Below are 243,793 nucleotides of genomic sequence, written 5' to 3' on the forward strand. Positions count from 1 at the left end.
GGTCAACTCTTTAGTCCATTATCTTGTCTGTGACAATGGCGAGCACCAAATGCTTCAGAAATGTCAAGAAACCCCATACTGGAGTATTACAGAATAATTTTAATAAAAAGTAGATCAATATGTCTTTACAGTGTAATTCACTACTTGAATATACCTGAATACACACTTTTGCTTGAGCTCTAAAAAGAAAATTCTCACCGCTAGAGCAATTGTGTAAACATCACAGCATTGTAGAAAAAAAGCTAAACAATTTTTCCACAAAACCAAAAGACAATTTTTACTGGTGTAAAACAGATTATCATCAAAATATATTCTAATCTCCAAAATGGCAAGTTTCTCCCAAAGTCAAAAATCATAATTTTACCTGAAAGCTCGGTACTTTTCTCCCCTAATTTCACATATTTGCCCTGGGCAAAATACTCAAGAATAAAAGTTTTTTTCTACAAACACTTCCACAGAAAAAATTACTATTCTGTTCTGCACCCATATATTTAAACTTTCTTCTAGCACTCTCGCCTGATCAAATTTCTTCTTTTGACATTCAACTTGGGTTTAAATCTTTTAATTAGTCTTATTATGACGTGAGACTTATGCATTACACTTAGAAGGCAAAGCTCCAAAATCTGAAGTCTTAATACATGAGAGTTTCTGATTTTAAAGGTAAATTGAAACAGTTTCAAAACTAGACTGATCAAAAAGAAAAGGAGGACTTGTGGCACCTTAGAGACTAACCAATTTATTTGAGCATAAGCTTTCGTGAGCTACAGCTCACTTCATCGTATGCATCCGATGAAGTGAGCTGTAGCTCACGAAAGCTTATGCTCAGATAAATTGGTTAGTCTCTAAGGTGCCACAAGTACTCCTTTTCTTTTTGCGAATACAGACTAACACGGCTGTTACTCTGAAACCTTAGAGACTAACAAATATATTTGAGCATAAGCTTTCATGAGCTACAGCTCACTTCATTGGATGCATTCAGTGGAAAATACAGTGGGGAGATACATATTCACAGAGAACATGAAACAATAGGTGTTACCATACACACAGTAACGAGAGTGATCAGGTAAGGTGAGCTATTACCAGCAGGAGAGTGGGGGGGTTGAGGGGGAGCCTTTTGTAGTGATAATCAAGGTGGGCCATTTCCAGCAGTTGACAAGAACGTCTGAGGAACAGCGGGGGGGTGGGGGTGGGGAATAAACATGGGGAAATAGTTTTACTTTGTGTAATGACCCATCCACTCCCAGTCTTTATTCAAGCCGAAGTTAATTGTATCCAGTTTGCAAATTAATTCCAATTCAGCAGTCTCTCCTTGGAGTCTGTTTTTGAAGTTTTTTTGTTGAAGAATTGCCACTTTTAGGTCTGTAATCGAGTGACCAAAGAGATTGAAGTGTTCTCCAACTGGTTTTTGAATGTTATAATTCTTGACGTCTGATTTGTGTCCATTTATTCTTTTACGTAGAGACTGTCCAGTTTGGCCAATGTACATGGCAGAGGGGCATTGCTGGCACACGATGGCATATATCACATTGGTAGATGTGCAGGTGAATGAGCCTCTGACAGTGTGGCTGATGTGATTAGGCCCTATGATGGTGTCCCCTGAATAGATATGTGGACACAGTTGGCAGTGGGCTTTGTTGCAAGGATAGGTTCCTGGGTTAGTGGTTCTGTTGTGTGGTGTGTAGTTGCTGGTGAGTATTTGCTTCAGGTTGGGGGGCTGTCTGCCTGTTCACTCTCGTTACAGTGTGTATGGTAACACCCACTGTTTCATGTTCTCTGTATATATAAATCTCCCCACTGTATTTTTCACTGAATGCATTCGATGAAGTGAGCTGTAGCTCACGAAAGCTTATGCTCAAATAAATTTGTTAGTCTCTAAGGTGCCACAAGTCCTCCTTTTCTTTTTGCAGATACAGACTAACACGGCTGCTACTCTGAAATCTGTCATTATGCAAGGCACTGAATTTAGCCGTATGGAGTGGAAATCTATCAACTTCATGAAAAAACTCATACAAAAACACAGACATTATCTTCCTTTCCAAATGCAAACAGATGGACAACATACCAAAAGGACTGAAGGTAAAAAATCCATTACAATCTACATACCACATAGACTATGCTGACAGCTTGTGCCACACGCTCTCAAGGAAACTGCGGAACCACCTGATCAACATCCTCTACAGCAAACAGGGAAAGATTAAGAATGAGCTCTCAAAACTGGATACTCTCATAAAAAACCAACCTTCCACACAAACTTCCTCATGGCTGGACTTTACAAAAACTAGACAAGCCATTTACAACACACACTTTGCTTCTCTACAAAAGAAAAAGGACACTAAACTATCTAAACTACTACATGCCACAAGGAGTCACAAGAGTGGTTCCCTTAACCCACCCACCAATATTGTTAATCTATCCAACTATACTCTTAGCCCAGCAGAAGAATCTGTCCTATCTCGGGGCCTCTCCTTCTGCTGCTCCACCACGAACATGATACAATTCTGTGGTGACCTAGAATCCTATTTTCGACGTCTCCGACTCAAGGAATATTTCCAACACACCTCTGAACAACATACTAATCCACAGAGACCTTCCTACCAACACTACAAAAAGAAGGATTCTGAGTGGAATTCTCCTGAAGGTTGAAACAACGGACTGGACTTCTACACAGAGTGCTTCCGCTGACGTGCACGGGCTGAAATTGTGGAAAAGCAGCATCACTTGCCCCATAACCTCAGCCGTGCGGAACACAATGCCATCCACAGCCTCAGAAACAACTCTGACATCATAATCAAAAAGGCTGACAAAGGAGGTGCTGTCGTCATCATGAATAGGTCGGAATATGAACAAGAGGCTGCTAGGCAGCTCTCCAACACCACTTCCCTCAAGCCATTACCTTCTGATCCCACTGAGGGTTACCAAAAGAAACTACAGCATTTGTTCAAGAAACTCCCTGAAAAAGCACAAGAACAAATCTGCACAGACCCACCCCTGGAACCCCAACCAGGGGTATTTTATCTGCTACTCAAGATCCATAAACCTGGAAATCCTGGATGCCCCATCATCTCAGGCATTGGCACCCTGACAGCAGGATTGTCTGGCTATGTAGACTCCCTCCTCAGGCCCTACGCTACCAGCACTCCCAGCTATCTTCAAGACACCACTGACTTCCTGAGGAAACTACAATCCATCGGTGATCTTCCTGAAAACACCATCCTAGCCGCCATGGATGTAGAAGCCCTCTACACCAACATTCCACACAAAGATGGACTATAAGTCATCAGGAAAAGTATCCCCGATAATGTCACGGCAAACCTGGTGGTTGAACTTTGTGCCTTTGTCCTCACCCATAACTATTTCACATTTGGGGACAATGTATACCTTCAAATCAGCAGCACTGCTATGGGTACCCGCATGGCCGCACAGTATGCCAACATTTTTATGGCTGACTTAGAACAACGCTTCCTCAGCTCTCGTCCCCTAATGCCCCTACTCTACTTGCACTACATTGATGACATCTTCATCATCTGGACCCATGGAAAAGAAGCCCTTGAGGAATTCCACCATAATTTCAACAATTTCCATCCCACCATCAACCTCAGCCTGGACCAGTCCACACAAGAGATCCACTTCCAGGACACTACGGTGCGAATAAGCGATGGTCACATAAACACCACCCTATACTGGAAGTGGATACTGACCGCTATGCCTACCTACATGTCTCCAGCTTTCATTCAGACCACACCACACGATCCATTGTCTACAGCCAAGCTCTATAATACAACTGCATTTGCTCCAACCCCTCAGACAGACAGAGACAAACCCCTACAAGATCTCTATCAAGTGTTCTTACAACTACAATACCCACCTGCTGAAGTGAAGAAACAGATTGACAGAGCCAGAAGAGTACCCAGAAGTCACCTACTACAGGACAGGCCCAATGAAGAAAATAACAGAACGCTACTAGCCATCACCTTCAGGCCCCAACTAAAACCTCTCCAACGCATCATCAAGGATCTACAACCTATTCTGAAGGACGACCATCACTCTCACAGATCTTGGGAGACAAGCTAGTCCTTGCTTACAGACAGTGGCAATTCTTCAACAAAAAAACTTCAAAAACAGACTCCAAGGAGAGACTGCTGAATTGGAATTAATTTGCAAACTGGATACAATTAACTTGAATAAAGACTGGGAGTGGATGGGTCATTACACAAAGTAAAACTATTTCCCCATGTTTATTCCCCACCCCCCCATCCCCCCCGCTGTTCCTCAGATGTTCTTGTCAACTGCAGGAAATGGCCCACCTCAATTATCACTACAAAAGGCTCTCCCTCCCCACCCGCCGCTCTCCTGCTGATAATAGCTCACCTTACCTGATCACTCTCGTTACATTGTGTTTGGTAACACCCATTGTTTCATGTTCTCTGTGTATATAAATCTCCCCACTGTATTTTCCACTGAATGCATCCGATGAAGTGAGCTGTAGCTCACGAAAGCTTATGCTCAAATAAATTTGTTGGTCTCTAAGGTGCCACAAGTCCTCCTTTTCTTTTTACTGCAATCAGACATTCCTCCCAACATCTGTTTTTCTCTCTCTGCATCATTATCTTCCCATAGGCTTGTGCTGTTTCATATGCTGAGAAGGTGAGATCATGGAGCAGTAGCCAACAGAATACTACAAAGACCAGAAGTAATAATTCATGGAAGAAAAATTTATTTGCTAGATTTTAGCAATTTTACAATTCTTCCTTTGTAGAAGGGCACAAATTGTGTGCTGGAACCCAGAATGCTTCTTTAAGGTAATATCTGCAGAACCTTCCTTTGTACTGCCTACTCCTGAAATGTACAGTTGGGATATGGTATTTTTATCCCTTCATTGGTAAGTTTGGGCTCTTGTAAATACAGAAAAAGAGAATGTGCATAATTTTTTTATGCAGGTCCATTTCAACATGATAATTCCTTGGCTTTTTCAAGCACAAAATATGTGTGAGGCTTTCAAAATGTAAGTCTGTCACTAATTTCAAAATGTAAGTCTGTGTATATAAATCTCCCCACTGTATTTTCCACTGAATGCATCCGATGAAGTGAGCTGTAGCTCACAAAAGCTTATGCTCAAATAAATTTGTTCCGTCTCTAAGGTGCCACAAGTCCTCCTTTTCTTTTTGCGAATACAGACTAACACGGCTGCTACTCTGAAACTAATTTCCAGTGACTCTGACAACCTTCTCACCATAAGGAATATCACCATTTATATGGCTTTTGTTTTGTCAACAGTTTTAAATCATTCATTTAGTATTTCATTGCAAACTTTTTACAGAACATGCAATGCTACAAGGAAGATTGAAGCAGCATGTTTTTCTACATTTTTCTTTTGGTCAGTCGCTAAAACTAAAAACAGATAGACAGAGATAAACCGGTATGGGAAAGGGATTAATTCCAAAAATGAGTTCAAGAAATGCACTTAGAGCATTTGTTGTCCCTTGCAGCAAGAAGGGAGCATTGGAAACTCCACTGTTAATATGGACAGTCTCTCTACTATGGAAAGTGCTTCTAGAAAATGAAATAGATGGAACATCAACCTAAGTCACACAATAAAGTGACGGGAATATTTGTTTTGGCAGAATTTATAGGAAAACTATTATTGTTTTGAAGGAAATTTATATATATTAAAAAAAGATTTGGCTCATAAATATAGTAAACTTTTAACAGTAAGCAACCCAGGAAGCTAAGCTTCCTTTATTAGCCCTTTTTTGTTGTTGGTTTTCCACTGAGTGGTACTGATCTTTTAAAACTGATAAGCAATAGCTCAGCAAAACAGAAAAGCTCCTGATAAACAGAAGCTACCGGAGGGCAGGAAATTTTAGCAGAAATTGATTCTAATGTTATAAATCTTCAAATGCAAATGTTACTAAGTCTGAATATATGTCTACAATAGTGCCCCCAAAATGACATACGGGGTTTAATACTGTGACATAAATGAACACAAATATTACTGATGCTATTTTTTTTGTTTGTTAATATTACAGCAGCATTTAAAAAGAAGTTAGATTTTTGGTGTCTACGGCTTCCACTCCTGATGGTTTGCATCGGCAATTCATCCTCTACAAAATCTCCAACCTGCACATACGAACATCAACACCCAATCTTACTTAAGCACTTGATAAGGAAAGAGTGGGTGGTGAGGGAAAGATGCTAAAGAACAATTTCCATTTGTGTTTTTGATAAACAGTCCAAAGCTACTATGTAAAAAGAACTCTGTTTAGTATATTGCATAAGGCAGATTTATTAGACAATGTACAGGGGCCTAATCCTGCCAATGCTATCAGTGCAGGTTTAATAGTTTGGCAATACTGGAGTTTGTTTGTTTTTATCATTGACAAAGCAAGGGTGCTTAACCAACAGAGTGGATGAAAAACAGGGGAGAAAACATCAGCAAATATTTATTTGAATGTTTTCATGAATTTGCTACAATCCAGCGTGTGCGCCCTTTTTTGTTCACTTTCAACAAATAGTCTAGTAAATGAGTTTACACTGTTACGAATTGTTTGCCAAAAGGGAAAATTTTAATCAAATATTGCAAAAAGAAAAATTTTCCTTGTGACTATTTGTGATAGAAACCTGATCTGAAGAGTTCTGTTCATTCAATCAGGCAACAGAAATTTACCGGCCTTGATTCTCAGTTCCTCCATTTCTACACATGGAGCAGGGACTCAGTGGAGACTCAGAGGCCTGCCCAACTCCAGAGGAAATATCAGGGCTGCTCTGATTTATGTTTTGCTTCCCATGGCTACTAGGAAGCCATAATGCAATGCACTTCAGCCACTCCTCCCTGCACTGGCCTGCCACCTCTGACATGACTTCATATCTTGGGTCCTGGAAACTAGATTAGTCTAGAGCTCTACATGCAGGGGGCCCACATGTGGTCAATGAGAGCAATTTATTCTGCGAAAGTGGTATGAAGAGATTTCTGTGTGAGAATCAGAGTCACCTTGTATCCCTGCGGAGAAGTGCAAGATAATGTAACAGGGATTAATCCAAAAAAGTTCTACTGAAGATGAAGAAAGATTTATAGAAATTACACTAAACCTCTAAAATTTAACAGAAAATTATATTCTTTTTATAGTTAACCCATAGAATTCTATAAGTAGGGATATCGTTCTCTACTAAATTCTATAGGGCTTTCTGTGAATCATTGCAAATAACAAATGAAGTCAAAAAATGATGGTCTGCTTACAATCAGTTCAGAAACACAAAAAAGTTCTTGATTAACATATTTTTTTATGAATTATTCATCCTCCTCTGCTTAGCAAGCAGTAAATGGAATCCTAACAGCAACAACATTATTACTTAGCAGTTACATTGCACTTCAAGGGCCTGATTCATCAGTGAATAACTCCAGCTTTATGTACGTGTAATCTCATTGGTTTCAGTGGCATCACAATGGCATAAAACATCAGCCACACAGAGGTTAATCAGTCCCTGCATTTTTAGAGTGCTGTACAAATATTCTAATAAGGATCAATCCTGCAAGGTGCTGGGAGCATGTTGCCCTTGAATCAACAAAGCACTTAGAGACATAGAATTACAGAAACGTAGGACTGGAAGGTACCTCGATAGGTCATCTAATCCAATCCTCTGAATTGAGGCAGGACTACGTATTATCTAGACCATCCCTGACAGGTATTTGTCTAACCTTAAAAACCTCGATGGAGATTCCACAAGCTCCTTAGATAATTTGTTCCAGTGCTTAACTACCCTTACTGTTAAGAAACTTTTACCTAATGTCAAACCTAAATCTCCCTTGCTGCAATTTAAACCCATTACTTCTTGTCCTGTCCTCCATCATTAAGATCAATTTACCAACCCCTTAGGTTCTTGAAAACTTATGTCTCCTTTCTGTCTTCTCTTCTCCAGACTAGACAACCCAATTTTTTCAATCTTCCCTTGTAGGTCATGTTTTCTAGAACTTTTATCATTTTTGTTTCTCTTCTCTGGACTTCCTCCAATTTGTTCATATCTTTCCTGAAATGTGGTGCACAGAAGTGGACACAATACACAAAACTGGACTGAGGCCTTATCAGCACGGAGTATAGTGGAAGAATTACTTCTCATATCTTGCTTACAATACTCCCGCTAATCCCAGAGTGATATTCCCTTTTTTTGCAACAGTATTACATTGTTGACTCATATTTAGTTTGTGATACACTGTAACCCCTAGATCCTTTTCTATGCTACTCCATCCTAGGCAGTCATTTCCTATTTTTGTATTTGTGCAATTGATTAGTCATTCCTAAATATAGTACTTGGTATTTTTCCTTATTGAATTTCATCCTATTTATTTCAGACCATTTTGCTAGTCTGTCAAAACCATTTTGAATTCTAATCCAGCGGGTCCCCGGTGTATGTCGGGGTTATGTGCTTGAAAAAGGCAACAGATACTGAAACGACATATACCAGGGACCCACTGGTACAGCAGTGGCGTAGACAGGAGGGGACACTCGGGTGGGCCCCGGGTGGGTGGGCAATGATGGGGGGGCAAAGGGATAGGAGCAATCAGGCTGCCTCTTCCCTGCTCTAGCTGGCCTTGCGAAGGGGGCGGGGGGGAGTGCTAGATGGTCTGGCCAGTGGCTCCCATAAAAATGTGTGTCCCTGGACCCACACCTACTCTGTCCCCCCGCTCCCCCTCCTGCCTGGTGCTTGGGACTTGTCCCATTCTGCCTGTCTGGGGCAAGGGAGCAGGATCAGGGCACGGGGGCTTGACCCACTCCGCCCAGCAGGGAAGCGGGGGTTGGGGGCTTGGAATCCCTCCTCGCCCCAACCCCGCTGCCCAGCAGGAGGGCCGGGCGAGTGATGTGGGGTAAGTGCTGGGGCAGAAGCAGAGCCAGGACTGGGGGATGGGGTGAGCCTGGATGTTAAGTAGGTGGGCCGCGGCCCACCCATGGCTATGCATATCTGTCGCATATCCGTCGCTCATCAATAGGAGAATGTGTTCCGATTTACATCAGTCCCAATCCACATATCCATCGTTTTCAACTTACAGTACAATACTGCAAACAATGGCTATGCACATCGGGACAGTAATGCAAATGACGGATATGCATTTGGTACCGACGTGAATCGGAACACGTTCTCCTATTGATGAGCGACGGATATGCGAAACAATGGATAATGGGGAGATGTATACCAGGGACCCGCTGTCCTGTCCTCCAAAGTGCTTGCAACCCCTCCCTGCTTGGTATCATCCACAAACTTTACAGTTGCACTCCCTATGCTATTATCCAAATCATTCATGAAGATATTAAACAGAACTGGATATAGGACCATCCTTGTTGCTCCACTTGGTATGTCCTTCCAGATTGGTTGTAAACCACTGATAACTACTCTCTGAATACAGTTTTCCAACCAGTTGTGCAAACACCTTACAATAGATTTGTCTAGGCTATATTTCTCTAGTTTATTTATGAGAAGATCACGTTAGAATGGGGATGGGCAAACTTTTTGGCCTGAGGGCCACATCGGGGAAGAGAAATTGCATGGCGGGCCATGAATGCTCACAAAATTGGGGTTCGAGTGCAGGAGGGGCTGAGGGCTCTGGTTGGTGGTGCGGGCTCTGACGTGGGGCTGGTGATGAGGAGTTTGGGGTGTAGGAGGGTGCTCTGGTCTCGGACAGCAGGGTTGGGGCATGGGTAGAGGCTCAGAGGTGCAGACTCTGAGCAGCACTTAACTCAAGGGGTTCCTGAAAGCAGCCCCTTCTCTGGCTCCTATGCATGGAGCGGCCCTCGACCCTCAGAATGAGGCCATGTAGCTGCTTCCAGGAGCCGCGTGGTGCAGCCCCCGCCCCAACTGGAGCACCGGAGTGGGGCCAAGCCTCATGGTGTGGCTCCCAACCCAGGGCCCCAGCTGGAGCTCGCAAGCAGGCTTAAAATGGCTCGTGGGCTGTAATTTGCCCACCCTTGTGTTAGACAATATCAAAAGTCTTACAAAAGTACAGATATATCACATCATCTGCTCACTCCCCCTCACAATCCACAAGCTTGTTGTCCTGTCAAAGAAGAATATTAGGTTGGGTTTGCATGATTTGTTCTTGACAAATCCATGTTGACTGTTAATTATCACCTTACTATCTTCTAGGTGCTTACAAATTGATTGCTCCATTATCTTTCCAGGTACCAAAGTTAAGCTGACTGCTCTACAATTCCCTGCATAGTCCTTATTACCCTTTTTAGAGAGGGACAAATATAGTACCTTTTGCCAGTCCTTGGGTATATCCCCAATCCTCCACAAGTTCTCAAAGGTAATCACTAATGGCTCAGAGATCTCTTCAGCCAGTTCCCTAAGTATTTTAGGATGTATTTCATCAGACCCTGCAAAATTGAAGACATCTAACTTGCCCAACTAATTTTTAACTGGTTCTTTCCCTATTTTAGCTTCAAATCCTATTCTATTACATTGATGTTCACTATGTTAGTCATCCAATCACTGCTAACCTTTCTGGTGAAAATTGAGACACTTTTCAGTTGTCGTCTCTCTCTTAATAGACCTACCCTGTCCTTGGTCCTTCTGTTGCTTCTAATGTAATTTGTAAAATGTTTTCTTATTACGCGTTATGTCCCTAGCTAGTTTAATCTCATTTTGTGCCTTGGTCTTTCTAATTTTTTCCTACATTCTTGTGTTGTTTTTTATCTTTGGATTTTGACCTAGTTGAGTTTCAGGTGTTGAAGACCTCCTGGTTAAGCTAGGGTGGTCTTTTACCATACTTCCTAACTTTGTTATGTATTGTAATAGTTTGCTCTTGTGCCCTTAATATCTCTTTAAATAACAGCTAATTCTCATGCACTTTTTTCGCCTTCGACCTGTTCCCATGGGATCTTACCTGCCAATTCTCTGAGTTTGCTAAAGTCTGCCTTCTTGAAGTCCATTGTCTTTATTCTGCTGTTTTCCCTCCTACTATTCCTTAGAATCATGAACTCTACCATTCCAACTCTATCACCCAAACTTTCTTCCTCTTTCAACTTCTCAACCAGTTTGTCCCCATTTGTCAGAATCAAATCTAGAACAGCCTCTCCCCTAGTCACTTTTTCCACCTTCTGTAATAATAAAGTGTCCCCTACATATTCCGATACCTTGTTAGATAATCTGTGCCCTACTGTATTATTTTCCCATCAGATATCTGGGAAGCTAAATTCCCTATCACCAAGTCCTGTGCTTTGGATGATTTTGTGTTAGTTGTTTAAAAAAGCTCCATTCACCCTTCTTCCAGGTTAGGTAGTCTACCATAACATCACCCTTGTTTTTTGTTTTGTTTTGGTGGTGGTGTTTTTTTACCAGTTATCCTTACCCAGAAACTTTCAACTGGTCTGCCTCCTGCTTCTATTTCAATTTCATTGCAAGTGTATACATCTTTGATACAAAAGCCGACAGCATCTTCCTTTTTCCCTCTGCCTATTCAGGAAGGACAAGCTGTACCCATCTATAGTAACATTCCAATCATGTGTATTACCCCACCAATTCTCTGATGATGATAATTATGTCATAATTGTGATTATTCACTAGTATTTCTAGTTGTTCCTGTTTATTCCCCACACTTCTTGCATTAGTATACAGGCATCTAAGATGTTCAGTCGATTTTCCCTCATATCTCCTACTACAATTGCCCATGTTCCCCTAAGATTCTGACCCTTCACCCACATCTCCATGTTTTGGACTTACCTGGGGGCTTTAGTCCCCTGCAACCACTGAACCTAGTTTAAAGTCCACCTTACTAGGTTAGCCAGTCTGTATCTCAACATACTCTTCCCCGTCCTTGATAGTATACACCATCTCTGTTCAGCAGTCCTTCTCAAAACAGCATCCCATGGTCAAGGAAACTGAGTCCTCCTGCTGACAGTACCCATACAGCCATGCAGTCACTTCCAGGATGTGAATGTCTCTGCCTAGGCCACTAACCTTGACCAGAAGGATCGAGGCTTTACAGTAAGAACATGGGCAGTACTATTGGTTTCAGGTGCTTAGCATCTTACAGGATTGAGCCCATATTTCTTCCATGGACTCATGCTGGGATCTGCATTTCATAACATGTGAATCCAAGTATGGGGAGCTGTGGGTGCAATTTCATGAAGGAGATTTTAAAATATACATATTTGCAAAAAAAATTAGGACTTTTTTACCCGCTGCAAGAGGAAGGAAAATTTACAACAGTCATTTTTTAAAGCTGAATATTTGAAGAATTAGCTGCTCCAAGTAATTTCTCAAGACCTGAGATTAGTAGTTCTCTCTTATAAAAGGCTAAAAAAAAATAAATTCTTTTTTATTTATTTAATTATTTTAAAATATTTTAAACACACTTATACTGGGGGGGTGCATATATTATTCTGGTCCATTATAAAACAGGTCAGACTGACTGGCTATAGCTTCTTGTTCTCAAACAGCTAAATGCAGGTGAGTGAAACAGCACGCTTCTGTGTGGGCATTAACAGAATTGCTGACTGTCTTTCTGTTGAGCTTTTCACTCAGTAAAAGAAAATCTCAGGTAGAGGCTACAAACAGAGTTCTGATCAATTTTTCAATTCTACTCATAGTGGTTCACACTAAAAAAAATCAGATCTATTTATGGATCAGATGGTTAGTCAGGTGGAAGCTGTGTTGACACCATTTAAACCAAACTGTAAGACACATTTTAAAAGAGCTACCAAGACAAAAAGTATGTTTGCTTGATAGCATCATCAGAACTCCCAGAATGACAAGTCAATGTTCAACTCTGGGAAAAAAACATACAGAAAGGGGGTAAAATTGATGCAAAAGCAGGCACGGGATATCTTCTTTCCCAGCAAGTTTTAAACCCTATTCTTCAAAGCCTCAAAGAAAAGAAGGCGCCCATGACAGGCATCAAATCTCAAAAGAATGAGAGCTTGCAACCTTTGAATTCATTCTGGTTAACACTGCAGTATTACAGCAACGGGCGCTTCACATGGTTTGGGCAAAAGCATACAGCCATTAAGGCTTTTCCTTTTAGAACAGCATTAACAATGTACAGCTGTCTCATTTCTATAACAAGTTCCAGGGAGGCAAAGTTGCATTATTTACCTAATGTTTCCTGCTGTCATCACAGTGGAAATACTTCAAGTGCCACCTTCTGGACATTTGAATCTATTGCAGTACACTGGCTCTATTTCAAGTCTTACTTCCAAAATCTTGTAAATATGTATTATGTAAATAAATTATGTTTTGCCTGAACAGTATTTTTATTCTATAGCTAGAATATTTCATTTAAGTTTTAAAAAGGATCCAGCGAGATGGCCTAGCTCTTCATTACAAACATGAGAGTTACAGCTTAGTAGTTTGATTCCTCGTACCCCAAGCCTGGAGCCAGAAAGGATTGGAAGCAATACATAAGCAGTATGCTTAGGCTGGGTGAGGAGGGGGCCAGAACCCTGAATCCACCAGTAGTGATCCATCTAGCTGATTAAAGGATAATGTGAACTACAAAGGTAGTTCTATCTAGTGTCAGATAAAACCAATGTGGCTCCTCTTGGGGTAAAAGTTAAAAAAAAAAAGAAATCCATGCAGATCATCAGCAGCACTTCATCAGGGATATGGTGAATAAAATTTATTTAAAAAAATATAAGGTGCTCAGAATTAATCTATATTATTTGTATGATTATTATGTGTACCTCTGTCTATAGCTTAGTGGTTTGAGCATTGGCCCGCTAAACCCAGGTTTGTGAGTTCAATCCTTGAGGGGGCCATTTAGGGATCTGGGGCAAAAATTGGGGATTGGCCCTGCAGGGGGTTGGACTAGATGATCTCCTGAGGTCCCTTCCAACCCTGATATTCTATGATTCTAATTTGATTACTACCATGCTGTCTGCTACAGTCCTGGGTAGTTTTTGCACAAAGTGAGGAACAAAATGTAATGGCTGGAGGTAGGCCAATCACCAGTCCTTACCTGACAATACAGATGTAAAGACCTTTGAAATTTTATCTCTGTATAAGAGGGGTACAATAACTCCTAGCTTGGGAGAGGAGAAGGGCCCTTCAGGTAGGAAACCTTAAACAAAGAACTTGGAAACTGTCAAGAGTGCATCCTTAATGCACAGAGGTAGAGAAGTGGGGTCTGTAGAAAAGCAGATGGAGCCTCGGTCCCCAAATGTGGGCGGGTACTAGGATAAGGTGGGCCTACCTAAATCTAGGGAGGAAATGCTAAGCTTCAGGTAAGACAATACGAGTATAAGCCTTTTGTTGTTTTGATCCTTTTCTCTCTAATTACTATGTTCCTGTGGATAAATAAATACATTGTTTTGAACAAGTTGTTCTGACATACCACTGATCACAGTGCCCTAAGGAAAAGTGATAGCTGGAGACAAATGCTGAGAAACCAGGGGTTCTGTAACCTGTAAAGCCAGTCTAAAAGTGGGGAGAAGTTCTCTTACTGAGCCTGTCATTTGAAAGCGGTAGCATTGAGTGAGGGATCACAGGTACAGCTAACCCTGCAATCATGACAAATGATGTGGCATAATTTCCCTTTCACACACACAGTTGCTGCTCCATTCTGAGATCCAATTTCTTTATTCAGAATTAGTGTTATTGCTAAGGTGACCAGATGTCCCAATTTTATTTGGACAGTCCCAATATTCGGGGGTTTTGTCTTATATAGGCACCAATTACTCCCCACCCTCTGTCCCGATTTTTCACACTTGCTATCTGGGCACCCTAGTTATTGCTGACAAGGAGCCTCCAAGGCTCCTTGTCTCTCAGTAAGAGTAATCCAAACTTTTGGATACAGTGGCATTGAGGAGTGAGTGCAGGCTCCCAGGAAATCTGAATTCTTTAGGCTGCCAGGATGCGCTATTCAAAACTCCACGTTCATGGACCATAAGGCCAGATAAGCAGAGCAGCTGATTTAGTTTTAGGGCTGACACAGAAGCAGTAATGTTTGATTGCATTATAACATATTGCATTTACTTGCACTCAAGCAAGACAACAATTTCTAACGTTAAAAAGTGCTAATGTAACACAGTAGACTATGATAAAAATTGCTCATCCACTAGAAAGTTGTTTTCAGACCTTTTGACATACCCTTTCTGTATATTATCAATAACCCCATCTTTCTTTCCAAGCGTGGAGACGATTGAGTCAGCCAGGGCCAAGGCTAGTAGCTGAACAATCTTAGTGTAGAAAGGAGAATGAGCCTTAGCCATGGGAGCATAAAGTGATGAGGATCCTCTACAAAAGCCAATTTACCCTCCCTCCCCCCAGGTGTTATCAAAAACATTTGATGAACTAGATGGGCAAGAGATGGGGTGGGAGGCGGTCAATAAAAGTTATAATAATCAGAAAGGTAAGATTAGAAAGATAGTTTATTGTTACAGATTCAACAAGAATTTGCATCTAGCTGCTATTATAGGATGAGTATTTTCCCTTCTATTCAGGTTGCCTAACATTTTCATTATAGAAGATTCTTGCAACTTCTTTTTAAGAGGTCCAACACCTCCACTACTAAATTTCAAAGGCCTGCTGCAAACAGAGAGATAGCTCTAGGGTCGGGAGGTGCCTTTTGCTGATCCCATGTAAATTCTTCAGATCTGGCAAAGTTTAAACATACCGTACCTTTAAGCAGTGGGGAATTTGTCTCTCTGGCTGAATGAAGGGAACAGTGCTTTATGGCTAGAGAGAGGTCAAAATGCTGCAAAAGGGGACAAGGGGCAACACTGATTCATCCCTGGAATCCAGATAGGCGGGAGGGCTTAAAAGGGGCAGCCTGTGCAATGAAGCCCCTTTTACATGGAGCAGGCTGAGGCAGCAGCAGGGAATGAAGGACTTTGGCATGTCTCAGCATGGCTCCATGTGGGAAAAGGACTGTGAGAATGGGGGTGGCGGAATGGGGAATGGTTGTTTCCCCTCTTAGAATTATAGAATATCAGGGTTGGAAAGGACCTCAGGAGGTCATCTAGTCCAAACCCCAACCTTCCCCTGGTCTGGGTAGGGCAAGGCAGGCAGAGGAAAGTAGTTCCAGAAGGGGAGGGGGAATTGACAGAGGCAGCCCCAAGGGTAGAGAGGCATCCCCAAGTTGGATTTTGTTCCCGGGTATAGAGCCAAGGATGGGAAGGAGAGGGAATGTGGCCCCTCTTGTAGCAGCTGTGCTGTGGGTATGGATGTAGGGAATCAGGTTTCAAGTTTTCCTGCTCTGAGCAGGAGATAGCAGGGGGGAATTTCACTTCTCCCTCCAGGTTGGTCTCGCTGGGACAGGGAGGGGGGCAATCAAACCCTGCCCAGGGCAGACAGAGCAGAGTTGTGGGGCCCATGGGAAGCCAGGGGCAGGATCCTCACAACAAGAGTGAGGGACCAGTGGAGCCCGCGGTAATGTGTTTAATTACCAAGGGCAGCCCCCCAGGCTTATGGAAGCAGGGGCGGGGCTCCAAATGAAGCCAACACCCACACAAATGAGCTCGCTGCATTTGCTGAGGATTTGATGCAAGTTGTCAGGGTGATTGCATCTGAGGTTGTTTTCTCAGCATTACAGGGTGAACAGAGTGTAAGGGGTCAGCCAGAACCAAGATGTTTGACTCAGGTGATTGCAGGAGATGGCACTGAGGGCAAAGGTGAGTTGAATCAACAACAGATAGAGGTTCCTGATTGCGGGGTGCTTGGATCTGCATCGGGCAGAGGCTGCAAGGACAGGTGGTACAGGTGGGCCCCTACCACACGATGTGGCCATAGTTGTGGATTGCAGGGCCCTCAGTGCGGCACAGAGTCCATACACTATTGGTTCCTCTGAGGCTTTACATGGGGGGGAAATGGGGATGGACCAGACGGGGTATTGAATGGACCACTGGGGCAAGGATTGGGAGTCTTAGAAGCTGTATCAGCTCATCTGGTGAGCACACCCCTGTAAAGAGGCTCATGGTATCGCACAGCTGCAACAGGCTAACTTGCAATTGTTGCAATGCCTTGGGACACTCACAGGAGAGGTATCTTGCCAGGGTGGTGACAGAGGCATAGGGAGGGCACGAGTTGTGGAAACAAATAGGCAGGTGGGGAAGACCCCCTGCACTGGTGTGGGGGTCCTCAGCAGGGGTGGGGGAGAGCACTGGGAAGTTTTCTGCTCTTCGACTGTCAAGGACTGTAACTTCATGGGATAGCGTTGCTGTTCTGCGGATAGCCAAGGGGTAACAGGGCAATGAGGGTGCCACAACGGTCAGTCCTGAATAGGGTTATGCCGGGGTCACTTAGTTCATCCTCTCAATACTACTAGGGATAAAATCCTGAGAGGTGAAGAGGAGGTTACTCACCCTGTGCAGTAACTGATGTTCTTTGAGATGAGTGTCCCTGTGGGTGCTCCACTCCAGGTGTTGGTGCGTCCCTGTGCCTTCGCTCGGAGATTTTTACAGCAGTACTCGTACCGGCCACACACGCGCAGAGCCTGCCCCCCTGCTCTGAGGGTACCTTAATAGTACGTGTGCACAACTGGTCTCCTCAGTTCCTTCTCTACAACAGAGGCTACCCCAACTCTGAAGTAGAGGGGAGGAGAGTGGGTAGTGGAGCACCCACAGGGACACTCATCTAGAAGAACGTCAGTTACTGCACAGGGTGAGTAACCTCCTCCTCAAGAGAGAGATGTCCATGTGGGTGCTCCACTCCAGGTGACTTAAAAGCAGTGTATCTCAAGGAGGTACGGACTTTGAATTTGGCAGGAATGCAGTAGATAATACAGCTCTGCCTAATCGTGTATTAGAGAGAGGGCCTTGAGTAAGGGCATAATGCTTAACAAATGTGTGTTCAGAAGTCCAAGTGGCCACTTTACAGATGTCAGCCAGAGGAACTTTGCATAGAAAAGCCACGGAGGTAGCCACAGATCTTGTGGTGAGTTCTGATGCCGCCTGGAGGCGTAACTTTCTTTATTTGATAGCACAGTCGGATACAGTCAGAAATCCAGTTTGAAAATCTCTGGGTAGAAATAGGTGTCCCTTTGGAGCACTCCACAATGGAGACAAAGAGTCTGGAAGAGTTTCTAAAGGGCTTTGTTCTATCTAAATAGAAGGACAAAGCCCTGTGTACATATAACATATGCACTGTGGATTCAAAAGAGTTTGCACGTGGTTCAGGTAAGAAGGTTGGTCGGTGTATCGGCTCATTGATGCGGAATGACAAATGCACCTTTGGAAGAAATTGGAGTGTAGTTGGAGGATAACCTTGTCCTTAACAAACAGTGTGTACGTTAGGTCCACCATGAGAGCTGCTATTTCTCCTGCACGTCTGGCAGAGGTGATTGCCACTAAGAATGCTGTTTTCATAGAGAGGTGTAAGAGGGAGCTAGGGGCTCGAATGGTTGTTGAGTTAATCAGGATAATACTAAGTGAAGGTCCCACGGAGAGGTAGGAGGTTTAATGTCCGGGTATTGGGACTGGAGCCCTTTGAGAAAACACTTGGTGATTGGATGAGCAAAAACAGAGGTATCGTCAATCTTGTCATGAAAAGTTGTAATAGCAGCTAAGTGGACCTTGATGGAGCTGAAAGAAATGCCAGATTGCTTAAGGTCTAATAGATAGTCAAGTATGGGTGGAAAAGGTGCAGAAGTAGGAGGAAGTTGTTTAGTTGAGCACTATTGTGTGAATTGCTTCCACTTTCGGAGATAGGTGATGTGAGTAGATTGTGTTCTGCTATGTAGGAGCACTCTTTGAACCTGTTCAGAGCATGCTAGTTCGTTTTGGGAAAACCATGTAGGAACCAAGCTTTGAGGTGAAGCATGGACAGGTTAGGGTGAAGAAATCGGCCATGTTGCTGCGATAAGAGCCGGAGAGAGGGGCAACGAAATCAATGGGTGAATTGACATTCTGGTGAGGAACGGAAGCCATGGTTGTCTGGGCCACGATGGGGCAATCAGAATTACCGTGGCACCATCTGTCCATATCTTTGTCAGAACTCTGTGGAGAACCGGTATTGGAAGAAAAGCATACATTAAGTGTTGAGCCCATGATATCAGGAATGCATCTCCTAGGGAATGTTTGCCCAATCCCTCTCTGGAGCAAAATTCGGGACATTTCTTGTTCTTTGCAGTTGCGAAGAAGTCCAGGGTTGGATAGCTGCAAACGTGGAATATATTGCATATAATCATGTCATTTATCTCCCATTCGTAATCCCAGGGAAAACGTCTGCTTAGTTCGTCCGCGGTGGTATTCAGGGCCCCAGGAAGATAGGTGGCTGCTATCCAGATGTCATTTGTGAGGCACCAGTTCCAGAGCTTCATGGCTTCTGTGCAAAGCGAGTGAGATCGAGCCCCTCCCTGCCTGTTGACATAGAACATGCCTGCTATGTTGTTTGTCATTATCTGAACATATTGGTTTTGATAAATGGGAGGAAGTGACGGCAGGTATTGCGTACGGCTCGCAGTTCTAGGACGTTTATGTGTAGGGAGGCTTCAGTGGAAGACCATAGCTTCTGGGCTGTGTGGTGGGACATGTGCGCTCCCCATCCCGTGAGGGATGCATCGGTAGTCATTATGAGTGATGGGGAATCCTGGAGAAAAGGGACTCCTGAACAGAGGCTGGAGGGAACTGTCCACCATCGGAGGGAGTCTTTGACTCTGATTGCTATGGATAGAGTCTTGGTTAGAGTGCGTATGTTCCATCTGTAAAATGTGGCCAACCAAGCTTGGAAGCACCTCTTCTATAGGCGTGCATTTTTGACCACAAAAGTACACGAGGCCATGTGGCCTAATACTTGCAGGCAGTCTCGTGCAGTGATCTGGGGACTGTTGTAACCAGGAGTTTTATGGTGTTGAAACGATCGAGCAGGAGAGATGCTATTCCTGTTTGGGAATCAAGGTGCGCGCCCATGAACTCCAGTTGTTGGGTAGAGATAAGGTGGATTTGTTTTTGTTTATTTGCAGGCCAAGGCAAAGAAAGCATGCGATGGTAAGCTACGTGGATCGAAGAGCTTCATCAAGTGTTGAGGCTTTGAGGAGACAATTGTCGAGGTAGGGAAATATTATAACCCCCTGTTTCCTGAGGTGGGCAGTAACCACGGCTAGGAGTTTGGAGAAAACTTGGGGGGCGGTAGATAGGCCAAAGGGCAACACTCTGCACTGAAAATGTGTCGAACCGAATGTAAAACGAAGACAACATCTGTGGGCTGGGTGAATAGTAACATGAAAATAAGCACCCTGTAGGTTGAGGGCTGAACAACAATCACCCTGCTCCAGCGCTGGGATTATGGTGGTGAGGGTAACCATTTTGAACTTTTGCTTTTTGATAAATTTGTTTGTTGCCATCCCCTGGTTTTCTTTTCTGTTAAGAAGTAATGGGAGTAGAAACATTTCCATCTGTGTTGTTCAAGCATGATTTCCACTGCCCCCAATTGAGGGAGATGTTGTATAGCCTGGAGGAGCAGTTGCTTGTGAGAGGGGTCCCTGAAGAGGGACGAGGAGGGTGGGTGGGTGGGAGGCTGGGAGAGGAAAGGGATAGAATAGTCAACTGTGATGACCTCTAAAGCCCACTTGTCAGTGGTAATATTGCACCATTGATGGGAGAATGGGCATAGGCAGTGACCAAAAATAGGGGCAGGGGTGTAAGCGCTGAAGTGGGAATATTGTTTTCTATACCCTCGACCAAGGCTTCAAATTTGCTTATTGGTCAGAGGGGGTTGAGACACTGCTGAGGAGTTGGGACAGCGGCGTTGCTATTGTTGCTGTTGCTCGTGAGATCTATGGAATTGCTGGGTGTATGTGGGGTAGTGTGGTTGCTGGTAAGGCTGATAGCGATATTGTCGTCTTCTGGTCATAGGGATTTGAATTCCTAGAGACTGGAGAGTTGCTCTGGAGTCCTTCATGGAGTGGAGTACATCATTTGTGGTGGAGGCGAATAGTTTGTCACCGTCGAAGGGGAGATCCTCAGTGGTACTCTGAACCTCCCAGGGAAAGGAAGAGGACGAGAGCCATGACCCTCGGCGCATCACGACTGCTGTGGCAGTGGACCGTGCCACAGTATTTGCCACATCAAGGGCAGCTTGAAGAGCAGTGTGGGAGATTATTTGTCCCTCAGAAACTATGGCTGTAAATTGTTGTTTCTTTTCTTCTGGAATGTGATCAATAAAGTCCATGAATTTATTGTAATTTTTGTGGTTGCACTTTGCTAGAATGGCTGAATAATTAGCAATGCGAAACTGCAATGTGGAAGCAGCGTATAACTTACGTCCGAGCAGATCTAATCGCTTACTATCCTTGTCGGAAGGGGTGGATCGGGGAAATTGCTGTTTGTTCTTTTGGTTAACTGCATCTACTACCAGCGAGTTTGGCGCTGGGTGAGTAAAAAGGAATTCTGAGCCCTTGGAAGGAATGAAGTGCTTTCGATCCGCTCTCTTACAGGAAGGCAGGCTTGCAGCCAGGGTTTGCCAAACGGCCTTGGCAGATTCTAAAAGGGCTGCGTTGATAGGTAATGCAATTCTAGAAGAAGAGGGCTGCAGAATGTCAGTTAGCTCATGCTGCTGTTCAGGAACTTCCTCCAGGTTAATTCATAGCTCATTGGCAGCTCTTTTAAACAAGTCTTGAAATTTTGAGAAGTCGTGCAAAGACGTCGGAGGAGGAGGAAGCAATGCTTCATCAGGCGGAACAACTGGTTCTACCGGGTTAGAGGCAGGCCGTGCTTGCTCTTGCGGTAGTGACAGGGCTGCCTGGTGTCTGGAGTCAGTGGCAGGGTCGTCAGCTGGTGGTACTGAGCAGGTCTCACACCTGGCTGCATTGGTATAATGAGTGTGGTCCTGAGTATAAGGAGCCCATGGAGCCCAATATTGCCACTGTGGTGGGAAGGGTATGGGTGATGCCATCCAGGGGTTCACGCATCATGGGGCAGGACCCTGAAAGTAGGATGAGGCACTTTTCTATGACCACTCTTGACTGGGGTCTGTGGACGGGAAATCTGGTAAGGTGAAAATTTTCCCTGCAGCCCAGATTCCCCATCACTGGAGGAAAGCTGTGCAGACCTTGCTGGAGAGAAGCAGGTGTGATTGCAAGATAGGTGACACCAGGAGGTCCCTTGAGTGCGTGAATTGCGGTGCCGCAGTGCCTCTGTGAGGGGAGGGCTGAGCGAGAGGAATTTGTTGTGAGGAGGGATTCCTCTGCACCTGTGTCCCAAGTGTTCTGTCACTTCCGGCTAGTTCAAAGGCTGACGGTGCCGGGAGAGTGAGAGGAGCCTGTGGGGGGTCAGGCAGGCTGGTATGCATCAGCACCACTTTCACTGCGGTGCCGAATGGTGCCGTGTGAGAGGCAGGCAACTGAAAGCCTGAAGCCTCAGCACCGGAGGTTAGTGTGACCGCAACGGTCACAGGCGGGTTTCGCGTGGCGTCGGAGGAGCCCGGTGCATCAAAGGTACTTAGCCAGGGGAGCGCAGGGAGAGAAGCAATACCTGGAGAAGGCTTGTCCCTGAGAATACCGTTTGTGGGTGAGAGAGACTGATTTTTTTTTAAGTTTTCTTTTGTCTCTTTGAAGCAGGGGGGCTGCGGCGTACAGCAGAGTCCGAGAGATTTTTGCAGCAGGAGCAGTTTTAGCTGTAGCTCCCTGTCTTTGCATGCCCTAGATTTTGACTTGCTGCAGTGGGCACATTTTGGGGGGATGTGGGACTCCCCCAAACATTTAATACATTTAGAATACATCTGAAAGAGGGATGGCATCATTACAGTTAGAGCAGCACTTAGAACCTGGAGAGCCAGGCATGTCGGAAGCAGCTGTGCTGACAGGAACAAAAATGTTTTATTTTTGTTTGTTTGTTTTTTAAAAGAGAAGAGAAGGGAAAAGGGTACCTAACTATTGCTGGTAAGCTAAACTAAGAGGGAAAACAAGTTGAACAAGGGAGAGAAGAAATTATCTAACGAGTCTGTTGAGCTCCTTCTCAGGCCAGGACGGTAGAGAAGGAACTGAGGAGACTGGTCACACACACATACTATTAAGGTACACCCAGAGCTGGGGGGCAGGCTCTGCGCATGCATGACCAGTATGAGTACTGCTGTAAAAATCTCTGAGCGAAGGCACAGGGACGCACCAACACGTGGAGTGGAGCACCCACAAGGACATCTCTCGAAGAATACATGGCAATATTATCACTGTTGCACAGGGAGATGATGGTGGTCAGTAATTAGTGACTGAGTAAACAGAACAGAGAAATGCCCAAGCAGCCAAGGGTCCATAGAATGAGGGAAAAATTGTGAGTCTGCCTTCCTTATCAATGCAGGTGTTATAGCTGAAGCTTAATGCTGACTGTTCCTGATCACTTTCCTCTCATGTAAGTGCTTCTGGATTGATTCTTTGAGGACCTGCTCCATGATTTTTCCGGGAACTGAGGTGAGGCTGACTGGCCTGTAGTTCCCAGGATCCTCCTTCTTCCCTTTTTTAAAGATTGGCACTACATTAGCCTTTTTCCAGTCATCTGGGACTTCCTCCGTTCGCCACGAGTTTTCAAAGATAATGGCCAATGGCTCTGCAATCACAGCCGCCAATTCCTTTAGCACTCTCAGATGCAACTCGTCCGGCCCCATGGACTTGTGCACGTCCAGCTTTTCTAAATAGTCCCGAACCACTTCTTTCTTCACAGAGGGCTGGCCACCTCCTCCCCATGCTATGATGCCCAGGGCAGCAGTCTGGGAGCTGACCTTGTTAGTGAAGACAGAGGCAAAAAAAGCATTGAGTACATTAGCTTTTTCCACATCCTCTCTCTAGGTTTCCTCCCTCATTCGCCCACACTTTCCTTGGCTTTCTTCTTGTTGCCAACATACCTGAAGAAACCCTTCTTGTTATTCTTGACATCTCTTGCTGGCTGCAGCTCCAGGTGCGATTTGGCCCTCCTGATTTCATTCCTACATGCCCGAACAATATTTTTATACTCTTCCCTGGTCATATGTCCAACCTTCCACTTCTTGTAAGCTTATTTTTTATGTTTAAGATCCGCTAGGATTTCACCATTAAGCCAAGCTGGTCGCCTGCCATATTTACTATTCTTTTGACTCATCGGGATGGTTTGTCCCTGTAACCTTAACAGGGATTCCTTGAAATACAGCCAGCTCTCCTGGACTCCTTTCCCCTTCATGTTAGTCCCCCAGGGGATCCTACCCATCCGTTCCCTGAGGGAGTCGAAGTCTGCTTTCCTGAAGTCCAGGGTTCGTATCCTGCTGCTTACCTTTCTTCCCTCTGTCAGGATCCTGAGCTCAACCAACTCATGGTCACTGCCTCCCAGATTCCCATCCACTTTTGCTTCCCCCACTAATTCTTCCCGGTTTGTGAGCAGCAGGTCAAGAAAAGCTCCCCCCAGTTGGCTCCTCTAGCACTTGCACCAGGAAATTGTCCCCTACGCTTTCCAAAAACTTCCTGGATTGTCTATGCATTGCTGTATTGCTCTCCCAGCAGATATCAGGAAGATTAAAGTCACCCATGAGAACCAGGGCGTGCGATCTAGTAGCTTCTGTGAGTTGCTGGAAGAAAGCCTCATCCACCTCATCCCCTTGGTCCGGTGGTCCATAGCAGACTCCCACCACTACATCACTCTTGTTGCTCACACTTCTAAACTTAATCCAGAGACACTCAGGTTTTTCTGCAATTTCGTACCGGAGCTCTGAGCAGTCATTCTGCTCCCTTACATACAGTGCTACTCCCCCACCTTTTCTGCCCTGCCTGTCCTTCCTGAACAGCTTATATCCATCCATGACAGTACTCCAGACATGTGAGTTATCCCACCAAGTCTCTGTTATTCCAATCACGTCATCATTCCTTGACATCACCAGGACCTCCAGTTCTCCCTGCTTGTTTCCAAGGCTCTGTGCATTCGTATATAAGCACTTGAGATAACCTGCTGATCGCCCCTCATTCTCAGTATGAGGCAAGAGCCCTCCCCTCACAGACGTTCCTGCCTGTGCTTCCTCCCGGTATCCCGCTTTCCCACTTACCTCAGGTCTCCTTCCCCCGGTGAACCTAGTTTAAAGCCCTCCTCACTAGGTTAGCCAGCCTGCTCGCAAAGATGCTCTTCCCTCTCTTCATAAGATGGAGCCCGTCTCTGCCCAGCACTCCTCCTTCATGGAACACCATCCCATGGTCAAAGAATCCAAAGCCTTCTCTCCGACACCACCTGCGTAGCCATTCGTTGACTTCCATGATTCGACAGTCCCTACCCAGGCCTTTTCCTTCCACGGGGAGGATGGACGAGAACACCACTTGCGCCTCAAACTCCTTTATCCTTCTTCCCAGAGCCACGTAGTCCGCAGTGATCCGCTCAAGGTCATTCTTGGCAGTATCATTGGTGCCCACGTGGAGAAGCAGGAAGGGGTAGCGATCTGAGGGCTTGATGAGTCTTGGCAGTCTCTCCGTCACATCGCGAATCTTAGCCCCTGGCAAGCAGCAGACTTCTCGGTTTTCCCGGTCAGGGCGGCAGATAGAGGACTCAGTCCCCCGGAGGAGAGAGTCCCCGACCACCACCACCCGCCTCCTCCTCTTGGGAGTGGTGGTTGTGGAACCCCCAATCTCAGGACAGTGCATCTCATGCCTTCCAGCCAGCGGAGTCTCCTTCTGCTTTCTCCCCCCAGACATATCATCTGGTCCACTCTCCGCAATGGTACCTGTGGAGAGAACATGAAAGCGGTTAGTTACCTGTGTCTGAGTTGCTGGAACCCGGACATTCCCCCTTCTTCTTCTGGAGGTCACATGTTGCCAAGCTTCTTCACTGGCCTCTTGGCTCCGCTGTGCAACCTGCTCTAAATCTTTAGAGCTTTGTGCCTGTCGAAGCATATCCTGACTTTTGTCCAGAAAAACCTCAAATTCTCGTATGCAACGCAGGGTCGTTATCTGTTGCTCCAGACCTTCAATCTTCTCTTCCAATATGGAGACCAGCTTGCACTTTGTACAGACAAAGTCACTTCTGTCCTGTGGAAGAAAGACAAACATGGCACATCCAGTGCAGGTCACAACAGCTGAACTTCCCCCTTCGATATCACCTTCCTACTATGAGCTTCCTCAGAGAAGTTGGCAAGATGTAAGCCTCATTGGGCTCACTCCAGTTGTTGGATCATATTACAGAAGTTCTGTATTAAAATCACAAATGAGTTTGATTCCCCATGGTTTAAATTACTAATTAAGAGGTCTCTTGGTTTTTGGTACTGTTTCTCTCCCTCTATGTGTGAAACTTGCAAGCTGCTAATTGCGTTAGTACATTCTAAGGCAAGTCTGTTCTCAAAGCAATTCACACAGAGAGAGACTCAAAGCAATACTCTGTAACAACAGAAACAGCATCCAGAGACTCCCCGCCCTTTTGTTGTATTAACAATTGTGATTAAAATAGAGATAGAGGATGTATGTGGATGGATGCTTGGTGTGGATAATAACTGAATGATCAGGGAGGTGCCTGCCTAAGAATCCAGTGTCCATCGGCTGAAGAAGGCGTCAAGAGGAAATAACCAGAGGACCCCCGGAGAGCAGACTGGAATCCACCCAACAGCCTCAAGAATGGGAGAACCAAAGAACAAGATAACAGCTAGCAGCATGGAGCCGTCAGGAATGTGCTATCTGCTGATTGATTCAGCAACAGCATGATGAAGCAATTCCCATAGACTGGCATAGGAAGAAATTCCTATAAAAATGGACTCTAGAAAGTGAGAACTTTTGGGTCTGATTCTGCAAACCAACTTCCAGGAGCATCAGATGAGTATCTGACAAGGCTTTGCTCCCTCCTCATGTCCAGGCCACCTGGCCAGTGGCTTGGCATAAGCAACTCTAAGGCTGGTAACTATGATAACAACCTTGCAGAACCTCTCTCTTTCTCTCTCTCTCTCTGTGTAAATATGAGATTGAATGGAATGTTATAGCTATAACTAACTGCTTACTATGATTATTTCTGTATTCACAATAAATGTGGTATTTTGCCTTTTTCCCTTTAATAAGATCCTGCTGGTTTTTATTTTATTGGTATAACATTGTAAGTCACATTAATTTGTTGTAACCTCATTCCAGATATTGAATGACCAGCTGTGCAGTCATTGGTGTGGATCTGCAGGCACAGTGTTGTTTTTTGAATGCATAGGAGTGCGTCCAAGTTGTCTGAGGGTTCACAACTGGGGTTCGGCAGTGAAGCAATACTGAGTTGGCATGGAAAGAGGAGCATGTTATGGGATCAGCTGATACCACTGCTGAATGCTATGGGGACCTGTCATAAATATAAAGGGAAGGGTAAACCCCTTTGAAATCCCTCCTGGCCAGGGGAAAGCTCCTCTCACCTGTAAAGGGTTAAGAAGCTAAAGGTAACCTCGCTGGCACCTGACCAAAATGACCAATGAGGAGACAAGATACTTTCAAAAGCTGGGAGGAGGGAGAGAAACAAAGGGTCTGTGTCTGTCTGTAGTCGTCTTGGCCAGGGACAGAACAGGAATGGAGTCTTAGAACTTTTAGTAAGTAATCTAGCTAGGTATGTGTTAGATTATGATTTCTTTAAATGGCTGAGAAAAGAATTGTGCTGAATAGAATAACTATTTCTGTCTGTGTATCTTTTTTGTAACTTAAGGTTTTGCCTAGAGGGGTTCTCTATGTTTTTGAATCTAATTACCCTGTAAGATATCTACCATCCTGATTTTACAGGGGGGATTTCTTTATTTCTATTTACTTCTATTTTTTATTAAAAGTCTTCTTGTAAGAAAACTGAATGCTTTTTCATTGTTCTCAGATCCAAGGGTTTGGGTCTGTGGTTACCTATGCAAATTGGTGAGGCTTTTTATCCAACATTTCCCAGGAAAAGGGGGGTGCAAGTGTTGGGAGGATTGTTCATTGTTCTTAAGATCCAAGGGTCTGGATCTGTAGTCACCTAAGCAAATTGGTGAGGCTTTTTACCAAACCTTGTCCAGGAAGTGGGGTGCAAGGTTTTGGGAAGTATTTTGGGGGGAAGGACGCGTCCAAACAGCTCTTCCCCAGTAACCAGTATTAGTTTGGTGGTGGTAGCGGCCAGTCCAAGGATAACGGGTGTAATATTTTGTACCTTGGGGAAGTTTTGACCTAAGCTGGTAAAGATAAGCTTAGGAGGTTTTTCATGCAGGTCCCCACATCTGTACCCTAGAGTTCAGAGTGGGGGAGGAACCTTGACAGGACCCATCAGCATCCACCAGATATAACTGCAGTACACCTTGGGGAAAAATGATTTAGGAACGTGTAAAGGGGTGGAAATAATTTCAGAACAAGGAGGGACTTGAGGCTGACCCTTGAACTTTTTCCACGAGTTAAAATTGTACTGTCAGAGATATTTCACTGCAGGGTCTGATGGGGAGCCATGAGGCCCCCCAGGGTGGACAAGGCAAGGAGATATGTGAACATGGAGGTGGCCAAATTTCTTGGGACCATAGGAAGGGCAGTAATTTCACATCTTGGCATAGTATATGGGGCACCAGAGTTATTTCAGGAGGATAGGGTTCATGTCTCAGACTTGTTTTTGGCTGATATAAGAGAGGGCATTGGAAGATGTCCGGGAACCCAGCTGGGTTTGGGGAGGAGGCAGCCAAGCTAATGGCTGGTGCCTCCTTGTGGCAGATGTCCAGTACAGGTACTCCAGAGGAAAGGTATACAGTGACCGGATAAATGGCTTGGAAAAGGACTTAAAAAGAAGGAGTTAGTTAAAGGAGATGATTGGGGCTCCTATGATTGGTACAGTAGGGCATCAACCCCCCTTTCTTATAGCCCACCTTAACCCTCCTAAAAAGGGGAGGGAGGATGGTAAGCTCCCAGCTGGGGATCTGGGTGGAAAAAATGGGAGGGACTGGTGGGAGCCCCCAGGGAAGTTACTGAATGAACATGGGGTTTACCTGCACTGCATACTTTTATCTTCTGAGTAGTCCCTGACAACTAATAATAAAGTTGCAACCTGATTACAGACAAACTGTTGGAAATTACCGTTGCCTATCTGTGTTTTGTGTATCTGGCAGGACACAAAAATCCCTCCACTTTCTACAAGCACTGTGCATGCAGCTTACCCCTGCATTTACCAAGCAGAAACACTTCATCCTCCTTGGCTAATGGGACTAGGTTCTTGGAAAATTCTAGCCTGTTTCCTTATACCTATAATTCTCTGAACTGGTGACCCTTGAATTTACCATGGCTCTCTTTTCCAAGTTCTTTGCTTTGGCACAATGTAGATTCTCACTGCACTGATCACTTTGGGCATCAACAGAGCATAAACATTCACAAATGCAGTATATGTACAGGGGTCAAATAATTTTAACAACTAATCCTCCTAGGAGGACCAAGGTTTGCTATTTGGTCTTCTATACAGTCTGCCATTCTGTCAAGTTCTTTCTTTCACACCAGATTGCCTTCCCCAAGACTCTTTCCTCCCCACCCTTGAACCCAATCTCTCTGCAAGGCCCTCACTGTCCACAAGCTTTACTCTCTGTCTCCCCTTGGCTGCTGCTAAACAGCTCCGTCCAGTGTGGCTGGCTGGCTTCCATAAGAGAGTTGTCCTTAGTAGTCGACCCTGTTTCTACTCCCCTTCCTCTCCTACCAGCTGTTATAAATATGTGCCACTCCAACTGCAGATGTTGATTAGATCAGACAGCGTCACCTGTTTTATTCAGACAACTGGTCTGTTCTTACTTAGGAAACTATTCAGCATGCAGACTAGTTATCTGAAGCAAGGCAATGTATACACAGATGCACAATTTTATAGAGAAAATTACACACATGCACTCCTAGCATGGACTAGCAATTGTGGGTGCTTCCACTTTTGGTTCCAGCTTTCCATGGGACCTGATTTTCAGAAAGTGATAAGCACCCACCCTCTGAAAACCACTCTTAAAATATTTCAAGTTGGGGACTACATATCATTAGGCATTTTTGAAATCATAGGCCTACATACATAATACATACATACATACATACATACACACACACACACAGTACAGCAATTTGCAAACTGGTTTGGAATCATTCCTGATTAAATGTTTCATATAAATACATTAGTAATGTACAACACTTCCCAGTGTTACACCTCCCTAAATCTCTTACATATTCGTGAAGTTTAGGGTGGTATGATAATTTTCTTGTAAGCTGTAAATCAATTTTCATTTAAAACTCCCCCCAGTTTAAGTCACCAGCCTTGGATTGAATCTTGAGGGTTTGGCAAATTTTAATTAACCCTCCTCCCCCCCACCCCACCCCGCATACTGCAGCCATTCACATAGCACTGAGATGAGGCATTGTTGGATGGAAGAAAGCTGTTAAGGCTTTCCTTTTGATTGAACATAAAGAATCTATTGAAACTGAGAATCCTTTTTCATTTTTAGGGCTGACCTTGCTTTCATTTTCTACTGCTCTTTGCCTGCACTCCACTGAGGTATGTCACTGAAGCAGGGGAAAAGCCTTTCAGCAGTTTTATGAAAATGAAATCCAAGAAACATGCATGTTATTTATATGCAGATCAGTGGCAGATTTAGAGTTAGTGGGGCCCTGTGCTCAGCTTCATCCCCGCTCCCCCGCATGGGGGGAGCATTCTCTCTTATCTTCCCCCCATTCCCCGTTTTTCCATTTTTTTTCTGCATTCACCTCCTGGGGCTCAGGGCTGGGGGTGCAGGGTCTGGGAGGAAGTTAGAGTGCGGGAGTGGGCTGGGGGTGGAGGGTCTGAATGGGAGTTATGGTGTGGGAGGGGGTTCAGGGTGGGGCGCAGGGTCGGGAGTGGGTGGGGGGTGGAGGGGCTGGCCAGGAGTTAGGGTGCGGGAGGGGGCTCAGGGTTGGGGCAGCGGGTTGGGGTGCAGAGCACTTACCTAGGGCAGCCCCCGTTTGGTGTGCAGGGAGTTCAGGTGGCTCTATGAGTCCCTGTGCTTGCCCCGCAGACACCGCCCCCCCGCAGCTCCCATTGGCTGCCATTCTCGGAGCCTCCTCCCCTCCCGCCAGGCAGGGCCGGAATGCAAGGGCTTTAGGGGCTGCAGCCCAGGGCTCAGGGCTAAGTGGACTCTGGAGACCTGGGCTTCAGCCCCTAAAGCCCCACCCCCTTTTTGAATCTGGCCTGCGAGCACAGGCTGGAGGACTCAGGAGGAGCAGGGGCAGCCACACAGCCAGAGAGAAGCAGCGCTTCTCTCCGGCCAGCTGGGCGGCTGACCTGTGATCCTCCTGAGTCCTCCAGCCTGTGTTCACAGCGCTCCCGTCACCTGCACCTCTCGCCTGCTCCCCTGAGGCTGCAGGTGAGCCACCCTCCCTGCTCCCCACAGCTTCTACCTCTGCAGCCCTCCTCCCATGGAGCAGCTCCCCCCTCCACAGGGGGTGTGCCGGTGTTGAGCTGCCCGAGTGCCCAGCCCTGGGGCCCCTGGTTGTTGGGAGGCACTGTGCCAGGGCACTGTGTGTTTCATGGTAAATCCGCCCCTGATGCAGATCATTGCTAGCATGCAAAATTCACAAGATTTTTTCCCCCTTCCAACTACACACGGTGCACAAAAATAAGAGAATAAAGCCTGGTATGGCTGATCTCACACCAGTCTACTTACTCCACAGCAAACTGCTGAAGGCTCAGTTTCTCTAAACTCTCTTATAATGTACAAATTCTACCTGGGAGTGCAATATTTTATCGCAACCTTCCAAGAAGATGTATTGTCATCATTCTGACGTCAGCCGGAGCTAAAGATTCCCTGGCCTGGTTAACCTTAAAATCAGTTTCTCATTCCATTAGCTTCTTGTGTTTCATCTACACTACCCTACTAGGCAGTAGTGGTGCTTTGTCATATAACAATGGAAATATTAGCATTAGACCCTGACATTACCCATAAATAGTATTGTTCTCCTCCAGAAATCACTGTAAGGGATATATAGGTGGCATGAATTAAGGAAAATACAGTGTAACAGAGTTGCAGGATTCAATATATACACAGCTTATTTTACTGGCTCATCATCCAGATCTTTAGGTAAGACCGTTCAGAATTTATGTCCTATGACCTTGAAGACTTCATAGCTATACAACATCAGTCAAAGCAAGATCAAAGTTCTAAGACTGGAGGCAATAACTTTCTTGTCTCAGCTTGACTGGCTTCAGAAATGAAGTTGCTTTGCAAGAGCCGAAGTACTGCACTTGAAAATTCACCATGCTGTTTCTTCTAGTTAGTCATCAGGATGCACAGAATTCATTTTAGTAATTTCCAGCATTCAGTATGAGTTAAAGCCATTGGTATCTCAAGATCTTTGTTACACAGTGAGGCTGAAGGGAAGTGGTGGTGGGTAATTGTCAATAGAAAAGGATTTCATTGGCTTCTAATTGTCAAAGTAAACTCCGCTGGTTGTTCATTAATTCCACACACCATCTTTTTATACATTAAAGACTGGAAGAATAAACAAAGAAAAGTAGAGTTCTCTATGCTAAGTGCTTAAAAATCAGATCAGTAACAATTTTCTCCCTGCATTTTTGTATTTTTTCCTCTTATTAGACTATGCAAAGTACACACAAATATTTCTATCCTCCTTAATGACCTAGAATAGGGGGTAAATGGTGTGTTAATTACATTCACTGATACTATACCTGTAGGTGTTGTAAACGCTAGGGAGGACAGAGAAATGATAGAAGGGGATTGAAAGTGGTTAGAAATATTGGCAGGAAAAGCAAAAATTAGATTCATACTTGAGAACAGCAGGCTAGACTGGATTGGAAATAATCTGAAATACAATATTCAATGACAAGTATTAAAACTTGATGGTGAAAACTGGCCCACAAATTTATGGGTGCCAGGTTTGTATAATTTTGGTGGTGCCCAGAACGGGTCCAGGCAGAGCCGTCCCGTCCATAGGACGTACTAGAGCAACCACCCTGGGCCCCATGCTTTGGGGGGCCCTGTGCTTCAAGGGGACGCGGGGTCCAGGGTGGCCTGGAAGTTTAGCAGGCGGCCTGGCATCGGCAGCAGCAAGCGACCCATCCCCAGACCGTCCCTCTTCTGTCCCCTCCCCCATTCCACCCTTTCCCCCAGTGATACCTCTTTCCGGCTTCGGCTCCCTCCCCGAGGGACACCAGGAGCCGACGGGTTGGGGCAGGCTGGGGCCAGGTCACTCGCTAACCTCCTGGACACCACATCCCCCTGAAGTGCGGGGCCCCCCAAACTGCAGTAAGCCCAAACATTGGTGGAGCCAGGCCCACGTTCCTAAGTATTGGTGGAGCATGGGCACCATGGGCCCATATAACTTGTCGCCTATGAACAAACTAGGATATGGTATGGCAGCAAAGCGAGAAAGTGTGTTTTGGAGCCTGCATGAGAAGAAGGATCACATGATGGAGCAGAGAGGCCATAGTCATTCACTATTTGGTATTAAAGTGACAGTACCTACACTCCTGGGTACTTGTCTGGGCATCTTTGAGAAAATTTCAGACAAATTGGAGAGAGATGAGAGAAAGGCAACAGCAGCAATAAAGGGCTAGAGGAACTGATTTATGAAGAACACTTGGAAGAACTATATATGTATAAAAAACTTAGCCAAATGTAAATTCAGGGCAAGTAAGATAACTGGGTACAAATACTGGAAGGACAGAAACACCAAGGAAAGAGAAGAATTGTTTGTTGTAGTCCATGAGGTCACTCTAGGAGTCATGTTATGAAATTAAGCCCAGGAAATTTAAACTGAATATTAGGACAAGTATTCAGTGGTCAAATCTATTAGACTCTGGGAAGATTCTCAAGTGAAGCTGTGAAAACTTCAATCACTTCAGTCATTTCAAAGTGGACAAAGTAGTAACTTCACTGTTAGAAACAATCCTCCAGTGACAGAGATTAATCAACACCAGTAGATTCTTCTATCAGTAATTTCTATGATCCTATGAACTTTTTGACAGAGTACGTATATCTAATTTCACTTCCAAAACAACAGCTAGCTCTGGCCACAACTGAGTTCTCAAAATGCAGGATGCTTGGTTTGCTCATGTTCATGTTGACGCCTGGAATACTCTTCCACCTTATGGTAGCAGCATCAAAGCACTGGGAAACAACAAATTGTGTACAGAGTGTTCTTTTATATGCTGTCAAGGTTCCTCCCCCACTCTGAACTCTAGGGTACAGATGTGGGGACCTGCATGAAAAACCTCCTAAGCTTATCTTTACCAGCTTAGGTCAAAACTTCCCCAAGGTACAAAATATTCCACCCTTTGTCCTTGGATTGGCCGCTACCACCACCAAACTAATACTGGTTACTGGGGAAGAGCTGTTTGGACACGTCTTTCCCCCCAAAATACTTCCCCAAACCTTGCACCCCACTTCCTGGACAAGGTTTGGTAAAAAGCCTCACCAATTTGCCTAGGTGACTACAGACCCAAACCCTTGGATCTGAGAACAATGAAAAAGCATTCAGTTTTCTTACAAGAAGACTTTTAATAAAAATAAAAGTAAATAGAAATAAAGAAATCCCCCCTGTAAAATCAGGATGGTAGATACCTTACAGGGTAATTAGATTCAAAACATAGAGAATCCCTCTAGGCAAAACCTTAAGTTACAAAAAAGATACACAGACAGAAATAGTTATTCTATTCAGCACAGTTCTTTTCTCAGCCATTTAAAGAAATCATAATCTAACACGTACCTAGCTAGATTACTTACTAAAAGTTCTAAGACTCCATTCCTGGTCTATCCCCGGCCAAGACAGAATATAGACAGACACACAGACCCTTTGTTTCTCTCCCTCCTCCCAGCTTTTGAAAGTATCTTGTCTCCTCATTGGTCATTTTGGTCAGGTGCCAGCTAGGTTACCTTTAGCTTCTTCACCCTTACAGGTGAGAGGAGCTTTCCCCTGGCCAGGAGGGATTTCAAAGGGGTTTACCCTTCCCTTTATATTTATGACATATGCTTTACAAGCAAAAATGTGGAAGGTTTTCTCCCAGTGTGAGCCTCCATACTGAGTGTAGGTTGCACTCATCAGAAAAATAAGATAAATCCTTTACTACACTGTATAAGTTCACAGAAAGCAAAACCAAAAAGTAAATCTGCTCTGAAGCTCTGACTAGCTTTGTGTGTGACACGAAAGACCAAACTGAATATCTGGCAAAGAAGACACACCAGCTAGCCTCTCTGTTTCTCTGTGACACAGGCTTTTGAGATAAGAATATGATCCAGACCATACGAACCAAAATAATTTTCAATGGCATTTTACTATGCTTAAAATAGAGACTGTGACAAAGACTGCAGCTTATCAGACAGATTTGTGGAATATAGCAGCCAGAGCTTGCCGCCTGACTCTGCACAGGATTAAAATGAGCAAGCCACAGAGGACATATCAAGTCCCCTCTGACCTTAATGCTGTTGATGTTTACGCATGAGCCTCCCCATTCAGCTAAAGATAAGGAATGACAGACAGTACAACAAATTAGTGAAGGTCAATAGAGCGGGAGGCAGCAGTTAATCAATTAACAAAGCAAACCCTCTGTTACAGTATCCAGTCCTGTGTTTTGTCAGTATAATCAACTGCCTGACTCATGTAGTCTAACAAACTTGACCTGTTTTTGCTTTGTCTAATTGACTGTTGCCTTGAATTTCATAAACTTCTGGTGTTCTAGAATTTAAGACTTAATATCATGCTACCAAAAGGCAGACATCTAATTAGCCCGTCTCCAGATAACTCAGTAAAGTGGAATTCCATCCAACCATGACAAAACCCCTGCTTTGAAGAAGGTGTTTACAAGCTATTTATTAACTCTATTGGGTGCTAGTAAAGTCACTGTGGTGAGAGGATTCTCCATGCGTGAACAGCAAGCACTAAATTACAAAGAACTGCAGAACACTTAAGACATTCTTGATTTGCTCTTTTTTTGCCAGAGAGATGAAGGAAACCATGACATTATTTTTGTCAAGTAGCAAAAATATTTTCCTTCCTTGATTCCGGCCCCACTGAGATTCTAAATAACCTGCCTCACACCTTCTGCCCTTAAAGACTTTACACATCTAGTGTGGTAACTGTGAGGGGGGCACTCACTTCTTGAGTACCTCCTATCAGATGGGGGTTGTACTGCAGTTCTTTTCTCACCCAAGTATCCCTTGCAGGTTGTTAGCTAAACCCGGTGGGTCTTCTGTGGCTTAGCCCTCCTGCAAAGTCATTACCCTGCTGGGGTAGTAAAGATTCCAATAAATTAACAATCCCATTGCCCTCAATAGGGTCTTCAAACCTTGGTTCATGCTCTCAAATAAATTCTGTCTCCTTCTTGGGATTTATGCCACTGTGGCTGGTAGGGGAACTACTCTGGGTTCCAACCCAGGGATCCTATAAACAGCAGCTACACCATTGCTTGATTTCAGTTCATTGCTGCTTCTTCCCTGGGCCTCTGCCCACCTGGCCCCTTTTAGCTTCAGTCTTACCTAGGGCCAAGGTTCTTAGATTCTTTCTCTCCCTTCACACCCATCTTAAGTAAATGTAGCCAGAAACAAGCTCTGGCATAGGTGCTGGAACTCAGGGTGCTGGCGGGGCTGCCACAACCCCTGGCTTGAAGTGGTTTCCATTATACACAGGGTTTAAATTTTGGTTTAATGGCTCTCAGCACCCCCACTATCAAAACTGTTTCAGCACCCCTGAGCTCTGGTTATCCCTCGTGCTCCTTTGGCCAGAGAGGAGCACCCTTCCTTATCCCTTGGGTAAGCTCTGAATGGCTGCTTACCTGAGGTCTCTCTAGGCAGGCCTGGAGAATCCACCTTCACTGCTCCTTTCTTGTCACTTCACTTGACGCAGGACGTAGTAGGACCGGGAGTCTCCTATAGGGAGCTGCAAAGGCCAGGTACACCCTGTAACAGTAAACAACTTATCACAGGATGGGGGAAGGGAGAGAGAGAAAAAAAAATCTAGTTTAGCTTAGGCCCCTTTAAAAGGTCAAGCATTTATTCATTTTTGAGACAGAAAAAAAGTATGATGGAGCTAACAATATTGGCTCAAACTTTCAGGAATAGCCTGTTGTAATCATTAAGATCCAGCAAGCCTACTCCAACTGTGAGCTCAGTTGTTGGAAGGCAGGTGAACGTTAATACAATGTTAAAGTAACCTGTACCAATAAATTCTGGTAGAGAAAGGTACAAAAAGACGACCAACTGAATTAATCCAAACAAAAAGATCTACTGATATTGCCCAAGGACTCTCTTGAGATCATGAATGGTAAACAAGGAGAATAGAACCGGCAATTAATGAACCAAAATTGGTGCATCAGAAATTAAGTCTAATTTGTGGACAAAATAATGAGAGGATGGGCTACTCCACTCATAACACACTTCTGGGGTCCCTAAAAAGAGACTGGGGGCAGGCAGGAGAATCAAAAGGATGCAGACAGATGAACCAAGAGGAGTGAGTTTCACCATCATAGCTGCCACCACCACCTTCTGGGACCCCAGGATGCACCATGGGACGCTATTGGACTTTCATCATCCTGATCCTGAAAGACTTCCTGACCAGATAGGCCAGGGAGTGAGGACTCAGATGATGTCATCAACTCCAGCTAAACCCCAAACACCACCTGGATATGAGATGAGTTGCTGCTGTCACCCTCTCCCTCGTGTTTTTTTCCTTCCTCACCTTATTTCTTCTCTCTCTCTCTCTCTCTTTTTTTTTGTCCTCTGCTTAATAAGAGTCTAGCTTAACTTGCCAAGGCTGTCTCTTTTGCAACACTGCTGTAAGCTTGTGACCAGAAAAGCAGCTAAAGCTATGTCTTCAACAGCCCTATGCTGATACAAGTTTTCCAGGACTCAGAATGGCTGATAAGACCATGTGGTGGGCCTGTGTTTCTCTAGCAGTGAGATTGCAAGTGAAAGTCAGCACCAAAGACAGAAGCAGTATTTCCTATCTTTGCTGGTTTTTTCACTTCCCTTTTACGTATGTTTGTCTCGTTTTGTCTTCTAGGAAATGGGATCTGACTTTAACAACAACAACAACATTTCCAGACCATCTCAACTAAACTTCTTCTCTTTTCCCTGGAAGGACAGTTATTACCATCTAAAAGATTGTCTGATGGGGTTGGAGTGTTCCTTATAAAAACTCTCTATAGTTCAAGGGAAAGGGAATAAGAAATATTGTAAAATGAAAGCTTTTACTCAATATTTTACATTTCAAATGCTTTAACTGTTTTTTCCTCCCCCCTCCCGTATCTTCAATAAAATGTTTAAAAGTTTATGAAGGGTGTGTTTGCCCTGGGAATAAGCAGGTTGAAGGCTCTCTGCTCAAAACCCTGGACCATGTTTAACTGTTTAGTGTTGTACAGTGACAGGGTCATGTGAACATATTCAACTCTCTGCACCCATTTATTCCAGCCCAACAGCCCCTAGTTTGGGTGCCTCCATTTTTTGGTACCCAAACTCTGATATCTAAGACCCGCTTTCAGAGCATCCACAACTTCATCTGTAGTCAATGAGAGCTACAGGCACTCAGCACCTTTGAAAGCCCTGACACTTACCTAGGTGTCTGGAGTATAAATGCATGTGCCTAACGTTGGCTATCTGTGTTCAGAAATGTTAGTCAATAGTCTCAGTTATTATAGTAAACCTGAGATTTTCAAAGGACCCTAAGAGAATTAGGCACACAAATCCAACTGAAAGTCAACATAAGATCCCTTGAATTTAGACCTCTTGAAAACCCCAGCACAAACCAATAGGCACTTATTATGCCATTGTTGTCCATATCTCTGGGAGTGAAACATTGCTAGATGCAAAATATCTACTGAATTGACTTGGATGCACTATTGCTATGTCTAACTCACAGTTCTGAAACGCACTCTGAGAAGTTGTGTCCATTCTGTAAATTATGTGCATTAACATTAGAAATGGAACAGTAACTGCAGAATTCAACTCATCCAAGTCTTCTTTCAGTATTCCAGGTCAACAATCATCCCAGAATAGAAAGTGATACAATAATATAAAAAGAAAATACTGAAGATGACTTTAGGAATACATTTGCTAGAATTTCTTCACATTTCACTCTTCTGCATAATGCCACATATATTCCTTACAATTAAACTGTGCAGTTTTTTGTTTGAACAAGGCAATTGATATTGATATTAAACACTAACTACTTCTCATTAAAAGTTAATATTAATTATATTACAATATATTCTATTACAAATAGGGTACCTCCAGCTGAAGACCATGTGATTACAATTCCATGAGAGAGAGTTAATCAGTAACTATAACAGCGAAGCATGAGTTATGTATTCTTGTCACCAGAAACTCCAGATGGAATTATAGCTTTAATTTATGCATACTTTGGTGGAAAGGGTATGCTAGTTACTTCATTATAATATACAGTTTAAAATAGCTCCTTTGCTAATCTGTCTAATCTCCCATTTTCCGCTGAGCATCTCTCTGCTGCAAGAGCCCCCTAACTATGTTTCTCTATAGCTCTTCTCTTCTGGGCGGGGGGAATAGCCAGCTTCTTTCCTATCTTCAGCTGCACTCCCATTGAGGATTTACCAATGAACTTGTGACTCCTCTAACTCCTACTGTTCTTCACTTTCCTGTGACTTTGTTCCAAACCCTATCTCAATCACTCCCTCCTCCCTTTGCACCTCCATGCCATAATGCCATTCCTTGATTGTAAGGTACCTATTAACGTCATGCAAGATTCATCATCCCTCTGAGGGGAAACTTCAAACTCATTTGTAATCACCTCCAACTCCCTTTTACCACTAGGCTGATTAGAAAAAAAAATTGGTTCAATTCTTAAGAACTAGTGCACTTTGTAAAAATGCGCATTGTGGCAGAGGAGGTTACTTACTTTAACTGGAGGTTCTTTGAGATGTGTGGTTCCGATTTGGATTCCAGACGTGGGTACACATGTGTGCCATGTGCCGGAGCTGGAACTGTTCATAGTAGTGTCAGTTGACCCCCATATGCATCATGCATCAGCCACGTGGTGTGCCTGAGGTTTTAAGAGGTTGGGTGGGTCAATGCCACTTCAGGTCCTTCTTACCAGCAAGCAGTGGAATCAACAAAAGAGGGGATGGAGGGGGAGTATTGGAATCCAAATAGGATGAGTGGGGAGAGATCGGACTGTAAAAGGTGGAGAAGGTAGTCCAGGCAGATGGGAATGGAGATGGAATCCAGAGAGTAGCAACAGCAGCACCCCCAGGCAGTGAAGCAGCACTAGCTTGGTAGCAGGGTCTAGTAGATGGTTTTCTGCTGTAAGCGAGGATAATGCGCATGGGGGCAGAGCACACCCTGTCTACATGCAAGCTCCACCCAAATACCAGGTCGTGAGGTGGAGCAGCCCCAGGCTGGGACACTGCAGGTGGCCGTGTGCCTGTGCGAGAAGATTCAGGAAGGTGGGAATGTGGATCGAGGGGCAAGCAGAGGTGGAGGAGATCGGTGAACGAATATTGGCAAGATCAAGAGGGGGCTATGAGAATAACTGTTGCACGAGCCCGCCGCACCTTCCACAGGACTTGCAGGAGCAGGGAATGGGCGGGAAGGCATAGCAGAGTTCGGTGGTCCAGGGAAGGAGACGGCCGTTGCCTTGTGAGCCTGTCCCTTGGGCTTTTCTGGAGCAGAAGAGGGAAAGTTTGTGGTTCAAGGCCCCAGCTTGACGTGCTCCACTGGTGAAAGACTGAGAGGAGAGTGGGGTCATGGAACTCTCATTCATGATTTCCGTAGAAGGCCCTGCTGAGCATGTCTGCCAGATAGTTGCTAGTTCCCAGGAGGTGCACACCATGGAGGGTGACTCTGTGCCTGTGACACCAGTTCCAGAGGAGGATGGCCTTCATGCAGAGGGAGGGGGACCGGGCACCCCTGCTTGTTGATATATACAACCACCGTCCTGTTATCAGACAGCAGTTGAATGTGGCGGGATATGATGAGCGGCAGGAATGCCTAACAGGCAAGGCGGGAAGCCTGCAAATCCAATATACCGATGTGCATCTCTGTCCAGACGCCATGGGTAGCAGAGGAGAAGCTAATTGAGATATGCAACAAAAGGAAGCTCGGCACCGAGGACTGGACCAAGATACAGCTAGTAGATTTGATATGTTCTAATGATCAGAAGAGGAATAATGGTCCAAGTTTGCAGGGAACTTCCAGTCCATTGGCAGAGGCCAGCAGGCGAGAAAAATCTTAGAACCAACTTCCTGAAGAGTAACAGGGAAGAGGCTGACAGAGGTAGCAACCATGTTCAGTCTAGACTGAATGCACCACTGCAACAGGAGTTGTGGTCAGATCTGCAGCTAGAGCAAGAAAGTTGCAGCTGGAGAGAGTCAGTGCATGTAGAAATCCACAGCAGCTTGCAGTCCTGGAGCAAGAGAGAGCAGACCAGAAGCATCAGTATGAGAGAGACACATCTCCATCCAAGAGAGATGATGGCTGGGAGCTGGAAGCCTGAGAATGGGTGACTTTTGATAGACCATAGAGGGGAAGCATAGGTGCAGTTGCTCTGAACTGTGACACTCCCCTACATGAGAGAGATATGTCTTGAGCATCCTTCAAGATTCGCAGTATAGTAAGTGCTGGTGGAAGTTAGGTTCTGTTAACATACCAATTACACACTATAGAGGTCCTAAATGGACTTGAGCTTTGATCAACACCTCTCTTGTGGTAGCTCCTTAAGTGAGGAGGAGATACAAAATCTGAAGGGGATGGACAGTGTTCCTGAATGGCCTACATAGCAACACTTGACTCTTCTGAATTCAGGAGGAGAGTATCCACATTCAAATGTGTGCTAATGGCAAGAGCAGGGGACCAGGAGCCAGGAGATCAGGGCTCTAACCAGATCACTGACTCACTCTTTGACCTTGGATGATTTGGTTGATCTCTCCATGCAATCTGTGAAATGGGAATGTTACTTTTTAAAATACTTGTAGATCTTTGGACGAAAAGCTCTGTGTAGTGCAAAGTATTATTCTATTTTAACTACTAAGCAGAACTGACTCTAGGCACCAGCAAAGCGAGCACATGCTTGGGGCAGCACAATTCCAGGGGGGGCCGCATCATTCCGGCCACCTTTCTTTCTTTCTTTTTTTTTTTTTGCTTGGGCAGTTACGCTCTCAGAGCTCGGGGCAGCAAAAAGTCTAGAGCCAGCCCTGCCACTAAGGCATATGTAGGGCTGGATTGTAGGTGTCTTATACGGACAGCAGGGGAGATATAGAAGGAGTTGGTTGGGGCAATAAATATAGGGATATTTATATAAAAACCAGGTTAGAAAAAATAAAAGCCAACACTGGTTTCTTAACTTCTGAAATACTGCTTTGTTCTATTTTTGCATTTCCTGACTTTTGTTTCTTTAAGTCAGATCCTGCATGTTACCCTAACATTGATTTTGTAATTAATTTCATGTAAAAATAAAAAATAAAAAGAGAACCCCTATCACTAACATTGTATATAAGATACTATCACCAAAACTGTAATTTAATTGCAGTGGGATTATTACATCTATTTTTCTGAGATCATGCCATACTATATGTTACAATCTCAAGGATCCTTGATCTACAGATCACTGACAAAGCACTGTCTCACTGCTGTATCATTTTTACAATCAGAGACTCTTGATCCAAGAAATATTGACAAAGACACATCACCTCTTTGACTGTATCAATGTGCTCTAAGTGTCCTTAACTGGGAAATTATTGACATCACAGAGCATCATTAAAATCATTTGTGTCAAATTGAGTTTGTGTAATTAAGAAATGTTATATTCTGTAACACATATGTTGTAGCAGGAAAGCAGACTACTGTAATTCCTATTGACTCAAATTGCTAAGCAAACTAAGATGCCTCAATCTTGACTGCTTCAATTTAAAAATAATAATTAAGAACACCCAAATGCTAGACTATAATATGGATGTCGAGTAAAATTATTAAATTAGATCAATTACATTTTGGATGTATAGGAATTTCTTTTTAAAAAAGCTGAAATTCTAAACTAATTTCAACCAAGTTATTTCAATTAATGTTTTACTAAAAAAAACCCCACACACTCCTGAACCCAGGATTTTTTCTACTTAAAGAACAAACTAATTGTGTGCATGCATGACCTGTTGATGAGAGTGTTTCTCTGCTTTAGTTACAATCCTAGGCTGTGCTGCATTTGCTTTAAGCTGCACTGCTGGCATAAACCCACCCTAAAGTTGGCATATAGCAGATCCTCTGATCACCCCTACAAGAACTCCTCTCTCTGCAGCCAAATTAGAAGGCTTGGCAAGTGAAAAAGAGGGAGTAGCTAATGCTTGCCTGCACCCCAGCTACCTCTGGAAGCTGTATCAATCTTTTGAGGCCATAGCAAATTAGAATATTCTGGCTCCATACCCCCCACTCCACTGCTCCCCCTGACTGGTGAATGGCTGCAAAGGGGTGCCCAGCCAACCTTTGCATGCTGCTATCACCTTTGCTACCCCTGTGTCAAGGCTGATTCCCCACTCTGGCACTTCGAGGGCTGAAGGTGGGGGCCCGCAAGCATTCTAAAAGTTAATACTGGCCACTCCAGGCTTGTCTTAAACTTCCAAGGTTACAGCTTCTCTCTGACTTGGATGGGTAGATACTGCCACCACGCAAATGCAAAACCCCTTGGAACCCAGGAAGGCGCACTCGGGAATTCTTTCCTGAGGGGTACCCTCAAGCCCTTTCATGGCCCCCCTCCCCCCCTCCCAGGGGAAGCTGAGAAAGGAAAACAAAGAAATCAGCTGTTGCCAACAGCTAACTAAAAACCATGTGCACAAACCTCTTAAGACACAAAAATCCAAATCCTGTTCTTAAAAAAGGTACATTAAAAAAAAGAAATCTGAAAACTCAGGCTATTGCTAGATTTTTTTAATTCCAAAAATTAAGCACCCAAAATAGTTTTCTGGGGGTTCAGCTTAAAGCTTACAAGCAACAAAAGCATCTGGGGTTAGCACAGAGGAATCCACAAGCCATAATAAAAACAAAATAAACCTAATCCTGCCTTTCTACACATTTTGTGATCTATTTACATATCTGAGTTTCCAAATAAGCAATTTCTAGGTATGATTCTGATTATTTTTATACCTGGCCTTTAGCTTCTCACAGCATAACTGCTGCCGTTCCCCTCTTCCCCAGAGAGCAACAACAGAAAAACAAAGAGGGAGTCTTGTTTCAATTTTTAAAAGTTCTAGCTGTCCCATTGACTCTTTTGGGTCAGGTGCCCACTCCCTTTCTTTTACCTATGCAGGGAGACTTTATTAACCCTTTACAGGTAAAACAAGCAGAGAACAGCCATCAAGAGGGACTTTATAGCTAACTGGCTGGCTGGGTGTCCATAAAAGGGAGCTAACCCCTCCTTCATTTATCACACCCTGCCAGTGCAAAGGCCATAGTGAGGAGGTGCTGTGGATCTGAATCTACGTGATCCTGGTACCCCACACTATCAATGCACAGGGGCTGTGTCCACTATCCACTTGTAGGGACAACTCTGTCAACCTTACTGAATGGGACTACTGGCATAACAAGATATCATTCAAGGAGAGGGTGGCAGAATTGGACCCTTGACCTATCTGTGCCTCCTGTTTACTCGTCTTTAAAATAGCTATATAAATGCACTTATGACTCTCAGGTGTGCTAGGAGGCATAAGTAATTTTTGTAAACTGCTTAGAAATCCTGGGATGAAAGGCACTATTATTATTAATCATTTATATTATTATAGCACCCAAAGGTCACAGACAGAACAGGCCTTATTTGGGCTGGCTAAGTGCAATGGAGTCTCTGTTTTCTGGGGCTAGAGCAAGTGCCTTTTTGACTATATTTAACATGTTTTATAAATCAGGAAAATAACACATTTTCCCTCTTACTGCGTTACTTTTGCATAAGCTTCCACAATCCATTTCAGCTTTTAAAAGATATTTGAGGTCTATGAATCTCTCACATTCCTAGTTGTTCACACTTAACAGTAGCGGCACCACAAAGCCCAGAAGAACATGTGGACAGAGTTGGAAATGGAGCGTTGATTTTTTTATTTTCATGCCATTCCAATCAGTAGAACAGTTTCACTTTACGAGGCAATTCTGTTTTCATGTCAAGAAGCATTTTGTGCCACTTCAGGCTAAGCAGTGCATCTCCTTTTGGTTCTATTCTAAAACAGACTATATATGACAGCTCCAATAATGGCTCACAAAATTACTGTTCAAGAACCTAAGCCTACTGTACCTCCGACTATCCTACAGGACCAAACTTATTAAAATTTAAACATGAGCATTAAGACTGTCATGCATTTTACATAGGATGTTTTGGTTCCAACATGATTTCCTCATTGGAGCCATTGGCCAGTCAGGCACTTGCTTCTGTCTCGCCTGAATTATTCATTAGACATTTTCATTTAGAAATCATCAACTTAACTGGAACAACCACTCTGCAGAAAAATATGTCAACATATTTTATTTCCTTCCCTGAATTAAATTCTGATGTTAATCAAGTGCACTAAGTAAAGAAAAAGAAAATTAATTTCTTCGTAAGAAACTATGGCTGAGGCATTTATTCATGGATGTCTGTTATCTGCCGCACATGAGGAGTAGCATCCTGAATTAAAGAGGGGAAAAAATTAGATTTTTCCATGGAGTGGCTGCTGTGTAAGTGACAAGGTTCCTAAAGAAAAGAATGAATAAACGGACGTAGAAAGATTTGGACTGCCATTTTAATATACTGCAGATAGAATACAACTACCTGCAGAAACCTTAATTCCAGTGACTGGTGATTATCACAAAAGCAAATACTGTACTTGTGACTCCAAATGAAATTTAAGAAATGAATACCAGGTGGTATGGCTGAATATACACAAAGCAGTCTACATTATTTTAGCAGTTTGAACTTTCATTGTGAAAGCCTGCGATATATGAACAGGTATAGTACAGGAACCGGTTTGTCTTTCTCCTATGGATGCTGCTGGCTAAAAATGTGACACAACATACTTAAAGTGTTACAGACAGCATGAAATCCTGGCTCTGTTGAAGTTACTCACATCAAATTCAGTAGGTCAAGATTTCACCCACAGTTTCAGAGGACAAAATCCACACTTATGCTAAGTGCCAGCACAAGGGCCTGTTTTAAGTTTCAGCAGGACTAAAATGATGACTGATTTTGTGCTGGTCCTCTGCATGGGGGTGAATTTCATTCAGAACACTCATTTTCTTTTTAACTTTATATACCAAAGACAATAGGATGTAAAGGTATGAGAAACACATTCACATCACAGCTTTAACAATGAAAATGCCAAGAACCCAAGCAGATGAAGAGCAACAGGCACAAATTATCTTGGCCTAGCCTCTCTGAGTTTCTGTAACTTGACTCAGTTCTCTTCTCAGGTCTTAGACCCAATGTGACATTTCCCAGGGCGCAATCTGAATGGCTGGGTCCTCTCAGCTCTCCAGCCTAAAATGCCTTTTACACTGTTTTGCAATGGACAGCACGCCCCCTGCCAGGCTCTGCTCACTCACAACCACCAGCATGCAAAGTCACTCCCAGCTAAAAAATTAATGCTATGCCCAGCCATCCACTAATTACATTGCCTGTCTGGGACTGTCAGTGTGCCTTTGTCTCTGAAAAATGGGTTTGTGGGCATTACCCAGAACTACAACATTTCAGTAATAATCATATAGCAAAATTTCGTAATTTTACATGCAGTGTTGCGACACACATTTCAACAGGATAATAATATTCAGCAGATTATGAGTTTTCAAATGATACCTGACCAGGCATATTTTATACAAAATATATCTTACAAAAGTGTGAATACAGGGTATCATATGTGGTACAGCGTATCACAACATCTATTCCCTATAGGTGTTTAAACTCATTCAGCGCCTACATTTTCAGGGTAAAAGTTCCCTAGACACCTATGTGTCTCCCTCTGAGCATGTGCACTGCTGACTCCTCTCAGGACCCAGGTGCCTATCTGCTACCTAAGCTCCACAGTGATACCCTCCTCAAGATAACCCATTCCTCAGTGGTTATACAACTCTCCTGCAAGGTGGGAGACCCAAATCGAAATCCTTTCTCTGGGCGGGTGTGGTGGGGAATTGAACTTGGGTCTCCCACATACTACGCAAGTGTGCTAAGCACCACCTCCTCCCACCCCAACAGCACAGGCACCTTAACTCAAAAGGCAGTTCCCAGCTGAGACTTGCAGACAGAGATAGGTGCCTCCCTGCAGCCTGGACTTCAGTGCCTATTTCCTGACAGGGCTTAGCATATACCCCGGTCATCAGCATCTCTAGAGTTCTGCATGGATACAAAATTTATATCTGCAGATATAAAATAGTATCCGTGGAGCTGCAAGGCTCTACTGGGAACTGCAGTGGCAGAAGCAGCAGCATGTTGGGCTGCCAATCCCAGAAGCCAGCGCCCAGCCCGGGCAGTTCCTCCGGCATGACTGTACCACTCCCAGCCCCGCCCACTGGGGTGGGCACCAGGCTCACCGGGAGCTGTCCCTGATCACGCTAGTGTTTGCAAGCGGCTCACATGCTCCCGCACAGGAGATGCGGATCGCTGCGTGGATGGGATCCCGTCTGGGAGTGTGTGAGTACGCACTAGCGTGACCAGGGACAGCTCCCAGTGAGCTGGCGCCCACCCCACTGGATGGGGCTGAGGGCGGTACATCCATGCTGGAGGAGCTGCTGGCATGGGGTGCTGGCTCCTGGGAGCAGTGGCCCAACATGGTACTGCTTTCACCTCTGCAGTTTCCAGTAGAGCTCTGCAACTTCCGCGGATACCGATTTATATCTGCATCTGTGGATATACATTTTGTATCTGCGCAGGGCTCTAAGCATCTTCCACTGGCTACCTTAGGCAGCTACCTGCCTAGCCTGTTAACTTTTGTGATTCACAGTGCAAGTTACCAGTCTCTCCCCTTTCACTGAATAGGAGTGTAGGTGTCTAAACTCAAGCTTTGTGAGTTTTACAGATACCAAAAAGTTAGTCATTGTGACATGCCTATATCCTTTCGAGCATTCAGCCCCAGTCCTCAGAGTACTTTCCTTCCTGGTCCTTTATGTGGTCCCAAATTAGAGTCTACTACTGATCATGTTGTTTTCTTCCCTGTAAATTAGTAGCCAAACTTTGCAATACAGGAGCATTCTTTAACTATTTAATCCATTCTTGAATTACATATCCTAATTCCAGTAAAATGCAGATATATGTGGACTAGAGCTGTGTCTATCAACTGGGCCACAGGAGAGATTTTGCCCTTTTAAAAAAAAAAACCAGTATATTTAAAAAACATTAACAATATAAAGCAAAGAAGGAAAAGAATCCAAGAAGCTTTCTGCATTATATAATGACAATTTTAATGCTAACTACCAGTTGTTGTCCCTTTAAAAATAGGTAAAGAAAATTACATTTGGAAACTGAATCCTTTGCACAGGAAAAGATCAGTATTACAAATTACAAATGTTCAGTTTTTAGCTCATCACTGACTATCACTGCCTTCCATTAGCAAATCCATTAATAATGTGTTCTAATTAAAAATTATGACAACGTTTCTGTACTGTGTAATTATACTCAAGTGAAAAACCAAAAGTCATAACCTGCTTTACCTACTGTGACAAAGCTCTGTCCTTGCCTCCGTGGGTCCTGCATTTCCTGGCGGATTTCGCTAGCCTCAGAGGCTCACTGTGACCCTCCACGTAACCCTTCTCTCTCTAGAGACAAGGGTCACAGTCTACTGAGCCATTTTCATCATAAGCCAGCAAGGGAGGTGAGGAGAAGCTATCCTTCCTTGCACAGTCTCTGTTGTCTCCCAGTCTCAGTGATTAATCAGGGGGCAAAGGGAGAGGGGGAGCCCAGGCCCACCCTCTACGCCGGGCTCCAGGCCAGGGACCCTAATAGTATCAGCTATGGTAGCTGACCTTTTAGAAACATGACATGTACAATTCCCTGGGCTACTTCCCCCATAGCAGCCCTCACTTCCTCAAGCTCCACTTCACCCTTACCTCAGGGCCTCCTTTCTTGTGCCTGATATGGTGTGTACTACTCAGCCTCTCCAACAGCACAACTTCCTCCCACAGCTCCTGATATGCACACCCACCTAACTAACTGGGAGACTTTTAACTAGTTTCAGCCAGCCCCTGATTGGCTTCAGGTGTCCCAATCAACCTAGTATTCTCCCTGCCTTCTGGAAAGTTCTTAATTGGCCCCAGGTGTCTTAATTGACCTGGAGCAGCTGCCATGTCACTTATCCTGGTCTTACTGGGATAGATTTGTTTAGCCTGGAGCTAATATATCTCCCACTACTTTTCTATAGCCATCTGGCCTTGCCCCGTCACACTACTCCCAGTCCAAACATACAAACTTCTGTGAGAAAAAAAAATATATATTTAATTGGATTTTCTCATCTAAACTTAGAATTCCCCACAATACTGCTTTATCGAAGAATTGTTGATTACTGCTTCCAGCTTTCTATTTGTCCACTGTCCAGGTTAAAATATGTAAATTTAGATGAAAAATGACATGCTGTTAATTAGTTATGTAGCACACATTTAAATCCTATCCCTATCCCCTGCTCTGAACAGAACAGGGAAGTGGTTATCATGTAAAATTTAAATCCCTTAGAGGATTATTGTTTTCCAGAATAATGAGGTATCATAACTTGATAAATTTACACACCATGGCATCACTTCTTTTCTCATTAAAGAGTATTAACAACAACTGTGGAGCAGGAGCAGGTTTAAATTTAGCTATCTAAAAATTACATAGAAACTTACCTTTTCTTTAATCCAGAACTGTATTTTGAAATATCCTTACAACATTTGTGGGAAAAGAGAGACATGAAACTAAAAGAAGAAAAATCTATTTTTAGAAACACAAAAAGTAATGTTAGAACATGATATTTAAACACTGGCAATGTAATGTAATGACTGTGGCTCATATTCGAGTATGACTATGACTGGAAATCAGTTTCCACATGTAGGGTTCAGGAAACTTGCATGGGCATGCTGGTGTCTACATTTCCTTCTGCTGTCGACTGAGGTGGCACAACAATATTCTGTTGCACGTTCTGCTTCCTTAGTCGCAGAATGCCAAGTTCACCTGTCACGGGTCATATCCTCCCAGGTCATTACATTACATGTTCTTTTTCAAAAGACCTGTATGTATTTTTATAGCGTTTCTTCCTTCATTAAAAAAAAAAATCCACATCAAAGACCTAAACCTTCAAACACTTGTTCATGTGAGTAATTTCACTCAGGTATATAGCCCCTCATTGCTTGTTTGCAGGATAGAGCCCTGAGTTTGGTTATTATGGTCACAATTGTCACCTGCTCCACACAGTTGCATTGTACCACAGAAGAGCACATGGTTCATTGGGACAGGTAGTAAGGACTCTGAATTGCTGCTTACATGCTCAGAGGGACTTGTGCAATCCTGCATTTGGCCTGCATACACTGTCCAGGCACTATGAACCAGGGCTGGGTGACAGGCTGCCACTTCCTCCTCTCCCCCAACCCGTGGTAACCGGACTTTTAGTGTCTGTTTTTTAGTGTCTCTTTCAACCACACTTTCCGGTCAAAAACCAGACACCCGGCAACCTTAGGCTGTAATAGTTTATCAGCTCTTCAATGAAGAACACAGCTGCCCACATAGGGGACACTGGTCAGCTGACCCTTAGCATCCACCTAGAAACAGAGAAGTTGGTCCAAAGAAAGCATTAATGGATCCAAAGCCACACCAGTGAGACAAAGCAGTTACGCAGGCCTGCTCTGTTCAAATAAAACAAAGATGCCAGGGCAAGCCTAATGCTGAAGAAACCATTCAGGAAGGGCCATAGCGGTACAGGTCAGGCTTTCCACCAGCTACAGCCCAGTCGTGGAAGCAGCACCCCACAACTCGCCGCTCACTTATATACATGTAGCCTTGGTGACGAACCCTCCTCTACTCCAAGGGGTTCCAGAGTCCCAACACTGTCCTACTGAACAGTACTGGGCAGTTGCTGACATGACTCCAATGTTTTGAGGTTCCTGTCACCATACTATGACCCACTCACTCACCCCCACAAAAATCTTACCATAACTTGATTGCAGGCTGCACAACCAGAAGGCATAGAAATTATTTTGCTCCATCTCTGACATACAGGGATTTGGGATCCATGTAGCCTTCAATGGGTCACAATACCAAACCTACCCCTTTCCTTTCCTAAGGGGGTGCAGGAGTTGACACACATCCTTCTTACACACAAGGCATACTGCAAGGGCATGATTTAGGATTTGTCTTACACTGCACTGTGGGTGCAGCCTATGTGATGTGTGTTGGCTGTATAGGACTAATGATACAGTCATGATAATCTTGTTTTATCATGTGTAAATGGAAAGTATAAAGTATTTTATGTGAATGTATGGATATAGATGTTAAAGAATTCCACATGCTACTCAAGAAGAAAATTACTGAACCCAGATACCTTTTTAAAGAGTTCAGTTTTTTAATTCTATTTCTTTTTCGTTTAGAAATGTAAAACAATACAGTATGAACATCTTTTTAATCCATTTTAGCAATACAGAAGAAAATCCTTTAGTCTAAAAATAAAATTTTGTCTTTTATCAAATCATATGAACATTTTTTTAAAATAGAAAACTAATGAAACACTAACTGCTTTCTAATATTTTGACAACACCTGGAATGTGTAAGATGTTAGAATGCAATGGGTATTAAGTCCTGCAGGTAACAAAGCATGTCCTGCTCTTCCTGGACCAACTTTATCTTGAAATCTGAAAACTTTCTAGAAATATTCTTCTACAAAGAGAAAATAAAAATAAGAGGGTTCAGAAATACCTATTTTTTTTTAAATGAATATATTGTTTACGCAATCACATACAACTTTTGTATCCAACATCTTGTACTGGAAACTTTGTCACTTTATAGTATTTTATGGCATTACAATCTTTTTCACCAAAGTTTGATATCAATGTTGTCAGCATATGTACGGCAATGTCACCAATTCCCCATGGTACGATTCAGTGGAACGTAGAGGGCAGACTGTATTTATACCGCAACATTTAAAAGTGCAAAGCTGACAAGGGGAGAACAACAAACATTAAAAGAAAATACACTGTATGAAATATGTTTTTAGAAGTTCACTTCTATGCTAGACTGCTGTTTTAAACTCCCAAGAATCTTTTGCTAATTTACAAATGAAAAGTGGATGACCATTAAAGCAAATAATAAAAATGCAAAATAAACTTATCCTAATTAAAATTTCTTACAGAAAGCAGGTAACAACTCTTCAAGCTCTCTCACAATCAAAAGAGTTAAGATTTGGGTAGTACCTTTTCTTGAGATAACTGTCATACATTAAAATATCACTTTCAAGTTTGATCCCCATTGGCTTGAAGACAAGATTGTTAAATTCTGAAAATGTTTGTTAATACACATAATTTTGTTTAAAAAGCTATACAGTATCATCAAAAATATAAAAATCTGAAAATAAACTTACAACTGATCAACCTGCATGACACGGTCATGTAACATAAAATATTGAAATTAAACAGTAACAATTTAGTATATAGAACCAATCAAAATTCTGTTGACAAGAATAATAGATTAAGGGCCAGGTTTTCAAGAGTGGCCTCCATCTTTACATGCACAATGTTATATCTGCAAATAATTCTGCTTGTATTTTGGGGTCCGCAATAAATTGGAGGAAGAAGTGATAGTTATACACCTTTTTGCACATACAAATCAGATATTTAGACGTCTATTATTCGTACCTGTAATTAATTTAAAACCCAATTATTTGTGGGTGCAAAAAGTAGGCCTACCAAAAAAAAAAAAAAAGATACTTGATTGAGGCCTACCTGAAAATTTGGCCCTAAATGTCTTTGTGCAAACACTTTTCATCGTGCCCAGAAAAAAAATAATGGAAAAGGTGCTCAGAAGGAATAGAAGGCATGAAGAAATATTATTTGAGAATATATTCTGCTTGGTTTTCAAGAAAGGACTGCAGCAACAGAATTGGATTTTAACATAGAGGAAGAAGATAAAACAGCTTTAATCAAATTAAGTGTTAGTTCTTAGTAAAATGCCAATGAACAAAAAAATGTGATCAGCTTTGATGTAACTTCATGTGACAACTTTGTAGCAACTAAATGTCTATCCCAGATAATGTAATTAGTGTTACAGTTAAATTGAACACTACAAAATCCTCAAAGAAAGTAAAATCGTAGGGTTCCAGTAACTGAAGCACAACGAATAACTTCATCTTTTTTCATTTTTAAAATAACTGTTGGATAGTGATCTACTAGTATGGTACAGACAGTACTGCAGACTTGACTGCAATAGACATCCATTTGTCCAACATTAGGGCTTGATCCTACAAACATCACTCACTTAACTAATACTTACTCATGGGAGTAGCCCCACATCAATGAGATTATTCACATCAATAAAAATCTCTCATATAAACATTCGAAAATTTGACCCTTATGCAGAATTGAAAAAAACCTTCAATTCACATACTGAACTGAAGTACTTCATGTAGGATTATAACTCAATTAAGTAGACTATTTCTTTGATCCACTAAGACTTCAATTGTTTGTGAATTTAGAGTATTAACACAGATTTTCCTCTGTTCTCCAGAATGTGAACTTACATTTTGTGAAAAGAAATATTTAACCCTTCTGTTAGGGAAAATAACCTTCACAGTGTAAACTGAAGGATGCACTGCTGTCCCACTGAATCTGAAACAAGGCAAACTGAAACAACAGCAACAAGATAAGTGGGAACACCCTCCATTTCTTAAACAGGAATTCTTGCCTGTTTCACTAGAAAATGTGCTTCTACAGTAAGGGTGTCTACATTAGTCTTTCTGTTCCTAATTTCTCATTGTCACTCTCACCAGTTCAGCTGTACCAGTGCTAGCCACAGTCATGGGATTTATCTAAATTGCATCGAGACTACAGAAAAGGTTATGGTTAGCAAACATCTTAGCTAGTCCTGACATAAACTTGATCTCTTTTCCTAATATAGACAAATCCAGAGTTGTTAAAACACTGGTGACCACTTAAAAGTCCAGTGGTAGCAGCAGTCAAAAATTATGGGAAAAATACCCTAGTGTAGAGAAGGCCTAAGAATAATTACTATCCAGTATAGATGCACTGCTGCTACCTATAGCGCAACCACTAGTCAGGACAGGGATTAGGCACTTTTACCACCACAGTTTCATAAAGCAGGTTTTCACTGTGGTAAAGCCCTAAAATCACTAGTTTTCATCATGAAAACCTGCTTCGTGACGCAAATACAAATATCTGATCCTTGTCTTCACTTGTGCTTCCACTGCTGGCAGCAACACTGCAGCGCCACGACTGCTGAAAAAAAGAGAATCATTTCACCACAAGATTTGACGCATCTGCAAACATATTTTTACAGTTTGGCTAGACTACTCAATTCTGAAACCATTTCAACAGAAACTTCTGCAGGAATACATGTAAATTCCAAAATCAAAGGGATTAAACAAGATGTGGTATACTGCATATACTCTTTGGGCCAAATTCTACGGGTTTTACACAGACAAGGGAAGTTTTGCCCAAGTATGGAGTGCAGAACCTGGTCTACAATTCAGATAAAAGCTTAGCTCCATTTCCATATTTTCTTTTTTATTAAAATCTGAACAAAATATATTGGCATATCTCAGCCAAGCAAAATCCTTGAAAACTGCAGAGAGGCTCAAAGCAAGTACGACTGCACAATAATATGGATATAAATCTCAGACTAGTAAAATAAGAAATAAATGCCACACTAAACTAAAACAAAAATACTCAGATCACATTTCCTTATGTTCAGATTAACTAACTAATATAGGAATTTATAGTTATACCCTATTGTAATTACTAATTAAAATGCCGAGAAGTAATTCAATATTCTTCCAAATATTGGATCCTTACCCTTACCACTACCTACTTAAACAGAATGCCTGTTCTTCAGTACTGAGAAAAAGCTTCCCCAAAGTAAATCTATCCAGTCTTAATGGGGATCATACACTGACTCTAGAGACAACATAGCTCTAAATTATTCACTGCAGTTTTCCTCCCTTCTACAGTTGAACAAAGACACCTGGCCTAGTATAACAACAAAACTGAACATGCTGCCTATTACCGTAGTTGGCATTATTGACAGGAAGCCTCTTGAATACAGGAGTTTAAAAGGTCTATTACCATATGGATGGCTATTTGGAACAATCCAATATCAAACTGTGTTTGTACAAAAAAAAAATCCATACTACTGTGTGTACAGTCTTTCTAGATCTTAACATTATTCACTAAGAGTTCCATTCTCTTGAGCTTGCGTTTATTCTTTGGCATGGGCTTGTCATATAAACCATTTTTAAGAAGATGCTCCTTGCTGTGATGGATCTGGGCACCATGCTGAAGTTGGAAAGAGCACAAAGCTTGAAGAGGGCGGAGTATAGTCTGTGAAAAACAAAACAAAAAAGCTTTGAAATATGTCTAGGAGATATCATTTCATCCAAGCTTTATGTGTAGGGATCACCATTAAAATATAAAATTTTACCAAGTTTTATCATGCAGTGGAATGTGAGATACTAAAGGACCTGATTTGTATACAGAAGTGGCCCTCCACACGCGACTCTCCCTACATACAGAAGGTGGAAGATATATGTCTCTGGACATTGTGAGCCCTATCCTTGGGTCCCATGATATATCTCGGATAAGGGACAAGCCAAGGAAGGTATGGGCAGGCCATGAAGGATGCACTTGTCCCCCTTCTCTGGAGATTCCTCTGGATATGTAATAGAGCTACATCTAGCCCAGATATAAGGGAGTATGACTAGTAATCTACGGTACTATGCCAATCCTACCAGCAGCTTTTGTATCCCTAAGTTTTGTGTCCTAAGTGTCCCTAATTTGTTGCAGAGGGACCAGAATAGCTCTGCATAGAGTGAGGACCAGGATGCAAAGAGTGCAAAGATGGGCTTTAAAGCCACCTTTACAAAAAACTCCTGAACTACGCTCTGTGCAGATGAGCTACATCCCAGGATTTGGTCCAGTACTGCTCGCTGCCTCTTAGATCTCTCTTGAAATGCTGATTACCATTAATATTTTACAGTGCCAGCAACAAAAGACTGAGAACATAGAGGACATTTTAGTGCCTTGACAGAGTCTTCCATCATAGACCAGTGGGATCAAAACTTGCGATGCAAGGGCTAATGTCTGATTGGTATTCTTTGACCTAATAGAATAAACAAACTCAAGAACTGTCACGACCCAAATTTCTCCAAGGGCACTTGACAGTTTTACGCTGATTAGTAGAAAGACGCAACCCGGGGGGTCACGTTTTCTGGCTAAAGGACTATTCCAGGTCAGTGGGGCAGGCTTAGAAAAGCATTTTATCTTCCAGCTAGCTGTGAGGGCAGCTCAGGTCATCGCTGCATTTCTGCAAAAGCTCAACTGATTTCCATGAAGGACTCTTAATTGTTTGTCTGGAATTGGATCAGCACTGTCTTCTGAGAGTTAATGTTCACCAGTGCTGTGCTTTGACTGTAGGAAAACATTTTAAACCTATTTAAAAACATTTATCTGTTTAAAAATAAAACAAAGATAATTGCTTAGCTTGATCCAATACCCTTTCTGTAGCTACTAAATGTTACTACATATAAGGACATGGGGAAAGAGTTGCATCTGACCAGTTAGAAAACTTTTAGTGTCTACTTCACTCCAACAGTTTTAACAGGACACATTGGCATGAGGATGACTTAATTCAGGCCCCAGTTAAGCAATATACATAAGCATGTATCCCATACTTAAAGCAAGTTACATGTTTAAATATCTTGGCTGAATCAGGACCTATGACACACAGGTGCCCCTATTTCCTTCCATCTAAATACATGTCATGGGAATATTTCTCTCTCCTCGTTGGTAGATTATAACACACTTTTTTAAACAAATTCTATTTGCTATACTATATTTTTCTTCTTGAATTAGTAATTTTTAAAGGGTAGAAACAGTCTATTGATTCAGTCCTGATCTCAGATACAGAAAACTAGCATTAACACACCTTTTTAAAAATGAATTATGGTGCTTCCACAGTGGATGGTTTTACAAGATATACAGCAATGCATGTCTGATTATCTGAGACTATGCTTGAGTTTCAGAGTAGCAGCCGTGTTAGTCTGTATTCGCAAAAAAAAAAGGAGTACTAGTGGCACCTTAGAGACTAACCAATTTATTTGAGCATAAGCTTTCATGAGCTACAGCTCACTTCTGTTTCACAGGGTGTACCCCCCCATCAACAATAAATTGCTAAGTTTTCTGACTCAAAGTTGTTTCAAGACCATGAAATCACACCAGCTTTGGGGGGTGGTAAAAAAAAACAAACCTTTCAACATTCAACTGAAGGTAAATTGAAGTTGTGCTCCTCCTCATTATGTAGGGAACTATGCAATACATGTGCAGGTCAATTCAGTAAAATACCCAATTTAAATATTTCTGTCAAAGATTTGTTCTTAAATAAAGGGATACATCTTTATTTTCTGAAATATATTTCAAGCATAAGGTTTACAAGATCAAAAGATCCTGTCAACTTCAACTGTTTTCAGCTATCATTAAAAAAGGAAACAGAGTGCAAAGCACAAAGCTTTGAAGATTTAGCTTAAAACTTTGGTTGCATACGCTGATTGCCATGTCATTCACTGCTCATGAATCACTAATTATCTTAATAATCATAAAAATTTTTGTATCTATGAAAATTAGATAAAAGGGTGAAATCTCTGCAAATTTTACTAGCATTTTCATTTGCTACAAAATATCAAATCTTAATCTTCTAGACTGAAAACAGCATGGGTGAGACAGAATAAATATGTAAATTCTACACATGAAAAACATTAGCGCAATGGATTGTTACCTTCCTGGCAGCTTAACTCAGTACTTAGTACCTAGTAGTTTTTGATAAATTACAGAATTAAGAAGTATCTGAAGAAAAGTATTTACAAAGATTCAATACAACATGTTATATTAGTGTCATTTAGCATACTACAGATGCTATTTAGGGGAGTATAGCTAGGTAGTCACCTTGCTCCTGCCTGAAGGGCTGAAAAGCCAGCCCTTGAAGAGGGCTGGGGCTGTGGGCTACAAGCTGGGCTAATTGGGGAAGTAGCCACAGCTGGGCCACGCCCCAATCAGGCTGCAGCTGGCCTGTATAAGAAGCCCAGGGAAGCCAGGAGTAGTAACATTCTCTTTGCCTTTAGAGGGAGAAGGGCCTGACTGCTGGGGAGTTTGAGTGAGTACTTGAGGTGGAGTGGGGCTGGGGAGCTCTGGCCTGGAAACTCCCCAGGCTGCAGGCCAGGAGTAAGGCCAGATAAGTACTGAGGTTGAGGGGCAGCAGGTCCAAACCCCTTTGCCTGTGATGAGTGGCTAATACACTGCAGTCTGCCCAGGGAGTGGGGCTAAATGAGGACTGGCAGTAGCCAAGACTGAGGTGAAGTGGGGATAGTGGGTAGGGGGTTCCCCTGGGTGGGGAGACCCTGAGACTGAGGGGTTACTGCCAGAGGGGTAGCACCCCAGACAAAAGGGCACTGGGTCCATAAGGGACATGGGGAGGAGCAGTGACAGGTGAATTGCCAGACTGCACAGGGTGTTCTGGAGGGTAGTGAGCTATTCCCAAGGATGACCAGCAGGAGGCGATGCTGGGTGAGTCCATGCCTGGTTACAGGGGGATATTGAAGTATTGCAATTGGGAATGCCAAGTGAGTTAGAAATGAATGCACTTCTCCATCACATGTTCTGTTTGCCACACTATTTAAAAATGCAATACATTTTCTATTTCTTAATTTTGAGCCAAATTCTGAACTCTTATCTATTGGTATTTGTTTTATACTCAAAACTGAAGTGTATGAGTACCTTACAGACAGATATAAGATCAAGTGATGGAGAGACAGATGTAGATTTAGTCTTCTCATCTTCTCTCAAAAGAGGGAGGAAAAAAGGAGTGAGAAACAGAAGTATGGGATGAGAAAGTGAATGTAAGGGAAATGAGGAGGAGAGGGATAAGGAGCTGATGAGAATAAGAGGACAGACTGAGTGAGGAGTACACAAGAGGACAGCAAGATGAATGAGAAGAGGGCAAGGAAAAAAAATAAAATAGAAAGGACTGATAGAGAAGAGAGTGAGGCCAGTTAGTTTGAATTTAGGGGAGATAGCATGATGATGGGTTTGGTACAAAAACAAGAAGACCGTAGAAAAGTGGAAGTCAAAAAGAGTAGATGTGAGGGAGGGTGTGTTCATAAGGGCTGCGCTCATAATAATTAAGCTTGTTAGGTCAATCTGTTACCCCACACAGAGAGAGAGAAGAATGATTCAGAAAGATACCTAGTTGATGTTAAGACAGTAGCTGGTACTTTGAAACATTTCCCTCTGCCCACCACTTCCTTCCAAAAGTCTTGCCCAGGTTTATCTTCAGCCAACTCCACATTGTGAAGGAGCTAATCTAATTAGTTATGGTGGTAACTGGAAAATAGTGTAGTTTGCGTTCAGTGCAAAGAATGTAAGTATCATGGACAAACTGTTTGACAGGGATGCCCTGTAAGAGGAGGGAGAGAATGAAGCCTTGTGGAAGTCCACAATAGACAGCTGCAGTAATGGGTATGCAAGTGTTTGTTAATAAAACCTGCATATGATCTGCAAGGAAGGAACAGAACAATAGCAGCAGACAGCTGCTTGCTTACCTCTGCTTAGTCTCGGAGGTGAACCAACCAGCAGCATCCCATGATCTTATTCAGGTCTTTGGGTAACGAATGTGTAAGGTGCTCAAGATAAATATGGTACTATTATCTAACTAAGTGGGCTTCACACTACAGTTCCATTTAAAATTAATCACATACCTCCTGAATACCATCATTTTTTTCCATGATGGCAAGGGCAATAGCTGCACATTCAAGTGTAGAAAGGCAGGTGTTTGTTGGCTGGGTACGAATTACATATTGACTTGAAATGCTCATTTTCAATTGCACCTGAAAAAACAAACACACACCCAACTTAAAGAAATCAATTACTATGATACAGCAAATTATTTTCCTTTCCTATTTTTTTAATAATCACCTGCCTTCATACCTCTCTACTGTCTTGTTCCCTGGTAGCCAATTGTCATAGACTATACATATCTTCGCACATGAATGAACCTGCTGAAGAATAACCATAGACATTAACCGTGTAGGGGTCAGATCCTAAACTCCTCACAAAACTAGCCCCAGTGACTTCAATGGGTTTATAAATGGAGGAGGATTTGGACTGAGTTGGAATAAACATGTGAGCACTATATACAGTTGATTCTAGAAGAATTCTTTCCTGGGTACCTGGTTGGTGAATCTTGCCCACATGCTCGGGGCTCAGCTGATCGCCATATTTAGGGTTGGGAAGGAACTTTCCTCCAGGGCAGACTGGAAGAGGCCCTGGGGGTTTTTCACCTTCCTCTGCAGCATGGGGCACGGGTCACTTGCTGGAAGATTCTCTGCACCTTGAAGTCTTTAAACCATGATTTGAGGACTTCAATAGCTCAGACAAAGGTAAGGTTTATTGCAGGAGTGCGTAGGTGAGATTTGGTGGCCTGCATTGTGCAGGAGGTCAGACTAGATGACCATAATGGTCCCTTCTGACCTTAATATCTATGAATTTATAAGCCCTTTTTTCTTTTCTTTCATTGATGTGACATTTGAATTTGCAGTGACCTGGCTTTTTATGCCAACAAAATGTTATTGATGAAAATGTGATTGATATGAATCACTGAAGGGAGTACAATCAGAAAAGTAATACATGTTAATGCCAACACACATTCTTGAGTTTTGCTGTAGAACTTGATATATTTGCATATTTTGGAACTTACACTAAATTGCATATGTTAGTTTGCCAGAAATCATTCACAAAACCTAAGACATACATATTCTATTTATCTGATTTCTTAGACTATTACAGTAGGTTCCCATCCAGTACTTTGGGTATCTATTCCATGAATTAAAAATCACAACATGAATATTAACAAAGTATCACACATAAATGTAGCTATCTCAACCCATGCCTTCCTCAAGAAGTAAGAAAAAAGATGGACTCTACGGCACGCCCAGAAGGTTAACAAATCTGGGCTCTGGCGGACCAAAGGGGAGAAGCAAATTCCAAAACTCAGGACCCCTCACAAAAAGCTTCAGCTAGAATGCCTCTGCCAAGTCAACTGTGGCAGCATGTAATGGTGAGATAGGTGATCTTGACTTGGTAAAACATGTTACCTTACTGGCCTACTGAAGGCTTAGTGATGGGCAAACCTCTCTGAACCTTTTGATTGTTGACCTCTGACCTAATCTTATGACCTATGACTCTGTCTCATGGATGATTTTATGCTTGAGAGCTAAAATGACATTAGTAGAACAGTGTAGTCCTAAGGAGAGAACTCCAGGTCATATATTTTGCACTCTCAATTTGGGAGACAAGTGAGTTACCTTGAACAAGTAGCGTACACCACAAGATTCCACAAGAAGGGAGTTTTGTGGGGCTTTAGCTATTAGGTTACTATGCAGTATCTAAGCAGTTAGACCACATGTACATATAGGAATTATTAAGAAATAAGTTATGTAAATCATACATATTAGTGCTTGATACATAATCATGGACACCCCAAAGGCCACATGGATAGGGGCAGCTATTGACCCTATTATAATCAGTGTAAAGGATCACATTTGGTATATATTCGTACTATTACCATAAGGAAGGGCATAAAGTACCACAATCAGTTCCCATTTCTTCATGCTCACTGGGTCCCTGAGACATGTAAACTTAATCAGGACCTCTCTTGCGATGGCCTCCACTTACTTTCCCTTCCATCTGTTTGCAATGGTCTCCATAAATTGTAAGTATGCATGATGTAAGATTGTAAGAAGGAACACAGGAAACGACTTTAATGTCATCTTTTTCTAACAGTTTTGTATATTGATTCTTGCCTATGATTTCAGTTACAGTTGTCTGTATTAAACAAAGCTTCTGTGTGTTTCACCAAATTCCATCTTTTCAATTAACTCTTAAGTAGCCACTTAAGAAAGAACCTGTTATCTGTGACAAGTGCATGTTGCACCCCAATACGTAACCTTACAAGTATAAGAACTGTTCAGGCTACATGATTCTTTTTCCTTTCCATTCCCACTAGAGTCCTCCAAGAGCCAGATACTGCAATTGGATCCATGGGTTTGTCTCTACATTGCAGCTGGGAGGTGGGAGCAAGTGAACAGTCTTGTATTCGCTGTGTTCAAACTAGCACACTAAAATTAGCAGAATGGAAATTGTGGCACAGATGTTGGCTTGGACTAGCCACTCAAGTCCAAACTCATCTGATCCCCAGGGTCCAAGGTGCTGTAACATCCACGCTGCTATTCTTAACGCTCTAGCTTGAATAGAGTTAGCACAAGTCTGTTTACTATTCTGAGAATCTCATCTTCATAGCATAAAGTCAAGGTAAAACATTAAGGATTTAAAACAGTACTATGAAGAAAATTGTTTGAAATTACTTATGTGAGAAATTCTATCTTGTAATTTCTTTGTATATTGCTAAAACCATGGGTGGAACTTTACAAACTGGTAAGAAGGTAGGGTCCTTGCCTTGAAAAGTTAAAAATCTAAATAGGCAATATACAAAACTAGGAAAGAGGACAGAATGTAAGGAAAAGCAACGGGATTGAGTGTGATATTTAGCATGGATCAGGTTAATAGTCAACTCAACATTTTAAGAGATTTTCAATTAATCTGGCCTAGAGTTTTCAACAGTGACTGATAATTCTGCAGCCCAACTTCACACACTTTAACGGTCCTTAATTCCAGAAGTGCTGAGTATCAGTTCTCTGAATATCAGGTGAAAATTTCAGCTTTTAAGTATTTCAAACTGTACACTAAAAAGGAGAGGCACCCAAAATCACTGGTCCTTTTTGAAAATGCAGACATTTAGGTCCCATTTTTTATGTGTTAAAACAATCTAATGTTGTAACGGTCAAATACCTGAATTCCTTTGGGTTCTTACTACAAAAAAAGCAGCTTTAATATTAGTGAAGTAATCTATCTACTTTAGAATGTAGGGCCTGACCCTGAGAGATGCTGAGTATTTTGCCATGGCCATTACAATGGCCATTCAGACTTACTGCAACTGATAAATGAAGATTGTAAAACAGCATTTCTCAGCATTCCATCTTGTTTTCTTTTGGAAAAAAAAATAATGTGCAATTTCCATTGCCACAATTTTCTTTCCAAAAAAGAACAGAGTACTGAGAAACTAACTGCTATTTTACATTCTACATATAATCACATTCTTTTAAAATTAAATGCATAGACTATTCCATATATGGACATATTGTACTCCATCATTAAGACTGTATTTACCCCATTTAAGTATTTGTCATCTTTTAGAAAGACAAATTAGAAATCAAATTAATTCATATAATTTATTCATATCATTTATTAGGCTACTTTGGGTAAACTGATTTACTGACTTATTGGTTCTGCCTAAAGTGATAACCACTTTATACTATTACACAAGTAAAACATTTTCTAAGAAAGATGAATCTAATTCAACCATTAGACTGTCTGTTTTGTCAGCTCCAAAAGCTTTTATTGCTTTTATAAACAGCTGTTGAGAAATGACAGATTTTGTAGCATCAGTCTGTGAGAATTCAGACATTATTCATTACTCTTATAATTTCCATATATTTTCTCTTATGAGTTAACTTGTTTCATAACCTCAGTTGTAGGGTTTAACATAAATAATCTGTTCCTTTCCCAAATCCTTGAGGAAACACTGTGTTCATTTTCTTAGGACAATAAACCCTACAAAATGACTAGGCATAGGAGGCCAATTCCTATTCCTAAGGTCTGGTTAAGGAACCAGTTTCTTAGCTTACTTCAGAATATCACTAGATTGAAATTCCTCTTCAATACATTGGTTGCCAATGGCTTCTTACCCACTTTGCCTGGTCCCTTCCTCTTCATCATCATCTCCATTCCCTTCCCTTGCCTTCCTAACCTGGGGTCACTATCCTCTTCCCCTTCCTTACACTGTTCTTTATCCTAGTCCCTTCTCCAAAGTACTTCCAGATTCCTTACTTATGAGGGATCTGTAAGAAAGGAAGCTCCAAACAGTTCTGGAGTTTTGGTGACTGAGGCCATCAGCTTTCAATGTGCTAATAAGCGCTATCACGGCAGGAGCTAAACTGGGGCAAGAAGAATTCATGGATATGCTGGCAGGAAGAGAGAATCATTACATTCTTCAATATAATTGGAAGACCTACAAAATACTGATTTGATTTAGATTGGAGGGGAAGGTAGGGGTTTAAGGAATAAAGATTTTTTTTTTTAGAAGAATCCAGCTGGTTTCCCTAAGGAACATGGATTTTGGTATTATCTGGTACATTTCAAAGGCAAAACCATATATTCAGAAATGTCTTTAAGCCGCTGGCAATGGTGGTCTAGCAGTATCTAGAGAGAAATCCATCCCAAAAAGGCAAGGAATTCCCAACACTCATTTCAATTCAGACAAAGGTATTGTGTATTATGTAAACAGTATATTTCTATCTTTATATCATAGTAACAATGGACATCAGTTTTCTATTAAATCCTTTTTAAAATGAAACTTCTTAAACCTGTCTCTATTGTGCTCCTTCCTGGCTTACATATATTAGTGAACTTTTATTTTGTCCTTTTTAATGTCTGTGTGTGTCTCTCTTTCCACTATGGATCTTTTCCCCTTCCTCCTCACCCCCTGCTATGTTAGCCATTCACTTTCCCTCTAGAACCTGCACATTCACCAAAATCTCTCTTCTTCCCTCTTCCTCATCCTTCATTCCTGGAGGTCTTAATCCATGACTAAGGCTCCTATGAGCTATGGTAACACAAATAATATAAGAACTCCCTCCACATACTTTATCCACTTACCCCCCAAATTCAACGAGACAGCCCTACAAGTCCATTCAGCACCCCAAACTTTTCACTCAGTCACTCAAAATACAAACCTCTACTCATATTCACTACACAAGATATAGATAACTACACTCATACAACAAGCAGTCAATTCCCATAATGTACTCAATCCCCATCCAACACACCTTCTTTCAACAAATGCTGGGATTGAGGAAAGGACTCAGTAGGCTGACACACCACCAGGACACTTCTCATCAACTTGGGGAATGACAGAGGCTTCAGCTGTCAGATTTTTCTTCCTCTGAAAGCTGCTCCCCTTTGCAGACTTACCTCCCTCCCTCTCCTCAGAAGCTATCTATATATTCCTTACCCATTGTCCACAGTGGCTTCTTGGGCCAGAGAATGAAGGGTATGTATTTCTGGTTTTGGAGAAAGTCAGGATTAGGCACTAAAATCCTCTCTTATCCTCCCCCAGGCAAGAATTATTGACCAGTGTGCTTCCCCCATCTAGGCTTGTGGGGAAAAGGTCAAAGGAATCTGACGTGGCAGTGGCTCACGTACTACAAGGTATTTCTGCACAGCACTGGCTTCTAAAGAGCCACCTACTGCTTTCCCAGCCAGTAGCATAAACCCATTCACAAGAGTGTTCTTTGTAAAGCACATCTCTGCATATGGGTGGGGGAGCTTCATCATAGTAACAAATGCTTGTTATTTCTAAGGTTGATTACTGCAGCATTTTAGTGGGATATTTTGTATATTTAAACAGGTTCCGTTAACAATTGTTGATTCCAGATATTAGGACATACAGTATAATATAAATCTAAAGGGACACAAAAATGGACCTCTTGAATATGTACTTTACATGCTTATTCATCTGCAGAGGGGGAATGTGGGGAGGAGAAGGCTTATAGTTATTTTCTGCAAATTCAATGTCCTCTTTACTTGAAACATCTTTTTCTGCTACTATAAATCACATTTTTGCAAATGGATCAGCCCAATATTGATTCTTTAATAAAATGTATATTACAATTTCATAGTTAGCCAGAAAGTGATATTTTACATTTAGTGGCTGATTATCCCCAAAAGCTGATTTTCATGTCTGCAAAATCAGGACCTAAGTGCCAGTCTCTGTCTTCGTGTGTCGTATGTCTTCACAAAAGGAGCTCCTGGCTCATTAACAGATTGTTTTCTACTACACTATACCAGTAGCTCATCATACATTAAACAAAAATTCTATATAGTATGATAGCCAGATTTACACTGGGGTGAAGGACATAAAAATGAACTGCATATTCTAGACCAAATGCAGACCCTCCACTCCCACAGCAGTAGATCCTGGTGAGATTTTAGAAGAACACTTCACCTGCCTGGCTTAGAGATGAATTGCTACTGTTTATTCCTCTAGCCCATGATAAGTGCATGCAAGGCTACTTAACCATGGGGATGAAACAGCCTCTGCAGAACTGCTCCATTAGCTTGAAGGAATGGTGCTTCCACACCTTTCCCTTTGCACATCTCATAAGACTAGCCAAGTGCTGAGCTGAGAGTTAGCAGTCTTTGTGCATTGTCTGTCCCAAATCAGAACATTTTGTTGTCATAGCTCGTGTATTACACCTGGAATTCTAGAAAGGAACACACAAAAACACCCACCAATCTGACACTTCACAACAGAAGCCATGGCATTTTGCATCTAATTTCCCATAAAATAGTGATGATATATTGATACAGTAATTATATCATACTTTTGACCCTGAAGCATCTCAAAACAATTTACAAACCAGACGCATATATTGGAATAATTTCAGTCACCACTGAAATACAAAAATCACTGAATTGAAAACAAAGGGGAACTATGCAAAAATGAGGAGATTAAACAGAAATTAAAAGGTACAGTGACGAGAGTGAAATCCCTGCAAGCTGCATGAACACTTGTCAAAGACCCCATAATAGAGGCTCAACTTAAATGTATACCCCAACTTAAAAAACACAGTAAAAGGAACTAAAGAGCGACCATGGCGAAACAACTACGTAAAAGACGCAGTGAGAGATAAAAAGGCATCTTTTAAAAAGTGGAAGTCAAATCCTAGTGAGGTAAATAGAAAGGAGCACAACCATTGCCAAATTAAGTGTAAAAATGTAATAAGAAAAGCCAAAAAGGAGTTAAGAACAGCTAGTCAAAAACTCAAAAGGTAACAACAAAACAGTTTTTAACTACATCAGAAGCAGGAAGCCTGCTAAACAACCAGTGGGACACGTGGACAATCGAGATACAAAAGGAGCACTTAAAGATGATAGTCATTGCGGAGAAACTAAACGAATTCTTTGCTTCAGTCTTCACGGCTGAGGATGTTAGGGAGATTCCCAAACCTGAGCCATCTTTTGTAGGTGACAAATCTGGGGAATTGTCACAGATTGAAGTGTCACTAGAGGTGGTTTTGGAATTAATTGTTAAACTTAACAGTAACAAGTCACCGGGACCAGATGGCATTCACCCAAGAGTTCTGAAAGAGTTCCATGTGAAATTGCGGAACTATTACCTATGGTTTGTAACCTGTCCTTTAAATCGGCTTCTGTATCCAATGACTGGAAGATAGCTAATGTAACACCAGTATTTAAAAATGGCTCTAGAGGTGATCCAGGCAATTACAGACCGGTAAGTCTAACATCAGTACTAGGCAAATTAGTTGAGACTAATAGTAAAGAATAAAATTTTCAGACACACAGAAGAACATAAATTGTTGGGCAAAAGTCAACATGGTTTCTGTAAAGGGAAATCATGCCTTACTTATCTCTTAGAGTTCTTTGAGGGGGTCAACAAACATGTGGAGAAGGGGGATCCAGTGGACATAGTGTACTTAGATTTCCAGAAAGCGTTTGACAAGGTCCCTCAACAAAGGCTCTTATGTAAATTAAGTTGTCATGAGATAAGAGGGAAGATCCTTGCATGGATTGAGAACTGGTTAAAAGACAGGGAACAAAGGGTAGGAATAAATGGTAAATGTTCAGAATGGAGAGGGTAACTAGTGGTGTTCCCTCAGGGTCAGTCCTAGGACCAATCCTATTCAACTTACTCATAAATGATCTGGAGAAAGGGGTAAACAGTGAGGTGGCAAAGTTTGCAGATGATACTAAACTGCTCAAGATAGTTAAGACCAAAGCAGACTGTGAAGAACTTCAAAAAGATCTCACCAAACTAAGTGATTGGGCAACAAAATGGCAAATGAAATTTAATGTGGATAAATGTAAAGTAATGTACATTGGAAAAAATAACCCCAACTACACATACACTATGATGGGGGCTAATTTAGCTACAACTAATCAGGAAAAAGCTCTTGGAGTCATTGTGGATAGTTCTCTGAAGATGTCCATGCAGTGTGCAGTGGCAGTCAAAAAAGCAAACTGGATCTTAGGAATCATTAAAAAAGGGATCGAGAGTAAGATGGAGAATATCTTATTGCCCTTATATAAATCCATGGTACACCCACATCTCGAATACTGCATACGGATGTGGTGGTCTCAACTCAAAAAAGATATACTGGCATTAGAAAAGGTGCAGAGAAGAGCAACTAAAATGATTAGGGGCTTGGAAAAGGTCCCATCTGAGGAGAGATGAAAGAGGCTAGGACTTTTCAGCTTGAAAAAGAGGAGACTAAGGGGGGGGGAATATGATAGAGGTGTGTAAAATCATGAGTGGTGGAGCAAGTGAATAAGGAAAAGTTATTTACTTGTTCCCATAATATAAGAACTAGAGACCACAAAATGAAATGAATGGGCAGCAGGCTTAAAACCAATAAAAGGAAGTTCTTCTTCACACAGCGCACAGTCAACTTGTGGAACTCCTTGCCTGAGAAGGTTGTGAAGGCTAGGACTATAACAAGGTTTAAAAGAGAACTGGATAAATTCATGGAGGTTAAGTCTATTAATGGCTATTAACCAGGGTGGGTAAGGAATGGTGTCCCCAGCCTCTGTTTGTCAGAAGGTGGAGATGGATGGCAGGAGGGAGATCACTTGATCACTACCCGTTAGGTTTGCTCTGTCTGGGGCACCTGGCATTGGCCACTGTCGGTAGACAGGATACTGGGCTGAATGGACCTTTGGTCTGACCCAGTATGGCCAATCTTATGTTCTTAAAGTAGTTCTGTAACAGCACTCAGCAAGAGTTTATGGAAGGAAAAACAAGAGTTTAAGGAAGGAAATTACGAATACCTCAACCAGTTCAAGCTGGAGGGGAAAGTTAGATAAGCCAAATGCAATTACTCATTGCAAATTGGCCAGGACACTGAAGTTAGCATTTCTTCTACATGAAGTGCCACCAATATTTTTGGGCTTGATTTCAAGACATCAGAAGTCTAGAGCTGCATGTAATTGAGTATCTAATTTCCATATACAACTGTGTAGAAGGCCTAGAGCTTCCAAGGCCTTGAAGGCCATGATAACAAGTTTTATGTTGGTTTAATGTCTCATATGTAAGCTGGCTTCTCTACCAACACAGTGCCCTCCCAGTACATGATGGAACACTGGCTCATTGCTCAACTTGCTGAGGACTTGAGTGGGAGGTATGGGTATGATTCAGCATCTCTCAGGACCAGGTCCCTTTGGTACTAACATCACCACTTACAGCAACCTAGGTTTTCCTTGGAGGTCTCCCATTCAAGCATCAACCCAGGTCATCCTGTTCAGCTTTTGAGAACGAATGGGAGTATAAGTTTGGCATAATATGACTATAGGCCAATCATACTATTACACAATGTGATTGAGATTCATCCTTGTTAAGAATAGTAGAATTTATTAGGACTAGAGAGATCATATAGAATTTTATTGAATATACTGTCCCCATCCCTCCCTTCCATCTTAATGTCCCACCTCTTCTCAACCTCTTCTGTTCTCATGAAACTCTTACCTCCCTCACTGCTCTTAAAGGCTCAGCAAAATTCCTCCGCCAAAACTATTTTTTTCACCTAAAAATGCAGGTTTGGATTGATCAAAACATTTTGTGAATGTGTTGATCCTGGTGAATTGTTTTGGTCAAAATGAAAATGAGACTACATCTAAATGAACAGTTTCAACATTAATCAAATGATTTTTCAACTAGGATTACATATCAAATCTGCCAGGCCTTGCCTGATTTACAGCAGCTGATGTCCCCACTCCTCTGCCGGCAGGACTTGCTCAGCAGCAGACTTAAGACCTGCTGCAAGGAGAGGGAGGGGAGCTGTGGTGAGTGCCTGCATGGGGGAGCCAGCCAAGGCAGGGGTGGCAGGAATGAGAGAGTTATGTGTGCAGCATTTCTGAAACATTTCTGGGGGCACTCCTGAGCCTGGTAGTTAGAGCACTTCACTTAAAAGTCGGCAAGCCTGGGTTCTATCTCCTGCTCAAGAGCAGGGATTTGAATGTGGAGCTTCCACATCCTAAGAGAATGACCTAACCACTGGTCTAAAGGTTATAAGGGGGATCCAGCACCAGTGGCCGTTCCTCTGGCTATGAATTGTGAATCTAGCACTTCTCTTCCTTTTTTTTAAAAAATTAAAATACCTGAAACAATTTCCCCAACTTTATTGATTTGCCCAAAATTCAGAAAAAAAAATTGTTCAACTTGAACTATTTTTTTTCAGAACTGAAAAAACAGTTATGCACCCAGCTCTACTCCTCTCTCATTAGTTCTAATCTCAAAACAAAAATGTATGCTCATCCAAAAATGTATTTAGAAACACAACACACCCTTCAAGATAAGAACACAGTATGACCATCTGGTTAGTAACCTTGTCCTACTGTATACTGATCTTTCAGACTGTTTGTTCCTCATACGTGTTTTGTTTTTGCTATAATTAGATTGTAAGAACAATGAAAAATCAATCGGGTTCTTAAAAAGAATTTTAATTACAGAAAAAGTAAAAGGATCACCTCTGTAAAATCAGGATGGTAAATACCTTACAGGGTAATCACATTGAAAACACAGAAAATCCCTCTAGGCAAAACCTTAAATTACAAAAAGACACAAAAACAGGAATACACATTCCATGGAGCAGTTTATTTTACAAGCCATTAAACAAAAGAAAATCTAATGCATTTTCTAGCTAGATTACTTACTAACTTTACAAGAATTGTAAGGCTTACATTCGTGATCTGTTCCCAGCAAAAAAATCTCAGACAGGTAACCCTTTGTTTTCCCCCCACCCCCTCCAGATTTGAAAGTATCTTGTCCCCTCATTGGTCATTTTGGGTCAGGTGCCAGCGAGGTTACCTTAGCTTCTTAACTCTTTACAGGTGAAAGAGTTTTGCCTCTGGCCAGGAGGGATTTTTTAGCATTGTATACAGAAAGGTGGTTACCCTTCCCTTTATTTTTATGACAAGAACCTTTAGTAGTCACTTTTTACCGGTAGCAGTGGTTGGTATCATTTACAGGTTTAATTATTGAACTAATATTAAATGCTAAATTAATATTAAAACCAGGAAAATATGAGCTAGATTATTCCTGGCCCTTGGAAGGGTGTGCAGGGGAGGGGAAATAGCAGGGAATTTAAACACACAAACCCCTTGCAGACTTATCTCATAGGCTAGGTACAATTGCAATTTATGTGCTGGGGGGAATGCAGGAAATGCTTTTTTCGTAGCACTGGTGCAAAAATCACTCCCAAAGGAGGGGAGTCAGCCAGACAAGGAATGGAAATATATGGTTCAGAATATTAAGAGTTTACACATTTTACCTTTTGCCTAAAAGGCTAACAGTGACCTACTATATTTCTTTTCATATTCTAAAATGCAAAAATCTCATAACCTTGCAGCTAAATAAAGTTCCATGAGTTACCTTCGTGACAGAGAAAGAACACTGAGCAAAGTAAACCCCAGCCCACTATTGAAATTTACATCAAGAACATAAATAAGTTAGCTCTCTCAAACATCCTGGCTTTAATTTAAAGTGACATTTTAAGAGCTCTCTTTTTTTCAAATTCTGCAGGGAATAACTGTCATGCAACTGTCATAAATGCAAAGTCAAAAAACTAAATGGATGTCACAAAAACCTTTCCCCTTTTCTTCATGTTTTGCTGATTGCACGTATGTATGTATCCATGCTACCTTTGTGCATTCTGCCATGTGTAAACTGCTGACACAAATTTATAATAAATTGCAGCCTGCACATTCCCAAGCCACCAAGGTAAGCCTCAGGGAAAACATCTCATTCAATTTCCATTTAGCTGACATCCTTTTTCTGTATTTTCCCCACACACTTTCTGATTGCTATAAGATCCCTCTCTGTTTTGTCTCCTTTCCCCTCTTGCTAACCAATCTATTGCTTTAGGCCTACAAAGTGGCATTCAGCCAGAGGCCTGATTTGGGAATGATGCAGAGCTGCACCACTCAGGAGGAGCATAGGGAGGCATTCTGTCTCAGAGCTGCACTGGAGGGTAGGGAGGGAAAGCGTCATCTGTGGAAACGTTTTAAAGGAAACGTTTTAAACGTTTTAAAGTTTGTAGCCTACTATTCTCTCCCCAACAGGATCAACCATCTCTGAGGACCAGTGTATGGTAGTGGCAAGACATGGTTCTGCCTACTCCCTGCTCTTTTTCACCCGTATGTAACTGGGGAACAATTCCATAATAACCCCCATCTTTCCCTGGGCAAAGGGTGGGCAACTCTCACTAGCTCTTGCAGAGATCATCTCAGAGCAGGGAGGCTCCTTACTTACACACACACACACTCTCTCTCTCTCTCTCTCATAGCTATGTAAATATGATGTCCAGGATATCTGTTCAGTGATCAGATTTATGGCATCACAGTTTGCTAGCAATGATTGTGATATCGTTAACAATCAGATTTATGAGAATGAATTCTCAAATGATTTTCCAGGTATTTTCAGGAGTACTTTTGTCCATTTGCTTCATAAACAACAATTAATGAGACAGATTTTACCATCCACATTAACATGGAGTATTATTTACTCCACAAGTAGTCTAATTGAAATCAACTGGCTACTCACTAGATAAGGTATTGCTCAATATGAGTAAGGGTGGCAGAATATAACCCAAAGCAACCGTGTAATCTTTCTTCCAATACCGTGCACAATGGTTTGTTTTAAAAGCTTCATCTCTACATTTAGTTCTTTCTCTACAATGACTGCACAAGAGAGAATATGAATGAAGGTAAAATGAACTACCCTATAATTTCCTGGATTCACATATGAAGGATATTACTACTTTTCTTAACCAACCGCTTGTGAAATTTTCTGAAAATGCTTTTGAATATTTTAGAAAATTGTCTTGCTTTTACATTATTTTCTGTGTGAGAATAATTAAGGATGCACTATTGTGATGTGCACATGATTTGTCTGGTCTGTGTCACCGGGGAACAACTGTATTTTAAAGCAAGCCATGCAGAAAAGCAGAACTACAGTATACAGACCCCCCTGCTTATGTAATCTCACACAGAAGCTTTTCCAAAAGTTTGTTTGATGATCCCTGAAAATACAGTGTGGATGCAAATATATATGCATATCCCAAACCGTGAGGCTTCTAAGTACTCTGACGTTGTTTCAAACTATTAGTTCTATTTCAACCTGGCTACCCTAAGCTGTTGAACACAAGTTCTTATCTGAGTGTTGGACAAGTGAATATGGGTCTACGGAAATTCATTTCCTTTAAAGAAATCATACAGGCGAAGAAATTTTTTGTCCTTAAAATGTGTTCTCTATCGCTCTACATTCCCAGGGACTACAATGTTATATGACTGTCTCTGTCCATTCGAGACAAAATTGTGCTAAAATAAAAATCCAGTTTAAACAAAATAAGCATACATAGGATTTTATTTATATTGGTAAGAAATACTTAAACAGGCAAAACTCCCATTTATTTCAACAATAGTTTTGGCTGTGTAAAGACTGCAGAATTTGGCCCATAAACAGGAATCCTGTATTTTGTGAGATAAACTACACTAGAAAACCTGCTTACAAAAAAGGAGATAAATCCAGATTTCAAATAACTATTAAAGCAAAAATCAACACACCAAAAAAGAAAACAAGTTTGCTATTTTTAGATACTAAAAGATATGAATGTTAAGATTTGAGGTTCCTGAACAGGAGCATGCTATACTATTAGGTGTACTGCTTACTTCTATGAGGAGGGCCAATGACATCAAAGAGATTCCTTGTAGTAGTAAACACTACTCTCAGTAGAAAGTATTTGCAGGATTAGGCCCTAGTAACTACCCTAGTCCAAATGTGACCCTCTTTCATACAGTACAGGACGAAGGATATATGTTAAAGAGTTCCTAGTGACTCCCTACATGCTCCTTCTGCTTGTTAAAGCAATTTACTGCTGGTTACTATTCTGTGTATCTAGGGATTTATAGAGCACTCATCACCACCACTGTCGTCATAGTTCTTATCAAGAACTAAATCTTGTGAAGTACAGTATTGAGCACCCTTAACTCCTTTTGGTTTCATCAGGAACTGAGGGTACCCAGCACCTCAGAAGAGGCTCTCAATACCTTCTAATGCATTTTATGAATATCGTGAAAGGTTACTTTTTTCCCTCCAAGATAAACAAAGGGTCTTATAAAGGCTGAGCTTGTATAATGGTCTCTGACTGAGGAAAGAGTAAAGCAACCTAATGGAAGAAAACTAACACCACCTGCGCAATGAATTCAGAATCTACAACTGACATCCTTATTTGTCATATCAGTTAGTAGCCTTCATTGACTCAACAGAGCAGAGTTATAACATTCAAAATTAATTTTATCTGGAAGGTGATTTAAGAATAGAAAAATTGAGTACCTCAAAGGTGGACTCTACCATCTTAGACAGCATCATGATAAATATTCCATGATATTCTTTAAAATTGGAACATTTGGTCATATTTTCCTAATATGTCTAAAGTCTGTAGGGAGTTTGACTTGGACTAATTATTCATGATGATAAACTACGCTGCTTTTGATAGTATTTTGTGTGTTGGTTCCCCCCATCAACATATTTTTCATACTCACGGTTGCATGTAATGGGTGAGGGTGGAAGAGAAGGAAGCTAACACTACAGCATGAGCCCTTTCCCTTAATGTTTGCCATAAAAATATTAAAAGATATTTGCATGGTGCTTTGAAAATGTAAGAACTAGTTAGGTGTTCAGACCAGTGACTTAGGAAAATTTATGCATGCTTACCTGGAAATTTCTTTTGGTCAATTAGTAAGGCCCACTGATCTGGCCCACCTTGAGTAAATGATACGAGAAGAATAAGTATGTACAAAAAGAATATAATTGTTTCTTGATATCTTAGATCTACAGCAGGCATATGTTCAACTTACTATAGAATTATTTCAAGTTTCTGGAGTTAAACTGGCTGAAAATCCAGATCTGTGGATGTAACCTAAAATGGCAGCCTCTTCAGTGGTAGAAGCCTAGGCTGCTGACAGGGGCTAATAAGTCTGCATATGCCTCCAATGCCTCAAACAGGCTGAAGATTAAGTGCTAGGATCTATGGACATTGCTTCACTGAAGAAAGGACCAGGGACATACCCACTTAGCTGTGGTCCACGCACTTAGCATTCAGGCCCACCCAAAGCTGAGCAGGGGTATGGTTCTGCCACAGTGGCCCAGAGTGTCACGTGGGCACCTGAAATCCAGGACGGAGCTATGTGCCCATCCTTCAGAAAGCTATGGTCCGGCAGCTCTGCCTTGCCATTTTCTGAGCCGCCCCATGCATGTTCCCAGCTTGGCAGGTGAAGCCCTTTGTCTCAGGGCACGAGGGCTAGGAAGAGGGCATAGTGTCTGGGGAGAAGCTGAGCTAACACAGTCGGTCATTGCCTGTCCACCCGGAAGTCGGGGCCCACCCAAATTTCCACTTCTAGCTATGCCACTAGAAAGAACCTTGCACTATGAATCAGCAGATGACTCCAATTCACTGTGTGACTTTAGATAAGTCACTTTGCTTTTGTGAGCCCCACTTCTTCATCTGTAAAATGGGGATATTTACCCCGTTTTGTGAAGTCCTTTAAGAGCTATGGAAAAAAACACTACATATACCAAGTACTGTTGTTAAAGATGAAAGGATGAAGAATCCCTTTCCTATTATTTTATGAGATGATTATGAGAAAGCTAATAAGGAAGAAAACAACAACTGTGAATGGAAAATTTAGTGCTTGCACAGTCATGTAACCAAATGTAACAAAATTTACTTTGCTTGTTTTTTATCCATTGATTTTCTCTTGCTCTTCTGTATGAAGATTATTACAAACAGGAGAAACAATAGAACATTAAGGCCTTGTCTTCACTACAACAAAAAAGGTGTATTCTTAACTCAAGTTAGCTAACTTGAAGTAAAATCTAGTGAAGACAAGGCAGGCTGCAGTATTCATGAAAGTTAGCAGGTCTAGTTTATGCCTTCAGGGAGGCCTAAGCTTGAACTTGATCTGATAACTAATGTGAAAACTGCAGTCTGCCTCATCTTCACTAGGATTTTACCTCAAGTTAGTTAACTTGTGATAAGAATGCCCCGTTTCCTTTTTTTTAAAGTAAAGACAATGCCTAAGAGTAGAACAGATTTTATTGTGCTTAGACTCAGTCACAAACCCAGACATAGGCAATCTCAAATTTAGCTGGAGTATAGTCTCAGTCTTGAAGAGGTTTTGTGGTTTTTGGCTACAATGGTGGAAGAAATTTAACAAAAGACAGCATGTTGTGGAAAAATATATTTTAAAGTTTGTTATGGAATGCATACTTAACACCTAGTAAAATAAATGAATATCCATTTTCAGTGAAATATCTTTTCATGCATCACAGTTTATGTATTAATAGAAAGAAAAGCTCTTTAAATGGCTCCTGTATTACCTCTTGCTCTGCTTACATTTAAAAAATGAATGTCAGGCAACAGATCAATATTTTATGCAGCTCTATTCTTTTAATAATTAATGCACGAGGAAAGTGCTGCAAGAAAATTCAGTCAGTGAGCAGAATAAGGATCTAGAGAACAGGGTCATGAAATGAAGAAAGAAAATTTAATTACACATATTGTCACAGCTATTTAACTTTAATTACCTGTAAATATGAGAAGCCTGGAAAACACTAGAAGGAAAATTAAATAGCTCAATGTCAAGAAGTAGTATCTGTGCACAGAGATTGTTTTTTGGAACACACTAATTACTTTTGCTTTCATTAGTTTTCATTATTTGTTAATGCAAGTAAGTACTTCCTTCAAAAATGGAAAAAGAAATGGAAGGAGCTCTGGAGAGGAACATTCAGAAAAAATACGTATAGTGTGATTTTAAAAAATACCTTCATTTAACTAGACAGTTTAAAATTCAAAGTATTTGCTTATTATGAACACAAATTCAAGTAGACCTTCAGAAATCCAAGAGCAGCATGGACATACTTCTACTAACCTTGTTATTGTCAACCAAACATTCCAGCAACAGGACAGGCACATTCAGAAATATGAAATTCAACTGAAGAGTTAAAAAATAATTATGAAAAGAATGCCAAAGCAGTAAAAGTAAGTTAACAACAAAGATTTTGCCCTGCACCCAAGGCATAAGATAACATATGTTTCCGACATCTGGCAAATTACCCGAGACCTTTCAGTTAGAGGAAAAAGTCACCAAGTAGAAGCAATAAATTCTGTTGACCAGAAATGAGATGAATCAAACAAAACAGACCGTTGTCACTCAAATTATCCTAATTTGCTGAAGGACGGTCTCTCCTGCTGACCATCCAGGTCCACAAATTACTGAAAATAAAGAAAGACTCACCTAAAGAGGATTCTCTTAGCACCCCCAAATACAGAGTAACTCCCAGTTACTTTAATGAGAGTTCTTTACATAGAGCACTTCCTGGAACAATTTGTTCTGTTCAGGACTAAAAGGTTTTGCTTAATGCTTCAGATGTAATAATACACAAGTTACAGGCTGAACACAAGCACAAACACTTTCGAATATGAGCAATATATAGGTCTCTAACTTTCTGTAATCAAAACTGCACATTTGCTGGTCTTTGAATGAATAGCATGAGGAAATTACAAGCTACTCATTCAATTAAAACTTATGGTTTGCAAAAACACCTCATAGTTTTTAATACACCAACATAAACAAAGTCACAAATTTAGACACTTATTCAAAGTTCTCAAAGACTTCTCTAGTCTAAACAATTTGTTGGGTTCTTTCTGGAGATTTCCTTTAGATCTTAGAGTTGGGAAAGATCTTCATATAGGTCCAAATTCTGAGCCCCTTCTGGGCAAGCACTGTGTGAAAGCCAGAGAAAGTGAGGTGCTTTTCTGCTGCATGTGTGTGCCTGGAACGGGATGCAGAGGCACATTCAGAGGATCTTCACACTTTGTGTTGCACTGTGCTGTTGGGTGAAATTTGAGCGTGCACAATTAGCGGTGACATGACTAAAAAAATTTCCAGCCAAATATCCATGCACATGAGAGAGAGAAAAAACACAGTGGCTATGAAGAACTGCTGTAGACCATGGTGTTCAACAGGTGGATCCATGTAGTCATGGATCCACTGTCCACAATAAGCCCTGGACCCTCTCCTCAAACTCCTCCTCCCTTTGTCTCACCTCTGACCCCAGAAGCATTCCTTTGGGCATAGCCTAGTTACTCAGGCAGTACAGAGAATTTGGTCCACTGTATATTGATACTTCTAGCAGAAATCAGAAACCTCACAGGTATATGAAAATGGAAAAAATAAAACCTGCACTATTTTGAACCTCAGCAAAGATTTGTATCAGACTGGGTTTAAGTTTTGGTTGAACTTTGGGTCAGATCTTATTTAATTCTCACTGATCCTCATGGAGGCTACCTGCCTGTTTAGCTCCCATCACATGAATGCTCGCCTCCAGTTGTGCTGGAGGAAGGAAAGACAAAACCAGCAGAACTAGGTAGGGAGGTGGAGGAGGACGCAGCCTGCAGTAGAGGCACTGCTTCCCACACAGTCTTAGCTCATTGATCTACATATGAACAGAGAAAGGCTTAAACCATATATTCTAGTTATGCATGTGTAACCCAGACACCTTCTGGGTGTGGTGTTCTGTCCCATCTAATGGCACCGAGACTACTTAGAGAACAATTAATGAGTCTGCTCTACGGCCTTAGCTAACAAGCAGTTGACTTTTAGGTCATGCGGTAGATACTCATGCACTAAGTTCCTGCCCGCTGACGACGGGGTCTGTCAGTGTAAGACATGCTGATTTGCTGCTCCTTTGCAAAGGATCAAGATCAGAAAGACTATGCTACTACATACTAATGGGGGTTCTGGATCTCATGATCTTGCTCGCTCTAGTTTTTTTGGGTTTTGGCGGGGTGGGGGTAGGGTTTGTACCAACTACTATGACTTTCTGGAGTGTCCTTCCACATGTATCCAACGAGCTAAAATTTTTATGATGGAATGATGGTTTAAATGATCAAAATATAGAACACACATTCTGAATATACATTTAAATATGTAATTACATATTGTGAATTTAGTTTAATATTAACTGCATATAATGCAACAGATCAGCTCCAAGTTATAAGCTTCAATATCTTTGTAACTGTAACCTAGTTCAGTTCCCAGCACTGAAGTGTCATTTATAATTGATGAGATTCTGTAATCACATGGGGTGAAGTTCAGCCTCAGTTAAACCAGAGCAGGAATTTGCAATGGATTGTACCTTTCTGGTGCACTGTGAAACTATCTGGCTTCACATTAAGTTTACATTAAAGAGATTAAAAATAAAAAACAAAGAAAATGTTAAAATGAGGAGCTATTTCAAAAACCAGGAATTACAATATATAAACTTCCTGGATTTGAAGGTGGAAACGAGATAAAAGGTGTACTCTGTTGGGGCTCTAATTTTGGTGCTATTTTCGGTAAATTTGTTATTAATTATTTTTTGTTACCAGCTTAATATACTGGAGGAATATGTGCAACAGGATAGGCATATTGGAACTAACCCATCACAGACAAAGAAAACCACTGAGTGTAACCTGCTGATATACCTACTTTCCATGAGTTCTGAAACTGCCTTCCCCCCACGTTTACTGCTGCTTAGTGGAGAACAAAGATCTTCTTTAAGCTAAGAAACTGATGAAAGGAGACCTGCTGTAAATAAACCTTCAAACTGACTTCAGCTTCCTGCAGCTCTGACCCTCATCTTATAACATGAATCAGCAGACAATACAGCTCCAGCCTGCTTTACTATTTCCAGCCTGAGTTTTGCCCTTCCTTCCTTAGTCACGAAAGCCCCATGGCCAGGAGAACAACTGTAGGGTTCTGCTGGGGTAACAGGGCAAGATTTGGATCACCATAATGAGAATTAGCATCCCCCTGTTAATGACAGAACTCTGCATTTGATTTCAACATGCAGGGAGTGCTTGCAAGAGGGGCTGGTGACTCCATGTAGTCATTGGCCATTTTCCCCCATACAGGACTCCACAGCGTGAGAGGAGTTACTGTAGACTCACAGGAAATGCTCGTGTGGCTCCAGTGTCCTGTAGTCTGTGAAGGAAGGATTTATTTCTTCTTGATCTTCCTTGAAATCTTAGTTGCACAGCCAAGCCAGTCTGGAAGGTATATAATATGATTTAAAGGTAACAACTTGTGATGTGCTCATATTTTATATTGGATCAAATAACTGGAAACTATTTCATATTCCACTGTAGTTTTCCGTTAAATTAAACATGACTAAATACTCCTTTACATGAAGGGCCCTTAGAATTGCAATGAGGAAACCTCTGACTGAGGAGAAACCTAAGAGCATAAGACCGATTGAGAGGAGAATTTCTTGTGTAATCTAAGCTAGAGATTCAACATAGGCAAAAAAAAAAAAAAAAAATGCCAACATGTAAAAAAACCATTCTGGATTTAGTGATTGAGGTCTCTCTATTACACTTAGGGGGTGGTGGTGGGAAGAGGAGTTAAAGTATGACTTTTGGGATAGTTTGACTGTAAAAAACAAAACCCCCCCAAAATCAAGGCTTTCATTGAAGACAATACTGAGGACAAAGAGGAAGTGAATGTGTAACAGCTATATACAACAGTCCTGCTATTAACAATAATTTATCTCTGTACCTCAAGAATAAAAGATGTTTATACAAAATGGGTATCACAGAACTTAAGTTTTCTCTGGTTGAACTACCACAGCTGAATACCACTGTACATTAGCATTTCCCCAGCACAGCCTTTCCATTAGCTCCACTTTGGATAATTCTGTATATTTTAATTAAGTTCCTAGATTCTACAGTTTCTAGTTACATACGGGTAGTGCATAATAGTGATCTGATCAGCTGTGCAACCTCCACACAGATGATGGTATATACAATAAATCTGTATCTGGCTTCTTCTGAGTATTTTGAATATTAATATGCTCTGAATGTATCCTACTATATAACGAGTGCTATACAAATCGATACAAAAAAATTAAATAAACATTTAAATTTAAAGTACAAATAGTGGGCTTTTTCAAAGTGTCTAGTATTCACAAATATAAAATGAGAAAATAATTCACGGTTCCTTCCAACCAAAAACTACATGGTCATTTTCATAAAAACTAAATATACATCAATATGACTAAGGCTTGATCCTGAAAACACGTATGAGTAACTTTACCATCGTGACCAGTTCATTGAACTCAACTGTACTGCTCATGCTTGTAAAATTAATTTCATTCAAACATTTATGGAATTGGAACCTAAAGCTCCAATCCTGCAATCTACTTTAAAAACAAAAAGACCTGGCCCTATATATCATTTTGAAGGCTTTCTTATATTAATAAAAGCCACAATACATCAGCAAAATGTGCAATTATTTTTCAGGTGCAACAAGGGCTGTGCACATGGAACACGTACACTGTGTGTTTTGATTTCTATTCCACCGTGCATCAGTAATTAGGGCACGTGAAGATCTGTTGCAATAAAAAATAAAACACATTTCAGTTGTCACATGAAAGTTGAATTTATAAGGAGTAAGGTTCAGACTTACAACTATTAATGAACATGATTTATCAAACATCAGTAACCACAAGTAGAAAATAATCTTTCCATCTAGTGACCACCAGGATGACAACAAACTTTTATTTCCTCCTAGAAGCCCATAGCCAGGTTTTGTATAGAAAACTCTATCAGTGCCAGCCTGAGGAGATAAAATTCCTTCCAGTGGTAAAAAAGAGGCAAAAAATAAATAAAACCGAGAAATGATGACATCTGCAAGTGATGGTACTGTGAATTTTACAAATATTTATGGTTTTGTTAGCAATGAGTAAGGAAGATTGAGAATAGTGGAGATAAGGGTTACAAATCTGTAGTTTGCAAATTTATACAAGCATATTCTCCATATATATGATATTGCAGTAACCACAAGGATATGAACTACAGGCAGGAAAGCAGAGAGACAAGCAATAAACATTCCTCACCCCTCCTTATTCAAAGCTACAAGAACATTAATGATTTTTGTTTCCTGTAGAAGTTCTAGGATTTTAAACCAAAGTATATTTCCTCCTTCCTAGATGGACTTATTTTTGTCTGTTTATTTGGTATCAATGCAATCCAAAACTATTTTTTGTTTTTTTTCCCCCCTTCACACATTCCAATTGTTAGCAATCCACAGAATGATTTAAATCAAAACAGGACTGACAAAATTTTTATTTCGATCAGAAGCAATTGGTAAAATTCCTAACTATGAGGGATATTATATCTGTTAAGCCTCTGTTGCTATCTCCCCCTTTTTTAAAAAATTGCAAATACTACATCAGTAACCTCCAATAAATATGCCTTTTGACTATAGATGTGTGAACTGAACCTAAGAACTAGTTCACATTGCAACCCTAATACCGATCTGAACTCAAAACTTTAAGTGTTTGCATCAGGAGCCCTTTATTCCAGGTCCCTTCCACTGACTCCTTCTACTGGCCAGCCCTGGCCTCCTCAACATATAATTCCAGACCTGCACTAAGGTGTCTCTCCACAACCACCCTGATTTCTCCTGCTGCTTCTAGTGGTTATATTCGGACAAAAAGAAAAGGAGTACTTGTGGCACCTTGGAGACTAACGAATTTATTTGAGCATAAGCTTTCGTGAGCTACAGCTCACTTCATCGGATGCATTCAGTGGAAAATGCAGTGGGGAGATTTATATACACAGAGAACATGAAACAATGGGTGTTACCATACACACTGTAACGAGAGTGATGAGCTAAGGTGAGCTATTACCAGCAGGAGAGAAAAAAACCTTTTTGTAGTGATAATCAAGATGGGCCATTTCCAGCAGTTGACAAGAACGTCTGAGGAACTGTGTGTGAGGGGGAGGAAATAAACATGGGGAAATAGTTTTATTTTGTGTAATGACCCATCCACTGCCAGTCTTTATTCAAGCCTAAGTTAATTTTATCCAGTTTGCAAATTAATTCCAATTCAGCAGTCTCTCGTGGGAGTCTGTTTTTGAAGTTTTTTTTGTTGAAGAATTGCCACTTTTAGATCTGTAATAGAGTGACCAAAGAGATTGAAGTGTTCTCCAACTGGTTTTTGAATGTTGTAATTCTTGACGTCTGATTTGTGTCCATTTATTCTTTTACGTAGAGACTGTCCAGTTTGACCAATGTACATGGTAGAAGGGCATTGCTGGCACATGATGGCATATATCACATTGGTAGATGTGCAGGTGAACGAGCCTCTGACAGTGTGGCTGATGTGATTAGGCCCTATGATGGTGTCCCCTGAATAGATATGTGGACACTGTTGGCAACGGACTTTGTTGCAAGGATAGGTTCCTGGGTTAGTGGTTCTGTTGTGTGGTTGCTGGTGAGTATTTGCTTCAGGTTGGGGGGCTGTCTGTAAGCAAGGACTGGCCTGTCTCCCAAGATCTGTGAGAGTGATGGGTCGTCCTTCAGGATAGATTGAAGATCCTTGATGATGCGTTGGAAGAGGTTTTAGTTGGGGGCTGAAGGTGATGGCTAGTGGCGTTCTGTTATTTTCTTTGTTGGGCCTGTCCTGTAGTAGGTAACTTCTGGGTACTCTTCTGGCTCTGTCAATCTGTTTCGTCACTTCAGCAGGTGAGTATTGTAGTTGTAAGAATGCTTGATAGAGATCTTGTAGGTGTTTGTCTCTGTCTGAGGGGTTGGAGCAAATGTGGTTGTATCGCAGAGCTTGGCTGTAGACAATGGATCGTGTGGTGTGGTCTGAATGAAAGCTGGAGGCAATGTAGGTAAGTATAGTGGTCAGCAGGTTTCTGGTATAGGGTGCTGTTTATGTGACCATCGCTTATTAGCACTATAATGTCCAGGAAGTGGATCTCTTGTGTTGACTGGTCCAGGCTGAGATTGATAGTGGGACGGAAATTGTTGAAATCGTGGAATTCCTCAAGGGCTTCTTTTCCATGGGTCCAGATGATGAAGATGTCATCAATGTAGTGCAAGTAGAGTAGGGTGTTAGGGGATGAGAGCTGAGGAAGCGTTGTTCTAAGTCAGCCATAAAAATGTTGGCATACTGTGCGGCCATGCGGGTACCCATAGCAGTGCCGCTGATTTGAACATTGTCCCCAGATGTGAAATAGTTATGGATGAGGACAAAGTCACAAAAAAACTATACCCTTCCCCCCCCCCACTGTTCCTCACACGTTTTTGTCAACTGCTGGAAATGGTCCACCTTGATTATCACTACAAAAGGTCCCCCCCCCACCCCCACTCTCCTGCTGGTAATAGCTCACCTTACCTGATCACTCTTGTTACAGTGTGTATGGTAACACCCATTGTTTCATGTTCTCTGTGTATATAAAATCTCCCCACTGTATTTTCCACTGCATGCATCTGATGAAGTGTGCTGTAGCTCACGAAAGCTTATGCTCAAATAAATTTGTTAGTCTCTAAGGTGCCACAAGTACTCCTTTTCTTTTTGCGGATACAGACTAACATGGCTGCTACTCTAAAACATATTCAGATAAGTGACTATTTAAATTATACTGTCCTACTCTACAGTTCAGTTCCCTGTGTATATTCAGAGTAATATCAGTTCAGTTCTTCAAAATAAGCTTCGACTCCTGTTAGTGCTAGAGAGGCAGTATAAAGGGAGGAGTGTCAGTTAGATTCTTTTGTAGCTCATGCACCATCAATAGATTTTAACTAAGTTCCACTAAAAGAATCCTGATGAAGTACTGTGTTCAAATTTAATTGCTTCACCTTAAAAAGACAGCTGAAATACCAGAGAAGGGCAATGAAGATGGTCATAATGGAGCTTCTGATGAGATGTAAAAAACTAGGATTATTAACCCTTGAAAAGAGAAGATATAAATAGAAATGAGGTTATAAAGGGTAAGGTTAAAGCTGACCAGTCTCTTCTTTTCATGCTGTCCCATGATATGAGAACGTAGGGTCACTTTCAGTTAATGTCAACAGAAATATTAATGCTAGTTGGGGCTGTTCTGGGTTGCCCTGTCAGGGTCAGTGCAGTCATCCACTGTTGCATAAAGAAGGCAGGCCATGAAGGACCTAGGGTATTTGCGTAGCCAATGTTCCTAAGCCCAGGACTTGGCCCACTAGCCATAGCTATACATACATAATCAATCTTATGCTTCAGAGCATAAGCTGTTTGCCACAGGGCTCAAAAGGAAAATTTACCCTCACCCATGTACAGCACTGCAGAACGGGCCATTGACTTACAGTTTCTCTCCCCCTCCTCTCCTGCCCTCCCCATCTTCCAAGCCACTTCCAAGGCAGGACACCAGATGTGATAACTTGATCTGACACGGCAAGCTTAATGTTCCAATATTCCTAGTGGAAACAGAAGCCCAGGAAGAGCGGGTCAAGGGTGGAAAGTGTTGATTGCAGAAAGGTTGGAGTCACAGTGGGTCACAGACTGAAGATCATCCAGCTGCTGGTTGGAGTTTGGAAAGCAAATGTTAGTAGCCGGACAGAGTGCTGTGTCACATGCACAAGAAAATAAGTCTCCCACTGGATTTGGATTTTCAGTAGGAGTCTTAAATGAGTTTAACACCTAAATCTTTTGAGGTTCACTCATCATCACTTTTAGTTCGTTATTTCCAGTAGATTCAGAATTAAGTGAAAACACCTGTCAGCTGGGAAAATCCAGGCTTCAGGTTTTAGAAAGTATTTTACATAGATAAAATTTTAGCACAGAATTTTATTTTTCTCTTCCTTCAAATCATAGCAGGCAACTGCTCCAGATTTTGCGACTAATTCCTAATTAATGCATGAAGGTCTCTATAGCCTACACAGTCTGGCATTCTTGCTCATTAATTGAAGGGATTTACAAACCAGAAAATAAATCTCTTATTTACAATGAATGAAAATTCTTGTTTACTATGAATGAATATCCTTGTTTACCCATTGACTTCAGTGAGTTTTCCCTAAACACAATATGGACTTCAGGATTTGGACCTGGATTTTACTTTTTAAACTATTTGTGTAAAACGAGAAACATTTATTTTCCTGAAATGTGATTCACCATTCCCTATACTGTAGCTCTGTTTGATTGTTTGCTCAAAAAGCCGTCCATATTGAAAAAAAAGGTGGACATGTAATAAAAGGGCCAGATTGTGAACCCATACTCACAATGGTAAGCAGTTACTTACATGAGTAGTCCCACTGAAGTCAAAGGGATTATTCCTGCAAGTAACTGCTCACTAATGTGAATAAGGGGTTTAAAACTAGAATTTAAAATTAAGGGCCAGATTTGACCAGCCTTGACTTAGACTAAGTAAAATAATGCATGTAAAAATACTTTGCAAGTAATTTAATTGAATCATTAATCAAAATGAATGAGAGGAACAGACACCAGTCATAAGTTTTTAGATGTTGAAATGCACTGACAAACTTTTGCTCTAAACAATAAAATAAACCATCAGCTACCAGTCCCCCAGAACACTGCAGAAATTTGCTTTGTGGGTGTTCTACACTGTTGAAAGGATAGTACCATAACCATTAACAGCAACAACTTTAGTAAACATTGTCAAATAAAATATATCATTTATATCAAAGTTTCCCACTGTGTGAACCTTCAGGTGGGTGGGCTGAACAAAATGGGTGCAACTTTTTCATAGGTTGAAACCCCGAAAAAAGGGAAATGCAGGTACTCTACAAGAAAAATGATACTGGGAGACTGGTGAAATCCAGCTTGTGCAAGATGGCGAAGGTGAAACAAGATAAGGAATGTGATCAACAAAAGAATCTTGGAAATAGAAGAAATGACTTCATAAGTCAAAAACTAAAGTTCATTAGTCAAAGCAACACAAAAGAGCACTGAAAAGATACAACACAGTGGAGGTTAGATGCAGGAAGATCAGAAATACCATGGAGATTAGGCAATGCAGAAGAAAAATATTTCCTGGAGACCATTTTACTGAGAATCAGCATTACCAAGAGATGTATGAAGGAAAATAAGGTAGGCGCTTTGGGTAAATAATTTAATTTACAATATATGGAAGAGGCAGTCAGTACTGTTCAGGAAAGTACTATTTCAACAGTAGACTAACACTGAATTGTGGCAGAGAAATAGCAAATATCGGGTCAAATTAAGGCTCCTACGAGGCAAGATGTACTAGGATGGCAGGAAGAGGAATAGCCCCTGAGTGCTGTTGAAGTGTTACATCTGTTGTAGCCAGGAGCATCTATATTGTTTCAAGGGACACTGGGGGAAAAGTGGTTTCAGAGTAACAGCTGTGTTAGTCTGTATTCGCAAAAAGAAAAGGAGTACTTGTGGCACCTTAGAGACTAACCAATTTATTTGAGCATAAGCTTTCGTGAGCTATAGCTAACTAACTAACTATAGCTAACTAACCAATTTATTTGAGCATAAGCTTTCGTGAGCTATGGCTCACGAAAGCTTATGCTCAAATAAATTGGTTAGTCTCTAAGGTGCCACAAGTACTCCTTTTCTTTTTGGGGGAAAAGTGTGCTCACTGGTTACCTCATGCCACTTGCCTAACAGACATAGTTTGCACTTCCCCCAGTAAGCCTTTTAGCTGATGACTGACACAGAGCTGGGGAATTCCCAATTCCTCCCAGCCATTATTTGTATTACTATAGTACTTAGAAGCCCTAGTCATGGACCAGAATGCCATTGTTCTAGGTGCTGTACAAAAGGTGCTTGTCTCTTGGACAGTATGTACTGCTGAGGTAGTGCTGACTCCCCCTTGTGCTCCTGAAGCAGAAGTAGCCAAATTATAGCTGCCTCCTGTTCAGGAGGGCAATGGCTGTAAAAAGAGTCCACCTGCATACCTTGTGCACCAATGATGGAATGGCCATAATTTGTCCCATAATTACTACAGAAATGTCACAGACCAGGAATTGTTCATGCAGATGAGGCACTTGTAAAACAACTAGATCATAGAAGCATTATATACCCATAATACAGTGAAAGGAAGATCTGTGGAATGACCAGGTAAAGGTGGATATTTTTTCGAAACGTAATATGGGTCTATTACCTTACACAGTCTGTTGAACAGCAGATAGCATATGAAGTATAGCAAGTATCTGGCAATAAGTTTTGAATTGCTGAACATTAAAAGGTAAATAATCTTACAATCACATTTCCAATGTTTGTGTAGGCAATTAATGGACTAGTGAACAATTGAACTTATAGAACAAAAAGGTTGGATTTGAAAAGGTTGAGTTCAAAAGCATGTAAAATGAGATAATGAAAAAGTGAAAACTTCTGTATAAAAGAAGTGCATTAATTATGAACAATCCCTGCTTGTTCTACTGAGGCCCCTATCACAAATGATTAATTCTCTAACATTACAATTCTTTGCATCAGGCATGTTAAAGTTTTTTGTAACATGTCTCTTGTGTAATTTACAAAGGATTCAGGGCATGTTTTGCCATCTTTACTCACAATGAGTAGTACCTTACTCTGTTCTCTTGATTTCAATGGATTACATGAGGTACAGCTCCATATGGGTTAAGGTGGCAGAATCTCAATTTTAGTATTCATCTAAGGCCTGGTCTACACTACGGGGTTAAGTCAAATTTAGCTGTGTTAGGTTGATTTTAAAATGAATGTGTCCACACAACCAACCCCGTTCCATCGACTTAAAGGGCTCTTAAAATCGACTTCTGTACTCCTCCCCGGTGAGGGGAGTAGCGCTAAAATCAACCTTGCTGCATCGAATTTGGGGTAGTGCGGACCCAAATCGACGGTATTGGCCTCCAGAAGCTATCCCAGAGTGCTCCATTGTGACTGCTCTGGACAGCACTTTGTACTCCAATGCACTAACCAGGTACACAGGAAAAGCCCTGGGAACTTTTGAATTTCATTTCCTGTTTGGTCAGCGTGGCAAACTCAGCAGCACAGATGACTATGCAGTCCCCCCAAAATCGCAAATGAGCTCCAGCATGGACCAAAAGGGAGACACTGGATCTGATTGCTTTTTGGGGAGAAGCATCTGTGCAGGCAGAACTCCGATCAAAAAGAAGAAATGCAAATACATTAGCCAAAATCTCACAGGGCATGTTGGAGAGAGGCTACAACAGGGACACACAGCAGTGCCATGTGAAAGTTAAGGAGCTCAGGCAAGCGTAGTCAAGCCTGTAGAAGCAGCTGTTTTCGTGCCTGCCCGACTTGGACTCTCTATCCTATCTATTTGCTTGATGTATTTTTTCAATTCCTGCCTCTGCCCCGAGCTTTTCAACTGGGAAATCCCCTGGCTCAAGCTCCTCACCTGGGACCATATGGTCTCACAAGGTGATTTTGAGCGTCAACCCTCCTTTTGTGAGCCTAATACGCAACACAAAAGAGCACCAGAGGCTCAACTGGCAGCCAAGTTTTTGTATGCAGTGAAGTTGTAGCTGTGTGGTTCCCAGGATATTACAGAGACAAGGTGGGTGAGGTAATATCAAGACTACCCGTCACTGGAGCTGAATTAGGTGTACTCAGTAAGGCTACCTCTACACTACACTGTGCTGCTGTAACTTTTCTGGTGAAGACGCTTAAGCAGATTGGAAGAGAGCATCTTAGGTCAGCATAATTTATGTCACTCAGGGTTGTGGATTATTCACACTCATGAGCAATGTAAATTATACCAAAGTAATCTGTAATGCAGACATACAATAAGGGATTGAATTTCTGCCCCACCACAGAACCTGATACCATACGAACATGTGGAGAACTTGCTTCAAAGAATTCTTTCACAACGACACGCCACTCATAATTACCACATCCCCACCATCAATCATAAAAAAAAAAAAAAAGAATAATCTGGACACCACAGAGTGGACGAAACCACAATCTTGATCATTATACTGATTGCTTCAGGAAAAAAATTGACTGCATAGAAGTTGGTGTAATAAAAGATTTCACCTCAACCAGCGTAGACTTGTGCTTCAATCCACACAGCCTCCTCAACAAGGGCCTGTGTGTGCTCATATATATCTATGATCCTAATGTGCCATAAGCATCTTTTGCTGCAACACTATTTTAACTGGTATGCCAAGCTTCTGATGACTATAATTGTTTGTTGATAAAAAAAATTAAGATCTATATTAACAAGAGGTTTTGAGAATGCACACATGAATAATTTTGCCTGTTTATTACTAACATCAAATCAGTGCATCAATGTACAGTAACCTGAGGTGATGGTGTTTTCTTTATACAATAGTTTGGACCACTAAAGCTTATTTTTCCTCAAGCATTATCACAAACAGATGTTCTCAAGACTTATCCAGCAAACTTCAGACTCTGAAATCTTCAAGCAGTGCCTAAAATTAATGTGGAGCATACCTGCAAAAATAATCTACGTGCAACAATCCAGCTAGGTATTTATTATGATGCACTTATCACCATGGTATCCAAGTGCATAACATAATTACAGGGTTCTACCAAAAGGGCTAAAGTTCTCAAGACTGATCCAGCAAACTTCAGACTCTGAAATCTTCAAGCAGTGCCTAAAATTAATGTGGAGGATACCTGCAAAAATAATCTATGTGCAACAATCCAGCTAGGTATTTATTATGATGCACTTATCACCATGGTAACCAAGTGCATAACTTAATTACAGGGTTCTACCACATGGGCTAAAGTTGGTCTTTGGTTCTCTTACTTTTTTCATCAGACTGGAGATAAATGTAAAATATTAATATTGGTAATAGTTTGATCAAGAGAAAGCTATGATTAAGAGAGGAGTCTCATCCTGAAGACCATGAGATTTGTTTGCCTATTCTCTTGGGAAAGAACACTGTAAAGCCTAAGCAAGCCACTGACTGCATAAGGTTTGTTTCATGCTTCCACAAGTCCCACACCCTTGTCTCTGAGGAACCTGGCTATTGTAGAAGTCATGGTTGCAAAGAAAGGGAGGCAGGATCTGAGGTAGCATAGTCTAGGCTCAGCCAATTTGAGGACTTTGAAGATGACGACTGGAATCAAACTGAGGACAGCGTCTGGACAAACAGGGTGATATGCTCACACCTAGGAGATTGCTGCATTCAGTGGGCAAAGGTAAAATGGAAATATTGTAAACTTGCTGTGGTAGATCATATTTAAGTTGAAGATCCCAACTAACATATAAAGACAATAATGTCAAACTTGGATATACAAGCATTAAGAAATGGTTGTGATAGAAGTTGCTGAAAAACTCAGTGGAGAAAAGAAAATAAGGTACTGTATGTCTGAATAAGTAGAAAAGGGGAGCTTCAGTGAAGCATTAGAGAGTGACAGTGAAGGTGAAGGTCCCCCCACTTCAAACTGTGCCTATTTATGCACAAGCAAGCATCACACTCAGAGTAAAAAAAAAAAAAGCTAGAAGCAAAAACTGATGTAACCTATGCAAATGGTGACATTACAACCGCTGGAATACTTTGACTTCAGGAAAACATATGGAGCTCCTCAAATGTTAATGGGGGGGGGGTGTAAATTGCCAAAGAATTAAAAATATGTACAGACTCTTTTAAAAAAAAAGCTTAGGAAACTATGTAAAAGAAAAAAATTGCAAAATATAAAAGGAATTATACACACAAGTGATGTCCTTGTGTGAATTTACTTTATGTTTCTTCCCCGATTATCTTAACTTTTATTTCTCTCAACAAAGTCAGCTACATGACAATGTTATAATTGTAGAACTGGTTCCTACAGCTCCAGCTGAAATCAGCTGAGGATCTAGCCCACAATCTTTAGGTCAAGATTTTAACAACATTTAAATACTTGTTTTATAATTGTTAATGTACCAGTGTTTTCTAAAGCTATCATTTATAAGAAAAGGTTCAATAACTCAATGCTGCAATTATAACTGCTGTGCTGTAATGTCTGCAATGTTTTAGTTTTATTATATACACAGATCTATGTGTTGGGTAGGGCAAATTGACATAGTGGATGCGCTACTGATTTGTCAGCATCAGTTGTGCACTGCTTTGTAAAGTTCCATGTCTTAAGTAGTCAATTTTTTTTCTAAGATATGCAACACAAATAGTATCATAGCTATCATATCGAGTCCTCTTCCAGCTAATTCACCAAACAGAACATAAAAACAGGTTACAGTTGGAGTCTTTGCAGGTACTCCCTCAGCAGATTCTTAGATTAAAAATAAAACTGGACCAACAGTACACTTAAGACTCATTTTACTTATTTACCAAAAGTAGACAGCAACTACCAACAACAGTAATATAATTTTATTCTAACAGTATTGTGATCCTCAATTTGCCATTTGTGGTCATGTTTGTCCCAACCTATTAAAAAACCCTTTATTTTATTTTATTTTTAGTTGGGTGAAGTATTAGAAAGTCAAATGTTTCTTATCCATCTGTTACCACCAGTATGCCATTCATATCACTTCATAACCAGAGGCAGTTTCACCCACAGTGCTCTGTGATTGCTTCATACAATATACCAGCTCCCTAACTGTGCCAAGCATGACTGCTGTGCAAACCAGCTTGTTCTTCTCTCTGAACTAATTGTGTCCACTGGGCCAAGTTAATGTAATGCTTCTTCGATATCACCTTTGCCAACTGTGACAGATGTTGCAAGGAAGCCTGCAGTGTATATTCTGATGCTTATGGACTCAGCCTCAGTTGTAGCTATGCAAGATATATCAGGGTACTGTGCTCTTCTAAAAGGGTGCCAGCACATGGAGCAGTAAACACAATCAATAAAATCATATGGCTCACTACAAAAGTCACTTTATAAGCCATGCCTGGCATACATATGTGTTTTTACTTTTGAGTCTCTCAACCCCCCATTTATCTATTTACTGCCAATATTGATGGAGCTAAATATAAATGATTCTGCACCAAAGCGCTATGATTCAGTATGGCTTGAAACTGCATTAACCCTCCAATTCAAAAATGTTGGTAAAAAGTTAAATTTGCTGCAGTCACAGGTAAAAAAGTACTGAATGCAAAAACTATACAGAAACTCCTTGAACTTAAAGAATAGAACTTCTCCTTTACTAAGTGTATCTTGCTGTTTTTTCAACACACTTAGGTAACTGAATGCACCAGCTTCTAATGTTTACTCTATTGGGAAAAAAAACACATCAGTTTATAAAAATCCTGCTTTAGCTTTAAACAAAGGAGAAAGTGCAGCTGTACATATTGCTCAAGGCTGTATTGGTCAAAAAATGACAAGGTGAGTGAGGTATGTATCTTTTACTAGACCAACTTCTGTTGGCCTACTTCTCACCAAGAGAAGTTGGTCCAGTAAAACATATTATCTCACCTACTTTGTCTCTCGAATATCCTGGGACCGACATATATACAACAACATTGTGAAGAAATGTCCTTTTGACAACTGAAATTGACCTTTCAATGTACGCAATAGATATTAGCTTTACCTTACAGTTAGTTATCCAATTAAAAATACTACCAATCAATTTTTTGGTAAAACACTTTTCTGCCTTTCAAAAATGCTGTGTGGTGGAAATCTCAAGCATGACAGTTTAGAGAATTCTACAATTTTCCATTTTTAATTCTTTTAATTGTTTTTAATTCAGCCCTTACAGCAATCTCACTTTCTTTTCCTATAATGCCTCTTTTTCAGCTGCTGTCACATCTGCCCCAGTCTCCCTTTTTGGCACTAAAACTGGTTTCTTATATTTCAAAAGCAAAGTTACTGTGTTAGTGTCGATGATTGAGTTAAGGATGGTCTGTCCTAGTGATTGAAGCAAGAATCTGGCCTACCAGTCAGAGGTGAACCCAGAGAGGGCAGGACCTGGGCAAAGTCAAGGGCTGTGACTGGATTCAAGAAGCCAAAACCGAAACCGAAGCATTAACTGGAGTCACAGTCAGAAGGAGGAGCCAAGGGGCCGAGCCAGGAGTCAGGTACAGGCTGGAATAGGAGCAGGTACAGGGTGGGGCAGGAGCAAGGCCAGAGACAGCATCGGTAGGGACCGAACCAAGCATAGCTGCAGGCTAGGAATGCACTGAGCAGCCACTGGCAGCTGCTGCTGCTGAGCTTAAGTATCAGCCTGCTAACTCCTTCAACCAATCAAGTGATGCAGTAAGACAACTTCTTTCAGGGCCAGCTGCGTTTATCAGGTTGCCAAGAGACTGACTCTGCTGCAGGCTAGGCCTATAACTGTTAGCTTACACTTGGAACGACGGCCACTTCCAACACATTTAAGCCTCTATTAAGTATCAAAAATTTGTAATATAACAGTTCTTCATCTCTGATCTTGTCTGACCTCAAATACTTGGAATGTAACTATTACCTGCATCTGATATGTGAATGAATTGTCTACAACTGTTCTCTTTCATGCTTCTAACGTCAAATATACTTTATTCTAAACCAGTAGTTCTCAAACTTTTTTTTCGTGGACCACTTGAAATTGCTGAGGGTCTCGGTGGACCACTTAATGATCTTTCCAAATGTTGTTTGTACCGTTAGCTAACTATTGTAAAGCACTTTGGATAAAAGTGCTATATAAAAAACCCCTTTAAAATAATTAACGTTTTTTTGTTCTACAAATAAAACCACACAACTCATTTTAATATCAATAGTCTTACCTTTCTAATGCGATAGATATGTCCTCTCTCTCCCGCTGCAGCAGCCTCTGAGTTGGGGCTCGGAAGGAGGGGGGTCTCTCCAGGCACCGCCCAGGCACGCACCTTAGAGGGAACTATCCGCGGACCACCTGAGTGGAGCTTGCGGACCACTGGTAGTCTATGGACCACAGTTTGAGAACCTCTGTTCTAGACCTTCCATAGGACTGTGGCAATGGGAAATGAGGGTCCAGAACTTGCTACTTTCCAAGTTCATCCAACGGGAAAGCTATTAAGAACCAAAACTACATAACTATTCAACTGGCGGTTAAAATATTTGGGGTTAAGATAAAGATAGTCACATTAAAAAAGGAGGAAACAACTGAACATACACAAATTTGAACAGCTGGAAGCCAGAGTGGTCACCTCCCCACCTACTGCTCTCAGTGGGATGGGAATCAATGAAAGAAGCTAGGAATCAGAAAATCCAGGACAGCAATCGGTTGCAATCCTGTCTGGCAAAGTGGGGGGCAGGGAAGGAGGAGGAACTCTTTGTCTGCATTTCTGCAGAACAAGCCACAGGATCAACCCAAACATCATTAAACTATGTATTTTAAAGTAGTTACTTTGTCTGTAAAGTCGATCAAATGGGAGAGATTGAAATCAGTCAGTTGATTCCATTTTAATAAGTAAATAGGAATTGATGGCTTTACAGTAAAGTTTACTTCTGCCTCTTGCAACCTGTATAGAACCTATTAAATCTCTGGTTGGTACTACCTGAATTAATAATCAGAACATCTTGATCTTGAAATGCACCTCTCAGTGACAGTATAATATAGATAGTGTTCCACATTTTCAGCTTTTACCGATTTTCACTGATAAATTACCAGGTTTTTTTTTAGTAAAGGAGTTAAGTTTTTACTGAGTTTTACCCATTTATCAATCCACTCAGTATTTTTTGGGGTACTTATTTTTGTTAAACACTAAAGTTTAAGAACATAAGAATGGCCGTAGTGGGTCAGACTAATGATCCATCTAGCTCAGTACTCTGTTTTCCGACAGTGGCCAATGCAGGTTCCCCAGAGGGAATGAACACAACAGGTAACCATGAAGTGATCCATTCCCTGTTGCTCATTCCCAGCTTCTGGCAAACAGAGGCTAGGGACACCATCCCTGCCCATCCTGGCTAATAGCCATTGATGGACCTATCCTCCATGAACTTATCTAGTTCTTTTTTTAACCCTGTTATAGTCTTTGCCTTCACAACCTCCTCTGGCAAAGAGTTCCACAAGTTGACTGTGCATTGTGTGAAGAAATATTTCCTTTTGTTTGTTTTAAATCCACTGTCTATTAATTTCATTTGGTGACCCCTTGTTGTTCTGTTATAAGGAGGAGTAAATAACACTTCCTTATTTACTTTCTCCACACCAGTCATGATTTTATAGACCTCTATCATATCCCCCTGTCAAGGTTCCTCCCCCACTCTGAACTCTAGGGTACAGATGTGGGGACCTGCATGAAAAACCTCCTAAGCTTATCTTTACCAGCTTAGGTCAAAACTTCCCCAAGGTACAAAATATTACACCCGTTATCCTTGGACTGGCCGCTACCACCACCAAACTAATACTGGTTACTGGGGAAGAGCTGTTTGGACGCGTCCTTCCCCCCAAAATACTTCCCAAAACCTTGCACCCCACTTCCTGGACAAGGTTTGGTAAAAAGCCTCACCAATTTGCCTAGGTGACTACAGACCCAGACCCTTGGATCTTAAGAACAATGAACAATCCTCCCAACACTTGCACCCCCCTTTTCCTGGGAAATGTTGGATAAAAAGCCTCACCAATTTGCATAGGTGACCACAGACCCAAACCCTTGGATCTGAGAACAATGAAAAAGCATTCAGTGTTTTACAAGAAGACTTTTAATAAGAAATAGAAGTAAATAGAAATAAAGAAATCCCCCCTGTAAAATCAGGATGGTAGATATCTTACAGGGTAATTAGATTCAAAAACATAGAGAACCCCTCTAGGCAAAACCTTAAGTTACAAAAAAGATACACAGACAGAAATAGTTATTCTATTCAGCACAATTCTTTTCTCAGCCATTTAAAGAAATCATAATCTAACACATACCTAGCTAGATTACTTACTAAAAGTTCTAAGACTCCATTCCTGGTCTATCCCCGGCCAAGACGACTACAGACAGACACAGACCCTTTGTTTCTCTCCCTCCTCCCAGCTTTTGAAAGTATCTTGTCTCCTCATTGGTCATTTTGGTCAGGTGCCAGCGAGGTTACCTTTAGCTTCTTAACCCTTTACAGGTGAGAGGAGCTTTCCCCTGGCCAGGAGGGATTTCAAAGGGGTTTACCCTTCCCTTTATATTTATGACACGCCCCCCAAATCTCAGCTAGGGTGAAACACTGGCTGGGATTTCTTCCTGGAGCTCTAGGAAAAACAGAGTTAATAAGACACATGCATCTCTAAATATACTACCAGTACATAAAGACTAACAATATTTTCCACATCTCAAGGACGATTTTAACCAGTTGATTCTGGGAAACTTTCACGGGAGAGTGCATCAGCCACTTTGTTAGAAGCTCCTGAGATGTGTTGGATGTCGAAATCAAAATCTTGGAGAGCTAAACTCCACCGAAGAAGTTTTTTGTTAGTTTCTTTGACGGTGTGAAGCCACTTTAGTGCAGCATGGTCGGTTTGCAGGTGGAAACGCCGTCCCCAAACATATGGGCGTAGCTTTTCCAGAGCGTAGACAATGGCATAACATTCTTTTTCAGTGACTGACCAGTTGCTTTCCCTCTCAGACAGTTTTTTTGCTGAGAAACACTACAGGGTGGAATTCTTGATCAGGTCCTTTCTGCATTAAAACTGCTCCCACACCACGCTCTGACGCATTAGTGGTTACTAGGAACTGTTTGTCAAAGTCTGGGGCCCTTAGTACAGGGTCAGACATGAGTGTCGCTTTAAGCTTGTTAAAGGCCTTCTGACACTTTCCGGTCCACTGAACAGCATTTGGCTGTTTCTTTTTGGTTAGGTCTGTCAGTGGGGCAGCGATTTGGCTGTAGTGCGGTACAAATCGTCTGTAATACCCGGCCAAGCCTAAGAAGGATTGAACCGGTTTCTTTGACTTTGGGACAGGCCACTTTTGGATAGCATCCACTTTGGCCTGTAGGGGGCTGATAGTTCCTTGACCCACCTGGTGTCCAAGGTAAGTCACTCTGTTTAGGCCTATTTGACACTTCTTAGCCTTAACAGTTAGTCCTGCCTCCCTTATGCGCTCAAGGACTTTTTGTAGATGTTCCAGGTGGTCTGCCCAGGAATCCGAAAATATGGCCACATCGTCAAGGTAGGCGACTGCATATTCTCCTAATCCCGCTAGGAGACCATCTACAAGTCTTTGGAAAGTGGCGGGTGCATTTCGCAGCCCGAAAGGGAGTACATTAAATTCATACAGCCCGAGATGTGTGATGAAGGCTGACCTTTCCTTGGCAGATTCATCTAGCGGTACCTGCCAGTACCCCTTGGTTAAGTCCAAGGTAGAGATGAACTGGGCCCGTCCCAGTTTCTCTAATAGTTCATCTGTGCGTGGCATTGGATAGTTGTCTGGGTGAGTTACAGCATTTAGCTTACGATAGTCCACGCAAAAACGTATTTCCCCATCTGGTTTGGGAACTAGAACCACTGGAGATGCCCATGCACTTTCAGAGGGGCGGATTACACCCATCTGTAACATATCCTGGATCTCCCGTTCTATAGCAGTTTTAGCTTGAGGAGACACCCGGTAAGGTTGAACCCTAATTGGGTGAGCATTACCTGTGTCAATGGAGTGGTATGCCCGTTCAGTCAGTCCTGGGGTGGCTGAGAATGTTGGCGCGTAGCTAGTGCACAGCTCCTGGATCTGCTGTCGCTGCATACGCCCAAGGGTCTTGAAGAGGTTCACCTCTTCCACACCACCACCACATTTCCCTTCGTAGTAGACACCTTTGGGCCACTCAGCGTCGTCTCCTCCCTGGGCTGTAAACTGACAAACCTTTAATTCTCTGGATCGATTAGAAGAGCTGAGAGGCGGTGGGTTGCTCCGTGCCGCCGTCCAAGCTCTCTGGAGGCTTTCATCTGCTTCCTGTTCGGTCTGGAACTGTTCCCTTGATGCTGGAGACATCAGTTCCTCATGGGATTGTGGACCTAGGCTTGGTCCCTCTGGAAGCGATATAGGGGATGGAGCTGTTTCTGTTGACTGTGAACCGCTCTCCGCTGGTGCACTATGTTGGGATTCAGGCTCCGGCTGAGCCTCTTGTGTAGGGTTATCGGCTGCTGCCAGTTCAGGTTCAGTGGGGCCCTCTGGCGTTGAGGTTGCAAGTACTGGACTCAGTGCTGGCACGGGGTCTGGTGTTGGTTGTTTGGCTGGTTCCGGTTCTGGGACTGGTTCCGTCTGGGTCTCTGGGACTGGATCCACTACTGCTGTTGCAGACATTGGCCTGGGGTCCGGGTCCATCACCTCTGACTGGGTCCTGATAGAAGTTTCTGGAACAGACCTAGGCCTCACGGCTTGTTTAGCCTGGCTGCGGGTGACCATTCCCACCCTCTTGGCCTGCTTCACATGATTGGCCAAGTCTTCCCCCAACAGCATGAGGATGGGATAATCATCATAGACTGCAAAAGTCCACATTCCTGACCAGCCCTTGTACTGGACAGGCAACTTGGCTGTAGGCAAATTGAAAGAGTTGGACTTGAAGGGTTGAATCGTCACTTGGATCTCTGGGTTGATTAAATTGGGGTCCACTAAGGAAGCATGGATAGCTGACACTTGTGCTCCGGTGTCCCTCCACGCAGTGACCTTCTTCCCGCCCACACTCACAGTTTCCCTCCGCTCCAAGGGTATCTGGGAGGTATCTGGGCCTGTGGACCTCTGGTGTGATTCCGGTGCAATGAACTGTAATCTGTTGGGGTTCTTGGGGCAGTTGGCCTTTACATGCCCCAGCTCGTTACATTTAAAACATCGTCCAGCTGACGGGTCACTGGGGCGAGGTGGGTTGCTGGAGAACGGGGTGGTGGGACGATAAGGGGTCTGGAGGGTTCTTTGGGAGGTAGGTGGGGCTTTGGGCGGCCCCCGGTAATAGGGTGTGGTCTGGGGTGGTCCCTTCTGGTCTCCGCTCCAACTGCGACCAGTTTTCTTCTTCTCTGCCACCTCCACCCATCTGGCTCCAATCTCTCCTGCCTCGATTACAGTTTTGGGTTTCCCATCTAGGATGTATCTTTCTATTTCCTCAGGAACACCCTCTAAGAATTGTTCCATTTGCATTAGGAAGGGCAAATTTACTGGAGATTCAACACTTGCTCCTGATATCCAGGCATCCCAATGTTTCACAATGTGGTAGGCATGTCGGGTAAATGACATGTCTGGTTTCCACCTTAGGGCTCGGAACCTCCGACGAGACTGCTCGGGTGTTATCCCCATTCTGACTCTCGCCTTGGATTTAAACAGTTCATACTTGTTCATGTGTTCTTTAGGCATTTCAGCTGCCACCTCAGCTAAGGGTCCACTGAGCTGCGGCCTCAGCTCTACCATGTATTGGTCAGTAGAGATGTTGTACCCAAGGCAGGCCCTTTCGAAGTTTTCTAGGAAGGCCTCAGTATCATCACCTGCCTTGTAGGTGGGGAACTTTCTGGGATGGGAAGTGGTACCTGGAGAAGGATTGCTAGGGTTTGTTGGTATATTCTGCTGGGCCTTTATCCTCTCCACCTCCTTCACATGCTTCCTCTCTTTTTCCTTCTCCTCCTTCACATGCTTCCTCTCTTTTTCCTTCTCCTCCTCCACATGCTTCCTTGCCTCCATTTCCCTCTTGTGGGCAGCCTCCTGTACCTCCTTCTCCAGCCGCATGAGTTCTATCTGTCTTTCATGTTCCCTTTGTTTTTCCTCAGCCTGAAATTTGGCTAATTCCAGCTGTAGTCGAGCTGAGGATTTGGTCATTCTAACCTCTCTGTTTTTAACTAACTTTACACCTGAGGTTTAGAAATAAACAAACAAAACGTGGCTGTAAAATTTTGCTGTGCTGGAATAGAATACCTATTCTCTGATAGTGACTGTCAGCCTACAGAAAAAGACAATTCCCTTGTCTCTGCTCTGGGCCCAAATTAAAGCAAAAAACCTCCAACTACTTGGAAACCTGCTTACCCAGCCCAAAGAAAAAGCAAATGGGTATAACACACACCCCCTATTTACTTTTAGGAAGAAAAGAAAAAAAAACCTCTGGGTTGGAAGACTGTGAATTTCCCTGCAGGAGTTAAGTACCCTGCCTCCAGGCAAAGAACACCTGCAATTCACAAGATAATCCCCTTTTGTCTCTGCTTGGCCACAAAGCAGAGAGAAACCAAGCTGCTTTCAGTTTCAAAGCTGCTTTCTGGACTTTCTTTCCAAAGAAAAAAAAATTTCCTTTTTAAAATCTGTTTTTCTAGTTCAAAAAATCTCAACTGGATCTCAAATGATTTCAGGTTAATCCCACCACTGTGCCACCATGTCAAGGTTCCTCCCCCACTCTGAACTCTAGGGTACAGATGTGGGGACCTGCATGAAAAACCTCCTAAGCTTATCTTTACCAGCTTAGGTCAAAACTTCCCCAAGGTACAAAATATTACACCCGTTATCCTTGGACTGGCCGCTACCACCACCAAACTAATACTGGTTACTGGGGAAGAGCTGTTTGGACGCGTCCTTCCCCCCAAAATACTTCCCAAAACCTTGCACCCCACTTCCTGGACAAGGTTTGGTAAAAAGCCTCACCAATTTGCCTAGGTGACTACAGACCCAGACCCTTGGATCTTAAGAACAATGAACAATCCTCCCAACACTTGCACCCCCCTTTTCCTGGGAAATGTTGGATAAAAAGCCTCACCAATTTGCATAGGTGACCACAGACCCAAACCCTTGGATCTGAGAACAATGAAAAAGCATTCAGTGTTTTACAAGAAGACTTTTAATAAGAAATAGAAGTAAATAGAAATAAAGAAATCCCCCCTGTAAAATCAGGATGGTAGATATCTTACAGGGTAATTAGATTCAAAAACATAGAGAACCCCTCTAGGCAAAACCTTAAGTTACAAAAAAGATACACAGACAGAAATAGTTATTCTATTCAGCACAATTCTTTTCTCAGCCATTTAAAGAAATCATAATCTAACACATACCTAGCTAGATTACTTACTAAAAGTTCTAAGACTCCATTCCTGGTCTATCCCCGGCCAAGACGACTACAGACAGACACAGACCCTTTGTTTCTCTCCCTCCTCCCAGCTTTTGAAAGTATCTTGTCTCCTCATTGGTCATTTTGGTCAGGTGCCAGCGAGGTTACCTTTAGCTTCTTAACCCTTTACAGGTGAGAGGAGCTTTCCCCTGGCCAGGAGGGATTTCAAAGGGGTTTACCCTTCCCTTTATATTTATGACACCCCCCCTTAGTCATTTATTTTCCAAGCTGAAAAGTCCCAGTTTTATTAATCTCTCCTCATACGGAAGCAGTTCCATGCCCCTAATAATTTTTGTTGCCCTTTCTGAACCTTTTCCAATTCCACTATAACTTTTTTGAGATGGGGCGAGCAGATCTGTATGCAGTATCCAAGATGTGGGCCTACCATGGATTTATATAGAGGCAATATGATACTTTCTGTCTTATTATCTATCCCTTTCTTAATGATTCCCAACATTCTGTTTGCTTTCTTGACTGTCGCTGCACACTGCGTGGATGTTTTCAGAGAACTATCTACAATGACTCCAAGATCTCTTTCTTGAGTGGTAACAGCTAATTTAGACCCCATCATTTAATATGTTTAGTTGGAATTATGATTTTCAAAGTGCACTACTTTGCATTTATAAACATTGAATTTCATCTGCCATTTTGTTGTCCAGTCACCCAGTTTTGAGAGATCCTTTTGTAGCACTTCATAATCTTCCTGGGACTGAACTATCTTGAGTAGTTTTGTATCATCTGCAAATTTTGCCACCTCACTTTTTTACCCCCTTTTCCAGATCATTTATTAATACGTTGAATAGGACTGGTCCCAGTACACACCCTTAAGGGACACCATTATTTACCTCTCTCCATTCTGAAAACTGACCATTTATTCCTACCCTTTGTTTCCGATCTTTTAACCAGTTACCAATCCATGAGAGGACACTCCCTCTTATCCTATGACAGCTTACATTGCTTAAGAGCCTTTGGTGAGGGACCTTGTCAAAGGCTTTCTGAAAATCTAAGTACACCATATCCACTGGATCTCCCTTCTCCAGCATGCTTGTTGACCCCCCGCTCGAAGAATTCTAGTAGATTGGTGAGGCATGATTTCCCATTACAAAAACCATATTGACTCTTCCCCAACAAATTATGTTCATCTATGTGTCCGACAATTTTGTTCTTTACTATAGTTTCAACCAGTTTCCCAGTACTGAAGTCAGGCTTACCAGCCTGTAATTGCCATGATCACCTCTGGAGCCCTTTTAAAAAATTGGTATCATATTAGCTATCCTCCAGTCATTTGGTACAGAAGCTGATTTAATGACAGTTAGTAGTTCTGCAATTTCACATTTGAGTTCCTTCAGAACTCTTGGGTGAAAACTATCTGGTCCTAGTTATTTATTACTGTTTAGTTTATCAAATTGTTCCAAAACCTCCTCTAATGACACCTCAATCCTGGACAGTTCCCCAGATTTGTCTCCTAAAAAGAATGGCTCAGGTTTGGGAATCTCCCTCACATCCTCAGCCAGGAAGACCAATGCAAATAATTCATTTGGTTTCTCCGCAACGGCCATATCATCCTTGAGTGCTCCTTTAGCATCTCGATTGTCCAGTGGCCCCCACTGGTTGTTTAGGAGGCTTCCTGCTTCTGATGTACTTAAAAAAATTTTTGCTATTATTTTTTAAGTCTGTGGCTAGCTGTTCTTCAAATTCTTTTTTGGTCTTCCTAATTATATGTTTATACTTCATTTGCCAGAGTTTATGCTCCTTTCTATTTTCCTCACTAGGATTTAACTTCCACTTTTTAAAGGATGCCTTTTTGCCTCTCACTGCCTCTTTTACTTTGTTGTTTAGCCACGGTGGCACTTTTTTTGGTTCTCTTACTATGTTTTTTAATTTGGGGTATACATTTAAGTTGAGCCTCCATTACGGTGTCTTTAAAAAGTTTCCATGTAGTTTGCAGGGATTTCACTTTTGGCGCTGTACCTTTAAATTTCTGTTTACCTAACCTCCTCATTTTTGTGTAGACCCCTTTTCTGAAATTAAATTCTACAGTGTTGGGCTGCTATGGTGTTTTCCCCACCACAGGGGAATTGTTAAAAATTATGCAATTGTGTCCTGCAGCTCTGATACTGAAGTAGTTCCACAGTGTAAAACACAGAACACACACACGGTGGAGGTCGGAAAATCAAACAACGTTAATATCGTGCCATGATTGTCTCACAAGGAGATGCTGCCTAACTACTTCTGTGTGTCCATTTAGTATGGCACTGAATTTAGAGAATCAATCCTCCACAGATAAAGATACGTATTGCGCTCTATTCATCTGGTTACTTCCTTTAGTACCAATCTCCTCACGGGTTTGTATGGGCAGGCCTAGGTTCTTCTGGATCCCCACACAGCCAGTCCTGCCCTTTCTGTGGCTGGCTCCAGACTACCCCCAAAATGGCTTTTCCCCCATCCAAGGCTCCTGGGGAGGGCATCTCACTCTCTACTGGTCAGGCTAGCTCTTCTTCCTGAGTTTTCCCTTATCAGTCACTTCACTCTGCCCCCTCCTCTGAGCAGGCATGCCTGCAATCCTTCCCCAACCAACAGGGGCACCTCTTGTTCTACATAGTCTCTCTCCTCTCCCCTCCTCCTCTGGGTTGCCTAGCAGACTCCATTCTGCCCTTGGATTACCCTTCCTACCAGGGACGGTGTGCCGCTCGCTGAACTACCAGCACAGAGAGCCCCAGGAACCCAGGTAAACTCCCTGGGGGTTATGGATAGATAAAGTAAAAAAGGTGAATCTGGGGCAAAAATGCAAATCTAAGCCCGAACATCAACAAGGAAATCAGTGCTTAGACATTTTCAAGAAAAGTAAAGACAGAAGTGAAGAGACCGCATTGAGCTGCCAGTACTGCAGCACTGAGGTCAGTGCTCATGCTGACAGAATAAAGGAGAATGTTGAAAGTAAGTGACAGAAGAAGCTTAAAGAAGAAAGTGACCTTCAGGATAAACAGTCAATATCAGTTTCCACCAGGGCTTTAATGGAAGTGAGGACACAGCTTGATTGTGTCAATGAATTTGTGCGTGCTCTTTGATTCGCTGGACAACCAGTGTTAATCACAGAGGGGCTTATTGGTGACTTTGTGCATAATACGGTCCAGCAGCAAAAATACTTCCTAATGCAGACAACCTCACTCATAAGATGCTTTAGTATCTAAACTGATGGAACGAATTAATGGAAATGTGGTATCTAGTCTGATTTTTGACAAGTCTCCTGATGCTTAGACCATCTGATTCTTGGCCTTTTTTTTTTTTTTTAATTTCAAAGTGAATAAATCCGCATTGTTTTCTGCTGATGTGACATTTATCCCCTCTGCTGACAGCCATTTTATCGATGCAGGAATAACTGACATGTGTGAGATATACCAACTAATTTGGGGAAACGTGGCCACAACTAATACAGATTCTGCTTCCTACAAGGCTAAGTTTGCATGGGAGATTAAACTCAATCAGAAACCAGAGCTGCTATGTATTACCTGTCCTGCTCGTCTGATTAACATTATACTGTCAGCAGCTACTGCTACAGAAGAAATGAAAGACAGGAAATCTTGCATCATTGGATTCTGGGCCGTTTTCAAGAATGTGAACAAACTGAAGGCTTTGTTTTACACAGTGCGAGACAAGTGCAGAGCCAGCTACCAATTAAAGTATCCTGGTTGTGCCACATCAGTGGATCAGCTTATATTGCACTGCCTGTCATATAAATACAGTGTGGACTGTGCTAATGTGTCTCCTAGATCATCCTGAGTTCGTTAGTTCTAAAGCAGAAACACTGAAGAGACTGGAAAATAACCAAAATGACCAGTGGATTAGGCACACCAAGCTAATCATAGAATCACAGAACTGGAAGGGACCTAGAGAGATCATCTAGTCCAGTTCCCTGCACTCAAGGCAGGACTAAGTATTATCTAGACCATCCCCAACAGGTGTTTGTCAAAGTCTGCTCTTAAAAAGCCCCAATGATGGAGATTCCACAACTTCCCTAGACAATTTATTCTAGTGCTTAACCACTCTGACAATTAGGAAGTTTTTCCTAATGTCTAACCTAAACCGCCCTTGCTGCAATTTAAGCCCATTGCTTCTTGTCCTAACCTCAGAGATTAAGAAGAACAATTTTTCTCCCTCCTTCTTGTAACAACCTTTTATGTACTTGAAAATTGTTATCATGTCCCCTCCCAGTCTTCTCTTCTCCAAACTAAACAAACCCTATTTTTTCCAATCTTCCCTCATAGGTCGTGTTTTCTAGACCTTTAATAATTTTAGTTGCTCTTCCCTGGACTTTCTCCAATTTGTCCACATCTTTCCTGAAATGCGGTGCCCAGAATTGGACACAATACTCCAGTTGAGGCCTAATCAGTGCGGAATAAAATGGAAGGATTACTTCTCGTGTCTTGCTTACAATACTCCTGCTAATACATCTCAGAATGATGTTTGCTTTTTTTGCAACAGCGTTGCATCATATTTAGCTTGTGATCCACTATGACCCCCAGATGCCTTTCCACAGTACTCCTTCCGAGGCAGTCATTTCCCATTTGGTATGTGTGCAACTGATTGTTCCTTCCTAAGTGGAGTACTTTGCATTTGTCCTTTTTGAATTTCATTCTATTTACTTCAGACCATTTCTCCAGTTTTTCCAGATCATTTTGAATTTTAATCCTGTCCTCCAAAGCACTTTCAACCCCTCCCAGCTTGGTATTGTCCGCAAACTTTATAAGTGTACTCTCTATGCCAGTATCTAAATCAAAGATGAAGATATTGAACAGAACCGGACGCAGACCCGATCCCTGCGGGACCCCACTCGTTACTTCCTTCCAGCGTGACTGTGAACCACTGATAACTACTCTCTGGGAACAATTTTCCAACCAGTTATGCACCCACCTTATAGTAGCTCCTTCTAGGTCAGAAGTGGGCAAACTTTTTGGCTCAAGGGCCACATCTGGGTATGGAAATTGTATGGTGGGCCATGAATGCCCATGAAATTGGGGGTTGGGATGTGTGAGGGGGTGAGGGCTCTGAAGTGGGGCCAAAAATTAGCAGTGCGAGCGGGGGCTCCAGGCTCGGGCAGAGGGTTGGGATGTGTGTGGGGTTGAGGGCTCCGGCTGGGGGTGCGGGCTCTGGGGTGGGTTTAGGTATGAGGGGTTGGGTGTGCAGGAGGGTGCTCCGGGCTGGCACTGAGGGTTTAGGAGGGTGGGAGGGGTATCAGGGCTGGGGCAGAGGGTTGGGGCGGGGCAGGGGGCCAGGGATGCGTGCTCCGGGCGGCGCTTACCTCAAGCAGCTCCTAGAAGCAGCGGCATGGCCCCCCCCCCCGCTCCTACGCAGAGGCGCACCCAGGCGATTCTGCGTGCTGCCCTGTCTGCAGGCGCCATCTCTGCAGCTCCCATTAGCCTGGGTTCCCAGCCAATGGGAGCTGTGGGGGCAGCACTTGGGGCAGGGGCAGCATGTGAAGCCCCATGGCTGCCCCGACATGTAGGAGCCAGAGGGGAGACATGCCACTGCTTCCGGGAGGCACGTGGAGCTGGAGCGGGGCAAGCCTCGGACCCCGCTCCCCGGCTGGATGTCGAGGGCCAGGTTAAAACGTCTGATGGGCCAGATGCGGCCCCGGGCCGTAGTTTGCCCACCCCTGATCTAGGTTGTATTTCCCTAGTTTGTTTATGAGAAGGTTATAAGGATCAAAAGCCTTAATAAAGTCAAGATATACCACATCTACCGCTTCCCCCCATCCACAAGGCTAGTTACCCTGTCAAAGAAAACTTCAGGTTGGTTTGACATGATTTGTTCTTGACAAGTCCATGCTGACTGTTATTTATCACCTTATTATCTTCTAGGTGTTTGCAAATTGACTGCTTAATTATTTGCTCCATTATCTTTCTGGGTACAGAAGTTAAGCTGACTGGTCAGTAATTCCCCAGGTTGCCCTTATTTCTCTTTTTATAGAAGGGCATTATATTTGCCCTTTTCCAGTCTTCTGGAATGTCTCTCGTCTTCCATGACTTTTCAAATGTTCATTATTGAAAACCTGACACAAAGAAAACAATGGCATTTTTTCCAACTACTGCCAACATGTTTGCCAATACAGATGTTTACTGGATTCTGACAACCATAATGTCAGCTGTATTAAGCACAAAAGCTGCAAGGAAAAACATACGAGAAAACCCAGGTGTTTCTGCAAATCTTTCTGACTCTCGAACACAAGAAAACCAAAAGGGCATTCAAAACCTTCAACTTTGAACCCCGAAGTGTTTGGTGTCGAAGATTCTTTTTGGACTGTCATTCAGGTGTTGCACCCTTTTCTCAAGGTGAATTTTGCAGCCAACTATGACTGTTATGCTAGAGTGTTTCAACCATTTGCCACTAAAGATGAACTTTCAAATCTGAAAGGGGCATTTATTACTTACATTAACTTTCCTAACCCTGACAATGTGAAACGGGATGTGCTGGCTTTTTGAACAGCTATCAAGACACACTTCCCAACTTCAGCAAAGTGGCATGGTGAGCTATAAGTGTACCCCTAAATCTACTGATGCAGAGCACATATTTTCAAATTTGGACTACCTCCAAGACAGCAAGAGGCTCAAAATGAGTGAGGATATTTTAAAGAAGATTATGCGAGCGTACGCAAACAAGGCTTTCTGGAAAAACTACTAGCTCCAAGAGATACAAAATATATCTTTGTACATTAAAAGAAGTTTCAAATATACTGTAGTAAAATGTGTATATTACTAAAGTTTTTTTGTTTTTCTTTTTCCCCCCCAATTTTATTTTTAACCTGATTTCATCCTGGCTTTCATGTTTATTTTCCAAACTCTGAAAAATTCCCAGATTTTTTTTTAAATAAATAAAAACAGAAAATGCAGGCCACTATATATAGTAATAACCCTGTACTAACGTTAGCACTGAAAAATAAAGTAATAGCTTAAACATGACTCCCATTGTCAGACTAACAACATTCTTGCATCTTACTAAAGTGACTACACTTTATTTGAACATTTGATTCAGTCACTGAAAGGGCTTTGCATGGGGGAAATAGCCAAGAAAGTGGTGCAACAGAATCCTCTTTTCCCCCCAAATCCTGAGGAAGGGTGAAGAGTACTTACTCAGACTGTAGTTACTATTACAGCACTCTCAGCGCCTATCATATGCAGAATTTCAGATGAGTAAATTCTCACTGTTGATTAATCTACTGGCTATGCCTCTGCCAGTCTGCTCATATTTCCACTTCTACCATCAAGCAGTACCCCAGATAGCTGCTTATAGCATTGCTCCTAATTCAAGGTTTGCACACTCGTCCCAGGCAGGAACTCCATGATTTGTCCCTACTGTGGTTTAGGCCTTGAAAGCTCAATATTGCAAGGTGCTGAGCACTCTTCAAATTCTACTTTGGTGGAGCTGAAGATACCCAACACTTTGCAGAGGTTATCAGCAACTTGGAGGACTGATCCCTGAACTCCAGTAGTGGATAAGTCGTGGCCTCTGTACAGTATAATTATATGTAATAATGAAATAAAATATTTTAAACAGGTTTCAGAGTAACAGCCGTGTTAGTGTTAGTCTGTATTCGCAAAAAGAAAAGGAGTACTTGTGGCACCTTAGAGACTAACCAATTTATTTGAGCATAAGCTTTCCTGAGCTATAGCTCACGAAAGCTTATGCTCAAATATTTTAAACAGTCATCCAAAAGGAAGATTACGTTTCTATACAACCTTCTGAATTTTCTCTACATCTATTGCCAAGGCAACAAATTCTTATACTGTTACTTATTCAAAGATAATGTACTAGGGCTGTCAATTAATCACAGTTAACTCAAAAAAATTAATCGTAATTTAAAAAATGTAATTGCAATTAATCACAATGTTAAACAATAGAATACCAATTGAAACTTAAATATTTTTGGATGTTTTGCTACATTTTCAAATATATTGATTTCAGTTACATCACAGAATATAAAGTGTACAGTGCTCACTTTATATTATTTTTGGTTATAAATATTTGCACTATAAAAATGATAAAAAGAAATAGTATTTTTCAATTCACCTCATACAAGTACTGTCATGCAATCTCTTTATCATGAAAGTGCAACTTAAAAATGTAGATTTTTTTGTTACATAACTGCACTCAAAAACAAAACAATGTAAAACTTTAGAACCTACAAGTCCACTCAATTCTACTTCTTTTTCAGCCAATCACTAAGAGAAGCAAATTTGTTTACATTTACTGGAGATAATGCTGCCCGCTTCTTATTTACAATGTCACCTGAAAGTGAGAACAGGCATTCGCATGACACTGTTGTAGCTGGTGTTGCCAGATGCACTAAAGATTTATATTCCGCTTCATGCTTCAGCCATCATTCCAGAGGACATGCTTCCATGAGGATGACGCTCGTTAAATAAATAATGCGTTAATTAAATTTGTGACTGAACTCCTTGGGGGAAAATTGTATGTCTCCTGCTCTGTTTTACCTTCATTCTGCCACATATTTCCTGGTGCCTTACGCAGCTGCGTGCTTTGCGTAAGGGTAAGGACGGCCCTGGATAGAGGGCAGCAGATGTTTGCTTACAATTAATAGTAACGCTACACAGTTGTTTAGTTGAAGGAGCAATAGTACAAAGAGTGAACAATATTGTACCCTGCTGGAATTGCAGGAGGGTGGATTTTAAGTAGGTAGAGTATGAATTTAGTTACCTAAGTCGAAATTCAACCAGCATACTGGAGATAAGTGGAGCTATTTCAAAATGTGTTTAAAGATTTCATGACACAAGTGGGCAGGACCTCAGATATATATCATTTCCTCAGTTTTACATCACCAGAAACAGTGTTATTAATTGAATATTGACTCTAAGGGAAGGTGATTCCTACTGTATAACCAATACCACCGAAAGCAGTAATTGCTTAGGCGTTCCTTCAAAGATTGCTATTTAACACTGAGCTAGTATTACCCTATTTAATTTGTAAAATCTGACAGAATTACAACACATCATGCTGGGTTTGCTACAGAGCAGTAAATCATTTAGGCGCTTGTCATAAATATAAAGGGAAGGGTAACCACCTTTCTGTATACAGAATTATAAAATCCCTCCTGGCCAGAGGCAAAACCCTTTCACCTGTAAAGGGTTAAAAATTTAAGATAACCTTGCTGGCACCTGACCAAAACGACCAATGAGGAGACAAGTTACTTTCAAAGCTGGAGCGGGGAGGAACAAAGGATCTGTCTGTCTATGTGATGCTTTTGCTGGGAACAGATCAGGAATGCTCTTCAGAACTCCTGTAAAAAGCGAACAGAATGTTGGGAATCATTAAGAAAGGGATAGACAATTAGACATAAAATATCATAATGTCACTATATAAATCCATCGTATGATCACATCTTGAATACTGCATGCAGTTCTGGTAGCCCCGTCTAAAGAAAAATATATTAGAATTGGAAAAACTACAGAGAAGGGCTGCAAAAATTACTACAGGTATGGAATAGCTTCCATACAAGGAGTTATTAAAAAGATTGGGACTGCTCAGTTTGGAAAAGAGATGACAAAGAGGGAAATGCTAGAGTTTATAAAATCATGAATGGCGTGGAGAAAGTGAATAGGCAAGTGTTATTTGCCCCTTCACCATAACCCAGAAACCAGGGCCGAATGGGCCAAATTTGTGAAAGTGGCGTTGTGACATTACAGCCCGGTACATAAGATCACAGCACTACTCAATCAAATTTGGTCCATCCAGCTCTCCATCATCATGATGGATGGGCAGCAGGGTCAAACCCGAGTGGCACAGCAATCTTGTGCAGCAGGCTGCAAAGCCCGGAGTGGGTAGCCAAGCCTAGCCAGCCTTGCGGGAACAGAGTTGCCACTGCGGAGTAAGTGCAGGGTGGGCTCTGCAACCCCCTAGGGCCTCCACCACCCAGCCCAGGGGCAGGACTGAATCCTCCTCACCCACCCACCCCAGCTTCCCACCCAACCTTTTGACACATTCTGGTGATCCAAATTTGGGTTGCGACCCAGAGGTTTAAAAACCCTGATCTAGTTCACCTTACTCTTAAGGTGCATACTTTCTTTTCTTCCCCACCCCATATGGATGTTGAAATCCAGGGGTTTTCAACCTGTGGTCCGCAGACCCCCGGAAGTCAACAGACTATGTCTAAGATTTCCAAAAAATTTTAGGGTCTGCAAATGAAAAAAAAAGGTTGAAAACCACTGTTCTGAGCTGCTTAAAATCGAGAACTATTACAGTAATTTAGAATTTCAAGTCTGATTAAAGATGATTGAAGAATGAGCACAGCAGTAAATACCAATTTAACAGCACATGGACCAGCTGCTCTTTGGATCACATTTGTGCACAGCCATTCTTTACAATGTCTGTACTAACCAGCTTGCATTCCAAAGATACTTCAGTATCTAAACATGATTATCATTATATAGTTATAACAGGTCTCCTGCCTGTCTTCTGACAAAGTGCTCCTTGGATCTGTTTGGATGATGTCAATGTTAAATGGTACTTCAAAGTGCCCAGGCATGGGAGAGAAAGCCTTTGTAATACCAGAAAGCCACAGGCAGAAGAGCTTTGAAAAATGTACTCTAACACCATGCATTGTTTTTATTCAGTACTGCTGATGTGATAAGTGGGCCTACAAATTTACCTTAATTGTGAGTTCAACTTTAACAAGTGAGTGAAGGTTCATAAAATGCACAGTAATCTATAACAACAAATATCGATGGGAAAAGGTATGAAAGGGAGGCAGAAAGACAATTAGTCCAAACAAAAAGGCCTACTGATATAACTCAAGGAGTGAGTTGATATAATTCTTGATAAAAAAGAAAAGCAAATTCTTGATAAAAAAGAATCAGAAATCAATCAACCAAAATGGGTGCATCGGAAACGATGCCTAACTGATGGACAAAATAATGGGATAGACTACTCTGCCCAGCACTCCCTTTGTCTATCCATAAAGCAAGAGACTTCAGGAGGAAAATGGGATACTGGAGCACGCTGCGCCATCATTGCTGCCACCTTCACTGTCTCTGAGAACCCTAAGCCATTGTCCATCTGATCCTGAGAGATGTTCTGACCAGACTGGGCCAGAGAGAGTGACCCAGATGACACTGCCACCTCAAACCAGCTTCAGCTGACTCCCAACCACCACCTAGGATGAAAGTGGACTGGACTTTAACAGCAGCACCAGCTCCTTGAGCCCATCTCAACTAACATCTTCTCTTTTCCCCAAAAGGGCAGTTAGTACCATCTTTGATATCAACTAAGAGACTGTCCCTCAAGGGAGTTTTCTCTTCTAAAAACCCTCTCCTGGCTAAAGGAAAAGGGAATAAGGGGCACTGCTAAAATGAGAGCTTCATTTAATACTTTACATTTCAAATATTTTCACTGTTTTCCCTCTTCTTTATCTTTAATAAAAGGTTAAAAGGATTTTTGATGGTGTGTTTGCCGCGGTACTAAGCAGGCTGAGGTCGCTATATACCAAACCCTAAGCCTTGTTTAACACTGTTTAATGTTAGATAGTAACTGGGTTATGCTAACACTTTTGGCCAATATATTCCACCTAAATTAATAGAATGCCCACCCACCACCTTCCCATTTTGGAACAACACCTACTTCAGGCCTAAAAGCCAGAGCATGAATGGAAAGAACCAGTTAGCCACAACAGGTTTTTAATTATTTTTAACTCACTTTAACAGCACCCTGTAGCAATTCATGGAGTAATTCACCACAAAAAAATTAATATCATAAAACAAGGTACTTCAGGATAATCAGCAAATCAAATAATGCAACCGAGTGAACAGTTTTAGTTGCTTTGTAGTGAACAAAAACACATGAGCATACACAGTGTCAGCCAAGGTCAGGTGACTGACTATGGACAGCAGAAGATAGAAAAGATTTGTACTTTTTGAAAGATACTTCCTTCATTCCAAGAAGTCTCGACTGCAAGAAGAAAAAAAGCAGCTGTAAATTATCTGAAGATATTGGAAGTGAATTGGACATCTAACTCTTGGGTTTACTGTTAAGGTTTGAGTCTCAGACCTGTCTCTCCCTCTCCAAAAAGGTTAAACCCCTCCCTCCCCCTCTCCCCAAATCTGTGGACTAACATGTTCTAATAGTTAAGGCCCATGTGCAAACAGAAGCTAGTAAGTCTATGTGCATAAGGTACTTCCACATGCAAATACCCATATTTATAAACATCTATCAATTCTGTCTACAACAATCTGCTTTTGTGTTTGCATTTGTTTTTTCAGATGCAACAAGCCTCAAGTTTGTGAAAATTTGACCCTATACTTGAAGCATCCTAAATATTTTCCTTTGCATCTGACCTAATACTCCCCTTTGAAAATCAAAATTTTTTTGTCCTAGTCTGGAGTTTTCTTCATACCATATTAATGAACAGAACAACAAGCCAAAAAGGGAGGAATGGGCAGGAATCAGGAATGTTAAGACTGTTAGGAACACGCCCACAGTCAGCATAAAGTACTTAAAATAAGCAAGAGAAAAATCCAGCAGAATCTGTTATCATACAATAGGCATATTTTTCAAACCTGTAATCTTATATGCAAGCAATGCTATTTGCAAAACCAGCACTTTAGAACTGCTCTTGCTCCAAAATACAAAAAATATACCCAAATAGTTTACACTAACAGAAAAAAATGAGGAATCTCACTTGCTTCCCTACCCCACATATATGCTTTATGATCTTCTGAAAACAGGATATTTACTTGCTTGAGCAAGAAAACAACAGGAGTCATGTATTTTCTTTATTGGCTATCAAATTACCCTCTGTTACTTGCTGAAATAGCCTAAATCTTGCTTTGATCTGTGCAAAGAGAAGGAAATCTACTTTCAACATCTCCAATATGAAACAAAAATGAAAGCACGTGCATGTCATCTTAGGTTCTAGTCATTTAATCAAAACTTTTTACTTCTTGCTGATAGAGTGAGGGACACCACACTCTCTACACAATGAGCCAACTAACTTCTCAGCTAGTATAAGTCCATGTAGCTTTTATGTTGATTTATACTATCTGAGAATCAGAACATGAATCCCACTAATTGTTTATAAACTAGGGAACAAGGTGTATTACTTTTCGCTTGTGTGCAGTCACCTAGCTATCTACATCCCCATGAAGTGAGTGGAGCTGATGTTTTCTGCACCCAAACTTGCTGAAGCGTCCTGTGACGAAGGCTTTACCTTTTCCCCTTCGGTACTTAATGTTCCACTACTGGTTCAGTTTCAAGACAAGCGTCCCCATTAAAACACTTCAATGATTACACATTTATAATAGTTTACTACTTTATATGAAGCTTTTTCCATGGTCCTGGGCCCTGTTTTTTCCCCCCTTTATTTAATGCATTGTTCAGGAGAAGGCTACTAGTATGTGTTACTCATCTTTGCAAGCATTTGGGAAAGAGGTATCTTATGTACTGTGGCCAGGACAGATCTGCGCAGATGACTAACCAGATATGCAAGGAGAATTTCTGAGCCTAAGGGTTTTCAAAAAGTGAGCCAATTGCAAAGTGGCCCTGTGATCTAGGAAGAGGGTGCACATTTTGGGGAAATGCAGCATGATCATCCATGGGAACAGTTTCCTCACAGAGATTTTCACATTTGGAAGATGATATCAAGTATGAAAATATTATGTCAGTGCAGGGCTGTGGCTAGGCACTGGACCATTTTATTCTTGGTTCCAGATCAGTAAAACAGAAGCTGTACTTGAGAAAATGCAAAAATTAGCAGTGGACACATTCCTACAATTGATATTACCTGGGTACAAAGTAAAAGAAGACATTGTAAATTCTACAGCATCCATCAATGAAGCAGGTTATTTAGTCACTAAATATACATGTAGACCCAGAGCACCACCAAACTAATCCAACATCAACACATCAAGGACAAAAAAAAATCTCTATAAGTCTTTCTGAATATCTTCATTACATGCACAAACATTAGTCCGAGTGTATTCAGATGACCACACAACTCTGTGCCTGTGCACATAACCACGAATGGATTTTCAGAACAGTTAGATACTTAAAATGACATCTGAAATTTCTTAACAAAAACTATTCACTGATAATCTACACACAATTGCCAATTTAGGTGCAGAGTGCTTGGGTTTTGAAATCCAGCTATATATGCATATCCATTTTCATTGATGTAGTAAAAAAAATTATTTTCTGTTTTATTTCCCTTTTGAGATATACCTGGTATAGAAGAAATTTAGACTCCTGGTTTGTATTTTGGGCACATTTAAGTCAAAGTGACTAAAGGTAAAGACAAAGACACTAACAACTTTGAAAGCAAAATATTAGTTCTTACCCACAGGATCCCGAACACATCTGATAATGTGATTATTTCCCTAAGTAAAGAGAATAGGATGTTCATAAATTCAAAGGTAGTTTAGTTCACAATGACAAGAATTTTCCAGTCTCCACTACCTAATTTAGTCACTTCGGTATACCTTGTGCACCCCCTATACATGGAATTCACCCCCTCACTCAGCAGCTGTCATTCAGAATGCCCTCAGATGTCTGAGTTAAAACCAAACCTTTATACTATATTCATTTCTTGGTGTTTATTTTTATGAGAGTTAAGGGCCTAATCCTCAGAGTGAGCAGTAGTAAGTTAAAATGGCTAAAATGTTGCTTAGCCCATATTAATAACAGAAACACTGATGGGCTGATAAATTTACTGGTGTATGCAAACATTCAAATTTCTATTTCCCCTATTTCTAGTTAGAATCAAAATTTGATTTTCTAAATCAATGATATAATCATATTAATTAACCATCTGAAGAGGCTTCAAAATATTTTTTTAAATATCCTTCTCCTATCCAGCATAAGAGGGGAGAGGATTTTGTTTCGATCCCAGGCTCAATGAGCATCTATTCCAATTATTCTTTGTACATGGTTGGTTGGAAAAGGAAGGCTTTTCTTGTGTCTTTCTGCAAAATCCTTTTTCACAAGCTTGGCAATATCTTCTATTTCTTGGTGGTAGACAGGTTTGCATTATTAATATTTGAAAATGCTCTATGGTATACACACAGAGAATACCATATGGGACTTGAGAATCTGACTGAAATGCTGAGAATGACTTCAAAGAAACAGACGCTGTAGGTTTATAATTTACTGAGATATTATGAATATCTAGTTATACCACATTAATAGCTTTTTATACCATCTGGTAGTCTTGTATGTTTGACATCATATTATAGCCTTGAGCTGGCTCCGTCTTCTGAATTTTGTTACTGTCTTAAAACACATACTACGGCTAATTAATCTGCATGTTTTGACCTCACAAGTGAACTGCTTCATAAATTCAATCTATCAATGTGGAAGGAAAAAGCAATTCCTTTTATTTTCTCAATTACTTTACAAGATCCTATGAGTAAAAAGTTCTTGCCACAGTACTATCTTTGACCGCATCTGCTATGGATAATTCTATTAATCAGTCACCATGGTTTTTATAATGTTCACAGTTAAGACACATACATCCCTTGAACAGTAACAAGTGAGAATCCATAATCACATTTTAGAATGTGGTGACTGTCACATTTCTACAAATTTTTGTCAGTTAATCACTGATGAGGAGCCTGCAAATGATCATGCTGTAAATGATGAGGCTGTTCATTATCCTTCATACAAAAGTCGCATTGAAATGATGATGATCACAGGTACATGCTCCTCAGGTGTCTGATCCAAAGTCCACTGAAATCTCTATTAAGTTCATAGTTAAGGTGACATGATGTTCAAATGCATAGAATGGGTAGACTAATAATCTCTCCTAGTTTCCTTTCTCTCTCTCTTTTTCAACCTATACACATGCTTTCCGTTTATATAAGTCTATTGTCCTTTATGTTTTCAATTAGTCACAAATATATGTTCAATACTGTTTTCAGGAGGGTCTACAAGCTGATTTTTTAAAAATGAAAGGGTTGAATTTTTCAACCTACCAGATTAAAATCTTCAAGTCAGTGGGTATAAGAGATACATGGCTGGCATTTATCTGAAATGATAATATGGAGGGAAGGTTGTGGATCGCGGAGCAGTTTGATAATATAGGATTGGATTCTACTCCAGCTAGTGAGGGGATTTTATCCATTCTTTGCCAAAGGGGTTTGCAACTTCAGGGTATTTTTGGACCTCTGCTTGTTTTGGGCATCTCAGACAGAACTAGTAGCCTAATTTGCCCCGCCCCCAAATCTTCACCTCTCTCTCAGTTCTACCGTTTGTGACACATATTGGATTGCTGTAACATGCTCTCCACAGGGTTTCCCATGAAGACCACTTGGAGACTACAGCAGAGGTAAAATGCAGCTGCCTCTCTGAAGTGAGGCTAGTCACAGGCAACACATCACATCAGCTCTCCAAGATTTGCACTGTCTCATTATTAGTTTCTGACTGAAATTCAAGGTGTTGATGGCAATCTAAAGTCCTATTCAGTCTGAGTCCTGGATATGAGAGGTGTCGCCAAATGTATTACAACAGCCTTTGAGACCAGCTGTGGTGCTTCAACTAATAATCCACAGCTTTAAATATCCAGGGGCTGGTGGAAGTGTTCCTCAGTGGAAGATTTTCAACTCTGGAATTTCTTCCATGGCTAGTCCAAGACCCAGAGTTTGCTGACCTTTAACAGAGTATGCAAGAAATCTCCCAGGCTGTTGCCTGAGGGGATAAAGTTAGTAAGTCAGCAATTAGTTTGTTTTGGGGAAATCATCTGTTTCTATTAATTATAATACAATTAAAATTACAGAAATAATGTTTTTAAAGGTTTTGTTTTTACAAACCCACCCACCCATTTCCCTTCAGTTTTGTAACATTTTATAAATTAAAGAACAAACATATAACACATATCCTCTGCCATTCATTGTCTGCTTCCCTATCACACCCATTCAGCCAAAATGGTAGCTTTACCTGTTTCTAAGACTACCTATAGTCCAGTACATCAATAAAGATTTCATTTGGAGGATATTTTTCATCGGTCATGTAGTGGCATCCCTTCGTAAACATGCTTCGTAATTTGTTGGTGTTCCATGCTAATAATATGTCCATAACAAGAAATCACCAAAACCAAAACAGTACTGATGGAGGAGGCAGTTGCTGGGTTCAGCTATGAATATCCTCATTTCTGATCTGAATTAAATAGGTATTAACAAAAAAACCACACACAAAAGATATCACAAAGAGTTCTAAACAGTATGATTCAACAATTCTTCCTCTTTTCTCAACTGTTCAGGTTCCATTGACTTAACTCCCCTGATGTCATAATCTCAAAACCTGTCCAGTCCTCTGAAAAGTCCTCCAGGAAAAAGAGTCAAGATTTTATATTTTATATGTTTAAAAAGCCAGCAGATATTTTTTTAAAATCTTAATACTTATAGTGCCATCTGAATGCTTCAAAGATAAAACAGGATCTTTTTTTTTTTTTGCACTTTGCAGTTCATCTTCATAGAGTTATATATTCCAACTAAGAAAATAGTACAATAAAATAACCTCTGTATTAATGGCATAAAATTTGGAAAATATTCCCTAAATTTATATCTGGTTTATATTTTGACAGTAAAATAAATTGTACTTTATGCAGCTATACATTTTAATTAGGGCTGTCGATTAATCGCAGTTAACTCACACGATTAACTCAAAAAAGTTAATCGCAATTTAAAAAATTAATCATTAATCTTAGTTTAATCGCACTGTTAAGCGATAGAATACCAACTGAAATTTATTAAATATTTTTGAATGTTTTTCTACATTTTCAAATATATTGCTTTCAATTACAAATCAGAATACAACATGTACAGTGCTCACTATCATTTTTAGAGTGCAAATATCTGTAATAAAAATAATATAAACAAAAAAAGTGTTTTTCAATTCACCTCATACAAGTACTGCAGTGCAATCTCTTTATCGTGAAAGTGCAACTTACAAATGTAGATTTTTTTCTGTTATATAACTGCACTCAAAAATAAAACAATGTAAAACTTTAGAGCCTACAAGTCCACTTAATCCTACTTCTTGTTCAGCCAATCATTAAGACAAACAAGTTTGTTTACATTTACAGGAAATAATGCTGCCCGCTTCTTTTTACAATGTAAACAGAAAGCGAGAACAGGCATTCTCATGGCACTTTTGTAGCCGGCATTGCAAGGTATTTACATGCTAGATATGCTAAACGTTCATATGCCCCTTCATGCTTCGGCCACCATGCCAGAAGACATGCTTCCATGCTGATGACTCTCATTAAAAAAATGTGCTAAATTTTTGACTCCTTGGGGGAGCATGGTATGTCACCTTCTCTGTTTTACCCGCGTTCTGCCATATATTCCATGTCATAGCAGTCTCAGATGATCCAGCACATGCTTTTCGTTTTAAGAACACTTTCACAAAAAGCAAAGAAGGTACCAATGTGAGATTTCTAAACACAGCTACAGCACTTGACCCAAGATTTAAGAATCTGAAGTGTCTTCCAAAATCTGAGAGGGGTGAGGTGTAGAACATGCTTTCAGAAGTCTTAAAAGAGCAACACTCTGATGCAGAAACTATAGAACCTGAACCATCAAAGAAGAAATTCAACCTTCTGCTGGTGGCATCTGCCTCAGATGATGAAAGTGAACATGCGTCGCTCCACGCTGCTTTGGATCGTTACCAACCAGAACCCGTGAGCATGGACGCATATCATCTGGAATGGCGGTTGAGGCATGAAGGGACATACGAATCTTTCGCACATCTGGCATGTAAATATCTTATGACGCCAGCTACACCAGTGCCACGCGAACACCTATTCTCAATTTCAGGTGATGTAAGCAAGAAGCAGGCAGCATTATCTCCTGCAATGTAAACAAACTTGTTTGTCTGAGCAATTGGCTGAAGTAGGACTGAGTGGACTTTTATGCGCTAAAGTTTTACATTGTTTTATTTTTGAATGCAGGTTTTTTTGGTACAGAATTCTACATTTGTAAGTTTTGTTTCCATAATAAAGAAATTGCAGTACAGTACTTGTATTAGGTGAATTAAAAAATACTATTTCTTTTGTTTTTTACAGTGCATATATTTGTAATAGAAAATAAATATAAAGTGAGCACTGTACACTTTGTAGTCTGTATTGAAACGGAAATCAGTATATTTGAAAATGTTGAAAATATCCAAAAATATTTAAATAAATGGTATTCTATTATTTTTAACAGTACGATTAATCGTAATTAATTGTTTTAATTGCTTGACAGCCCTAATTTTAATGATAGGCAACAATACTTTAGAGCAAACATCACAGGCAAACTTTCAGTAAAGGAGCACTGCTGTGTAATTTTAAAATAGATTTAATTATGTGACCTCTTTTGTTTGTCATAGCCTCCAAGAAGTAGTTTAAAATAGTTAATGCATAGTTGCAATGAAGCGTCCAGGAAGTTATTAGGACTGGCAGAGACATGGTATGAGGTATTTTAAAAGGCAGAAGTTTTACTGACCAAATGCTTACCACAGCAAGGAATTAATTTGTTACACCCTGGAAATTTCCACAGAAAGAGGAATAACTAATATTACTAGTAGGGAATGTGGACTAACTCACCAGTCCCGGTACCAAAGAACACTCTCCATCCTCCGGATTTCAAGTCCCCTTTCTTCAGGGCTTCACAGTTTTATTTCTTCAAAATAAAGCTATTTAACACTAGCTCAGCATCTCTATCATATCCTTCTCACTCCCTGCGGCTCTTAAACTCCACAGGCCCTCTCTCTGGAAGTCAGCATGAGCCTTTCTGCTGCCTTCTCTTTTCTAGTCTGCAGGATTATACTCTGCAGGCCATCCTGAGTCATATACAAACTGGATTCTTTCACTTGACCCTGCAGAAGCCTTCCTACTCCCTGCAGCACTCATTCGCTCACTGTTATATGAGAGCCTCCCTATAGCTCTCACCTGTTTCCAGCTCCCCCTGCTGAGCTGGGAGCACTCCTTTATATACTCCCCAGGAAGCAAGCAATCAGGAGACTCAGTCTCATGACCCCTTCCTTGCTGGGGCTGATAAATACAACCTGCAGCCTATCAGTCCCAAACACTGGTTCTTAAAGGGGTTCTGCCTCAGAACAAGGCCAGCCGGTTCTAGCCCCTACAGCCCTTAAAGAAACAAATCATCCTATTACACAGACATAGGGCCAAATTCTCTGCTAGTGTAAAATGAGGGTAGGACCATAGAGTTAAATTAAGTTTTGCATATTTACACAGGAGAATTTGGCTCATAATCTTGGAGCAATAAACTATGGTATGATTTTCTGATTGTGAAATAGACGATAGATGAAGTAATATATATGAATAAATCAAGAATTGTCAGAGGTACCAGATCATTGTTTGTGCGTTCATTGATTCACCTACCATGCTGAAATCCTTTACTCTTCTTGTTACTCATTTTTCAAAATGTTTCTATTTTTGGTTCCTATCCCTTAAAAAGATCACACACAAACATTAAACTTCACTCTTCGCGGAGTCCCTAATAAGCAGACATATTTTCATAGGTTTAAAGACGCGAACATGGGAGTTATGGAAGTATTTAAAAGGTATGATTATGAGAATACAAATGCACACAGATGCTTAAAAATAATATGTATATTTTAAGCAAATACACATCTATATTTTGAAGTGTACAGAATATACAGGATAGAAGCATATAATACTCATCAGTTTGATAGTACATGAACAGTCTGACGTTGGAATAATATATAAGCATCATTTTATGCATGCTTTGCAAAAGGCACATAGCCCCAGAGGCAATTTATGAGCATGTATAGGCAACATGGAGAGAATGACGGGCAGGAGATACCACTCTGGGTATAGTTGGATATACCTGGGGTATAGTTCTATTCTGGAAAGAACAGAAGAGGGAAAGCCACATGGGAGATATGTGGTCCTATATGGGGAGCAGGAGGAAAGAAGTCACATACAAAGGCAAGAGGCTGTCTGAGAAAAAAATGGGATATGTTCCTGAAAGCCTTGCAAGATTCGAGGCTTAGAATCTCTATGCAGCTTTCAAGAAGTCTCCAGGGATTTCTCTCCCGGAGTAATTCTGAAACCTTTTATACAAACTAAAAGAAATTCCCAGGCAGGCTAAACACTTCACTGATCAGGAGTTACGCGGAAAGAATCTATACATCACTTACTTCAGCCAAAATGCCCAGGAGAACATTGTATTTTTCTGAAAACAGACAGGAATTAAAATTCCTTGAAATTAGAAGTAAAGGTACACTTTCTTTTGAATGTTCTGAGCTTTTCTATTATGGTGATGCAGGTAATATTCACTCAATAACCTTCTCTCTGTCCCCACAGACGGTCATTACAATTAAGAGTAAGGTCTAGGGTTAGGGTTTGATTGTTGTAAGGGTGGCATTATGGGTGCAGACTTAAGGTTGCCTGAGTAAAAGCCTCAGCTAAAGTACCAGGATAGTGTGTGCACTTTGTCTCTTTGGAGGCAGCAAACTTAACATCTGTGAGGGTCCAATGAAAGGGACTGGAAACTGCAGGGAAAATGCACTGGGGGAGCCTCGGGACTGTAATGGCTGTTGGTGTCATTCTGCAAGGAGTAACCAAGAAGCCGGGGTGAGACCATTGTACTGTGAGCAGGATGCTGGTGTCAGGGCTATGAGAAAAAGCTTCACAACACATCAGTGCCCAGGGTTACAGAGGAGGAAGAGATACAACCCCTTTGTTGTTTGTGGTTTTACATGAAAAATCTTGAGGACATTTCAAATTTGGTTTGAGAGCTTAAGTTGTGCGACTAAAGAACTACGATTTTCAGCTATTTGACAAAACTTTCTACCTGTTGCTGAACCCTTCTAGTATAAGCATGGTCATCTGTGCTAACCAAGTACCTTCCAACAATTGCATTTTTCTCAATGGAACATGGAAAAATAACAGTAGCAATGGAATTCCAGCTGGGAAGTAGTTAAAAATATTATAGTTTCAAAATTGTTTCCTTAACCCTCAATTTCTCTTCCATTTGAAGACAAGACTTTCCTTTAAACTTTCCATTAGAGCTTCATAATTCTCTTAATTATTCTTAATAACACTAGATGGCAACAGATTATTGATGGCGCTCACCAACTGTTTGGGGAACTCTCTAATGAACATCCTTGTTAATAATAATGGCTAGGGCTATTTATTTATAAATAGGAGCATTGAGAAATTAGTGCGCAGCAGGCATATGATTAAAAATGCTAAAAATTTGATTACACATAATAAATATTTGGGTGCTTTATTGACGTTCTGATCTGAAGGCCTGTATAGTTCTTTTCTAAATGGCAATTGCTTACAACACTGTATTGTACTTTAAAATGAAGAGATATTATTAATTTCTTTTCATCCAAGTTAAGAATACAAGAAATATTTTCAGACCAAGCAGGCATTTGTGTATTAAATATAGTTTGTATCTTTAAAGCTAATGGTTAAACAAAAGTAAAATTGAATACATTATAATACAGAATAATGAAAGGGTGTTACCAGGAAATTTGATTTGTCATTTATCTCATCCTACACGGAAATAACCCTGACTATCAGCATTATAGATCCACCAAAGAGAAAATGGAAGACAAGATCTGTCAGCCAACTCCCGCAGTCCTGCTCTTCAGAGAAACTTCCAACTCAAGAAATAGGCTACAGAATAAGTAAAGAGAAGAATAAATTGGCTATTCTAAGCAACATTGCTTGAGGGGATATGGCAGAGAATTCAGGCTAGAAGAGAACCACAATAAACTGGATAATCTGTGAGTCTCTCTTGTCACATGGCCCTTTCCTCCCATGTGATCAGCTGAAAGCACTGACTATCAGAAGCGTAGCGATTAATAAACGCTCTAGTAAAGCAGCTTCAGTGTAGCTTGCATGACAGTTCTTCTGAATTCAGAGACTACTACAGGTCCAACTGAAAATAGCAAATAAATGTGTTGGGGGAGGACCAGGTATACAGATCAGGGAGGCCAGTGCCTCATCCCTCCAAGCACAAGGTTGACATGCTGCTGTATAGGAGTAACATTTGTAAGGATGCAGATGCAACCTTTGGGTAGTCTTAAACCAACTGGATGTAATCTTTTATTTCGCAGGCAATGGAAGCACTGCATGCTGTTTTCTCTTGCTGGAAGCAGATGAAAAGCAGCACATGTTCTCTTACTGGTTGTGCATGAGGGGGTAAAATTTAATCAGTCACATTATGTACAGAACAGAAAACTTTTCCCCCTGTGAGGGAGAAGGCACTAGACCTAGGGTCAATAGAACAATTGTTTAATTAATACAAAAGTCTATTGCCCTTTAGAATAAACTCTGGGGGGCAAGGAAATATTGTTTGATCCAGAAAAAATCTGAAGACAGGGAGGTGATATAAAGGAAGGAACTCAAGCTAAAGTCCCGGCAACTAAACACACTTCTTTGAAAGTGAGATTCTTGAAGGGGAAAATTTCCCTTATGTTCAAATATGGGATCCATAACCACATTGAAAACTTACAAAAGGGATCACTGTGGAATAGTTTGCTAGTGTTTTACTGAATATAATCATTGACTTGTGAAAGGATGAGATCCAATATCTCTAACCTAGATATGAAAAACTGAGAAACTGCCAAAATGTATAGATAATTCACCTTGGAGTCTTTCTTACATTCTGCCAGTATCACTCAAGGATATGTTTAAGGGAGCAGGAGAAAACGTCAATGTTCTTCTCTTGCCCCACCCTGAGAGAAGATATCCCGCATCTTGGAGAAAGTATTGGATGCAGACTTCTTCCTACTCTTCCCAACAAATGGCTGGCCTACACCAGGAACTTAAATCAGCAGAGCTACATCTCTGCAGAGCATGAAAAATCCACACCCCTGAGGGAAAGGTTATGATCTGCTGAAAGCCACTGTTTCTAGCTAAATATGTATATCATTAATGCATATGAAGTTATGAGAATTGTGTTGTATGATTGTCACTTAAATATGCTGTGGGTTTGGGAAGCACCCAGATACTAGGTCCCCAAAGACAATAATCGGGAAGATAACCAACTCCCAGGTGGGTGTCGAACAACCATCAACAGCCATTGTCTAGCAAGAGTGATACAATGCAATGACTCACTTGCACAAGGCCACACCAGGGGAATTGCTCAACCTCGCCTGGTGACTCAGCAATGCCCACCAGACATGCCTGGACTTGTGTTCTCCAAGCACATGGACTAAGGATATAAAACAGAACATAGTGCCCCCATGCTGGGCCTTTTCTCCTCCCCCCAGGATCTATGTTGCAAGCAACAAGGACGCTCAGAAGACTGATGATTTCAACAGAGGAGACTGGCCAAGGTTTAAGAGACAAACCTGTATATTAAGGACTGTAAGATCCAGTGGGATGAGAACACTGCTTGATCTAAATACTGTCTAGTGTGATAAGGTTTAAGGTTTAGACTGCATGCTTATATTTTATTTTATTTTGGTAACCACTCTGACTTTTTGCCTATCACTTAAAATCACTTAAAATCTATCTTTTGTAATTAATTAACTTATTTTACTGTTTATCTTTACCAGTGAGTTTGCCTGAAATGTTTGGTAAATCTGCTCAGGTTTACAAAGGCTGGTGTATATCCACTTTCCATTGATGAAGTGGTGAACTAATTAATAAACTTGCATTGCTCAAGAAAGGGTCTTGAGCAGTGCAAAACGGTATACTCCTGAAGTACAAGGCTGGGAGCTGGAGGGATTTGGCTGGCACCTTTCTCTGTGTGATTCATGAGTGGCTCTGTGAGCATTCATGCAATCTAAGTGGGTGTGGGGCTCTACATGTGGTTGTGCTGAGTGAAACAGCACCTGGACAGGTTTGCTGCTTGTCACTAGCAAAGTACTGTGAGACAGCCCAGGCTGGAAAGTTAAGGGGGCATAGCGGTCTCACAGTCCCAAGCTGTACCCTGGGGATCCCGCCACACCAACACAGCCTGATTGTCACACCAGACTGCAATGTTGTGGGTAGTTCCCAAGATAGGAGAAAATATAAAATAGAAAACACACATTCTTAATAGACTTCTCTATAAATGAACCAGACAACCTAAACCTGTAGAAGGTCTTATCTGAACGACCACCATTCCAAAGTATCCTCTTTTCGCATCAAGTTCATTAATGTGGCCGAACATAATGGGCTTTCAAATTGTCACAATTTTCCATGTAATGACACCAGCTCCCAGCTCATGAAAAGGAGATATAGAACTACAGAGAGTAAACCCTGGTAAACTATTATTAAAAATTTTTACCCAAATCTTTCTGCACAACATATTTTTAACAATGCTTCTAAGTGAAAAAGAGTACTTTATCAACATGACACCTTGATTGTATATATCAGCTACATATTAAATAGAGAATAACAAGTAATTTATACTAGGACAATCATGCTCTCTCACATAAAATTCGGCAGGAGAGCAAAATCCCCAAGTTTATATCTATTCAGCATGCAATGTTTTCATATCTATGGGGTGAGCAGAAAACATGGCCCTCTAAGCCCCACTGCTATCCCAGTATATGTGCAAAATCCTACAGATCTCAAGACATCTGCAGAAAGCAAGGAGATTGATACAAAGGACAAAGTATTTTGCTCCCTGGTACAATGGCTCCATCTCTAATACCGCCATATGTGTCTTATCCTGAATCTGAGAGGATTTTCCAGTAGGGACAGAGCCACAGGAATTAATGCTTACAAGATCTACATTTATCTTAATGGGTTTTTCCAAGGGGTAATGCCACACAGTGTATCAGTCCCATAGCAGTGTCCCTCAAAACCCTTCCTGACAGACATTGTAAAGGACCTTCTTACACAAAGTAAGAGGTGGATGCATGTAGATACCACCACTCCCAAAGTCACTGAAAATCTGTTGAGGATGTTCAGCTACTTTCATCCCCTTCCCTGCAAAACCAAGTAACAGAAATGCAAGTTACAATGCAATTTGTATGGTCTACTGCATCATTCATAACTATAAAAAGGGACAATAAATTATGTTAGAACTGGCCATCTTCCATGGCTAACCAGCAAAAAATCCCAGTTGGGATCCAGTGACTCTCTGCAGGCATCCCACAAAGCTAATCAGGTGCTCAAAGGCAAATGTAAAGCCCCAGATCTTCTTTAGCAATCTGCAATGAATCTGTTAATCAAGAGGAACAGGAACAGGTTTTCATTGTTCCTTATGCATGTAATGTACATATTGGGGGAAGAGAATCTCAGCTTATGTCTGTTCTCTGGCTGAGAAGGGGGGATTTAAATCCAGATTAATGAAAGTTTGGATTAATGACAGTTTGTTTTTTTTCCTGTGAAGTAAGAAAACGAAAAGATCTATTAGATCACCTATACCTGTCCTGAGTGCTTTGCCACGCCTTTACCCCCCCATGCCCAAAAGCCATAGTTCCAGTAATGAAGATTCCATTACTTCACAGGCCTTAACTAAGTTTTGCCTCTGCAAATATTAACAGTTGCAAAGTCTTTGAATTTCAAGAAGCAATAAAAAAGTCCTTTCAAGCAAGTTACAAGCAGAAGAAAGATTGGAGCTCAAAATGTCAATATTTAAAACTTGTGGTGAAGGATATGCAAGTTCCGTTTACCCACATAGACAGTTTCTGATAGTGTCTGCTAATATGGGGAACTGTTGGAGACAAATCATTTCCCCAGTATCCATCTTCCCAAGCTCTCTGGATCAAGCACTGAATCATAGATATGTGCTTGTACAGAACCTAGCACAACAGGACCAGAAAGTGTTGGTCAGAGTTCTATACCGGGCTGGTATGTATTTGGATATCACCTAACAGCCCCTAATATAAAAGTCTCCTGGATTGTGGACTAGGGAACGAAACATTGCCTCTTCATTCTTTTGGATTACTAAAGCAGTTTTGCTCACGTACCAAGAAAGGTCTGGTAGATGACATAACTGTTTTATATTTAGCATGGAAGTGCACACTAAGGAACTGTAAAAGAATTTCCCACCTTCAGATAGTGACTACATGCTACCTTGCAGCAAATACCGCTGGATTTCCTGGGACACACTTTAAAGATGAGATAGAACTTTGGTCTGGCTATCATTTATTCAACTATCACCAGAGGATCTCCAGGACTTATTTCCAAGAGAGAAAATGTGATTTTTTTTAAACTTTACCTAACAAGAAAACGCTGCACAAGTATTTTGGGCAAGGATTCACCAAGTTACTTAAAACCATGCCCAGCTTCGAGCATGTGAGGAGTTGCACTGATGTCAATGAGACTCATATTTAAAGTTCAGCATATGCTTAAATACTTGCTCATTTGAGGCCTTAATTAAGAGGGATCTGAACTATATTTCATACCATTAAAACAACTGGAATTACTTCTAAAATAATGAAAATAATGGGAAGGTTCCCGCCGCTGCCTTTTTTGCATTGATGGACTAAATTAACATCTACTATGAGCTTTCTAAACTGGTCCAGTATAAACAGAATAATGTATATTTTAATGGTTAAATATTTGTGACTTTTATCTAATTTTTCCAATTAAAAATTTAAAACACTTTACTCCTAATTCATGACAATAGATATAACAGCTTCTAAAGCTCACTAACATAAAAAGGTGTTGGCTGTACAAGTGAAACAATATCATTCCACAAATACATACAATATGTTAATTTTTAAAATATATTATCTGAATGCAAAGTTTTTAATAACTCATAATATTTAGCACTCACAAAGCACTCTGAAAATGTAAAGTTCCATACAAACATTAATTAATAAGGAAAAAAGCAATGATAATCTAAAACTGACCTTCGAAACGGATTAGCATTTTTCTGGTGTCGTGTAAATGCTCATTTGACCAGCACTTGTGGACTCAGAAATACATAGAATGTTTTCTCATCTGATTTAAATCAGAAATAATGGACTTTTTGAAAATGTATAACAAACTCTTTTGATAAAGTACGCCAATCTACCTTAACCAAATTATTTGTACTCAGAAAAAAAATAATTCAAATTTAGTTTAATCTACATAAATATATCTAAACATATTGAATGTGTGTGATGTAAAAGATGGAATCAGGTAAGAACATGTCTGTTAATGCTGCCAATAGCACTAGCAGTCCTGGAGGAGGCACAGACCAGCATCGATCAGATTCAGACCACCATCCTTTCCTGTGCTGAGATGAGTGCATAACTTTGACTATAAGGGTTAAACAGGTGTACTAGTGGGAAGTTCCAAGGATGCTCTTCTCCAGTGTTCAGGGGCACTATGTCTTACAAAGTGATTGTGCCTCCAGCTACTTATTGTAAGACATACAACCACCTGAATGCCTAGGAAGTGTCCACTGCTATACTGGTGACTGACACAGTTTAATTATGATTTCAGTGGGACTGGTTATGGGAGTATCTGCTCATAAAAATAAATACTGTATGGAGGTCATAATCTGGCCCATAATATATTAAAACATACTGAAATGCGATGACTGTAACACTATAAAACATGAATGTCTGTTTTTTTGAAAGGCCTTTGTTGTGCAAAGGAGTATTAAATTATTTGAATTTTGTAAATCAGATTTTATTCTACAGTTTTATCGACTTCAATAAACTAGCTGTACAAATGCAAACATTTTATGCTCTATTTTTAGTGTATTTCAACGAATTAAAGACCTGCCTACTCTATTCTCCTGTAAAAGGGTTGGTTTCTTATTCTTCACACTGTCTCGGAACAGAAGAGCATTTCTTCTGCCCTGAAAATAAAAATATTTCTGTTGGAATTAAAAGCTTAAGGCAGTAAATGCTTTAAGCATCAAGATTATGGGAATTGCCTGTAGTCTACATTTTTACTGAGAGCGTAGGGAAGTATAGTTTTCTAATATACTGTTAGAGTAACTACCACAAACAGTAATCTTTAAACTACGCTGATTAAGCAAAATGGCCACTAAAAATAATGGATTTAAAACAAAACAACAACAAAAATGAAATTAAGTGTTCCAGTGCTGTAAAAGACTGTCCTGTCATAGCAGACAACTCATTGAGTAGGATTCAGAAGAAAAGGAAATGGTTTAAGGTGCTCTTTGTGAAGCGAAGGGGCAGGAACTTCCCCCAGGTATAGAAACAGCCCGTGAAAGCAGCCTCCAAACCTCACAGTTCGATGTGGGGGATAAACAAGAGGTCAAATACCCTCTTCCTCTGTGCCCCAGTGTAGCTCTGTGCTACCAAGGCTTCCCTGACCATGAATGGCTTCAAGGACTACCCCACCAGTAGATTGATAGAAAAGATAATACAGCCCCTTGCATTAATTTATTATGTAGTTGGGATGCCCCCAGGTGAAAGGCCACCAGGCCCATCACAAAATCTAAAGTATTCTGTGGAATATGCTAGAGGCCAGAAGTCAGTACACCAGCTCTGGTCCATGGTAATCTAGTAATGCAGCTTTACTGGAGCCCCACTACCAAGGCTTCCAGGGACTGCAACAGCTACACCAAAAAGATAAAGCACAGCACTGCATTACCTTTCCTGCCTAAAACATCTATTCCTCCCATCCCCCACCTACCCAAGTCCTTGCCCCACTAGTCTCCATTATGAACCCCAGACCGCATGAAGGAGATTCTGTAGGGTCCAGTTCTGTGCAGAGATAGAGAGGCAAAATATGGTGTGGTGTTCTTTTCTTACTGCATATCCAGTCACATGATGCCCTAAATGGGTCTCCAAGTGGGAGCTATTTCCAGTAACCATATGAAAAAAAAAAAGGATACAAACAGTTAAATTTATTTAAACAAGGTTTTTCCTTCCTTCAGTAGCCTGTGTGGCCAGCATGTGTTTTATCAGAAGCACATACCAAACTAATACAGAAGACCGATCAGACCTGGCTTTGACAACAATACTTATCTCTTTCTCCCGGCATATGTAAGAATGAAACAGCCATCTCTTATTGCAGGTCTGATTTATTTAAAAATATCCACTTGCTGCATAATTTAATAGGAACCACAAACTACTTGTGAGAGGACTGCATTAAGGTTTCAAGTTTTATATTTCTCCCCCCAAAGATATTGCTTATGGCTATTTATAAAGTTTTAAAGTATTTATGGGAGATCACTTTTAAAAACCTCATAGGCTCTGGGTTTAGGATAAAATACAGTTGGTTGTGGATGAAGCATGACTTCTAGATCAAAACACCACTTTGTTAAATCCACAACTAAACTGATTAACTCATATAGGGTATTTTTAGGAGAAAATAAAACAGGCTGACAAGTTGTGTAAAACAAGTAACTTGTGTTAGACTGAAACTTATTATACAAAGGATGGAATAACTGCCCAAATAACAGTGGTTAATCATGTAACAACAATAAATTAAGTCTTCAATCCTGCACTGAGAATCATGTGTACACATCCTACACAGCACCACTGATTTACACAATTCTTTTTCAGGGCTGTGCTCACAGAGTTCTGAAAGCAGGACTAGAACCTACATCTGTTAATTTTATTAGCACTAACTGTTAGTGCTATATTCATACATTATAATCTAGAGTACTTGGATGGGGAAAACCTATTGTTGTTAATGGTAATATCTGGAGAAAATGTGATGTTATTAATATATTTCATTATAAGTTCCCTCCATATTCAGTAGCTGTGATTTGACAACCATTCTGGATTCTTACAAGCTTTCCCTTGGACATGAGTAGAAGAGTTGAGAATTTGCACTGAAAGGCCACAACATCCTACTTTCACACTCAGGTTCATACACTTACCTGGAAATAGGATAAGGATAAAAAAATGTAGACTTCACCACTGCAAACATTTTATTAAGAGGCCTTACTACCAACAACAACCTTTTGAAGTCCTGAGTTCAAGCTAAAGCTGGTTTGGAATTTTCTGCTGAAGCTTTTTTTGGACAGAAAATCCATTTCCACAAAATGGAAAACCTCCCTGACATTTTTCAAATTTTCCCATTGGAAAAATTTCGTTTCAGTTCAAGTCAAACTGAAAATATTTCAATTGGTCATGCCAACCCGATTTTTTTCAAGGTCAGCTTGACATTGTGTATGTTTGCTGGAGCAGCCACAATGCCTCATGGGAGCTGCAGTTCTAATATCTCATGACTGCATTCTTTCTTCTATAGGACAGTCTGCCTGGCAGGACTACTACATTTCCCAGGATGCACCACAGTCTCCCCTCTAGTTGAACCAGTATGGTGAATCATGGGATTCATGTGACCACTGTGCATCAAGAGACAAGTAATCTGGCCTGGGAACTCAGCTCACAGAAAAGGGTGGGAGCATGTGGCACCCCAACCACAGCAACCATGAGGCACTAAAGCAGCTCAAGTGGATGTGGCGTAGTACTGAACCAAACTGAAATTAAATGTTTAGAGTCCATTCAACAAAGCAAAATGAAACATTTCAATTCAGCAATGTCAACATAAATATTCCGACATTTCAAAATCCAAATTTTTTGAACTTTATGTTCTGTGAAAACTGTCAGTATTTGGACTTTTTGTTTCAATTGGGACAAACAAAATTTGAAACATACAAATTTTATACAGGATAAAGTTCTAGTTTTTGACCAGTTTAGTTCAAACACTTCCAGTGAAAAAAAGAAAACATATATTGCACTCTCAAGTCAAAGCATTACATCTTACCTGCTTAGGAAGCCGGAAAAGAGAGTTTTTGTAGAATATATCTTTAGCCTGACTCCATGTTCCATCAATGATGATGATTGTAGATGGACTTGGGAAGATCAAAGCCACTTCTTCCAAATTAGCTGCTTCAGCTCCAGGATACAGAATTAGAGTATTAGAATTTCGGCACACAGCTGCTAATTCAGGATACCTACAATTATGAACAGAGAGAGGACTTTTTTGTTTGTTTTTCTGAAAGGGAACATATATGTAATGTGTATCATGCCTCATTCCCATAGCTCTGCCAATTTACTGACTCTTCAAATTCATTTTCTCCCAATTTCAACTATCCAACCCACTATACTCCCTTTTATAGTCTTCAATTCTGCTCCTTAGTCAGGCAGAGGAATCCGCAGAGTACTAAGAGGTGCTACTTTACCATGAGCTCACAAAAGGCCTAGGGGAAAAATTTTCAGAAATGATTACTAATTTTGGGTGTCCAACTCGAGAGTTTTAGCATCTGGTTTGGAGGGAAGCTAAGCACCCACAACTCTAATTGAAGTCAATGGAACTTAAGTACTTAGCATCTCTTTAAAAAAAATCAGAGTGGTCTTGGCATCTCAAGTTGGGCACCAACAGAGACAGGAAAACTTAATGGACACTTGAAAATAATGGCCAAAAGATACTGACTCTGCAATACTCCCAGCTCCTGCCAGCCCAGTGAGCAAGACACAAGAACCAGGAACAGAGCTTTGATCTCCCATATGACAGAATGTAATTTTCATTAGATACAGAGCTAAATTCAGTTTATTTGCTTTAGGGAAAGTTCACAGTTATGCAGACATCATTGAATGTTTGAATTATTTATTGCGGATTTTAAAGTCTTATTGTGGATTTTTACAAATAATTAAAAAACATATATACAAAAGAGTTTCAGCATAAATAAAAAGCAAAGGACTACAAATGCTTTCATCAGATTGAGGGTGAATACTTAATACAGGAAACACTTTCCATTATGTAAGTAAAAGCTTTTCAAAATGTTTCCAGAAACAAAAATCCAAGTTTAATGCATATTTAATAGTACTACTCATAACGCAGGATTGAAGTTCCACAGCTAAGAACTGAAACGTTAGGAAACGTGAAAGTTACATTTGAACTCTGAACCTTGGTTTAGTTGTATTCTGAAAAGGAACTGTGAGATTCTATGTTAATTGTCTCAGTAGTTCCAGTGACTTGTTCAACATAAATGTAGAAAGATGGGAGGAGCGCAAAGAATCCCATCCAATTTGGAGGGAATATCTGGCACTGGGTGCCGCTCAACATGAAGAGGCTTTGATCCAGAGAACGGAGCAAAGCGAGAAAGAAGACAGCAGCATACTGTAGTCTTGGACTGTAACTCAGACAACACATGGATCTGTGAAATTTGTAACAAACTGTGTTGCTCCTGAATTGGGCTTGTCAGCCCTAAGTGGATTCATCAGGCGCCTGATTAGACCTCTTATGCATATACCATGATCCAGTTTGGATTGACAGCTGACAATGAAAAATGGTTACAGTGACTTCACTTGACATCTGGTCCATTTAAATGAAAAAGATTATTTTTCTAAGTCCTACTTCCATAAAGAAATCTTGGAATTTGAAAGTTAATTATTACTTATATAGTGTCGTAAGTGGGCATGTTGCTTTACAGACAAATGAAAGACATTGTCCCTGCCCTAAGGAACCTACCATCTACAGACCTGATCCTACCAGATAGTGAGCTTCTAGAGATATTCAGCACCCGTCACTTACAGAGTGGGAGGGGGCTGAACAGCTCTCTGGAGGTGTTCAGCATTTGCAGGTAATGGGCCAATCACACAACCACTACCAGACACTGTAGTGCTCACTACCATGAATGGCCTTATTGGAGTCATGCCCAGCACTAACAAGATTTGCAGAATAGACCTCGTAAACATAGCATAGGAAGAGATGAGATCAACATAAACACAACCTGGTGGTTGGATTACAGAGGGACACGGTTAACACAAAATAAGCTCATGAGGTTATATGTTTTTGTAACAAGTATATTTTAGTTCCATTTGTTTTTTACATTAATTTGGTGTAGATGTGCAGGTCAGCTGGCCTTTTTCTTCTCATGTATCATCACTATTAAAATACACTTTGAGTGAGACTTATTAGGTGTACACCTCAATTGCACCTAACTATACCTTTCTTTGATGTGGTGAAACTGAAAGAACTTGACTTACAGATTAAATTACAGTGTGTGGGGTTGACAGTTAAAATACCCTCTTACTTATAAACTGAACAAATATAATATAGAGTTGCTGACACATGAATATGCACCTCAAACAATACCATTTTTAAAGCTACTTTACAGAAAGCAACAACCATGCTTTGGATCTGCCTCCTTGTGCATAAGTATTACTATACAGTTTTTAATTATGTGATGACATACTACTTCACAAAATAATGCTATAGGACATGATTTTTCAAAAGGACTCAGCACACACAGGTAGACCCAGATGTTCATAATCTGAGTTGCTCTGTGGAACACTTTTGAAAGTCATGCCATTCATTTAGTTGCCCAAATGGAAGAAATTGGGTGAGGGACTCTTTGGAAAATTTGGTCCATATAAACATTCTACATTTCTTTCTAAAAGTTTAAACTACACATACAATACAGTAAAATTTGTATTGTAATGATTATGTCCAAATGGATAGCGTTATGGTTAGGTATTCAACCTGCACCTTTGCATTTCCTTACGTTTAAATGCTAAGCTGCGTAATCTTAACAATGCCTTAATATAGTTTTTTTGTATTTAGTTTCTTTTCTTTTTACCTTTCTCTATTAAATTCATCATCAGAACAAAGAATAATGAACAGGTGATACAAAACAAAAAGAAAAAAGTATGTTTCATATTAAAAGTTAATTAAATGAAGGTTAAGCTGGTTACAAAATAGATAACTAAAATAATAATTTCTGCCCTCGTCTGTCAATGCTTGCATTAAGACATGAAAAGGTGTTTTTACATAGATTTCAGTTTGAAACATTATTGACTTTAAGACACTGTTACACCAAGAAGCAGCAAGAAGATTAATTTCAGAGCAGACACCATACTGATGGCAGCCCTTTAGAAGCTGCCAACTCTCAAGAGGGAACTAAGCCATTTAAAAAAACAACAACAAAAAACAGAATCTTCTAACCACCACCATTTATTCCCCAGATCAGAGCCAGACTTTTAAAGGTTTTACATCTCAGTGTCGGTTAGAAAAAAAAAGCTCTATATGAAAAAAGTGATTTTCTTAAACAGCTCAATTCCCTCCTGAGTACCACCTGCTTCAAAAAGGCTGCAAAAAAAGACTAGCAGCTGCTCCAGTTCAAACTGAGTATAAAATAAAAGTTCCTATTGACTATAGGTACTGTACTTCCGGTATTTTCAAACTGGTCAGGATTTAGAATTACTTAATTTTTGTGCTCTTTTATAAACATGTGATCATGAAAAAAGCTGACACAATTAAAGAATTTTAACCACAGAATTGCTGTGTACGAATTTCACTACTGTAATGCTTATCAGCTAATTAGATCCTTCAATTTTGTTCTGTTTTATCATGTAAATTTTAATGTGCCTCTAATAAGGATTATCCAAAACTTTACTTTGAATGGCCAATGGTCTCAGTCATACTCATATTTAAAATTACCAAATAAAACTTTAATATGATGCAATTATGGTTTAGCAGTGGTTAAGCCATAGGTAAGGTTGTATCAGTGAATTGCGTTTAAGAAGGGACAAGATGGCAACATCTGCTAGCTGTTTTATTCAAAACTTACAAACTAGAGTGTAAGAAAGCTTCTAATTTTCTAGATAATTATAATTTCTAGGGCAGTAATATTTTAAAATAGTTAGAATAAAAACAAATGGTTTTATAATTTGGGTCACTAGCATTTCCTTTTTTTTCAGAACCCTTTTGAAAAGATTACTAATGGATAGTCTACACTAAACTTACAATGTAGATGACTATATATCTATAGTTTATATAAATACCAGTTTTATATTTTCCCATTTTGGAATTTGAGAAAAATGATTATGCTTCATAAATTATTTGAGCTGTGCCAATTTGAAAGGGCCCATTAACTATATGATGGTGTTGTTTGCTAGGCACAGATCTATGTCCATACATTGCATCCAGTTTCAAATTACTACTGGCCCATTTACTCTAATGTAAATGTTGACTTCAGTGTCATCAATTTAAAAGTGCCACATTTACGAATATCAACATTCTTTGCTAAGTAGCATCCTATGTCTTCATACATGACAAGGTTTGTCAAGTTGCAAAGGCTGTTTGTAGGCTAATGTCAACATTTCTCCACCCTGACCCCTCACTGCAGCTGCTGCATTCACCATATTGTTGCCATGCTTCATAAGGCAGCATATTGTTTGCTTGCAATTTTTCATCTTCAATTTCAACAGTTTAAAAACTAGGAAAATTCATTTAATATTAGTTAAGGTTGCTCTGCTCTACTTACAACGTTTCCCTCACATAATGAAAAGCAAGTAAATTGTGGGAGCCAATAACCATATTTCTGTTTCTCTATCTTCACAAATATAAAATGTATCAACTATTATTACCTTCCTTCCACAACACACTGTTAACACCGATGGCTTCATCAACTACTACGTAGCCTTAAATCTGACATACATACAAGAAGAATACATATGGTTATTAACATATTAACTTCCTTTTTTGAAGAACTGCAGCAGTTAAGCCAAGTAATCTGCCATCTGTGCAGTCTCCTTTGTACAACCAATGAACTGTTGCACAGAAATTAGCTACAGAGTAAGGCTGTAGAGTAAATTAGGATTGTGACTAGTTGAGTTACATGATATCACAATGGTCTAGGATTCTTGCTATGGCATATAAACACACCTTGTCATGGCACAGATATAATTAATCTGATTCATTAATGGCTGAGAACTTAAAAATTGGATAGTAACAGACCATGAATCCCAGTGATGATTCAACCCTGTGGTATTCTAAATAAAGAGCTTTCAATCATGCTTGTACCTGTTTCCATCACTTAACATTGACTGAGACATTCCCAGCTTCAGACTGACACACAGACAGGTGAAAATCCTGAAATGTTATTAAATAGCTTATACAGTTTACTTGAAGATTGAAGATTTCTCTACTATTTTTATACCTATTTAAATAAAACAGTAGAAAAATACCTTGCGTTAGCTGAAGTTAGTCCACATCAGTTACATCAGACAGGTATGAAGGGTATACACCAGTATCACTTGGTTGGTATTTGCCAAACACTCACCCCAAAACATAAGAAGGGAGAGAGAGAGGTGGAGGGGGGCAAAGCAGCAGACCATATTTAAAACTGCAGAACGATGGAGAAAACATTGTCTTTTGGGCAGTCCTCGTTATCTTATCCTTGTACAATACCTAAACACTATTGCAATAGGCATTTCAGAAGTGCTAACAGATATAAGGATTGACAGACAATGATGGATAAATAGGCGTATGTTCGTTTTAAATATATAATAGAATTGGAATCTGTAAAAGCAGAGCCAATGCTAGGCATAAGCAGACTAAGCAATTGCTTAGGGCCCTAAGCAGCACAATGGTGCCCTCTATTAATTATTAGTATGAGCTGTGGAGGGGGCGGGTAAAAATATTCCTGCTTAGGGCCCCTGTTATAAATATAAAAGGAAGGGTAACCACCTTTCTGTACACAGTGCTTTAAAATCCCTCCTGGCCAGAGGCAAAACCCTTTCACCTGTAAAGGGTTAAGAAGCTAAGATAACCTCGCTAGCACCTGACCCAAAATGACCAATGAGGGGACAAGATACTTTCAAATCTGGAGAGGGAGGAAACAAACGGTTCGTCTGTCTGTGTGATGCTTTTGCCGGGAACAGATCAGGAGTGCAGCCTTCCAACTCCTGTTAAGTTAGTAAGTAATCTAGCTAGAAATGCGTTAGATGTCCTTTTGTTTAATTGCTGGTAAAATAAGCTGTACTGGGTGGAATGTATATTGCTGTTTTTGTGTCTTTTTGTAACTTAAGGTTTTGCCTAGAGGGATTCTCTATGTTTTGAATCTGATTACCCTGTAAGGTATTTACCATCCAGATTTTACAGAGGTGATTCTTTTACTTTTTCTGTAATTAAAATTCTTCTTTTAAGAACCCAATTGATTTTTTATTACTCTTAAGATCCAAGAGTTTGGCTCGGTGTTCACCTGTACCAATTGGCGAGGCTTATTATCAAGCCTTCCCTAGGAAAGGGGTGTAGGGCTTGGGGGGATATTTTGGGGGAAGACGTCTCCAAGTGGTCTCTTTCCCAGTTCTTTGTTTAAAACGCTTGGTGGTGGCAGCATACTGTTCAAGGACAAGGCACAGTTTGTATCTTGGGCAAGTTTTTAACCTAAGCTGGTAAGAATAAGTTTAGGGGGTCTTTCATGCAGGGCCCCACATCTGTACCCTACAGTTCAGAGTGGGGAAGGAACCTTGACAGCCCCCCAGTGGGATAGCACTGGCACAGTGTGAAGAGAGACATGAAACTTAGAGCATTGGTGGTACATTATACTGGGAACAAGTAAACTCATTTACAGTAGTTAATATAAGAAAAAAAATTTTTTTGTTTGGGAGCAATCAGGATAAAAGCTCACAGTTCAAGCAAGTAATTAGTGAAAATATTTTCATATAAATGATAGCAGAAATAAGTTGCACTCAACTTTCTAAAGATATTGAAGTCATTAATGAGTTTCCCAAACCTTCTAATGCACTTTTGATGTACCTGATTTAACCACTGATCTGTAACAGAGCTGGTATGAAATTTATTGTACTGATTCTGAAACCTAACTTGTGATGAATTTTGGAGATCTATGCATTTATTGTCCACTTAATTCATTTTTTGAAGACAAACCAATTTAAATGTTTTTTTTCTATTCTTTATTCCTGCCCCAAATAACAGGGTTCAAGTCAAATGGGTATTTGGATGAATAGCTCTATTACAGCTTAATCATTAGAGTCCATAACATTCAGAATTTACTAGTAGATTACAGAAACCTGAAGATCTATGGATAGAAAGTAAAGAACTATTAGAACTTAAGTAGGCAGCTATTTCACTAAAAAAAGAACAGAAAGCCAAAGCAAAGTAGTTTTGGTGTGTTTTTTCCCTTTCTTTGTAGCAGTCACAGTTATAAAGTTGATATTTAAAAACATGAGTGCCAAGATTTCTCATATAACTCTAAAAGTATGAAATGAAGATCATTCAGATTGTTGACAAGTCAGATTACAACAAGCGATTTTGTCTAAAATGTGTTCTTTTTACAACACACAAGAATTTCCTATTAAGCTGAGCAAACAGTATTTATTATGATTAAAAAAAATTGCTTGCAAAATATTTATTAGCATCTTAAAAAAGAAAATAAATCCCAGAAATTATTGTATTTTATTCATACATATAGGTATTCTGTTTTTTTCTTAGCACTTCCCTCATGAATAATAAACCCTAGTGCTTGGTCAAAGAATTTACAGTGATTATGATATAAGACACTATATTTGGCAGGACATGACTATTTATTTTAGAGCATACTTTAAACTAAGCATGTCTGTAAATAGATAAAACCATAGCTCTTTGTTGTGTCTTTAAAGTGTGTTTTTCCTTCCACAAGCCATATCAGTTTCAAAGACAATACACTGAGCAACAGCCGCAATGTTTGAAGGCTGAAATGTGACAACTGGATAGAGTTCTTCATGCCCACCAAGTCTATCTTTACTAAAACATATGTCCAAAAGTATACAGTGTCTTAGGTCCCTATTCAGGAAAGCATGTGCTTGAACGCTTTCCTGAATTGGAGCCTTACTGAGTAACCATGCAATTTTTCTGATCCATGTAATTATTATCATAACTATTTTTGCAACTTTTTTCATACCTCTCTCCTTTCCCTTCTTTTTTGTTTATTAGATGATATTTTTATTGTTTTGTGTATAAATTTACATTATTAGATCTTCTGGGCAGAGCTTGTGACAGTCCTCCTTCAACACCTAGCACACTTCTGGGTGCTGAAGATAATCTAATTTTTCTTGTTTTAAAACTTTGTCTTGTTCAATTTTTACTGGCACCGCCCAATATGCTCAGCGCTGTGTGCAAATGGGTACTGTGTTCCCCATTTCTAGTTTTCTCTACACTAAAGTCACTCAGTATTGCTACCACATCCTCCAGAAGTTCAGTCATATATTTCTGGAATACTTCTGGTTGCAGAGGATTCCATATGGAATCTGCCGAAAACAAGGTCTTCCAAAAGGGGATTTTAGCACTGTGATTTTAGCACTGTCAATGTTCAGTGAAGGATTAATCAAACGTGGACATATTATCAAAAAGTGACCTCACACTATTTAATACTGAATAACTTGCCTGTATACTTTCTGAACACTAACATAAATCCTGGAAAAACTCATCATATGGACAAAAACAACGAGGAGTCTGGTGGCACCTTAAAGACTAACAGATTTATTTGGGCATAAACTTTTGTGAGTAAAAAACCTATTTCTTCAGATACATGGAGTGAAAGTTACAGATACAGGCATAAATATATATTGGTACATGAAAAGCAGGGAGTTACCTTACAAGTGGAGAACCAATGTGGAAGGCCAATTCAGTCAGGGTGGATGCGGTCCACTCCCCATAATTGATGAGGAGGTGTCAATACCAAGAGAGGGAAAATTGCTTTTGTAGTGAGCCAGCCATTCCCAGTCCCTATTCAAGCCCAAATTGATGGTGTTAAGTTTGCAAATGAATAGTAGCTCTGCAGTTTCTCTTTGAAGTCTGTTTTTGAAGGTTTTTTGTTGAAGAATGGCTACTTTTAAATCTGTTATTGAGTGTCCAGGGAGATTGAAGTATTCTCCGACTGGCTTTTGTATGTTACCATTCCTGATGTCTGATTTGTCTCCATTTATCCTTTTATGTTGAGACTGTCCGGTTTGGCCAATGTACATGGCAGAGGGGCATTGCTGGCACGTGATGTCATATATCACATTAGTAGATGTGCAGGTGAATGAGCCTCTGATGGTGTGGCTGGGTCCTATGATGGTGTCGCTAGAGTAAATATGGGGACAAAGAAGGCAACGGGGTTTGTTACAGGGATTAGGTCCTGGGTTAGTGTTTGTGGTGTGTAGTTGCTGGTGACTATTTGCTTCAGGTTGGGGGGTTGTTTGTAAGCAAGGATTGGCCTGCCTCCCAAGGCCTGTGAGAGTGGGGGATTGTTTCCAGAATAGGTTGTAGATCGTTGATGATGCCAGAGCTATCATGATAACCTTCACCTTGTCCCTCTTGATCTTTAAGAGGGCTTTGCGAACCAAAAGGATCAGTAGGAAGGTGTACAACAGGCCGTCTGTCTGTGAGAGCAGGAAGGCATCGGAAAGGGAGCCCTTGCTGAGTGCAAGCAAGAACAGAACTGATGGCATTTCGTGTTCTGTCTGGTGGCAAAACAGGTCCTCCTGGGGAGTCCCCCACTTCTGGAAGATAACAGTGGTGACCTTCGTGTGAAGAGACCACTCCTGGCAAGAGGAAAAGGACCTGCTGAGGTGATCTGCCAATGCATTCCAGCCTCCCGGGAGGTGCGAAGCCTCAAGGTGAATGGCATGCTTCATGCAGGAAGTCCCACAGTCAGAGGGCTTCCTGACACACGGCTGAAGATCAAGCTCCCCCTTGCTTGTTGACGTAAAAAATTGAGGACATGTTGTCTGTCAAGACCTGCATGACCCTGCCTAAGAGCTGGGGGAAAAACGCCTGGCAGGCCAAGCATACTGCCCTAAGTTCTGTGATGTTTATGTGCAAGGAGAGTTCTTCCTGGGACCAGAAACCCTGGGGCCAGAAACCCTAGGGCCTGAGTCTGCCAAGATGGGCTCACCACCCCATGTCTGTTGTATCCAAAACCAAGGTTACTGTTGGATACGGGGCAGCAAAAGGCACCCCCTTCATCACAGAACAGAGATCTCTCCACCAAGTCAGAGAAACTAAGACAGGTGATGGAATCATGAGAACTCAGTCCAAGTGACATCTACCCAGGGAGTAAACTGACTCCAGCCACATCTGTAGGGTTCTGAGGCATAGCTGCACGTATTACATCACACAGGTACATGCTGCCATGTGACCTAACAGTTTGAGAGACACCTGGTCAGTCATAAGTGGGTGAGCTGTGACCCAGGTGATTAGATCTGACATAGTTCAGAACTTGGCCTCCGGTAGGTAGGCCCTGGTCTGGGTGGAGTTGAGCACTGCCCCAATAAACTCTATTGTCTGCACCGGTACCAATGTTGATTTCTGTTAGTTTATTAACAGACCCAGTGCCCAAAGGGTGGCACGCACTATGCCAATGCTGTGCTGAACCTGAGAGCGGCCTTTGATCAGCCAATCATCAAAGTATGGATAGACTTGTAGGCTTCAACATCTGAGGTAGGTTGCAACCACTACCATACACTTAGTGGAAACCTGAGGGCTGCTGATAGTTCAGTGGTTCTCAAACTTTTGTAGTAGTGACTCATTCACATAGCAAACCTATGAGTGCGACCCCCCTTATAAATTTAATACTTTTAAAAAATATTTAAAATTATAAATGCTGGAGTGAAGCGGGACTTGGGGCTGGAGGCTGAGGGCTCACGACCCCCCATGTAATAACCTTGTGACTCCCTAAGGGGTTACAACCTCCAGTTTGAGAACCAGTTTGAGTGATAGACTGAAGGGAAACCTAGGGAGGTGGTGGAATCCCCTTCCTTAGAAGTTTTTAAGTCAGGCTTGACAAAGCCCTGGCTGGGATGATTTAGTTGGGATTGGTCCTGCTCTGGGCAGGGGTTTGGACTAGATGGCCTCCAGAGGTCCCTTCCAACTCTGTTATTCTATGAAGCGTGGTGAATTGATAGTGGCACTGGCCCACCACAAACTTGAGGAATCGCCTGTGTGCACGCAAGATGGAGATGTGGAAATAAACATTCTTTAAATTGAGGGCAGCGTATCACTCTCCTGGATCCAGGGAGGGAATGATAAAGGCCAGGGAGACCATGCAGAACCTCACTTTCTTGAAATATTTGTTGAGGCGATGCAGGTCCAGGGTGCGCTTGTAGGCCCCCTTTTGCCTTAAGGATTAGAAAACATTGGGAGTAAAACCCTATCCATCACAAGTCTCGAGGAACTTTCTCTATGGCCCCCACATGTAGGGGGACTTGTACCTCCTTGACGAGAAGCTGCTCGTGAGAAGGGTCCATGAAGAGGGATGGGGTTGGAGGCGTGGGAAAGATGAAAACTGCAGGGTGTAACCAACTGTTACAGTACTGAGCACCCAACAGTACGATGTTATGTAGGACCACACAGGGCAGAAGGGTGATAGGCAGTCCAAAAACAAAAGTGGAGGGATGGATTCTGAATTGAATCTGGTATGTCATCCTCAGATGTACCTTCAAAAGACCTGCCTGGTCCCATCGGGGTACCTACTTGAGCTTGACTGGGAAACTGAGGTAGAAGGTAGGGGCTGACAACATTAATAGTCCTTTCTTTTATAGGGCTCCTACCTGGGAGGCCCCAAAAACCTGGGAGGCTATTGAGGCCTGAAATGCTGGAGGCCAGGGGCATAAACAGGCCTAAGGAGTGAAGTATGGCTCTTGAGTCTTTGAGGTCATGAATCTTGGAGTCTGAGAACAGGGAGGTACCCTTTAGGAGGAGTTCCTGGATTGACTACAGAACCTCATGCGAGAGACCTGATGATTGGAGCCACAAACAGCGCCTCATGGTGACCGCTGACACCATTGTTCTGGCTGCTGAGTCAGCAGCATCCAGAGTTGCCTGGAGGGACTCCCTGGCCACTGTCTTGCCTTCCTCCAAGATGGGCACGAACTCCTGCCTCGACTCCTGTGGCAAGGAGTTCTTTAACTTGACCATTGAGTCCCACAGGTTGAAATCATACTTTCCCAGCAACGCCCTGCTGGTTAGAGATTCGAAGCTGGAGACTGCCCGTGGAATAAACCTTTCACCCAAACAGATCCAGCCTCTTAATTCTTTGAGGTGGCACTCAACTGTCCTTGTCTGTCCTGCTCGTTTGCAGCGGGCACCACTAGGGACCCTGGGGGGGGGGGGGGGAGAATGCGAGTACAGGTATTCAAACTCACTGGCCAGTACATAGTACTTCTTCTCTGCCCTTTTTGAGGTAGGCAGCGGAGACGAAGGGGTCTGCCATAGCACCCTGACTGGACTCAACACTGCCTCATTGACTGGCAGGGCCTCTCTGGAAGGAGCCACTGCAGCCATGATATCAAACAGGCTCTGCATGGACTCCTTTACTCCTCCGCTTCCAGCTGACCTGTTTCAGGGGTTCTTAATGGGCCCTGAAGTCATCTGGCAGATGAAACGGGTCACTAGGATCTGCAACTGCCTCATCTGGGGATGATGAGGAAGAAGGCTAGTACCGTAAGAAGGGCTGGTCATTTCTCCTCCACCTGGACTACTTCCACTGGGGCCACTTCAGTGACCTTGGTGCTGGGGTCAGTGCTGGAGTCGGGGTCCAGTGCAGGGTCAGTGGCTTGTTTCTCGGACACCACCGAGTATGAATGCTGGGAAGGGGGTCCCAGTACCAGGGGAAACCTTCATGACTTCCAATATTGCCACTGCATTGGCAAATGGCCCAATGGCCAAGCACCAGCTGTGGGGCTGGTACTGAAGTCCGGTGCCTAAGTCGGGTATCACTACTTTTCTGTCAAATATCAGAGGGTAGCCGTGTTAGTCTGTATCCACAAAAACAAGGAGTCCGGTGGCACCTTAAAGTCTAACAGATTTATTTGGGCATAAGCTTTCGTGGGTAAAAAACCCATTTCTTCAGATGCATGGAGTGAAAATTACAGATGCAGGCATTATTACACTGACACATGAAGAGAAGGGAGTTACTTTTCTGGCAGGGCAAAGGATTGCCCCTCTGACTCCAAAGAGGACTCTTCCCTGGAGACCATGCAGAGCTGTACTCATTTCTGCCTCCAGGCGGTGCCGGGAAACTGGTGACCAATGCCAGATTGGGGACTGCTGTAGCAGGGCTTTCCTCTGGAAGGTGCCACAATGGTCGGTGCTGCGATGGAGCTCACCACCCCTTGAATACTTCTATCCCCAGAAGCTCTGGCTGGCAAGGGCCCTTGGGGGTGGGCAATACCGGGAGGGACATCAAATCCTTTCCAGCCTGGAAAGCCTCTGGAGTTGAGGGGTCCCACAGGCGCAAGGTGCCACAACCACCCCCAGGAGTCAGAGGTGGGTCCCAGACCAGGCTCAGTGCCTTACGCAGAGTCGCCAGAGTAGACCATGGATGAGTGGCCCGGCAGAGGTCTCACTTAGCTGCTCCCCGCTTGTCCCTCTTTGGCACCAGAGAGCGCCCTCTCTTGGCATGCTGTTTCTTATGCTTCTTCCTGGATGGAGAATGGTGCCAGGAAGAGCACGGTGGCGGTGAAGCACTTTGCACAAAGGCCAAAGTGCCCAACGCTGATTCAGAGTAGCAAGGCTCCGAGGATGATCTGAGGGCTGCCTCCATGAGCATGTCTTCAGACAAACATCCTTGACTTTCTGAGTGCACCGTCTGAAGCTCCTGCAGATCTTGCACTTCTCCTTTACGTGAGCTTCCCTAAGGCACTTTAGACAGCTCAAATGGGGGTCACTCACTGGCATGGCCTCCACACGCCGCAGGAGGTACCCTGAGCCCTGGTCTACACTGGGACTTTAGGTCGAATTTAGCAACGCTAAGTTGATGTAAACCTGCACCCGTCCACACGATGAAGCCCTTTATTTCGACTTAAAGGGCTCTTAAAATCAATTTCCTTACTCCACCCCTAACAAGTGGATTAGCGCTTAAATCGGCCTTGCCGGGTCAAATTTGCGGTACTGTGGACACAATTCGATGGTATTGGTTTCCGGGAGCTATCCCAGAGTGCTCCATTGTGACCGCTCTGGACAGCACTCTTAACTCAGATGCACTGGCCAGGTAGACAGGAAAAGAACCAGGTAGACAGGAAAAGAACTCATTTCCTGTTTGGCCAGCGTGGCAAGCTGCAGGTGACCATGCAGAGCTCATCAGCAGAGGTGACCATGACGGAGCCCCAGAATCGCAAAAGAGCTCCAGCATGGTCTGAATGGGAGGTACGGGATCTGATCGCTGTATGGGGAGAGGAATCCGTGCTATCAGAACTCTGTTCCAGTTTTCAAAATGCCAAAACCTTTGTCAAAATCTCCCAGGGCATGAAGGACAGAGGCCATAACAGGGACCCGAAGCAGTGCCGTGTGAAACTTAAGGAGCTGAGGCAAGCCTACCAGAAAACCAGAGAGGCGAACGGCCGCTCCGTGTCAGAGCCCTAAACATGCCGCTTCTATGATGAGCTGCATGCCATTTTAGGGGGTTCAGCCACCACTACCCCAGCTGTGTTGTTTGACTCCTTCAATGGAGATGGAGGCAACACGGAAGCAGGTTTTGGGGACGAAGAAGATGATGAGGAGGAGGAGGTTGTAGATAGCTCACAGCAAGCAAGCAGAGAAACCGGTTTTCCCAACAGCCAGGAACTGTTTCTCACCCTGGACCTGGAGCCAGTACCCCCCGAACCCACCCAAGGCTGCCTCCTGGACCCAACAGGCGGAGAAGGGACCTCCGGTCAGTATACCTTTTAAAATACTATACGTGGTTTAAAAGCAAGCATGTGAAAGGATTAATTTGCCCTGGCATTCGCGGCTCTCCTGGATGTACTCCCAAAGCCTTTGCAAAAAGTTTCTGGGTAGGGCAGCCTTATTGCGTCCTCCATGGTAGGACACTTTACCACTCCAGGCCAGTAACACATACTCGGGAATCATTGTACAACAAAGCATTGCAGTGTATGTTTGCTGGCATTCAAACAACATCCGTTCTTTATCTCTCTGCATTATCCTCAGGAGAGTGAGATATCATTCATGGTCACCTGGTTGAAATAGGGTGCTTTTCCTCAGGGTCCACTCAGAGGTGCCCGTTCCTGCTGGGCTGTTCGCCTGTGGCTGAACAGAAATGTTCCCCGCTGTTAGCCACGGAGAACGGGCAGGGTTGAGGGGGTAGCCACGCGGTGGGGGGAGGCAAAATGCGACCTTGTAACGAAAGCACGTGCTATGTATGTAATGTTAACAGCAAGGTTTACCCTGAAAGAGTGTAGCCACTATTTTATAAAATGTGTCTTTTTAAATACTGCTGTCCCTTTTTCTTTCTCCACCAGCTGCATGTGTTTCAATGATTACAGGATCTTCTCCTTCCCAGAGGTTAGTGAAGATTAGAAAGAAAAAAAAAACGCACTCGTGATGAAATGTTCTCTGAGCTCATGCTGTCCTCCCACACTGACAGAGCACAGACGAATGCGTGGAGGCAAATAATGTCAGAGTGCAGGAAAGCACAAAATGACCGGGAGGAGAGGTGGCAGGCTGAAGAGAGTAAGTGGCGGGCTGAAGACAGGGCTGATGCTCAAATGTGGCGGCAGCGTGATGAGAGGAGGCAGGATTAAATGCTGAGGCTGCTGGAGGATCAAACCAGTATGCTCCAGTGTATGGTTGAGCTGCAGCAAAGGCAGCTGGAGCACAGACTGCCACTGCAGCCCCTCTGTAACCAACCGCCCTCCTCCCCAAGTTCCATAGCCTCCACACCCAGACGCCCAAGAACGTGGTGGGGGGGCCTCCGGCCAACCAGCCACTCCACCACAGAGGATTGCCCCAAAAAAAGAAGGCTGTCATTCAATACATTTTAAAGTTGTAAACTTTTAAAGTGCTGTGTGGAATTTTCCTTCCCTCCTCCACCTCCTGGGCTACCTTGGTAGTCATCCCCCTATTTGTGTGATGAATGAATAAAGAATGCATGAATGTGAAGCAACAATGACTTTATTGCCTCTGCAAGCGGTGATCGAAGGGAGGCGGGGAGGGTGGTTAGCTTACAGGGAAGTAGAGTGAACCAAGGGGCGGAGGGTTTCACCAAGGAGAAACAAACAGCACTTTCACACCATAGCCTGGCCAGTCATGAAACTGATTTTCAAAGCTTCTCTGATGAGTACCGCGCCCTCCTGTGCTCTTCTAACCGCCCTGGTGTCTGGCTGCGCGTAACCAGCAGCCAGCCGATTTGCCTCCTCCTCCCACCCCGCCATAAACTTCTCCCTCTTACTCTCACAGATATTGTGGAGCACACAGCAAGCAGTAATAACAGTGGGAATATTGGTTTCGCTGAGGTCTAAGCGAGTCAGTAAACTGCGCCAGCGCGCCTTTAAACGTCCAAATGCACATTCTACCACTATTCTGCACTTGCTCAGCCTGTAGCTGAACAGCTTCTGACTACTGTCCAGGCTGCCTGTGTATGGCTTCATGAGCCATAGCATTAAGGGGTAGGCTGGGTCCCCAAGGATACATATAGGCATTTCAACATCCCCAACAGTTATTTTCTGGTCTGGGAATAAAGTCCCTTCCTGTAGCTTTTGAAACAGACCATGTTCCTGAAGATGCGAGCATCATGCACCTTTCCCGGCCATCCCACGTTGATGTTGGTGAAATGTCCCTTGTGATCCATCACAGCTTGCAGCACTATGGAAAAGTACCCCTTGCGGTTTATGTACTCGCCGGCTTGGTGCTCCGGTGCCAAGATAGGGATATGGGTTCAGTCTACGGCCCCACCACAGTTAGGGAATCCCATTGCAGCAAAGCCATCCACTATGACCTGCACATTTCCGAGGGTCACTACCCTTGATATCAGCAGATCTTTGATTGCGTGGGCTACTTGCATCACAGCAGCCCCCACAGTAGATTTGCCCACTCCAAATTGATTCCCAACTGACCGGTAGCTGTCTGGCGTTGCAAGCTTCCACAGGGCTATCGCCACTTGCTTCTCAACTGTGAGGGCTGCTCTCATCTTGGTATTCATTCGCTTCAGGGCAGGGGAAAGCAAGTCACAAAGTTCATGAAAGTGCCCTTATGCATGCGAAAGTTTCGCAGCTACTGGGAATCGTCCCAGACCTGCAACACTATGCAGTCCCACCAGTCTGTGCTTGTTTCCCGAGCCCAGAATCGGGGTTCCACAGCATGAACCTGCCCCATTAGCACCATGATGCATGCATTGGCAGGGCCCATGCTTTCAGAGAAATCTGTGTCCATGTCCTGATTACACACATGACCTCGCTGCCGTCGCCTCCTCGCCCAGTAACACTCTGCCAGGTTCTGGTACTGTATATACTGCTGGATAATGCGTGTGGTGTTTAATGTGCTCCTAATTGCCAAAGTGAGCTGAGCGGCCTCCATGCTTGCCTTGGTATGGCGTCCGCACAGAAAAAGGGCGCGGAACGATTGTCTGCCGTTGCTCTGACGGAGGGAGGGGCGACTGACGACATGGCTTACAGGGTTGGCTTACAGGGAGCTAAAATCAACAAAGGGGGTGGCTTTACATCAATGAGTATTTCAGGCAGGACTTCACGGAGAGTTCCAATAAGAAATGGTGCACCTAAGTAATTGTTCTTATTGGAACAAGCAGGTTGGTCTGGCCTCTGATTGATACATGGCTAGATTTACCTCACTGCACCTTCTCTGTGAGTGACTGCAGTGTGACCTAGAGGAATGAGTCCCCTAGACGGGGGAATGGGGGAAGCAAATGAGTACAAAACAAATCTGGTCTATTTCTTGTTTTGATCCACTCCATCTATCTTTTACATCTTTGGCTGGCAGCAGACGGTGCAGAAGGACTGCAAGCCATCCACATCTCATGGCTGCTCGGCAGAAAACGGTGCAGTAGGACTGCTAGCCATCCTCATCTCTTGCCTGCCTGGCAGAAGATGGTACAGTAGGACTGCTAGCAATCCGTATCGTCTGCCTGCTCACCATAAGATGGTTCAGTAGGACTGACTGCAGGACTAAAGAGAATGACCTGGTCAAGTCACTCCAAATTTAGTCCCTGCGGCCATGTCTGCCCAGGCGCTCCTGGACAGTGTGGCCAGGAGCACCTTGGACATGAGGATGACGGCTACCAGTCGTACTGTACCGTCTGCTGCCACAAGGCAATGGGTTGATGCTACTGTGTAGCAATGCAGTACCACATCTGCCAGCACCCAGGAGACATACAGTGACGGTTACCTGAGCGGGCTCCATGCTTGCCATGGTATGGCGTCTGCACAGGTAACTCAGGAAAAAAGGCGCGAAACAATTGTCTGCCCTTGCTTTCACGGAGAGAGGGAGGAAACGGGGGCCTGACGATATGTTCTGGTACCCAGAACCACCCGCGACAATGTTTTAGCCCCCTCAGGCATTGGGATCTCAACCCAGAATTCCAATGGGCAGTGGAGACTGCGGGAACTGTGGGATAGCTACCCACAGTGCAACACTCCGGAAGTCGACTCTAGCCTTGGTACTGTGGAAGCACTCCGCCGAGTTAATGCACTTAATGCACTTAAAGCATTTTCCGTGGGGACACACACACTCGAATATATAAAACCGATTTCTAAAAAACCGACTTCTATAAATTCGACCTAAAATTTCATAGTGTAGACATACCCTGAGATGATGCCCCTTGATGACTGGGACCACTATTTACACTACATACACTAATACTAACTGATAACTAAATACGCTAACTACAAAAACTATATACAATGGACTACAGAGTCAAACCACTGGGAAAGACTTTCAAGAGCAAGAAGGTCATTCCAAGCAACCGTCACGGGCAATAAGAAGGAACTGAGACGATGTGGAGGTGGCGGCACCCCTTATACCGGTGCATGTGTGCAGGGCGCCCGGGGCACTAGGGCTGGTCTCCTGGATCCCACTAAGGGGAAAAACATCTCTGGCAACTGTGCATGTGGCACGTGCACACCTAGCACGGGATGGATGTGAGCAAGTGCTCGAAGAACTGGTGCAACCACTGCTGGAACAGTGTGACCACAATTCAAGAAGGATGTTGATAACCTGAAGAGGGTTCAGAGAAGAGCCACAAAAATACTTATAGGATTAGAAAACAAGATTTATTGTGATACCCTCAGGGAGCTCATTCTATTTAGCTTAACAAAGAGATGGGATAGGGATGACTTATCAGTATATACCTACACAGGGAACAAAAATTTGATAACAGGCTCTTCAATCTAGCACTCAAAAGGTATAACCTGATCCACAGGCTGGAAGTTGAAGCTATACAAATTCATACTGGATACAAGGTAACAATTTTTAAGTGAGGGTAATTAACCACTGGACCAATTTGTCAAGGGTCGTGATGGATTCTCTATCAATAGCAATTTTTAAATTAAGAGTGGATTTTTTTAAGTTATGCTCTGGTTCAACAGAACTTATTTTGGGGAAGTTCTATGGCCTGAGTTATATTGGTCACACTAGGCACTCACAATGGTTTTTCTTGTCTCAGAATCCATGAATGTATGAATACTCAACTCCAGAATTCAATTTATTTGTATTGTGGTAATGTCCTGGGTCCCCAGTAATGGATCAGGGCCCCATTATGCTAACAATTGTATAGTCCATGCCCTAAAAGGTCTTAAATTTCAGTATAAGATAAGATACAGCAGGTGGATGGATAGACAGACAGTGGAGTACAAGGTAACTGAGACAAAACTAGGACGCAAGAAAAACAGTTGTCATCAAGCATCAGGTATGTAACTATTGTTGAGCATTTTGTACCCATCATGACAGAAAAGAATTTTAAGGAGCAATCTGAAGGAAAGCAGTGATGTGGCTTTCTGGATGTTTACAGGGAGCTTCTTCCATACATGAGGGACAGCATGGGAGAAAGTATGAAGGTTCTTGTATTAACATAATGGACAATAAAGGCTGGCATTACTGGCAGAAGTCAACATCTTGAGGGTGTGCAAAAGATGATGTTAAAATAGGCCAGGAAAGGCTTTAAAAGCAAAGATGAGTACTTTATGTTTGATACAGTGGAGAAGAGGGAACCAGGGAGGAGTGACATGGTTTTCATGGCTCTTTTCTTCAACTATCTTAGCAGCTTTTTAAATGGAGGTAACTGGGGCAAAGTAATATTTATCAAGGCAAGACAGAGAAAAATGTAACGGTACTAGAAATGCAAGATGAGGGCCTGGATGACAAATTTCTCTGTATGAATGGAGAAAAAAGGCAGAATTTTAGAGATGTTTTGTAGAAAAAAGCATCAAGATTTAGAAATGACCTGGATGTGATGTTCGAGACAGTTCTGAGTAGAAAATACCATGCAGGTTACAGACCAGAGTGACAGGAGGATGGTGGTGCTGTCCATGGTGACTGAAAAAGGAGGAAGGAGACAGGGTTTAATGGTAATGATTTAAAAAGCTCCAATTGTTAATTGCATTAAAACCCACTATTACTTTGTTTTAATGGCTCTTTTAAATGCTCAAAATATTTAGCTCCAGAGAAAAGCATTATGAAGTGGGTGGACTGTTCTTATTGGTGAGTGGCAGTATCATTTAAACACTATTTATACAGGTAGAAAACTGTGTCAGAGATTAACCTTATATTCGTCTCCTTTTACCGTTTGTCTTCACCTCCCACAATCAGCTGGGTACAACTCTGTCACCTTTACCTTGTGTATCTCTTTTGAGACTTTTTGCAACGGTGTGAGTGTTTCACTTCTGACAATGTATTTTACAGCACAAAATGCTCATCTATTTGCATATGGATCAAATAACTATAGTGGTAACATGTAAAATAATGTAGCCGATTTGTTCATTTTATTATTTAATTGTGATATATTGTTGGGATTAACTCATATGCTAATTCACATGTAATCAGTGTATGATGAACAGATTTAAGTTGTAAGTATAGGTATAGATATAAGTAGGATAGGATCATAGGAGTATAAAATTGACAAGTATTTATGAGTGATGAGTGCATATTAGACATATAAGAAAGATAAGGTTGTAACGCACAGCCTAGAGGCTGAGACCTGTACAATTTCAGTTGAGCCATACTAGGCCTCAGGCCTAAGAAGAGCGGACATAAGTAGATTACTCAGAAATAACCCTGTACAAGTAAAGTTACAAGATTATTGTAAAGAATGTGCTCGTAGGTGATGTTTGGGAAAATATGTTGCAATGTACCCATCTAGACTGCAAGACACCTGCCTAACATCATTGTGGAAAGTTTTGCTCTCCCGCACAGGTTACCATGGGAACATGTTTACACAGATGCTCATGAGAATAAGGGGAACTAAGAGAACCACCTGTGAAAAGCAGAGCATCCCAAAACGTATCAGATGTGGAAGGACAGAAAGAAAAGGGAGTTGGAACCGTCATGCATATACATACAATGGTAGATGTGGTCATAACACGGGATAAAAAGGGTTTGCTAATATGGACAGGGAGGGAAGACCCCATACAAAAAAAAACCCATCTGTCAGGATCCCGCCAAAGGCAGTAAGGGCCAAGGGTCAGAGCAGGGGGGGAACTTGAGGATGGGAGTAGCAGAGGAGTTTGTAGCCAGGTTCCAGGCCAGGGTCAATACCAAGGGTCAGAGTCCAAGTCAGGTTTCAGGTTCAACTCAAAGCAAAGTCCAAATCAAGCCAAGGTCAATGCCAGGAATTCAGAAGCAGAAATGGCCATGGCAGCTACAGGAGATCCACACTGTTGCCTGGAAACTTCCTGGAACACTTGTTGGGTTTATATAGGGCAGGGAGCCAATGAGGAGCCATGAGGCTGCTTTCTGTCAAATCCTTGAGGTGGAGCTTCCCATGGTCTGTGTCCACAGCAGGTCTTCGGAAGTGGAGAGCAAGCTGGTTACTTCTGCCACTGGGTGGGAGCCTAGAGATATCAGCTGTCTGGTAGCTTTACAGCCCTGGGTTCTAGACCAGGGGGATTTATACCATCAGGGAAGAACCAAGTCACGAAGATACTCCCCCCGCCATTGATGACAATCTGTTGAGAGATAAACCTGACTCTCTGTGATCATAGAACATCAGGGTTGGAAGAGACCTCAGGAGGTCATCTAGTCCAACCCTCTGCTCAAAGCAGGACCAATCCCCAACTAAATCATCCCAGCCAGGGCTTTGTCAAGCCTGACCTTAAAAATCTCAAAGGAAGGAGATTCCACCACTTCCCTAGGTAACAAATTCCAGTGCTTCACCACCCTCCTAGTGAAAAAGTTTTTCCTAATATCCAACCTAAATCTCCCCCCACTGCAACTTGAGACCATTACTCCTTGTTCTGTCATCTGCTACCACGGAGAACAGTCTAGATCCATCCTCTTTGGAACCCCCTTTCAGATAGTTGAAAGCAGCTATCAAATCCCCCCTCATTCTTCTCTTCTGCAGACGAAACAATCCCAGTTCCCTCAGCCTCTCCTCATAAGTCATGTGTTCCAGTCCCCTAATCATTTTTGTTGCCTTCCGCTGGATGCTTTCCAATTTTTCCACATCCTTCTTGTAGAATGGGGCCCAAAACTGGACACAGTACTCCAGACGAGGCCTCACCAATGTCGAATAGAGGGGAACGATCACGTCCTTCGATCTGCTGGCAATACCCTACCTATACAAGTGCTAACAAAATGCCATTAGCCTTCTTGGCAACAAGGGCACACTGTTGACTCATATCCAGCTTCTCATCCACTGTAACCCCTAGGTTCTTTTCTGCAGAACTGCTGTCTAGCCATTCGGTCCCTAGTCTGTAGCAGTGCAGGGGATTCTTCCGTCCTAAGTGCAAGACTCTGCACTTGTCCTTGTTGAACCTCATCAGATTTCTTTTGGCCCAATCCTCCAATTTGTCTAGGTCCCTCTGTATCCTATCCCTACCCTCCTACATATCTACCATTCCTCCCAGGTTAGTGTCATCTGCAAACTTGCTAAGGGTGCAGTCCACGCCATCCTCCAGATCATTAATGAAGATATTGAACAAAACCGGCCCCAGGACCGACCCTTGGGGCACTCCGCTTGATACCGGCTGCCAACTAGACATGGAGCCATTGATCACTACCCGCTGAGCCCGGCGATCTAGCCAGCTTTCTATCCACCTTATAGTCCGTTCATCCAGTCCATACTTCTTTAACTTGCTGGCAAGAATACTGTGGGAGACCATGTCAAAAGCTTTGCTAAAGTCAAGGAATAACGCGTCCACTGCTTTCCTCTCATCCACAGAGCCTGTTATCTTGTCATAGAAGGCAATTAGATTAGCCAGACATGACTTGCCCTTGGTGAATCCATGCTGACTGTTCCTGATCACTTTCTTCTAAGTGCTTCAGAATTGATTCCTCGAGGACCTGCTCCATGATTTTTCCAGGGACTGAAGTGAGGCTGACTGGCCTGTAGTACCCTGGATTCTCCTCCTTCCCTTTTTTAAAGATGGGCATGACATTAGCCTTTTTCCAGTCGTCCGGGACTTTCCCCAATCGCCATGAGTTTTCAAAGATAATGGCCAATGGCTCTGCAATCACATCCACCAACTCCTTTAGCACTCTCGGATGAAGTGCATCCGGCCCCATGGACTTGTGCACATCCAGCTTTTCTAAATAGTCCCTAACCACCTCTTTCTCCACAGAGGGCTGGCCATCTATTCCCCATGTTGTGATGCCCAGCGCAGCAGTCTGGGAGCTGACCTTGTTAGTGAAGACAGAGGCAAAAAAAGCATTGAGTACATTAGCTTTTTCCACATCCTCTGTCACTAGGTTGCCTCCCTCATTCATTAAGGGGCCCACACTTTCCTTGACTTTCTTCTTGTTGCTAACATACCGGAAGAAACCCTTCTTGTTACTCTTAACATCTCTTGCTAGCTGCACCTCCAAGTGTGATTTGGCCTTCCTGATTTCACTCCTAAGCATGAATACAGCATTGGCTATTGCATGGTTTTGTACATGTATGTGTGAATGTAATATAATACAGACAAAATTACTTGTGACTGTGTGTGGTCACTGTATTCGCTCTTCGTGTACTCCTAGAAATTCTCTTAGGTTGGGAGACTCTAAGGGTGACTTTTACCCTGTTGATCTTAAAACTATAGCAACACAGGAGATGGACTTACTTACTCAGGACACCGTGTTTTAGCAAAGAACTATCAATTCAATTGAAATAGAGGCTACAATAGTTATGGTTGCTAAACAGTTCTATCTCTTTGTTTTAAAACGTTCATAACTTTTCAAAACCCTTCACTTTTGGGGCTAAAGTTTTCCATGTTTTGTCTCTACCTAAAAGGCTTTTTTTATTATTATTTTATTTGTTTTAAGTTGGAGCAAAATTCTGGCTTTTGAACTGATAAAAGCTGAAAAATTGCATTTACGACACTTAAAAGAAATTTGCTTTACCAAAAGCAGACTGCATTGGAAACAATACATCCAGTGCATGTCACCATGAAAAGTGATTAAATTTTCTGCTTTAACTGGAGGAAAGTGCAGTTTTCCCATATACTGGAAGTTCTTCGGTAATTTAAATGCTTATTACCATAGAAGACTAATAAAAACATTCTGAATTGACTTATGGCATATCTGTTCAGTAGACCTCAGTGAATTCTGCAAAAAGCTTCCCCAAACATTCATTTGAATTTTAAATGAATTTGCTTCATCTGTATTCACACCCTTTTTTGTTGCCTTTCAGGGAACATTTATGCAACAAAATCTCACAAGCATTTGCACCAGAAGTTTGTTGACAAAAAAATTAGCTTTATCCAATGAGGATGAAAGACAATACTAATGTGACAATCTTGTCCAAAATTACAGAATATCAAAAAAAAATGTGAAGAAACTGCCATGTGTTAACACGCAGCTAACAGAAAGAATGTTACCAAAAACATGCACTCATTTTTAATCTCAGGACTCCCTCTTCTCACACTTGTAAAGCAACTACAGCCTGATCTACATCAAAAAGCTATATTGGCATAGCAACACTATGTGAAAAAACATACCCCTGACTGACAAAACCCCCAGTGTAGATGCAACTATGTCGACATAACAGTACTTCTGTCAATGTAGTTAAAGTTGTCTGGGCAAGTGATGTTTGTACACTGACAGAAAAACCCCTTCTGTCACTATGGCTGCATCTACACAAGGGGGCTATGCCAGCATAGTTATTCCAACATAGGCTCTGTAGTGCAGACTTAGCTTAAATCAATCAATGAAGATTATTATTTGTACTGCAGTAGCACTTACTGGCCATCAGTTTTTGTGCTAAGAACTGTACAAGCGTATAAAATTAAGATAGTTTTTAAATTCTTCAGGGAAGGAACTAAGTATAAAGAGGAGACACAACAGGTGTGCGTATACACATAAAGAGAGGTAGTACAAAGTAACAACGAGACTATTAGGAACAGCATGATAAGCAGTGGTCACTGCATACCAGCTGCCTAACCATTCAAGATTTTTGTAGGCATCATGACGGATAAGAATGATGCGGAGTATTGGCTGCACTGCCATTTACTGGCTTTAAAGAAGACCAGGACATCTTGCCTTCTCACCTGAAGAAAAAGTGTCACAGTACTAGGCTTCTGAAAAGAGGACAAGAATGAACATACAGAATACCACAGCATCCCCGTATGAAGTGGTAACAACTTTTGATGCCCCAAGGGCTTGTTTTAAAAAACAAAACAAAAAACTAACCGTGGATTTAATGCTAATTAAAAGGAAACACCAAAAAGGAGTTTACAGAATGCTGTACTGTATTTCAACTTCATTGTAAGCCTAAGCACTGAACAGCAGTGAACACTTGGAACATGCAAAAATATTCAGTGTAGCTTTTAAAAGCAGCAGCATCAATAGTACACAACAGAGAACTAGAAGTTGAATCAACGATTCTGCTTACCTATCTTCACCAAAACGTCGACCAATCAAGACTTTACACTTGTCTCCGGGGAGGCAAGCAGTTAGAAGAGGCACTGTCCGTAATACTCGACTTTCCTTTAAATCAAAAAGGAAAAAAAAATGTTTTAAAAGAATACGGATGCTTTCTTAAACTCTTAAAATGTAGTTGTTTCTTTTGTAGTTCTTACTACCACAAAATATGCATCATACAGTTCTCTGAGTGATAGAAAAGGAATACAAAAGGAAAAAAATCCAGATTTCAGTGTTAATTTATTCTATTCTATGTAATACTTACCTGTAATTGTTGCTCTCTGAAAATATACAGCTCAATGAAAACATGTAGTCTTGCCTCCATGCACCTGTTTAGACCTGGTAGGAATTCCCATAAACCAAATTCTATGAAGTCTGGAGTGTTGAGGACTTCCAAGCCTACCATTGCTGAAGTATTTAACATGCCCCTCCAATACTTCACCAGTTAATTTCAAGCTGGAAGTTAAAATACTTCCATATATATTTGCCAATTAAAACATGAAAAAAAAATAATGAGGTCAGTCTCTTCACCTCTGTATATCTTCAGAGAAGCATTTTTTACAGGTATGTAATTATTTCTTTTTTAGAGCTACCCATCTCAATGGATTTTCATGCTGGACTTTTATCCTGCTCTCTCTACGTCAATGAAAAAACTCCCTTGACATCAATGGTGCAAGGTCAGACCTTCAGTGACTTAAAAAAAGCTCAAGGGTGTTTGTAAAAGAAAACTGTAAACAGAAACTTGAACAAAAAATGAGAAACAATGAACAATGAAACAATGGAGAACGCGCCCTGATCAGTACCATTAACAATAATGCAGATTACATAAACAGCATGCTATATGACAAAATGTATTATACACAAATACATGTGGGTGACAGGGAGAGAGGGAGATTGGTTTCAAATTGCAAAGCCACCCATCAGGAGGAGGACTACAAGTATGCTCCTCAAACCCTATACTCAACAAAACTCAATTGTTCTCTCTGCCAGGAATCCTGACTTCGATACAGAGGCCTATTTGAAATAATTTTCTCTTAAGAGCCAAGACCCCCAAAATGGATGGTTCTTAGGAAGCTTGCATCATATTAAAGGGATCACTCATCAAATTGCAAAGCCACCCACCAGAAGAAAAAGAGATAATATGATATAAACTTAATAGGCTTCTTCACCTATAGTCATCCTGCAATTTTGCCAAAAGGGCATATTTTGTGATTCAATAAATTGATAAGAAGTTTCATGGCCTTTAGAAAATCTAAAAAGTTAAAACAAACAATTTGCTTCTTATGCTCAGACTGAAGAAGCAAGAATGTACAAAAAGTAGAAACTTGGTCAAAGACTGAAAAACCATGATAGCAAGACTGACACTGCATCCAATGTCCTGGGCTACCACTATCCAAACAAAATATTTAAACAATAGACTGGGGAAAAAAGGTCTAATATGGGCACAGAATACATTCGTTTTTATACTTGTGAGTGTTCCCACCGTCTCTCACTCTCACACACACACTAATGAGGTTGACTTTACTTTCACAAACAGATGCAAAAAATAATAATCTTGGATGTGTCAGAAGATTCATTTTTTGGCAAGTGGTTAAGAATGGCAACAAAGAGCTGAAAGAACAGCTATTAGTTGTCTCATACAAGAAAAAAAAATACTAATAGCCAGCAGGATGAAGACATTCAAAAATTGTTACTTTCAATGTTTTTTTCCGATTTGGTACCACTGCCCAATCCAAATAACCTAACTTTTAGACAAATGCTTGCTGCTAACTGTCTGGAAGTGTATTTTTTTAACTGAATTAAAGGTGAACAACAAGAGAAAAGTATATGTTTTGAAATGTTGACAGTATATCAAAGATGGACTACACAAAGTAGAGAAGAAATTGTTTCAGAACTCAGACATGAGCTTGTAGATAACCAAGACCTTATTAAAGATTAAGGCTAAATATATACTGTAATTGTAGCTATATTCAATCTACAGGTCTGAAATCATGTAATTATTTCCTTTCTTTGCACTCTTGCATGTTCCTCCTGGCAGCAGTGTGCAATGCTTTGTATTATGGAAATACTGAATATTTGACCATTGAAGTACCATAGATGCAGCACCATAGGGGTTATTCTTCTTTTCTGGGAGTTCATGGTGTTGGTTACAACCTTATATTTTCTCTGTAATGACCTGGATTTTTCATGATTCACGACTAATAATGAAACATCCACTAAAAGAAAATTTATTAAAAATAAACAAAAATCCCAATATCCTTTCGTTTTCTCTCAGTTGAAAAGTCATCTTGATTTTCTTTGGAATGGATAAAGTGTACCAATAAAAAAATTCCACAATCCTCAGGGTTCAACTGGGGATGCTATAAGGAATAAGTGAAGGTAAATTAACGTTACCAGATCATTGCATGAGGGTATTAAACCCAGAAGATTCTTGGACTTAAATTTCCCTCACAGAAGTTAGACATAGTGATCACTAGCTTTGCAGGAAGCATTGTTTGGAACCAAGACATGTACAGTGTGGCTTACATTCTTTTAACTCCATTAAGGACTCAGACCTGAGCCAAGCTGCATTCCTTTGCTTCTGACCAGAAAGCAGACTGTTCTATGCTGCTGGAGATTCCTCTAGAGAGGCTGGGGGAAAGGGGTGGCAAAACAAATACGTGTACGGTCAGCATAGCTAACTCTATGCCCCATCCCCAAGTCCCCAGCACAGACACCTGTCATAAAGAGCTTAAAATCTAAAGAGACAAGACAGACAGAACGTGTGAGGAAAAAGAGACACAGAGAAGGTCTCCAAGGTCACAGAATATGTCAGCAGCTAAACCAAGACCAGAACCCAGGCCTCTTAACTTCCAGTCCACTGCCCCAACCATTAGACCACAGTGCCTTTCCAAATCTGTTGCAACTAAGGTACTTCCATCATTTAGATGGCCAGGAGAATGCATCATCCTTAATTCAGGAAGCACATGAAATTGTTATGAGAAATCTTGCTATTAGGTTCACACAGTTATTAGGGCCCATAATTTTTTTGAAGGCATGAAAGAAGCAAAACTGTAGAAAAATGTGATCACCACTTGGGAGGATCCTTACAAAACACAAATCATTTGGAATTATTGAGGAGCTAAGTTCAGGTGATCAGAAAACATTAAGAATACCTAAGAGAACACATAGGTACTCTGTTTCTTTTAGGATTCACTTATGTGCGTCATTAAATACTTTATTTATTTATTTATTTATTTTTGAAACAGTAACTCTAGTAGACCAGATAAGTAAGTGGGCTTTCCTGTAGACTTCCTCTTGCTACAACATTTAAGGCCATTACCTCAAGCTTATTATTTGATTTATATTGTTAAACATTAATAGATTAATACAGAATAATAAAAGCTAAACACAGATCTGTGACTAAAATATACAAATGCCTCAACTGTCTCCAGGCCACTAGGCACATACTATATAAAAGGGCTCACTCCTAAATATTTACTTACACAAGTAGCCCCACTGACATAAATGAGACTGCTTATGTGAGGAAGGATTTCTTACACACAAGGATTTCAAGAATGGGCCATGATTCAAGAGGAGGGAAAAAAAATAAGAAGATAATGAGAGATTTTAAAAATAAAAGAATAAATGACTAACAAATCATGTGAACTAGTTGTTCACCTTTATAACTATTTTCAAAGCTGAAGTTGTTGCACATGTCTGATCAAGATTGTTTCCTCTTGCCCTCTCTAACACCCTTTGCTGTGTAAGCTTCTAGCTGAACTCTGACAATTCCCATAGCCTTACTCACCTCTGCTGGATGCTGAATTATATACAAGCAGGTGGAGACTTTTAGAGGATGTACAGGGAAGAATGGACACAAACACACCTTCTGAGGACGGCTACAGGATGGAAAGGGGAAAAAAAAACATTGACAATTAGTCATACACACTATTAATTTTATTATGTAAAACATTTATCCCTTTCCAAGAGTTGTGCTAGTACTTTCCTGTACAGCAGACTGCACCTACACAAACCTGCTGACATAAACTTTCTGTTGCTGATATTGCTATTATCTGTAAAAACAAACAAGATTGTATTTCAATAACTTTGGAGAGCAGTATTCAGAAACATGCTCTAGAAAATTCAGTGGGGATTAAGGCACTTCAAATAATTCATTTTCAACCTATTCAAGGGAAACAATTTATAAGTGGCTATGCCTTGACCAAGTGAGAAATCAACCACTGTCTTCCATCCCAAATAAAGGAGTCAATAATATAATACAAAGCACAGAGAGGAAGGCATATTTGTATGCACAACAAACCACAGACATCCCAAATATATTATTTTGTTGTAATTATTTACTATTCCACACTATATTTATCAGAAGACTTGGAAATGTAGAAACAAAGGAAGACATGGTCACTGTTTCAGAAATTTACAGTCTAAGAGACACAAACAGTACAAAACAAATTAGCTGTTTAAAGTTGTTCTGTACTCGATGAAAGGTCTTATAGAAGACGAATATAAAAAGACAGTGTTTTGAACATTATTGTTGTTATCTGGTATACAAGAAGAGTTGGTTGGAGGTCCAGGCACTGGGAGAAGCACAGAATGAGATGCAGTGTAATATAGTGGAGCAGAGATAATATCAGAGGATAAGAATGATGTCAATAAGTTGGGTCATAAGCTAACCAACAATAAATAAATAAAAAACAAATATTGCTAATAGCATATTAGAATTGGTGACAAAAAACAAACAAAATATTTTCCTCGTACCAACAAGATTACAAAAACCAGGATCATCTAAATACATTTCTTTCCCTTAGGCTTAAAAAAAAAAAAAAAGCTAAAAGTCATTATTTCCATTGTAAACCTAAGGTCCCCATTTTCAACTACTCCTTATGGTCAACGTGTTTTTCCCTTTAAAATTTACTGAGCACACCCGCATATGTTCACAGTACGTTAAATTGATATGTCTTCACTGCAAAGTTAACTTGAGTTATTCTCCTGACTTAGCTTAGATCGGTGGTTCTCAACTTTTTTATGATTGCATGTTACCTGGGCCGCAGGGGCCGGGTGGCAGGGCAACGGTAGCATGGAACCTGACCCTGGACCCCTGCCGCGCGGGGCCAGCTGCTCACCCCAGATCCCACCACGCGGAGCCAGCTGGCTGCCCAAACCCCACTGCGCTGGGTGCCAGGGTAGCCTGGACCCCGCCATGCAGGACAGCCTTTAGCACTTACCTGAGCTGGACCGCAGCTGTGTGCTAATTGGGCCGGATGCAGCCCGCAGGTTGAGAACCGCTGGCTTAGATTGAGAAAGCAGCTGCACTGCAAAAAGACTTGGGTGGCTGAGTCTGCACTGCACTCACAAGAGTATGGCACTAAGACTTCTGGGGGCAAAGCTGATGGCCCTTTGCACTGCAGTAAGCTGCAATGCTCTATGAATTCTCAGCAAGTTGTGAGAAGACTTTTCTGTCCTTTTTGAGAGCACGAGGGGAATTGTTGGAAGGCACTGGAGGACTAGCAGCATTCAAGTGGAGTTAGCATAGTAATATTAACAGCTGACGAGTTGTGCTAACTTGACCTTGAGCCTATATGACCTATAAGCCTATATGACAGGCCAGTGAATTTGAGTTAAAAGCACAAACAGACTAAAATTAAGGGTTTTTGTGACTGGACAGGACTCAATTTAAAGGCAATCCTGAGTTTAGTATGCAGTGAAGGCCTTTGGCCCTTCAAGTCCTGAAACGTTTCAATTCAATTATATCTTGCCCCAACTTCGGACTAGCTCTCACCAGAGATCTTAAATTTATGTTAATCTAGGATTTACACCACCGTAAATCCAGAAACTATCTCTAGGAAGCTTTGTTGATTATAAAAAAACAAGCAAAAATAAAAGCTTACATAGTATAAGAAATAGCCTTACAAAGTAACGAGTGAGAAAATTTTATCCTAAGTTAAGCAAGCATATGCTTCCACTTTCTTTACGATCAGACGCTCTTAGCCTTTTTTCATCAGTGAAATCTCTGTTACTCTATTAGCTGTAAAAGGAAAAGGAGGACTTGTGGCACCTTAGAGACTAACAAATTTATTAGAGCGTAAGCTTTCGTGAGCTACAACTAACTTCATCGGATGCATACAGTAGAAAATATAGTGGGGAGATTTTATATACACAGAGAACATGAAACAATGGGTGTTACCATACAGACTGTAACAAGAGTGACTGGGTAAGGTGAGCTATTACAGGCAGGAGAGCGGGGCGGCGGGGGGGACATTTTGTAGTGATAATCAAGGTGGGCCACTTCCAGCACTTTACAAGAACAGTAGGAGGGGAAATAAACAAGTAGAAATAGTTTTACTTTGTGTAGTGACACATCCACTCCCAATCTTTATTCAAGCCTAAGCTAATTGTATCCAGTTTGAAAATTAATTCCAATTCAGCAGTCTCTCGTTGGAGTCTATTTTTGAAGTTTTTTTGTTGAAGAATTGCCACTTTTAGGTCTGTAATCGAGTGACCAAAGAGATTGAAGTGTTCTCCAACTGGTTTTTGAATGTTACAATTCTTGACATCTGATTTGTGTCCATTTATTCTTTTACGTAGAGACTGTCCAGTTTGACCAATGTACATGGCAGAGGGGCATTGCTGGCACATATCATATTGGTAGATGCGCAGGTGAACGAGCCTCTGATAGTGTGGCTGATGTGATTGGGCCCTATGATGGTGTCCCCTGAATAGATATGTGGACACAGTTGGCAACGGGCTTTGTTGCAAGGATAGGTTCTTGGGTTAGTGGTTCTGTTCTCTGGTTGCTGGTGAATATTTGCTTCAGGTTGGGGGGCTGTCTGTAAGCAAGGACTGGCCTGTCTCCCAAGATCTGTGAGAGTGATGGGTCATCCTTCAGGATAGGTTGTAGATATTTAGCTGTATATATCCCAAATTACCATTCAAGCCATTAAGTTTTCTCTAGTAGTAGTGCACATATTACAGCCAAATCTGAAAGAGAGCCCATTGATTCTGGTGCTCAACTTGAGATACCTTGGGCCTGATTTAAACAGACTGAACACTCATCGCTCATTTTCAGGTGTGCTGAGACTAAGTATCTCAAGATGGGTACATATGAACAGGGAAATGTTTTTGATGATTTAGCTTATTTCTTCATTTCAACACTTTTGAGTAAGTGTATGGAAGTTGCTCCAGCATAGTGTATTGTTGTCTTATTTTTCATATTTCCTCATAGGTGTTAAGTATAGATTAAAACCTTCTGAATACTACTTGATTATAATGGAGTATAACCGCAAATAGGTGCAATCCCCAACAGGTTTTTTGCTGTCTTTGCCTTGAATGTTTAGACAGAAGCTAACTTTTCTTATTGGTCATACCTTTGACATTCTTGTACTTCCCTGCAATTAAACATCCTATTAAATATATGATTTCTCTCAGACATTACCCAGCTCACTGCATTAAGAGAAGAAGTTGATAATTAAGGATTTCCAGTTACATCATTTACTGTAGAAAAGAGATTTAGGGTATGTCTACTCTACGGAATAAGGTCGAATTTATAGAAGTCGGTTTTTTAGAAATCGGTTTTATATATTCGAGTGTGTGTGTCCCCACGGAAAATGCTCTAAGTGCATTAAGTGCATTAACTCGGCAGAGCGCTTCCACAGTACCGAGGCTAGAGTCGACTTCCGGAGTGTTGCACTGTGGGTAGTTATCCTACAGTTCCCGCAGTCTCCGCTGCCCATTGGAATTCTGGGTTGAGATCCCAATGCCTGATGGGGCTAAAACATTGTCTGGGTACATATCGTCAGGCCCCCGTTCCCTCCCTCCCTCTGTGAAAGCAAGGGCAGACAATCGTTTCGCGCCTTTTTTCCTGAGTTACCTGTGCAGACGCCATACCATGGCAAGCATGGAGCCCGCTCAGGTAACCGTCACCCTATGACTCCTGGGTGCTGGCAGACGCGGTACGGCATTGCTACACAGTAGCAGCAACCCCTTGCCTTGTGGCAGCAGACGGTACAGTACAACTAGTAGCCGTCATCGTCATGTCCGAGGTGCTCCTGGCCACATTGGCTGGGAGCGCCTGGACAGACATGGGCGCAGGGACTAAATTTGGAGTGACTTGACCAGGTCATTCTCTTTAGTCCTGCAGTCAGTCCTATTGAACCGTCTTATGGTGAGCGGGCAGGTGATACGGACTGCTAGCAGTCGTACTGTACCATCTTCTGCCAGGCAGGCAGGAGATGAGGATTGCTAGCAGTCGTATTCTACCGTCTTCTGCCAGGCAGGCAAGAGATGTGGATGGCATGCAGTCCTTCTGCACCGTCTGCTGCCAGCCAAAGATGTAAAAGATAGATGGAGTGGATCAAAACAAGAAATAGACCAGATTTGTTCTGTATTCATTTGCTTCCCCCCCCCTCCCCCGTCTAGGGGACTCATTCTTCTAGGTCACACTGCAGTCACTCACAGAGAAGGTGCAGCGAGGTAAATCTAGCCATGTATCAATCAGAGGCCAGGCTAACCTTCCTGTTCCAATAAGAACGATAACTTAGGTGCACCATTTCCTATTGGAACCCTCCGTGAAGTCCTGCCTGAAATACTCCTTGATGTAAAGACACCCCCTTTGTTGATTTTAGCTCCCTGAAGCCAACCCTGTAAGCCGTGTCCTCAGTCGCCCCTCCCTGCATCAGAGCAACGGCAAACAATCGGGTATCTGAGAGTGCTGTCCAGAGCAGTCACAATGGAGCACTCTGATGGGGCTAAAACATTGTCGCAGGTGGTTCTGGGTACGTATCGTCAGGCCCCCGTTCCCTCCCTCCCTCCGTGAAAGCAAGGGCAGACAATCGTTTTGCGCCTTTTTTCCTGAGTTACCTGTGCAGACGCCATACCACGGTAAGCATGGAGCCCGCTCAGGTAACCGTCACCCTATGTCTCCTGGGTGCTGGCAGACGTGGTACGGCTTTGCTACACAGAAGCAGCAACCCACTGCCTTCTGGCAGCAGACGGTGCAGTATGACTGGTAGTCGTCCTCGTCATGTCCATGGTGCTCCTGGCCACGTCGGCTGGGAGCGCCTGGGCAGACATGGGCGCAGGGACTAAATTTGGAGTGACTTGACCAGGTCATTCTCTTTAGTCCTGCAGTCAGTCCTATTGAACCATCTTATGGTGAGCAGGCAGGCAATACGGACTGCTAGCAGTCGTACTGTACCATCTTCTGGCAGGCAGGCAAGAGATGAAGATGGCTAGCAGTCGTACTGTACCATCTTCTGCCGAGCAGCCATGAGATGTAGATGGCATGCAGTCCTTCTGCACCATCTGCTGCCAGCCAAAGATGTAAAAGATAGATGGAGTGGGTCAAAACAAGAAATAGACCAGATTTGTTTTGTACTCATTTGCCTCCTCCCCTGTCTAGGGGACTCATTCCTCTAGGTCACACTGCAGTCACTCACAGAGAAGGTGCAGCGAGGTAAATCTAGCCATGTATCAATCAGAGGCCAGGCTAACCTCCTTGTTCCAATAAGAACGATAACTTAGGTGCACCATTTCTTATTGGAACCCTCCGTGAAGTCCTGCCTGAAATACTCCTTGATGTAAAGACACCCACTTTGTTGATTTTAGCTCCCTGAAGCCAACCCTGTAAGCCGTGTTGTCAGTCGCCCCTCCTTCTGTCAGAGCAACGGCAGACAATCGTTCCGCGCCTTTTTTCTGTGCAGACGCCATACCAAGGCAAGCATGGAGGCCGCTCAGCTCACTTTGGCAATTAGGAGCACATTAAACACCACACGCATTATCCAGCAGTATATGCAGCACCAGAACCTGGCAGAGCGATAGCGGGCGAGGAGGCGACGTCAGCGCGGTGACGTGAGTGATCAGGACATGGACACAGATTTCTCTGAAAGCATGGGCCCTGCCAATGCATGCATCATGGTGCTAATGGGGCAGGTTCATGCTGTGGTACGCCGATTCTGGGCTCGGGAAACAAGCACAGACTGGTGGGACCGCATAGTGGTGGAGGAGGGAAGGAAAATGCCACACAGCACTTTAAGCACAGCACTTTAAAAGTTTACAACTTTAAAATGTATTGAATGACAGCCTTCTTTTTTTGGGGCAATCCTCTGTGGTGGAGTGGCTGGTTGGCCGGAGGCCCCCCCACCGCGTTCTTGGGCGTCTGGGTGTGGAGGCTATGGAACTTGGGGAGGAGGGCGGTTGGTTACAGAGGGGCTGCAGTGGCAGTCTGTGCTCCAGCTGCCTTTGCTGCAGCTCAGCCATACACTGGAGCATACTGGTTTGATCCTCCAGCAGCCTCAGCATTGAATCCTGCCTCCTCTCATCATGCTGCCGCCACATTTGAGCTTCAGCCCTGTCTTCAGCCCGCCACTTACTCTCTTCAGCCCGCCACCTCTCCTCCCGGTCATTTTGTGCTTTCCTGCACTCTGACATTATTTGCCTCCACGCATTCGTCTGTGCTCTGTCAGTGTGGGAGGACAGCATGAGCTCAGAGAACATTTCATCACGAGTGCGTTTTTTTTTCTTTCTAATCTTCACTAACCTCTGGGAAGGAGAAGATCCTGTAATCATTGAAACACATGCAGCTGGTGGAGAAAAAAAAAGGGACAGCGGTATTTAAAAAGACACATTTTATAAAACAGTGGCTACACTCTTTCAGGGTAAACCTTGCTGTTAACATTACATACATAGCACATGTGCTTTCGTTACAAGATCACATTTTGCCTCCCCCCACCGCGTGACTACCCCCTCAACCTTCCCAACCTTCCCGGGGAACATTTCTGTTTAGCCACAGGCAAACAGCCCAGCAGGAATGGGCTCCTCTGAGTGTCCCCTGAAGAAAAGCACTCTATTTCAACCAGGTGACCATGAATTATATCTCACTCTCCTGAGGATAACACAGAGAGATAAAGAACGGATGTTGTTTGAATGCCAGCAAACATACACTGCAATGCTTTGTTGTACAATGATTCCCGAGTACGTGTTACTGGCCTGGAGTGGTAAAGTGTCCTACCATGAAGGATGCAATAAGGCTGCCCTCCCCAGAAACCTTTTGCAAAAGCTTTAGGACTACATCTAGGAGAACCGCGAATGCCAGGGCAAAGTAATCCTTTCACATGTTTGCTTTTAAACCATGTATAGTATTTTAAAAGGTACACTCACCAGAGGTCCCTTCTCCGCCTGCTGGGTCCAGGAGGCAGCCTTGGGTGGGTTCGGGGGGTACTGGCTCCAGGTCCAGGGTGAGAAACAGTTCCTGGCTGACGGGAAAACCGGTTTTTCCGCTTGCTTGCTGTGAGCTATCTACAACCTCATCATCATCATCATCTTCTTCGTCCCCAAAACCTGCTTCCGTATTGCCTCCATCTCCATTGAAGGAGTCAAACAACACGGCTGGGGTAGTGGTGGCTGAACCCCCTAAAATGGCATGCAGCTCATCATAGAAGCGGCATGTTTGGGGCTCTGACCCGGAGCGGCCGTTCGCCTCTCTGGTTTTCTGGTAGGCTTGCCTCAGCTCCTTCAGTTTCACGCAGCATTGCTTCGGGTCCCTGTTATGGCCTCTGTCCTTCATGCCCTGGGAGATTTTGACAAAGGTTTTGGCATTTCGAAAACTGGAACAGAGTTCTGATAACACGGATTCCTCTCCCCATACAGCCATCAGATCCCATACCTCCTGTTCAGTCCATGCTGGAGTTCTTTTGCGATTCTTGGACTCCATCATGGTCACCTGTGCTGATGAGCTCTGCATGGTCACCTGCAGCTTGCCATGCTGGCCAAACAGGAAATGAGATTCAAAAGTTCGCGGTTCTTTTCCTGTCTACCTGGCCAGTGCATCTGAGTTGAGAGTGCTGTCCAGAGCGGTCACAATGGAGCACTCTGGGATAGCTCCCGGAGGCCAATACCATCGAATTGTGTCCACAGTACCCCAAATTCGAGCCGGCAACGTCGATTTAAGCGCTAATCTACTTGTCGGGGTGGAGTAAGGAAATCGATTTTAAGAGCCCTTTAAGTCGAAATAAAGGGCTTCATTGTGTGGACGGGTGCAGGTTTACATCGATTTAACGCTGCTGAATTCGACCTAAAGTCCTAGTGTAGACCAGGGCCTAGGAGTGAATACGCACTGAATAAATCTGTTTCAAAACAGTAAATTCTTAACTCCCGAATTCCAGTTTAAAGAGCTACATTTCCCCCCCAGCTTCTATAAACTGAAGCAAATGGCATCCAGTGAATCCTGAACTGTGTTTGTTATAATTAAGTTTCTCAGACACAATTTACTTTGTTTCTGGGTCTCTGTTTCATATAAACCCCCCTCCTTTCTGTTCCTTTTTGCATTTTTCACACTTGGTTGTATTTTTGGTTGGTGACTTTTCAACTTTGTTAAAATTTAATAAATGGACATTCTAAACATAAAGAAAGCAAGTATTTTCACATTATAAACTCGACACTGTCCATCTGTAATTTGATTTGAAGGAATTGCAAACAAAGTATTTTTCAATAAAACTTAATTACTTACATGTGTATATACACATGATTTAAGTTTAGGCACCCAATTAGGCACCCAATTATGTTGACTATGTCTTTGTACAATCCCATTCTGGGGGCACCATGCTTATTTCTGTGCTCTCATTTTGATGCCTCATGGTTACTGTGCTTTTAGAGGCAATTCCCTATATACAGCCCACATTACTAGCCTGCAAACTGTGGGGCTCATCAGGGGTAGTAGTGGGAAAGGGAAGAACCTTTCCCCTAGACTATAGAATGGCAGAAATCCTGTTCCACAACCACAAATGGAGCGTCAAGGTTACAGAAGCCTACACTCTGAAGGCCATCCAGGCAAAAGGAGTATTTTGTACCTTTTTGTTTATTTTTTAAAGTTTGTGGGCACAATCCTGCAATGCACAGCAGGCTGAAGTTAAAACTGAGTAGGAATTGCAGCCTTGGATCCAAAAAGAAAAACACGAGAAGAGTGGTCTGGGCTTATTCCAGAGGGAAGAGGTCTCTCCAGGGGAATCCTTCTGCCCAAATGTGCCCTGTGGTAATGGCTCTCTTCAGGGAGAATCAAGACAGGTGATAAGGGAACATTCATGTCTACATCAACAAGGGCAAACTAAAGGTTTCCTTTGGGAGGTGGACAGTTTTACTCGTGTATCTGTAATTTCACTATGGTTCAGAATTCTCTAAAGATGTTGTTTCCTCTGTTTTCAGTTGTAGAGTTCTGTATCTGGAAAATTATTATAAGGCAATGCCAGGCAGTGATCCCAATCCCAGGCCACCCTAGTGTAAGTACAATACCATACTGGTTTAAGTTTAGTAAAAGTGTTGAATGTTCTGAAATTGTCGAATGATGTCACTCCCAATTTTCTTCACATGCTGGGGCAGGAAGCCACTCCCATGTTTTTTTAATCTAGTTTATTTTAAAATGTAAAAAGTTTTTAAAAAACTAATGTTGAAATTGAAAGACACATTTTGTTTACTTATAATATGTTAAAAGAAAAGGAGTACTTGTGGCACCTTAGAGACTAACCAATTTATTAGAGCATAAGCTTTCGTGAGCTACAGCTCACTTCCTCAGATGCATATCATGGAAACTGCAGCAGGCTTTATATATACACAGAGAATATGAAACAATACCTACTCCCACCCCACTGTCCTGCTGGTAATAGCTTATCTAAAGTGATCATCAGGTGGGCCATTTCCAGCACAAATCCAGGTTTTCTCACCCTCCACCCCCCCACACAAATTCACTCTCCTGCTGGTGATAGCCCATCCAAAGTGACAACTCTTTACACAATGTGCATGACAATCAAGTTGGGCTATTTCCTGCACAAATCCAGGTTTTCTCACATCCCCCCCACCCCCATACACACACAAACTCACTCTCCTGCTGGTAATAGCTCATCCAAACTGACCACTCTCCAAGTTTAAATCCAAGGTAAACCAGAACATCTGGGGGGGGGGGGGTAGGAAAAAACAAGAGGAAACAGGCTACCTTGCATAATGACTTAGCCACTCCCAGTCTCTATTTAAGCCTAAATTAATAGTATCCAATTTGCAAATGAATTCCAATTCAGCAGTTTCTCGCTGGAGTCTGGATTTGAAGTTTTTTGTTTTAAGATAGTGACCTTCATGTCTGTGATTGCGTGACCAGAGAGATTGAAGTGTTCTCCGACTGGTTTATGAATGTTATAATTCTTGACATCTGATTTGTGTCCATTTAGTCTTTTACGCAGAGACTGTCCAGTTTGACCAATGTATATGGCAGAGGGGCATTGCTGGCACATGATGGCATATATCACATTGGTGGATGTGCAGGTGAACGAGCCTCTGATAGTGTGGCTGATGTTATTAGGCCCTGTGATGGTGTCCCCTGAATAGATATGTGGGCACAATTGGCAACAGGCTTTGTTGCAAGGATAAGTTCCTGGGTTAGTGGTTCTGTTGTGTGGTATGTGGTTGTTGGTGAGTATTTGCTTCAGGTTGCGGGGCTGTCTGTAGGCAAGGACTGGCCTGTCTCCCAAGATTTGTGAGAGTGTTGGGTCATCCTTTAGGATAGGTTGTAGGTCCTTAATAATGCGTAGGTTGTAGATCCTTAATAATGCGTTGGAGGGGTTTTAGTTGGGGGCTGAAGGTGACGGCTAGCGGCGTTCCGTTATTTTCTTTGTTAGGCCTGTCCTGTAGTAGGTAACTTCTGGGAACTCTTCTGGCTCTATCAATCTGTTTCTTTACTTCTGCAGGTGGGTATTGTAGTTGTAAGAAAGCTTGACAGAGATCTTGTAGGTGTTTGTCTCTGTCTGAGGGGTTGGAGCAAATGCGGTTGTATCGCAGAGCTTGGCTGTAGACGATGGATCGTGTGGTGTGGTCAGGGTGAAAGCTGGAGGCATGCAGGTAGGAATAGCGGTCAGTAGGTTTCCGGTATAGGGTGGTGTTTATGTGACCATTGTTTATTAGCACTGTAGTGTCCAGGAAGTGGATCTCTTGTGTGGACTGGAACCAGTCGGAGAACACTTCAATCTCTCTGGTCACGCAATCACAGACATGAAGGTCGCTATCTTAAAACAAAAAAACTTCAAATCCAGACTCCAGCGAGAAACTGCTGAATTGGAATTCATTTGCAAATTGGATACTATTAATTTAGGCTTAAATAGAGACTGGGAGTGGCTAAGTCATTATGCAAGGTAGCCTGTTTCCTCTTGTTTTTTCCTCCCCCTCCCCCCCCCCCAGATGTTCTGGTTTAACTTGGATTTAAACTTGAAGAGTGGTCAGTTTGGATGAGCTATTACCAGCAGGAGAGTGAGTTTGTGTGTGTATGGGGGTGGGGGGGATGTGAGAAAACCTGGATTTGTGCAGGAAATAGCCCAACTTGATTGTCATGCACATTGTGTAAAGAGTTGTCACTTTGGATGGGCTATCACCAGCAGGAGAGTGAATTTGTGTGTGGGGGTGGAGGTTGAGAAAACCTGGATTTGTGCTGGAAATGACCCACCTGATGATCACTTTAGATAAGCTATTACCAGCAGGACAGTGGGGTGGGAGGAGGTATTGTTTCATATTCTCTGTGTATATATAAAGCCTGCTGCAGTTTCCATGATATACATCTGAGAAAGTGAGCTGTAGCTCACAAAAGCTTATGCTCTAATAAATTGGTTAGTCTCTAAGGTGCCACAAGTACTCCTTTTCTTTTTGCGAATACAGACTAACACAGCTGTTACTCTGAAACCTGTCATTATAATATGTTGTGTGCAGTTTATTGTTTACAGTGTTTCCCAACACGACTAAGACCAGCCAAGCAATGTTTCCCTTTCCTGGTGTCAAGCCTGCTGTGAATCGTGGTCATGGGGCAGGAATGCTATAAAGCTGAAGATGCAGAAAGCCATAAAATAGCCTGGTCTATGAAAACCCCTTCTCACAGTCTCCTTCGAATCTCCATTCTCACACAAATAAAATCTATGTATGTCCAGGCCATAGGTGTGCTTTTCTGAGGTCTAATTTTCAACCTGTCAGAACATGCTGTAGTTGGGTGGTCACCCCCGCTCCAGCCCTGAAGGGATTAAAACAGTCCTGGGAGAGGGCTGCCCTAGGGAGCTAATAATAAACGTAGCCCTGGAGAGGGCTGGGAAAAGCTGAGGGAGTACCTGACCACAGGTGTGGCCAGTTCAATCAGGGCTCAGCTGGCCCTTTTAAGAGGGCTGTGGGCCAGAAGCAGAAGAGTCTCACTCTAGGCCTGGAGTGGGAACGGCTAGCTGTCTGGGAGCCAGGTACCTGAAGTGGAGTAGTGCTGGGGAAAGGCAAGAGGAGCTGGGGAGATCCAGCCTGGTAAATCCATTAGAGACTGCAGTCTGCCCCAGAGAAAGGGGACTAGATGACAACTGGCAATAGCCACTGAGGCAAGGTGGGTTAAGAGGGCTGTGGGTTCCCCTGGGAGGGGAGACCCAGAGTGTGGGGGTACTGCTGGGGCAGAACCCCAGGGTAAAAGGCACCTGGGTCCGGGAGGGACATTGGGGTGGGGGGCGGCAGCAGGTGAGACATGGGCCTGCAGAGGGCACTCCAAAAAAGCTGGAAAGAGCTAATTCCCATACGACCAGCAGGAGGAGCCGTGCCAGTGAGTCGTTGTCTCACTACCCATGCCCACAAGGCTCTTGAAATCAGGCACCATTCTGAGGATGGAAATAAGTACACACTTTCAGGTCCCAGTGCCTCCTCTCAAGTGAGTCTTCTGAAATGTAGCCATTTAGCTTTATTCTGAATATATGCAATTAACAAGTTTTAATATTTACAATGAACTCAGACAGTTCATCCCACGATAAAGAGCAACCAAAGCAGAGCAACATAACTGTGTTTTTATATTCTGAATTTGTAAACTTTCCTGGCCAAAAACCCATGTGAATGTAAGTGTGTCACAACATATGTTTTAGAAACAGTATTTGCAATGTTAAAAGGAAGCTGATGTTTTTGAACTATTTTCACTAGTGGCAACATCATCATGTTCGAAGCACATTGCCAAGGTCAGGCCACAGACTCAATATTTTCAAGGAAATGCGGCTGGCCAAGTGTAGATGAATGCTTCAAATACAAGTTAAACAGATTTCTCCCCCATCTAAGTCAAAACACCACAGACCTTAAGGTCAAAGCACACCTGACAAAGCTGGACAGAGTCCACACAGTTACCCCTTTCCATTTCACATACTTTATACTAATACAAACTCATTAAAACAGTATTCAGGGATTATGTTATGCTAGGACTTGGCATGGAGAGTTTAAAACTGTGAGCAAATATATTTTGGAAAATCTGAGAAAAAATTTACTTTTGCTACTTTTCTGTTTAGAGGGCAAATAGCATTACGACTTCAGTGCTTTTTCACAAACAAATAAAAAACACTTAGTTTTTAAATTAAATTTTTCAGGCCTCAACTGCAGTTTTCCAACATTAACTACTACATTCATTTTTCAGGATGTAAAACAAATGAATACAATGGCAACAACTGACACCAAGAATTAACTACCCACCAAATTTCTTTGTACCTTTATTTTAGCTATAAACTCTTTGGGGTGCTGGATATGTTGGAGGGCTTTTCTCTCACACTCCCAGTCATGTGGGGGGGGGGGGGGAGGAGGAGGAGAGCGTTCCAGTGGTGTCTCCTTACGACTACTATCATTTAGATCAGAGGCAGAAGGTACTATACCTCTTCCCTCAACCAAAAGTGCAGAGCCCTTTAAAATGGTGGACTGGATCCCCAGTGCACACAAGATTTAGCCTTAATCTGCTACAGCTTTCCCTCTCCATTCTCTTGAGCAACAGTGTTAGAAACTAGTTCTGGATAAGTTGAAAAAGAAGAAAAAGTCAGGCATTTAAACCCTTTTTTCCCCAAATAATAATTGCCTTAAGGTTGACGGACAACTGATATGCCATGTTTCAACTCCATACAATCTGAGGTACAAGAGGGAAAATTACTGCAGGAGGAGTTATAACAAAAGATGACAGAACTCAAGACAATGAAACCTGTGTAAAAAAATTGCCCTTATTAGGCAACCCATTCTCCCCAAACAATCTACCTCACCTTTAAGTGAAAGACTACTCCTCTATAACAACCCATTACTGATACCTTAAGCTAGGTCTCAAAGTCTGGCAAATAGTCATGCCCTATCTGCCAACAGTCCCCAATTTGGCTAGGACTAATTCACATTTAACAAACCATTGTTTACATTCCTGTGTCCAACACACAGTTGGCAGCTGGCATATGAGAAAGGCCCTTCTAAATGCAGTCTCCCACGCCTTGGGCTGCTGTGCTGAAAAACTTGAATGACTGTTTCACCTTCACCTTGTCTGATGCTGTATTACCTGGTTCCCATTCCATGGCAGGCAACCCAAGAAGCCCAGGGTTCTGAATCTGAATCCTGGAGGAGTGCCTGGCAGTGTGTACAACAACTTTGGAGCTATACTGACAAGGAGCAGTATTCTTGTCAGTGTCTCTGCACAGATGGCCCTGGCCTTCTGTGGATCTGATGGATAGGCCCTGCTGCTCATTCTGTGGGTTAGTATAACCATGTGCCCCTCTTGAACTGATGACAATAATTCCTTCAGAGGAATTGTCATTGGAGTTCTTCCTTTTGCCAGTTTTACAACACAACAGGGCAATCCATTTGTCCATTTTTTTAATATACAATTGCCCTGATTTAATACATCAGTAATGGCAGTACCCTATAAGAATATTTTACACGCTAAAACACTGCAAGGTATGTGTAATACTAGGATATCACCATTTCTCAGGATGCAGCAATAGCCCAGTACAATACAACTCTGACATGTCTTATTGCTTAATTAAATTATGAATATAGGTGGGTTGGGGGTTTTGTTGGGGTTTTTTAAAGTGCCTTGTTTGAAGCAATTATTGTGGCTTTAATTTTTTCAGGGCATCTCTTGTTCCTCTCAAGTTTACTCACACCAACTGATTGAAAGAAGCTGAATTCCCAGATAACATCAAAAGTGATAGAATGTGATTTAAAGCCATACATAAACAAATACATACATTTTTTTACTCTTGGAATAGCCTCCCAACTAAGTCTATGCCAAAAGCCCTCCTCTTTTGACTAGCTTCTGAAAATCCATCTGTTCTGCTAAGCATTACAGCTCTAATGATCACATGTGCCTCTCTGTATTTTTGCAGCACTGCATGGTCCCTGCTCATGCTTATTTTGCACTACATTCAACTGTCTGCGCATGTAAAAAACTCTCACTAAAGTTTATTTGGTTTAAATATGGAAAGCATAATTTAACCCTTGAATTGCAAGATATTTAGAGCTTGATCTTACGCTCACTGAAATCAATGGCAAAGCTCCCACAAACTGCAGCAGTTCAGGATCAGGCTGTCTATGCAGGGTTTCTGTTAACTCTTTGCAAAACTATTTATAATTACATTTAAGGTTTGATACAAAGCCCATTGAAGTTAAAGGAAAGCTTCCTATTGACTTCAATAAGTTTTGTATTAGATCCTTAAATGACAGTGAAGATACATATATCTAGTAAGAAACTCATTCATGTGTGTAAATCAAGCACTATATCTATTTTGCAATATGCTAGTCAGTTTCTTCCTGGCCTTTCAGTATAAAAAAATAAAGTAATATAAATATGTGCTATACCCATTATTTGTTATTTTTAGATGACCCAGCTAATTGTACTACTTATACATTTGGGGCCAGATTCTCTGGTCTATGAAACTCACTTTGTATCTTATGTAAAGAGACCAGAGTATTGCCTTGGAAAATTCCCCCTTCCCCCTCTTTAGAGTGACTCTCCGCCAGTTGCTATCACCACCTCCTGCACCAGAACTCTGACAACCAGGGTAGGGAGATCCAGGGGACGTCAGGGTGCAGAAGAGAGGGCAGAGAGCAAGGCAGAGATAGAGCGAGGCTCTGCTATGGCCCATTCCCCACTGGTCATAGATCCCAGGCCGAGGGATGTTATATCAGAGTCTTAAGTTAAAGCTGCCCTCTGCCTTTGTCAGCCCTTCTGTTCAGGTACAGTGAAGAATCAAACCCTTTATTTGATATGGCAAAGGCACACTTCTTAATATCTATAGAAATATTAAAATAGAAATTGTATCTATTACTACCTCCATATAAATAATTTTCCAGATATTAATAATTATGTTAAAGACACCTTTTCTGTATCATGTAAACCTCTGTAGTGATTACAAGTTTCTTTTTAAAGCTGGCTGTAGAGTTATGTAGGGATATGTGTATAGCATACTGAGTACAATTTTCAAAACATTTCCTATTATACTTGGTTCCCAGTATTATGTCTGCCCCAGAAAATCAGAAGCAAGTTGAGTTTTGCTTCCTATGAAAAGTTAAACAATACTGAAGCAGAAGCATTCAATCTTTCTATATGCAGCCTGTGTATATGATGGAATATATCATAGCTAATTTTATGAAGAAAGTGACACATTACAGAATGTTTTCTCTTTAAATGCAGTATTATATGAAAAACATTATTTGCAAATAGATACATAACTAAGCTGCAAAACAAACATTCATATTTAAAAGCTATTTTAAGTAGTATTGCTCATGATGTTTTTATACTTATTGATACAATTAGTGAATTAATGAATCCATGATCAGAAGCTATACATTGCTGTAATAAGATGTACCAGACATTTGCTGCCCCTTACTCGAGGCCCTCCTTCATACACTGCACTCAAAGTATGGGTTTCAGACTAGCCACCATGTTAGTCTGTATCTGCAAAAAGAAAAGGTGTACTAAGGTGCCACAAGTACTCCTTTTCTTTTTGCCAATAAAGTACAGTAACTCCTCACTTAAAGTCGCATTTTTCAGGAACATAACTACAACGTTAAGTGAAACGATGTTAAGCGAATCCAATTTCCCCGTAAGAATTAATGTAAATGGGGGGGGGGTTAGGTTCCAGGGAAATTTTTTTTTGCCAGACAAAAGGCATTATATACATTTTAAACAAGCAGTTTAATACTACAATCATCATTGCTGAGTATGAAGCTTGGTTGAGGTGGTGGAGTCACAGAGTGGAAGAGGGTGGATTGTCCGGCTGCTCCTCTTTCTGAACTCGAAAAAACACATGGAGAGATTGTTGTTTTGCTTTCCCTTTTTTTCCTTGGTAAATTTCTTTATAGCAAGTCATTAGACGACCAACTCTCCTAATATCTTTGGAGCTGTGTTCCCTGTCAGGATCGCCATCACTCAACCCTCAGCCTGCCCACTCCACCCCTTCCCCCAAACCTCCACCCTTGACCCACCTCTTCTCCCCCCCACCACCTCCTTCCCCTTTACTTTGCAGGCTGCGTCCTCGCTCCTCCCCCCTTCCTTCGGAATGAAGAAAGCCAGCTGATTGCTGTGGGCAGAAGGCAGGGGAGAGAAGGGGGAGGAGGTGCGCTGAGTTCTCATGCCTCCCCCCTTCCTCCTGCCTAGGGCAATCAGCTAGCTTAAAGAAGCCATCAAAATCTCGGGCTAAATTTTGCATTTAGTTATATCAGTGGAAACCAAAGTAACTCCATAGACTTCAATCAAGTTAATTCTGAATCAATGCCAGCTTAATAAGAACAAAATTGGCCAATTAAATAGATGAACATAACATGTCAAGAAAACAATCAGTACTTCAAGTAAAAAATGTTGCTACATTTCTGCTACAGAACAATTTACCTATGCAACCATTCTAATACAAAGGGCCAGATTTGCAAATGCTCAGGACCCACAATTGCAGCCAGATTTTCAAAAGCACTCAGCACACAGCAGTTCCCTGTATGACACGGCTAGATTTTCAAAGTAATTCAGCACATTTGAAATAAGCTCCGCCCCCAACGTACTAAGCTCTTCCGAAAATCTAGCCTAAAATGTCCATATCTCAGGGCTGTTCATTCAGATTGTGTGTGCATTCATACTTATGGCCTCTTTGCAGACTGCAAACAAGGGTGCCAATTAGTGTCAATTTTGATCCTGGATTTTCTGTTGACACCTGTCCAATAGAAAGTGGACTGACGCTGCAAATTCATTTTGCAGATGGCACCAAACAGCCATCAGATGTTAATGATTTTCAGTCTCAACTGAAGTAGTCTGAATTTGAACTACTGTAGCAAAACATCTGAAAGCATTACTTATAATCTTTGTAAGGTGCCATTCTTTTCAGATTTAAGCCCAAACAGGACAAGAAAAATCACATATTTCTGCATGAGGGCCTGGAAGAAGTAATTTTATTTCCTGACATATGCAGAGTTCTGTTTAAGGACAGCAATATTATTTTCTTTGTTTGGGGTTTTTTTTGGGGTGGGGGGTGGGGGGAAGAGTAAGCCACCTAGGATACTACTTGGAAAAAAAAATGAAGACAGATAAAGTGCACTCTTCCTGCAAAGAACACAACAAAGATGATGTGTATCCATGTTTCTTGTTTAATAATAATTTACAAATCATTACTGAATTTCCTTTTATTACCATTTCATACTCTATGCATTTTTTTAAATAGGCATTCTGTTTTTGCACGCACATGCATGTGTGTTAAATTTAGTTTTGAAGAAATCCAGGGAAACAATGTGATAGCAATTTCCAATTTTTAGGAAACGTTTTTCTTTGTAGAATTAAAAAGTTTTGCAGGGGAGTGGATTGGATTTTATTTAGGAATTGATAAATTCTCCAAAGAGACAGCCAGTCACATGGAAAAATGTTTAAAGAAATTGGGGGAGAGAAGAGATGAGAAGATGACAGTCTGAATTTTGACATTAGGATGTTTGGGAGGAGGGTGTTAAGTTTAGCCCTAAAAACTCTTTCATTATTAATATTTTCACATATGTGAGAACCTAAAAGCAAGGGCCTAAATTACATATAATGCAGAGTTGCAGCTAGATATGGTAGATTAATCACATAGTTAATACTTAGGCAAGGAGACCCTATTTTAGACTTTGTATAGTGCCCATTACCCTAGCATGTGTATTAATTGGGCCTCCAAAATTCTACTCTAATTCTCCAGGGCAAACAACTGTTCTTACAGGCAAGTAATATTCATAATCATTACAATAAAGGGCAGGCCTGTAGATTTGCCTGTACTGGTTCATGACAATTTTACAAATATGTTTGTTTTAAAGGAACTCACTTCCACTACCCAGATTAGCAGTAGACAGAAAAAAGGCAATAAAGAGAAAAGGATACTGAACGTAAAGGATGGACTTCTGGATTGTATTAACCCATTGAAAAGAACAGGCTTTATGTGGATAATTACCATTAATAATGGGAATTAACAACATAAAGCCCATACAAATCAATAGAAGAACAGACTTCCAAAATTTTGGATTATGTTCGTATTATAATGAAAGTTGGGAAAATACAGCCAATTTAAATAATAAGAAAGAATAAAACAATTGGGTTTAGCTTATATACCACTAGAGTGGTTACAGAGACCTGGACTCAGAAAAATAAAATTGGCAGTGAAACCAAGAACTAATGAGCTGGATATTGTTGATGTTTTCATGCATCTTGGGTCTATAGCCTGGAGAGATAGTTGGCTTATTGACAAGCCTGATTCCAGAGAGTTAACAGAGCCTTAAACTTGCTGAATAAGGGGTGGAAGTTAAACTTGCTGAATAAGGGGTGGTCGTCTTCTTCTTAGCGTATGCGTAACATGCCTCAAGTGGCACATGACCAGGATTCATAACCTAATTTGGTCCGCTGGTTGGATCATTAACTTCCACAGCTTGAGCAAGGTACTGGCAGGGAGCACGACAAACACTGATCCATGCCCTCCCAGGGGCGGTAGCAGTGGTTTTTAAGCTCAGCCATTAAGATCAAGCCATTAAGATTAAGACGTTAAATGGAAGTTTTCCCTTACCAGCGTTATAGTTCCTCATCTGTGCCTCAGAAGCTTGGAAGTAGGCACAAGCAACATAAATACAATGGATTATTTTTATCACAGATCTCATGAGAGATGTTAAGAATCCAGTGGGGATAGTAAAATAGAAAATACTATGATTCAAGTTAAGGAAAAAAAAGTCAACAATTGACAAAAACACCGAATCAGTAGCAAAGAGTCCATGGGTATTTCAACCAGTTGTGCAAGCACAAATACAAGTATTTGGTTTTGCGACATAATGTAGCAATGCAGGTTTACTTATTTCAGGCCTTGTGTTTTGAAGTAATTACTTCAGCAAGCTGACCAAGGGAGTACAGACTTGAAACCTTTTTCTGAGGCTATCATTTCATTGAGACAGTTTTCTGCAACAGTGCTTTAAAAGGGCAATAGTAGACAAAGCTAGGCAAAAAAACCCTGATTTTTCAGCTTCATAGTTAAACCGAAAAATCTGATCAAACCTGACACTTATTTGGTTTCTCAGCAAAATGTTGCTTCATTTTCATCCTGTTATGGGATTTTTGTTGCTGCTGCTAAGTACATTTAAATTTTGAAACAAAACATTATTTCAAAAAAACAAAAACAAACAAAAAAACTCCCCACATTTAATTTTGAAGGTGCCAAAATGAAATATTTTCATTTTTTCAGAATTTATCTCCATTTTAAATTGGCCGAAATTATTCAAGAAATTCAACCCAAAAAATGCATTTTTGGCAAATAAACTAATTTGCTAAAAAAATTCACACAGCTCTAACAGTACATTGACATATACAAGGAAGGTTATCCTCAAACCCAAGAACTGAAGATTTCAGTTTCTCAAATGGATGCCTATATTCTGAAGAACGTCAGTCTACTCTATAATTTTTAACTTTGTAACCATTAAGCAACACATCTGGGTCTAAATAGGTTATGGTTATACCCGACATCATTAATATGGTAGCTAACCATGTCATTCTGTAAAGTTGCAATGTAGACAAGGCCTCAGACTGCTACATGGCTGTCTTCCTACAACGGAGCATGTTGGTCAGGCAGGCCCTTCTCTAACCATAGCTGCATATTACGTTGGCTGGTCCTCCTTCCTCTCAGCTTTCTGTTCAGCAGGATGTCCTCAAGTCCATTGCCCAACATGCACTTGGTGCCACTCTGTGCACACCCCTAGACTCTCTTTTTCTGCTGAAGCAGCTACCCAGATTTTCCCAGAATGCATTGATACAAAGGCATTTAGGTGTGGATGCAGAAACACAGATGACATATGGTTGTATTGTGAAAATAACTCCTGTGTGGACACAACTCAGCAGTGTTTAATTTTTAATATGGAGATATACCTATCTCACAAAACTGGAAGGGACCTTGAAAGGTCACCAAGTTGAGTCCAGTCCCCTGCCTTCACAGCAGGACCAAGTACCATCCTTTATTTTTGCCCCAGATCCTTAAATGGCCCCCTCAAGGGATTGAACTCATAACCCTGGGTTTAGGCAGGCCAATGCTCAAACCACTGAGCTATCCCTCCCGCCCCCGTCCCCCTGGGATATAACAAATCAGGTCTAGATATAGACCTGGTTTGTTATATCCAGGTCTAATGAAGATGGTACAACCTGGTTATAAAAGCACGGTTGTACTTACAAAGTTCTCTTCTCACCCCTCACCCATTTTTAATCTGTGTAACTCCATTAATTTAAGTGGAGTTAGTCCTAATTTATACTACTGAGACAGAATCAGGCCCACAGCATAGAAAGAGCCTGTAACCCTGGATGTCTGAAATCCTCTGCCCAACTGGCTCACAGCCCAGCTACCAACAGCCAGCAGACAAACAAACAGTGCTCTGCACATCTGTGTGCTGTGAAGCTTTGGTTGTGCACTTTGATACAACAGCCTGCATACAATACAACAGCGGCCCCCCTCTCCGCCTGCAAGTCTTCACCAGCATTGGTTAGTACTCCCAGGACAACCCCATCACAGTCTCAGTACTGAATTTCCCTAAAACTGTCTGTCTTGAGTGTCCAGCCCTCTCCTGGAATACTCAGAGAAATAATAAAGTTAGTTGCTCCTTTAAAGAGACAAAAGCGACTCTTATTACTTTAAGTGGAGTTAACGGTCACTTCAATTCAAACACAGAAATGGATTGGTTTAGATTAAAAGTAAAAAACTGATTTAATCAAAAAGCTATCAGTTTTAAGTGAGTTCAAGTACAAGGAATAAAGACAAGCAAGTAAGAAAAATACGCTTCTAAAACTAAAAAAAAACCTTAAATTTCAACAAGTTACAATCTTAGCCTCAGCAGGTTTCTTACCTAAATGTAGTTCCTAGAGACTTCAAGGCCCTTTGCTTAAGAGTCCAACGTTCTGAGATTTCAAAAGCTCCATCCATTTGAATTCCCCAAGTAACGGAGCACTCAACTGTCTTTTTGCCCACCTTATATCACCCCAACTTTCAACTGTCTGTTTCAAGAGCCAGGAAGGCTTCCTGCTGTTCTTCCCTTCCTGCTGACTTCCCATCTCTCTGCTGATTTGTCAGTAAACAGGGTCTCCATTGTTTCGATTCCACTTTGTGTAATTTACATTGGCAACAGGTAGATAGCTGCCTTCACAGGTGTCTAGGATAAAACCTGTTCCTTCCTGTGTTTGTTCACGGACTTTAAAGCATAATATCAGTGTGTATCCATAATTCCTCACACAATGTTAATGCATACATTTCACTTTATTATTAATCACCAGTGGGTCACAGACTTTCATAAAAGACTTTACCTTATACATTTCTATAATACAGTAACATTGTATGCAATCAGTTGATTCAATTACTTTAGGTTCAGACTCCTGTCTTTATATGTAAGAGGCTATCTCCCCACTCGTTAGTTGGATTGCTTTACCTTGCATGGAAAAGTACCTTCTTTGTCTCTGCCTGATAACCAGCCTGGTCAGACAAGTACATACCCATTCCTTTGTCTAAGGCAGACTGCTTAATTTTAAGAACATGATTCTAGCAGATAACCATAACTTTGTACACACCCCGTACAAACATCACACAAGCATATTATCAAATATTATTACTTTTCCCAGTATCTATTACATGCCACCTTCAGGGTATAAATTATGACAGCAATGTATTAGGTATAGTGAGTATGTCAAGCCTGACAAGAGTTGCTTACAGAGTAGTGAACCACCAGTGGGCCTCTGTGTCATAGGTCCTTATGGACTAATTAACATTACAGAATTTGCTATTTTCCATTTCCTATGAGCTTCCATTGTACTGAATAAATGTGGTGAACATCTGTTTGACTAACTAGACTTTCAGTAGCCTCTGCTGTGTATTTCTCCTGAATTAGAGGAATGAATGCCTCTACCCCTCTAAGATTAGGTCTACACTCACCCTGTAGGGTGTGACATACATTTCCCTTATCACATTATTATCACTGAAACTGATGTAGTGAGAATGACAATGAAAAGCAGAAAATGAATTTTTTTTGAGGGCATGAACTGAAACAAATCAGAGAGGCTGATAAATTATACAACAGAAAAGACAAGTAAAAACGCTTTTATCCATGCTGCATAATATGGGGAATATCCACACAGCAGCTATTTCCTAACGTATGCTTTTCCATTAGCAGACATCTAATCTACATTTTTCATTATGTGCCATCTTTGTATACGTTTACATAGAAAGCCTGTGTGTTCAAAGTGCATGCTTTGTTATGACTTGATAGATGGCTTGTTACAGTAGCACCCCCTAGTGCTAAATTAATTGAGGGACTGTCAGCATATTTGCTAATAAACCTGATTTTCAGCAAATTTGCCACTTGTCTCAGATGGAAACTTCACATACCAAACCTCAGTCACGGAACAATATATACTACTTTATTTTGTGCTCCCATAAAGTTCAGTTTCGATCAGTTCAATGATATGTCCTACCAAATTATCTTTGTACTCATATAAGTCAACATGCCTTTCAGTTAACACATGACATTTTGTACACTGTATTGCTACTCCATAATATGGAACTGAAGTTTTTTAAAGTGAGTGCGGTTTGTGTGTAGAAAGATATTCACAAGCACTTAATATTTTAATGTCAGTATCTCAAACAACAACTATACATTTACTTCAGTACTTTTCATAAGGTTCTTAGTAAACATACTTACTGCACATGTGCACAATTATTTGTGAATGATAATACATATTTTAAAAACCAGTTTCTTTCAATGCAATGCCTTTGTAACATTTTTGTGTCTCAATATGCTCTGGAGCCAAGCCCACTGATATTAAAAATTTTTAGATTATTAAAGTTTCCATAAACATGGAAAGACCGTTAACATGGCCTAATTAGGAAAAGCTTGATTTCCTTCTTATTCAATCTCTGTTTTAAGCAAACAGTGGGTTTCCCTGAGGGAACTGTGTTACTGTGGAGCCATCTGACATGGGAGAGAGGCCATTAAGAGAGGAGAGAGATAACTGGGGAGCTACTGTGCAGGGGACAGAAGTGACACAGGAAACGGGGAGCACAGTTATATTTTGGGGAGCCACTGGAAGTCTCCAGAAGAAGTGCACAGTCTCTCAGGAAACATTATGAAACAGATTGGAATCCAAAACACCTGTCAACGCAAATTTTTTTGCATGCAGATTATTAAATGTCCAAAACATACAAAACAGCTTTTGTCCAAGTCATCCATGTCCAGTTAATGTGGAATTAATTACACTGTCACTGATTAAAGAGTCCTCTCAGCCATTTACTCTTCCTGTTTAGAGTTGCCAGGCACCCGATTTTCGACTTGAACATCCGCTCAAAAAAGGACCCTGGCAGCTCCGGTCAGCACTGCTGACTGGGCTGCTGGAAATACAGTTGGTGGCATGGTGAGGCTAAGGCAGCCTCCCTGCCTATCCTGGCTTGGTGTGGCTCCCAGAAGCAGCCAGCATTTCTAGCTCCAAGGTCCAGGGTTGGCCATTGAGGCTCCATGTGCTGCCCCAACCCTGAGAGCCAGCTCTGGAGCTCCTATTGGCCAGGAACCATGGCCAATGGGAACTGCAGGGGCGGCACCTGTGGGTAGAACTCCCTGGCCGCCCCTCTGCCTAGGAGCCGGACATGCTGTCTGCTTCCAGGAGCCACCTAAGGTAAGCGCCACCTGGAGCCAGCAACACGACATCCCTCCTGTGCCCCATCCCCCTGCCCCAGCCCTGAGCCCCCTCTCACACCCAAACTGCCTCCAAAAGCCTGAACCTCTCAGCCCCTTCCATACTCCGAATGCCTCAGCCCCAGTCAGGAGCTCCCTCCCATACTCCAAATCCCTGAATTCTGGACCCACCCCGGAGCCCTCACCCTCAGCCCAGAGCCTCTCCCACAGCCCAACCTCCTGCCTAAGCCTGGAGCTCCCTCCCACACTCTGAATGGCTTGGCCCCACCTGGAGCCCCCTCTTGAATGCCAAACCCCTCATCCCCAGCCTTACCTCAGAGCCCACCTCCCCAGCCAGCGCCCTCATCTCCTCCCACCCCCACAACCGCCTGCCCCAGCCCAGTGAAAATGAGTGACTGAGTGAGGGTGAGGGAGAGTGAGCGACGGGGGTGTGTGGATGGAGTGAGGGGGCCCTCAGAGAAGGGTCAGGGCTTCAGGGAAGGGGGGGGTAGGGGGCAGTGCAAGGATGTTCAGTTTTCTGTAATTAAAAAGTTGGCAACCCTATTCCTGTTATTAAGCTTTACCATTTTTTATATAAATTACCAACATATCGCAGCATAACAAAATAAAAAGTAAAACTTTTAGGCCTTCAAAAATGTATTTGGATAACAAAAATTGATTCTTTTCAGCAACAGAACCCAACAAATCCAATTGCAAATAAAATTGCTACAAACCCCGCACACCCAAGTGGCTTTCATGTTTAGTATCAACAGAAGCCACTCCAAAGCTCTGTTTGAAAACTTCTGGAACACTCAGCTTCGAAGAGTAAACATATCCACTTCCCACACGAGTGCAGAAGAAAAATGATGTACAATAATGAAGTAACGTGTATTCATCTGAATGTCATAAGAGAGTGCAAAGATATGGACTCTTGAAAGAGGGGACAAAGGGTTAGTCAGAGGATGACTGACACTGGGGTCGAACTGTGCTGGCTCACAATTCATTGGCAAGTCAGTACTTTTGTTGTTGGCTGCTATCTTTTGCTCCCAGACTCTAAACGTTTTATTAATTAATTAAAACGCTGTAGCCCATATAGTTTTGAAGAAAACCTTCAAACTGTCAACTAAACATAGCCAATACTGCTAGCAATATCTTCCTGAGTCAGAGTAACACTGGGAAATCTCAATTGCTAACTATAAAGCCTAGAATCATGTTTTCAGTGTCAATATTGTTAACCATTTTACCACTGATCAAAACATACAATAAAAGAGACATGATCATAATATGAATATCTTCTCAAACTATTGGAAATATCAATTTGTTCTGGTGTCTTCAGTGCATGGAGCTTGAGAATATTACCACTATTTTTCCTCCCATTTGATGCCTGATTGACTGTATCCTCAGAGTTAGTAAGCCTCTAACAACATTTAGAGAACATGTTTGGCAGGATTTTTATTTGTATTTATTTATTTTTAAAGTCCCATTTCCCAGACAGAAAGATCTGGGTAATCACGTAGTGCTTGTGGAGGATTTAGTGCCCCCAGACCTACATATTATTTTGGCTTGGTTTGACAAATTTATAATAACTTGGTTATGGTCTAGAGAAAGCTTGCAGTGGTCTATATGGAGGTAAAACATTTTAACTTCATGGAAACATTGTGAGCTTTAATGTCAAGCTCTGTGAAAGTCTGTTTAAAAAAAAACCCAAATTTTGATATCAAGAATATATCATAAGAACATAAGAATGGCTATACTGGGTCAGACCAAAGGTCCATTCAGCCCAGTATCCTGTCTGCCGACAGTGGCCAATGCCAGGTGCCCCAGAGAGAGTGAACCTAACAGGTAACAAGTGATCTCCCTCCTGCCATCCAGTTCCACCCTCTGACAAAAAGAGGCTAGGGACACCATTCCTTACCCATCCTGGCTAATAGCCATTAATGGACTTAACCTCCATAAATATATCGAGTTCTCTTTTAAACCCTGTTATAGTCCTAGCCTTCACAACCTCCTCAGGCAAGGTGTTCCACAGGTTGATTGTGTGCTGAATGAAGAAGAACTTCCTTTTATTTGTTTTAAACCTGCTGCCCATTCATTTCATTTGGTGGCTCCTAGTTCTTATGGGAACAAGTAAATAACTTTTCCTTATTCTCCACAACACTTATGATTTTATAGACCTCTATCATTTCCCCCCTTAGTCTCCTCTTTTCTGAGATGAAAAGTCCCAGTCTCTTTAATTTCTCCTCATATGGAACCAGTTTCAAACCCCGAATCATTTTAGTTGCCCTTTTCTGAACCTGTATATCCTTTAAAACCATTGTTACAAAAAAGTGCAAGGCAAAGGAAGTGGACGTTCATAAGTAAAGGTTACTACCTTTATATAAGAAATCAACAATTTCTAGAATATTAGGGTTCTATGTAACAGCTCAACTATTCTGAGGTTAGCCTCATACAGTCAAGAGAATCCAGTATTTTTAATATACAGTTTACTTGCATGTAGATTATATTTTTTTCCTACCAGACAAATGGCTTCATAAAAATATTTTTCTCTTACACAGCACCTTCCATACATAATTATCAATGCCTTTTTACAAAGGACTGCATCATTAACAAATTATTGAACATTCAATTTGTAAGCACCGAGAGGATAATAGGGTTATAAGGAATAGAAAGCATGGATTTATCAAGAACAAATCATGCCACACCAACCTAATTTCTTTTTTTGACAGGGTTACTGGCCTAGTGGAATGGGGGGAAACAGCAGATGTGATATACCTGATTTTAGTAAGGCTTTTGACATAGTGCCACATGACATTCTCAGAAGCCAACTAAGAAACACAGCAGTTTCATCAAGAACAAACTGGGTGCACAACTGGTTGAAAGCCCACACTCAAGGAATGCTTATCTGTGGTTTGCTGTCAAACTGGGACATTGTATTTAGTGAGGTCCCACAGGGGTCAGTCCTAGGCCTGGTACTATTAAATATTTTTATTAATGACTTGGATAACGGTGTGGAGAGTACGCTGATAAAAATCTGCAGATTACATGAAGCTGGAAGGAGCAGCAAGCACTCTGGAGGACGGGATTAGAATTCAAAACAACCTTGACAAATTGGAGAATTGGTCTGTATTCAAAGAGGTGAAATTCAGTAAAGACAAGTGCAAAGTACTTCACTTAAGAAGGAATAATCAAATGCACAGCTACAAAATGGGGAATAACTGGCTCAGAAGGATTTGAGGGTTATAGTGGATCACAAACTGAATATGAGTCAATGTGATGAGTTGCAAAAAAAAAAAGGCTAATATTCTGGGGTGTATTAACAGGAGTGTTACATGTAAGTATAGAAGGTGTACAACCACCAACACTGCTGCCTCACGGTCAGGTGGAGATTAGCAGATGATCTCCCCATTGAAACACAGTTCTGTCCTTCAGTGCTCCACTCCCCGAGTTTCAAGTCCTCCCCTTTAACACAAGGACTTGGGGGACTGGGCCCTTGAACAGTCGGAGTCTTTTTCAACCAGCATCTCTTGTTGTTGTAACATCCTCTTGAAGTGAGTAGCGGAGCCTGAGCCCGCCCTCTCCACAGGGCTCAGTCTAGGGTCCAATGGTGGGCAGCTCCAGTCAACACCTGGGGGGTGCTAAGCAGCCGCCTCCGTGCATCCCAGACCATTTCCTACCCCAGTCTCCTTTAGCTTCCTGAAGTAAATCACTTCAATCAAGTCTTTGACCTGCATTCTCAGTCAGCTGCCTCTCCTTTGTAGGTTTGCACAGGTCTGTGTTGTCAGGGCTCAGAAAATGAGCTCCTGGGCACTATTTTTCCCTTAGGAGTTCAGAGCAGCTGTTTGCTCCCTTTCATTGCCTCCCTCTGAGATGTTCTGATCTCCTTTTTTAAAGCCCTGACTACAGCTTTTGCAGGCTTTGCCAGTGTGTCTGGCCGGGGCTGTCTTAGCCCAGAACTGTTCCTTAACTCTTGCTCTCCAGTTTGGGGTTTGCACCCCGCCACAGAAAGACATGTGAGAACTGTCCTGCTCTACTCAGCACTGGTGAGGCCTTAGCTGAAGTACTGTGCCCAGTTTTGGGTGCCACACTTTAGGAAAGATGTGGATACACTGGAAGAGTCCAGAAGAGAGCAACAAAAATGATAAAAAGTTTGGAAAACCTGATCCCTGAGGAAAAGTTAAATAACTGGGCATGTTTAGTCTTGAGAAGACAGAGGGGACCTATAATCTTCCCATAAGCTAAGGGCTGTCATAAGAAGGACTGATCAATTGTTCTCTGTGCCCACTGAAGGCAGGACAAGTACTAATGGGCTTTATCTACCACAAAGGAGTGTAGGGAGCCGGTTTGGCTTCCCTCCAAAGCAGAGGGTAAAGAGCTACCCTCTCAGCCTGAGTGGGCAGAGCCAGGCCAAGCTTACTCCACCCCCCAGAAGAGGAGGGGTGGAACAGGAAGTACAAAAGGCGGGGCCCTTAGCCCAGTAGAAAAAGGACCAGGGAGGGATACAGACACAGACTGCTGGCTATTCCCTGTAAACCCTGCTGCCGAACCAGGAGACGCCCTGGACCAGGGGAAACCTGACCCAGAGGAAGGACTTGGGCTACCAGGACTGCCAGCTGCAAAGTACCCCGAGAAACTGGAGGAGCTGGGCAGTGACCTGAGTCCGAGTGAGCCGACGCTGTGGGTGAGCTGGAGCAACCGGGGCTGCCAGCGGCTGAATACCCTGACAAGTTGGAGAAACCACAGGGACCCACTCGAGAGACCAGGTAGGAAGTAGCCCAGGGGTGGAACTGGACAGTGCGGTGAGTTAAGTGTTTGATCAGCATGTTGCAGATGGATCCCCACTGACTGGTCCCTCTCCTCCTGCCACTGTCAGGGCCCTGGGCTGGAACACAGTGCATTAGGGTGGGCCTGTGTTCCCCTACCCCTGCCACCCCACCTCGGGGGGCAGAACCCTGATAAATTCCTAAGGACTCTTGCAGGTGCTCCCCGGCCTGAGGGGTGTGCCACAGACTGTGGCCGGTACTCCTGTGTCACGCCAACTGCGGTGGCACACCTCCCTCCGCTAATTCCCCGTCGACGGAGAGGTGTGACCAAGGCCTTTCAGCGAAGCAGTAGCTCCCCATCGCCCCCCAGCTGCTCGGCGGACCAACTGAAACCTTGCTACAGGAGATTTAGGTTTGATATTAGGAAAAACTTTCTAACTATAAGGTGACTTCAGCTCTGGAATAGGCTTCCAAGGTAGTTCTCGGAATCCCCATCATCAGAGGTTTTTAAGAACAGGTTGGACAAACACCTATCAGAGATGGCCTAGGTTTACTTGATCCCGCGTCAGCACAGGGGACTGGACTTTTGAATTCTCAAGGTCCCTGCCAGCCCTATATTTCTAAGGTTATATAATTCTATTATTGTTATTCTAATATTTTTTCCTAAAAAAAAAGGAGGAAAGCAAGTCAAAGATTAAAGGCTCATTTACATCAGTGAAGTCAATGGAAGCTATGCCACTGACTTCAATGAGAACAGGATCAGGACCAAAGTGGCTTTGAAAGTCCAGTGACAGAATGAAGCTCCCTGACTCCCAGTTCTGTGGTCCATCAGCCAGGCCACGCTGCATCCCATCTCTTAAACCACAAGCTTATTGTTAAAAGTCTATATAATACATTTCATTTTAAGCTATATTTGAAGAGGAAAGTTAACATTTTGATAGACGTTACCTGGGAGAAGTAGATTTTTCTGCTATGGAATTCTGCTTATTCTAACGCGCATTTTATCAGAAGAATAAATATGGATACTTTCTAAATGACTAAAATTTACTAAGTTAATGGTAAGGTGTCGTTAAATGGGGGAGGAAGGGGAGAACTGTCCTTCTCAGCAGCCTCTGCTTGCCTATCTCAGCATGTAGGCAATCAAAATTATACCTCACAGAAGGCTAGATATGGTGGAACAACAAATAGGGAAACATTTAAAAATTAAATAAGCACCTTAAGTCACTGAGCTGTCGGTTATGCACAGCTCTTCCAGAGACATTTTATATAGCCCAACAAAAGACTAAAATGTATCTTTATTTATGAGAAGATGATGGGATTTAAAATTCACCTCGTCATTCTAAGTTTTGTCTGTTCTGCAAATTATTTTATTCAACATACACAGTTATAATCAGCAAAAAAGGAAACAAATTGTTTTCAAAATGGTAGAAGAATGGACTTTTTTGTCCATTACGTTTAAAGTATGCAGTGTTTTTTAAAGCACTAATACTGTATAAGATGGTGAAGTAGTTTTACGGGATTTTATAGAGCTGTGTGAACCATCATGTTGAAGGACATTAAGTGTCAACATGCTGAATAAGGAAACCGCAGTACTATAACTAGATGTTACACTACCATCTACTGTCCTTTTTGAAAAATGCAGACACTTATTTGATATTCCATGCTTTAGCTTCTTTGAGATCTAATATTCTAGTCTTCAACCAAGGTCCAAAAGAAAAATTACAGTTCACGAGGCTAATAAAAAATATTTATCGTCTGACTTTGAACATTACAAAAAATTAAATATAAATAAAATTAAGTTACATTAGCCAAAATCAATTTTTTATTTTTTTTTTTTAAATACAGTGTATTGACAATTTCATTTCTCTGTAATCTTCCCAGTGGACTGCCCATTCTTGCAAGCAATATAATAAATCTTTGGTTGCAGAGGCCTGTGCAGTAAGCTCTCGTGTAATGAAAGGAGTTTCCTCAGGCAAATATTTACTTTTTGCTTCAAGTGGAAGTTGTATGAAGAAAAAAGTAACAATGCTTCCTTTTGTGCGTTTGTGAAAGACTGAAAAGTCAAATTTGCTTTGTCTGTGAAATTTCTTGCATAACTCTAGTTTTATAATTAACAGTGGAAGTTGAAGTATTTTTAGTATTGGTTATCTAAATATGCTCAATCTAAGTATTTAGGCCTAGTTTTCCATTTACATTTATTTTGCTTATAACGTGCAATGCAGATGGCACTGGATGTCTCTCGTACACTCTCGTTAAATCTAGTTACATTTTAATCATTGTAAAATGAAAAAGGAAATTAAGGCACTGTGATACAGATAGGCAGAAATAAAACATTTAATATAACGTGTAACCAACTCCCAAATCCATATCCTAGACACTCTTCAAGAACTCCAGCCAAAACACAATCTATAACATTGTGACAATGACCTCTTCTACTTGAAGTATATGGGACATACAAGGCTTATGCTCAATGTCTGGAAATAAACCCGAACATCATTCTAATACCACGACAAGACTTTTTTTATTTTTTAAACACCTAAGCAGGCAAAAATGCTCATAAATACTGCCCTTGTGGCTACAAGGAACTGCAAGTACACAGTCTAAAGAAACAAAAGTGGAAGACACTTGTGATCACCTAGTATGACTCAAAGTAGAACTAGCAAAATACATCACTCCTGTAATGAAAGCTTAGCCAATCTGTGGGTTATAATATTTAGAGACATCTTCACACCTGCAGTGTAATATCTACCTTTTTGCTCTATATATGCCAAGCTAGACTACAACAGATCTTTGTACTGAACAATCACACCAGCAAGCTATCTCATTAGAGTTAACCTTCCTAATATTGTGGGGTCTATCTGACCCCAACATTCAAAACAATGAAAATTTATGTACATGAAAACCTCTGCCTCTTCACACACTAAGTATTCTAAAAACTTGGATTAAGTCAATCTTTCCACATTGGTTTTATCATCCTACCTACCTATTCTGGTTTTTGAGTAGCAAAGAAGTCACTAAAAAACTAATAGGATCAGTTAGATCCATTAATGTTAGTCAATGAGGAAAGTGATAATACTACACTTCCACGGTTTTTGGATGTCTCTTGGATCCAAACACATACAAAAAATTAAATAAAACATGAGAAGCAAACCACTGCTTCTTCTTTCTTTAAGTGTTCTCAAACTACAGTGAGGACAACCTATTAGCATTGGTTTTATCTGCATATCCATTGTGATTTCAGTTTAGTAAAAAAAGTCACACAAAATCTAATGGGATCAGTTATACCCCCCTAATTAATTATGCAGGTATTCTAGCATCACAGTGTTTTGATTTTGAAGCAGCAGTTATGATATGGTTATATAAATTTTTCAGCATTGTTTATATCATCATCAGTGCCAATGTTTTTTGTGTTTCAAAAAAATGCACCAAAATGGACCTGCGAGTCTGAGATAGCAGATAACATTTGCCTCATGTATCATAACAACTGTCCAGAAAATTGAGTTTCTTTGTAGATAGCACTGTCAGTGATTTTCTGGGAAGCCTACGTGTGCTAGGAAGAACTTCTGGGGAAAGCCACAATTACCAGATTCTGGCAAGTTCACATTTCACAGATTCTGTTGCGGGGGCAAACTCTCCTGTTGAACTGCACATGCGCATTGCATGTCTGACTGCACATCTTCTTTGGATTTTGTTGACTTGCATGTGGAATAATAAATCTTTGAGTAAGAGACGGATGTTTCTCAGGGACCTGGGTACAGAAATGGTAACGAAAAGGAACAATGCAGCCTTGCCTCAGGTTTCTAAGGAAGCAGCATCTAGTGTGCTGGGTACTGATCCAGAGCCTAAGAAATGGGGAAGACATTACATCTGTTCCAGAGAACAAGACAAAAACACATCAAAAATGTACAAAGTGTAAAAACTTTGCATATTAAAAACGTTACCTATTTGCTTCATTTTTTCAAAGTAGTAAGCTATTTACTGCCACTTTTTTGTGTTTATATTGTTGCTATTGCAGAAGAGGAACAGTGGCAAAGCAAGTTTTTCCATACAACCTCATCAATATGCCTCATACTTGCCCTTGAAGGAGGAAAAGGTAGTTCACTCTTCAGAGTCATATAATTCTTGATTTCTCCACTGAGACTGCCAACAAAGGATACTGATTAGTATCAGAGTTACATGTGTAACATGGACACTTGTCCCAGAAGAACTTTACAGAGACCAACAATTCCTTTCACTTCAAGTCAGCAAACAGTCAGATGTACAATCAGAGGTTCGATTCAAGTATTAGAAGCACATTTATGGGACAGAATAACAAACAACAAATTTAATACGACAAAATAGCTTAGAAGATTTATGCAGAGGACTCTAAAAATATATCTTTCATTAGATGAATGTTGTATGGTGGTCCCTCCTTTGTCTTATTTGCCACTAGATTCTGCCACTGAAATCAAGTCAGGGAGTTGCAGTATAAAGAGCTCACGTCATGGTCCAGGATTCACAAGTAGATTTTCCCAGACTCATGCAGAAAAGTAATTTCAAATATAGCTACAGCACTGTCTCTATCATTTTCAACTCCATAATTCTGCAGAGGGCTCTCCATGGGAGGCAGGATCTGTGCAGGTGTAGGGATGGGAATTTGGTGTATTGGCAGCTGTGATGGGGCAAGATCTTATTAGGTGGATAATCAACAAGACTGTACTATTTATCTAAATATTTGAATAAAAAACAAGCATATCTTTGAATGTACCTGGAGTTGCAGCAGTATTTCCATTCTGCTGCACCAAGCAGTCATACAAACCAGGGTCAAGTGTTAGGGCAGGCTTAACATGGAGCCTTGCCCACAAGACTGCCCGTAAAAGCAGAGACAACAATTTCAGTGAATTGTCATTTTTCATAACTTTGGCAAAGCTATGAGCAGCAACAGACACACTTGAGTCCTCAGAAAACTTGGGAAAGACAGCATTGCATTGTTTACACAGAGTTCACATTCTGAATGGTTTTGTTTGTTTAATTTTTATTGGAGAGCTAAACGGTTGCAAAAGCTAGAAACTTCCATTTTTTCTAACAAAAGCTTAGATTCAACAGACGTTCATGGCATTTCCCAGGAATGCTTCCTAATAATCATTAGTGATAGGCTCTGTTAATATTCATGTGTCTAGATGTAAAAATTGTGGCAATTACATATAGCTCTAGAAATTGGAGAATGTGGATCACTAATTGTGAATTTCTATATAGATGGGAATTACTTTGTTTTGTTACAGCTGAAGCAATATTTTACCCAGGAAAACAATTTTTTACTTCATAGCAACTGTACTATGTGAAATAAATGATGCACCTTAGATTGATGCAAGAGAGCAATATCTATTTCAGTCATCAATCTGCAAACACATCAGGTTCAGTTACATATGCATTGCCAGCGGATCATTTAGCCTTTTTTTTTTTTTAAATCACAGCTGGTTCATAATCCCACTCAGGCCAGTTCAACAATTTACTCACAATGTATCCATTAAAGAAGCTATAAAAATGAAAGAGTCTAAGTATTTTAGCACTTTCTAGTTCACTTGGTGTAGTTTATTTTGCAATTTATTCAAATCAAATAGAGGCAGGGAAATTTGCTTTGGATTACATTCCCATGACTGAATGGTTCTGAAACCTGTCTGGTTTCCTGTGAGCTCACCTGCGCAGTCCCTCAGCAGTCTGGACTCCCAGGGTCCATAGCTCCAGGATAGCCCCAAAGCTAGGATTCCATTCCCTTTTACAGAGCGGGAGAGAGACTTCCAAAATTTTTAGCTTCCATTTGAAATTTGTATACAGCAGAATTTCAAAAGAGCAAAATTCTTTGTCAAAGTGAATTACCTTTCTCCACTCAGCTCTCATAATTACTGTACTTTGTCAAGAAAGTTTGTAAAAGGAACAGTGTAATATTCTGAACAGTCAGTCTCCCATATGCTAATTTTACACTCACAACCGTGCTTCCAGTGAAGTCACTTCCATTATATCAACAACAGAGCAGAATAAGACTCCTTGTATCCAGCAGATCCAAGCCCTTAATAAGTGCTGCTGTCTCAGTAACATTTATTCAGTTCACTTCTTTTTCATTTCCTCACCAATCAGCAGCTTGAAGTAGTTCAAGTGACTGAATATCATGGCTACTGGAAAAGGAAGAGGGGAGAGATGGTAAAGCTCCTTTATCATTGAAGCATCATCTACTCTACAGGAATTTTGAAGTGGAGTATATCAATAACCTCTTTCAGCCATTACCAAAGACATCAATTTTCACAATGATCTCCTTCTCAGAAGTCTAATAGCTATCAGTTTGCTGAACTATTTTACAAGTTAGGAGGCTTCTTTTAGAGTAAGCGCAAAGATCTCCCTTCATTTTCTCTGAAACACAACTACTTATGTGTGTGTAGCTCTCCTATCACTCCTCTATAATCTACATAGAAGTATAGGGAACTTAAGGAACTTTCATACACTTCACTGTATGAAAAGTTGAGTTTAGTTCACCACAGTTGTCATAAATATAAAGGGAAGGGTAAACCCCTTTAAAATCCCTCCTGGCCAGGGGAAAAATCCTCTCACCTGTAAAGGCTTAAGAAGCTAAAGGTAACCTCGCTGGCACCTGACCAAAATGACCAATGAGGAGACAAGATACTTTCAAAAGCTGGGAGGAGGGAGGGAAACAAAGGGTCTGTGTGTCTGTTGGTATGCTTTTTTTTGCCGGGGATAGAACAGGAATGGAGTCTTAGAACTTTTAGTAAGTAATCTAGCTAGGTATGCGTTAGATTATGATTTCTTTAAATGGCTGAGAAAAGAATTGTGCTGAATAGAATGACCATTTCTGTCTGTGTGTCTTTTTTGTAACTTAAGGTTTTGCCTAGAGGGGTTCTCTATGTTTTGAATCTAGTTACCCTGTAAGATATCTACCATCCTGATTTTACAGGGGTGATTCCTTTACTCCTATTTACTTCTGTTTCTATTAAAAGTCTTCTTGTAAGAAAACTGAATGCTTTTTCATTGTTCTCAGATCCAAGGGTTTGGGTCTCTGGTCACCTATGCAAATTGGTGAGGATTTTTACCAAACCTTTTCCAGGAAGTGGGGTGCAAGGGTTGGGAGGATTTTGGGGGGAAAGACATGTCCAAACTACGTTTCCCAGTAAACCCAGTTAGAGTTTGGTGGTGGCAGTGGTTATTCCAAGGACAAAGGATAAAATTAATTTGTACCTTGGGGAAGTTTTAACCTAAGCTGGTAAAAGTAATCTTAGGAGGTTTTCATGCAGGTCCCCACATCTGTACCCTAGAGTTCAGAGTGGGGGAGGAACCTTGACAACAGTCCTTCTAGGAGGTCCAGAAAAGTGACTTCTCCGCCCCCAATCTTTGAGTTTCGCTCAGAAAGATAGGAAAATTTCCAAGAAGGTAACCCTAAAAATGTGGTATTTTAGACTAAACATATCTCGTGTCCTCTTCCTCAGTTTCAGGCACGAAGACCAGTACAATGCAGTTCGTTTTAAATGCACTACCTGTGGATGGGTTCCAATCCAAAGTACCCCTTCTGAGCTGGAGGTAGCCCTGCAGGCATCCTGCCCTCCATTCCCCCTTAGTTCTTTGCAGTGAACTAGTGTGACCTTCTCTTTTAACCCTTAACTATAGAGATATCAGGTAAATGAAGAGACAAAAACAGGTACACAGTTTGCACTGCTTCTGCCCATGCTGTAACTTTTCTATACTAAATTAAAGAATTCAGTCTCAGATTGTCAAACCTACACCTGTCATAAGCATTAACTAAAACAAAGCTTTAACTCTTCCCTTTTTCTCCCTCTTTGGGTCTCCCCCACCAGTCCAGCTCTCCTCACCGCCTTTCCTCCCCTAACCTATATTCATAAATCTTTCTTTTTTTCTCCTTTCTAGTCAATCTTTTCCCCACCTTCCTTTAGTTTTTGGTTGTCCTCCCATCACACTCATTTTCTCCTACGGCCTCTTCCCCTTCGTATCATTTGTTTTGAAGTGGCTATTTAACCCTGCATTCCAAAACCAAAACAAACAGTGGCCAGAAAGGTCATTCATTCATTCATTCATTCATTCATAAATAAGCAAGCAAGACAGCCAGCCAGCCCCACTATCTTTTGTGTGGTTGGATGGTGTAACTGAGCACAAAATTTGGATTACTGCATTCAAATTTTGTAAATGTGTTGTTACAAAGACATCACGAAATAGCAGGTTACAAAATGCATAAGAGGGTTGCATGGTATTGGACTTCATTTCAACTGAAGAAAAAAGATCCAAAATATTTCACATTTTACACTGTTCAGGACTATTTGGTAAGACACCTAAAATCAACTTGATGAGTTGCTTTAAACGTCTGGAGGAGCCTCAATATTTCATACATTAATTATTTCAATATGACTTCAAAGTTCACATAATAAAAATAATTTCTTATACGATTTTAGCAGAAAGAACACATCTGACCTTCAATACACAACCTATTTTGGTATTCTAATGAAGAATTTAGCAATTAGAGTGTGTAATTAAACTGTTCTTCTATCAAGAAAGTTCACCTTTCAAGTATACATATTTAAATCTAAATAACCTTATGGACTGAAAACACAGCTCAATGAGAAGTCTGATAAGGAACAGTTGCCAAATTCCAAGTCTCTAAATGAAGTTCTCTTTAATCTTAGTTTCTTCGCTATTTATTTAAAAATACCCACAAAATTATTCCCAGGTGATGACGTATTCGATTATAAAAGGTCAAAAAGCAGATTCAGCAAGCATAACCTCAACATTCAGAACTGATTCCAAATTCACACAATTGATACAAACAGGCTTCATAGATCATAAATCCAGAAAGAACAATTGTGTTTGTCTGGTTTGACTTTCTGCATAACGTAGTCCTAGGGCCTCCCTGAAATAATTTTTGTTTGAACCATAGCATAACTTTTAGAAAAATTAAAAATTTTCAGTGACAGAGAATCCACCACAACCCTTGGTAAGTTGTGCTAATGGGTGATTATTGTCACTGTTAAAATTGTGCATCTTATTTCTAGTTCAAATTTCACTAGCTTCAACTTCCAACCAATGGATCTTGTTATACCTTTCTCTGCTAGATTGAAGAGCTTTCTATTTTGAAATTTCTGTTTCCTACAGGGACTGATCAAGGCATCCTTTAACTTCTTTTTTGATAAGCGACAAAGATAGAGTGCCTTGCTTTTACTATTAAAGCTTGACTATTTTGACTCAGAGACAGTACCAATACTGATCTAAAGGTACATCTTACAAATAGGATTCAGCATAAAAACACAACTTGAAATATGTAAAATACAAAAATTTTAGAAAATACTAAGCTATTCAATAAAGAAAATTTCTAGAGCTATTTAATCTACAAATTAGATTCCAAATACAGTATTGTACCTCTATTTCATATAATTAAGTTATTCATATATCTTTTATCTTCTGTAAACACAGCAACACAAGAGAGTGACAAACCTGGTTATCCAATTCCAAGTAAAGCTATTGAGAGTTCCAGGTCCCATTACATAAAAAATAAAAAACACATTATTTTAAATTATTTAAAAAAAGAAAAAAAAAGAAGACATCCCCTCCCTACATTTCTCTGTGTTTTTGCAAGGAAAATCTAGAACAGCAGTTCTCAAACTGTGGGTCAAGACCCCATTTTAATGGGGTCACCAGGGTTCGCTTAGAGTTGCTGAGGCCCAGAGCCAAAGCCAAAGCCTGAGCTTCACTGCCTGGGGCCAAAGCCAAAGGTCTTCAACCCTGGGCGGCAGGGCTAGGTTAAAAGCTCCCTGCCTGGGATCATGGGGCTCAGGGTTCAGTCCCCCTTTCTGGGGCACATAGTGATTTTTGGTGTCAGAAGGGGGTCGCGATGTAATGAAGTTTGAGAACCCATGATCTAGAAAATTCCAATGTATTAATAAATCTATATATTTTAATAGTGCCAGAGAAAGGTTTGGCATATCTTGGTTCCCCTATTCAAGCATCTTGTTACCAGTATTTCAGCTTGGAAATGTTTGTTAAATAGGTAGAACTGCATATAAATTAAGGAACGATAATATCTACTGTGGCAAAATGACAAGCATATTCATAAGTCATATTTAAAAGTGGAAAGAATAAGGGGTTAACTACTGCAGATCAACTCAGCAAAGTACTGAGATAATGAAATTCTTAAATTGGAACAATGGGTGCTGTCAAACTAGATAAGCTCAGATTGACTTTGGATGTCATTAAGGACAATGTCATTAAGGCAACAAATGCCAGTTAAAGGATCCTGCAAATTCAGCCTAGGGAAATACTTTGGTGAAGAGCTGTATATACAATTCCTGTGTATGCCCCAGGAACCAAAGATTGAGTTATTTGAGAAAATGAGTTCTTGAGGGAGTTCAAAAGTCAGATACAAAAGGACTCCTACCTAAAATTTCATATCCTTCTGTGGGTCTTTCAAAGAGCAGATATGTTGGGTATGGTGGAGGCTACTGCCTGTGCCAGCTGTGTGATCTGTCTTTGTGAGAAGCTATGTGGGGACTCTTGGCTACTCTCAGCTTCTCACATCCGGACAGAACTGGCACTATCATACTTCCGCGTACTCTGCCAGGAAATTCTACATGTGGAGCATGAGCAGGTTGTTTTCTCTGCAACAATCCTGTACGCCATATTGGAAGTGGCTCCCTTGCCAGGACAAAGGGAAGAAAGAGTAAAGGGCACGGAAAAAGAGGAGGGGAAAATTTTACCAAAAAAAGAAACATCATGTGACAGTGATGGCTTGATGTGACATCTGGCATAGGCCCTGCCACTTCTTTAATCTCTTCCATCATCCTCTAACAGAGAAATCTCTTTTCTGGTATTATTAAGAGGCCTGAATTCGGAGTATGTGCCAATATTCCTTCTCAAAAGGGTGGGTTTTGGGTTTTTTTTGTGCTTTTAGGCCTACTTTATTCAAAATCTCATGTAAGAATTTGCCCTCCCCGTATTGCAAATGCCCTTGTTCATTAATCCTAGGTCTCAATCTTCCATTACTGTAGCCATATGCATCTCCTGGAGGCAAGATGAAAAAATAACCTTTCCTGAATTTCTTAGGGACTTCAATGATGAGTCACCCAGGGTAATAACTAGAGGAAATTTTAGAGAAAAAAAAAAAAAAAGCAATCTACCAGTCAAAAGGATTGGGACAGAGAAGGCAAACTAATGTAACCTTTCAGGTTCTGCAGGTAGGTTGTCAGGAAGACCAACTTTGCATAGATTCATAGAGTTTACAGCCAGAAGGGATCACTTGTTCATCTAGTCTAACCTTCTGTATATGACAGGCCATTAAATTTCACCTACTTACCCCATATTGAGCCCAATAAATTGTATCTGACTAAAGTACAACCTCTAGAAAGACATCCACTCTTGATTTGAAGACATCAGGACACAGATAATCCGCTACATCTCTTGGTAGCTCATTGCAATGATTAAATTACCCTCACTGTTAAAAAAAAATATACATATATATATATCTGACTTGGGCTTCCAGCCATTGGTTCTTTTTATGCCTTTCTCTGGTAGTTATTTCATCTAATCTATCTTTTTGATAAAATACACAGATTGACCTCTAAGGCCTTGTCTATACTGGCAAGTTTCTGCACTGTAAAGCAGTTTTCTGCAGTGTAACTCCAGAGATGTACATACTGACAAGCCACTCAGTGGGCAGAAACTGCACAGTTGCAGCGCTGTAAAAAAAAAACAAACAACAACCCCCCTCCCCTCCCAACGAGAGGCCTACTGCTTTCTGTGCCGGGGCTACAGTGCCGTAGTGCCAGTGTAGACACCTTGGTTGATTACAGCGCTGCAACTGGCCTCCGGCAGGTGTCCCACAATGCCTGTTCTCACCTCTCTGGTCATCAGTTTGAACTCTACTGCCCTGCCCTCAGGTGACCAACTGTGAGCGCCACCCCTTGAATTCCTTGGGAATTTTGAAAGTCCCTTTCCTGTTTGCTCGGTGATGCATGCAGTGGTCCCAGCGCATCTTTCCAGGTGACCATGCCTGCTCCATGCACCAGGCAATCCCCCACTTGGAGCAATACTGAGCTGCTGGACCTCATCAGCATTTGGGGAGAGGAGGCTGTCCAGTCCCAGTTGCACTCCAACTGTAGGAATTATGATGCCTACGGACAGATTTCATGATGCATGACAGAAAGGGGTCATGACTGGGACACAGTGCAGTGCAGGGTCAAAGTAAGGAGCTGCAGAACACCTAATACAAGGTGCAGGAGGCAAACTGTCACTCTGGTGCTGCACCAACAAGCTGCTGATTCTACAAAGAGCTGGATGGTCACTCCAGTGGTGCACTCCACTGCAAAGGCCACTGTGGATACTTTGGTGGCTCCCGTGCCAGTCGAGAGTGGACCGAGCCAGGAGGAGGATATCTTGGACGAGGATGTGGAGGGGGAGAGGGACCCAGAGGCAGAGGATGACTCAGAGGTCAGCGATCCATGCATCCAGGAGCTCTTCTCGACCCCAGAGGAGGCTATCCAGTCACAGCTGTCGGAGCTTGGTGAAGTGCAAACAGAAGAGGAGGCCCCTGGTAAGTGGCTCTGAATTTGGAAATTGCTGAAGTGCCCACGGTGATCCACAAGTGCCTGGAGAACAATAGAAAAATATCCCTTCCGATTAATGTACTTGGTGGCTAGGTGCTCTGGTGCCAGAATTGGAATATGTGTGCCATCTATTGCCTCTCGGCAGTCAGGGAAGTCCATTTGTGCAAAGCCATACACAATGTCACGCACGTTGTCCAGAGTCGTGGTCTTTCGGAGCAGGATGCGATTAATGGCCCTGCGCACTTCTGTCAACACGCGTCCAACCATTGACTTTCTCACTCCAAACTGGTTAGTGACCGATCGGTAGCAATCTGGAGCAGCCAGCTTCCACAGTGCAATCGCCAAGCACTTCTCCAACGGCAGGGCAGCTCTCATTCTCGTGTCTTTGCGCCGCAGTGCTGGGGTGAGCTCATCACACAGTCCCATGAATGTGGCTTTCCTCATCTGAAAGTTCTGCCGGCACTGCTCATCATCCCAGACGTGCATGACGATGTGATGCCACCACTCAGTACTTGTTTCCCGAGCCCAAAAGCGGCATTCCACTCTGGTCAGCACCTCCGTGAATGCCACAATCAATCTCGTGTCATAGCTACTACGTGTGGCGAGATCAATGTCGAACTGCGCTTGCCTTTGTAGTTTAAGAAATAACTCCGTTGCCACTTGTGACATGTTAGTGAGAGCGAGCAGCATATTGGTCAACAGGGCAGGATCCATTCCTGCAGACCAAAGAGGCAGAGCGCGCAGTACACAAACTGTTGAAAGATGGCGCCAAATGCAGATGGACGCACAGGGATTGCTGGGATGCGAAGCAATGCATCATGGGGCCTTGGGACAGGAGCCAGGTTGCCCCACAACCCCCTCTGCCTTCCCACAACGCTTAGCAGCCAAAGAGGAAGAAATGCTCTGTGGGACAGCTGCCCAGAGTGCACCGCTCCGAATATTGCTGCAACGGCTGCAAGTGCAAACACCCTATTGGGCAGGCAGCTGACAGTGTGAACACACAACAGCGTTTTCCCTTTAGTGCTCTCTGAGCGGCGCTGTAACTGTTGGCGATGTAACTCTGCCAGTGTAGACATACCCTAAGTCTCTCACTGTCAGGCATTTTCTCCAGCCCTCCAATCATCTTGATGGCACTTTTCCACACCATCTCCAGTTTTCCAACATCCTTTTTAAATGCTGACCACAGAACTGGCTGCATTATTCTAGTATTAGTTCCATGCTAAAGTTGCCTGACTCCGAGCAAACAGATGGAGTGAGAGTCCCAACACGCACTGCAGGTCTATACCACAGCTGAGATTGACGCTCTGAGATCAATCCACTGGTGGTCAATTTAGCTTGTCTAGTAAAGACCCATCGTATCGACTGCAGATCGCTCTCCAGTCGACCCCTGTACTCTACCCCCAATGAGAAGAGTAAGGTAAGTAGACAGGAGAGAGTTTCTCCCATCAACCCCCTGCAGTGTAGACCCCACAGTAACTTGATCTAAGGTACGTCGACTCCATGTATTCACATAGCTGGAGTTGCGTAGTGTAGGTTGACCTATCGCAGTCGCGTAGACATAGCCGTAGTTTCTTCTTAAAGATGCCTCTATTCTTCAATCAGTAAGCTCTTCATTTAAGAAATCCCCTCCTAGCTTTGAACAATGGACATTGTAGTTTGCAAGTATGTACAAAAACAATGTTCATTAGAATGCATTACAAAAATACTAGAAATTATTTGCAATTAAACAAAGATTACCATTTGAATATATGGATATAGGCCTCTGATTTGTTTTTACAAATATTTACATATTTTACTTTTTGTTTTATGTAATGGTAATGAAATCTATTTATGTTTTGCCTTTGTGTTATATTTATAAAGTCAATAGTGATTCTTTTATATGAACCATTTTCCTTTCTTTGAACCATTTCTTATGAACATGCCTTTCAAGTTTAATCTCCATTGAAATATCCTTTCTGTCTCTCTCAATAAACTACACTCCCCAAGGCAAGGTTGCATTTGATGTAATTACAGAAGAAGCTGATCAAAGGGTACTGACATTATTTTAATTAACAAGATTAGTCACTGCTGCAGTCCTTGCCTCCTGTTGTGTTGTTACTCGCCAGTAGTTATCCACAGCCAAGGGATGTGGCTATTCAATGGCCTGACAACTTTTTTATGCCAGCAGATCAAAACAGTTACTAGCCAAATTGATGAGGCACAGAATGAGTGGCCTAAAAAGGTCACAACTCATAAATCTAATCATGCTATAACGGAAATGAATGAATGCCTTAGAAACATAGCTCAGCAGAAATAAGCAATGATTTGACTGCTGGGATTTCCAGTTAAACTAGTATTCCAAGATACTAACATAATTCGTTAGTGTTAATATAGGCCAAAGAAACAAGGGCGTCTGAGAAATTAACTATTACAGATACCATTATCACAGGCTATAGAAGACAAACAACCTGACACTAATTTGACCATATTTAGGCTGATACTTATAAGCAAATTCTAACCAATATAAATCATATCAACTGTTCAAAGCTTACTGAAATCCCTTCATACTAGTCAGAAGAAGCTACTGTCATTTTATAAACCATAAACACTTCGGAGCAGAAGAGAGACTTTATTCTAATGGCTACTAATTTGCTGAACTCCCCAAACTTCCCATCATCTCCCCTAACAAACTGCAGTACATAAATATGCATTGATATTCGGTGTGGTTTTCCATAGAACTAATCATGACCCTTAACAAGGTCAAGGACTTGAAAATTATGGCGTGACAGTAGCCACAATAAATCTGTCCCTCTATAGAACAATAAAGAAAACTTATTGCTGACCTGCAGCTGGTAAACATGATTTTGAGAAGGAGAATTCCAAGTTTAATAATAATAGCCCCACAATAACCACTGGTGTAATCTGGCACAGTTCCATTAACTTTAGTGAAGTTGCACCATCTTATTTACACTACTGGTAAATTTCTCCCAACTTCTTTACATGGTTCCTAACAGACTCCTCAGTGCTTGTGTCTGGATCCCTCTTCAAACAATGCCGTAGTCTGGGAGAGCGTGCCAACTCATATTCCTATGTGCCAAAATGCACCCATATTTCCTTATTATCTGGCTATTACCTAAAGGATTTGTTGTGGCATCCAGATCAAAGGATTAAAGGAAGTGGGGGCAAATGGATTGAGATGGAGGATCTACCAGATACTGTACAGTTAAGTAAAACAAAGCTGAATTCTAATTTTTTGAGCCTGTTCTCACAAGTCTACAATTAGAGCCTTAATTAATATAAAGGCTCTCCTTCCCGAAGGTGCGAGGTAGCTGGCCTCAGTTAAATAGTGAACAGTGTTCTGCAATGGTTCTGACAAAGGTGTTCCTATGCGTAGTACTCAGATTCAAAACCAGGCAATGATTCAGCTGTTTGAGCCATCTGCTGAAGTAACTGTCCGCCAAACAGAAGAATGGTTGGAAGGAACTTAACTGGAGAAGCAAATGTGGCATCCTAAGTAAGTATGGCAAGGTTCACTCAGGCAAAACAATGAATAATGGGCCCAATTCTTATTTATGCTTATCACCTGGCAGTGTAAAGAGGCCTTAAAGGAAATAGGAAGGGCCTTCTGAAAATTCCACACTGCGCAATGAGGTCTTCTGGTCAGTGTAGAACTGAGGCAGGTGTTTTTTGTTTTGTTTTTGGCCTTTTCACTGTTCCCATATACTGGCATAAGGGGTGTGTTGGGTGTTTGCCCAGGATAGGGAAGGGGCCTGGCCAGAGTTCACTACACTTCAACTTCTCCCAGGGTTCACAGAGGGTTAGAAGAAGCAGCTTGTTTGGCCTGCTATACCTACAGCTTTTGTACCAATGACTATTTCAGTTAGTTTCAGTTTTAACCAAATTAGTTAATTCAGTACAAACCCTAGTGCAACTGCAGTTATAACTGTATAAACAACTAGGAGTCCTTGTGGCACCTTAGAGGCTAACAAATTTATTTGGGCATAAGCTTTCATGCACTATAACCCACTTCATCAGATGAATGGAGTGGGAAATACAGCAGGCAGGTATAAATACACAGCACATGAAAAGATTGGAGTTGCCTTACCAAGTGTGGAATCAGTACTAACGAGGCCAATTCAATTAGGGTGGATGTGGCCCACTCTCAACAGTTGACAAAAAGGTATAACTATCAACAGAGGGAAAATTATTTTTTGTAGTGACCCAGTCACTCCCAGTCTTTATTCAGGCCTAATTTGATGGTGTCAAGTTTGCAAATTAACTCCAGTTCCGCAGTTTCTCACTGAAGTCTGTTTTTGAAGTTTTTTTGTTGAAGAATTGTCACTTTTAAGTCGATTATTGAGTGTCCAGAGAGACTGAAGTGTTCTCCTACTGGTTTTTGAATGGTACAATTCTTGATGTCTGATTTGTGTCCATTTATTCGTTTGCGCCTGTATAAAGGTGCCTTATAGCAATATAAGCACTTGTATAACAATATAACTGTGTCCACATGGAGTTTGTACCATTTTAACCATACTAGTTTCAAACTGATAAAGTTAAAGTAGTATAAAAATAGCATGTAGACAAACCTCAAGTTGGAGCAGCCATGAGGCAGAGCCCTGTACAGGCAAAGGTGGCTTAAAGCCACACAGCACAGGAACAGACTAAGTGAGAATAGGGTCCAAGGAAATCAGAGACAAAATGATCCTCAACAGTGGCAACAGCTGTGTTACTGCTCCTTCAGTGCAATGGCTGTAATCGTTGTAAATGTTTGTAATTACACATTTTTCAAAAATTTACACATACAAATAAAACTACATAATTCCTTACATTAAAAATAACTTGCATACATAACTTGTGCATAAATTTTCCCAATTTTTCTCCAGCCAGGTTTATTTTCTAATCAAAATGTGGATTTAAACACTTGCATGTGCATAAGGGATTTATAAAGAAAAGGTGAGCAGAGGATGCAACTGGACTAGATTCAGTGCTATTAATTATACTTTTATGATTATCTTTCCTTACATTGTATCAAATACATCGAATTATAGAGGCACTGACTCAGTAGGCAACACATTTTTTTGACTGCTTTTTTCTTTCAAAAAGGATGTGAAGAGATAATAAAGCACCCACTGAATGAAAGTCTTTCCTGGAGACAGCCTAGTCAAAGAATAAAAAGATTTTTTTATTTTTAAACTTCATTTTTATATAAAGTATACAGAAATCCATGCACAAGATGGAACTACCATATAAATAACAAAATTCAAAGTTAATTATTTGCAAAACCTGGAAACAAAACCAAACTAAAATACCTGAACCTCTAGAGGTCATGCATGGTGTCAATTATTAAACTGACTAAACAGATATGTGAGAACACAACCTATGGGTATCAGGGACTAATATATACTAAACTGCAAAAGTATGCAATAGTTTCATGCTTGATCAGATATCCTCATATTTTTTCCCAAGCATTTTGATTAGACAGAGTCATTTTTTCTATTAATGGAATGGTAGAGATCTCACTAAGTCAGTCTGTGTATGAGGGAGGAACTGCAGATTTCCATTTCCTCAAAATAACTCTTGGCCACTAAAATAGTTACTGCAATCCATTTCTTAATGCTAACTGGTAATACCAACTCATCCAGTTCCTCTAAAATATACAAACTGGGAGAAGGAAAGATAGCGACATGTACAGTTTTAGAGAGAGCAGTGAATATGGTGTGCGAGAACACACACATTTTTGTCAGGTACAGATAGGGTTGCCAACTGTCTAATCATACAAACCCAAACAACCTTGCACCACCCCTGCCAATGTCCCACCCTTGCCCCGCCCTTTTTCCAAGGCCCCAACCCGTTCACTCCATCCCCCCTCCCTCTGTCACTCGCTCTCCCCCACACTCACTCACTTTCACCTGGCTGGAGCAGAGGTACAGGAGGGGGTGTGGGGTGCAGGCTCTCGGAGGGAGTTTGGATGGAGGAGGGGATGTGGGCTTTGGCCGGTACTTACCTCAGGTGGCTCCTGGTCGGTGGCGCAATGGGGCTAAGGCAGGCTCCCTGCCTGCCCTGGCACTGTGCAGCTCCCAGAAGCAGCTGGCATGTCCCTGCGGCCCTGCGCAGTTCCCAGCCAATGGGAGCTTCGGGGGCGGTGCTGGGGATGGGGGCAGAGCAGGGAGCTGCTCCACCCCCCCGCAGCCACAGAGACGTGCCAGATGCTTTCAGGAGCGGCGGGGAGCCAGGGCAGGCAAGGAGCCTGCTTTAGCCCCATTGTGCCACCGGACTTTCAAGCACCTAAAATCTCCCTGTTTGGTTTCAGTAGCCTGTAGCAGAAAGGGACTCATTCCGGGAGACTCCCGGCAAATCCAGGAGGTTGACAGCCCTAGGTACAGAGGATGTGCACATGGCTGTTTGCATGTATAATAATCGCTGTGTGTTGCCCTCCTAGACTTACACTTCCTGGAGTCCCGTAGTACCTGTTTAATATCTTGTTATGGAAGAATCACTTTCACAGATATCCTCCCAGGTTTCTGTTGTGATAATAAAGCTAAGTCCTCCCCTGGCATTTTCTTCTCTGAGACTGAGAGGGTAATGCAAAGCATGACCTTTGTTTCCATATTTTTTAATTTGGCTTCTAGAGGTGAGAGCTGAAACAGAGCAATTATTCCCTATCCTTGCATGAATCCTTGAGTATAGCTGCTGAGAGAAGGAACTATGAGATGGCGGTAGCTGATATTTTTTACACATGTAATCAAAGGCAGCCAGTTTATCATCTTGTATTATATCTTTAATTTTTGTTAATCCTTTTTCTATTCAAACTGTCTTAAGCGTCGAGTTGGGTTTGATCCTGAGGCAAGGAAGATTTTTTTTTACAAGAAAAACCTGTTGGGTGGAAGACCCTTTCAGGCTTTGTCTATACTAGCTTCCCCCACCCCAGATAAGATTTCTCACCCTTACTACCACCACTGTCAGCTTAACTGGTGGGGATAGTGAGGCGAGCACTTGTGTAAAGAAGGCACTAGTGGCTGTTAATCTTTTAACCACTATTTCATGTAGACCTGCTTTAACCAAGGTCAAAACACAAAGTTTAAACACCAGCGACCAGTTAACGTAGGCCTGAGTCTATCTTAAAAAGTTTTGTCCACAAAAATCACTTTTTGTCACCACAGCTTTGTATGCGTCCACACCCAAAATTTATGTAAGATGGCAAAACCCAGCCAGTCACACAAATAAAACCACCTCCCCGAGCAAGTCCTCAGTTAACATACTTCTGCCAACAAAATAACAGTGTGGATGCTGCATTACCTGCGTTGCTTACAAAAAAATCCTCCAAAAACAGTCTTCTAGTGCATCTGACTCCCTGGCAGCGATGGCTTCACTCACAGTTTTTGACCTTTGCTTCCCAGAGAAGGGAGCTGCTCAGACACTGCTCATAGGCTGCCACGTTGTTCACAGTGAGAGGGTGTGGGAAGGGGCAGTGGTATGGCAGACCCTCCTAGAAATATCTAGGAAATGATCCAAAAGTACCTCTTAGAAAATTTCATTGAGATTGTTCCAGAGGACAAGACGGAGATCCGTGTACAGATCAACAAAATACTACCCAAGAAAAGCGCTTGTCCCCATTGCCCAGAACTGCAAGCCAAAAGAAAACTGAACCCGGCCCCTCCCAATCCAAGAACACCACTTCTACCTCTATCCATGCACAGAATGAGAGTGATTTGTATTGCACTGGGGAAATCAGACTTCTAAACCAAGCGACCATCTTTTACAATGTCCTCATTATACTCTTAAAAATCAGGTATTCTGACTGAACAGTCACTGGTTGCTTGCAAGGGTATTTTAAAATTTCTTAAGTATATAATTTTTATGCTCCAGTATCTTTCTATTTGTTTATAATGGATTACTTTTTTAATATGTAGTGTTTTATGACAGCGGAAATTTTATCTTGATGCCAAAACATGTTAGCTACTACATGATTTCAATATTCTGTTTATTGCTATTGCATCATTTTAAGATAAAGTGCCTTCTTTAAAAGTCAATTGCTTTGTTCTGTGACCCCTTGAATAATTGTCATTTTGAAAGGAGGGGTGGACATCTGGAGGAAGGTTTCGGGCACCATGGTGGGGAAGGGGAATCATGCATTTAAAAAATCATGCGCAATACATCTACCTGAGCTCCCTTCCCTTTCCTCACTGGACTCATCTGGGTCTGAGTTGGATCTGGCCAAAGAGCACCTGGCTCTCCACAGGTGTGTACCCCCTTCATTATGCCCCTCTTCCTTCCTGTCCTTGCTGGGCACTGCTGAGATTCCCTTCTCTGGGTCTCACAATGTGTCGTCCATCATCACATTTGAGGAGGTGGAGAGCCTTTCAAGCATGTCATGGAGCTCGTTATAGAAGAAGCAGGTATGCAGGAAGACCTCAGATTTCTTGATGCCCTCCTTCACTAATTGCTATGACTGGAAGTCCTTTGCTTTCACCCATCATTTCTTCCTGTTTCTTTCTTAACCCAAGGCTTGCATTCTCTCTGCAATGTACGCTTAGACATCCATGGTCCTGAAGTGCCTCACAGTCGGGCTTGCACAGACCTCTTCTCCCTACAGACTGAAGAGATGCAGGACTTCTTTCTTTGCCCAGAGAGCAGCATGAGATTTAGCTGGAGCTCCATCTTTGCACTGAGCCTTGCATGTTTTCATGCCAAAGTGGGCTACCGGGGGGCAGGGGAGCAACTATTTCCAAAATAGTCTGAACTTTAAAGGGGATGGGAAGGACACCCTGGGCAGTGCACACACTCCAAACGAGGCACCAGCATAGCTTGCAGTCTTATCCTTACCACTCCACACCAGTGGAAAACAAGGAGAGCTATGACTATATGTTCAATGACCTGCGATTACCACAGGATCAGTCAGCAAGCACCTTGCACTTCGTTTTTTATTACATTATAAAGGTTTTATTTTAAGATTTTGTCAGTGTTATACCCTCAAAGTTGACTGTTAATAATAATGGTCATTGTTTCTTTGCACTCCATAAACTTATGTGTTTTTTTAAAATTGTAGTATATTTATTGTGTGTCACCAAACAAATGTCAGAGACCAAGTGGCATCCCTCCCACCAAACTCATATCAGGAGTTTATAAATCCATGTTCAAGCCAAGTGCTGAGAGCAGTACACAAAAGCAGCACACTGCAATACTATCACATACTCTCAGTGATTTTATAAGACCTGCCGCAGCCATACAGCTCCTCGATGGGCTCCTGTGATGTCCCTGGAGTCTGGCTGTTCAAAGTCAGCAGTTTGTACATTTCATCACTCCAACCTACTAGTAATGCTTCCCCTTTTGCTTCACAAATATTACTTGATACATAACAAGCAGCAATACCAGGAATTGCTTTAGCAAAGCTTTTGACACGGTCTCCCACAGTATTCTTGTCAGCAAGTTAAAGAAGTATGGGCTGGATGAATGCACTATAAGGTGGGTAGAAAGCTGGCTAGATTGTCGGGCTCAACGGGTAGTGATCAACGGCTCCATGTCTAGTTGGCAGCCGGTGTCAAGTGGAGTGCCCCAGGGGTCGGTCCTGGGGCCGGTTTTGTTCAATATCTTCATAAATGATCTGGAGGATGGTGTGGATTGCACTCTCAGCAAATTTGTGGATGATACTAAACTGGGAGGAGAGGTAGATATGCTAGAGGGCAGGAATAGGATACAGAGGGACCTAGACAAATTGGAGGATTGGGCCAAAAGAAATCTGATGAGGTTCAATAAGGATAAGTGCAGGGTCCTGCACTTAGGACGGAAGAATCCAATGCACAGCCACAGACTAGGGACCGAATGGCTAGGCAGCAGTTCTGCGGAAAAGGACCTAGGGGTGACAGTGGACGAGAAGCTGGATATGAGTCAGCAGTGTGCCCTTGTTGCCAAGAAGGCCAATGGCATTTTGGGATGTATAAGTAGGGGTATAGCGAGCAGATCGAGGGACGTGATCGTCCCCCTCTATTCGACATTGGTGAGGCCTCATCTGGAGTACTGTGTCCAGTTTTGGGCCCCACACTACAAGAAGGATGTGGATAAACTGGAGAGAGTCCAGCGAAGGGCAACAAAAATGATTCGGGGTCTGGAACACATGACTTATGAGGAGAGGCTGAGGGAACTGGGATTGTTTAGTCTGCAGAAGAGAAGAATGGGGGGGGATTTGATAGCTGCTTTCAACTACCTGAGAGGTAGTTCCAGGGAGGATGGTTCTAGACTATTCTCAGTGGTAGAAGAGGACAGGACAAGGAGTAATGGTCTCAAGTTGCAGTGGGGGAGGTTTAGGTTGGATATTAGGAAAAACTTTTTCACTAGGAGGGTGGTGAAACACTGGAATGCATTGCCTAGGGAGGTGGTGGAATCTCCTTCCTTAGAAGTTTTTAAGGTCAGGCTTGACAAAGCCCTGGCTGGGATGATTTAATTGGGGATGGGTCCTGCTTTTGAGCAGGGGTTGGACTAGATGACCTCCTGAGGTCCCTTCCAACCCTGATATTCTATGATTCTATGATACTATGAATATTTGCCTCACTGAAATTCAGTGTAGTCATGAGGCATTGCTAGAGTTCTTTCAACCTACCAAACACACATTCAACTGACATCCTGCACTAGTTTGGACGGCAGTTAAATCTTTCCATGGTGCTGTCCCGGTGTCATGTACAGTTTCATGATCCAAGCAAGCAAAGGGTAGGCCACATTCCCCCAAATCACTACTGGCATTTCAACCTCACTAATGTGAGTGTGCCGGTCCAGGAAGAATGTCTTTCGGAAGTCCTGTATTCCTAAAGTTGCACACATCATTCACCTTCCCTGACCAGCACAGTCAGTGAAACAGCCTGGAAATCTACCAATGTTTGCATAACCATGGAAAAGTACCCTTCCTGTTTAGGTACTCAGACACAAGGTGGGCATGGGAGAAGCATCTGATTATGCAACCTATTGCCCCATCACAGTTTGGGAAGCCCACTTTTTTTCAAACCCTCTATTATTTGCTGCACATTACCCAAAGTCACAATCCTGTGAAGCAGGACATACTTAAATGGCCTTGCACTCCTGGATGACAGCCACCCCCACAGGTGATTTTTCCAGCCCTGAACTGACTGCCTACCAACCAACAGCAGTCTCCAGCTGCAAACTTCCAGGGTGTGATTGCCACCTGCTTTTCTATTGTCCAGCAGCTCTCATTCTGGTATCATTGTGCTGGAGGGAACAGATCCAAGAACTTGGCATTCTGCATCCAAAAGTTCTGAAGCCACTGCTGATCATCCCAGCTGCAAGCCCACCAGTTGATGCTCATGCCACAGGACAAAAAACACCATTCCACTATGTGGAGCTGGTCAGTAAATGTCTGTAACACCCTGTAATTTTTATTCACTATCTGCATCATTCATACCATCTCCTTCTCAGTTGTCTCAGCTGTTTCGTTACAGCATCATCACGATCCTGGAAGTGGTAGACACTGAAGTTCTGCAAATACAGAAAAATTGTGCACCTATCTCTAAAACAGCCATCAGCGCTGCACTTAGCTGTGCTAGATCTCTTAGTCCAGTGGATAGAACAAAAAGGCAGCATGAGGGATAATGGGCCTTTTAAAAAACGGCAGAAAAGTTATGAAATGGAGGAAAGGGAATCTGTGGGAACTAGACCCTGAGCTCCCATAATTTGCTGGACACAGTCTAGTTCCCACAATGTACTGCAAAAGTCTCCCACAAGGCAGAATAGTGGCCCAGGGATACTGGAATGCCTACCCATGTTGCACCACATCTTTCGCCGACACAACATCTCACTATGAGAACGTGCAGCACTGACAAGAGCGGCCAAGTGTGCACTCTCTCTAGCAACATCGGCAGCTGTAAGCAAACAAAGTTCGGTCGGCGAAACTTGCTAATGTAGACATGGTCCCAGCAGCGCTACCCTGGTGGTAGAGACAATACGGAATTTTAGAGAAAAAGTTGCATAGACACAGTCTACAAAGCAAATAGAACGCCAGTGGTTCCATGGCAGTTGAAGGAAAATTGGCCATAAATAAGGGCGAAAGCAGCATGTGTAACGCGTGTGCTGCTCATCCATTAATAATTGCTGATGTTGGAAGGGATCAGAAAAGAGAACTGTTTGGGAAGTGTTACTTTCTGACACGGGTAAAAAAGGATGATCCCCTCCCACACGCCCCCCCACAATAAATTCTGTAGAAACCAGTCATTGTCAACAGAAGAAAGAGACTGAGTGCACTCCTCTGATGAGAATTAAAATTGATGAGCAGAACAAAGCTGAAGCGATAGGCAGTTTTGCTCCTGGATATAAAGAGCTTCACAAAAAATGTACAGAAAGAGATTACAGGAGTTCAGAGTGAAGACTAACTATATAGATAAGAGGAATACTATAGATAATATAGTGAATATATAGATAAGAGGAATACTAAAATGATTCTTAACATCTGGCAGTGGGAGGACTTTAAAATAAAACATACTTGGGAAAATTATGATTTAGATACTATAGCAAAAGAAAAATGGACATTTTAATGTTTTTAAACATGGATTATTGAATAGAAATATCAATAAAAAGAAGTAAGGGGCTTTCCACAAAATTTACAAATTCCAATATGATATTTTCCTAACCAAAGGATGTATGTAAGCATCCTCTGTGAAATGGTAGGAAAGACCAAAAGTCTTATTCTGTAATCATTCCTATTTTCCTCCAAAAAGTTACTTAGCAAAATACTGCAAAGCACTGATAAGAGTTTGTAAACTGGCCCTACTCATTAGGGACTTAATTAGGAAACAGAAAAAAACATTTCCCTCATACCATGCAGAAGTCTACTCCCACTAACTAACGAATAGCCAATACATTAATTCCCTAAGGCAAATTGGCTTTCCCTCATGAATTGTGAATTAGCTACTTCAAAGAATAAACTCTTTTTTTTCCTTTTTAAAACAGACAAAAAACTTGCAGAACAAATGTAATAATTTTCTCTTGGTGCTATAATGATCTTGATTTACATGAAAACAAACTTTAGGATCATCTCACACTTTTAAAGTCACAGTTATGAGTCAGTACTAGTTGAGCTGAGACAACACTGGTCCAAACTAGTATTCTCTGGTTTATCAAATCCAAATCCCACACTGTCTATATGAACTGTGTACTTTGCATATACAGTATTCTGTCATTCCTGAAAGCTCAAAACTAGTAAGTCAACCCCAAAAAGTCACGAGGGTTTTTTTTTTGTTTGCTTTTTTAAGATTAAATTATCTGTTGGGGACACTGGGGCATGGCCAATAGGTAACTCGAGGGGATGGAAGACCACGAGTGTCGATGAAGCCCTTGGCCCCCCTGCCTGGAGGCACTCGCAGCAGCTCTGCGTACTAGGCCCAAGTGTCCTTGGCCCCCCCACCTGGAGGCACTCACAGCAGTTATGCTGAGAATCTGCAACAATATGCTGCAGAGTCAGACTGCCTGAAACTAAGCAAGGCCAAACAGGGCAGATATGGAAGGACAATGCTGAATAAAGCAACTTTATGTATGGTTTAAGAAATGATACAGAGAACAAGGGCACTAGCTGGGAACTGGATTGGCTGGCTATATGGATACTTAGGGCAGCTTGCTATTGGATAAGTATGCTGGGAAAAAGAATGTATAAAAGCCTGTGTAACTTCTTGCTCTGGGTGCAGGATTTGAGATTTTATTCTCCCTGTACCTTTTTGCAGCTGCAAATAAACTTTTCTGCTTCTCCACCCCTTTGTGATTATTGGGTGTAACACACCGGGTAGCGAACCAACCCAAGCTGTTGTTTAGCCTCTCGGCACTGGGTGCCGGCAACAGCTTTTGGCGTTCCTGGGTGGGCCACGAGGCTGCAATTTAGCCTTGCCCGGACCCCTCCTGGAGGTCGAGGATTGCGGTGAGAACCGATGCCCAGCGCGCACCGGTGAGTTCATCGGGGGCCTCGGAGGAGACGCGATTTGATCGACCCCGGAGGGCACAACGGTGCAACACACTCATATAGTGGAGAAGTTGTTGTAGATGACAGTGAAGAACTGGTCCCTTAGACATGGGGGAGGAGCAGCTGCAGGCGACGGTGAAGAACCGGTCCTTTGGATAAGGTAGGAACCTTTTGAAATCTGGATTGTATGCTCTGTTGGAACCTGGGGACGCCCAGAGTTACCCTGTAGGTATGGGACAGGGACAGAGCTCAGGGGTTAGGACATGGTGTATGCCCCTAGAATGCATTCTAGCAAACTGGAAGGTATTTGGTGTGGATCCGATGACTAAGAGCCAATTAAAACGATTCTGTACAGTTGACTGGCCTCAATATCAACTAGAGGACCAGGAGTGGTGGCCACCAGGAGGGTCAATTAATTACAACATGATCCTCCAATTAGTTTTGTTTTGTCAGTGAATGGGTAAATGGAATGAACATTTGTATGCACAAGTGTTTATGGCTTTAAAAAAATAGAATAGAGCTGTAATTCTGCAGAGTTGTAATTTGACTCCGACTGGTTCGGTAGTAGCTAATGTTAGTCCCCAGACCCCCACCCCCACTGTAATGGCAGAGCTGGTGTCCCCTTCAGCCCCCACACCCCCACCTTATAAGGGTAGGATGCCTTGGGTTACAGAGATTGCCCCCTCGGTGGGACTCTATCCTTTGCTTACCAAGACTGTTGTGGCTTGCCCAGGGGCAGACGAACATCAGGCTACCACTATGCAAGTTTACACCCATGTGCCATTCAATCCAATAGATTTAGCAGCTTTTAAAACACAGGCTAGGGAATTCTCAACGAACCCAAGCAGGTTTATTTCAGTCTTTGAGGGGTGCTTCAGTAGTCACAAGCTGGACTGAGACGACTGTAATATCCTGCTGAGAACCCTGTTGTCTGAGGTAAAGGAACCAGGTTACAGCTAAGGCAAGGGGAACGTCACTGTTCAAGCGAAAAAAAAAAAAAAAAAAAAAGAAAGGAAGCTATCTGTCAAGTTCCTACCAAGTAATCGTAAGCGGCTCAGGGCATTTCTGGGTATGGCAGGCTTTTGCAGGATCTGGATCCCAGAGTTTGGACTGTGGGCTAAACCCCTGTACGACTGTGTAAAAGGAGCAGATCATGACCCCTTCTATTGGGCCCCAGAGGCTGACAGGGCACTTAAAATCCTGAAAAGGAAATTGATGGAAGCCCCGGCTCTGGGCCTGCCGGATCTCTCTAAGCCGTTTCAGTTGTATGTACATGAACGAAAGGGGGTGGCACTAGGAGTACTCACACAGCTGTTAGGAACATGGAGACGTCCGATGGCTTATTTTTCTAAGCAATTGGATCAGATTGCAAAGGGTTGGCTGGCATGTTTATGGGTGGTCGCAGCTACTGCCCTAGTGCTTGAGGAAGCCGAGAAGCTAACATTGGGAGGGGTTATGCAAATCTATACTTCCCATATGGTCCGAGCCTTATTGGATGCAAAGGGAGGGCTTTGGCTCACCCAGGCTTGGATTGCTCGGTACTAGGCTAAGCTGTTAGAGAACTCTGAAATCACCTTACAGCCTTGCCCCTCCCTTAATCCAGCCACTCTTTTGCCAGAAACAGAGGAACAAAAACATGACTGTTTAGAGATCACAGATGCCCAGTACTCCAGCCGTCCGGATTTAAAGGATGTACCCCTCCCAAATGCAGATTATGAGTGGTACACTGACAGTAGCAGTACTGTAATAGATGGGCAAAGGAGGGCGGGTTATGCTGTTGTGACCCTCCATGACACTGTGGAAGCTGAAGGTTTGCCTGCTGGGACCTCTGCCCAGCTTGCCGAACTAATAGCCCTGACCCGTGCACTTGAACTGTCAAAAGGAAAGCGGGTCAACCTTTTTACTGATTCATAGTATGCTTTTGGTGTGCTGCATGCTCATGCTGGCCTATGGAAGCAAAGGGGAATGCTGACAGCCCAAGGCTCCCCAGTCAAGTACGGGCCCCAAATCCTCCGGCTCCTAGAAGCCGTACAACTTCCCTCGGAAGTGGCGGTGGTACACTGTAAAGCCCATCAAAGGGAGGATCAAGATGTGGCCAGAGGTAATGCCTGGGCAGATAGAGAGGCTAAGCACGCTGCCACCCTGCCATCCCCTCAGACTGAGAACGCCCATATGCATGCCCTTATCCCATCAGTAAGGGAGCTTCCAACCCCTCAGTACTCTGGGGAGGAGAGACAGCTAACTGACAAACTCGGTCTCCGGGAAAAGGAGGGATGGCTCCATTCCCCAGAAGGGAAGGTCCTCCTACCAAAGGGCCTGATCCGGCCAGTGCTGCAGAAACTACATCAAACCACTCATGCTGGCAAGGAAGCACTTATCCAACTAATGGGAAAATACTTTATCACTTCCGGACTCCAACCCTTGGCTGCCCAGGTACAAGCGGACTGCTTAGTCTGCCAAAAGAATAACCCCCGATCGGGACATCCTGTGCCACCAGCTGCCCTAGAACCCACTCCGGGCCCCGGACAAGTGTGGCAAATACACTTTACTGAATTTCCCCGACCCAAGGGTTCAAATATCTCCTTGTCATAGTGGATCGGTTCAGCGGATGGCCAGAAGCCTTCCCATGCCATAATTGCACTGCCAGAACAGTGGCCCTCAAGTTCGTTAAGGAGCTCATTCCTCGCTTTGGACTCCCCCTGTGGATGGAATCTGACAACGGGACACACTTCACGTCAAAAATCATTCAAAGCATCTCACATGCCTTACAGAGCCCCTGGAAACTCCATACGCCCTGGCGCAAGCCAGTGGTGTAGTGGAGCGTACCAAACAGACCCTTAAACGGCATCTCTCAAAAATGTGCCAAGAAGCCTCACTGCGATGGCCTGATGCTTTACCCCTCGTCCTACTCCGTATCCGCGTTCTCCCAAAGGGTAGATTAGGGCTTAGTCCCTTTGAAATTATGTTTGGAAGGGCATGGCCTATGAATGGCACGGCCTATGAATGGCACCCCGGTTCTGTCAGGGGAATGGGAGTTGGGTAATGTTTTTTTGTCACAGTATATGTGTTCCCTGTCTGCTGTTCTCTTGTCTCTTCACAGGTATACCAAGGATTCCCAGCCTCTCCCCTTGGACTCTCCCGTCCACTCCTTACAGCTCGGTAACTCCGTGCTTGTTCGTACCCGGAAAGACGAGCCTCTCCAGGAAAAGTGGAAAGGACCCTATACCGTCCTGCTGGTCTCCCATACAGCGGCAAAGATCGAGGGACACAAGAACTGGATCCATCACTCTCGTCTGAAGGCAGTACCCGCCCCCTCGTCAGCAGAACAGTGGACCATCCAACCTGCTGACTCCTCATCTAGTGACGATCTCGGGCTAAAGCTACTGTTTAAAAGACACAAATAGTGGGCACCTTAACGCTAAAATGGGCCCACCCAGGTACTAAAGACCCTGGGTTAAAAAGACTCTGGTGATAATTAATTGGGTAACATTGTTATTCTCTGTATTGGTATTTCCAAACTGTGCATATCGGGAGCATAACTCCTTTGTTTTGCTTGCGCACCATGTTGCTACTTTAACAAACCAGACTGATTGCTGGGTACGTGCTCCAACTCCACTGTCCCCCAAAACGGGAATGCCCCTTGACATGCTGCCCTTGACCCTAGCAGAATTAGCTGCCACCAAAGAGCAGGAAAGAACGGACTCGCCGTTCTGGAACAAGACCTCTTTACAGCAAGCCACCTATCAGGACCAGGAGTATTCAGTTGCAGTACTCACTGAGGGAGTGTTATGTTTTACCCGAAACCAATCTGATCACTATGGGTGTCCTGTGGGAAAAAGCTCCTGTGTTATTACACAGTGGGCTGATGGGTATTGGAAAAAGACCAAAAGGGGAGGTCAACAGTGTGGGTGTAGTGGTTCCTCCCCTTTTAGGGAAACTCTTACAAATAATCTTACCACAAAAGAAAGGTTTGGAAATATAACTTGCAGTCCAGTTAATATCTCCAATGTAGTAAGCCAATGGTGGGTTTGTAGTGGTCCCTATGGCGAGTGTAATTTGAACGGCACAATTAGAAACGCCCCCACTTGTACCCAATCAGGAGGATGGGATACCCCCTTAGGGGCATATGAACTGTTTGGAAAAGCAGCCAAAGCAGCCTTAAATATCCCAGGAATCCCCTTAAGAAACGGTCCTTACTGGGCCCTACAGGGTCACTATTTTGTATGTGGCCGAAAGGTGCTGCCAGTCTTTACAAGGTGCTGCCAGCCAACTGGACAGGTAGCTGTGATATAGCTCATGGAGTTCCTCATCTGTCAATAACTGCCACACTGCCCAAAGAAAAGATTAGAAATGCCTGAGACACCTCTGTTGAGTCACAAGAAAAGAACCTGCGGTGACTGACTACAGCATTGGAGAGCAATATGAAGAATTCCCTCACAACCAAGAAGCTTGTAGGGTGCTCTGTACTGGGAATAGCGCCAGTGTTTACCGGGCCAGCATGGCATGCATAGGCCGCTATACTGTAAGGCTGCAAATGGTACTTAAAAAAGTGGCCTTAAAATTAAAGGACTCGGTTAGTAATTTAAAATTAGCAGTAAAAACATTAAATAAAAAGGTACAGCAGCTCAGGACGTTTTCCCTCCAAAACAGGCTGGCTTTGGACTATCTCTTGGCATCCCAAGGAGGGGTTTGTGCCCTCGTCGGGCCCCAATGTTATGTATATATAAATAATAGCAGTTATAAAATCTATGAAAAGGTGGTACAAGCTGAGGCCCATGCCCGAGCCGGAGCACAGGTTGCCTATACTGCCCCAGAGAGCGATTAGTTGCAAACCTTGTTTTCAGGCTGTGGTTTGTCGTCTTGGTTTAGTGGTTTATTTAGCCTGTTATTAAAACTTTTCTTTCCTGTATTGCTTGTATTACTGGTAGTATGCTGTGCAGTATCACGTGTTAGGGCCCTTTTGCAAAAGTTAATAAGTCATTCTCTTCAGGGCTATCACAAAGTGCTTATGCAAAGTCCTACTGTAAAGAAATAAGTAGCCGAAGTGAGAAAACTCAGAGCCAAGGTTGTTGAGTGTTCTCAAAGGAGGGAGTTGCTGGGGACACTGGGGCATGGCCACAAGGTAACTCGAGGGGATGGAAGACCACGAATGTCGATGAAGCCCCCTCGCACTAGGCCCAGGTGTCCTTGGCCCCCCCACCTGGAGGCACTCGCAGCAGCTCTGCGTACTAGGCCCAAGTGTCCTTGGCCCCCACACCTGGAGGCACTCACAGCAGTTATGCTGAGAATCTGCAACAATATGCTGCAGAGTCAGACTGCCTGAAACTAAGCAAGGCCAAACAGGGCAGATATGGAAGAACAATGCTGAATAAAGCAACTTTATGTATGGTTTAAGAAATGATACAGAGAACAAGGGCACTAGCTGGGAACTGGATTGGCTGGCTATATGGATACTTAGGGCAGCTTGCTATTGGATAAGTATGCTGGGAAAAAGAATGTATAAAAGCCTGTGTAACTTCCTGCTCTGGGTGCAGGATTTGAGATTTTATTCTCCCTGTACCTTTTTGCAGCTGCAAATAAACTTTTCTGCTTCTCCACCCCTTTGTGATTATTGGGTGTAGCACACCGGGTAGCGAATCAACCCAAGCTGTTGTTTAGCCTCTCGGCACTGGGTGCCGGCAACATATGTTTATGTCTGTTTTCCAGTTCTTCGCTCTCCCCACTCCCAATGCATATGTGTCAGAAACAATGGTTCCAACTCTTGAAAATCTATACTAAGTAAGGCAATTTCAGCCCCTGTGGCAGAAGCTCTCACTACAAGACTCAGTGAAGACCAGGACATCGCTGTGCTAGTCCCTGTCCTAAAGAGTTTACAATCTACAGCAAAACATAGTGGTGAATTTGATGTGAACTGAACTTGTTTCGTATAGGATTATGAAACATTCATTAGATGGGAACAACGATTAATCCCTGTTGAGCTGGACTTGATTCAAATTGGTGATCTATATGTGAGAGGCAACCTAGCAACTACAATTGCTAGTGTTACACCTTTCATAGAAATATCCATCTTACATCTACTTCACCTTTGGAGGCAGAAAAAATTCTAGAGGACCTCCTCAGCAGGAAGAGTTATCTGGAAAGTAAGAGCAGCCAATGAAAACATCTCACTCTGCTTGCTACAGTATGGAGACTGAAGAACCTATCACTAATTTATGAACCCAGCCCTGAAGCTGTTTTAACATAATATCCAAATTCACTTCTAGATAGGTTTTGCAATAGAAAATCATTCCAATTATTATTCCACAGTCCTTACATTAACTTTACTACATATGTATATATTTCCTCAACCATGTATGGGTCATCAGTAGGGTTTGAACCCACAGCCTTCAAATCAACAGCACAAACGGCTTCCATTTCAGTTATGGGAGTAACCAGTGGGAAGAGAAATATGCTGTTATTCTCTATGTGGATGAGTCCACAGAAGATAACACACACCTTGCTAGTTGGTTACACAAGCATTTTTGAGAGAGCACTGGAACTCTGGGCATCAGGACTGAGAACTAATCTGAGACCTCTAGATGTAAATTCACAAACCTCTACCATTTGAGCTAAATAACCAGATATCTTAGCACAGAAGTGGTAGCAGAGTGACAGACCTCTCTCTACATGTTGTCCAACTGCTAAAAGGTAAAACAGCCACACAGCATTAGTGTGGATTACAAAAGCACCTAATTCACCATGTTCCTTCTGAAAGGCTATGCAACAAAGTGGATGTGACTTGGCTCTTTTATATTAAAAAAAATGCCAGAAATAACTGTGCACACACACAACTTGTAGCAGTATAACGGCTCCTAAAGAGTGTTGTGAAGGGCAAAGAAACATTAACAGCATTCAGTGAAAGAAGTGACACTAGAACTCAAGGCCTAAAGGGTTGCAGTTAAGTTTAGTGAATTTTTCACACGGCTAAAGGGCATTGGGGAGGATAACTCCCCCTCTGCTTCCCCAAAAACTGCATGGGAGCCAGAACTTTTCATGTTATTGTGAGACCACCAGTAGCAGATGCCAAAAATCACAATATTCATGAAAAAATTGGGACAGTTGGCAACACTGCATATAATCACTGGGTGGTGATGATCAATTATGTGAAAGGCCAGGCTTTGTGACTTATTCTCAAACTGGACTGCAACACTACACAGGCAACAACAGGTTTTGGGTATGTAGTGCATAACCATGTTTACATAAATGTAGTGCAACAAGCAATGAATGTTAAATGCCACCAAGGTATAAGTATTTTGTCCACAAAATAATGGATTGCTTTTGTTCCCTTGAATTTAAGCTTCTCCTGCGACACATACTAAAAATTAGCCAATTATTTGGCTATTTTTTAAATCCCTTTTACATGTTCTCTTAAGTCTTGATCCTCTGAAGACTTACGACACATATATCACTTCATTCATGAGCAAAACAGCAAACAAAAGATTCATGATAAAAGTCAAAGGTTGGCAACACTGGTTTTAAATTATTATTAATTCTGTGTTTCTCACTGTGACATCTTAAGGGCCAGATTGCCCCAGCTGATACACAGATGTACAAGAGGGTGGAATAAATATGAAAGGAGCCTTCTCTCTGCTGAACTGTGACCCTATGGAGAGGTTAGGGACAACTGCAAACTTCTTCATGCCCTGCCCCAGCTACACCATTGGGAAGGGATGATGCCATATAGGCTACTGGTTGGTAATCATTCTATGTTTTTTCTGGCCTAGAAGAAAAATTTTCACCAGCTTTAATTATAAGCAAGGGGTCCAACTTGCTACTTATGCTTCTATTTATTCCCATAGAAATTCTCTGTTAATTTATAATTAAGGTTGCTCAAGTGCATGCTATATCAATATAATTACTAAAAATCAAAGAAATCACCACCTACGTCACTGTTCATTTTCAGTGCAACCTCCACTGACACATTTTACCTCCCTAACTGCATAAAGCCCAAATAGTCAATGTTCTCACTTCCATAACAAACTCACTTTCAACTGCAACAAATTGCCCACCTCATAATCACACCCAAATGCACAGCCTCAACTCCAATCTCAGTAAGACTGAGTTATCTGATTAGCACTTCTTTCACTAGAAAGGAGTACAAAGCATTATCGCTGCCTAAAAAATTCTAAGGCTGAGGTTCAAGTTGAGGTTAAGATTGTGTGTTAGAGCAGTTTTTGAGGAACTGTATTTGTGCAAATATGGGGGCACTTGGGGATGTGGGGCTTTGTTTGAGCTTTGAGGTGTAGGTCTAGAAAGCAGCACTTAGAGGTACCGGACTATGCCAGATATGGGAGACAGAGTATTTCAGAGGATGTGGTGTACAGAGTAGACTGAGGGGGGGAAAGATCTCTCCTGATTATAGGGGCAGGGATCAGATGGGAGACATTAGTAGTCAAGCAAGTGGAACTCTGATGGAGGTAGCCACAGACCAAGCTGATTGGTGTGGTTGAAAGATGACATTTGGGAGCCTGCTTAGGGAGACAAGGATTTTGAGAGAGCCAGGCCCACCCTACAAGCTATACCTCTCAGCCAGCCCTCCCTAACCAACTATGAAAAAGTGACTCCAGCTAGCTCTCCCAATTCTGGGCAAGAAGGCTGGGATGCCAGCTCTGACATGAGAAAGTGAAGCTCTTTCCATCCCCAGCCAGGCACTGAGCTTGTTTCTCTCTTTGGCTCCACTCCCCGAGGTGTTCTTAGCTAATAAGCACTATAACTGTCTTTTATTTTGTTTGCAAATTACTTAATGTTGTTGGTTTTGAATAAATGCAGCTGTGTCTCAACTGAGGTGTTCAGATCATTAAATTATAGGGATCCAAAAAAAAAAAAAAAAACCAAACCCAAAAAACAACCCACGAGTCTCCTCTGGAGGATTTCCAAAAAGGATGGTTAAAAATGTGTAGATTTTTTTTTAAAACTAGCACGGTGTTGACAGTGAAAACTGAAGTTTGCCCTCTTATTTGCATGGTAGATTTTGGGTAATAATCAGGTTCAGGTTGCATGTTGTTCTTATGCTGCTTTATGTGGCAAATGAAAATCAAATTTAATTGTGGAGCCTCTGAGGTGCATCCCCCACGTATTCACCAGGGCCTGAATCCTGTAATTGGAGCCACGTGGCTGCAAATGTCCACATGTACATATCCAACTACAGGATCAAAGCATTAAGATCTTAATTCTCTGCACGCTGTAAAGTCCTTCCTATCCATTATATTAGGAAAGTCAGCCAAAAACTCAATTATACTTTTAAAATATATCCTGTCTGTCAGCTGCTGACGTGCAGATTACTCTCTGGTTGGCACAGTATTGACACCTTCTTGGGCTACATCCATTGGAGAACTACTGTAACAAGTACAAGATGGACACTGCCCAGTGATATCTGGAGGGAACTGGAAAGCTGGCTCAATAATGCCAAGGTTAAGTACCTCTAAAAGCAGTTGAGGTTTTTTTCATCATTTTATTATTGTCACCAGAGTAACTTATCACATAATTAGTTTGTGCTCCATCTGCAGACCTCAGGTGCACAGTCTCATTATTAGTCCACAATTTTGCCAACTCCTCTTTATTATGCATAGCTCTCTTTCCCACTGCTTTTGAACTGAGGCCCACGAATGACAGCATTAAAGAGCCCTCTCTTCAATAATTAGATTTGGATGTTTATTTACCCCACAAAAGAGGTTTATGAGAATTTAGTTGAATTTATTTTCTGTTGTAACTGTTACATAATATAACATTGCCTTTACTTCACAAGATGCAAGTGTCTTAATATCAATATTAAAGTACATTTCTATCTCACATTTTAAATATATGGACTCCTCCAAATCCCACCAGTTGTAACTAAGTATTTCTATTGCATTCCTGCTATAATTATTGTGCAGATGTTCCTATTATGGTGAGGAATTGTATAATACTGTAATAACATAAAAGAAAAGGAGTACTTGTGGCACCTTAGAGACTAACCAATTTATTTGAGCACAAGCTTTCGTGAGCTACAGCTCACTTCATCGGATGCATAAGTGAGCTGTAGCTCACGAAAGCTTATGCTCAAATAAATTGGTTAGTCTCTAAGGTGCCACAAGTACTCCTTTTCTTTTTGCGAATACAGACTAACACGGCTGTTACTCTGAAACCTGTAATAAGATACTCAAGCATGTTTTCCACCTTTTGGTCTAAAACCCCCTACTGGCCATAGAATCTAGCTTTAAAGCAATCTGAAAATTTTGCCAGGGTTAAAAAGAGGCCATGTGACATGCACACGCGCGTGCATGCATGTGCACGCACACACACACACACACACACACACATCACAAGGCAAAAACCTAAACCAATTGCAGAGTTCTATTTCTCATTCACTATGTTGGCAAGGGATGGCAGCAATATGATTATGTGATCACTTTGGGGAGCACACTTGATCAATTTTACAGAACCCTGGCTGATTCTGAGATACCAAGGGAAACCCATCAAAGGTTTCTCACATAGATGTAAAGTTATCAAGGCCATCTGAAAAAAAAGATTTCTTTAGCTTCAAAAAGGAAAAGGAAAAGAAAAATAGTCTCTTTCCAAGCTTCAGATGTTAAGTGGCAGGTGCACAACAGAGGAAAAAAGGTATTCCTGCTTTTAATCACCGCCTGGAGTACAGGCCACTACAGAAGGAGGCAGGATCATAGCCCTATTCTCACCTCTAAACTGTACGGGGAGACTTTGGCAAACCAGTAAAGTGCCTGAAACCACTATAGTTTATTGCTAAAAGCAGCCAAGTCATCAGGCTTAGCTTAACCAAGGCAGGAGGGGAGGGGGGTCTTTGGGTGCCACAGAGAGGGCAGCTTGACCCCGAGTCCTTCGTGATAAGAATTGTGTTTAAGTGGCTGATACATGCATTTTTGAAGAGCAGGATGTGCCCCAGGAATATCTATTGGGGGCCTCAAGGCTGCAAACTCTGGAAAAACCCACACCTGGTTAATCAATAATCAGAAGGAACCTTTTACTGGACCACTGAAACTGCTTGTAACAAGTTTTATTTAAGGGACATGTCTAACGTATAAATAAGGGGGAAAAGCTTAAGGTAGTTAGACTCTTTTTAGACTCTCCCTCTGGATACATCTTGCAGTCCCCACAGGCAGACGGAAGATTTGGCCACCGGAAGCCTGCCGCTGTGGCACTCGAGAGCCACACTCACCTTTGGTAATTATCAAGGGTTTGGGTTTTTTACTAACCTTTTGCGGAGGTCTGTAAGTGCTTGAGACTAAGTAAAGTTTACCTTTAAGTGAAAGCACTCTTGTGCTGTCCTGTTTGTGCCAGCCATCTATCGGTTGGACGGCTGTGTCTCCCCTGATTTATTTCCTGACACCACCTCGCACAGAGTAAAAGTTACCAAGAGCTTTGGGTTGAAAGAACCCCAGGTAACAATACTAGCCACCAGAGCTAACTATCCAGAGAAAGGGATACACTTGCCCCTCATCATGACTGACAGGGAGCTCCAAGAAACATCATGGAATAGTGATTCCCAGTGCTCCCAACATGGCAATGCAGGTCTGTACCTCCCTGAAATGGGGAAGAAATTACTGCCACAATCTGATTGTAAGGTTTTTTGTTTGCTGCTCCAGAACTTGTTAAAATTCAAATGAACAAATCTTCTATTTATGTTATACCTGTTCAGCCTCTTCCTTGCTTAATGTTTCTTGGTGCTGCTGAAAATCTACTCTGCCTTTTTGCAGGCTTTTGAACTTTTTGCAACTATTGAAATTGACATATTTGACCACACAAATATCATGTTTGACATTTGGCAGCTCCAGTGTGTATATGGAAAACTTACTTTTAACATTTAGCTGTAATCATGAGGGCAATTTAACAAAAAATATTGCTGTCACATAAAAATAATTCTAAAATTATCATTCCTTTTAAAAGGTTTTTCTTCTTTTTGCTGCACCACTAAATATCAAAAATCAAAGGCAATAAAAAACTCTTTCTTCAGGGATAGAGTAGCTCAACTAGTCATCCTGTTTCTATTTGGTTTTTAATATTTCCAGTGAGAACATAATGCTAAGGAAGTCTGCAAGATGTTTTTTAAAATATTATACTCTACAGCAGAGGTGAGCAAACTACGCCCCGGGGGTCACATCCGGCCTTCCAGCCTGTTTAATCTGGAACCTCGAGCTCCTGCTGCAGAGCGGGGTCTGGGGCTTGCCCTGCTCCCGCGCTCCAGCTGGGGAGCTGGGTCGGAGACAGCTCCATGCGCATGTGCCAAGGCTCCTGGAAGCAGCAGCATGTCCCCTGTCCGGCTGCTATGTTTAGAGGTACCCAGGGGGCTCCACACGCTGTCCCCATCCCTAGCGCCACCCCTGCAGCTCCCATTGTCTGGGAACTGCAGCTAATGGGAACTGCAGGGAGGAACCTGCAGATGGGGCAGTGCGCGGAGCTCCCTGGCTGCACCTCCACATAGGAGCCAGAGAGGGGACATGCCGCTGCCTCCAAGAGCTGCTTGAGGTAAGCGCCTCCCGGAGCCTGCACCTCTGACCCCCTCCTGCGCCCCAACCTCCCTGCCCCAGCCCTGAGCCCCCTCCCACACCCTGAATTCCTCATTTCTGGCCCAACCTCAGAGCCCGCACCCCCACACCCCAATTTTGTGAGCATTCATGGCCAACCATACAAGTTCCATACCCAGATGTGGCCCTTGGGCCAAAAAGTTTGCCCATACCTGCTCTACGGGCTAGTAAGTCATTTGTTTAAAATTATGCACCACAGAGGAGTCGCTGTATCAATAGCTGCACAAAAAAATACTAAAAAACTGGAGTCACTGATATGGAAGTATTATTTTCAGTGATGGTAGAATTGTTGTGAATTTAGAGCAGCTAGGATAAGTACCTACATCTCACATTTTAAGAACATAAGAAATCAAAGGTTCTGAAGCAATTTGGATACTTAAGCTTTTTTCTAAATTAAAGCAAATTTGTTAAAATTCATGTTTACGTTAAGTATTTATTGGAAAACAAGTTCATATAGCTCGGTAATGTGCCACCAGGAAACTGCAGACATCTTTGTGCTCAGGAAAAGTCTGCTGCCTCTTCACACTTAGTTTTTCATCAAAAAACTTGCAGATGTCATATTCATTACTGATACTATTGAGCACACCACATTCTTCACAAGCTATGTAGCATGCAGGGGTGTTGTGTATTATCTTTCTTCACTAATGGGTCAGTTATCTTCATCTAGGTTAAGAGCCTTCATCAAGCACATGGATAAAGTACAGTACACCAAAACATTCATGTATAGTTACAATGATCATACCACAGATTGATCATTTCAGATTTAGTTTTTCTTACAACAGCCATCCTTTAAAGTATACATGTTTTATCACAACTAGGGCTCTCGATTAATCACAGGTAACTCATGCGATAAACTCAAAAAATTAATTGCAATTAAAAAAAGGGATAAATTGCACCGTTAAATAATAGAATACCAATTGCAATTTATTAAATATTTTTGAATGTTTTTCCATATTTTCAAATATATTGATTTCAATTACGACAAAGAATACAAAGTGTACAGTGCTCACTTTTTATTATTTTTATTACAAATATTTGCACTGTAAAAATTATAAAAGAAATAGTATTTTTCAGTTCACCTCATACAAGTACTGTAGTGCAATCTATCACAAAAGTGCAACTTACAAATGTAGTTTTTTTAAATGACAACTTCACTCAAAAACAAAACAGGGTGGATAAAAAACAATGATTGTAAAAAATAATTTTAAAAAAATCAGATTTTTTGGATAAAATGCTTTTTGAGTAAAAATCCTATCTAAAGATAGTTTTAATTAAGATACATTATAGCTCAAAGATATCTCATCATGGAATAGGGATTATAAATTCTAATTCTATAGTATCAGACAATATATTCATGTAATGTTTCAGGAAAGTTTTGTAAATGAGTTCCAATAGTTCATGGATTAGGGACCCAATCTTATGAGGCTCCACGGGCTTCTGTATAGATTATTTAGGTTAATCTTTCTATCTACCCAATGGGATTCAGTGCTCAGTCTAGAAGTTACCATCGGAGATGCTTAGTGTTGCAGTTCTCAAACTCTGGATTTGTGTCTCCAGAGGTAACATGCTTGTTAACAGCAAAAATGTTTTTAAATAAATAAATAATATATAGAGGCAAGAAATAACAGACCTCAACCTTATTGTCCCTCTGCGAATTTGTGTGCACAGAGTAAATCCCTTACCTTTCTCTAAAAGTGCAAAGTTTCAAAAAGTTCAATGAATAGAAGATTGTTGGGGGTGGAATAGATCTGGACAAGGAGAAGAAGTCTGGAGATAAATGGGAGAAGGGAGGGATAGGCAGTAGAAACAAAAGTGAAACTGTTTGAGCAGCATATTCCAGAAGCCTTGAGGTTTTCGGAATGTAGCCTTCACTGATTTGAGATCTACCATACCATTCTCTCACTAGAAGGGAAAACCTAAAATGACAGCAGGATGGAAAAGAGACCCAGTTTGGGAATATTTTAATGAAGTTCCTCTACCTGTGGGTAAGACAGGCATGCATGGAAAATGCAAACAGTGCAACAAAGAAATGCAAGGCCTGGTTGCCCGCATGAAACAACATCACAAGAAGTGTTCCTTCTCAGGAGGAAGTTGATGAAAGGAGCAGGTCTGAACATGCAGGATCTTCAGGTTGGTAAACTTTTTTATTTCATACTTCTTTCCTAAGGAGTGCCTGTCTTCCTTCTGGACTATTCTTGAATTCTCATGTTTGAGGAAAAAATATAGTTGTTACGCTACAGTACTATCATTTTAGATGCACTTGTGATAAAAAATAACTGAAATAGGCAGATCTCCCTTTTACAATTTCACCTTTGAAGTAGTACTGAGTGTCAGTGTATGCAATGAAGAATACTCAATGAACAGTATTTAAGTTATTATTAACTGCATTGACCTATTTTGTTTAGGAGAATCCATCCTCAACATACAGAATTCTGAAGACTATCCACCTTCAAGATCACCATCATTTTCTATAGTTTCAGAGTTGTCTGCCAAATGTTTTAGTCACATCATATACGTCACATAGCCTCAGTATATCACCTGTAACAAAAAGGAATTAAAAAAAATCTCCATCATCCAGAAACAACCATAGGTAAGTTTGTGATAAGAACCAGCAGATTACAAAAGAGGTAACTGATGAAAAAATTGCCTGGTTTGTTTATGCAACAAACTCTCCTTTCTGTATGATTAACTTCATTAACAAGGTTCAGTCATTAAGACCAGGATACAGTCCACCCAACAGGGCAGATGTCGCAGGCAAATTGCTGGATAAAGTATATGAAAGAGAAATTGAGCAGTGTGCAAAAGGTCCGGAGGATGAAATTGTTCACCTGAGTCTTGATGGGTGGAGCAATGTCCACAATGATCCTGTTGTATGTGCTTGTGTGACAACAGAAGAAGGGAATGTCTTCCTTACAGAAACAACTGATACCTCAGGAAATGCACACAAAACAGAAAACTTACAAGAAATAGCAGTAAAAGCTATAACAAACTGTGAAAAAAAATGCAAATGTCTAGTACGCAGCTTGGTCACAGACAATACTGCAATTATATCCAAAATGAGAAAAACATTTAGAAGAGAATCCCAAGCTAATAACATACGGTTGCAGTGCTCATTTGATGCACCTCCTAGCCAAAGACTTCAGTGATCCAGAAATAAAGGCTTATGTTGCTGAAATTGCAAGATACTTCTGTAACAACCACTTAGCAGCAGCTATTCGGAAAAATGTGGGAGGAACCAAGCTAAGTCTCCCACAAGACGAGCGATCGAACGCAGTAGTGGACTGTTTTGAGCACTATATCAAGAACTGGCCTAATCTGATGACAGTTTGAGAACAAAATCATGAAAAAAATAGATGGCACTGTCATAGCCAAAGTTCTCAACATTGGGCTTAAGAGAAATGTTGAACACATGCTGAGTACCCTAAAGCCTATTTCTGTAGCCTTGAACAAAATGCAGGGAAATAGCTGTTCTATTGCTGATGCTGTTGAAATTTGGAAGGAACTGAGTGAGATCTTAAAAAGAGAAATATGCAATGACAGAGGTAAATTACAAGTATTAAAAAAACAAATGGGACAAGCACCATCTCCAGCTCATTTTCTTGCAAATATTCTCAATACTCGGTACCAGGGTGAAACCTTAACTGCTGAAGAAGAGGAGTTGGCTATGACATGGACATCCAGCAATCATCCCTCCATAATGCCAACTACAATAAACTTCAGAGCTAAGTGTGAACCATTCAAGAAATATGTTTCCTGATGATGTTTTAAAGAAAGTCATACCAGTGAACTGGTGGAAGTCATTTAAGCACTTAGATTCAGAGACTGTTGAAGTGATAATCTCACTTTTAACAGCAGTAGCTTCTTCTGCTGGGGTATCTTCCTTTGGGCTAATTCATGCCAAATTGAGAAATCATTTGGGACCTGAAAAAGCAGGAAAGCTTGTTTTTCTTTTCCAGATTATGAACAAACATGAAAATGAAGGTGAAGACGACCAACTTAGCCGCAGAAGCCAATATTTTAAATTTCTCATGTTACCTGGCTGACAGTCAATTTAATTTTTGTTGTTTTTTTTACAATATTTCATTTAACTCTTTTAGTTAAAAAACAATTTTAACAAAAACAACCCTGATTTTAAAAAACTTGAATATCTAGCTGAATTCAAAAATTCATACGCTTGTTTTGTTAAAATATTATATGTTTGCTGTTGAAGAAAAAAAAATCCAGAATACAAAATGTTGTTGTTTCAGTTAACTAAAGCAATTTAAATGTGTGTCTGGGGATGTTCTCCTCCTAATGCAGGATGGCAAGAAAATCCTCCAAATATTAATGATTAACCTGTTGAATTGGAGAGAGTTCACCTCCCAATGACTTCATACATATCTGCTTAAATTGCCTTTGGTAAATGAAATAACCAAACAACCATTCATTTTCTGAGATAGCTGTAAAACTAATCCGAAAAGTTTTCAAAATAAATCACTCTAAAAATGTATAGTGTGTACCTTCTAAAAATGAAACCTATATCTATCTCTGAGTTGTGAAGAATATGTACTAAGGTTATAACAACCAACAAGAATGCACTTTTATGTAGAAATTATGATTAAATCGAGTCTTCCTGACTAATGATTTAAATCATGATTTCAATCAAATCCACCCTGCAAAACAATGTAAAACTTTAGACCCTACAAGTCCACTCAGTCTTACTTCTTTGTTCAGCCAATCGCCAAAAGAAACAAAAAGAAAAGGAGTACTTGTGGCACCTTAGACCACAAGTACTCCCTTTCTTTTTGCGAATACAGACTAACACGGCTGCTACTCTGAAACCTAAGAGAAACAAGTTTGTTTACATTTACGGGAGATAATGCTGTTTTATTTTTGAATGGAGGTTTTTTGTACATAATTCTACATTTGTAAGTTCAACTTTCATGATAAAAGAGATTGCACTATAGTACGTGTATTAGGTGAATTGAAAAGTACAATTTCTTTTGTTTATAAAGTGAGTACACTTTGTAATCTGTGTTGTAATTGAAATAGAGATATTTGAAAATGTAGAAAATTTCCACAAATATTTAAATCAACGGTATTCTATTATTAACTGCGCAATTAATCACGATTAATTTATTTAATCACTTGACAGCCCTAATAAAAACAAACAGTATGACAATTATAAAAAGCAGCAACGGCTGTCTTAAAAAGATTTCTTTTTCACAACAGCAAGAATTATTACTCCTATTCCACAAACATACAAAGATACCTAGGACTACTTTCACAGATTGCTAGACCTCAATTCACAAGCACACAAGTAACACATGAACACAGATCTATTACAGATGATATTCCAGATAATTTAAATTTTCCTTGGTTAAAATCATAGGGCCTGTTCCTCCAAATACTTCTCATGCACAATTCCCTTTGAAGTTTGTGGAAGAACTGTGCACATAGCTTTTACAGACCTTTAACCAAGATCTGTGCCAACAAATTGCTATATATTGCTTTATGTCATCCTCTTTTATATGACCAACCACCTTTTTTAAAGCAGCATACCACATTCAGGGAACAGCAATGCACTGGTCTACGTAAGAGCACCATTTCCTAACCCTAAAACCTCAGCTTGGATTTTAGTATAATTTTAAAATAAAATATCTGCATGGTCTCATTTAGAAGATTAGGGTTGGAAGAGACCACAGGAGGTCTCCTAAAATTGAAATTGTGCTTAAATATAAAGCAAAATTTCAAAAGGGAATATGGTTTGTTTCTTTTAGTATAGCTATCAAGAATGACATAGAAATTAAATTGGATCTACTTTTCTTGATTACAATTTAAAACAAACAAACAAACAAAAAAACCCCTGTTGCTAAGCAGGTTGCTTAAATGTTCAGAAAAAAAAATCTTTAAAAATGGCAAACCAATTGCAATCATCAAAAAATTCAAAAATGTATATGTGATGAGAAGTCACATCTAAATGTTAAGCTCTTTCGAAGTTCATTAAATGAAGGGGCGGGATGATGGGGGTGGTGAAAGAATCAATAGCTGTTACTTTCCATTTTGTTAGAATTAGCAAAGTCAGTTCTGTTAAATATTTCTTGAGACACTTGCTAATCTTATTGACAGCAATCACTTTATATTAATACAAAATAGATAACCTGTATTTTAAAGGGACAGGCTTCAGAGAACAGCACTTATGTCAATTACAATCATCTGGTTGCTCACTGGACTAGAGCTGGCAGATCAATGGCATGACAGGCAAGTTCACATTGTATCCATCCCAGCTAATCCAGTATTCTAGTTTAATTGATGGTTTACCCAGCTAGACCCACCATAGACATGTTTTCAAACAAGGCATACATGTTTTCAATTGAGTTATATTTTGAGCCTATAACAAGCTTGATAGCTTCTCCAACCAAAACACGTTTGGTTGAGTGGGGATTGTAAAAATCAGTTTGTGAACTGGCATCAAAAGAACGTACAACAAACCAATAATCCACTAACCTAGAACAGTCTTTAATCATCATCTCGTAATAAGATCATAAAGATCTGTGATGTCCACTGACATGGGCTATATCTATTATTAATATACTCTATGCAGTTTGCATGTATATACACACACCTTATATTTTCATTTTTAAAAAAATCTAGCCCTGTTTGTGAAGATGGTATTCTAAATGTAAAGTTGTCTTCCTGAATCTAAAGCCAGATAGCTCCAGTGATTACTCCTGCTTTTGGCTTAGTTTTCAACTATTGTGTATTTTATTTCTGTAGGTGTTCTTAACTATGGCCTTGTCTATACACAAACATTGGAGTATTTACACTAAACCATGCAGAAACAGATTTAGTTAAAATGAAAGCAACACTTTGCCTCAAAATGTTTAAATGGGTTTGTGCAACATATAGTTTACTTTTAAATTAGTGTAACTTGTTTATAAATAAGGCCTATGTTTGATAAGCACATTTTATAAATCTAAACAAATTTCTTTGTACAAAAAATACACCATGAGGCATTAAATGGCAGTATTATATCATTATCCACAACAACTCCAGGGATAACTGAAGATTTCTCCCCAATCAATGGGTTAAAATGACTTCGAAACATTCTACCAACTTACAGTGGTATTGGAAGGGATTTTGAAGAGTTACTTCTGAGGGCATTCTGCACCAAAAAATGAAAAATTCTATGCCAAAATATAATAATTCAGCATACAATATTTTAAAATTCTGCAAATTTTATTTGTCAAATAAATGTGGAGGCTCCAGTATAGCATTGGGGAGCACAGGCAACTGGCTGCACAGAGGTAGGAGGTCACTCTGCAGCTCCCCCACGGACATGGCTCAGCAGTGAGACTGCATCCAACCCTGACACAGCGCAAGGATCGAGCCTGCCCCACAAAACACCCCAGGGCCCTGCCCCTACATGCCAGGTGTGGGCAGGCAGGCTCACCCTGGCAGGATCCAAGTGTGGAGGGACTTAGTGTGGGAGGATACAGGTATGGATTGAGAGGGTTCTGTGTGGGACAATCTGGGTGTGGGAGGCAATCTGGATGCACAGGGGCTTGTTGAGTGATTCTCGGTGCAATGGTAATGCGGCTCCGCGTGAAGGTGGTTGGGGCTCAGCAGGGCAGGATCCGGGTGTGTGGGGGGGAAGAGAACTCAGCAGGGGGATGTGGGGGATTCAGTGGGGGGGTCCAGATGCTGGGGGAGTGGGACTCAGCAGAGTGGGGGTAGGTTGTTGGGGGGGTTCAGGTGTAGGGGGAGCTCTTGGCTGGGGGGGGTAAGGCTCACCACGAGGATCTGGGTATGAGGGGCTCTGGATGCACGGGGGTTGGGTGGATGGGGGAGCAACTCCCCATACAGTGATCTCTGCCGCTGAGGAGCGATGGTTGGGGAGTTTGCAGAGCTTCCTGCAGCCTGGGGAGAAAAATCTGGGGGTGGGTCTGACCCAGCCCCGGATGCCGTGCAGGGACAGAGGAAGTTCCGTCCTCCAGAGCCCAGATGGACCTAGCAGCTGAGCCTGGCGCAGGGTAGGAGCCACCAGCCGAATCTTCCCCAGTCCCGCACCCTGACCCACCATTGATTTACCTCTCTGCCAGTTGCCCTAAGCACCCAAAACATACTGCTGGGCAGGGTCGCATGACTGCTCTTGTGGCTTCCCTTAGCTTCCCTGACAAAACACTTTTCTGTGGGGAAGCACATAAATCTGCAGAGGACATGAATTCTGCACATGTGCAGTGGTGCAGAATTCCCCCAGGAGTAAAGAGTACACTATAATTCAAAAACATACAGAACACAAGACAAACTGACTTCTGACTACAGAAAGATTATCCTTCTATCAACAATATTGGAAGAGTGCAACTCAAACCACTGAATAAATATTAATTATCATTTCACCACTGAGAGTTAAATTTTTAATTATGCTCATTTCACGATTGTCAAATCTGCTGTGAAAGTGTTCTTAAAACCAATATGTGCTGAGTCATCATCTGAGATTGCTAGAACATGAAATATATTGCAGAATGCAGGTAAAACAGAACAGGAGACATACAATTCTCCCCCAAGGAGTTCAGTTCCAAATTTAATTCACACATTTTTTTTTAATGAGTAACATCAGCATCAAAGCATGTCCTCTGGAATGGTGGCCGAAGCAGGAAGGGGCATATGAATGTTTAGCATATCTGGCCTGTAAATACCTTGCAACACTGGCTAGAAAAGTGCGATGTGAATGCCTATTCTCACCTGCAGGTGACACTGTAAATAAGCAGGCAGCAGTATCTCCCGCAAAGGTAAACAAACTGTGCTGCTGTAGCGTTTTAATCAGACATACCCTGTGATATGAACTGAAGAGACAGAAAGTGTGAAGAGAGAGGAAGAGGAAAAAGTGTCGTTGGAAGGGAGCTCAAGCACATTTGGCAATATTGTTCCGGAATTGACCCAAAAGATCCTTCTAAACACACCACGACAACAAAAAAGAAACTGTTTTAAAGATTTTTTAAAAATACTGATACACACCATTTCAAGGGTGTTCTATCAAGAAAAGTTAAGATAAAATATCAGTGTTTCTTTAAAGGGAAATACAAGTAAAGGACACTGAAAAAGCAGTAACACGATAATGCAAGGACAATACAAAGTGATAACAGCAAGAACTACTAAATAGTAGAATTAAGGTTCGCTGTACTAGTCTAGACTTCACAAACTTAGTTCTGCCGTGTCTTTTTATTTTTAAATGCCATTTCCTGTTATTTTTCACTGACACTGGGTTATTTTCTGACTTAACTACGGTACTATATGATCCACCGATTTAGGACTTAATAGCTTTGGGGCAGTCCTGCACATTTACATACACTGAATATTAAGCACGCACATCAGTGCATGCAGGATTGGGGCTTTAAGGTCCTCCTCACAGCTGTTCAGCATCTGCTGGATACTACTTGGGTATACTGATCAAAATCAGGAGAGCACAGGTTGGTAGAAATGACTACTTAAGGCAACTAAACAGTTTTTCCTAGGAATATGTACATAAACTTATAACCCAAGTTGTGGAGCTAGAATATTGTGCTTTGTACCACTTGATGATTACCTCTTCTGTTCATTCCCTTGGGGCACCTGGCATTGGCCACTGTCCATAGACAGGGAGGGATAGCTCAGTGGTTTGAGCATTGGCCTGCTAAACCCAGGGTTGTGAGTTCAATCCTTGAAGGGGCATTTAGGGATCTGGGGCAAAAACTGGGGATTGGCTCTGCTTTGATCAGGGGGTTTGACTAGATGACCTCCTGAGGTCCCTTCCAACCCTGATATTCTATGATACTGCGATAGATGGGCCTTTGGTCTGACCGTTCTTATGTACCATTCGGTACTGAGCTTTCTGATCCATGAGTTACCAGCAGGACTGTAGCAGGTGGGGTTATAATGCTATTGCTGTAATTTCAACTCTATCTATATGCACTTATAAGAGTTGGGCCTCTAAAGCTGACAAATACGGTCTTATTGTTGCCTTGTACCTGCCCATCCATCTGCATCCACACATCTCCCTCAGGGGAAAGGCTAAGGGAACATACATAACAAAAATGCGGCCCCCTCACTTACCGCACCAGTGGAATGTGTGCAGATGCTAAGGTGAAGCGTGCGGTATAAAACCCACAACCTGTACATCTCACCGTGCTTTACAAAGGGAATACCACATCATCTCCCCCCGCCCCCTTTTTTTTTTTTTTTTTTTGGAGAGGAGAAAACTGAGGCATGGAGAGGTGAAGTGATTGGCCAAGGTCAGCCATTGGCAGAGCTGCAACCCCCGCCCGTGGCTCAGCAGAGACACTTGCACCTGCAAAGGAGCAGTAGGCGGAGACCAGCGCCCCGCGACACCCGAGAAGACCCGCCTCGGGGCTCCCGAAGGCACGTCCCGTCCCGTCCCGTCCCGCCCCGCTCCGCGCCCAAGGCTGACCCGGCGGAGCCCCGCGCTGCGGCCCGCGCATGGTGCGGGCAGAGCTGCGCGCAGACAGCGGCCCGTGTCCCAGCGCTTTCCCCTCCACAACAGCAGGGGGCGCAGCCGCCAGGCCCCGCTGCCCGGCTCGGGCTGACCCCGCGCCCCGCTCCTCACCGGCAGCGCCCGCACTCGGCCCGCCTCACGCAGTGCTCCACCGGCAGCTCCCACAGGCCCTCGCAGCCGCCATCTTCTCGCCCTGCTGCTGTCCCAACGGGCCCTTCCGCGGCGCCCGACTCCTCGCTCCCAGCCGCTGCCGCCTCCATTTCGCCGCCGGCTGCGCAAAGCCGCTGCTCGAGGCTGCGATGTGCGAGACGGCCGCCAGGTGGCGCTAAGAGGCCGCGAAAGGCGGCGGCCGGGGGGGAGCTCGGGTCAGGCCGCAGGGCCCCCGTCCCGTGTGTGAGTGTGTGTCAGGGGGTCAAGCGCCTATCGTGGGACCGTCCCCATGGGCTGCTCAACCAATCACAAGGCCAGGTAGGGTCACTGTTCCCGCCTTGTGTGTGCGGGGGTGGGGGCGGTACCGGGTTATCGCGGTCTGGAGGCGCCATGCCAGCGGAGAAGGAGGGGAGGAGATGGGGCTGGGCGGGGGGAGGCTGCGCAGCTCCCCGCCCCCCCGCGGAATTGCGCCAGAGCCGCGCCCGGGGGAAGGTTCCCGGGCAGTGTTCGAGGCCGGGGCACGCTGTTGGCCAGCCGCGTGTGAGAGCTGGGCGCTGCCGTCGCGCCCACCACAGTGAAACTGCCCAGACATCCTGGGCAGGTGTGTTTCCATCCGCACTGGCCCAGAGTTACTCCGGGTTAACTCCATGAGTGGCTGCGCTGGTTCTGGACGTAGGCTGCGTTATTCTGCATTAGTTTAATTCGGTTTGTTATTTAATATGTATTATTGTAGTCCACAACTGGAGTTAATCAAGCCTGACTTTATTCTATTTTAGCATTTATATGTAGGCAAACAAACATAGGTCTGCATCTATGCTATAGCATATGCTGCTGGAGACTCTGTAGTGTAGGTATATTCTATGTGCAAATCTTTGCAGCATCAGGCCATTAGTGAAAAGTAGATTGGGGGGATTTTAATTAATTTTTGATAAATTCAGCTTATTGTTAAAAGTTAAGTAACTTTATAATGTCTTTCATCGTTTTATGACTAACACCCAGTGAGCAAACACTTTTAATAAAACAGTAGCTCCCTGTGTGACCCCTTAGTCCTTGTTCTCAGTGGACACATGCACAACACCTTTAAAAGAT

The 243,793-nt window shown here is 41.9% G+C and overlaps 1 protein-coding gene across 6 annotated transcripts; it reads right to left on the reverse strand.

Moving 5' to 3' along the window:
• Positions 1-51,334: 51,334 nt before the first annotated feature.
• On the reverse strand, positions 51,335-243,105 carry DTWD2 (DTW domain containing 2). Of its 6 annotated transcripts, none has more exons than XM_073344786.1 (7): positions 242,666-243,101; positions 163,081-163,171; positions 159,262-159,356; positions 133,509-133,698; positions 80,205-80,303; positions 59,721-59,849; positions 51,335-55,296 (listed from the first exon to the last, which is right to left on the reverse strand). In XM_073344786.1, exons 1-7 carry the CDS (start codon positions 242,812-242,814, stop codon positions 55,126-55,128), a joined length of 924 nt encoding a protein of 307 aa, XP_073200887.1. In that variant the 5' UTR covers positions 242,815-243,101; the 3' UTR covers positions 51,335-55,125. The 6 variants fall into 6 exon arrangements, with proteins under 6 accessions (XP_073200887.1, XP_073200888.1, XP_073200890.1 ...); XM_073344789.1 differs by lacking the exon at positions 51,335-55,296 and adding an exon at positions 59,938-60,017 and having other exon boundaries at positions 59,756-59,849; positions 242,666-243,105; XM_073344790.1 differs by lacking the exon at positions 51,335-55,296 and adding an exon at positions 59,950-60,020 and having other exon boundaries at positions 59,756-59,849; positions 242,666-243,105.
• Between the last annotated feature and the right edge of the window lie 688 nt (positions 243,106-243,793).

Source organism: Lepidochelys kempii, chromosome 5, assembly GCF_965140265.1.
Source record: "Lepidochelys kempii isolate rLepKem1 chromosome 5, rLepKem1.hap2, whole genome shotgun sequence".
Taxonomy (NCBI): domain Eukaryota; kingdom Metazoa; phylum Chordata; order Testudines; family Cheloniidae; genus Lepidochelys; species Lepidochelys kempii.

Coding starts and splice junctions, on each gene's coding strand:
- DTWD2 (XM_073344786.1), bottom strand. CDS start 242,814: ATGGAGGCGGCAGCGGCTGGGAGCGAGGAGTCGGGCGCCGCGGAAGGG. Junction 159,357..163,080: donor TAATTCAGCATCCAGCAGAG/GTGAGTAAGGCT, acceptor TTTGATTTAAAG/GAAAGTCGAGTATTACGGAC. Junction 55,297..59,720: donor AAAATGATGGTATTCAGGAG/GTATGTGATTAA, acceptor TGTTTTTCACAG/ACTATACTCCGCCCTCTTCA.